This window comes from Ictidomys tridecemlineatus, chromosome Y (assembly GCF_052094955.1).
Source record: "Ictidomys tridecemlineatus isolate mIctTri1 chromosome Y, mIctTri1.hap1, whole genome shotgun sequence".
Lineage (NCBI taxonomy): Eukaryota > Metazoa > Chordata > Mammalia > Rodentia > Sciuridae > Ictidomys > Ictidomys tridecemlineatus.
In genome coordinates, this window is record NC_135494.1 from 2184550 (window position 1) to 2472907 (window position 288358).

General features: G+C 42.7%; 10 protein-coding genes, 2 long non-coding RNA genes and 1 pseudogene across 16 annotated transcripts in view; 11 read left to right on the forward strand and 2 right to left on the reverse strand.

The window, feature by feature from the left end:
- Positions 1-30935: 30935 nt before the first annotated feature.
- LOC144371982 (uncharacterized) lies at positions 30936-87001 on the reverse strand. Of its 2 annotated transcripts, XR_013432032.1 has the most exons (3): positions 86827-87001; positions 85687-85888; positions 30936-31062 (listed from the first exon to the last, which is right to left on the reverse strand). It is a non-coding gene; the product is annotated as an uncharacterized LOC144371982 (long non-coding RNA). The 2 variants fall into 2 exon arrangements; XR_013432031.1 differs by lacking the exon at positions 30936-31062 and having other exon boundaries at positions 85472-85888.
- LOC144371978 (uncharacterized) lies at positions 41560-46950 on the forward strand. The gene is made up of 3 exons (XM_078035336.1): positions 41560-42251; positions 42432-42492; positions 43060-46950. The coding sequence occupies exons 1-3, from the start codon at positions 42218-42220 to the stop codon at positions 45311-45313; spliced, it is 2349 nt and encodes a 782-aa protein (XP_077891462.1). The 5' UTR covers positions 41560-42217; the 3' UTR covers positions 45314-46950.
- LOC144371976 (uncharacterized) lies at positions 59710-62630 on the forward strand. Its single transcript, XM_078035334.1, has one exon. The coding sequence runs from the start codon at positions 59773-59775 to the stop codon at positions 62413-62415; it is 2643 nt and encodes an 880-aa protein (XP_077891460.1). The 5' UTR covers positions 59710-59772; the 3' UTR covers positions 62416-62630.
- A 188-nt stretch (positions 87002-87189) lies between the features above and the next one.
- Positions 87190-103614, forward strand: LOC144371980 (uncharacterized). The gene is made up of 4 exons (XM_078035338.1): positions 87190-87328; positions 98447-98573; positions 98754-98814; positions 99377-103614. Exons 1-4 carry the CDS (start codon positions 87326-87328, stop codon positions 101124-101126), a joined length of 1941 nt encoding a protein of 646 aa, XP_077891464.1. The 5' UTR covers positions 87190-87325; the 3' UTR covers positions 101127-103614.
- LOC144371977 (uncharacterized) lies at positions 87194-156612 on the forward strand. Its single transcript, XM_078035335.1, has 4 exons — positions 87194-87328; positions 152573-152699; positions 152880-152940; positions 153508-156612. The coding sequence occupies exons 1-4, from the start codon at positions 87326-87328 to the stop codon at positions 155759-155761; spliced, it is 2445 nt and encodes an 814-aa protein (XP_077891461.1). The 5' UTR covers positions 87194-87325; the 3' UTR covers positions 155762-156612.
- Positions 110583-122242, forward strand: LOC144371981 (uncharacterized). The gene is made up of 2 exons (XR_013432030.1): positions 110583-118784; positions 120402-122242. It is a non-coding gene; the product is annotated as an uncharacterized LOC144371981 (long non-coding RNA).
- Positions 130487-131173, reverse strand: LOC144372129 (ubiquitin-conjugating enzyme E2 N pseudogene; annotated as a pseudogene).
- LOC144371979 (uncharacterized) lies at positions 131827-135133 on the forward strand. Its single transcript, XM_078035337.1, is given in 4 exon segments — positions 131827-132023; positions 132204-132264; positions 132815-134444; positions 134446-135133. Coding segments are annotated over 4 exon segments (1998 nt in total). The 5' UTR covers positions 131827-131989; the 3' UTR covers positions 134719-135133.
- A 10862-nt stretch (positions 156613-167474) lies between the features above and the next one.
- Positions 167475-175055, forward strand: LOC144372143 (uncharacterized). The gene is made up of 4 exons (XM_078035548.1): positions 167475-167621; positions 170020-170130; positions 170989-171971; positions 172056-175055. Exons 1-4 carry the CDS (start codon positions 167475-167477, stop codon positions 174463-174465), a joined length of 3651 nt encoding a protein of 1216 aa, XP_077891674.1. The 3' UTR covers positions 174466-175055.
- A 16941-nt stretch (positions 175056-191996) lies between these two features.
- On the forward strand, positions 191997-193554 carry LOC144372144 (uncharacterized). Its single transcript, XM_078035549.1, has 3 exons — positions 191997-192090; positions 192403-193133; positions 193387-193554. Exons 1-3 carry the CDS (start codon positions 191997-191999, stop codon positions 193552-193554), a joined length of 993 nt encoding a protein of 330 aa, XP_077891675.1.
- Positions 193555-227493: 33939 nt separating this feature from the next.
- Positions 227494-241099, forward strand: LOC101961285 (uncharacterized). Of its 2 annotated transcripts, none has more exons than XM_040286873.2 (4): positions 227494-227633; positions 237996-238122; positions 238303-238363; positions 238923-241099. In XM_040286873.2, the coding sequence occupies exons 1-4, from the start codon at positions 227586-227588 to the stop codon at positions 240163-240165; spliced, it is 1479 nt and encodes a 492-aa protein (XP_040142807.2). In that variant the 5' UTR covers positions 227494-227585; the 3' UTR covers positions 240166-241099. The 2 variants fall into 2 exon arrangements, with proteins under 2 accessions (XP_040142807.2, XP_077891483.1); XM_078035357.1 differs by having other exon boundaries at positions 239286-241099.
- On the forward strand, positions 238064-258012 carry LOC110599148 (uncharacterized). Its single transcript, XM_078035356.1, is given in 6 exon segments — positions 238064-238122; positions 238303-238363; positions 254929-255055; positions 255234-255294; positions 255865-257249; positions 257252-258012. Coding segments are annotated over 4 exon segments (1503 nt in total). The 5' UTR covers positions 238064-238122; positions 238303-238363; positions 254929-255021; the 3' UTR covers positions 257275-258012.
- A 24138-nt stretch (positions 258013-282150) lies between these two features.
- The window catches only part of LOC144371986 (arylsulfatase L-like), a 25169-nt gene continuing 18961 nt past the window's right edge, over positions 282151-288358 (forward strand). For 2 of the 3 annotated variants that reach the window (XM_078035352.1, XM_078035353.1), the window contains exons 1-2: positions 282151-282465; positions 287570-287617. In XM_078035352.1, coding sequence (XP_077891478.1) covers positions 287592-287617 — 26 coding nt within the window. In that variant the 5' untranslated portion in view covers positions 282151-282465; positions 287570-287591. The remainder of the gene's footprint in view (positions 282466-287569; positions 287618-288358) is intronic. The other variant, XM_078035354.1, reaches the window with a different exon arrangement.

Here is a 288358-nt window from a genome sequence, read left to right on the forward strand (position 1 = left end):
TTCAGCCTCTTAGACTCTGCATCTACTACTTCTCAAGCTCTCCACCCTACAGATGGCCACTGTGGACTATCCAGCTTCAGGTCAAGTAGGCCAATCTGATAAGTCTCCTTTTATAATCATACTTCCTCTTGGTCCTGTTCCTCTAGAGAACAGTGACTAATAAACTATATAAGCCAAAAATTCCTCTGAAAAACCAAAGTTTATCTAATAAAGAAGTGAATAAACTACCAAGCCATGAGGTTTTATGAATATAATAAAAAAAACAATATTATATAATAAATACCTTTTTCATTATAATGCAAAAAATAAAGCAAAGAGGAAAAGGCATAGTTACAAATTTCAAAACTATTAACAAAAGCAAGGAAACTGATTTTTCAATACTATTTCCATCTGGAAAGGAATTGGATGATAAGTCTTCAAAAGTCATTTCAACTGCTGGTGTGGTGGTGTGCACCTGTAATTTCAGGCACTAGGGAGGTCAAGGCAAGGAAATGGCAAGTTGGAGGCCAGTCTCAGCAACTTAGCAAGACACTCAGAAATTTAGTGAGACTGGTCTTCATCAAAAATTAAAAGGGGGTCTGGGATTGAAGCTGAGTGGCATAGCACTTGCTAGCATGTTTGAGGTACTGGATATAATCCTCAGAGCCACAAAAAATAAACAAACAAAATAAATGTATTCTGTTCATCTATAATTTTTATTATAAAAAAAGAAAAAATATATAAATAATAAGAAGGGCTGAGAATGTGCTCAGTGGTCAAGTGCCTGTAGGTTTATTCCCCAGTAAAACACCTGCCCACCTCCAGAATGCTGCTCACAAATCAAAATTCATTTCTGGAGGATAACTAAGCAAGTCCATGGCATCAATCTCCAGCACTCAATAAGTAAGCAAATAGGGGGCTGGGGATGTGGCTCAAGCGGTAGCGTGCTCGCCTGGCATGCGTGCGGCCTGGGTTCGATCCTCAGCACCACATACCAACAAAGATGTTGTGTCCGCCGAGAACTAAAAAATATATATTAAAAAAATTAAAAAAAAAAAAAAAAAAGAGCTAAGAGCAATCATTGAAACTACCACTTCAAAAAACAAGAGAAAGACGAGTAATGTAAACCTAAATTAACCACAGGAAGGTAACAGAAGGTGTTGATGAAACCACAATCAGGAAATTCACAGTCTACAAAATCAACTTCTTCATAAACATGAGCAACACTGATAAACTGACATAAGGCTAAGAATACAGAGGATAGGGACTTTGGTTGTGGCTCAATGGAAGAGTGCTTGCCTAGTGCTTGGGAGAAAGTGGGTTCAATCCTCATTCTATATATAAGAAAAAAATAACAGTGTAAAACATACAATAACATTAAAGAAAAAAGCAAAGAGGACTGAAAACCTACTAAAACATTTAAAAGTGTCATCATCAACAATATATTGAGATTTCAAGATTATCATAAATGTGCCTGACACAAATTAGACAACTTGCAGAAACTGGGCCATTTCTTTGAGAAAGACAATCTCCTACAACTTACACACAAGGGGAAATACACAAAACAGGTGAGCCCATAGCTGCTGAAAAAAGCAGACTCAATAACTAATTACTACCCAAAAAACCAAGGCAAGGCTCTGACATTTCAAACAGGCTTTCATGAGACACTTAAGAACTGTCATACCAATGTGCCTGCATCATGTCAGTTTTTCAATTTTCTAATTTTTTTTCCAGAACATAGAAGCTGAGTTAACACCTCCTATTTCTTTCTGAGACATAAGTTATCATATTATCCAAATTAAGTAGATAAAGGAAAGTATTAAATAGAAAAGAAAACTATGAGTGATGCTCATGATCATAAATGCAAAATTGAAACATAAATGCTAAAAATTGTACAAATAAGTCATCACACTCCAGATGTCTATAAAAATGGTGGGAAAATTATGGGCACAGGAACCCTCACAGCAGCCATATCCAGACCTGCCCAAAGCTAGACGCAAGGAAGATGCACCTTTCAATAATGAATGGACAAGCTGCAGTTCAACCACATCAAAGAACATCATCCAGAAAATGAGCGCTGCAGCCTGGAAAGATACACAATTGTTAAAGGCAGACTGGTAAGTGAGAGAAGCCAGTTTGAAATGTCCATGTGCAGTAAGATTTCAAGTCAAGAACATTCTGGACAAGACAACACTATAGATGCACTAGCAGAACTGATGGTTGCCAGGGACTTAGGGGGCAAAGATTGAGGGAGGAAATATTAAAAGTGATGAACAGGTGGAACACAGCATTACCAGAGCAGTGAAACTCTTCTGTATGACATTATCTTGTAAACAATGTGGCACACACAATCACATCACACAGAGGACAAACCCTAAGGTAAAGGATGAACTTTGGCTTATCATAAAGTGTTGCTTCATTCATTCTCTTTATCAAATGTTCAACACTGGTTTAGTAATTAACAAACACCCTACACCAATGAAATATGTTGAAAACAGTGGAGACTATCGACTGGAGAGAAGGGGTATTTCACACTATGAGTAATGGCACATTTAATTGTCACCTTAATTGGATTAAAAGATGTCAATGATTAATAACCTTCTGGGTGTTTCTATAAATGATTGGCATGTGGTAAAGTGTGTCTACAAATGATTGGCATGTGGAACAGTGAACCAAACTGGAGAACCTCCTTAAGGTAGGCAGCACCATCCAATAGGACGGTGTCTTGGGTGGAACAAAAGTTGGAAGAAGAAGGAAGCAGTAGCAGAGTAAGCTCCTTTCTTCTCAAAGAGTTCTTGATGGCTGCTGCAATGGTCTGAGGATATCAGACTCTGCGTTCTTCACTCTCCCAAAGTGGACTCTGCCAATGATTCTCCAGGGAGTTTCCAGAACATTTGTTCTGGACAAGGGCAGCACCATTGATCTCTCTTGTTCTGAGGCTTCAGCCTCTTAGACTCTGCATCTACTACTTCTCAAGCTCTCCACCCTACAGATGGCCACTGTGGACTATCCAGCTTCAGGTCAAGTAGGCCAATCTGATAAGTCTCCTTTTATAATCATACTTCCTCTTGGTCCTGTTCCTCTAGAGAACAGTGACTAATAAACTATATAAGCCAAAAATTCCTCTGAAAAACCAAAGTTTATCTAATAAAGAAGTGAATAAACTACCAAGCCATGAGGTTTTATGAATATAATAAAAAAAACAATATTATATAATAAATACCTTTTTCATTATAATGCAAAAAATAAAGCAAAGAGGAAAAGGCATAGTTACAAATTTCAAAACTATTAACAAAAGCAAGGAAACTGATTTTTCAATACTATTTCCATCTGGAAAGGAATTGGATGATAAGTCTTCAAAAGTCATTTCAACTGCTGGTGTGGTGGTGTGCACCTGTAATTTCAGGCACTAGGGAGGTCAAGGCAAGGAAATGGCAAGTTGGAGGCCAGTCTCAGCAACTTAGCAAGACACTCAGAAATTTAGTGAGACTGGTCTTCATCAAAAATTAAAAGGGGGTCTGGGATTGAAGCTGAGTGGCATAGCACTTGCTAGCATGTTTGAGGTACTGGATATAATCCTCAGAGCCACAAAAAATAAACAAACAAAATAAATGTATTCTGTTCATCTATAATTTTTATTATAAAAAAAGAAAAAATATATAAATAATAAGAAGGGCTGAGAATGTGCTCAGTGGTCAAGTGCCTGTAGGTTTATTCCCCAGTAAAACACCTGCCCACCTCCAGAATGCTGCTCACAAATCAAAATTCATTTCTGGAGGATAACTAAGCAAGTCCATGGCATCAATCTCCAGCACTCAATAAGTAAGCAAATAGGGGGCTGGGGATGTGGCTCAAGCGGTAGCGTGCTCGCCTGGCATGCGTGCGGCCTGGGTTCGATCCTCAGCACCACATACAAACAAAGATGTTGTGTCCGCCAAAAACTAAATAAGTAAATAAATAAATTCTCTCTCTCTCTCTCTCTCTCTCTCTCTCTCTCTCTCTCTCTCTCTTTAAAAAAAAATAATAAGTAAGCAAATAAATAAACACCAGTCTACAATACTAATACTCTTGGGCTGGAGAGTAGCTCTGTAGTAGAAAATTTGCCAAGCATGTATGTGGCCCTCAGATCAATCTCCAGCAGGCCACACATACACACACACACACACACACACACACACACACACACACACACACACGCACACACACACACATGACTAAAATATATGTAATGAGAGATAAAAATGATTATAATACAAAAGATACACAATTAGAGGCATAAAATACAAAAAAATCAATGAAAAGGCAACACACTTTGTCACAAAGAGACTGAATGTTCCCATGATCCACACTCTCTGAAAAAACACTGAGCATTTCAGTAAATTCTGTGAAATTTAGGATATGGTTTATTGTATTTTGGGGGTAAGCTTAAGAAAAACTACATCAAAAAATGGAAATAGTAGGGTTGGGATTTTGGCTCAGCAGTAGAGTGCTTGCCTAGCACATAAGAGGCCCTAGGTTTGATCCTAAGCACCACATAAAAATAAATAAATAGGTATTGTGTCCAACTACAGCAATAACAAAAAATACTTTTCAAAAATTGGAAATAGTGGACTGTATCTAAGACCAGCCAAAATGTTTTATGGAACAGAGAGAGTAGAGAGAGCAATTATTTTTCTCCCAAATTTCATAAGTTAAAAGGCCAGCCCTCAAAGGAGTACCAAAGGAGGAGTCACTTTGGAGAAAACAGGAATCAGGTGACAGGTTAGGAGTGCTCTTGAGGGGATCGGCCCTCTTATTTAGGCACATGTATCTCTCCTTTCCAGAACAAATGTCATTTACTATTTCACTGATATTCAGTGATTAAATGATCATAGTTGGGTATTTCAGATATTGCCAAAATTGTCCTTAAAATTTACAATGAAGAAAGGCATGATGGTACACACCTGTAACCCCACCAGTTCAGGAGTCTGAGGTAATCTGCTATGTAGCAAGACTGTCTCAAAACAAACAATCTAAAGGGGCAGATGGTTAAGCAGCTCTCTGCTCCATTCCTGATACCAAAAATACCACACAGTTAACATGAACCTGTCAAGTCCAGACAACAACAGTGAAAAACTGTCATCCTATGACAAATTCATCACCTTGTGAAGAACACATACTAGTTTTAATGAAATCTCATTCATAAATTTATCCACCACTATTTTTATAGAATTGGACTCAAATTCTGCAGCAATAATGCCAGACAGAGTTTCTCTGCATCTTAAGTGGCATTTTGGAATCTAGGGTTGGGTTTCAATTTGAAATCACTGAAAAGACAAGATTGAAACTAACAAACATTCTATATATACTCAGCGGTAGCAAAAGATAAATTAGGTAATTAGGAGTTTTCTGTTTTTCTTTCTTTCTTTCTTTTTTTTGTTTGGTACTCCTGAGATTAAACCCAGAGATATTATACTACTGAGCCACATCCCCAGTCATTTTTATATTTTATTTTGAGATGCAGTCTCACCAGGTTGCATAAGGCTCAGCTAAGTTGCTAAGGCTGTCCTCAAATTCGCAACACTCCTGTCTCAGCCCCTGGAGCAGGAAGGATCACAGTTGTGCCCCAGTGTACCTGGCTGTAAGTTGGGAATTTTACCAATGAAAATATAACTAGACTTTAAAATCCAATTTTTCTTGCCTCTTTAATAATAGTCCATCCAATTTGGCTCTGAATAAATAAACCTGGGCCTCAGATATGTTAGCAAATTATTTCAAAGTGATACACAGAAAGCTTTGGTGCTGAGGAAACACCCATGTGCCAGGCTCAAGAAGCAGGAAAGGTCCCCAACAGCTAAGACATGCTCCCTCCAGGTCTTGCTAACTGAAAGCCTCCAGGATCACCCTCCCAGGGACATGGACCATGATTCCACTCTATGAGGCTTTTCAGGTTTGCACAGCTCTGCACTGGGATTGGTGGTCCTTATGCTCTGGGAAAGGTTTCGCTCCTTCACACTGTGAGAGACTGAAAGGGCAGGAGTCACTGTTGACCTGGCCCCTCAGCACCACCATCCACAGGCTGACTGTCCAACTTTCTCCAAGGAATGGGAACAGGGCTTGGGAAAATCAAGGTCCCAAGAAGTTAGTGGTCTAGATGAGGATTGTTCCAGGACATTCATTAGTCCCAAGAACTCAGCTGACCTCCCAACAGACTGTACCTGACAATTTTGCCTGTCCTCTAAAAGGAGCTAACCTAGGGCCTGAAATTCATTGAACCATGTAGGGGACAGGACAGCTGTGGGCACATGGTGGCAGCTCCAAGAATGGATAGTGGCTGGGAACATAGGACTCTCTGAGGTGTCCAAAAAAAACCTGGCTGGGAAAATCAGATTTGGTGTCTACACTTAAGAAAGATAAAAAAGAACCCAGAATTTTTGCAGGAGTTAACTGAAGTTCTCTATAAACTTGCTGTATATCAAAGAACCTTCAGACCACCTGACTTTGGGGAACTAGACCACCATGAGGTATAAGACAGGGTTCTGTATGGTTGGCAACAATTATCTTGGGCTCTCTAAGGGTCTTTCAAAGTCAATTACCTTCATTTCTGTGTTAGTCCAAAATTCTCCAAACAAATGAACTTCTCAGAATATATTACCAACCTTACCCGACAGATAACCACCATCTTCCAAAGCTAACAATGTAATAACGGACCTAGAGAAGAAATTTCTCCTTTTTTACAGTAGCCACCCATCTGATGATCCTACCAATGCACTTGATTAATGTATTCATGTGTAACTATTTTTAAAAAATGTTCTTGTCAGCCATGCACAGTGGGGCACAACTGTAATCCCAGCAGCTTAAGAGACTGGGTCAGGAGGACAGCTAAATTCAAACCCAGCCTCAGCAACTTAGTGAGGCCCTAAGGAATGTAGTGAGATCATGTCTCAAAATAAAACATAAAATGGGTTGCAGATCTGGCTCAATGATTAAGTATTTCTGGGTTCAATCCCTGTTATTAAAAAAATGTACTTTCTTCAGAATGGGACACATACATCATTCAGGATAAGTTGAATCCATGTTCCTGAGGATGGTCATTAATATATGGGTCAAAATAAACTATTTTCCTCAGGTATGGTGGCCAGTGTCTTTAATTCCAACAGCTTGAGAAGCTGAGGCAAGAGGATCAGAAGTTCCAGGCAAGCCTAGACAACATAGCCAGATCCTGTCTGAAAATAAAATTTGAAAGGACTGGAGATGAAGGACAAGAGAATAAATCAGACATTATTATCCTATTTGACTATATGACCCATGTGAATAGACATTAGGTGAATCAGAAAAAGGGGAAGTTACACTCTATTTATGTATGATGTGTCAAAATGCATTTTGCTCTCATGTAGAAGTAATAAAAGGCAAGTAAAATAAATAACTTCTGCCAAAAACAAACAAACAAACAAAAAAGGGCTGAGGATGTAGGTTAAGATTCAATATCCCTAGTACCAATAATCCACTGCATTATTTCAGTTAGAGTAGCTATCTTACCAGAACACAAGATGTGACAAGTAACTATTCTTTTCCCTCAAGTATGATATTCAGAAACAGAAAAAAAGTGTGATGCTTGCCAGAGATAGTGGCACATGCTGTAATCCTAGAGACTCAGGAGGCTGAGGCAGGGTGATCATAAGTTGGAGGACAGTGTCCAAAACAAGTGGTATGCATCTCTTTTTTTAAAAACGAGGGGTGGAGGGGTTTCCTGAGGATTTTACTGATAAAGCTTCTCTAGTTTTGATCCCCAATATAAAAAGAAAATATTCCTTGCAATACTTCACTAGAGGAAAAGTGAAATTTAATAGACTGTGTTCATGTGAAACTTAGGAGGAAGATGAGATATTTGAGAGTGATGGGAAGTGGAGAGGAAGATGGCACTTTAGAACGCAGCAGGCAACTGCAAATGAAGAACCTATAGCAGCCTTCAGAGACTCTGAACAGGGAAAAGGAAAATGGATTTGAGATGCTGCTTCCTACACATTTGGAAGAGTGGGGGTGGGCCAGCAGCAGGGAGGGGAGGGGAGGGGAAGTTGGAGACCTGAGCAGCCCATTCAACAAGGGAAACCACAGGACAGAGCCCAGGGCCACCTGCCAGCGAGAATTGGGCCTCATGCTCTGAGCTGACCTCAGGGACCAGCCCACCCCTCAGGCCCAGGGACCAGAAGCCCAGGGCCAAACACCATGGAGGACTAGGGTGCACTCTCTGAACCAATTTCAGGCACCAAACACCCAGCTCACCCACAGGATGAATGGACAGAGGTTTAGTGTCAGCCGCCAGGAGGTGACTTCAAGGTTCTACCATCCAGCCCAACCCCCAGGACCAGGGGACAAAGACCCAGGGCAACCTCCAGAGGCGACTCCCCCACGCTCTGCAGCTCACCCGTCTGTGGGGGCCCTAAGGCAGGTGCTGACGACCGTGAAACTTCAGTCCTTGTCACAAACTCACCATTTTTGTCTTCCTTGGGGACCTGGTGTTCTCGAGGAACCTTCAGGCACCAGAGGTCTCGGGGACACAGGAGGCTCAGAATAACCTTGGCCTTCTCAGTAGAGCACGTGGGTCCCAGAAGGGAGGGAGCGGAATTGGTGAGAAAGAAAAAGCCCGCCCTTCCCCTCTGTTCATGAATCTGATTGGACAGTTCCACCCCAGAAACACTAATGGGCCTCCTCCAGGAACTCCTGTGCCTTATGACTGACAGCTAATGTTATCCAATCACTTCCTAAAATTCCCTAGAGTGACAGATCCTTGGTCCCAGCCCATTTCAGGTGGGGTGCCTTTGCTGGGCTGGAAAAATCCCAGTTAGAAGCCTTTGCTTGGAACTTGGTGAGGATGGGATTGAGCTATGGCTCTGGGAGACTGCTTTCCCAGCATGGGTGATGCCCTGGGTGTGAAATCCACCACAGAAACAAAGAGCAATTAAAAAAAAGTTACTTGAGGAGGCTGAGGCAGGAGGAGCCCAAGGTTCAGGTCAGGATCTACAGTGTTGCCCGTGTTTACTGTGACGGGTCCTTGCTTCCCCAAATGCTGAAGTATAACACCAGAGAAGCACGTGGAGAGTGGAACGTGGAAGGCTCAATTAAGGGAGAGCAGAAAAGATTCACCCCCACCCCCAGGAAGAAGGGGACTGGAAAGGAGAAATCCTTGGAAAACAGAAGTCTTCTCTCTTTTACATCTAATGTCCTCTTTTTTCCTCCCACATTCCTGTCCTTTATTTCTCTTTTTTTTTTTGAATTTTTAATATTTATTTTTCAGTTCTCGGCGGACACAACATCTTTGTTGGTATGTGGTGCTGAGGATCGAACCCGGGTCGCACGCATACCAGGCGAGCACGCTACCACTTGAGCCACATCCCCAGCCCTCCTTTATTTCTCTTTATTGTTCATGTGATGGGGCTGCTGGTGGAAGGACAAAGGGTGGGAAACTGGTGGGCTGGTGGGGCATGGAGCAGAAACCAGGGCAGGAACAGCCTAGGGTGGTTGGATTAGCATCTCCCTGTTTTACTGGGAGCTACTTCATTAACCCTTATTTAGGACCTGCCCAGGGTCATGGTGAAGTGGCACCCCCTTTCTCTACAGAAAAGCCCTCTTCCCCATGGCTGATTTTAGGACTGTCACCAAAAGAGTCCATGGTAGATAAACTTCCTATTTTCATGTCACCCTGTTTACTTGGCCACTGGCAGAGAAGATACCAGCACTCCAGGAGCTGGACACCCCCTTACTAGTCATCACAAACCCATCCAGTATAGTACTTTGAAGAAATGGGCAAAGGAGGTCTCTGGCCTTGAGCTGGGCTTCACAGAGATGTCTACATTTTTAAGATAAGTTATAATTGGGCTCCATGGTAACAGCTGGCAGGGGGAGGAAAGAAAGGGGAGAAGAAGCTCTCTTCTTCTCAGGTGCTGTCCTTGAAGAGTTAACTTGCCCAGAACAGAGAAAGAAAAAGCTGCTTTTTTTTAAATTGTTGGTCGTTCAAAACATTACACAGTTCTTAATACATCATATTTCACAGTTTGATTCAAGCGGGTTATGAACTCCCAACTTTACCCCGTATACAGATTGCTGTATCACATCAGTTACCCTTCCATTGATTGACATATTGCCTTTCTAGTGTCTGATGTATTCTGCTGTCAGTCCTATTCTCTACTATCCCCCCTCCCCTCCCCTCCCCTCCCCTTTTCTCTCTCTACCCCTTCTACTGTAAATCATTTCTTCTATTTGTATTATTTTGTCTTACCCCTCCTTTCCTCTTATATATCATTTTGTATAACCCTGAGGATCACCTTCTATTTCCATGGGATTTCCCTTCTCACTCCCCTTCCCTCCCACCTCTCATCCCTGTTTAATGTAAATCTTCTTCTCTAGCTCTTTGTCCCTACCCTGTCTTTGTTTACTCCCCTTATATCAAAGGGGTCATTTGGTATTTGTTTTTTAAGGATTGACTAGCTTCACTTAGCATAATCTGCTCTAATGCCATCCATTTCCCTCCAAATTCTATGATTTTGTCATTTTTTAATGCAGAGTAATACTCCATTGTGTATAAATGCCACATTTTTTTTATCCATTCATCTATTGAAGGGCATCTAGGCTGATTCCACCATCTTGCTATCGTGAATTGTGCTGCTATGAACATCGATGTAGCAGTGTCCCTGTAGCATGCTCTTATTAGGTCTTTAGGGAATAGACTGAGAAGGGGAATAGCTGGGTCAAATGGTGGTTCCATTCCCAGCTTTCCAAGAAATCTCCATACTGCTTTCCAAATTGGCTGCACCAATTTGCAGTTCCACCAGCAATGAACAAGAGTGCCCTTATCCCCCTGCATCCTCTCCAGCACTTATTGTTGTTTTGACTTCCTAATGGCTGCCAATCTTACTGGTGTGACATGGTATCTTAGGGTAGTTTTGATTTGCATTTCTCTGACTGCTAGCATTGGTGAGCATTTTTTCATGTACTTATTGATTGATTGTATGTCCTCCTCTGAGAAGTGTCTGTTCAGGTCCTTGGCCCATTTATTGATGAGGTTATTTGTTATCTTATTGTCTAATTTTTTGAGTTCTTTGTATATTCTGGTTATTAGGGCTCTATCTGAAGTGTGTGGATTAAAGATTTGTTCCCAGGATGTAGGCTCCCTGTTAATCTCTCATAAAACCTGCTTTTATGTGAACTTCTGTAAACTCCTGAGTCCCTCCTGTTACAAGCTTGGTATAAAACTCTGAAACTCCCTGAACTCAGGTTCAGGGGATTGATTGATTACAGCAAAGGCTGTAACCTCGGAACCTGGCTGCAGCCAAATAAAACTGTTTCCTGCCATCTTCGGTGCCCTGCCTCATTTGTCCCTATAACAATGGGACATTAATATTTCAATTTCTCAGGTGTTTTTCTGGTTTTTCCAGGCTCAGATTAGACTCCATTTTCTTTATGGTTTCTATTGGACCACATTAACCTAGCTACATAGACTCTTCTCTTTAAACCTGGCTTCACAAACAGGGAAATCCTATCTGAAAATAAAATAAAAGGGTTGGAGATCTAGCTCAGGGATCGAGCCCCACAGGGAATATACAACAGAACCTCAAAGAAAAAGATACCTATGTACATATTTGGTATCAGCTGGTGTGACCTCAGACAACTTAGCAAGACAGTCATAAAATTTTTAAACCAATATTTAAAGATGGCTCATATATCACACTTGTGTGATATCTAAAAATAAGAACAGTTTGACAATTATTTCTGTAATTCTCATCGCCTTCTGCCCCCTGATCATTTGAGGAGATAGCCTGAGCTAAGGAAGAAAGCAACAGGTGTTGGTGATTTGGCCCAGTGCTCTGTCCCCAGCAGAACAGGGGAAAATGGGGAAGGGGAGGCAATCCTCTAAGGCAGCAATGTGCACTGGAAATAAAATGGCTGCTTTGTGCTTAATGTCCAAGTTCTACATTCCACTATTAGGGGAGTTCTAGGAAGTGACCTGACTCTGGTGATCCCACACATCAGGTCATCTGTTTACCCCAAAACCAAACAGAAAATGTCATGATGAAAAGCAGGAAAGGAACTTTGATCACTGAAGCTACACCAGGAAGACCAGGGAAGCATGTCCTTACCCTCTCTTCAGGGCCTGTCTAGGACTCTCAGGTTTTATAGAAAGGGTAATCAGTCATAGGCATGTGTGTAGAGGGCACACTGTATGTACGTTTGTTGTCATCTGTGACTTTAGGCATCTGTGGGTCTCATAAAATGTCTGTGACCTAATGGTCACGTGCCTCCATGACACACTTCACCCCATTGCATGTTATGATCAAATTCAGGACCCCCAAAAGACCACAAGAGGCCAAGATCCCTGTAAGCAACAAAGAGGTATTTATTGCAGGGTAGCTCAGTACTCCTTGTGCACTCAGCAACTGGTGACGCTGAGAGGCCCCAAACCCAGGTTTTGCAGCAGTTTTATGCACTCTTTGGGGAAGGCAGGGACTTCACATGCATCATAGCATCTTTTAGCAAATCATCACACACCGCAGGGAAATGATAAAACAACTCTAATACATGATTAGTGCATTCACTGCTGGGAACAATTGGGTAGGGGTGATTGGCTAGTACAAGAGGGGGACTCCTTTGAACTGATTGGTTTAAGCCAAGAAGGGTGTTCCTGCTGAGCTCTGGGGTTTCCCAAAAGGTTATCAACCTCCATAAACTACTGGGGGGGTCATCTGGCATCCCAGGTATTTTCCCTGTCTCATGCTGATAGGTGGCTGGCTGCTAGGAGGTTGTTATGGGTAGCCACTTAGCCTGACTAACTCAGGGACACCTAGCAAAGTAGATCTCTCCTGTTATTTATAGAAAACAACTCAATAGGCTGGGTAAGTGCCTAGGAGTGCTCTGTAGGTATTTCTAAGGACAAGGGTCACACCCCCTTCCTTGGACAAACTTTGTTCTGAGGTAGAGGCTGGTTTTTCATACACAGGCTGACCTGAATTGATTTCTCAGGAAGGGTCGCCTCCCTTGTGTTCTTTCCTTATCAGTGGTTCAGAGGCACCAACATTTTCAAAAAAAGCCACAAGCCCACCTGCTCCTGCCTGGTAAGCACCAAATCCCTAGCTGCTGACCCAGGGCTCTCAGCTTCCTGGGTTTCAACTGATAGTTAAACCAGAAAGAAACAATACCCCTGCTCAGCTCGGCCCATAAAGCCTGCATATGAAACCCCACTTGGGGCACATATGGCCTGTGGTGTTGAGGTTACTGGTTACTGGTGAGAAGTTCTGCCACCTCACATGTTAAAGTTTGAACATTAGAGAAGCAAGCCCAGGCAAGTTTATTTTTAAAGGAATAACATAGACTTTTCCCCAGGAGGGAGGGGGGACCATAGCTTTGTATCCTGGAATCACCAGAAGCAAGGTGTTCAGCCTTTTTATGAGTCCTAGGCTTCCTTTGTTCTCCATTCCTTTCCCCCTTATCTTTCTCCTTCCTTCTTTGGTGACTAGGCCCAGGAATGCTTGGTGAGATGGCACAAAGTTTGAAGGGAGAAGGGCAGGATGGAGCAGCCAAGGACACATTAACAATCTAATAGCTCTCTATAAGGAGGGGCAATTCCTGGGAGAGGCTACCTTAGCAACAGGAAGGAGCAAGGGCAGTGCTTGATTAGGGTGGAGTGAAAGCTCTGAAGGAATTAACATTTCTATCCCTCAGGGGACAGTCTCCAACAGGCCAGACTGACTCAAAATTGGCCTCCTTGATCAGACCTGACTCCATTTACCTGTCTGTACTGACTGCCTGTCTGTTTCTGGCTTCAGTATCTACCCCTTCCCAGAAAGTAAATACAATTGTATTTTTACTGTTAACTTGAATTGGTGAAGTCTTTCACATCTTGTGCACTGGCCCAAATACAGTCTCCTACCAACATTACCAATGACAATGGGGAGGGGGTCTTACATATAAACAGTCATATTCCCCCAAGTGTGGAATAGTGGCCACATACCCCTCTATAACTGAGAACTCAACTCTAGGTGCTCCTCCACTCCTGTACTGGGCATTGAATCCATGACAGAGGTATAGAACCCCTGAGCTCCATCTGAAAGGGTAAAGTCTCTAAGCTGCAAGCCTGAGTTAAAATGTAAAGGACTAGGTATTGTAAAGTTTCTGAACTGCACACAGAACCTGAAATTCCTGAAGCAGTAAAGACAATGCCGGGTACTGCCCACTTAGTTGTTTAATAACCTAGGACCCTGTGCAGTTTGGCACGTAGGCATTCAGGGCCCATAACCAATCAGTTTGAATGTATCCCCTCCTTAGGAGTGACCTATCACTCCCGCCCAACCTGTTCCCCCCAATGTATGTGATAATCATGTTTAAGAATTGTTTGAGGGCTGGGGATGTGGCTCAAGCCTTAGTGCACTCGACTGGCATGTGTGCGGCCTGGGTTCGATCCTCAGCACCACATACCAACAAAGATGTTGTGTCCGCTGAGAACTAAAAAATAAATATTAAAAATTCTCTCTCTCTCTCTCTCTCTCTCTCTCTCTCTCTCTCTCTCTCCTCTCTCACTCTTAAAAAAAATTGTTGTTTGAGGGCTGGGGTTGTGGCTCAAGCAGTAGCACGCTGGCCTGGCATGCATATGGCCCAGGTTCAATCCTCAGCACCACATACCAACAAAGATGTTGTGTCCACCGAGAACTAAAAAAAATTGTACTTAAGCACTGCTCAACCCCTGCTCTGGCTCTTGGCCGCTCTCCCTTGTAGAGTGAGCACGGAGCCCCAGCGCGCTGGATTGGATCCTCAATGAATCCCCTTTTGCTGGGGCTGTGGATGTGGCTCAAGCAGTAGCGAGCCCTTATGGCATGTGTGCAGCCCAGATTCGATCCTCAGCACCACATACAAACAAAGATGTTGTGTCTGCCGGAAATTAAGAAACAAAATATTAAAATTCTCTTTCTCTCTCTCTCTCCTCACTCTCTCTTTAAAAAAAAAAATTTAAGGGCTGGGGATGTGGCTCAAGCAGTGGCGCGCTTGCCTGGCATGCGTGCGGCCCGGGTTCGAAACTCAGCACCACATACAAACAAAGATGTTGTGTACGCTGAAAACTGAAAAATAAATATTGAAATTCTCTCTTTCCTCTCTCTCTCTCCCCCCCTCTTTATTTAAAAAAAAATTAAAATAAATAAATAAATCAATCAATCAATAAATCCCCTTTTGCTGTTGCATGAGCTGGTCTCTTGGTGGTCTCTTCCTCCGAGGATGTTCGTGGGACCCTTACACATCCTCAGCAGTTTTGCTATTGTGGTACAAAGAAGGTGGGTGAAAGCATAAATGTAATGGGTTTGAGAATACAACTCTGAAACCAAGCCTAATTCCATCTTAAGATTGAGAGCCGTTTTGTCCAAAACTCATGAAAACTAATTTTTGTTTTACTAAAAATTACTGCAATTTCTAAACTTGTTTGGAATGCCGGCCCATGCCTTGAAGTCACCCATACTTGGCTCCTGGTGACCAGATAACAACCCTCTCTGAAACCTCAGTGGTACCTCATACATTCTAATGTTGGGATCTGAATTTATTCCCTACCTTGAAATGTTAAGCCATGTAGTTCATTAACCTCCTACCTGCCTTTGTATTATGCTTGTCCAAATCCCGATATCTGTAAGTTCTCAAGACACCTCTCTCTGCAAACATTTGTACTGTACAAATTTGTTCCTAGAGAGCTGGGTTATCTCTAGTCCAGGGTATAGGGAGAGACAGACATGGCCAGCTCTTGGATATGTAAATATAACTTTGATTTAGTTTGATTCAAAATTGGAGTCTGTGTTCTTTTTCCGGTGTTGTGGTTTAAGAGTGCCAGGTCTCTAACAAGGCCATCTGTAGGTTTGGCCAACTGAGCATATTTTTCACACATGCCCACATCACTAGGCCAATACATTTAAAAAATCAAAAAAATCATTGAATAAATCATTTATTAGAAAACAACAACAACAAAAAAGAGCTGTATCCTGGGATGGTGCTGAAAATGCCTGGAGGGTCGAAAATGCTAGGCCAGTCTTTGCAGCTTACCTGCACCCTCTCTCAAAATACAATTTAAAACGGGCAGGGAATGTAGTTCAGTGTCACAGCACTCCTAAGCTCAATGACCAGTTTAAAAAAAACAACACCTTGAAGAAGAATAGAGGGGGAAAAAGACATAAGAAAATAGAAGAGTGTAAAAGGGCAGACATCAATGGAACTACATCAACAGTGACATTATATGGCAATTGACTGAACAATCCTACCCTAAGGTAGAGATCAGCAGACAGAATGAAAACAAGGTCCAATTCCGTGCTATGCGCAGGGGTCACTGCTGGGATACAAATGTATAAAAGAGTTTGAAGGGCTGGGGACATGGCTCAGGCAGTAGCGTGCTCGCCTGGCATGCGTGCGGTCCGGGTTCAATCCTCAGCACCACATACCAACAAAGATGTTGTGTCTGCCGAGAACTAAAAAATAAATATTAAAAATTCTCTCTCTCTCTGTCTCTCTCTCTCTCTCTCCTCTCTCACTCTCTCTTTAAAAAAAAGAGTTTGAAAATAAGAGAATGTGAGTCTTACACCATAAAAACAGTCCTACACTATGAAAACAATACTACTATACTACCTCCCCAACATCAGGCAAAATATTTTAAAACCAAAATTTATTGAGATAACAGCCAAGAGACATATATACATGAGCTTAAGGTGTTCCTGAAGCCTCCATCCTCTTTCCCAATGCCAATCCAATAATGAGGACAAGCTGTGAGATTACAAGAAAAAGAAACTTGTTTGCTAGCAAAGGAGCAGCAAAATGACTACTGTACCAGAGGCTAGGATTCTGCCAATCGGAAAAAAAGAGTAGGCTTTTCTTTTTGGAGGGACCCAGAGGTACCAGGAATGAACTCAGGGGCATCAATCTGTGAGCCACATCCCCAGCCTCATTTTGTATTTTATTTAGAGCCTGGGTCTCACTGAGTTGTTTAGCACCTGGCCTTTGCTGAGGCTGCCTGTGCACTCTTGATCCTCCTTCCTCAGCCTCCCTAATGGCTGGGATTAAGGCATCACCACCACACCTGGCACAAAGCAAAATATTTCATTAACGAGATGGTATGCCCTGAGTTTGATGTCAAATAGAGTTTAGACTTTGGTTCTGTGTTTGTTTGGGTTTGCTATTGCAGAAACCAAAAACACAGTCCAGGACACACAAAGGCCTGTAGAGTCCACATAATGTTAGATGATCTGCCCTCATGGCCTCCCCGGGATATAAAAGCAACATGTTCCTCCGTTCACGTTCTTACCAATATGAACCCTTCAGGGTCAGCTGAAAATGCAAGCTGACTTTGGCACCTGAAAGAGGACCTCATGTCTAACAGAAGAGTCAGGTGTCACAAGGACAATGAGTGGGAAAGCAATGACAGAATGACAGACATGCCACATCTTCCTCCCATGTGAAGGTTGAAATCTGGAGGGCGCTCCTGCCAAGGGAAGAGTGACACACAGGTCTTAGGCTGGGGATCAGGGACCAGGCCACCTGGGTTGCTGATATAATCTGGGGTTCTGCACAGACCTCTGCAACACCCATTTCCATGACAGTGACAATCCCAGGCCTGACTAAATGCCTCATCCCCATATTTCATCAGGTCATGTGGCCCAGAACAAGCAATATAGTGAGAATTAGACCCAACTCTGCCCCAGATCTTCTTCCTTGCTGTTTGGGTGCATACACCCTTGTGCTCTGGCCTGTTCAAACAATTGAGTAGGAAGGTGAAACCCAGATGGGTGTCAGGGAGTCCTGCTGGATGAGCAGCTTCCCATGGTCAGGAGAGCCACAAAGGGCTTGGGGTTGAGGTGGGGCTGTCCTCTGGCAGCAAGGGATGCAAAACAGCCTAGACACAGGAATTTCCCTGGAGAGGGATTTGGAGTGGGAGGAGAGGACTGAGACTGAGACTCTGCTGCCCACCCCAGTGCCAGCCCATCCATACTAGATGCCTGGCCAGAAAAACGCCCCTATGAATCCTCTCAGCCCACTTTTTCTAGTTTGAAAGTGAAAGGTAGAGGGACTGAGTGGATGGGGATTGCCTTGATCTGAAGGAAGCTCAGACTACACATGGGCTTAAGAAGTCAGACAGCTGGACAGGAATCCTGGCTCCATCCCTGGCCTCTGTTTTGGGTGTGTCTCAAGAGGCTTGGTTTCCTTCTGTGTGAAGGGGGGTCAGAGAATGAGGTGATGCTCTGCTGCTCTTGCTGAAGAGACCAGAATTGTGCTAATGACCATGCTCTGCTCAAGGTTGTCTCCTACCTTGGGCTTGGTCAGAGAGTCTTGGATGGCTTCAGTCTCAGGCCTCCTGGTTTCCTAAAGCTAAATGATTGTGGCCTCTTCTACTTGTTGGCAGGTGATGCTTGGGGCCCTTTTCCACAAGACAGGGTCACGTGGTCACTGTTGAATGATGACAACTGGAGCACAATGAGTTGTGGGGGTGAGGAGACCAGTCCATGGTTCTGAGGATGGCCCTGTGAACACCCAACCTGACTCACAGTCTCCTGGCCTGCAGGTCAAAGTCCTGTCAGTGGAAGAAGCTCCTCACACAAGGTCAGGTGCACCCTCTTCCACAGAGGCAGGTGAAGCTGGGGCTTAAGGAGCTCCAATAACTCCCTCCAGCTCTGATGATATGGGAAACTGGGAGCCTCTTCCTGGGATCCCAGGAAGGTTATGCAAAGGGCACATGTCCCCATCCCTCATCCCTGACAGCCCTTTTGCCAAAGTCTGGCTTGGCACAATTCAGGAGCCACTTGTCAAAAGAAACTAACTTTATTTTTAGAAATACAAACACCAAAGAAAACAGCTCCTCAGGGAAAAACCCTCAGAGCCCAACTGCCACCACCGGCTTCCACAAGCCTCTCACCCCCACACCAGCCTCTCAACCTCCCACAATCCTCCTGCTCTGGAGGCCGATTGGCTGGGTTGCATGGGCAGAGCCAAAGAAGTCCCCCAATGAGCAGCTCCGTGGAGGAGCCAATTAGCTAGATGTTGCTGGGGCCACTGTGAGCCAATCATCAGCTGGCAGTCTGAAGGGCAGGGAAACAGCCCAATGAATATCACCACAGAGGAGCCAATCAGCTAGATGTTACTGGGGCCACTGTGAGCCAATCATCAGCCGGCAGCTGGAAGTTTGCTGGCAGCTGGAAGTTTGCTGGGGCCCCTTTGGCTGTGGCTCTCAACATCTCCCCCTCTCTGTTTAAACAACAAGTATGTGGCTTAGGGACCTCTCTGTTTAAACCTTAGTTTGTCCTTAGTTTGTCCAATACTACATATGGTCCTTACCCGTCTTCGGATGAGCTGACCTCAGGGCATCAGCCTCCTGTCTTAGGTTGGTACCATTGTAATTGGATCTTACCCGTCATTGACTACCGGTCCAGTATACAGCCACACCTGTGGAGAGGTCTTTGTACCAGTGGGGGGGTGAGGTTCTTTGCCTCACCTCTGTTGGCCCCCAAATTTTAGCTGAATGATCATGACAAGCAGAAAGGAGGAAGATACACCAAGCCAATTGACGGTTCTTGTCATCAAGAATACGAGCAAAAATACCCCAACACTACCAAAAGTTGATGCACTAACAGATAGTTCACAATCCATACAAGTGAGTTCACAATGCATACAAGTGACACATAGTCTAGGCAAGTTCTGTAAGCAGTTCAGTGATGGCTATTGCAGAAGCTGTAGATTAGTTTTATCTTTGTCTTCACTGGCACTAGGATGAAGCTAGGAATTCTGGCAATAATGGCTAAAGAAAAAATTATGTAACATTCCAGAAGGCACTAAAAGAAAACAATTTTCTTAACAATTTACATTGTCTTCACCAGCACTGTGATGAAGATAGGAATTCTGGCAATAATGGCTAAAGAAAAAATTGTGTAACATTCCAGAAGGCAATAAAAGAAAACAATTTTCTTAACAATTTACATTATCTTGAAAAGAATTATTAAATATAATGAAAAGAAAAAGTGAAAGTAAACAAACAGATCTGTTAAACTCCTTTTTCGTTTACATATTAAAACAATTCTTAACAGTTTTAAGTTTACCCAATTTAAATTAAACCATTTAAATCACGAGAAATAAAAAAAAAATATTTGGATCCATTTTTTCATGAGCGCTCATCATATATGATATATGGACATACGTACATTCAAACATATAACACAAAACACAAGTGTGCACACATAATATACTACATACAACACATAACATAATAATAAAGGCCTTATAACTTTTTACAGGTAAAATCTCTATTGCAATGTTTAAAAACTCTATATAGTCCAAAAAAAAAATAGAACTGATCAGCAAAACATTAACCTAGGTCAGTATGAGCTCAAAAAAAAAAAAAAAAAAAAAAACAAAATAGAACTTCATGATATGGGAAAGGGCAATAATAAAATAGATATTGAAAAAAGCATCCTGGTTCTGTCGCAGATGTAAGGATAGCCAAATTGGAGTTTTGGATATCAGCTGTTATGGATTTGAGCTAAATCATCTTCTTTTTGGTCTGTAGAAATCGCTTTAGTTAATCTCTCTGGAATCCAAATCGGTTGCTGTTCTCCCTGTGGAAACACACAAACAGACCCCCGACTCCAGACAATCACTGGGTCAGAACCTTGGTGAATCTCTCTGGAATCCAAATCGGCTATTGTTCTTCCTGTGGACACACACAAACAGACCCCCGACTCCAGACAATTACTGGTCAGGACCTTTCAATTGTCCTGTTAGAATATCTTTCCAAAGTACCTTGGGCATATGTACATTTTTTGGACACATATGCCTTTCTGCAGCACTAAGTCCTGATGAAACCAAATTTAAAAAGTTTAGAGTAAAAAGGGTTATTTTAAGTTTATCTTTGGGGAATATATACCCCTTCCCAATTCCGTCTTTTTGCTTTAATAAGTACATTTTAATAGTTTGATGAGCTCTTTCAACTATGCCTTGTCCCTGTGGATTGTATGGGATTCCTGTTATATGAGTAATGCCAAATGATGAGCAAAATTGTTTAAAAGAAGTAGACGTATAACCAGGGGCATTATCTGTTTTTAACTGTTTTGGAATGCCCACAGTGGCAAAATTTTGTAAGCAATGAGCTATAACATCTTTAGTTTTTTCTCCGGCATGAAGGGAGCCCATCAAAAATCCAGAAGAAGTATCAACTGTAACATGCAAATATTTTAATTTTCCAAATTCTGGCAAGTGTGTGACGTCCATCTGCCAAATATGGTTAGGTATCAATCCTCTAGGATTGACTCCAAGATTAACTTGTGGTAAAAAGGTCACACAATTTTGACATTGTTTTATTATTTGTCTAGCTTGTTCCTTAGTTATTTTAAAACACTTTTGTAAAGTATTAGCATTGACATGGAATCTTTTATGAAAATTTATAGCTTCTTCTAGTGTACAGAAAATATGTATGTCATGTGTAGTTTTATCTGCTAAATCATTGCCCAAACTAAGGGCTCCAGGCAATCCTGTATGTGCCCTGATATGTCCTATAAAGAATGGATCTTTTCTGTCCCAGATTAAACTTTGTATAGTGGAAAATAAAGAGAAAACTGTAGAAGAAGGGGAAATCCTACCAGCATCTTCAAGGGATATTATAGCATTTAACTATATACTGACTATTAGAAAATAAATTAAATACCGAATCTTTAAACATCACAAAAGTTTGTAATACGATATTAAGCTCTACCTTTTGAGCTGATTGTTTGGGTACTAAAAATGTAAAAGTTTGATCAGGTGTAACTACTGCTGCTGTACTGTTATTTGACCCATCAGTGAATATATTTGGAGCATTCATGATAGGTGTTTTTCTTGTCATTTTTGGAAAAATTACAGGATGCAATGACCAAAATGACAATGAAGGATTAGATGGTAAGTGGTTATCAAATGAAACATTAGATTTGCACATGATTATTGCCCAAGTATTTAACTCATTAGCTAATTCATCAATTTGATTCATAGTATATGGAGTAATAATTTTATTGGGAGAAATTCCAAACACTCCCTTTGCTGCTTTTATTCCTTTGAGTATTAATTGTCCTACGGCCTCAGGATACCTAGTAAGAATAGTGTTAGGAGAATAAGATAAATGTATCCATAATAATGGACCTTCTTGCCAAAAATACTCCTGTAGGAATAAATTTTGTTGGTAGTACAATAAATAATAAAGGCAAACATATCAATTCTATCCAAATGCATATTTTCCATATATGTTTCAATGATTTTTAATGCCTTTCTTGCTTCAGGCGTTAACATTCGGGGTGAATTTGGATCTGATGAACCTTTTAGGATATCAAATAAAGGTCCCAATTCTCCTGTTGGAATACCTAGATAAGGCCTTATCCAATTTATGTCACCTAATAACTTTTGAAAGTCATTAAGTGATTTGAGTTGATCTACTCGTATTTGAATTTTTGGTGGACGGACCATGGTTGAGGATAATAGAATTCCTAAATAATTAATTGGAAAATTTAATTGTACTTTATCTATTGCTATCTCTAGATTATAATTTTTTAATAAGTTTGTAAGTGTGGCATAACATTCTAGCAACGTGTTTTTAGCTTTGTGTGCTAATAATACATCATCCATATAATGAAATATTTGTAGTTCAGGATTTTGATTTCTAAGTGGCTGGATTACTTTGTTAACATAAATTTGACACATAGTTGGGCTGTTAGCCATCCCTTAAGGGAGTACTTTCCTTTCATATCTCTGATCAGGACCTTCATGATTTAGTGCAGGGATAGTAAATGCAAAACGTGGACTATCTTCAGGATGAATTGGAATTGAAAAAAAACAATCTTTAATATCTATAACTAAAACATACCAAGTTTTTGGCAAAGCAGACAATTGAGGAATCCCCGATTGAGCAGGTCCCATAATGACCATTTCATTATTAATGGCTCTTAAATCTTGCAATAATCTCCATTTTCCAGATTTCTTTTTGATGACAAAAATGGGAGTATTATGGGGAGATACAGAAGGTTGTACATGTCCTTCCGCCAATTGTTGTTTGACCAGATCATGGGCTACTTGTATCTTTTCTTTAGTCAAGGGCCACTGAGGAACCCATACTGGTCTTTCTGATTTCCATGTAATTTTTATTGTCTCAGTGGCCCTTTGTGAAAATCCAACCCATGTCTGTCTGTTCCTTGATCTATTTGTCTTGGTGCTGCTATACCTTGTTCTTGTTTTTCTAATCTTTTTCCTTTCCTAAAACCTTGTCTAGCCATAATAGTGGGTGCATTTTGATTGATATTATTTGTTAATGTCAAACCTAATTGATCTAGGACATCTCGTCCCCATAAATTTACGGGAAGATGATCCAATACATATGGCTGTATAGTTCCTTCACATCCTTCAGGATCCTTCCAATCTAATACCATTGCACTTCTATCGCGATTAGTCGCCACTCCTAGGCCTCGAAGCGTTTGAGTGGCTTGGTGTAATGGCCAATGTTTTGGCCATTCTTGACGAGAGATAATGCTAAGGTCTGCACCTGTATCCAGTAGCCCATTAAATTCATGTCCTTGAATATTTAGTTTTAGCATGGGGCGAGAATCTAAATTTAAAGAAAGCATAGCCCAATCTACACCTGTGGAGCCTAATCCCTTGGAACCTCTTTCTACAGCATGACTGGAAAATTTATCATGTAGGCTTGGTATTATTAGTAACTGTGCTATTCTATCTCCTGGTGAAATTATTGATATACCCTTTGGAGAACTGGCTATAATTTTTATTTCACCTTCATAATTGGGATCAATTACCCCAGAGTCATGGAAGAATGCATACTGGAGAGAAGCCCTATGAGTGTACGCAGTGTGGAAAAGGCTTCACTCAGTCCTCTGGCCTTAAGTCACACTTAAAAAATCACACTAGAGAAAAACTCCATGAATGTCAGCAGTGTGGAAAAGCCTTTGCTAGATCCTGTGACCTTAACAGACATACTGGAGAGAAGCTCTATGAATGTAACCAGTGTGGAAAAGCTTTTGCAAGTTCCTATAGCCTTCACAGACATGGAAGAATGCATATTGGAGAGAAGCCCTATGAATGTGAATGTAAGCAGTGTGGCAAAGCCTTTGTTAGATTCAGTTACCTTCAGTCACATTAAAAAATTCATACTGGAGAGAAGCCCTATGAATGTAAGCAGTGTGGCAAAGCCTTTGCTACACCCAGTTATCTTCAGATTCATGGAAGAACACATACTGGAGAGAAGCCCTATAAGTGCACGCAGTATGGAAAAGCCTTCACTCAGTCGTCTGGCCTTCACTCACATGAAAAACTTCATACTGGATAGAAGCCCTATAAGAATAAGCTTTGTGGCAAAGCCTTTGCTACATCCACTGACCTTCAAAAACATGGAAGAATACATACTGGAGAGAAGCTCTATAATTGTAAGCAATGTGGAAAAGCCTTTGTTACATCTGCTCAGCTTTGCTTCCATAAAGGAACACTTCGTGCAGAGAGATTGGTTTCACTTATTAACGTGTAGTAAGTTTTCTGTGGAAAAATTCTTTGAATGTGATATGTGGGAATTCAGTATTACTTGTCATATTCAAAGAGAAGAAAGTTCTCACATGTCCAAATCAATGAATCAATCTCTCTATCTATCTCTAAATTGTACTGGGGTTTTAGTCTGAGGGTCCTCTATCACTGAGCCACATCCATTTTACTTTTTATTTTTTTTTTAATATTTATTTATTTATTTTTTGGTTTTTGGCGGACACAACATCTTTGTTGGTATGTGGTGCTGAGGATTGAACCTGGGCCGCACGCATGCCAGGCGAGCGCGTACCGCTTGAGCCACATCCCCAGCCCCTTACTTTTTATTTTGAGACAGGGACTTGTGGAGTTCCTTGGTGTCTTCAAGTTGTTGAGTCTGGGTGACATTTGTGATCCTTTTGCCTCAGCTCCCGGAGACCCTGGGATTAAGGGCCTACACCACCACATATAAATGAATAATGATTTAAATTTAAACAATTTGGAAAAGCATTCCATTTTCCCTGGTGCCTTCAAAGCCATTTCACTCACACTGGGACAAAACCCCTCGGAATGTGGAGGATTGGATACATCCTGTCAGCTTCCCACCTCAGCCCTGCTTTGCTTCTCCTATATGAAAATACTCATGGAGAGAAGCCCCGAGAATGTGGGAAATATGGGAAGTCTTCAAAATTTCCCACTTTTTTCTAAGGACTGGGAAGATTCTTCTTGAAAGATTCATGTCAAAATGAATAAATTTTATGCAATTAAGAAATACAAAGGGCTCAGGTGTTCTAGTTTTGTTTCATTGTATGAATGGACTCACATTGTAGAAAGTCCTGTGGATAAGCCGTGTGGGGCAATATTCAGCTTTCACAGGTTCCTCCAAAGACATAAAAGGATTCATATCAGGGAAAACCCAACTGCTCTTTAAACAATGTGGTAACAGTTTCATCTTTCCAGTTTTTTTTTTTTTTTTGAGTATCATGGGAGAACCTGCTCTGAAGAAAAGCCTTGTATATAAAAATGTGGTGAGACCTTCAGTTGTTACAGTTTGTTTTAAACTTACTCATCAAACTTGAGGGAATTTTTTACTTTATTTTATTTTACTTGTCTTGGTACCAGGAATTCAGCTCAGAGACACTTAACCATTGAGCCACATCCCAGATCTTTTTTATTTTATTCCAAATATTTAGATATGGTGTCACTGAATTGCTTATATCCTCACTATGTTGCAGAGGTTGACTTTGAATCTGTGATTCCCTGCCTCAGCCTGCTTTTCCAGTGGAATTACAGTCATGCAACTCCTTCAGCAAAAAACCTAATTTTTTTTTTCTTAGAAAACCACTCTAGGTTTGTAAAAAGGGTGTGGACTTTCATTTCTTTTTTGTCTATTCAGAGGTAATGAGAATGCACCCTGGAGTGGATGTAGGAATTGTGTCAGCATGAAGATGTGAAAGCAACATGTTTCTCCCTGTTAAATATGTCTTCTTTTTAGATTTAATTTTTCTCTATATATTTGTTGATCTGTAGTCAACTCTCCCCTATGATGACATAATCTTATATTTACTATGTGTGTGTGTGTGTGTGTGTGTGTGTGTGCGCGCGCGCGCGCAAAGTCTAGTGTGTAGTATGATTTTGTACATAGAAGTATGTTATAGAATAGTACACGAGATTTGTAGTTAACATGTATTAACCTGTATTGGCAGATTTTTAATTTTTTTTTTAGAGTTTTCATCTCTCTTCTTCCCTTGAGTCCAATTTCTCTCATATTACCCATTTTTTTCCACTAAAGATCTTAGCAAACAAATGATATTTTATGGGCTGGGGATGTGGCTCAAGCGGTAGCGCCCTCGCCTGGCATACTGCGGCCTGGGTTCGATCCTCTGCACCACATACCAACAAAGATGTTGTGTCCGCCATGAACTAAAAAATAAATATTAAAAATTCTCTCTCTCAATCTCTCTCTCTCTCTCTCTCTCTCTCTCTCTCTCTCTCTCTCTCTCCTCTCTCACTCTCTCTTTAAAAAGAAAAAACAAACAAATGATTTTATGACTCAGGTCTCATAATTAAAAATAACTTTTTCCAGGTTTATGAATAATATGATATTTTATGTCTCCTCATATATCTTATGACTCTTATATATGTTGTGAAAAGATTAAAAACTGTGAGAAGTTTTAAATATAATTACCAGGGTCATAGAATTCAGGGCCAAAGAAAATAAACATTACTATTTTAATTATAGTCGTCATCATCACCACCACCACCACCATATCTGAAGTGCATAAGCCCTGATCCCATCCCTACCCCTTTTTATTTATTTATTTTTAAATTTTGATTGAAGAATTTTTTAAATTCTTTCCAAGGGCCTCAGTATGTTGGTGAGGCTGGGTTTGAACTTGTGATTCTGAAACTATAGCCACTGGGATTACAGATGTGCTATCATGCCTGGCTCCTTGATGTTTCTTGAGACTTTGATGTAAATCAATATATGCCTGGTTTTTGTAGAGTTTCCAAGTCTTAATTGATTCATAGGCAAGAATTCCTTTTTACTGTGTTTATGTATACTAATACCATTAAAGCTCTAAGATTCTACAGTGATTCTGAGCATCACAAAGACATTAATTCACAGCTTATACCCCCAATTTTTATATTTCCAGTTGGACTTAACTGAAGTCCATTTTGAAAAATTTTATTTTCGATAATTTTTGTTGAAAAGAGGGTGGGAGAATTGTTTTAATATTTAAGGAAAAAAACTATTCATTTGTATTAAGATCTTATGATAAAATGAAATGTAAGTAATCAACATGAGTATTACAGAAACTTTTTTCACAAACATTGTTTTGTTCCCTCTGTGCACCAGACACCAGATAATCAACTTTGCAGAGTCACAGAGACTATGGAATGTGCCCTGGTGCTCATGTGAGTGTTATCTAAAGCACCAAGTGACACTACAAAAGCAAACAACTGAGAGGGCTGAGTTGTGCCACCCACACTTGCACACCCATACCCACGTGCACACGCATGTACAAGATCAAGTCACCCTTTCATTGCATATTCTCCCTAGTGCAGTTCTTTCATCCTCTCTGTGTAATGCAACTATTGATTTCTTTGACTTTTCTCACAACATTGTTGCCCACTATATTTTTCTCAAAAATGAAGTATTAAGTCATGTCTTCTCAGCTCATTGTTTTGTGTCTTTCTAAAGTTTGCTTACACGTTGTGTATGTGAGTTGAGGCCTGTGCACTCCAGCATTCTGGGTAGATTGGCTAAATGTCTCTTTTTTCCTCCTTTCCTTCAGATTTCACTCAGGATTGCTCCACACTGAGCTTCCCCCTAGCTCTTTTATTGTTATTTTTTGAGATGGGGTGACGCTGGCCTCAAACTTGTGGTCACCCTGCCTCAGCCTCCTAGATGCTGGGACCATAGAGATGTGACCCTTTGTGCCCTACAACTGGCCTCTTCCTTTTCCTTGGTGCCTTATTGGCCTGTTGATGACTCTGGGACCACTACTGTGTCACTCGTGTTTCTTCTAAGTCTCATGTGTTGTGTTGTAAGTAGGCACATTAAAGGGCATTATAAAAGTTGTAATTTGTATGTGTTGTTACGAGAGGCATCTCCTCAAAATATACTTTGCCCTGTACTTCATTGAGTTCCCTTCTATTTCTTCTCTTTCCCTGGTGCCAGGAACCCAAATCTGCCTTATGCCTGCTAGAAAGGTGCTCTAGCAGTGAGCCATCCCCTAGCTCAGGTGGTGAGTTTGCTGTGGCTGTGTGTGTGGACCCACTGATGACCACGTAAGTAGATAAAGCACTGCAGGTTTTCCTCCATGTTTTCATCTGGTTCCTTTCTTCTTAAACATCGTTAACAGCAGGGAATTTTAACCACTGACATCCAATTTAGCTTTTATCACCATGATTAATACTTAGGTGGAATATGCCGGAAAACCCAGGCTGGACTTCTCTCTGTGTTCAGGGAACCTCAGTAGCCCTGGAACCATCATGTGATGATTTTCTTCATACACAGCCTGTGATCAACACTAGGTAAGGAGGGCCCCAGTTGAATGTCCTAATGTATTGGTGCCCCCTTCTGCACCTAAGAATCTTAAGTAAGCTTCTCCAGAGACCCTCACCATAATGTTCTTTAAAACAAATATCAGAAAAAAGATTTGCAAAGAACTCAATATGCGTTAGAATGAATATGTGATTATATGACTGCTTCTTTTCTAGTAAAGCTTGGAAGACATGTGAATAATCTCAAAAATGATTAAAAATTCACTTTCTTGAACAACCAAAAAAATTTTTATGTAGACTTCTACTAAAAAAAATAAATAAAAATGAATAAACCTCCACCCTCTCCCCACCCCGGGTGTAAAGATAATAAAATTCCAACATCAAGGTACAGAAAATCTTAGGTGATACCCTTCTGAGCCCTGCTGTCAATGCCTCTGCTTCCTGAGTCTTTCCCAGGCATCCAGCCTTGTATGCCCCACATCACTAATAGAGCCTCAGCTGGCAAAAAATTTCACATGGTAGCCAGGAATTTTTCTTTTAACAGCAACAGCAGGGTCTCTGATGGGATTCTGGAGCACTAGTTTCAAGGCTCCCAGACACTTTAGAGCTTCCTTACCAGCAGTCATGACCCATTTGAAGTCCACAGTGGGTGTAGGACCCTGGAGGTGGTCAGCCTTCATGAAGGCAATACCCCTCTTGACCCTACAGCCAGTAAATTTCCAGGGTCCATCTTTCCAGTGCTTGCCCTGTACTGCAAGGGGTTTTGCATGTTGATATAAACTTCTGGGTGTTCTTGCTGTGCTCTGCTGGGGTCATTGTGCCCAAGAGGCCTGGACATTGCTAGTCCTTGGGTCTATTAATGACTGTGGAGCAGGAGGCACTTGCATGGATGCCCATTTACTCCTGGGTCTGATGAACTTCCTGGGCCAGCACCACCCAGTCCTGCCTGGATCTGCTCTTCACTGTCGCCTTCTTCCATGCACTGCCTGAGCTCAGAGTCCCCTCAGTTCTCCACACTCACATTCCTCTTTCTTGATGGCCTTGGTGGCCACCAGGAAACACATCCCCTCTTAGCCTCATGGACTCCTGCCAGACCCCACTCTGCACAGGTCAACATGGTGTATGGTGCACGTTTGGCATCTCCTCCTGCTGTAGAGTCTTGGTACACTGGGCCCCAGGGTCAACCTGGTGTGTGCCAGAGTGGACTACTCCCCCTGTCCTGTGGAACCCTGGTATACTCTGCCCACACCCTGGGTACCCTGCCAGTAGGAGACAGGGCCTCCAGCAGAGAACTTGGGTTCTGATCTGCTGTGATAGTGTGATTTAAGGACCTCCATTGACCTGTCCTGTGCCCACCCAGGGGAAGACTGCAGGGCTCCCTGGATGTATTATGCTCCCTGGAACATGCCCCCATTTAGAACTGTGTTTGTGTCATCTTTGCCTGGCTGTGATTTATAATTTGTTTTTACTTGTAGTCTGAGGGAAACACAAATTTCATTCAGCCAAAATTGAGTTGACCAAATGGGACAACCGGTTGGAACAGATTTTTTTTTCTTGGAGAGCATATTTCTTGATATTGTAAGTGCTGCTGAAATGGAGACTTCATGATTTGGAGGGAATGTAAGAAAAGCAAAGCAAGTGAAAACATTGTGACATGGGCTTCTGGAAAGGTACTTTCAGCTGATTCAATGGATAAAAATGAAATTGGACCACTGATCTCAATTTGATGTATTTTTACATAAGAAAAAATATCTTTCTGTAAGGGTCTAGGGAAATGTCAGAGGGAGAGACCACCCAAGAGACTGACTCCATGCAATTGGCAAAAGGGGATATTTATTGAGGATCCATTCCAGGGCTCTGTGTCTCTGTGCTTACTCAAGAAGGGAGAGCAGCCTAGAGCCCCAAGCAAAGGTCAAGCAGAGCTTAAGTACACTTTTTGGAGAGGGCGGGGGGCTTTGCATACATCAGAACAAATCATCATGAGGCGCGGGGAAATTGAACAACAACTCTGAGACGTGATTGGCTGGAACAGGTTGGGCGGAGGTGATTGGTCATTCCTAAGCAGGGTACACATTCAAAGTAATTGGTTCAGGCCCTGTGACAAACTGCACAGGGCCCTAGGCTAAATGGCTAGTAGGGTGTGGTCTTAACTATCTCAGGAATCTGGGTGTAACAGAGGAACTCAATAATACCTAATCTTTTACATTTTAATTCAAGCCCTCCAGCTTAGAAACTTTACCCTTTCATTTCTGTTATTGAAACAAATTCATGATGGTTAAGGCAGCTTCCATGTGAGGTTTTATTAATACAAACACACTCTGTTTATATTATGTTTATATGCAGACTCTGTTTATTAATATAACCTTATAGATAGGTGTTACAATGTTAGAAGACTGGAACACAGGTAATAAAGCAGATGCTGTGGTGGCTTTTTTGACACCCAAGGATACATATCTGATTTATGTGTCATTCATTATCTCTCTTCTCTCTTTTTGCAAAATTTTAAATCAGAATAATTATGTCCATCTCATGGTAGGTGAGTCATTGACAGTCCTATAGAAAAAGAAAATGATAGATATTATTGTAGTTTTATTTGATTGTAAATAGTGTGTTTTTACTTGCTAATAACTAAGTTACTGAAGCATCATAATAAATGAGGTTATCAATCTGATTTTTTTCATGTTTATTTGAAATTATATTTAGAAATAATTTACTTTTCTCAATTTTTTTTTACTAATTATCTAAATTCATACCAACATTAAATATCCATTGAGGCCCAGGTTTATTTATTCAGTGCCAAATGGGATGGACTATTATTAAGGAGGCAAGAAAGAAGTGGATTTTAAAGTCTAGTTATATTTCCATTGTTAAAGTCCACAACATACAGCCAGGTACAGTGGGGCACACCTGTGATCCTTCCTGCTGCAGGGGCTAAGACAGGAGTGTTGCAAATGTGAGGGCAGCCTTCGCAACTTAGCTGGGCCTTCTGCAACCTGGTGAGACTGCATCTCAAAATAAAGTATAAAAATGACTGGGGATGTGGCTCAGTAGTATAATATCTCTGGGTTTAATCTCAGGAGTACCAAACCAAAAAAAAAAAAAAAAAAGAAAAAGAAAGAAAGAGAAAAACAGAAAACTCCTAATTACCTTAAAGGTCACTGAGATCTAATTACCTTAAAGGTCACTGAGATCTAAAATATCCCACCAAATGTGTAGTGGAGGCCAGGAGAGATGGACAGCATGAGAAATCTATACTCAACATGCATGATGTTCACATGATTCCAGGAGGAACCCTAAGGTAAAGGATGATCTTTGGCTTATCATAACATGTTGCTTCATCCATTCTCTTTGTCAAATAATATTCAACACTGGTTTAGTAACTAACAAACACCCTATACCAATGCAATATTTTGAAAACAGTGGAGACTATCAGCTGGAGAGAAGGGGGTATTCCATACTATGAGTAATGATACATTTAATTGTCATCCTGATTGGATTAAGAGATACTGCTGATTAATGAGATTCTGTGTGTGTCCATGAGGGTGTGTCTACAAATGATTGGCACGTGGGATAGTCAATAAATTCAAATCCCTACATCAAAATTTATGAGGCACCACTGTGGTTTTCAAGAGGGTTGTTACTTGTCAGGGGGAGCCAGGATTTATGAGGCACCACAAAGGTTTTAGAGAGGATTGTTGTCTGGCCAGGGAAAGCCAGGCATAGGTGAGCACAAGCCCAGGGGAGGGATTCCCAGCAAGGCTAGAAATTTATAGTAAAACAAAAATTAACTTTTCATGATTTTATGATGAGATGGCTCCTAATTTTAAGATTGAATTAGGCTGGGTTCATCAGAGATTTATACTCAAATCCATTACATTTATGCTCCCACCCACCTTCTTTGTAGGACAATAAAAAGGAGTATGGGGACATAGCTCAGGCCTAATGTGGCCCTGCCATGGATTCAATGCCCAGCACAGAGTGGAGAACAAAGCCCCTGCAGTTGAGTTCTCATCCCCCAACTGGTATGTGGCCACAATTCCACACTTTTGGGAATATGACTGTGCATATGTTAGCCCCCCCCCATGTCCATGGGTAATATTGGTAGGTGGAATGACTTTGGGTTACTGTGCAGGATGTGAAAGACTTAACCAAGTCCAAGCTAAGAGTAAGAATACAATTGTATTTACTTTCCAGGAAGGGGTAGATACTGGAGCCAGAATGAGACAGGCAGTCAGTACAGACAGGAAAATGGAGTCAATTGAGTGAGTCTGGCAAGTTGCAGACTGTCCTCTGAGGAACAGAAATATTGGTTCCTTCAGAGCACTTGCTCCCCCCTCATCAAGAACCTGCCCTTGCTCCATTCTGTTGCTGAGATATCCTGTCTCAGGAATTGGCCCTCCCTACAGAGAGCTACAAGGTTGTTAATGTGTCCTTGGCTGCTCCATCCTGCCCTTCCCCCTTCAGCCCCCCTGTTTGTCACCTTTGTGCCATCTCACCAAGCATGTCTGGGCCTAGGCACCAAGGCAGGAAGGAGAAAGATAAGGGGGAAAGGAATGGAGAACAAAGGCAGACCAGGACTCACAAAATAAAGATTGAACACCTCCCTTCTGGGAATACCAGGATGGCTCCCTTCTTCCTCCTGAGGAGAAGTCCACATTCCTCATTTTTGAATAAAGCCTGCTTTGTGTGCTTGCCTGGGCTTGCTTCGCTAATGTTCAAGCTTCAATGTGTGAGGGGGCAGAACTCCTCCCCAGTAACCAGCGGTATCAACGCCACAGGCCATATGTGCCCCAAGTGGGCTTTCATATGCAGGCTTTATGGGCCAAGCTGAGCAGGGGTATTGTTTCTTTCTGGTTTAACTATCAGTTGAAACCCAGGAAGTGAGAGCCCTAGGTCAACAGCTAGGGATTTGGTGCTTACCAGGCAGGAGCTGGTGGGCTTGTGGCTTTTCTTGAACATGTTGGTGCCTCTGAACCACTGACATGGACAGAACACAAGGGAGAGGATCCTACCTGAGAGATGAATTCAGGTCAGCCTCTGCATGAAAAACCAGCCTCTACCTCAGAGCAAAGTCTGTCCAAGGAGGGGGGTGGTGTGACCCTTGTCCTTAGAAATACCTACAGAGCACTCCTAGGCATACACTAACCCTCCCACCCTGCTGAGTTGTTTATCTGAAAATAACAGGAGAGATCTGCTGTGCTAGGTGTCCCTGACTTAGTCAGGCTAGGTGGGGACCCATAGCAACCTCCCAGCAGCCACCCATTAGCATGATACAGGGAAAATACCTGGGATGCCAGATGACCCTCCCAGTAGTTTATGGAGGTTGATGACATGTTGGGAAACCCCAGAGCTCAGCAGGAACACCCTTCTTGGCTTAAACCAATCAGTTCAAAGGAATCCCCCTCTTGTTCCAGCCACTCACCCCTACCCAATTGTTCCCACCAGTGAATGTGCTAATCATGTTTTTGAGTTGTTTTATAATTTCCCTGCGGTGTGTGATGATTTGCTAAGAGATGCTATGATGCATGTGAAGTCCCTGCCTTCCCCAAAGAGTGCATAAAACTGCTGCATACCCTGGGTTTGGGGCCTCTCAGCATCAGCAGTTGCTGTGTGCACATGGAGGACTGAGCTAGCTCACAATAAATACCTTTTTGCTGCTTACATGGATCTTGGCCTCTTGTGGTCTTTTGGGGGCCCTGAATTGGAGCATAACATGCAATGGGGTGAAGTGTGTCAAGGGGGCACATGACCATGAGCTCACAGACATTTTATGAGACCCACAGATGCCTGAAGCCACAGATGACAGCTAACCTACATACAGTGTGCCCTCTACACACATGCCTATGACTGATTGCCCTTTCTATAAAACCTGAGTGTCCTAGACAGCCCTGAAGAGACAGCTAAGGACATGGTGCCCTGGTCTTCCTGGTGTAGCTTCACTGATCAAAGTTCCTTTCCTGCTTTTCATCATGACATTTTCTGTTTGGTTTGGGGGTAAACGGATGACCTGATGTGTGGGATCACCAGAGTCAGGTCACTTCCTAGAACTGCCCTAATAGTGGAATGTAGAACTTGGACATTAAGCACAAAGCAGCCATTTTATTTCCAGTGCACATTGCTGCCTTAGAGGATTCACTCCACTTCCTTATTTTCCCCTGTTCTGCTGGGGACAGAACACTGGGTCAAATCACCAACACCAATTGCTTACTTTCTTAGCTCAGGCTATCTCCTGAAATGATCAGGGGGCAGAAGGTGAGGAGAATTACAGAAATAATTGTCAAACTTTTTTTATTTTTAGATATCACACAATTGTGATATATGTGACATCTTTAAATATTGTTTCAAAAATTTTGTGACTGTCTTGCTAAGTTGTCTGAGGTCACACCAAGTGATTCTATATATGGATATAGGTATCTTTTTCTTTGAGGTTATGTGGTATATTCCCTGTGGGGATTGATCCCTGAGCTAGATCTCCAACCCTTTTATTTTATTTTCAGATAGGATTTCCCTGTTTGTGAAGCCAGGTTTAAAGAGAAGAGTCTATGTAGCTAGGTTAATGTGGTCCAATAGGAACCATAAAGAAAATGGAGTCTAATCTGAACCTGGGAAAACCAGAACAACACCTGAGAAATTGAAATATTAATTTTCCATTGTTGTAGGGACAAATGAGGCAAGGCACCAAACATAGCAGGAAACACTTTTACTTGCCTGCAGCCAGGTTCAGAGGGTGCAGCCTTTGCTGTAATCAATCAATCCCCTGAACCCCAAGTTCAGGGAGTTTCAGAGTTTTATACCCAGCATGTAAGGGGAGGGGCTCAGAAGTTCACACAAAAGCAGCTTTTTCTTTCTCTGTTCTGGGCAAGTTAACTCTTCAAGGTCAGCACCTGAGAAGGGGAGAGCTTCTTCTCCCCTTTTTTTCCTCCCCTTGCCAGCTGTTACCATGGAGCCCAATTGTAACTTATATTAAAAATGTACACATCTCTGTGAAGCCCAGCTCAAGGCCAGAGACCTCCTTTGCACATTTCTTCAAAGTACTATACTGGATGGGTTTGTGATGACTAGTAAGGGGGTGTCCAGCACCTGGAGTGCTGGTATCTTCTCGGTCAGTGGCCAAGTAAACAGGGAGACATGAAAATAGGAGGTTTATCTACAATGGACTCTTTTGGTGACAGTCCTAAAATGAGCCATGGGGAAGAGGGCTTTTCTGTGGAGAAAGAGGGAGCCACTTCACCATGACCCTGGGCAGGTCCTAAATAAGGGTTAATGAAGTAGCTCCCAGTAAAACAGGGAGATGCTAATCCAACCACCCTAGGCTGTTCCTGCCCTGGTTTCTGCTCCCTGCCCCACCAGTCCACCAGTTTCCCACCCTTTGTCCTTCCACCTGCAACCCCCATCACATGCACAATAAAGAGAAATAAAGACAGGAATGTGGGAGGACAAAAGATGACATTAGATGTAAAAGAGAGAAGACTTCTTTTTTCCAAGGATTTCTTTTTTCCAGTCCCCTTCTTCCTGGGGGTGGGGGTGAATCTTTTCTGCTCTTCCTTAATTAAGCCTTCCACTTTCCACTCTCCACGTGCTTCTCTGGTGTTATACTTCAGCATTTGGGGAAGCAAGGACCCGTCACCGTAAACACGGGTAATACTGTAGATCCTGACCTGAACCTTGGGCTTTTCCTGCCTCAGCCTCCTCAAGTAACTTTTTTTTAAATTGTCTTTGTTTCTGTGGTGGGTTCACACCCAGGGAATCACCCATGCTGGGAAAGCAGTCTCCCAGAGCCATAGCTTAATCCCATCCTTACCAAGTTCCAAGCAAAGGCTTCTAACTGGGTTATTTTTCCAACCCAGCAAAGACACTCCACCTGAAAAGGACTGGGACCAAGGATCTGTCACTCTAGGGAATTTTAGGAAGTGATTGGATAACATTAGCTGTCTGTCATAAGGCAGAGGTGTTCCTGGAGGAGGCCCATTAGTGTTTCTGGGGTGGAACTGTCCAATCAGATTCATGAACAGAGGGGAAGGGCGGGCTTTGGAAGTCTCGCGGGCTTTTCTTCCTCACCAACTCCGCTCTTCCTTCCTGGGCCCCATGTGCTCTTCCCTGAAGGCCTAGGTGATTCTGAGCAGCCCGTGTCCCGGAGATCTCTGGTGCTCAGGGGTTCCTCAAGAGAACTCCGGGTCCCCAAGGAAGATAAAAATGGTGAGTATGTGACCAGGGCTGAAGGTACGCAGTCAGCACCTGCCTTGGGGCCCCGCAAACCAGTGAGCTGCAGAGCCTGGCGGAGTCTCCTCTGGAGGTTGCCCTGGGTCTCTACCCTGGTCCTGGGGGTTGGGCTGGATGGTAGAAACTTGAAGTCACCTCCCTGGCGACTGACCCTAAGCCTCTATCTCCTGGTCCTCCCGGGTGAGCTGGGTGTTGGGTGCCTGAAATTGGTGCAGAGGGTGCGGCCTAGTCCTCCATGGTATTTGTCTCTGGGCTTCTGCTCCCTGGGCCTGAGGGGTGGGCTGGTCCCTGAGGTCAGCTCAGAGCATGAGGCCCAATTCTCGCTGGCACGTGGCCCTGGCTCCATCCTGTGGCTTCCATTGTTGAATGGGCTGCTCAGGTCCCTGGCTTCCCCTCCCCTCCCCTCCCCTCCCTGCTGGTGGCCCGCCCCCACTCTCCCAAATGTGTAGGAAGCAGGATGCAAATCCACTTTCCTTTTCCCTGTTCAGAGTCTGTGAAGGCTGCTGTAGGTCCTTCATTTGCAGTTGCCTGCTGCGTTCTAAAATGCCATCTTCCTCTCCACTTCCCATCACTCTCAAATATATTTTCTTCCTGTGTTTCAAATGAACACAGTCTATTCCTTTTCACTTTTCCTTTAGTGAAGTATTGCAAGGAATATTTTCTTTTTATATTGGGGATCAAAACTAGAGAAGGTTTATCAGTTAAATCCTCAGGAACCCCCCCCCCCCAGTTTTTTAAAAAGAGATCATATACCACTTGTTTTGGACACAGTCCTCCAGTTTATGATCATTCTGCCTCAACTTCCTGAGTCCCTGGGATTACAGGCATGTGCCACTATTTCTGGCAAGCAGAAGCTTTTTTTTTTTTTTTTTAAGAGAGAGAGAGAGAATTTTAATATTTATTTATTTAATTTAGCAGACACAATATCTTTGTTTGTATGTGGTGCTGAGGATTGAACCCTGGCCGCACGCATGCCAGGCGAGCATGCTACCTCTTGAGCCACATCCATGGCCCATAATTTTTTTTTCTGTTTCTGAATATCATCCTTTAGGGGAAAGAATAGTAACTTGACACATCTTGTGTTCTGGTAAAATAGCTGCTTTAAATGAAATAAGGCAGTGCATTATTCATACTAGGGATATTGAATCTTTAGCTACATCCTCAGCTCTTTTTTGTATGTTTGTTTGTTTGTTTTTGGTAGAAGGTATTTTTTTCTTGACTTTTATTACTTTTACATGACAGTTAAATGCATTTTGACACACCATATGTAAATAGAGTGTAACTTCTTTTTTTTCTGGTTGTACCTAATGTCCATTCACATGGGTCATGTAGTCAAATACGATAATAATGTCTGATTTATTCTCTTGTCATTTATCTCCAGCCCTTTTAAAATTTATTTTCAGACAGGATCTGGCTATGTTGTCTAGGCTTGCCTGGAACTTCTGATCCTCCTGTCTCAGCATCTCAAGCTGTTGGAATTAAAGGCACTGGCCACCATACCTGAGGAAAATAGTTTATTTTGACCCAAATATTAATGACCATCCTCAGGAACATGGATTCACCTTATCCTGATTGATGTATGTGTCCCATTCTGGAAGAAATTACATCTTTTCTAATAACAGGGATTGAACCCAGAGGAACTCAATCACTGAACCGTATCAGCAACCATTTTTATATTTTATTTTGAGTCATGATCTCACTACATTTTTTAGGGCTTCACTAAGTTGCTGAGGCTGGCTTTGAATTTAGCAGTCCTCCTGACCCAATCTCTCAAGCTGCTGGGATTATAGTTGTGCCCCACTGTGCATGCCTGACAAGAACATTTGAAAAGGAAGTTATGCATGAATACATTAACCAAGTGCATTGGTAGGATCATCAGATGGGTGGCTACAGTAAAAAAGGGGAAATTTCTTCTGTAGGTCCCTTATTACATTGTTAGCTTTGGAAGATGGTGGTTATATGTCTGGTAAGGTTAGTAATATATTCTGTGAAGTTCATTTGTTTAGAAAATTTTTTGACTAACACAGAAATTAAGGTAATTGGCTTTGAAAGAGCTTTAGAGAGGCCAAGATAATTGTTGCCAATGATGCAGAACCCTGTCTTATACCTCATGGAGGTCTAGTTCCCCAAAGTCAGGTGGTCTGAAGGTTCTTTGATATAGAGCAAGTTCATGGAGAACTTCAGTTCACACCTGCCTAAATTCTGTTTTTTTGTTGTTGTTTTTGATGTTGTTGTTGTTTTATATCTTCCTAGGGTGTAGACACCAAATCTGATTTTCTCAGCCAGGTTTTCTTTGGACACCTCAGAGAGTCCTATGTTCTCAGCCACTATCCATTCCTGGGGCTGCCACCATGTGCTCACAGGTGTCCTGTGCTCTGCATGGTAAAAGGAATTTCAGGCCCTGGGTCAGCTCCTCTTAGAGGACAGCCTAAGTTGTGAGGTACAGCATCTTGGTGGATCAGCTGAGGTCTTGGGGCTAAGGAATGTCCTGGAACAAGCCTCATCTAGACCACTAACTTCTTGGAACCTTGTTTTCCCCAAGCCCTGTTCCTGTTCTTTGGAGAAAGTTGGACAGTCAGCCTGTGGATGCTGGTGCTGAGGGGCCAGGTCAGCAGTGACTCCTGCCTTTTCAGTCTCTCACAGTGTGAAGGAGCAAAACCTCTCCCAGAGCATAAGGACCACCCACCCCAGTGCAGAGCTGTGCAAACCTGAAAAGCCTCATAGACTGGAATCATGGTCCAGGTCTCTTGGAGGGTGATCCTAGAGGCTTTCAGTGAGCAAGACCTGGAGGGAGCATGTTCCTGCTGTCAGGGACCTTCCCTGCCCCTTGAGCCTGACACATGTGTGCTCCCTCAGCACCAAAGCTTTCTGTGTATCACTTTGAAATGTTGAGCTCACTTATCTGAGGCCCAGGTTTATTTATTCAGAGCCATATGGGGTGGAGTATTATTAAGAGGCAAGAAAGAATTGGATTTTAAAGTCTAGTTATATTTTCATTTTCAAAATTTTCAACTTACAGCCAGGTACACTGGGGCACAACTGTGATTTTTCCTGCTCCAGGGACTAAGACAGGAGTTTTGCAAATTTGAGGACAGCCTTAGCAACTTAGCTGGGCCTTCTTCAACCTGGTGAGACTGCATCTCAAAATAAAATATAAAAATGACTGGGGATGTGAATCAATAGTAAAATGTCTCTGGGTTTTATTTCGGGGGTAGAAAAAAAATGAACACACCTAATTACCTAATTTACCATTTGCTACCCCTGAATTTATGTAGAATGTTTGTAAGATTCAATTTCGTCTTTTCAGTGATTTCAAATTGAACTGCAGTCCTAGATTCCAAATTCCCACATAAGATACAGAGAAACTCTGTCTTGCATTATTGCTGATGATTTTGAGTCCAATTCTACAAAAATAGTGGTGGATAAATTTATGAATGTGGTTTCATGAAAACTAGTATCTGTGCTTCACAAGGTGATGAATTGGACAAAGGATGACAGTTTTTCACTGTCCTTGTCTGGCCTTGGCAGGTTCGTGGGGTTTTTTTTTGGCATCAGGAATGGAGCCCAGAGGTGCTTAACCCCCACCCCTTTTAGATTCTTTGTTTTGGTACAGAGTCTTGCTACATCGCCTAGTGCCTCAGACTCCTGAACCTCTGAGATACAGGTGTGCACCATCACTCCCATCTTCAATGTAATTTTTTTAAAATTTATTTTTTAGTTTTCGGTTTATATAACATCTTTATTTTACTTTTATGTAGTACTGAGGCTCGAACCCAGGGCCCTGTGCATGCGAGGCGAGTGCGCTACTACTTGAGCTACATCCCCAGCCCCATTCACCACTGAGCACATACTCAGCCCTTCTTCTTATGTATGTATGTATATATATATATATGTATGTATCGTTATAGATGGACAGAATACCTTTATTTTGTTTATTTTTCTGTGGTGCTGAGGATTATACCCAGTGCCTAGTGCCTCACACATACTACACGTGCTCTGCCACTCAGATACAGTCCCAGTCCCTCCTTTTTATTCTTAATGAAGATCAGTCTCACTAAATTTCTGAGTATCTTGCTAAGTTGCTGAGACTGGCCTCCAACTTGCCATTTCTCTGCCTTAACCACCCTAGTGGCTGAACTTACAGGTGCAAACTACCACACCAGCAATTGGAATGTCATTTTTAAAAATATTTATTTTTTATTTGTAGTTGGACACAATACCTTTATTTTAGTTATTCATTTTTATGTGGTGCTGAGGATTGAACCCAGGGTCTTGCACGTGCGAGTCAAGTGCTCTACCACTGAGCCACAACCCCAGTCTCTGGAATGACCTTTGAAGATTTATCATCCAATTTATTTCCAGATGGAAATAGTATTGAAAATCAGTTTCTTTGCTTTTGTCCATAGTTTTGAAATTTGTACGTATGACTCATTGATTTATTCTTACATTATTATAAAAATGGTATTTGGCATATACTATTATTTCTTATGTATATATTTGTAAAACTTCATGGCTTGGTAGTTTATTTACTTCTTTATTAGTTAGACTTTGTTTTTCAGAGCAATTTTTGGCTTACATAGTTTTATTAGTCAGTGTTCTCTAGAGGAACAGCATCAAGAGGAAGTTTGATTATAAAAGGGGACTTATTAGATTGGCCTACTTGACCCAAAGCTGGATGTCCACAGTGGCAATCTGCAACTGGAAAGTTTTCAGAGTAGTTGCTGCAGAGTCCAAGAGGCTGAAGCATCAGAACAAGAGGGATCAATGGTGCTGCCCTAGTCCAGACCAAAGGTTCTGGAAACTCCCTGGAGAATCACTGGCAGAGTCTGCTTTGGGAGAGGGAACAAGGCAGAGTCTGATACCCTCAGACCATTGCAGTAGCAAACAAGAACCTATTGGAGAAGAAAGGAGCTTGCTCTGCTGCTGCTTCCTTCTTCTTTCAACTTTTGTTCCACCTAAGACACAGTCCTATTGGCTGGTGCTGCCTACCTTAAAAAGGTTTGCCTGTTTGGCTCACTATCCCACGTGCCAATCATTTGTAGACACACCCTCATGGACACAGGCAGAATCTCATTAATCATCTGTATCTTTTAATCCAATCAGGGTGACAATTAAATGTGTCATTACTCATAGTATGGAATACCCCTTCTCTCCAGCCAATAGTCTCCACTGTTTTGAAAATATTGCATTGGTGTAGGGTGTTTGTTAGTTACTAAACCAGTATTGCACATTTGACGAAGGGAATGGATGAAGCAACATGTTATGATAAGCCAAAGTTCATCCTTTACCTTAGGGTTCCTCCTGGAATCATGTGAACACCATGCATGTTGAGTATAGATTTCTCATGCTGTCAATCTCTCCTGGCCTCCACTATACATTTGGTGGGATATTTTAGATCTCAGTGACCTTGGAGGACGTGGCTGTGAACTTCACCCAGGAGGAGTGGGCTTTCCTGGATCCTTCCCAGAAGAATCTTTACAGAGATGTGATGTTGGAAGTCCTCAGTAACCTGGCTTCTCTAGGTAATAATGATGTTTTCAAACTGAATCAAATAGACAAATCATGTTTATTTTGGTCATTTATGTAGAAGGTGAAAAGGGAATCAGTTGGTGAATTATTGCAGCATAAATAGCATGTATCATTTGGCAAAGCATTGTTAGCTCCTAAATATTCATAAAGATTTTTCTTTTCTCTCATTTTAGGAAACAAGTGGGAAGACAAGAACACTGAAGTTCAGATTGAAAACTCTGGGAGCAATGTAAGGTAACTGTCCTCACAAGAAGAGTCCATGACAGGGTCTGAGAACGGTCATGTAATATTTAAAGGAAACCAACGAAAGAAGTATGCATAATTTGAGAAGTATTTATTCTTATAGTGCTTTTCACCTGAAGTATATACTTAGCTGTAACAGATATTCTGTCTTTTCAAAGTATTTGACATACAAAAAGTATATGAAATCGCATATGTGAATATCACTATTTGGATAATAGCCATAGAGAAGCTGTGTTGAAAAGGATTGTTTGCTTTCAATCTCCTTATTTTTAAGCAAGTTGAACAAGTCAGAAAACCTAGCCTTTACCTGATGTTGGTAGTAATGTAAAGATTTATCAATACATAGAAAATTGTGAATGAATCAAGCATTGATTATGTGCTGGTCACTTCTTCTTCCTTAAAGAAGTCATATGGTAAACTCAAAGGCACAAAATAGTGTGGGAAAACCTTCAAATCGATTCCAATTCTTAATTGAACAAAGAAAAACTTTAATAGAGTAAATCCATGTGACTTCATTATGTGTGCAAAAGACTTCATATGACCTTCATTCCTTCATAGGCAGATCACATCATACTCTGGACACAAATACTACAAGCATGGGGAATGTGAAGAGAAGCCATGTGAATTGAAACAATATAAGAAATCTCTGGTTTCTCCCAAAAATGTTCACACACAAATGTTAATACAAACTGGAGATGGACCTTTTAAATGTACAGTACGTGGGAAAGTCATCCGTCATTCCAGTGACATTCAAAGGCATAAAGATACTCATACTGGGTGGCAACCCTACGAATATCAACAATGTAGTGAAGCCTCGTCTTCTCCCACGGGTGTTCCACGACACATGAGAAAACACAGTGAACGTAAACGTTTTCAATGTGAGGTATGTGGGAAAGTCTTTTGTTTCTCCTCTTTATTAAGAAGACATGAAAGAACTCATGCTGGAGAGAAAGTGTATGAATGTAAAGGAGGTGGTCCGACCTGTATTTCACACACAAGTCTTCAAAGGCACAGGATCACACACATGGGGAATGAAGGTTTCAAATGTAAGGTATGTGGGAAAGACTTTGCTTATCCCAGTTTACTTAGAATACATCAGAGAATGCACACTGGAGAGAAGCCCTATGAATGTAAGCAGTGTGGCAAAGCCTTTTCTAGATCCAGTTACCTTCAGATTCATGGAAGAATGCACACTGGAGAGAAGCCCTATGCATGTAAGCAGTGTGGCAAAGCCTTCACTCAGTCCACTAACCTTCACACACATGAAAAAACTCACACTGGAGAGAAGCCCTATGCATGTAAGCAGTGTGGCAAAGCCTTTTCTAAATTCAGTTCTCTTCAGATTCATGGAAGAGTGCATACTGGAGAAAAGCCCTATGAATGTAAGCAGTGTGGCAAAGCCTTTGCTACATTCAGTTACCTTCAGTTACATGAAAAAACTCATACTGGGGAGAAGCCTTATAAATGTGAGCAGTGTGGAAAAGCCTTTTCTACATCTAGTAACCTTCAGATTCATGGAAGAAGACATACTAGAGAGAAATGCTCTGAATGTCAACAGTGTGGAAAAGTCTTCACTACTGCCTGTGGCCTTCAGATACATGAACGAACTCATACTGGAGAGAAGCCCTATGAATGTAAGCAGTGTGGGAAAGCCTTCACTCAGTCCTCTAGCCTTCACTTACATGAGAAAAGTCATACTGGAGCGAAGCCCTATTATTGTAAGCAGTGTGGCAAAGCCTTTGCTACGTCCATGTACCTTCAGATTCATGGAAGAATGCACACTGGAGAGAAGCCATATGAATGTAAGCAGTGTGGCAAAGCCTTTGCTACATCCAGTCACCTTCACGCACATGAAAAAACTCATACTGGACAGAAGCCTTATGAATGTAAGCAGTGTGGCAAAGCCTTTTCTAGATCCAGTTACCTTCAGATTCATGGAAGAATGCACACTGGAGAGAAGCCCTATGCATGTAAGCAGTGTGGCAAAGCCTTCACTCAGTCCACTAACCTTCACACACATGAAAAAACTCATACTGGAGAGAAGCCCTATTCATGTAAGCAGTGTGGCAAAGCCTTTTCTAAATTCAGTTCTCTTCAGATTCATGGAAGAATGCATACTGGAGAAAAGCCCTATGAATGTAAGCAGTGTGGAAAAGCCTTTGCTACATTCAGTTACCTTCAGTCACATGAAAAAACTCATACTGGGGAGAAGCCTTATAAATGTGAGCAGTGTGGAAAAGCCTTTTCTACATCTAGTAACCTTCAAATTCATGGAAGAAGACATACTAGAGAGAAATGCTCTGAATGTCAACAATGTGGAAAAGTCTTCACTACTGCCTCTGGCCTTCAGATACATGAACGAACTCATACTGGAGAGAAGCCCTATGAATGTAAGCAGTGTGGGAAAGCCTTCACTCAGTCCTCTAGCCTTCACTTACATGAGAAAACTCATACTGGTGCGAAGCCCTATGATTGTAAGCAGTGTGGCAAAGCCTTTGCTACATCCACTTACCTTCAGATTCATGGAAGAATGCACACTGGAGAGAAGCCATATGAATGTAAGCAGTGTGGCAAAGCCTTTGCTACATCCAGTCACCTTCACTCACATGAAAAAACTCATACTGGACAGAAGCCTTATGAATGTAAGCAGTGTGGCAAAGCCTTTTCTAGATCCAGTTACCTTCAGATTCATGGAAGAATGCACACTGGAGAGAAGCCCTATGAATGTAAGCAGTGTGGCAAAGCCTTTGCTGCATCCCCTACGCTTCACACACATGAAAGAATCCATGCCAGAGAAAAGCGCTATGAATAACAACAATGTGGAAAAGCTTTTGCCACACCCTGTCTGCTTCACATACGTGAAAGAACAGATACTGCAGAGAAATCATATTCATGAAAACAATTGGTAAACTTTTCTGTTATTACTGTTTCACTCATATGCATGTAGGAAGTTACTGGAGAAAAATCCTTTGAATGTAAAACCTGGTAAATCAATATTTCATGTCATTCTCAAAGACAAGAAAGTACTCACACTGCTGAAAATGTGTGTGTGTGTGAGAGAGAGAGAGAGAGAGAGAGGCAGAGAGAGAGAGAGAGATTGGGGATTTATTCTGGTTGTGCTCTACCACTTAGCTACATTCCAGTTACTTTTTATTTTGAGACAGGGACTTGCTGCATTTTTAGGGTCTTTCTAAGGTGCTGAGGCTAGCCTCCAACATTGATCCTTCAGAATTAGCCTCTCAAGTCTCAGGAATTAAAGGCATACACCACCACTTCCAACTGAGTAACTCTTTAAATGTATAAAATTATCACAAGCCATTCCATTTTCCCTATTGCCTTCAAAGGCATTTCATTCACATTGAAAAACAAACCCTCTGAATGTAAGCAGTGGGGCTACACCTTTGCTACATCCCATCAGCTTCATAAACATGGAAGAATACATACCAGAGAAAAGCCCTGGAATACATACCAGAATACATACCAGAGAAAAGCTACATCCTGTCAGCTTCCCCTCCAGCCCTGTTTTTCTTCTCATATATGAAAACACACAGAGAAGCCCTGTGAGCGTGAGAAGTGTGAGAAATCTAGTTTTCTCAATCTTTTACTAAGGCCTCAGAAGATTCTTTTGGAATAAAAGAATAAATCCTATGCAAAAAAGAAATATGAGTTGTTGAGCTGTTCTAGTTTTGTTCAGTTGTATGAAAGGACTCATACTGTAGAAAATGCTGAGGATAAGCCATGTGAGGCAGTATTCAGCTTTCAGAGTTTTCTTCAAAGACAAAGATTTCACATCTGAGAAGATCCTTTTTCTCTCTTTCAAAATTGTAGTAAGACTTTCAACTTTCCAGGTTCCTTAGAACAGCATTTAAGAAACCACACTGGAGAAAAGCCCTGTATGTAGACATGTGGTGGGACCTGTGCTTTTTTCAGATCCATTTGCACTTGTTCAGACTTGAGGATATTTTTATTTTATTTATTTATTTTGAGAAAAATTTGTAGGTGTGTGAAAAGGTTTTTCCTTCATTTCTTTGTTTATCTATTCAGAGGTACCAAAAATGCACCCTGTGTTGGAGAGGTGCATTGCATCAGCATCAAGATTTTAGAACAACATGTTTTTCTTCTCAGTTAAATCTCTCTTATTTTTAGATTCCATTTTCCTGTATTGTAAATCTTTTGTGTCCATTGTTTCATTACATATTCTGTATGTTAGTTTAGGCCTCTCCACTCCAAAATACAGACTGGTGAAATGTCTCTTCTGAACTTCTTTCCTCTCTGTCTTTGTTCACATTTCACCCAGGAGTGCTCCACCACTGAGTTTCCCCACAGTCCTTTTAATTGTTGTTTTTTGAGATGGAGTGAGACTGGCAGCTGGGAACATAGGGATGTTTCTGTGTGACCTAAAGCTGGCCTCTTTCTTTTCCTTGATTGCTTATTGAGCTGTTGATGACTCTGAGACCACACTCTTGTTACTTGTGCTTGTTCTAAGTCTCATGTATTGTGCTGTATGTAAGCATATTAAAGAGCATTATAGCATAATGTCATTTGTGTATAATACTTGGAGAGACACTTTCTCAAAATATGTTTTGCCCTATGCTTGAGTTGCTTTCTCTTTTCTTTCCCCAATTCAGGGGACCCAATCCTGCCTTGTGCATGCTAGGCAGGCATTCTTGCACCAAGCACTGCCGTAGCTCAGGTGATGAGTTTGCTGGTGCTGTGTGTGTGGACTCCACTGATGACCACATCAGCAGATGCAGCTCTGCAGGTATTTCCTCCACAATTGCATATGGTCTCTTCCTTCTTAAAGGTCTTTTATACCAGTGAATTTTTTTTTAAAAAAAACTACATCCAACTTAGCTTTTCTCCCTATGAATAATACTTAGGTGGAATATTCTAGAAAACTCAGGCTTGATTTCTCTGTGTTTAGAGTAGCTCAGTAGCCCTGGGGAAATTGTGTGATGGTTTAAGGTTAAGAAAACCTACTTAATACAGTCTACATGAACAAAGACTTGGTAAGGAGTGTCCCAGTCTGATGTGCTAATATAGTGGTCCTCCTTTCTCCACCAAGGAATATTAACTTAGCTTCTGGAGAGACCTTCACCATAATTTTCTTTCAAAAAATGTCAAGAGCAGATTTTGCAAAGATCTCAATGTGGGTTCTAATACAGACTTCTTCTTTTGTGGTAAAGCTTGGCAGACCTTTGACTAATCTTACAATTGGTACACAAAGCACTTTCTGTGAACTAAAAAAAAATTCTTCACGTATACACCTACAGAAAATATAGACCTCTATCCCTGTCTCACTGGGTATAAATGAAGATCAATGAAATTACAAGCAGTGAACCAAAAAACTTGAGGTGATACACCTCAGAACCCTGCAGCTAATAAATCTAATCCTGGGACATCCTTGGGTGCCTATCCTCATGTGCCCTACATCATTGATGCAGCTACAGCCTCCCATCAGGTGACATTCTGCAGTACATGCTGTGGAGAGGGCTGTTTCTGCTCAGGTTAAGGATTAAAGTGAGGTTACAGAACAACGCCAAAGCTGTAGAGACACATTTTCTATCATGTCCAACTACAGCATCAAATAGTTATGAAAATTAAATGTTTCCCTGGCTCATGAGAATAAGAAGATCTGGGAAAGGGCTGTCAGGCATGAGGGATGGAGACGTGCTTGGTTCATAACCTTCCTTTGATCCCAGAAAGAGGCTCCCAGTTTTTCTATCTTATTAGAGCTGGAGGGACTCATTGGAGCTACTTAGGCCCCAGATTCACTTCTGAGGAAGAGGGTGAACCTAACCTTGTGTGAGGAGCCTCTTCCACTTACAGGGCTTTGACCTGCAGGCCAGGAGACTGCAAGGGAGGCTGGGTGTTCAAGGGGCCATTCTCAGAACCATGGGCCAGTCTCCTCACCCCCATGCCTCATTGTGCTCCAGCTGTCATCATTCAACAGTGACCACGTGTCCCTGTCATGTGGAAAAAGGTCCCAAGCATCACCAACATGCCAGTGGAAGAGGCCATAAATTATTTAACTTGGGAAACCAGGAGGCCAGAGACTGAAGCCATCCAAGCCCAAGGTAGGAGACAACCCTGGGCAGAGCATAGATTTGGTGTCCTCAGCCAGAGCAGCATATCAACACATGTGTGGCCACCTCCTCCTCTGACCCCCTTCACTGGAAGAAAACCAAGCCTCTGGTGAGACACACCCATCACCTGGAACAGGGATGGAGCCTGGACCCCTGTCCATGGGTATGACTCTTGGAACCCACGTGTAGCCTGAGCTTTCCCCAGAAAAAGGCAGAACTTTCACACCCAGTATCTTTAATTTTCACTTTAAAACCAAAACAGGGGCCTGAGAGGATTCATCGGGGTGCTTTTGTGGCAAGGCATCTAGTATGGATGGGCTGGCAGTGAGGTGGGCAGCAGAGTCTCAGTCCTCTCCCCCCACTCCAAATCCCCCTCCAGGGAAACCATTGTGTCTCCACTATTGTGCTTTCCTTCATGCCAGAGGACAGCCCCACCTCAACCCCAAGCCCTCTGTGGCTGACCTGACCATGTCCCTCAGTGCTGTTCGACACATCTCTGGGTCTCATGTTTCTACTGGATTCTTTCAAATGCCCAGAGCTCAAGGGTGTATGCACCCAAGTAGCCAGAACTGAAATCGGGGGCAGAGTTGGGTCCACTTCTCACCATATTTCTTGTTCTGGGTCCCAAGGGCGGATGAAACATGGGGATGAGGGACTGAGGCAGGCCTGGGATTGTCACTGTCCTGGAAATGGCTGCTGCAGAGGTCTGTGCAGAACCTCAGATCACATCAGCAACCCACGTGGCCTGGGACCTTATCCCCACTTTAAGATCTGCCCTGGGCAGGAGCAGCCTCCAGAACTCAGCCTTCACATGGGAGCAAAATGGCATGTCTGTCATTCTGTCATTGCTTCACTGCCTATTGTCCTCGTGGCACATGACTCTTCTGTTAGACATGAGGTCCCCTTTCAATGCCAAAGTCAGCTTGCATTTCAGCTGACCCTGAAATGGTTCATATTGGTAAGAACATGAAAGGAGCTGACAGGTTGCCTTTGTGTCCCAGGGAGGCCACAAGGTTGGATCACATAACATTGTGTGGACTCTACAGGCTTTTGTGTCTCCTGGAATGTGCTTTGGGTTTCTGCAATAGCAAACCCAAACAAACCCAGAATAACCAAATTATAAACTTTAATTGACATCAAACTAAGGACTTTCCATCTCATTAATGAAATATTTTGCTTTGTGCCAGGTGTGGTGGTGATGCCTCAATCCCAGCCTCTAGGGAGGCTGAGGCAGGAGGATCAAGAGTGTACAGGCAGCCCCAGCAAAGTCAATATGCTAAGCTACTCAGAGAGACCCCGGCTCTAAATAATATACAAAATGAGGCTGGGGATGTGGCTCCTTGATTGAGTGCACCTGGTTCAATCCCTGGAACCCCTATCTCCCTCTCCCCCCCCCAAAGACAACTGTTTCTTCTGATTGGCAGAATCCTGGTCTCTGGACAGTAGTCACTGTGCTGCTCCTTTGCTAGAAAACCAGTTTTTTCCCCTGTAAACTCACAGCTGTGTCCTTATTATTGGATTGGCTTTGGGAAAGAGGATGGAGCATTCAGGAACACCTTAACATCATGTGTCGGGCTGGGGATGTGGCTCAAGCGGTAGCGTGCGGCCCGGGTTCGATCCTCGGCACCACATACAAACAAAGATGTTGTGTCCGCCGAAAACTGAAAAATAAATATTAAAATTCTCTCTCTCTCTTAAAAAAAATAAACATCATATGTCCATGTCTCACAGCTGTTCTGGCTCAATTAATTGTGGCTTCGAAACATTTTGCCTGATTTTGGAAAGGTATTACAGGAGAGCTGACTCATGGTGTCTGTTTTCATGGTGTAGGACTCACATCCTCTTATTTTCAAACTCTTTATCCATTGATATCCCAGCAGTGACCCCTGCACATAGCATAGAACTGGACCGTGTTTTCATTCTGTCTGCTGATCTCTACCTTAGGAGAGGATTGTTCAGTCAGTTGCCATATAATGTCACTGTTGGTGTAATTCGATTGATGTCTGCCCTTTTACACTCTTCTCTTTTCTTTTGTCTTTTTCCCCTCTATTCCTCTTTGGGATGTTATTGTTTTTAAACTGACCATTAAACCTAGGGTTGCTATAACACTGAGCTACATGCCCTGCCCCTTTTAAGTTGTATTTTGAGAGAGAGTGAGGCTACATTTCAGAGGTTGGGCTAGAATTTTTTTTTAAAGAGAGAGTGAGAGAGAAAGAGAGAGAGAGAGTTTTTCAATGTTTATTTTTCAGTTCTCGGTGGACCCAACATCTTTGTTTGTATGTGGTGCTGAGGATCGAATCCAGGCCGCACGCATGCCATGTGAGCGAGCTACCGGTTGAGCCACATCCCCACCCCTGGGCTAGAATTTTTGACCCTCATGGCATGGTTTGCACCACTATCCCAGGATACTGCTCAAGTTTTGTCGTTGTTATTGTTGTTTTCTAAGAAAGAATTTATTGAATGATTTTTTTTTCAGTTTTTTAATGTATTGGCTTAAAGATGTCTCATCATGTGTAAAAAATATGCTCCCTTGGCCAAAACCAAAGATGGCCTTGTTAGAGACCTGGTGTAAGGGTCTGGTGAAGCGTTGGAGAAAGAGACCACCAAGAGAACACTCATGCAATTGGCAGAAGGGGATTTATTGATTCAGCATGCTGGGGCTCCATGCCCACCTTGGAAGAGGGAAAGACCCGGAGCCTAGGGCAAGGGTTGAGCAGTGCTTAGGTACACTTTTTGGGGAGGGTGGGGACTTTATACACATCATAGTCTCCTTTAACCAATCACCATACACCCGCGGGAAAATCAAACAATAATTCTTAGACTTGATTAGTACATTCATTGGCAGGAACAGGCTGGGCGGGGGTGATTGGTCACTCCTAAGCGGGGTACACATTAAAACTGATTTGTTTTGGGCCTTGAATACCTACATGCTGGGCTACACAGGGTCCTAAGTTATTAAACAACCAGAGGATCTGAGGAATACTTACTGGGCAGTTCGGGTATTGTCCTAACAGCTACAGGAATTTAACCCAGGCTTTGTAGTTTAGAAGCAGGTTTACAATGCCTGGTCCTTTACATTTTAACTCAGGCTTTGCAGCTTAGAAACTTTAGCCTTTCACTGGCACTGTTAAACCACAACACAAGAAAAAGAACAGACTCCAATTTTGAATCAAACTTAATCAAAATTTTATTTATGTACCCAGGAGCTGGCCATGTCTGTCTGTCCTCAAACCCCAGGCTAAAGATATTCCAGCTCTCTCAGAACACATTTGTTTTAAATCAAACAACAACTCTTTTTTTAGAGAGAGGGAGAGAGAGAGAGAATTTTTAATATTTATTTTTCATTTTCGGAAGACACAACATTTTTGTTTCTATGTGGTGCTGAGCATCTTACCCGTGCCTCAGGCATGCCAGGCGAGCAAGCTACTGTGTGAGCCACATCCCCAGCCCTCCGAACACATTTTTATAACACAAAAGTTTGCAAAGAGGGGTGTCTTGAGAACTTACAGATACCAGGATTTGGACAAGCATAATACAAAGGCACGTAGTAGGTTAATGAACTACATGGCTTAACATTTCAAGGTAGGGAATAAATTCAGATCCCAACATTAGAATGTATGAGGTACCACTGAGGTTTCAGAGAGGGTTGTTATCTGGTCAGGGGGAGCCAAGTATGGGTGACTTCAAGGCATGGGCAAGCATTCCAAGCAAGTTGAAAGATTGCAGTAATTTATACTAAAACAAAAATTAGTTTTCATGAGTTTTGGATGCGATGGATCCCAATCTTAAGAAGGAATTAGGCTGGTTTTCAGAGTTATATTCTCAAATCCACTATATTTATGTGTAAAGGTAAAATTTCTAAGCTGATTCTAAGCTGCAAAAGTTTGAGTTAAAGTGTAAAAGACTGGGCTAAAAAAAGTAAAGACTAGGTATTGTTACAATTCCTCTGCTACCCCCGGAACCTGTAATCTCTGTAGCTGTTAGGACAATACCTGAACTGCCCAGTAATATCTCCATTGATTCCCTGGTTGTTAAATAGCTAAGGGCTCCAGGTAACATGTAATGTAAGCTCCAAAACCAATCGGTTTAAATGTGTACCCCGCTTAGGAATGACTAATCACCCCTGCCCAGATTGTTCCCGCCAATGTATGTACTAATCCTGACTCAGGGTTGTTGTTCAATTTTCCCGCGCCTCATGATGATTTGTTCTGATATATGCAAAGCCCCCCCCTCTCCAAAAACTGTACTTAAGCTCCACTTGAACTCTGCTCTGGGCTCTGGGCTGCTCTCCCATCTTGAGTGAGCACGGATCCCCAGCGTGCTGGAATGGATCCCCAATGAATATCCGCTTTTGCCAATTGCATGGAGCCAGTCTCTTGTGTGGTCTCTTTCTCAGATGCTCCACCAGACCCTTAAGTATGCTCCCACCCACTTCTTTGTACCACAATAAAAAAGGGCTGGGGATGGAGATCAGGGATTCTGTACCCCTGCCATGGATTTAATGCCCAGCATGGGAGGAGGAGAACCTAGAGTTGAGTTCTCAGCCCTAGACAGGTATGTGGCCACTATTCCATACTTGAGGGAATATGACTGTTAATGTATAAGCGCCGCTCCCCATGGTCATTGGGAATCTTGGTAGGTAGACTGAATTTGGGCCATTGCACAAGATGTGAAAGGCTTCACCAATTCAAACTAAGAGTAAAAATAAGGTTGTACTCACTTTCTGGGAAGGGGCAGATACTGAAGCCAGAAATAGACAGGCAGTCAGTACAGACAGGTAAATGGAGTCAGGTCTGATCTAGGAGGCCAATGTTGAGAGAGTCTGGCAAGTTGCAGACTGTCCCCTGAGGGATAGAAATGTTAATCCCTTCAGAGCCCTTGCTCCACCCTCATCAAGGACCTGCCCTAGCTCCTTCCTGTTGCTAAGGTAGCCTCTCCCAGGAATTGCCCCTCCCTACAGGCAGCTTTTAGGGTGTAAATGTGTCCTTGACTGCTGCACCCTGCCCTTCCCCCTTCAGCCTCCCATGTTTGTCACCTTTGTGCCATCTCACCAAGCATTCCTGGGCCTAGTCACCAAGGCAGGAAGGACAAGGATAAAGGGAAAGGCATAGAGATCACAGGAAGCCTAGGACTCATAGAAAGGTTGAACACCTTGCTTCTGGGAATACCAGGATACCAGCTATGGTCCCCCTCTCCCTCCTGGGGAGAAGTCTATGTTACTTCTTTTAAAATAAACCCTGCTTTGTGTGCTTGCCTGGGCTTGCTTCTCTAATGTTCAAATTTCAACATGTGAGAGGGCAGAACTCCTCCCCCATAACCAGTGGTATCAACGCCACAGGCCATATGTGCCCCAAGTGGAGTTTCATATGCAGGCTTTATGGGCCGAGCTGAGCAGGGGTATTGTTTCTTTCTGGTTTAACTATCAGTTGAAACCCAGGAAGCTGAGAGCCCTGGGTCAGCAGCTAGGGATATGGTGCTTACCAGGCAGGAGCAGGTGGGCTCGAGGCTTTTCTTGAAAATGTTGGTGGCTCTGAACCAGTGACATGGAAGGAACGCAAGGGAGGGGACCCTTCCTGAGATCAATTCAGGTCAGCCTGGGCAATGGGGTTATTTTGCTGCAGCTGGACCACGGCAGGGTGAAGTGTGTCAAGGGGTCAGGTGACCATGAGTTCACAAACATTTTATGACACACACAGATGCCTGAAGCCACAGAGGACACCAAACCTACATACACTGTGCCCTGTACACACATGCCTATGACTGATTGCCCTTTTTATAAAACCTGAGAGTCCTAGACAGCTCTGAAAAGAGGGCTAAGGACATGGTTCCCTTGTCTTCCTGCTGTAGCTTCACTGATCAAAGTTCCTTTCCTGCTTTTCATCATGACCTTTTCTATTTGCATTTGGGGTAAACAGATGACCTGATGTGTGGGGTCACCAGAGTCAGATGGCTTCCAACAACTCCCTAATAGTGGAATGTAGAACATGGACATTAAGCACAAGGTGCTGATTTTATTTCAACCCCGCATTGCTGCCTTAGGGAATTGCCTCCCACACCTCCTTCTTCTCTATCCTGCTAGGGAAGAGAACACTGAGCCAAATCACCAACACAGACTGTTTTTTTTCTTAGCTCTATCTAATTCCTCAAAAGATAAGTAGTCCGGAGGTGATGAAAATTACTAAAATAATTGTCAAACTCTATTTATTTTCACATATCAAATATGTATGGGCTGGGGATGTGGCTAAAGGGGTAGCGCGCTTGCCTTGCATACATGCGGCCCGGGTTCGATCCTCAGCACCACATACCAACAAAGATGTTGTGTCCACCGAGAACTAAAAAATATATATTAAAAATTCTCTCTCTCTCCCTCCTCTCTCACTCTCTCTTTAAAAAAATGTATGATACATATGATATTTTTAAATATTGTTTCAAAAATTTTGAGTGTGTCTCTTGCTAAGTTGCCTGAGGTCACACCAGCCGATACTATATATGTATATGGGTATCTTTTTCTTTGAGGTTCTGTTGAATACTCCCTGTGGGGCTCGACCTCTGAGCTAGATCATCAACACTTTTAATTTATTTTAAGGTAGGCTCTCCCTGTTTGTGAAGCCAGATTGAAATATTGTAGTGTGTGTAGCTGGGTAAGTGGGGTCTAATATCAGGTCCAATAAAAAATGCAATCTGATCTGATCCTGGGAAACCAAAAAAACACCTGAGAAGTGAAGTGTTCATGTTGTCATGGCCTTGGGCAAGTCCTAAATAAGGGTTAATGAAGTAGCTCCCAGTAAAACAGGGAGATGCTAATCAAACCACCCTAGGCTGTTCCTGCCCAGGTTTCTCCTCCCTGCCCCACCAGTCCACCAGTCTCCCACCCTTTGTCCTTCCCACCCATATCCCCTACCATGTGCACAATAAAGGGAAACAAAGGACAGGAATGTTGGAGGACAAAAGATGACCTTAGGTTTAAGAGAGAGAAGACCTCCCCCTTCCAGGGATTCTGCCTTTTGGGTCCCCTTCTTCCTGGGGTGGGGGAGTCTTTTGTGCTTTCTCTTATTAAAGCCTTCCACTTTCCACTCTCCACCTGCTTCTCTGGTGTTATACTGCAGGATTTGGGACAGCAAGGACTCCTCATGGTAAACAGCATTAACATTTGTGGATTTTCACCTGACCTTGGGCTCCTCCTGCCTTAGACTCCTTAAGTAACTAATTTTTGTATTTTTTTAAAATTGTTGTTTGTTTCTGTGGTGAGGTTAAAACCCAAGGCATCACCCGTGCTGGGAAAGCACTCTCCCTCAGCCAGAGCTCAATCCCAGATGTTACCATTTGTACCAAGTTCAAGCAAAGGCTTTCCACCTGGATTAGTTTCTAGCCCAGGTAAGAAGCTCCACCTGAAAAGGGCTGGGGCCAAGGATCTGCCACTCTAGGCAATTTTGGTTAGTGATTGGTTAACCTTAGCTGTCAATCACAATGCAGAGGCCTGATTGGAGGCGCCCCAATAGGGATGCTGGGGTAGAACTGTCCAATCAGATCCAGACCAGAGGGGAAGAGCAGGCTTTGGAAATCTCGCGGGCTTTTCTTCCTCACCAACTCTGCTCCTCCCTTTCCGGGCCCCACGAGCTCTGCCAACAGGCCTAGGGGATTCTGAGCAGCGTGTGCTTCCCTCTATCTCTGGTGCCTTGAGGTCCTCGAGAAAACACCCTGTCCTCTAGAAAGACAAAAATGGTGAGTATGTGACGAGGGCTGAAGGGACATGGTCAGCACCTGCCTTGGGGCCCCCGCAAATGGGTGAGCTTCAGAGCCTGGCGGAGTCACCTCTGGATGTTGCCCTGGGTTACTGTCCCCTGGTCCTGGGGGTTGGGCTGGATGGTAGAATCTTGAAGTCACCTCGCTGGCGGCTGACCCTAAGCCTCTTCCACTGGTCCCGCAGAGTGAGCTGGGTGTTGGGTGCCCAACGTTGGTGCAGAGGGTGCAGCCTAGTCCTCCATGGCGGATGGCCCTGGACTTCTGCTCTCTGGCCCCTAGGATTGGGCTGGGTATCCTGTCCCTGAGGTCAGCTGCAGAGCATGAGGCCCAGTTCCCACTGGCAGATGGCCCTGGGTCCTATCCCTTGGCTTCCATTGTTGAATGGGCAGCTGTTGTTCCCAGCTTCCCCTCCCCTCCCTGTTGGTGGCCCGCCCCCACTCTTCAAAATGTGTAGGAAGCAGGATCCCAAATCCACTTTCCTTCCCCCAGTTTAGTGCCTCCAAAAGCTGCTGTAGGTCTTTTTTTTTTTTTAAGAGAGAGAATTTTTTTTTAATATTTATTTTTTAGTTCTCGGCGGACACAACATCTTTGTTTGTATGTGGTGCTGAGGATCAAACCCAGGCCGCACGCATGCCAGGCAAGGAGCTACCACTTGAGCCACATCCCCAGCCTAGTCCTCCAACTTGGGATTCTCTTGCCTCAGCCTCCTGAGTCCCTGGAATTACAGGCCTGTGCCACTGTCTCTGGCAAGAATAACACTTTTGTTTTCTGTTTCTGAATATCATACTTGAGGGAAAAAAATAGTCAATTGACACATACTGTGTTCCGATAACATAGCTACTTTAAATGAAATAAGGCAGTGGGTTATTGGTACTAGGGATATTGAATCTTGGTTTACATCCACAGCCCTTTTTTGTTTGTTGTTTGTTTGTTTGTTTTTGGCAGAAGTTATTTATTTATTTTGTTATTTAATAAATAAATAACATAAAATTTATTGTGAGCTCATTAAAAGTATTTTAGTGTTTCACATTTGAACATATACTAAATGGATTTTGTCTACAGAATTGAGGATGTAGTGCATTTGGCCACCTGGATTCCAGTTTGCCTGGACTATCATGTGATCCATATCCAAGACATCTGCTGTCACTCATCTTTCCCTCCTGTGAAGGCTCACCAAAGCTTTTTCTTGATCTCTTGTTCACCTCTGCTGATACTGTGCTGCTCAGGATGTGACATGTTTTAAGTTCTTGAGTACGGTTAGGTGTCAGTGGCAGGGGCACCTTCTGGTAGGTGATATTTTTGGCTGCTCCATCACAGTGCAGACATCTAGTATTATTATGGTTGAACATGCAGTGACCTGTTTTCCTCTCAAATTGTTAGATAGGTGAGGATTCTGGGTTGCAACCTTGCTTCTTTACCACCCTGGAAATGCTTCTGTCTTAGGTTTGCACCACCATCATTACAGGCAGGAGGAAACTCTTTCACAACAGACATCCAGTGCACATGTAGCCCAATCTTGATAGAAGTGTCTTGAGCAGAACATGGCTATGGGCCACATGAACTTATAGTAGTGAAGTGACTGCTTTTCACTAGAGTTTTGTAGTTGATGTACATTCATTGCTGCTATGAGATTTAGAAATTAGTGTTCATTAATTGTTCATTAATAAAATTGTGTTGAGAATTATAAAACTTTGCAAGGTTCTTGTTTGGATAAGGTGACATTTTTGGGTCATTGACTTATATCTAAGTCATGTTCCAACTTTTCATCTTAATACATTCTGCGTTGACAGTAATCAGGAAAAATCATCAAATTTTTGTGTTTATTAATCATGGTGCTTCTTTACCATTTGACTATTTTTTTCCTGGAGAATAGCATGGGTAAACATATAGTTAGTTGTTCTGTTGGGGTAATCACAAAAGATGAACTCAATCCCCAGTTCACAAATTGTGACAACCTGAGTGAAAAGTTGTCTAAATGTAGTCGGTTGGGGAAGCTTCTTAGTGATCCATTTTTGGAAGTTGAGGGTGGGGTGTTGTAGACATTTCTTTAAAGATGGGACAATAGACTTTGAGAAGGAATCAAGAGATCAGTCAATGCCATGTTGTTTATATTAACTTTGTAGGCACAGTGAGCCACTGTGGTTGGCAGAATCTCTCTTAAAGGCTGAGTTTTGTTATTCCAGCAATTTTCTTCTCAGCTTTCTTTTTTAAGGGTAAGTACTATCAGAGTTGCTAATATTACCTCTGCACTGCACAGAAAGTTGTTAGGATTGTAATAGGAGTGCAATGAAGAAAAAAGTTTGGTGTGACCCAGGATCCTGTCTTACTTTCTGTGAACTCAACAAAGGAAGGGAGTAAAACATTAAGTTGCTTGTCTTTTGAGTGGCCCAATTCTAGTGTTGGAATGTCTGTGAGGATTTGAGTTCAGGAAGCATTTGATGGACCACATGATACAATTAATCAGGGACTCAGAGATTCATGTGGACATCAAGCATGTTGACTATACATTTCTTCTGCTGTCAATCTCTCCTGACCTCCAGTATACATTTGTGGGATATTTTAGATCTCAGTGACCTTTGAGGATGTGGCTGTGAACTTCACCCAGGAGGAGTGGGCTTTGCTGGATTCTTCCCAGAAGAACCTTTACAGAGATGTGATGCTGCAAGTCCTCAGAAACCTGGCTTTTATAGGTAATAATGATGTATTCTTTTTCAAAATCTACTGGAGAACTCATGTTTATTTTGGTCATTTATATAGAACATGAAAAGGGAATCAGTTGTTAAATTATTGGAGCATAAAAGGCACCTACGATTTGGCAAAGCATCCTGTCTCCTCAAAATTCATAAAGATTGTTCTGGTTTCTCATTTTAGGAAACAAATGCGATGAAAAAAAATTGAATATGAGATCAAAAATTCTGAGAGCATTCTAAGGTAATTGTACTCACAAAAGAAGTTCTTGAGAGAATCTGAGAAGGTCATATAATTTTTAAAACAGACCAACCCAAGAAGTATACACAATTTGAAATGTATTTATTCTTAAAGGATTTTTCCACCAGAAATATATACTTAGGTGTGACAGATATTCAGTTTTTTCAAAGTACTGGGCATGCATAAAGTATATGTAATTGAATGTGAATATCACTACTTGGATAATCTCAATAGAGAGGCTGCATTGCAAAGGAATGTTTCCTTTCAATCTCTTGGTTTTCAAGAAATTTGAACAAATCAGAAAACCTAGCCTTTACCTGATGTTGGTAGTATTGTAAGCCTGGGACCTATAAATCAGTATAGAATCATGAATGAATCCAGCATTGATAATGTGCTGACATTCTTCAAAGAAGCCATATAGTAAACTTAAAAGGCCAAGGAGATAGTGTGGAGAAACTTTGAATGAGATTCCAGTTCTTAACTGGACAAAGAAAAATTTTAATAGAGTAAGTCCATGAGGTTGTCATATGTGTGCCAAAGACTCATATGCCCTTCATTCCTTCATAGGCACATCACATCTCACTCTGGACACAAATGCCACAAGCATGAGGAATGTGAAGACAAGCCATGCGAATTTAAACAGTACAGGCAATCCCTGGTTTTGCTCAAAAGTGTTCACACACAAATGTTAATACAAACTGGAGAGGGACCCTATGAACGTACAGTATGTGGGAAAGTCTCCAGTTGTTCCAGTGACATTCAAAGGCATGAAGATACTCATACTGGGTGGCAACCCTATGAATATCAAAAATGTGCTGGAGCCTCTTCTTCTTTCCCAGATGTTCAAAGACACATGAGAACACACAGAGGAGGTAAACATTTTCAATGTGAGGTATGTGGGGAAGCCTTTCATTTCTCCTCTTTATTTAGAAAACATGAAAAAATTCATTCTGGAAAGAAACTCTATCAATGTAAAGAAGGTGGTCAAACCTTTATTTCACACACAAGTCTTCAAAGGCACAGGATCACACACACGGGGAATGTACCTTTCAAATGTAAGGTATGTGGGAAAGATTTTGCTTATCCCAGTTCACTTAGAATACTTCACAGAACACATATTGGAGAGAACCTCTATGAATGTAAGCAGTGTGGGAAAGCCTTTGCTACATCCCGTAACCTTCAGATTCATGGGAGAACACATATCGGAGAGAAGCTTTATGAGTGTAAGCAGTGTGGCAAAGCCTTAGCTACATCTCATCAGCTTCATAAACATGGAAGAATACATACAATAAAAAAGCCCTATGAATGTCAACAATGTGGAAAAGCCCTTACTACTGCCTTTGGCCTTCAGATACATGAACGAACTCATACTGGAGAGAAGCCATATGAATGTAAGCAGTGTGGGAAAGCCTTCACTCAGTCCTCTGGCCTTCACTCACATGAACAAACTCATACTGGAGAGAAGCCCTATGCATGTAAGCAGTGTGGCAAAGCCTTTGCCACATCCAGTTACCTTCACAGACATGGAAGAACACATACTGGAGAGAAGCCCCATAAATGTAAGCAGTGTGGCAAAGCCTTTGCTATATTCAGTTACCTTCAGTCACATGAAAAAACTCATACTGGGGAGAAGCCATATAAATGTGAGCAGTGTGGAAAAGCCTTTTCTACATCTAGTCACCTTCATATTCATGGAAGAAGACATACTAGAGAGAAATGCTCTGAATGTCAACAATGTGGAAAAGTCTTCACTACTTCCTCTGGCCTTCAGATACATGAACGAACTCATACTGGAGAGAAGCCCTATGAATGTAAGCAGTGTGGGAAAGCCTTCACTCAGTCCTCTCACTTTTACTCACATGAAAAAACTCATACTGGAGCAAAGCCCTATGATTGTAAGCAGTGTGGCAAAGCCATTGCTACGTCCAGTTACCTTCACAAACATGGAAGAACACATATTGGAGAGAAGCCCCATAAATGTATGCAGTGTGGCAAAGCCTTTGCTATATTCAGTTACCTTCAGTCACATGAAAAAACTCATACTGGGGAGAAGCCATATAAATGTGAGCAGTGTGGCAAAGCCTTTGCTACATCTCATCAGCTTCATAAACATGGAAGAATACATACCAGAGAAAAGCCCTATGAATGTCAACAATGTGGAATAGCCCTTACTTCTTCCACTGGCCTTCAGATACATGAACGAACTCATACTGGAGAGAAGCCATATGAATGTAAGCAGTGTGGGAAAGCCTTCACTCAGTCCTCTAGCCTTCACTCACATGTAAAAACTCATACTGGAGAGAAGCCCTATGCATGTAAGCAGTGTGGCAAAGCCTTTTCTAGATCCAGTTCTCTTTACATTCATGGAAGACTGCATACTTCAGAAAAGCCCTATGCATGTAAGCAGTGTGGCAAAGCCTTTGCTACATTCCGTTACCTTCAGTCACATGAAAAAACTCATACTGGGGAGAAGCCCTATAAGTGTGAGCAGTGTGCAAAAGCCTTTTCTACATCTAGTTACCTTCATATTCATGGAAGAAGACATACTAGAGAGAAATGCTCTAAATGTCAACAATGTGGAAAAGTCTTCACTACTGCCTGTGGCCTTCAGATACATGAACGAACTCATACTGGAGAGAAGCCCTATGAATGTAAGCAGTGTGGCAAAGCCTTTTCTACATCCAGTTCTCTTCAGATTCATGGAAGACTACATACTGGAGAAAAGCCCTATGAATGTAAGCAGTGTGGGAAAGCCTTTGCTAGATCCGATTATCTTCAGATTCATGGAAGAATGCATACTGGAGAGAAGCCCTATGAATGTAAGCAGTGTGGAAAAGCCTTTTCTACATCTAGTAACCTTCAGATTCATGGAAGAAGACATACTAGAGAGAAATGCTCTGAATGTCAACAATGTGGAAAAGTCTTCACTACTGCCTCTGGCCTTCAGATACATGAACGAACTCATACTGGAGAGAAGCCCTATGAATGTAAACAGTGTGAGAAAGCCTTCACTCAGTCCTCTCACCTTCACTCACATGAAAAAACTCATAGTGGAGCAAAGCCCTATGATTGTAAACAGTGTGGTAAAGCCTTTGCTACATTTCCTACACTTCACAGACATGGAAGAACACATACCAGAGAAAAGCACTATGAATAACAACAATGTGGAAAACCTTTTGCCACATCCTGTCTGCTTCACACACGTGAAAGAACAGATACTGCAGAGAAATTGTATACATGAAAACAATTGGTAAACTTTTCTGTTATTACTGTTTTACTCATATACATGTAGGAAGTTACTGGAGAAAAATTTTTTGAATGTAAAACCTGGTAAATCAATATTTCATGTCATCCTCAAAGACAAGGAAGTACTCACACTGTTGAAAATATGTGTGTGTGTGTGTGTGTGAGAGAGAGTGTGTGTGAGAGAGAGAGAGAGAGACAGACACTGGGTATTTAATCTGGTTGTGCTCTACCACTTAGCTATATTCCAGTTACTTTTCATTTTGAGATAGAGACTTGCTGCATTTCTTAGCGTTTTCCTAACGTACCGAGGCTAGCCTCCAACATTGATCCTTCAGAATCAGCCTCTCAAGTCTCAGCAATTAAAGGCATACACCACCACTTCCAACTGAGTAACTCTTTAAATGTATAAAATTATCACAAATCATCCCATTTTCCCTATTGCCTTCAAAGCCATTTCATTCACATTGAAAAATAAACCCTCTAAATGTAAGCAGTGGTGCAACACCTTTGCTACATCCCATCAGCTTCATAAACATGGAAGAATACATTCCAGAGAAAAGCCCTGGAATACATACCAGAATACATACCAGAGAAAAGCTACATCCTATCAACTTCCCCTCCAGCCCTGTTTTTCTTCTCATATATGAAAACACACAGAGAAGCCCTGTGAGCATGAGAAGTGTGAGAAATCTAGTTTTCTCAATCTTTTACTAAGGCTTCAGGAGATTCTTTTGGAATAAAAAGAATAAATCCTATGCAAAAAAAAAATATGAGTTGTTGAGCTGTTCTAGTTTTATTCGTTTGTATGAAAGGACTCATACTGTAGAAAATGCTGAGGATAAGCCATGTGAGGCAGTATTCAGCTTTCAGAGTTTTCTTCAAAGACATAAAGAATTCACATCTGGGAAGATCCTTTTTCTTTCTTTCAAAATTGTAGTAAGACTTTCAACTTTCCAGGTCCCTTTGAACAGCATTTAAGAAATCACACTGGAGAAAAGCCCTGTATATAGAAATGTGGTAGGACCTTTGCTTGTTTCAGATTTATTTGAACTTGTTCAGACTTGAGGAAATTTTTATTTTATTTTATTTTATTTATTTATTTTGAGAAAACCACTGTAGGTGTGTGAAAATGTGAGTGCCTTCATTTCTTTTTTTATCTCTTCAGCGGTAACAAAAGTGCACCCTGCATTGGACAGGAACATTGCATCAACATGACGATTTGAAAGCAACATGTTTTATGGGTTAAATCTCTCATTGTTAGATTCCATTTTCCTGTATTTTAAATCTTTTGTGTCTCATATTTTATTACATATTGTGTATTTTAGTTTAGGCCTCTCCACTCCAGCCTTTGGTGCAGATTGGTGAAATGTTTCTTCTGATGGCCACATTATGATGGGTTTGGGTTTTTAGGAGAGCAAGTAGTGAGAATATATAATGATTAAATGACAATTAAAATATTCTGTGTCATACTGAAGACATGATTTGGGGGCCAAACGCAATAACAGTAACGTCTTGGATCTTGAATCACATATTTTCCTTTCATGTATGCATTTTGTCACAAACTTTTGTAGTGTGATGCTTATGTGAAACAAACTGAGATGAATATGGAGAGGTTTATTTAATGATACAGTGTACTAGAAGTTTTAAAGACTTGCAGCAGACTTAAATTCCACTCTTGTTAAAATTTTATGAAAGACTGAAGTCCTCAAAATTCTTGTGAATCCCCCGGTTCTGTGGTATACACCTGAAATCCCAGTTTCTCAAGATTCTTAGGCAGAAGGATTTTGCTTTCTATTCATTTTTTTAAAGAGAGAATTTTTATTACTTATTTTTTAGTTTTCAGTGGACACAACATCTTGAATTTATTTTTGTGTTGTGCTGAGGATCGAATCCAGTGCCCCACGCATGCCAGGTGAGCACACTACAATTTGAGGCCATGTCCCTAGCCCATTTATTCATTTTTTATAAATTATCTCTTACTTGTCGGTTGACATTTATTTATTTAATTATATGTTGTCCTAAGAATCAAACCCAGTGCCTCACATATGCTAGGCATTTTGTCAACTACTGAACCACAACCTTAGCCCAAGTGTTGTGATTTGTAAGGTGACTTACCAGGATTACAAAGAGTAAAGAACTCAGTGCGATGCTGTCTCTAAAAAACTCAAATAATAAACTAAAAAGAAGGCTGGGAGGTGTCTCAGTGGTTGTGTCCCTGAGTTCAATTTCCAGTACCTCCAAGAAAAATATATTAGGAACCAATATTTGATAAACTGTATTATGGATGGAGGGGCTTGTCCATTATACTGTTTTCTTCTTTGGATTCTCAGGCATGGTTTACTAATTTAGGAACTCTGTAAAATTCAATAAAAAGCAAGTCTATGATTTAAATAAAATAATAAGGCAAGGTCCATAAGGGGCAGCATCCTGCTCTAGGAACCCTCAGTAATTGGTAGTCATCACAAGTGGCCTTAATGTGTTTATCATAAAGAGTTTGTGGAAGCTTTTGTTGTGCAGGAGTTTCTGAATGTGCTAAAAGTGCCTGTGTTTTCAGAGAGTTGGTGGAGGAATTCCATATGGAGGTCTCTGATTTATAGATGATGTCATTGGGGAGCTCAAGTGAAACTGATAAATGAGGAATACATTGCAACATGGTCCCATGCAGTCTAAGAGGGTCAGATATTCTTGTCTTTAAGAAGTGTATCAGGGACCCTTGGAGGTGGAAGTCAGCAATTTAGGATGTACTCTTGCAAAAACGTGATGCTGTGAGTCTCTGCTCAGGTCACTTGTGAAAAGCTGATGAGTAGTCTGAAAATTTATTTGGTGCTGTTAGTGATAAGGGCAATTTGCATTAGAATGCTATTGAAATAGAGAAAACAGAAAATATTAGCCAAATCTGAGGCCAAAATATATACCAGTTGTTAATTAGATAGGATTAGTAATTTTCATTATATTTGGTATTGAGCATGAATACTTAGACATGGAGCCACATCCAATCAGCAGTAATGTACCCCAGGCAAAAGTTGAGATAGAGAATATCTGTGTTTCTGTAGTTGGCATTTCATTGATTCTCTATGATTATCAGTGACTGTGTTTAAAGATTTCAGGATGCCTAGATATAATTCTGGTTTTTCAATATTTAGCAAATTGAAAAATATTAGACTATTAAATATCCTGAGAAGCCCATCCCATTTTATTGGAAATGTTAGTTTCCATACATTTTGTTTTAATGTATCAAAAAACATATGAAGTAATTTAATTGTAAATTGATCGTGTTTACTTTATTCATTTATTCTTGTTACTTGGCATTGCTGCGACCAGTGTGGCCAAAGTTGCAGGTTCTGGCAAGGCTGATGGGAGATTGGAAGAAATAAAGAGTAACACACGCAGAACTTGAAGATAGAACAGCCGGGATCAGGTGGAGCACTCCTCTCTAATGGAGCAGCAGGTCTAAAGTATTACACCAGCAATCTTTATTATATATATCTCATTAATCAGATTAAAGACTATGCAAGCATTATTCTTTGTATTCATGAAAGTTACACAGTTAGCAACAGTATGCAGCTATTTCCTCAGTTACATTCCACAGTTGCAATGCACAATGTTATGAGCACTGTGCAGCTCTCAAGAAAGTCCATCGTTTAAGGTTACTAATTTCTGGGCAGATCCAGGAGCAGCACAACTGGTGAAACATTGTGGTTGTCTTAGCCAGGAAGTTCCTTTATTCCCAGGAGGTGTGTGCCTGAGAATATGTTCAAAGCTGAGAAGACTCTCACAACAGAGTTACCCCCATGGAGAGCATTACCACAGCAACCAGGCATCCTATACTTTTGCATGGAAACCTTCCCAGTCACTGAGCGTGGAACTGCCATGAAGTCATCAGAGACCCCAATCTCAGACACTTGTCTCCCAATCACTGTCACTGGTTTCCACAGGGGATAGAACCCACGTCTGCTTTACCACTGAGCTACACCCTCACCAAAATTACCTTCATTTTTTTCCTAGAGACAGTGTTGGACTCTGTTGCCCAAGCTGACCTCACACTAATCTACAACCCGAGCAATGTGGTCTCTGAACCTTTACCCCAATGGCAGTCACATTTGCAGGAAACTCAGTTGAAGTGATTAAGTTAAAGTAATGACAGTTTAACTTAGTTATATATGTTGTGACTACTGTTTCCAAACCCATTCTACCAAGCCTGGTAGAAATTTTCAAGTCCCTTTTTTTCTGTCTCTAGATATTATGAAAAAACATTTTTTTTTCAAATTTTCACAGAGTACCAATATCACACAGACCCTAAGTACTTGGTAGTGAGAGTGGGGCCCATGAGGAACTTGTTGGAATTGTGTGAATACAATCTACTTTCTGATTTTTTAAATATTTTTTTAAGAGAGAGGAGAGAGAGAGAGAGAATTCTTCAATATTTATTTTTTAGCTTTCGGTGGACACAACATCTTCATTTGTATGTGGTGCTGAGGATCGAACCCGGGCCGCACGCATGCCAGGCGAGTAAGCTACCACTTGAGCCACATCCTCAGCCCCTACTTTCTGATTTGTCTTTCTATTTTCTCTCTATCACTCTCTTTTTAGTACAACGGGATCTTTCTTAAAGAAGAAATTTATATATATACAGAGAATTTTTAGTATTTATTTTTTGGTTTTCAGTGGACACAACATCTTTATTTTTAAATTTTTTTATGTGGTGCTGTGTCGGACCTCCCTCTGACAGAGGTTGGGGAGAATCACTAGACCAGCTAGTGAGAGTCTCCAGGCTGAGCGAGAGGGCGAGTGTCCCGACCCTGCCTGGCAAAAATCACACCAAGTCAGGAGTTGAGTCAGCTAAGATGGCGCAGCAACTCAGTTTATTGTGGAGGGAGAGGACTTATATAGAGAGAAGAGAAGGGAGGTGGGGGCAAAGGCAGGGGCCAATCAGAGATCAGAGAGTCCCCCAGGTTGGGGTAGCCTAGGTACCCCAGTTACAGAAACAGAGCCCCTTTACCCTAAGTTGCAGAAACAATACCCAATTAGATATGTGTGCCCTGTTGCTGGGGAGTTATTCTTTGTGTTTGTGGAAGCCATATCTTGGGGCCCTTCAGGCACATATATGGAAGCCATTTCTCAAGCTCTGCCATGTACATGGAGAATCATAAAACCAGAAACACAAGACTGTGGATTTCTTTTTTCCCAGCAATTGCACTTCCATGGTCAGCAGAGGTCCCAACAGTGCTGAGAATGGAACCCAGCACCCTGCTCATGCCAGGTGAGCGTTCTGCTGCTTGAGACACATCTGCAGCCCAGACAAGGGGTTCTTAATCACTAGGCCACATCCCCAGATGCACCGTTATATTTCATTTAGAGACAGTGTCTTGGTGTGTTGCTTAGGCCATCGCTAAATTTCTGAGACTGTATTTAAACCCATAATCCTCCTGTCTAACCCTCTTGGGCCAGTGGAATTACAGACACATTCCACTGCACCTGGTGCTTTTTCTTTTTTGATACAGGGTTTCACTAAATTTCTGGGGCTGACCTGAAACGAAAGATCTTCCTGACTCAGGCTCCTGAGTCTCTAGCATTATAGATGTGAGCCACAACAAGTGCCTTTTCTATGCATCTGTTTGTTGCAGTACTGGACATTGGGTTCATTACCACTGAGCTACATTCTCTCTCAGCCTTGCTACCTGTTTCAAGGTAAGCATTATTATTTTTACTTTTGTTGACAAAGGACTGAATCCACATCAGATTGTAGACAGACATGAACTGAAGACACCCCTTTTTTTTCACTTCTTGGAGGCCTCACTTCATGTGGACTCACATTCAAGCCTCAGCTTGATGAATGTTTATTTCTTACTGAATTATCAGTGCTCAAGTCTAGGGAGAATTAGGATGAAGCAATATGTTTTTAGCTAAATGGAATGAGCATCAGTACTCAGGCTTTTTTCTTAAATCTTATTGTATATAATGGATTTATTTTTTGAATTTTTTAACATTTTTTATATTTTATTTATATTTTATTTAATTTATTTTATTATATATTTTATTTTATTTATTTTATTATATTATTTATATATTATATTATATATTATATATTATTTATATATTATATTATTTATTTTATCATATATTTATTTTATTATATTTTATTTATTTATATTTTATTTTTAAAATTCATGAGAAAATTCTGTGGTTTAATGATGAACCAAATGAAATTCCATTCTTTTTAGGATTGGGAGTCATCTCTTGAAAGAGTTAAGAAAAATTCATTTCTGTTTTGCTAAAAAATACTAAGATTTCTATTTGGCCTCACAGCCTGTTTAAACTTGTTTGAAATTCCTGCCTGGGCTTTGAACTCACCCATACTTGTCTGTTTTTGACAAGGTAACAACCCTCCCTAAAACCCCAGGAGCACCTCATAAATTCTGATGTTGGAATCTCAATTTACTCCCTACCATGAAATATTAAGCCATGTAGATTATTAACCTGCTATCTGCCTTTGTATTATGCTTTCCAGAATTCTATTATTATGCTTGCCAAAATTCTATTAGCTGTAAATTCCCAAGGCACTCCTCCACCATTGTAACATTTGGAGCTATAAAACCTTTCACCTGAAGAGCTGGGGTGCTGATCTGTATCCTAGTTTTGGGAGAGACAGCCACTTGTGTACTGCTTTTGTGTACACAATACAAGCTTGCTTTAGTTTGATTTAAAATTGGAGTTGGTGATATTTTCATTTCATCCTGGTTCAACATTAACACAGTGACATCAATGTTCACTAAAAAACTACAGTGATCAAGCCATGGAGCTGTAGCATGAGAACAGATTCCTATAAACGAATGGAAATATTTGAAGATTGGATGATGAACACATTTGTGAGTAATTCATTTTAGCAGTCGGATTGCAACCATCAATGGGGAAAGAAGTGTTTTCTAAAAGGTTTCTAGGAAAGTTAAATGTTCATCTGCAATAGGATGGACCTGGAGCCCCAGCATCAGTCACACATTAAGCACACAGTCATCTATGATCAACAAATATGTGAATAAAACTTTGCCATCTCTAGGAATTAGAGAAATACAAGTGAAAACTACACTGAGATTCTATCTCACTCCAGTAAGGATGACAATTATCAGGAACACAAGTAAATATAAATAAGAATGGGGAGGAAAAGCCAAACTCATAAATTGTTGGTCAGACTGAAAATTGGTGCATGGACTCTGCAAAGCAGTAGGGAGATTCGTAAGAAAACTTGGAATGGAGCTACCATTTGACCCAGTTATCCCACTCCTCAGCTTATACCCCCCAAAATTAAAATTAGCATAGTTCAGTGATGCAGGCACTTCAATGTTTATAGCAACTGAATTGACAATACCTAAAGTATGCAATCAGCCTAGATGCCCTTGAACAGAATAATGGAGAAAACACACATACACACATATTAGAATATTACTCAACTCTAAATAAGAATGAAATATGGCCTTGACTGGTAAATGGATGAAAGTGGAGTCTATCATGCAAAGTGAAAGAAGCCAACCCCCCAAAACCAAAGGCTGAATGTTTCTACATATATGTGGGTGGTTACACACAACCATGGAAGGTGAGGACACAAAAAATAGAAGTCTATTGCTTTAGACTAAAGAGAAAGAAGGGAAGGCAGAAGGGGAAGAGTGAAGAAAGCAGATTTTATGGGTCATCAGTTTCCTATGTTTCTTTTTGAATACACAACCAAGGTAACTCCACATCATGTTCATCCACAAAACAGGGATCCTACTTAGAATAAGTTATAGCCTATTTATGCATAAAAGGTCAGAATACACTCTAGTATCATGTGTATCAAAAGAGAAGAAATTAAAAAGTGAAAAAATACACTCATGGAGCATTCAGAAATCAAAATGCTGAATATACTAGAATTCTCAGGGCAAAAATGAGAAGAAATTTTGATGCTCTTGAAAGAGAATAACATACCTTTGAAATTGCATTAAACCAAACAAAGAAAACAAATTATGAATACTTTTTCTTTCATTTTCTTTCTTTCTTTCTTTCTGTCTTTCTTTTTTTCTTTTCTTCTTTTTTTTCTCTTTTTTAATGAAGATTAAACCCATGGGCATTTAAGCACTAAGCCATATCTCCTGCTATTCTTTATATTTTATTCAGAGACAGGGTCTCACTCACGGTGTTGCTCAGGGCCTCGCTAACTTGCAGAGACTGACTTTGAACTCACAGTCTTCCTGGTCCAGCCTCCTGAGCCACTAGAATTATGGGCATGTACCACCTCACCAGTAAGAACAGGAAATTTGACATAAAGAATATCTCCTCCAATTTTTAAAAGAACATGAGAACAGTTTCTATATTTAACCATCCCCAAATGTAAGTGTACATCAAAATATAATTAATACATCATTTTAGTTATTATACATACAAATTTTTGTGAAAAAAGTTATAATTTTTTATTTGTTTAATTAGTTGTACATGACATCAGAGTGCATATATAAACTTTGATATATCATACGTGGATGGGATATCATTTCTCTTTATTCTGCATGTACATGTTGCAGAATCATATTAGTCACATAATCAAATATATAATACAGTAATGATGTCTGTTTCATTCTACTACTATCTTTCCTGTCCCCATATCCCTCTCCCCTTCCTCCCATCACTTCCCTCAACCTAATCTAAGGTAAAACTATTCTGCCCTAGTGCCCCATCACTCCTGAATTAGCATCTGCACATTAGAGAAAACATTCCTCTTTTTTTGTGGGATTGTCTTATTTCACTTAGCATGATATTCTCCAACTCCAACCGTTTACTAGCAAATGCCATAATTTTAGTCTACTTTCAACCTGACTGATATTCCATTAATTATATATACCACATTTTCTTTATCCATTCATCTTTGGAGTGACACCTAGGTTGGTCCATAGTCTAGCTTATTGCAAATTGACCTTGCTATAAACATTGTTGTGGCTGTTCAAAAGATCATACATGTGAAAATATTTTTTAAAAAAAGAAAAAACAAGTTGCTGAGCAGGAGAAAACATTCACATTACATATTTAATTATTTCCTAGTATCCAGACTATAAAAGGAACTCTAGTGTATCCATAATAAAATGATTGACAAATTCAAATTGAATTCTGAATTGTGAACTCCTGAGATATTTCTGCTACTCTTTATGGTGTTTCCTAAGAATGGTTTTAAAAATGCTAATTGTTAATTTTGCAGGTTGAGTGACATCTAGGAAGGCCACACAAAAGGGCAGAGCAAGAGAAGGGGACACGCAAAAGTCATATCACAAAGGGACAGGTGAGCATAGCTCGACCCACAGGGATGGACTCACAGGGATGTAGGAAGGCTCGCCTATGCAAGAGGACACAGTCACAGGACCCCAGTGATTGGTGCTATCATCTTGGTTACTTAGGCAACCAGATCACAGAGTGAATAATGATGATGCCACACCAATCAGAAAGGGAGACAGAGTCACATGGTAGTTTGGCCTCCCACCAAATGGGTCTCACTGAGTCCCGCTGTGTTATTTTATCTCCTCTATTTTCCCGAGGTTATCCACATGCTCTGTGCAAACACCCAGCACCTCTGAAGTCTGGGGAATCTGAGGTCCCATCTCTACTCCCTGCTCAGGTGACACAGTCTAAGGTTAACATGAATGCTGAGAGCAGGGCAGCTGTGTGATCCCGCAGGAGCCTGGCAGGGTGCGCCCTTCCCACACACTTCCACTCCTACTGCAGGATTTCTTTCTTTTTTTTTTTTTTTAAGAGAGAGAGAGAGAGTAGAGAATTTCAATATTTATATTTCGGCTGACACAACATCTTTGTATGTGGTGCTAAGAATCAAACCCAGGCCGCACACATGCCAGGTGAGCATGCTACCGCCTGAGCCATATCCCCAGCCCTGCAGAATTTCTTAATGCAGGAGGAATGATTGAGACTGACTCTCATTTATGCTTCCACTGCAAGTGAGGTTACAGAACAACTCAAAAGGTGTAGAGGACACATTTTAGTATAATGTCCAACTACAGCAACAACAGGTTATGAAAATTAAGGTTTCCCTGGCTCATGGGAATGAGAGGATCTGGGAAAGGGTGCTGGCAGCTGGATCATCAGCCGGCAGCTGGAAGTTTGCTGGGGCCCCTTTGGCTGTGGCTCTCAACATGTTTTAGTTATAGATATTAAGGAATTGCCCCATAGGAGGAGGGTTTAACAAAACTAGGTATCAAAGGAGTAGAATACCGGGTATTTGCCCACGATGCCATAGAGGGAGACATTGGGCTAATGAATGCCATTCTCAAACCACCATAGAGGGTACTCCATTATATTGGGCTAATGAATACCGTTCCCAAACAACCATAGAGGGTACTCCATTATCAAAAAATGAACAAGGACAAGGTGTTTATCCACAATATCATGTACAAAGGCATCGGGCTCCTTTGCCAAAAAATGGACAGGGGGCCCCAATGCTCCGGGGCCCCAAACCACAAATATATAGAGCACTAGAGGAACCCAGCAACCCCAGCAACCCCATCAGGGCAGTGCCCAGGACATCAGATCCCTCATCAGACAAACCAGAGGGAGCGCAGGGTTGGACATCTGCGCCTCCGCCAAATCAGTACTAACTTCAGAGATGGGAGTTCAAATCATTCCCACAGGGGTAAAAGGACCTCTTCCCAAAGGAACAGTAGGCTTGTTATTGGGACGCAGATCTTCTACTCTAAAAGGACTTATGATAAGTCCTGGGGTAATTGATCCCAATTATGAAGGTGAAATAAAAATTATAGCCAGTTCTCCAAAGGGTATATCAATAATTTCACCAGGAGATAGAATAGCACAGTTACTAATAATACCAAGCCTACATGATAAATTTTCCAGTCATGCTGTAGAAAGAGGTTCCAAGGGATTAGGCTCCACAGGTGTAGATTGGGCTATGCTTTCTTTTAATTTAGATTCTCGCCCCATGCTAAAACTAAATATTCAAGGACATAAATTTAATGGGCTACTGGATACAGGTGCAGACCTTAGCATTATCTCTCGTCAAGAATGGCCAAAACATTGGCCATTACACCAAGCCACTCAAACGCTTCGAGGCCTAGGAGTGGCGACTAATCGCGATAGAAGTGCAATGGTATTAGATTGGAAGGATCCTGAAGGATGTGAAGGAACTATACAGCCATATGTATTGGATCATCTTCCCGTAAATTTATGGGGACGAGATGTCCTAGATCAATTAGGTTTGACATTAACAAATAATATCAATCAAAATGCACCCACTATTATGGCTAGACAAGGTTTTAGGAAAGGAAAAAGATTAGAAAAACAAGAACAAGGTATAGCAGCACCAAGACAAATAGATCAAGGAACAGACAGACATGGGTTGAATTTTCACAAAGGGCCACTGAGACAATAAAAATTACATGGAAATCAGAAAGACCAGTATGGGTTCCTCAGTGGCCCTTGACTAAAGAAAAGATACAAGTAGCCCATGATCTGGTCAAACAACAATTAGCGGAAGGACATGTACAACCTTCTGTATCTCCCCATAATACTCCCATTTTTGTCATCAAAAAGAAATCTGGTAAATGGAGATTATTGCAAGATTTAAGAGCCATTAATAATGAAATGGTCATTATGGGACCTGCTCAATCGGGGATTCCTCAATTGTCTGCTTTGCCAAAAACTTGGTATGTTTTAGTTATAGATATTAAAGATTGTTTTTTTTCAATTCCAATTCATCCTGAAGATAGTCCACGTTTTGCATTTACTATCCCTGCACTAAATCATGAAGGTCCTGATCAGAGATATGAAAGGAAAGTACTCCCTCAAGGGATGGCTAACAGCCCAACTATGTGTCAAATTTATGTTAACAAAGTAATCCAGCCACTTAGAAATCAAAATCCTGAACTACAAATATTTCATTATATGGATGATGTATTATTAGCACACAAAGCTAAAAACACGTTGCTAGAATGTTATGCCACACTTACAAACTTATTAAAAAATTATAATCTAGATATAGCAATAGATAAAGTACAATTAAATTTTCCAATTAATTATTTAGGAGTTCTATTATCCTCAACCATGGTCCGTCCACCAAAAATTCAAATACGAGTAGATCAACTCAAATCACTTAATGACTTTCAAAAGTTATTAGGAGACATAAATTGGATAAGGCCTTATCTAGGTATTCCAACAGGAGAATTGGGACCTTTATTTGATATTTTAAAAGGTCCATCAGATCCAAATTCACCCCGAATGTTAACGCCTGAAGCAAGAAAGGCATTAAAAATCATTGAAACATATATGGAAAATATGCATTTGGATAGAATTGATATGTTTGCCTTTATTATTTATTGTACTACCAACAAAATATATTCCTACAGGAGTATTTTTGGCAAGAAGGTCCATTATTATGGATACATTTATCTTATTCTCCTAACACTATTCTTACTAGGTATCCTGAGGCCGTAGGACAATTAATACTCAAAGGAATAAAAGCAGCAAAGGGAGTGTTTGGATTTTCTCCCAATAAAATTATTACTCCATATACTATGAATCAAATTGATGAATTAGCTAATGAGTTAAATACTTGGGCAATAATCATGTGCAAATCTAATGTTTCATTTGATAACCACTTACCATCTAATCCTTTATTGTCTTTTTGGTCATTGCATCCTGTAATTTTTCCAAAAATGACAAGAAAAACACCTATCATGAATGCTCCAAATATATTCACTGATGGGTCAAATAACAGTACAGCAGCAGTAGTTACACTTGATCAAACTTTTACATTTTTAGTACCCAAACAATCAGCTCAAATGTTAGAGCTTAATGCCGTATTACAAGCTTTTGTGATGTTTAAAGATTCGGTATTTAATTTATTTTCTGATAGTCAGTATATAGTTATGCTATAGTATCCCTTGAAGATGCTGGTAGGATTTCCCCTTCCTCTACTGTTTTCTCTTTGTTTTCCACTATACAAAGTCTAATCTGGGACAGAAAAGATCCATTCTTTATAGGTCGTATCAGGGCACATACAGGATTGCCTGGAGCCCTTAGTTTGGGCAATAATTTAGCAGATAAAACTACACATGATATACATATTTTCTCTACACTAGAAGAAGCTGCAAATTTTCATAAAAAGTTTCATTTCAATGCTAATACTTTACAAAAGCGTTTTAAAATAACTAAGGAACAATCTAGACAAATAATAAAACAATGTCAAAATTGTGTGACCTTTTTACCACAAGTTAATCTTGGAGTCAATCCTAGAGGATTGATAACCTAACCATATTTGGCAGATGGACATTACACACTTGCCAGAATTTGGAAAATTAAAATATTTGCATGTTACAGTTACTTCTTCTGGATTTTTGATGGGCTCCCTTCATGCCAGAGAAAAAACTTATAATAGTATAGCTCATTGCTTACAAAATTTTGCCACTGTGGGCGTTCCAAAACAGTTAAAAACAGATAATGCCCCCTGGTTATTCTTCTACCTTTTTTAATCAATTTTGCTCATCATTTGGCATTACTCATATAACAGGAATTCTATACAATCCACAGGGACAAGGCATAGTTGAAAGAGCTCATCAAACTATTAAAATGTACTTATTAAAGTAAAAATAGGGAATTTGGATGGGGTATATATTCCCCGAAGATAAACTTAAAATAATCCTTTTTACTCTAAACTTTCTAAATTTGGATTCATCAGGGCTTAGTGCTGTGGAAAGGCATATGTATCCAAAAAATGTACATAAGCCCAAGGTACTTTGGATGGGCATTCTAAGAGGACAATTGAAAGGTCCTGACCCAGTAATTGTCTGGAGTTGGGGGTCTGTTTGTGTGTTTCCACAGGGAGAACAGCAGCCGATTTGGATTCCAGAGAGATTAACGAAAGCGATTTCTACAGACCAAAAGAAGATGATTTGGCTCAAATCCATAACAGCTGATATCGAGAACTCCAGTTTAGCTACCCTTACATCTGTGACAGAACCAGGATGGTTTTTTCAATATCTATTTTATTATTGCCCTTTCCCACATCATGAAGTTCTATTTTGTTTTTTGAGCTCATAAAGACCTAGGTTAATGTTTTGCTGATCAGTTCTATTTTTTGACTACAGAGTTTTTAAACATTGCAATGGAGATTTCACCTGTAAAAAGTTATAAGGCCTTTACTATTATGTTATGTGTTGTATGTGTTATATTATGTGTGCACATTTGTGTTTTGTGTTGTATGTTTGTATGTACATATATCCATATAGCATATATGATGAGCGCTTATGAAAAAATGGATCCAAATATTTTTTTTTCTTATTCACATGATTTAAATGGTTTAATTTAAATTGGGTAAACAGCTGTTGAGGATTGTTTTAATATGTGAACAAAAAAGGAGGTTAACAGATCTGTTTGTTTACTTTCACCTTTCCTTTTCATTATATTTAATAATTCTGTTCAGGATAATGTAAATTGTTCAGAAAATTGTTTTCTTTTAGTGCCTTCTGAATGTTACATAATTTTTTCTTTAGCCATTATTGCCAGAATTCCTATCTTCATCCCAGTGCCGGTGAAGACAAAGATAAAACCAATCTACAGCTTCTGCAATAGCTATCACTGAACTGCTTGCAGAATTTGCCTGGACTATATATCACTTATATGCATTGTGAACTATCTGTTGGTGCAGCAACTTGTGGTAGTGTTGGGGTATTTTTGCTGATGGTGTCATCCGTGGTACAATTTTTCCAAAAGGAGCTGTCAATTGGCTTGGTGTATCCTTCTCCCTTCTGCTTGTGATGGTTGTTCAGCTACAATTTAGGGGCCAACAGAGTTGAGGCAAAGAACCCATCCCCCTGCTGGTACAAAGGCCTATCCACAGGTGTGGCTGTATGCTGGACCAGTAGTCAATGACAGGTAAGATCCTATTGCAATGGTACCAACCTAAGACAGGAGGCTGATGCCTTCAGGTCAGCCCATCCAATTATGGGTAAGGACCATATGTAGTATTAGACAACCTAAGGCAGGCATGGTCCCTGATTGAATCAGGGACACCTGGTGCAGCAGATCTCTCCTGTTATTTGCAGAAAAACAACTCAGCAGGATGGATTTGTGCCTAGGAGTTCTGTGTGGGTATTTCCAAAGACAAGGGTCATGCCCCCTTCCTTGGACAGGCTTTGCTCTGAGGTAGAGGCTGGTTCCTCAGGTGCTCTTCAGCAGATGAATGGATAAAGAAAATGTGACACACACACATACACACACAAGCACACACATGGAGTGTGGGGAGAAAAAATAAAAGTCTATTGAATTAGACAAAGAGAAATTATGGGAAGGGGGAGGGAGGGTATAGGAAAGTGAGTAGACTGGATGGGACACATTCCTATGTTCATATATGACTACAAACCAGGGTAACTCCTCCACATAATGTACAACCAAAAGACTGGGATCTTAATCAGAATAAGTTACTCTCCATGTATGTATAATGTGTCAAAATATACTCTAGTGTCATGGAACACACAGAAATGCAAATACTGAAATTACTAAAATTATCAGGGCAAGAACAAGAGGGAATTTGGTTGATCTTGTGAGAGGAAATATGTCTTAGAATTATACTGAAGGTACAATCAGGAACAACTTTTAATTTATTTTTTATTTTTTATTTTATTTTCTTGGTATGGAGGATTGAACCTATGTGCACTTAACCACTGATCCACATGCCCAGCTCTTCTTTATATTTTATTTAGAGACAAAGATGCTTCAGGTCTCACTAAGTTGCCAAGGCTGGTTTTAAACTCGCAATCCTCCTGCGCCAGCCTCCTGAGCCGCTGGAATTACAGGCATGAACCACTACACCAGCAAGAACAGAAAATTTGATAAAGAGTACCTCATCAAATTTATAAGAATTTTCTCTTCAAACACCATAAAGAATGTGAAAACAGTCTCTAGATTTAAGCATTCCAAAATCTATGCATACATCAATATATCATTATTTTACTAACTAATGTTTTAAGTTACAATTATACAAATAATTCTAATGTGAAAATATTTTTAAAAAGAAGCTGCTGAACAGCTTATATATTTGATTAGTTTCTTTCTAGTGTCTAGATTATAGCAAACTCTAGTGAGTTCATAATTAAATCATGGTTGGCCAATTAAAAAATGAGTTCAGAATTGTGAAACCCTGGATATGGCTGCTGGTTTCATGATGTTCCCTGAGGATGAAGTTCAAAATGGCAATCGTCAACCTTCGGTCCCGAACATTGGGATGATTCTACAGTAAGGCTGCCCCTATCCTGGATCAGAACAGGGTTCCTGCAGTGGTATTTTAACTCACCTGTTTTTCCAAAGGTTATTGATATGCTCTGTGCAAATACCCCCACCTCTGAAATCTGGGGGATCTTAGAGTATGTCTCCACTTGCTGCTCAGGTGACACAATCTGAGGCTAACAGGGACCCTAACAACTCTGCAGCCGTGTGTTCCTGCGAGAGCCCGGCAGGGGGCGCCCTTCCCACACACTTCACCCTTCTCCTGCAGGATTTTTTAATTGGAGGAGGAATGATGGGGCCTGACTCTCATTTATGCTTTCACTGCAAGTGAAGATACAGAACCACTCCAAAGTTGTAAAGGATAGAGTTAGCATCATGTTCAACTCTAGCATTAACTAATCATAAAAAAATAAAAGCCCCCCCCACCCCCCAAAAAACCAGCATAATAGGAGCTGGGAAAGCATTGTTAGGAGGAGAGAAGACATCTCTTTCCATAATCTTCCTGGAATCCCAGAAGACACTGGCCAGTATTCCTGGCTCCTCAGAGCTGGAGATGCTGATTGGATCTCGGTGGGCCCCAGCTTCACCTGCTGCTGAGGAAGTGGGTGCACCTGACCTTGTGTGAGGAGCCTCTTCTACTGACAGGGCTTTGACCCGCAGGCCAGGAGACTGCAAGGGAGGCTGGGTCTCCATGAGGCCTCCCTCAGAACCGTGTGCCAGTCCCCTCACTCCCGCTGCCCCGTGTGATCCAGCTATTATCACACAAAAGTGCACACGTGAGCCTGTCATGTACAAAAGTGTCCCAAGCATCACACGAAACAAGTGAAAGAGGCCACAAAATCCGTGAGCTTGGAGAATCAGGAAGCCGGAGACTGAAGCCATCCAGGTCATTCTAACATAGCCCAAGACAGAGGACAGCCCCTGAAGGGCCTAGTCTTTAGCACAGTTCTCCTTTATAGTTCGGGACACAAGTGACCGCCCAGCAGCAAACCCTGTGCTGTCCTCAGCCAGGGCCACACAGCCACAGGTACTGTTTGCTCCTCTTCTGTCCTCCTCTAGTGTTTTCTTTAATGATCTAGAGACTCGGATGACGAGGATGCTGATCCCAGAGCACAGACTCTAGGTGGCAGAATTGCCTTCTGCTGGGGATCATCTTTGTTTTGACCCAGATCAACTCTGTTCCCATCTGCCCTTTATACTTTTCCCAACACCCATGCCAACTGCACCTCAACTTCTCAGGTAGACATACGAAGAGGATCACAGCATTGTCCCCTTCACACAGGAGGAAACTAAGCCTCTTGTGAGACCCACTCATCACAGGGGCCATTTGTGGGAATCACTCTGAATAACCCACATCTTCCAGTCCTGAAGCAAGAAGCTCCAATCAATCACTCGGGCATTGCCACAGCTCAAGAAGTAAAAGGCATGTCTTCAGATGTAGATGAGTCACCAATGGGGTTGAGCGACACTCACCTGTTCTACTGCAATCCTACCCCTTTGGCCTGTTTGGGATAAAATGTTCCTTGGAAACTCCCTTTGTGTGTTCCCTTCTCTTGCTGCGCCTTTGGGTGTGGCCTCCCTAGATGTCAATCAACCTGCTGGCAGCAGACAACAGAAAGCTAGACTCAGCCCCCTGAATCCTGACCCCTTGCCTCACTTGAATGGCTTCTCCCCAATAAAAGAGTTCAGCATGTGTGTGTGTGTGTGTGTGTGTGTGTGTGTGTGTGTGTGTGTGTGTTCTCTCTCTCTCTTTCCATGGATCCCTGAGATCCGAGCAGCCATCAAAACACCCAAAGGAAAAGGTATCTCTGTCTTTGTCTTTTGTGTGATTATTTCATGCAGCTCAGTTCACCTGGAGTGACCCTGAGTGTTTTAGTCATGAGGAATGCGACAATTGGTTGCCCATATGGTGACTCCAGGGTGAGTTTTAAAAATTCAGTTCGTTTGGAATTTCTCTCCAGAAGCTAAGAGCGCTTAGGATTGTAGAGTATCGTGGACCGAATTGTAGAAAGTAAGTAAATTAGACAGAAGAAAAATCTGTGAGGTTAAACTTTTTACTATCTGGGAATATTTTGTCTTTAGAAAACTTTTTTTATAATTCTAGAGACTCTAAATAAATGTAATGAGTTACTAAGATGATTAGTGGGATGTGTTGCTGAGTCCTCTCCATGGGGAAAGTGCTTTTGTGGACTTTTTTAGATTGTTTGTATGAATCTTTATGTTTTAAAATATCAGATAAAGACTTCTTGGGTGAGTGTACTAGAAGTCAGCGCTTGGAGAGTGAGAAAACAGGGAAGGAAAATGTTGTGATGAGACTCAACACAGGGATTCTTTTCCCATAGAGAAGTAAGTTTTATTTTTCTGTTTTTTTTTTTTTTTGTGTGTGAACACTCAGTTTGTACTGAACCCCTACTGGGTCTGATGGCTGAATCCAGAGACTGCCTTAACATCTGATAGTAACGCTGGTGTCTGCTATTAAAGCTCACTTTTAAAGTCCCACGTGCTGCCAGGGAAAGTGCAAAGGCAGGAGGACACAAGCTGAAAGTGCAGGTCAGCCATGGGATCCCTCCCAGGCCTGGGGAATGCAGACAAACCAAATGGAATGCCACCAGATAGGGAAGCTCTAGGGCAGCGGGCTCCAAGCTGTTTCCATCATCATGGTAACCTCCCAAGCCTGGCTGCTCAGCTGGCTTCCTGGGCCCGCCTCCTGCATTTCAACAGGCTTCCCATTGGTCCTTCCAACTGTCACTCACACAGGACTTCTGGTCCCACCTTCTAGCTGCTAACCTGTACTTCCTGTTTCAGACCTGCTACCTGGAGCTGCCCAGAGCCTGCATTTTTCAGAACACCTATCTGTAAGTGCCAACAAAAGATCTTTTGCAGGCAAAATCTAATTCCACATTTTTGTTCGTTGCAGCCCTAAGCCGGACTTGCTCTCAAGGCCAAAAACTTGATTTCTTACCCCTCAGCAGCTTCCCTTGGGACCCTTCCTTTTCCTCTCTATGGTCATGTTGCTAAATGTTGCTGTCTCACACTTGGCTTTTGATTTTGAAAGTTATGGGGATGCATTTGCTTGTCGCAGAAACAAAGCTAGCCATGTTCCTGGGATGATCCCCAAATCCTTATTCTTGTTCCTGACTGTGTAATTACAAGAAATAAGTAAATGTATACACAAGGATCATCAGCCACATCAAGTGACATCACATGCAAGCGTGCAGTCCTAGTTGAGAACAAATTGAAATGGATCCAACATATCTTAACATCCACGTGGTTACATAAAGTTAATCAATTATATTGTATTAATTATAGGTTATGTATATTGTATTAACTATCTACAGAAATATCCAAGGACTTTAACTATATTTTCATTGATATTTCTTTCCTTTTTTTAAAATATATTTTTTAAAGTTGTTGATGGACCTTTACTTTTTAAATTTATTTGTATGTAGTGTCGAGAATCGAAGCCAGTGCCTCATGCATGCCAGGCAAGCATGCTACCACTTAGCCCCAACCCCAGTCCTCATTGATATTTCTTTTTATCAAGGTACAAAGATTCTAAGGTTTTCAGAAGTTATTTCAAAGTATAACCAGGAAAAATTCTAAAAGGAATTTCAACAGAGGAGAAGCACACATTGGAGGTCCTAAGAAGAAAGAAATCATCTTTGGGTAAACCAAGATCTGTATATTCTAGATTTTAATGATAAAAATATTTTCCTAAATAGAAATATTTTTATATTATTAATTAGACAGATAATAGATAAATGTAAAAAAATATTTATATGCACTGGACTGACTAAAAATTTTGACCGATTAATTCAAGGATATTTCAGGCCATTTCCCTGATTTCGCTATCTATGCTGATAGTGAAGTGAACTAATATTTTGGTTCATATTTTGACATGATAAAGACCTATTAAAATGTCAAGTTTAACTCCTTTAAGCAAGGTCTTTATTGCCTAGTGATTCTTATTGTTTAAAGCAAGGATTAATTTTGGTGAATAAATTCACATCCTTGTTTAAACACTAAATATATTAAACTGCTGACTTAGATTCCAATTTTCACAATTCTCCTTGGACACTAAGTTTGATTGATTCACAGACTGTTCATTCTTGCATATTTTGTTTGTTGAATAATTTTGAGATCTGGGAATTTTTTTAGGATGGAGGTTCTCTAAATTAAAGTTGTATGTTAGTTTTGAGCAATAAAAGTTGCAAACCTTGTTGAAAATTCATTGACATTATAGAAGTTCTCTCACTGGACCTATTATTCATAGAAATATGGTAGGATTTATATAGTGCTTAATCATATTTTTAAAAAGACAATTGAGAGACATCTATTTAAAGGATAATATTCTGAGACATAAAGATATTGTGAGACCTTCTCTCAGAAAGAAATTGAGGATTCCTTTTAAATTGTTAGGATATATCAACTAGTATATATTGAGAAATTACAATAATTAACACAAGGTAAATCTAATCATTTAAATACTTTACTACTATCTATAACTTAAACTGATGATACTATGGCTTATGCCAAGCCTTTACTCAGTTTTATTAAATAAAGAAAAGGGGGAATACAGGACCCCAGAGGTACACACTAGATCTTACAAAATATTTATTTTTTTCCTTAATTGTAATATTGAGAATCTCAGGGGATATATCTCAGTTGGTAGAGTGCTTTTCTCACATGCACAAGGCCCAGCGTTCAATCCCCAGCACCACCACCAAAAAAAGAAAAAAAAAATTGAGACTGCTGCTGAATTGACTGAATCATGTTCACTGCTGCTGAACATGATTCAGTAAATTAAATCAGATTTGAAAAGATAGAATTTAAACTGGTCATCATGACTGAAAAACCTGACACAGGAAGGTAAACCTTCCAACTGCAGAGTTTACAACCATGCAGCTTCATGAGCTTGCCAGATAAGTAAAAAGTATGAAGAGACTTCTATGGACCCATTTCTCAGATCTATTTTTTAAAATTTATTTTTTAGTTGTTGATGGAAACAATTCCTTTATTTTGTTTATTTTTTTATGTGGTATTGAGGACGAAACCCAGGGCCTCGCACATGCTAGGTGAGCGATCCACCACGGAGCCACAACCGCAGCCCTCAGATCCATTTTTAATGTCCATTGTGGTGTGGACTGGAAAGTCCACCAATGAAACTAGATTAATCATGCTGACTGTAGTGGTCAGTTATATGTTGATCCTGTGGTAAACAGGTTGTCTGGGATTATATTTGAGGAAAACACAGCATATGAGAAACCTAAACCAGACAATCATGCTGACCCTTTGAAATTAAGACTATGTATCTGGACAACTGTCCAAATAGAAAGCTTGTGGAAATAGAATTTTTCTATAAAGGCCAGGTGTTTACATAAGGTATGCACTAATGCATGGTTGCCCTGATCATTCAACAATAGAAACTGGCACCTTTCCTAAGTATTCTTCCTGGGTATTCCTAAGTATTATGCAAATGTCTGGTCAGTACAACACAAGAGGTCTAGAAATAGTGGATGCATTTTAGGCTGGTCTCCTAGAATGGACAAGAGCAATTACAGGAGGATGCCTGGCACCTGGAGATTGATTGGTAATACCCTAACCCTCAGTGAGATGGCACCCAAAAGGATGTTTGTCTTCTGCCTTCAGAATATTTACATCACTGATTGACCTAACTGCAGCAGTCTGGCTGGGCACAAGATCACAAGCCACTCACAGCTTTGTAGATTCAAACAGCAACTCTTTATTCCCGAACTCACACTGGCCCTCTACAAACACGTTCTGGGGGAATCCCAGTTCTAGGCTCCCATTCACGTACTCCACCAGGCTTTTAATCCCAAAAACTTTCTGAATTCCAGGAGAACTCAAGGGGAACTCAGGCAGCAGGATACCCCGCCCTATTCCCAGCAGGAATAACCTTAAACCTGGAACTGCCCTAAACCCAGATTGTCCTAAACCAGGAACGCCCTAATCCCAAGGAGCAGGATACTTCCTAAAACCTGCAGGATACACCCTAAACCTGGATCCACCCTGGTCCTTGAGCAGGGTCACCTTTCTCAAACATACATGCAATGTCACAGCGAATGTCCAAGGCAAATCCATTTCCATGAGTCCTTCCTCTAAGCAACATGGGGTACACTGGCAAGGAAATATTGATGTGTCATTTCTACTTGGCAATGGCTCTCAGCACCTAACAGACTCCTTAAATATGGGAATTAAGAGAAAGGATGATGATATCCTGTAGCCTGTATGAATACAACTCACCTTATGGCATGGCTAGTTATTGCCGGCTGGTATTTCAGAGCTGCACTCTGCTGAAGTTCATGTTGGGGTCTGAAACAGGTGCATGCCAATGAACCAGACCTAGCCGAGCTCCGGTCTCATGATCTTTGAAGTGACTACTTTAAATATTATTCCTTGCTTCTGTGGTACAGTCTTTATGGCTCTGTTTCAAACTTACAACATGTGGATTTTCTTAATGCTTGACTTAAATTACTTCCAAGATCTTTCATAGTCAGATAAATGCTGATGCAAAACTTAGAACTGAGTTAAGATGCTCTAAAAATCCACTGTAATAAATATTGTGACTGAGCCATCTGCTCCATGGTTTGTGGAAAGGCTGAAGCACCACGCCAAATGAACATGTCCATGCTACCATTGCCAAGTGCAAGGCTTCCCAATAAATCAAGAAAAGATGAAGAGTCTTCTGATGAGTGTTTGGCAGAATAATAATATTAATAACCTGGATCTTCCAAGTTGGTTATGTCCCTGAGATAGTATGTTTTCTACTAATGCCTTTTGTGTTTCAATAGCAGATCATGATGACCTCAGACCAAGAATCCAGTGATGCAAAGATATAATTTCCCAATTGCCTTCAAATATTAAGGAAGGGCTGGGGAGGTGGCTCAATGGGTAGCTCACTCACCTGGCATGTGTGCGTCCCGGGGTCCATCCTCGGCACCACATACAAACAAAGATGTGTGTCCACCGAAAACTAAAAAAATAAATATTAAAAAATTCTCTCTCGGGCTGGGGATGTGGCTCAATCGCGCTCGTCTGGCATGCGTGCGGCCCGGGTTGGATCCTCAGTACCACATACCAACAAAAGATGTTGTGTCCGCTGAGAACTAAAAAGTAAAATATTAAAAAAAAAATAAATTTATAAAAAAAAAATTTAAAACTTAAAAAATTCTCTCTTTCTCTCTCTCTCTCTCTCTCTCTCTCTCTCTCTCTCTCTCTCTCTCTCCAGTCTGTGCAATAGAGTGACATGTGTCAAGGGGGCAAGTGAGCGTGAGCTCACAGACATGTTATAAGAACAGATGCCTGAAGCTTAAATCCTACAGATAATACTAAATCCTAGATACAATTTCCCCTGTGCATACAGCCTATGATTATCCTTCTATAAAACCTCAAAGTCCTTGTCAGCACCTGAAGACAGCATAAGGACAGGGTTTCCTTGTCTTCCTGGTGTAGCTGCACTGGTCAAAGTTCCTTTCCTGCTTTGCATCATGACCTTTTCTGTTTGATATTGGGGCATACACCTGACCAGACCTGTGGGATCCCCAGAGTCAGGTCTCTGCACAAGACTTCCTAACAGTCGAAGTAGAACATCTACACTAAGCACAAGGCACTCATTTAATTTCCACCGCACATTGCTGCCCTGGAGGATTGCCTTCCTTCCTCGCCCAGGCTCTCTGCTGTGGATGGAACCCTGAGCATCAGAGCCAACCCCAATGGCTTCCTTTCATAGCTCAGGCTGCCTCCTCAAAGCCACAGAGGCCGGGAGGTGATGAGAATTACTAAAATAGTTTTCAAATTGTTCTCATTTTTAGATATTATGTATGGGTCATATATATGATATCTTTAAATAGTGTTTCAGAAATTTGGAGACTTGGTCTTTCTAAGTCGCTTGAGGTCGCATCAGCTGAGTGAAAAAATATATGTATAGATGCAATATCGTTCTTTCGTTTTAAAGGTACTGGGGAATAAACCCAATGGGCTTAACCTGGACCTCTGAGCTACATCCCACCCTTTTCCTTTTATTTTAAGAGAGGGTCTCTCTGACCTTGGGCTCCTCCAGCCTGGGCCTCCCCGAGAAGCTGCGCTTTGTTTTTGTGTTGAGGTTAAACCCAGGGCCTTGCCAAGCTCCAAAAGCAGCGCCAGGTGTCACCTCTGTACCAGAGGCAAAGCCAAGGCTTTTCACCTGGATTAGTTCCCAGCACAGCCAGGAAGCTCCTCCTGAAAAGGGCTGGGGCCAAGAATCTGTCACTCTACCCAATTTCAGGCAGTGATTGGATGATGTTACCTGTCAGTCACGATGCAGAGGCGGGCCTGGAGCCCATCCATCCGGGATGCTGGGGGAACTGTCCAATCAGTGCGCAGAGGAAGTGGAAGGGCGGGCTTCCGCAACATTGCGGGCTTTCTTCCGCACCCACCGGGCTACTCCTTCTCTGGCCGAGTTTCTGTTCCAGTGACCCAGTTGACTCTGCCGCTGCCGGTGTCCCCGGGGATCTCGGGGCCCGGAAGTTCCTCCAGACGACGCCGGGTCACCACGGAAGCCAAAAATGGTGAGTTTGCGACCGGGGCTGAAGGTGCGGAGTTGGGGCCCGGCGCGGGGGTGAGCTGCGGAGGGCGGCGGATTCCACGCTGTCAAGTGGCCCTGGGCCCTGTCCCCTGGTTCCCTGGGTTTGGAAGGGCGGCTCAGGGCCCTGGTGTCCCCTTTGCTCCCTACTGGTGGCCCGACCCACTCTTCCCAACGTGGAGGAAGCAGGGCCACAAATGCACCTTCCTCCTCCCAGGGGAGCTCCTCCGGAGGCTGCTGTAGGTCCCCCAAATTGCAGGCGCCTCCTGCCTCTAAACCCACCTTCCCTCCACCTCACACCTCGGCCAGACGTCCGTTCTTCCCACTCGGTCCAAATGCACACCGTCCGCTAATTGTCACTTTTCATCTAGTGAAATATTGGAAAAAATCTTCCTCCCTCCTTCCCTCCTTCCTTTCCTCCCTCCCTCCCTTTTTTCCTCCCTCTCTCCCTCCCTCCTTTTCTCCCTCCCTCCCTCAGCCATAACTTGTGATCCTCCTGCTTCAGCCTCCCACATATCTGGAATGACAGGCCTGTGCCACTGTCCCTGGCAAGAAGGACACTTTTGAAAGCATTTGTTTTCTATTTGTGAATGTTATACTTGAGGGGAAAGAATAATCACTTAACACTTCCTTGTGTTTGATCAAAATAACTGCTTTAAAGGGAATTAAGAGGTTGTTTATAGATCCCAGGGATATGGAATCCTGGGCTGCATCAATGGAGGATAACTGCTCCCCTTTCTGATAGTCCATGATGTAGAGTCACCCCAGTCGTGCAGTCATGTAGGCACACAGGGAAATGATGATGTAGGGACAAAGGAGGCAAGGCACTGAAGATAGCCAGAAAGAGTTTTATCTGGCTGCAGCCAGTCTCAGAGGGCACTGCTTTTGCTGTAATCAATCAATTTATCCCCTGAACCCCGAGTTCAGGTGGTTTCAGAATCTTATACCCAGCATGTAAGGGGAGGGACTCAGAAGTTCACATTATAATACTGAGACCCACAAATAACTCTCAGTCCACACAGTCTCATTCCAGTTAAGCCTTTATTGCTGGCCAGTGGCAGACACTCTGCTCTTGAAAGAATGAGGTTGTCAGAGTGGGGCCCCTGCCTTAACTTGGCTCCATATTTAAGCACAAAAGGGACATTTGGAGGTTCAGGCAATGCCAGCAAGCCGGAAAGTTGTGGTCAGTTAGTCTCTGGTTGGCACATAGATCATTCTGTGTTCTTGGGGGATTTTCATGAACAAAAGAATGCAAACTGCCCCAGTCATGACCTTTTTGAGTGTCATGGCTGAGTTCACAAAATGGAGTCACCATAGTCAAGTTGTCACATCACACACATAAAAGCAGCTTTTTCTTTCACTGTTCTAGCCACATTAACCCTTCAAGGACAGCACCTGAGAAGGGGAGAGCTTCTTCTCCCCTTTCTTTCCTCCCCCACCAGCTGTTTCCAAGGTGCCCAGTTGGTGATTTCTCTGTGAATCCCAGCTCAAGGCCAGAGGCCTTGTTTGCACATTTCTACAAACTACTATACTGCATACAAGTGTGTAAAAAACTAGTAAGGGGAGTTCGAGTCCAGCACTTGGAGTGCTAATTTCTCCCATACTAGCCACCCGAAAATAGGGCAACACGAAAATAGGAAGTTTATCTACACTGAACTTTTTTGTGGACATTCTCTTGTTGACAGTCCTAAAATTAGCCCATGGTGAAAATTTCTGGAGAAACCCAGTTAAAATTTTCTGTGAAGGAAGGGGATGCCACTACAATAATGTCTGATTCATGTACTGTCGTTCATCCCTAGCTCTTTTCAATATGATTTTCAGAAAGGATCTGGCTACATTGCCCAGCCTGGCCTGAAAGTTGTGATCCTCCTGCCTCAGCTTCTCAAGCTGTTGGGATTAAAGGCATTGACAACCCCAGCTACAAAACATACTTCATTTTAACCCAAATATTAATGACCATACTAAGGAACATGGATTCAAGTTACCCTGAATGATGTATGTGTTCCTCTTTTCTTTTTTCTTTTCTTTTCTTCTCTCTCTTTCTTTCTTTCTTTCTTTCTTTCTTTCTTTCTTTCTTTCTTTCTTTCTTTCTTTCCTTCCTTCCTTTCTTTTTTTCTTCATTCCTTCCTTTCTTCCTTTTTTAATATACCAGAGATTGAACACAGGAACACTTAAACATTGACCCACATCCCCAGGCCCTTTTTTTTTTTCTTTTAGTTCTCGGTGGACGCAACATCTTTGTTTGTATGTGGTGCTGAGGATCGAACCTGGGCTGCATGCATGCCAGGCGGGTGGGCTACCGCTTGAGCCACATCCCCAGCCCATATCCCCAGCCCTTTTTACATTGTATTTTCAGATGTGATCTCACCAAGTTCCTTATAGTCTCACTAAGTTGCTGAGGCTGCCTTTGAATTTAGCAATCTTCCTACCTTAGCCTCTCAAGCTGCTGGGATTACAGTTGTGTGCCACTGTGTCTGGCCTACATGAACTTTTATAAAAGAAACTTGTGTATCACTACATTAACCAATTGCATTGGTAGGAACATCAGATTAATGGGGTACAGAAAAAAAATAAAGAAAATTTTTTCTGTATGTCTGTTATTGCATTCTGAGCTTTGGTAGATTTTGGAGACTAGGCATCTGGTAAGGTTAGTGGTATATTCTGAGAAGTTTTGAGAATTGTGGTCTGATACAGAAATTAAGATAATTGGCTACGAAAGGACTTAAGATAGCCCAAGATAATTTTTGTTCTCCATACAGAACCCTGCCTTTGCACCATCATGGTGGTCTGGTTGGCCAAAGTCAAGTACTCTGAAGGTTCTTTGATGTAGATGCAACTGTATAGAGAACTTGAGTTCACAGCTTCTCCTTTTATCTTCCTTAGGCGTAGACACCATGTCAGATTTCTTGGGCAGAGGTTCCTTTTGGATGCCTCACAGGGTCCCATGTCCTCAGCCACTGTCCTCTCCTGGAGCTGCCACAAGGTGCCCACAACTGCCCTGGTCCCTGCAGGGTGAACAGAACTTCAGGCCCTGGGTCAGTTCCTCCTAGAGGACAGCCTGAGGTGTGGGGTACAGCCTCTCAGGGAAGCTGCTGGGGCCTCTGGTCTGAGGAATCTCCTGGAACAGGCCTCATCTAGACAGCTACTTCCTTGGAAACTTGTTTTTTCCATGCTCTGTTTCCATTCCTTGAAGACAGGTGGACAGTCAGCCTGTGGATGCTGGTGCTGAGGGGCCAGGTCAGCAGTGACTCCTGCCCTTTTAGTCTCACAGTGTGAAGGAGCGAAACCTCTCCCAGAGCATAAGCAACACCCACCCCAGTGCAGAGCTGTGCAAACCTGAAAAGCCTCCTAGACTGGAGTCATGGTCCAGATCTCTTGGAGGGTGATCCTGGGAGCTTTCAGGGAGCAAGACCAGGAGGGAGCATGTCTCAGCCATCAGGGACCTTCCCTGCCCCTTGAGCCTGACATGTGTGCTCCCTCAGCACCAAAGCTCTCTGTGTATCACTTTGAAATGATGTGCTCACTTTTTTTTTTTTTAAAAGAGAGAGTGAGAGAGAGAGGGTGACAGAGAGAGAGAGAATTTTAACATTTATTTATTTTTTCTTAGTTCTCGGCGGACACAACATCTTTGTTGGTATGTGGTGCTGCTGAGGATCGAACCCGGGCCGCACGCCTGCTAGGCGAGCGCGCTACCGCTTGAGCCACATCCCCAGCCCATGTGCTCACTTATCTGAGGCCCAGGTTTATTTATTCAGAGTCACATGGGATGGACTAATATTAAAGAGGCAAGAAAGAAGTGGATTTTTTAAAAGTCTGGTTGCATTTCCATTGTTAAAAATCCCAACTTACAGCCAGGTACAGTGGTGCACACCTTTGATCATTTCTTCTCCAGAGGTTCAGACAGGAGTGTTGCAAATTTGAGGACAGCTTTAGGAACTTATCCAGGCCTTATGCAACCTGGTGAGACTCGGTCTCAAAATAAAGTATAAAAATGACTGGGGATGTGGATCTGTAGTAAAATGTCCCTGGTTTTCATCTCGGGGCTATCAAAAAAGAAAGAAAAGAAAAAGAAAACACCTAATTACCTAATTTACCTTTTGCGACCCCTGAGTATGTATAGAAAGTTTGTAAGATTCAGTCTTGTCTTTTCAGTGATTTCAAATTGAAATCCAACCCTAGATTCCAAAATGCCACGTAAGATACAGAGAAACTCTGTTTTGCATTATTGCTGCAGAATCTGAGTCCAATACTACAAAAATAGTGGTGGATAAATTTATGAATGTGATTTCATGAAAACTAGTAACTGTCCTTCACAAGGTGATGAATTTGACAAAGGATGACATTTTTTCACTGTTGTTATCTGGACTTGGCAGGTTCATGTTAACTGTGTGGTTTTTTGGTATCAAGAATGGAACCCAGAGTTGCTTATCCACCAGCCCCTTTTACATTCTTTGTTTTGGTACAGAGTCTTGCTACATCGCCTAGTGCCTCAGACTCGTGAACCGCTGGGTTACAGGTGTGCACCATCACTCCCTCGTCATTGTAAAATTTAAGGACAATTTTGACAATACCTGAAATACCCAATTATGATCATTTAATCGCTGAATATTAGTGAAATAGTAAATGACACTCGTTTTCTGGAAAGGAGCAATACTTCTGTCTAAATAAGGGTGCTGATCCCCTCAAGAGCACTCCCAGTATGTCACCTGATTCCTGTTCCCTCCTAAGTGCCTCCTCCTAGGGCCAACCCTTTGGGAGCTGGCCTTTTATCTTATGAAATTTGGGATCAGCATAAATGCCCTCTCTACTCTCTCTGTCCTGTACAACATTTTGGCTGGTCTTAGATACAGTCTATTATTTTCAATTTTTTGAAAACTATTTTTTTGTTGTTGCTGTAGTCTGACAAAATGCCTATTTATTTATTTTTATGTGGTGCTGAGGATCTGAAAGGTTAAGAATGTAAAGGTTAAGTTTGTTTTCTTGGTTGAAGTTCTGTTTTCCTGAAACCTGAAATTTATGTGGGTGTCAAAACAATTCCCGGAAAAACCGTTAAATGTATGTTGAGAAAAGTCTCCTGACCATCTGGTTGCTCTGTACAAACAACCCCTCCCGCATTCCCTGACCTGTATACACATGGACTCCCCAGTTCAAACAATGTATATAAGCTCTTCTTAAGTTGTTCTTGGGGCTCTCAGCTCCTCTCAAGTGAGCTCTGAGCCCCAGCATGCTGGACCCCCAATAAACCCTCTGCTGTTGCATGAGACAGTCTTTTGGTGGTCTCTTTCTCTGACGCTCACCCGACCTTAACAGATCAAACCTAGGGCCTCTCATGTGCTAGGTAAGCACTCTACTGCTGATCCAAAATCCCAACCCTACTATTGTTTTTTTTTTTTTTAAAGAGAGAGAGAGAGAGAGTATTTTTAATATTTCAGTTTTCGGTGGACACAACAACTTTGTTTGTACGTGGTGCTGAGGATCGAACCCAGGCCGCACACATGCCAGGCAAGCGGACTACCGCTTGAGCCACATCCCCAGCCCCCAACAATACTATTTTTATTTTTAGATGTAGTTTTTCTTATGTTTACCTCCAAAATACAGTAAACCATGCCCTAAATTTCACAGAATTTATTGAAATGCTCAGTGTTTTTTTAGAGAGTGTAGATTATGGAAACATTCAATCTCCCTTGTGAGAAAGTGTGTTGTCTTTCCATTGATTTTGTTGTATTTTATGCCTCTAATTGTGTACCTTTTGTATTATAATCATTTTTATCTCTCATTACATGTATTTTGTGTGTGTGTGTGTGTGTGTGTGTGTGTGGCCTGCTGGAGATTGATCCGAGGGCCACATACATGCTTGGCAAGTTTTCTACTACCGAGCTACTCTCCAGCCCAAGAGAATTAGTGTTGTAGACTGTTTTTTATTTATTTGCTTACTTATTGAGTGCTGGGGATTGATGCCATGGACTTGCTCATGCTTAGTTCTCCTCCAGAAATGAATTTCAATTTGTGAGCAGCATTCTGGTGGTGGGCAGGTGTTTTACTGGGTAATAAACCTACAGTCACTTCCACTGAGCACATCCTCAGCCTTGCATTTATTTTTTTTTATATTTTGTATAGATATAGATGGACAGAATACCTTTTTTTTTTTTTAATTTTTCTGTGGTGCTGAGGATCATACCCCTTTCCTCACAACATGCTAGCAAGTGCTCTGCCACTCAGCTCCAATCCCAGTACCCTCTTTTAATTTTTAATGAAGACCAGTCTCACTAAATTTCTGAGTGTCTTGCTAAGTTGGTGAGACTGGCCTCCAACTTTCCATTTCCCTGCCTTGACCTCCCTATTGGCTGAAGTTACAGGTGCACACCACCACACCAGCAGTTGGAATGACTTGTCAGACCCTGCTGACAATCTGTAGTTCCTGATCAGGCGGTAACAGCAGAGATGCTGAAAGACACACACACACACACACACACACACACACACACACACACACACACACACAGAGTAGGAATGAGCACCTCTTTATTTTTTTCCCTTCTTCTTTTATATAGCAAAAAAGAAACACATTCTCTTGGCACCTTAATCTTTTCCAGCATGGATAAACATTCTCAGCATAACTTTGTTATTGGTCACAGTGCTCTATACTTCTTATTATACTACTTGTAGTTAGTTATTTCCTGGCAAGCACAAAAATATATATATTTTAAACTTGGCAGAACATTCTTTTATCTTCTTAAGATGGCAACAAGCACACAATTCAAAGAGTTCATAGTTTCTCACAGTACCCCTTTGTTTTTGCTAAGCATAGCAAAACTTAACACTTTGTGTATGTGACCACACAATGACTTTTGAAGACTTATCATCCAATTTCTTTCAAGATGGTAATAGTATTGAAAATCAGTTTCCTTGCTTTTGTCCATAGTTTTGAAATTTGTTACTCTGACTCTTCCTCTTTGCTTTATTTTTGCATTATTATGAAAATGGTATTTAGCATATAAAATTGTTTCTCATGTATATGTTTGTAAAACTTCATGGCTTGGTAGTTTATTCACTTCTTTATGATATAAACTTTATTTTTTTTCAGAGCAATTTTTGACTTACATAGTATATTAGTCAGTGTTCTCTAGAGAAACAGCATCAAGAGGAAGTATGATTATGAAAGGGGACTTTTAGATTGGCCTACTTGACCCAAAGCTGGATGTCCACAGTGGCCATCTGCAGCTGGAGAGTTTTAGGAGTGCTGGCTGCAGAGTCCAAGAGGCTGAAGCCGCAGAACAAGAGGGATCAATGGTGCTGCTCTGGTCCAGACCACAGGTTCTGGAAACTCCCTGGAGAATCACTGGCAGAGTCCACTTTGGGAGACTGAAGGAGGCAGAGTCTGATATCCTCAGGCCACTGCAGCAGCCATCAAGAACAAATTGGAGAAGAAAGGAGCTTGGTCTGCTGCTTCTTCCTTCTTCTTCCAACTTTTGTTCACCCAAGCCACCGTCCTATTAGATGGTGCTGCCTAGCTTAAGGAGGATCTCCAGTTTGGTTCACTGTTCCACATGCCAATCATTTATAGACACACCCATAAGGTCATTAATCATTGGCATCTTTTAATCCAATCAAAGTGACAATTAAATGTGGCATTACTCATAGAATCGAATACCCCTTCTCTCCAGCTGATAGTCTCCACTGTTTTCAACATATTGCATTGGTGTAGGGTGTTTGTTGGTTACTAAACCATTGTTGAACATTTGATAAGGAGAATGGATGAAGCAACATGTTATGATAAGCCAAAGTTCATTCTTTACCTTAGTGTTCCTCCTCTGTGTGATGTGATTGTGTGTGTTACGTAGTTTACAAGATAATGTCGTACAGAAGAGTTTCACTGCTCCAGGAATTTTGTGTTCCCCCTGTCAATCACTCCTCCTCATTGCTCCCTCCCTCTATGCTCCATGAGTCCCTGGTACCCATCAGTTCTGCTAGTGCATCTATAATGTTGTCTTTTCCAAATGTTTTTGACTTGGAATCTTACTGCACTTTGCCATTTCAAACTGGCTTCTCTCTCTTACCAGTCTGCCTTTAAGGGTGCTGTATCATTCCAGGCTGCAGAGCTCATTTTCTGGGTGATTTTCTTTGGTGTGGGTAAACTGCAGCTTGTCCATTCAGTATTGCAAGGTGTATCTTCCTTGAATCTAGCTTTGGGCACTTCTGGATATGGCTGCTGTAGTCACTGTATTCAGTGTTCCTGTGTCCATAATTTCCCCATCATTTGCATAGACACCTGGAGTGTACAGTTTTTTACATTTATGATTGTACATTTTCTCTCTCTCTCTCTCTCTCTCTCTCTCTCTCTCTCTCAAAAAATACTTTTCTTTATCTATTTAATTTGGATAATATGGTAACTTATGCCTCAGAAAGAATTAGGAGGTGTTAACTCCGCTTCTATGTTCTGGAAAAAAAGTAGAAAATTGGTAGCAGTTCTTAAGTGTCTCATGGAAGCCTGTTTGAGATGTAAGGCCCTTGCCTTGCCTTTTTGGGTAGTAATTAGTTATTGAGTCTGTTTTTTTCAGTAGTCATGGGCTCATCTGTTTTGTGTATTTCCCCTTGTGTGTAAGTTATAGGAAATTGTCTCTCTCAAATAAATGGTCCAGTTTTTGCAAGTTGTCTAATTTGTACGAAGCACGTTTATGATAATCTTGAAGTCCCAATGCATTGTTGATGATGATACTTTTAAATGTGTTACTAGGTTTTCAGTCCTCTTTGATTTTTTCTTTAATGTTATTGTATATTTTACACTTTTTTCTTTTTATGTGTCAGTGAGGATTGAACCCAGTTTCTCCTAAGCAGTAGGCAAGCACTCTTCCACTGAGCCATAACCCCAGTCCCTGTCTTCTGTATTCTTAGCCTTATGTCAGTGTATCAGTGATGCTGATGTTCACGAAGAACTTGATATTGTAGACTGCGGATTTCCAGGTTGTGGTTTTATCCACACCTTCTGTTACCTTCCTGTGGGTAATTTAGGTTTACCTTGCCCTTCTTTGTCTGTTTTTCTGAAGTGACAGTTTCAATGATTGCTTTTAGCTCTTCTTTTCTGAAATGTGCGTTGGATGACTTAGAAAGCAATACAGCACCACCTCTGGTGTTCTCTAAGAATTTCCTGTGATGGACTTTTACATTTTTTCCTTCAAAATGGTCACCTTTTCTCTTGAGTCCCCTCTTTGTCCTGTGTCTGTTTAGAGTCTTGTGTTTCACGTCCCCTTCCCTGGAGGCTTTTCAGCTGCTTCTGATCTGATTTCTGCTTTAGCTCTCATGTTCTTTGAGCATACATGGGATTTCACTGGTGGTGCACTTGTAGGGGTGTGGTTTATGTCCTGTGCAGTGTTGCTGTGACCCTGAGACCTCAGTGTGCTTCCCATTTGCTTGAAGACCCATGAAGCCCTCCTGCCTGCATCATTGTCCTGACAGAGTTGGGCTGATGTCTCTAAGTGTAATTGTGGATTCTTCCTTGTTTTGGGCGGTTCTGTATGTTTTCAGTTCTTGAGTAAGGTTCTGTGTCAGTGGCAGGGACATTTTCTTTTTGCCAGTTCCATCACTGTGCAGACATCATAACATGCTTACAGGGCTGGGGATGTGGCTCAAGCGGTAGCGTGCTTGGCTGGCATGCGTGCGGCCTGGGTTCGAGCCTCAGCACTACATACCAACAAAGATATTGTATCTGCCGAGAACTAAAAAATAAATATTAAAAAAATCTCTCTCTCTCTCTCTCTCTCTCTCTCTCTCTCTCTCTCTCTCTCTCTCCTCTCTAAAAAAAAAAAAGTTTAAAAAAAAATAACATGCTTACAGATGTGAATGGTGGCCTTTTTTACACCCAGATTGTGTAGGATAGTTTAGAATTCTGGGCTACAAACTTGTTACTTTACCACACTCTGGAAGAGCTTTTGCTTTATGTTTGTTTGCACCACCTTTGCTTCAGGCACCATGAATCTTTTTCACAACAGACAACCATTGCACATGTGACCCAACCGTGATCAAAATGTCCTTGAGCGGAGCATTGGCATGTGTCTCATGACTGTACATTATAGTAGTGAACTGGCTGCTGTTAAGAACAGTTTGACAATCATTGGACATTTATTTTTACTATGAGACTTAGAAATGTAGTGCCTGCTGTTTATTAAGAAGATTTTTTGAGAGATATAAAACTTTGTAAGATTCTTATTTGGACAAGGTGACATTTTTGGGTCATTGAGTTATTTCTAAGACACGTGCCATCTTTGCACTTACCCCATTTTGCTTTGACAGTAACCACAGGAAATTATCAAATTGTTGTGTTCATTAATAAATAAGTTAATCAAATAGAGAACTTATGTTTGTTTTTGTCACTTAATAGTAAGCTAGTTGACTAAATTTGTTCTGGAGTAAAGCACCTGCAAAGTTCTAATTGTTCTCTGTATAATCACACAGGATGAACTCAAAGAGAGTTACCACATTGTGACAACCTGTGTGAAAGGTTGTCTAAATGTTGTCTATGAAGGCATCTCCTTATTGACCCTTTTACCAGAGGGTGTGGGTGTGGGCTGGTTCTAGGCATTTCTTTAAGTATGGACTGATAGACTTTCAGAGGAAACAAGACATCAGTAAGTACCATGTTGTTTATATTAACCTTGTAGGTACAGGGAGCCACAGTAGTTTGCAGAATCTCTCTCAAATGCTTAGTTTCATGATTCCCACAATTTTCTACTCATCACCTTTCTTTTCTAAAGATAAGTACTATCTGAATTGCTTATATTAGCTCTGTACCACACAGGATGTTTCTAGGACATGTAATAGAGGTGCAACCAATAAAGAAGTTAGGAGTGATCTGGGAGCCCGTCTCACTTCCTGTGAACTCACCAAAGGAAGGGTATAAAACACTGAAAAAGGATGTTTGCCTTCTGAGTAGCCAATTTCTAGTGTTGGAATGGGTGTAAAAAATTGAGTACAGTAAAGATTTGTTGGATTAAATCATGGAATGAATCAAGAGGCCAGGGAATCATGTGAACATCACACATGTTGAGTATAGATTTCTCATGCTGTCAATCTCTCCTGACCTCCACTATACATTTGTGGGATATTTCAGATCTCAGTTACCTTTGAGGATGTGGCAGTGAACTTCACCCAGGAGGAGTGGACTTTGCTGGATCCTTCCCAGAAGAACCTTTACAGAGATGTGATGCTGGAAGTCCTCAGAAACCTGGCTTCTATAGGTAATAATGATGTTTTTAAAATTAATCAAATAGAGAATTCATGTTTATTTTGGTCATTTATGTAGAAGGTGAAAAGGGAATCAGTTGGTGAACTATTGCAGCATAAATGGCACCTAGGATTTGGCAAAACATTTCTAGCTCCTAAATATTCATAAAGATTGTTCTGTTCTCTCATTTTAGGAAACAGGTGGGAAGATAAGACCACTGAATATCAGATTGAAAACTCTGGAAGCATTGTAAGGTAACTGTACTCACAAGAGGAATTCGTGAGGGAATCTGAGAACTGTCATATAATTTTTAAAGCAAACCAACTGAAAAAGTATGCATAATATGAAATGTATTAATTCTTATAATATTTTTTACCAGAAATATATACTTAGCTGTAACAGATATTCAGTCTTTTCAAAGTATTTGACATGCAAAAAGTACTATGAAATTGCATATGTGAATATCACTATTTGGATAATAGCCACAGAGAAGCTGTGTTGCAAAGGATTGTTTTCTTTCAATCTCTTTATTTTCAGGCAAGTTGAACAACTCAGAAAACCTAGCCTTTACCTGATGTTGGTAGTAATGTAAGGATCTATAAATACATACAAAATTGTGAATGAATTAAGCATTGATTATGTGTTGGTCACTTCTTCAAAGAAGTCATGGTAAACTTCAAAAGCACAGAATAGTGTAAGGGAAACCTTCAAATCAATTCCAATTCTTTATTGAACAAAGAAAAGTTATAATAGAGTAAATCTATGTGACTTCATTATGTGTGCAAAAGACTTCATATGACCTCCATTCCTTCATAGGCAGATCACATCTCACTCTGGACACAAATACTACAAGCATGAGGAATGTGAAGAGAAGCCATGTGAATTGAAACAATATAGGAAATCTCTGGTTTCTCTCAAAAGCGTTCACACACAAATGTTAATACAAAGGGTAGATGGATCTTATGAAAGTACAGTATGTGGGGAAGTCATCAGTTGTTCCAATGACATTGAAAGACATGAAGAAACTAATACTGGGGAGCAATCCAATGAATGGCAACAATGTGGTGAAGCCTCTTCTAATCCCACTGGTGTTCAAAGACACATGATAACACACAGTGGAGGTAAACTTTTTCAATGGGACACATGTGGGAAAGCCTTTCATTTCTCCTCTTTATTTAGAAGACATGAAAGAACTCATTCTGGAGAGAAACTCTATGAATGTCAACAAGGTGTTCAGACCTGTATTTCACAGACAAGTCTTCAAAGGCACAGGATCACACACACAGGGGATGCACATTTCAAATGTAAGATATGTGGGAAAAACTTTGATTATCCCAGTTTACTTCAAATACATCAGAGAATGCATACTGAGGAGAAGCCCTATGCATGTAAGCAGTGTGGAAAAACCTTTTCTAGATCCAGTCACCTTCACAGACATGGAAGAACACATACTAGAGAGAAGCCCTATGAATGTAAGCAGTGTGGGAAAGCCTTCACTAAGTCCACTAAGCTTCACACACATGAAAAAACTCATACTGGAGCAAAACCCTATGATTGTAAGCAGTGTGGCAAAGCCTTTTCTAGATCCAGTCACCTTCACGCACATGAAACGACTCATACTGGAGAGAAGCCCTATGAATGTAAGCAGTGTGGGAAAGCCTTCACTCGGTCCTCTAGCCGTCACACACATGAGAAAATTCATACTGGAGCAAAACCCTATGATTGTAAGCAGTGTGGGAAAGCCTTTTCTAGATACAGTCACCTTCAATCACATGAAAAAACTCATACTGGAGAGAAGCCCTATGATTGTAAGCAGTGTGGCAAAGCCTTTGCTACATCTGGTTCCCTTCAGATTCATGGAAGAATGCACACTGGAGAGAAGCCCTATGCATGTAAGCAGTGTGGCAAAGCCTTTTCTACATCCCGTTCCCTTCAGATTCATGGAAGAATGCACACTGGAGAGAAGCCCTATGAATGTAAGCAGTGTGGCAAAGCCTTCACTACTGCCTCTTTCCTTCAGATACATGAACGAACTCATACTGGAGAGAAGCCCTATGATTGTAAGCAGTGTGGCAAAGCCTTTGCTACATCTGGTTCCCTTCAGATTCATGGAAGAATGCACACTGGAGAGAAGCCCTATGCATGTAAGCAGTGTGGCAAAGCCTTTTCTACATCCCGTTCCCTTCAGATTCATGGAAGAATGCACACTGGAGAGAAGCCCTATCAGTGTAAGCAGTGTGGGAAAGCCTTCACTCAGTCCTCTCACCTTCACAAACATGAAATAATACATACTAGAGAGAAGCTCTATGAATGTAAGCAGTGTGGCAAAGCCTTTGCTACATCCAGTTCCCTTCAGATTCATGGAAGAACACATAATGGAGAGAAGGTCTATGAATGTAAGCAGTGTGGCAGAGCCTTTGCTAGATCTTCTCATCTTCACAGACATGGAAGAATACATACCAGAGAAAAGCCCTATGAATGTCAACAATGTGGAAAAGCTTTTGCCACATCCTGTCTGCTTCATACACGTGAAAGAACAGATACTGCAGAGGAATTGTATGCATGAAAACAATTGGTAAACTTTTCTGTTATTACTGCTTCACTCATATACATGTAGGACGTTATTGGAGAAAAATCCTTTGAATGTAAAACCTGGTAAATCAATATTTCATGTCATCCTCAAAGACAAGAAAGGGCTCACACTGCTGAAAGTGTGTGTGTGTGTGTGTGTGTGTGTGTGTGTGTGTGTGTGTGTGTGTGAGAGAGAGAGAGAGAGAGAGAGAGAGAGGGAGAGGGAGAGGGAGAGAGAGAGAGACAGACTGGGGATTATGTCTGGTTGTGGTCTACACTGAGCTACATTCTAGTTACTTTTTATTTTGAGACAGGGACTTGCTGAGTTTCTTAGGGTCTTCCTTAGGTCCTCCAACATTGATCCTTCCAAATCTGGCTCTCAAGTCTCAGTAATTAAAGGCAAACACCACCACATCCAACTGAATAACTCTTTAAATGTAAAAAATATCACAAATCTTTCCATTTTCCCTGTTGTCTTCAAAGCCATTTTAATCACATTGAAAAAAAAACAAAAACAGTTTGTGGGGGATTTTGTACATCCTGTCAGCTTTTCATCCAGCCCTGTTTTCATTTTCATATATGAAAACCCTCACTGAGAGAAGCCCTGTGAGTGTGAGAAACGTGGGAAATCTTCTAGTTTTCTCAGTATTTTACTAAGGACTGGGAAGATTCTTTTGGAATAAAAAGTATAAATCCTATGCAAGTAAGAAATATAAAGGGTTTAGCTGTTCTAGTTTTGTTCAGTTGTATGAAAGGACGCATACTGTAGAAAATACTGAGGATAAGCCATGTGGGGCAGTATTCAGCTTTCAGAGTTGTCCTCAAATATGTAGCGAATTCATATCTGGGAAGATCCTTTTACTCTCTTTAAAAATTGTAGTAAGACTTTCAACTTTCCAGGTCCCTTTGAACAGCATTTAAGAAATCACACTAGATCTCCGGTCGCACAGTTCACTTGTGGTTGTGACCCAGTAACCGGTCCTCGGTGATGGAAATCCTTCCTCTAGGTTTCGGTGCACCCCAATTTTGATGGAAATTTCCTAACAAGATAGCTTTTGGCCGTTGTACCTCGTTATTCACCTGTGCAGTGATGAAGTACAAGGGGGTGATGCACTCTATTCACTGCCATCTTCTCCCCAGAAATTGAAATCAAAACCACCCTAAGATACCATCTCACTCCAGTAAGATTAGCAGCCATACATGTGAAAATATTTATTTTTTTTTAAAAAACAACTTGCTTAGCAGGAGAAAACATTTCACATTACATATTTAATCATTTCCTAGTATACAGACTATAAAAGGAATTCTAAAGACTCCATAATAAAATGATTGAGGAATTAAAAAATGAATTCTGAATTTTGAACCCCTCAGATATTTCTGCTACTCTTTAAGGTGTTTCCTGAGAATAATTTTCAAAAATGCTAATTGTTAATTTTTGCTGGCTGACATCTCGTAAGGCCACACTCAAGGGCAGAGCAAGAGAAGGGGACACACAAAAGTCATATCCAAAACAGGACAAGGGGTAATATCACAAAGGGACAGGTGAGCATAGCTCGACCCACAGGGATGTAGGAAGGCTCTCCTATGCAGGAGGACACAGCCACAGGACTCCAAAGATTGGCACTATCATCTGGGTTAGTTAGGCAACCAGATCATAGAGTGAACAATGATGAGGCCACACCAATCAGAAGGGGAGACAGAGTCACATGCTAATTTGGCCTCCCACACACTGGGTCTCACTGAGTCTGGCTACAGGAGAACTGAGCTAACTGGGCTGGGCAAAATAACCACATAGAGACAGAAATACCTTTTTCTATGGGGGTGCTGTGAGAGCTCCTCTGACCTTATGATGAGAGAGAGAGAGAGAGAATGTGTTGAACCATTTTATTAAGGAGAAGTCATTCAAATGAGGCAAAGGGTCAGGTTTTAGGGGGCTGAGTCTAGCTTCCTGACGTCTGTTGAGAGCCACAGCCAAAGGGGCCCCAGCAAACTTCCAGCTGCCAGCAAACTTAGCTGCCGGCTGATGATTGGCTCACAGAGGCCCCAGCAACATCTAGCTGATTGGCTCCTCTGCGGTGATGTTCATTGGGCTGTTTCTCTGCCCTTCAGACTGCCAGCTGAGGATTGGCTCACAGTGGCCCCAGCAACATCTAGCTGATTGGCTCCTCTGCGGTGATGTTCACTGGGCTGTTTCCCTGCCCTTCAGACTGCCAGCTGATGATTGGCTCACAGCGGCCCCAGCAACATCTAGCTGATTGGCTCCTCCACGGAGCTGCTCATTGGGGGACTTCTTTGGCTCTGCCCACGCAACCCAGCCAATCGGCCTCAAGAGCAGGAGGATTGTGGGAGGTTGAGAGGCTGGTGTGGGGGTGAGAGGCTTGTGGGAGCCGGTGGTGGCTGTTGGGCTCTGAGGGTTTTTTCCCTGAGGAGCTGTTTTGTTTGGCGTTTGTAGTTCTAAAAATAAAGTTAGTTTCTTTTGACAAGTGGCTCCTGAATTGTGCCTAGCCAGACTTCGGCAACGTCTGTGTCAGCAGGTTGACTGACATCCAGGAATAACACTCCCAAGGGGAGAGCAAGAGAAGGGGACACACAAAAGGCATCTCCATGGAACATTCTATTTCAAAGAGGGCAAAGGTAATACTACAAAGGAACACAGGAGCATAGCTTCACCCATGTTGATATAGGAAGGCACACCCATGCACGAGGACACCGTCACACCACCCTGAAGATTGGTCATTCTTTGGGTTACATAGGCGACCAGATCACAGGGTGACCAATGATGATGTCACACACATCAGAGGGGAAACAGAAACAGCTACATGGTAGTTTGGCCTCCCACAGACTAGGTCTCACTGAGTCCGGCTGTGTTATTTTATCTCCCCTGTTTTCCCGAGGTTATCCACATGCTCTGGGCAAACACCCAGCACTTCTTAATCCTGGGGAATCTGGGGTCCCATCTCTGCTCCCTGCTCAGGTGACACAGTCTGAGGCTAACATGAATGCTGAGAGCAGAGCAGTCGTTTGATCCCACAGGAGCCAGGCAGGGGGCGCCCTTCCCACTACTCCTGCAGGATTTCTTAATGCAGGAGGAAGGATGGAGTCTGACTCTCATTTCTGCTTCCACTGCAAGTGAGGTTACAGAACAACTCCAAAGCTCTAGAGGACACATTTTAGTATCATGTCCAACTACAGCATCAACTAGTTATGAAAATTAAAGGTTTCCCTGGCTCATGAGAATGAGAGGATCTGGGAAAGGGCTGTCAGGGTTGAGGGATGGGGCCATGTGCCCTTTTCATAACCTTCCTGGGATCCCAGGAAGAGGCTCCCAGTTTTCCCACCTCATCAGAGCTGGAAGGACTCATTGGAGCTCCTTAAGCCCCAGCTTCACCTGCTGCTGTGGAAGAGGGTGCACCTGACCTTGTGTGAGGAGCTTCTTCCACTGACAGGGCTTTGACTTGCAGGCCAGGAGACTGTGAGGGAGGTTGGGTGTTCACAGGGCCTTCCTCAGAACCATGGGCCAGTTTCCTCATCCTCGCGACTCATTGCTCTACAGCTGTCATCATTCAACAATGACCACATGTGACCCTCTATGTGGAAAAGGGTCCCAAGCATCACCTGCCAACAAGTGGAAGAGGCCACAAGTCATTTAGCTTGGAAACCAGGAGGCCTGAGACTGAAGCCATCCAAGTCTCTCTGACCAAGCCCAAGGTAGGAGACAACCCTGGGCAGAGCATGGTTATTTGCACAGTTCTGGTGTCCTCAGCCAGAGCAGCACAGCAACGTGTGTGTGACCACCTCCTCCTCTGACCCCTGCCCCTTCAAACAGAAGGAAACAAAGCCTCTGGAGAGACACACCCATCACAAGGGCCACTGATGGAGCCAGGAGCCTGTCCAGCTGTCTGACTCCTCGAGTCCCTATGTAGTCTGAGCTTCCTCCAGGCCAAGACAGGTCCCATGTACCCGTCCCTGCTGGCCCCAGCAACGTCTAGCTGATTGGCTCCTCTGCGGTGATGTTCACTGGGCTGTTTCCCTGCCCTTCAGACTGCCAGCTGATGATCGGCTCACAGCGGCCCCAGCAACATCTAGCTGATTGGCTCCTGCACGGAGCTGCTCATTGGGGGACTTCTTTGGCTCTGCCCACGCAACCCAGCCAATCGGCCTCAAGAGCAGGAGGATTGTGGGAGGTTGAGAGGCTGGTGTGGGGGTGAGAGGCTTGTGGAAGCCGGTAGTGGCAGTTGGGCTCTGAGGGTTTTTTTCCCTGAGGAGCTGTTTTGTTTGGCGTTTGTAGTTCTAAAAATAAAGTTAGTTTCTTTTGACAAGTGGCTCCTGAAATGTGCCTAGCCAGACTTCGGCATGGAAGACTTTACAAGGACATGGAGGTTTACAAGGTCAATTATCTAAGATAATACAAGGAGCTAATGAACCTTACGCTGAATTTGTAGATAGGCTTATTCAAACAGCTACCAGAGTTTTTGGGAATACAGAACAAGCAATGCCATTAATAAAACAACTGGCTTATGACCAAGCGAATCGTTGGTGCAGAGATATCATTAGACCATGGAAACAGGAAGATTTAAACACATATATTAAATTATGTAGAGACATTAATGAACAAGAGCAAGTCATGGCAGCTGCAGTAAAACAGGCTTTAGATGCCAGAGACATTAATGAACAAGAGCAAGTCATGGCAGCTGCAGTAAAACAGGCTTTAGATGCCAGAGACATTAATGAACAAGGGCAAATTGTGGCAGCTGCAGTAAAACAGGCTTTAGATGCCAGAGACATTAATGAACAAGGGCAAATTGTGGCAGCTGCAGTCAAACAGGCTTTAGATGCCAGGCCAAGAACATGCTACAATTGTCAACAAACAGGACATTTTAAAAGGAATTGCCCCATAGGAGGAGGGTTTAACAAAACTAGGTATCAAACAAGTAGAATACCGGGTATTTGCCCACGATGCAGTAGAGGGAGACATTGGGCTAATGAATGCCATTCTCAAACCACCATAGAGGGTACTCCATTACATTGGGCTAATGAATACCGTTCTCAAACCACCATAGAGGGTACTCCATTATCAAAAAACGAACAAGGACAAGGTGTTTATCCACAATATCGTGGACAAAGGCATCGGGCTCCATTGCCAAAAAATGGACAGGGGGGCCCCAATGCTCCGAGGCCCCAAACCACAAATATACGGAGCACTGGAGGAACCCAGCAACCCCATCAGGGCAGTGCCCAGGACATCAGATCCCTCATCAGACAAACCGGAGGGAGCGCAGGGTTGGACATCTGTGCCTCCGCCAAATCAGTACTAACTCCAGAGATGGAAGTTCAAATCATTCCCACAGGGGTAAAAGGACTTCTTCCCAAAGGAACAGTAGGCCTATTATTGGGACGCAGCTCTTCTACTCTAAAAGGACTTTGATAAGTCCTGGGATAATTGATCCTGATTATGAAGGTGAAATAAAAACTATAGCCAGTTCTCCAAAGGGTATATCAATAATTTCACCAGGAGATAGAATAGCACAGTTACTAATAATACCAAGCCTACATGATAAATTTTTCAGTCATGCTGTAGAAAGAGGTTCCAAGGGATTAGGCTCCACAGGTGTAGATTGGGCTATGCTTTCTTTAAATTTAGATTCTCGCCTCATGCTAAAACTAAATATTCAAGGACATGAATTTAATGGGCTACTGGATACAGGTGCAGACCTTAGCATTATCTCTCGTCAAGAATGGCCAAAACATTGGCCATTACACCAAGCCACTCAAACGCTTCGAGGCCTAGGAGTGGCGACTAATACCAATAGAAGTGCAATGGTATTAGATTGGAAGGATCCTGAAGGATGTGAAGGAACTATACAGCCATATGTATTGGATCATCTTCCCGTAAATTTATGGGGACGAGATGTCCTAGATCAATTAGGTTTGACATTAACAAATAATATCAATCAAAATGCACCCACTATTATGGCTAAACAAGGTTTTAGGAAAGGAAAAAGATTAGAAAAACAAGAAGGTATAGCAGCACCAAGACAAATAGATCAAGGAACAGACAGACATGGGTTGGATTTTCACAAAGGGCCACTGAGACAATAAAAATTACATGGAAATCAGAAAGACCAGTATGGGTTCCTCAGTGGCCCTTGACTAAAGAAAAGATACAAGTAGCCCATGATCTGGTCAAACAACAATTAGCGGAAGGACATATACAACCTTCTGTATCTCCCCATAATACTCCCATTTTTTGTCATCAAAAAGAAATCTGGTAAATGGAGATTATTGCAAGATTTAAGAGCCATTAATAATGAAATGGTCATTATGGGACCTGCTCAATTGGGGATTCCTCAATTGTCTGCTTTGCCAAAAACTTGGTATGTTTTAGTTATAGATATTAAAGATTGTTTTTTTTCAATTCCAATTCATCCTGAAGATAGTCCACGTTTTGCATTTACTATCCCTGCACTAAATCATGAAGGTCCTGATCAGAGATATGAATGGAAAGTACTCCCTCAAGGGATGGCTAACAGCCCAACTATGTGTCAAATTTATGTTAACAAAGTAATCCAGCCACTTAGAAATCAAAATCCTGAACTACAAATATTTCATTATATGGATGATGTATTATTAGCACACAAAGCTAAAAACACGTTGCTAGAATGTTATGCCACACTTACAAACTTATTAAAAAATTATAATCTAGATATAGCAATAGATAAAGTACAATTAAATTTTCCAATTAATTATTTAGGAGTTCTATTATCCTCAACCATGGTCCGTCCACCAAAAATTCAAATATGAGTAGATCAACTCAAATCACTTAATGACTTTCAAAAGTTATTAGGAGACATAAATTGGATAAGGCCTTATCGAGGCATACCAACAGGAGAGTTGGGACCTTTATTTGATATCCTAAAAGGTCCATCAGATCCAAATTCACCCCGAATGTTAATGCCTGAAGCAAGAAAGGCATTAAAAATCATTGAAACATATATGGAAAATATGCATTTGGATAGAATTGATATGTTTGCCTTTATTATTTATTGTACTACCAACAAAATTTATTCCTACAGGAGTATTTTTGGCAAAAAGGTCCATTATTATGGATACATTTATCTTATTCTCCTAACACTATTCTTACTAGGTATCCTGAGGCCGTAGGACAATTAATACTCAAAGGAATAAAAGCAGCAAAGGGAGTGTTTGGAATTTCTCCCAATAAAATTATTACTCCATATACTATGAATCAAATTGATTAATTAGCTAATGAGTTAAATACTTGGGCAATAATCATGTGCAAATCTAATGTTTCATTTGATAACCACTTACCATCTAATCCTTTATTGTCTTTTTGGTCATTGCATCCTGTAATTTTTCCAAAAATGACAAGAAAAACACCTATCATGAATTCTCCAAATATATTCACTGATGGGTCAAATAATGGTACAGCAGCAATAGTTACACCTGATCAAACTTTTACATTTTTAGTACCCAAACAATCAGCTCAAAAGGTAGAGCTTAATATCGTATTACAAACTTTTGTGATGTTTAAAGATTCGGTATTTAATTTATTTTCTGATAGTCAGTATATAGTTAAATGCTATAATATCCCTTGAAGATGCTGGTAGGATTTCCCCTTCTTCTACTGTTTTCTCTTTGTTTTCCACTATACAAAGTCTAATCTGGGACAGAAAAGATCCATTCTTTATAGGACATATCAGGGCACATACAGGATTGCCTGGAGCCCTTAGTATGGGCAATGATTTAGCAGATAAAACTACACATGACATACATATTTTCTCTACACTAGAAGAAGCTATAAATTTTCATAAAAGATTCCATGTCAATGCTAATACTTTACAAAAGCATTTTAAAATAACTAAGGAACAAGATAGACAAATAATAAAACAATGTCAAAATTGTGTGACCTTTTTACCACAAGTTAATCTTGGAGTCAATCCTAGAGGATTGATACCTAATCATATTTGGCAGATGGACCTATCACACTTGCCAGAATTTGGAAAATTAAAATATTTGCATGTTACAGTTGATACTTCTTCTGGATTTTTGATGGGCTCCCTTCATGCCAGAGAAAAAACTTATAATAGTATAGCTCATTGCTTACAAAATTTTGCCACTGTGGGCATTCCAAAACAGTTAAAAACAGATAATGCCCCTGGTTATACGTCTACTTCTTTTAAACAATTTTGCTCATCATTTGGCATTACTCATATAACAGGAATCCCATACAATCCACAGGGACAAGGCATAGTTGAAAGAGCTCATCAAACTATTAAAATGTACTTATTAAAGCAAAAAGACGGAATTGGGAAGGGGTATATATTCCCCAAAGATAAACTTAAAATAACCCTTTTTACTCTAAACTTTTTAAATTTGGATTCATCAGGACTTAGTGCTGCAGAAAGGCATATGTGTCCAAAAAATGTACATAAGCCCAAGGTACTTTTGAAAGATATTCTAACAGGACAATGGAAAGGTCCTGACCCAGTAATTGTCTGGAGTCGGGGGTCTGTTTGTGTGTTTTCTCAGGAAGAACAGCAGCCGATTTGGATTCCAGAGAGATTAACCAAGGTTCTGACCTAGTAATTGTCTGGAGTCGGGGGCCTGTTTATGTGTTTCCACAGGAAGAACAGTAGCCGATTTGGATTCCGGAGAGATTAACTATAATCCTGACCCAGTGATTGTCTTGAGTCGGGGGTCTGTTTGTGTGTTTCCACAGGGAGAACAGCAGCCAATCTGGATTCCAGAGAGATTAACTAAAGCGATTTCTATAGACCAAAAAGAAGATGATTTAGCTCAAATCCATAATAGCTGATATCCAAAACTCCAATTTGGCTATCCTTACATCTGCGACAGAACCAGGATGCCTTTTTCAATATCTATTTTATTATTGCCCTTTCCCATATCATGAAGTTCTATTTTGTTTATTTTTGAGCTCATACTGACCTAGGTTAATGTTTTGCTGATCAGTTCTATTTTGTTTTTTGACTATAGAGTTTTTAAACATTGCAATAGAGATTTTACCTTTAAAAAGTTATAAGGCCTTTACTATTATGTTATGTGTTGTATGTATTATATTATGTGTGCACACTTGTGTTTTGTGTTATACGTTTGAACATAAATATGTCCATATATCATATATGATGAGCACTCATGAAAAAAATGGATGCAAATATTTTTTTTATTCACGTGATTTATTTATTTATTTATTTATTTATTTTTAAAATTTTTTTTTAAAGAAAGAGTGAGAAAGGAGAGAGAGAGAATTTTTTTTAATATTTATTTTTTAGTTCTCGGCGGACACAACATCTTTGTTGGTATGTGGTGCTGAGGATCGAACCCGGGCCGCACGCATGCCAGGCGAGTGTGCTACCGTTTGAGCCACATCCCCAGGCCTATTCACGTGATTTAAATGGTTTAATTTAAATTGGGTAAATAACTGTTAAGAATTGTTTTAATATGTAAACAAAAAAGGAGGTTAACAGATCTGTTTGTTTACTTTCACCTTTCCTTTTCATTATATTTAATAATTCTCTTCAAGATAATGTAAATTGTTAAGAAAATTGTTTTCTTTTAGTGCCTTCTGGAATGTTACATAATTTTTTCTTTAGCCATTATTGCCAGAATTCCTATCTTCATCCCAGTGCCAGTGAAGACAAAGATAAAACTAATCTACAGCTTCTGCAATAGCCATCACTGAACTGCTTGCAGAACTTGCCTAGACTATGTGTCACTTGTATGCATTGTGAACTCACTTGTATGCATTGTGAACTATCTGTTAGTGCATCAACTTGTGGTAGTGTTGGGGTATTTTTGCTGATGGTGTCATTGGTGGTACAATTTTTCCAACAAGAGGCGTCAATTGGCTTGGTGTATCTTCCTCCTTTCTGCTTGTCATGATCATTCAGCTAAAATTTGGGGGCCAACAGAGGTGAGGCAAAAAACCTCACCCCCCCGCTGGTACAAAGACCTCTCCACAGGTGTGGCTGTATACTGGACCGGTAGTCAATGATGGGTAAGATCCAATTACAATGGTACCAACCTAAGACAGGAGGCTGACGCCCTGAGGTCAGCTCATCCGAAGACGGGTAAGGACTATATGTAGTATTGGACAACCTAAGGCAGGCAGGGTCCCTAAGCCACATACTTGTTGTTTAAACAGAGAGGGGGAGATGTTGAGAGCCACAGCCAAAGGGGCCCCAGCAAACTTCCAGCTGCCAGCAAACTTCCAGCTGCCAGCTGATGATTGGCTCACAGCGGCCCCAGCAACATCTAGCTGATTGGCTCCTCTGTGGTGATGTTCATTGGGCTGTTTCCCTGCCCTTCAGACTGCCAGCTGATGATTGGCTCACAGCGGCCCCAGCAACATCTAGCTGATTGGCTCCTCCACGGAGCTGCTCATTGGGGGACTTCTTTGGCTCCGCCCACGCAACCCAGCCAATCGGCCTCAAGAGCAGGAGGATTGTGGGAGGTTGAGAGGCTGGTGTGGGGGTGAGAGGCTTGTGGAAGCCGGTGATGGCAGTTGGGCTCTGAGGGTTTTTTCCCTGAGGAGCTGTTTTGTTTGGCGTTTGTAGTTCTAAAAATAAAGTTAGTTTCTTTTGACAAGTGGCTCCTGAATTGTGCCTAGCCAGACTTCGGCACGTCCCTCTAATTTTCACTTTAAAACTAGAAAAAGGGGGATGACAGGATTCGTCGGGGTGCTTTTCTGCCCAGGTATCTAGTATGAATGAGCTGGCACTGGGGTGGGCAGCAGAGTCTCAGTCCTCTCCTCCCACTCCAAATCCCCCTCCAGGGAAACCCCTGTGTCTCAGCTGTTGTGCTGCCCTTGCTGCCAGAGGACAGCCCCACCTCAACCCCAAGCCCTCTGTGGCTGTCCTGGCATGGGAAAGCTGGTCATAGCAGGGCTACCTGACATCTGTCTGGGTCTCACCTTCCTACTCGATTCTTTGAAGAAGCCAGAGTCCAAAGCTGTATGCACCCAAGCAGCCAGGAAGAAGATCTGGGGCAGAGTTGGGTCCACTTCTCACCATATTTCTTGTTCTGGGTCCCAAGGGCGGATGAATCATGAGGATGAGGGACTTAGGCCTGGGATTGTCACTGTCCTGGAAATGAGTTTTTGAGAGGTCTGTGCAGGACCCCAGATCACATCTGCAACCCACGTGGCCTGGGACTTGATCCCCAGTTAAAGACCTGTGTGTGTCCCTCCCCTTGGCAGGAGCAGCCTGTTAGAGTCTGTAAACAAGTCAGGATAGTGCCTGGCATTTTGCCAGGGGGAGTGGTTTGTGAGGTGGCACCAGGGAGCCATTAAGTGTGGAGATTTCTTATTGGTTGACTGCTGTATCTAGTTTATGTTAATTAAGATAAGCTGTGTGGAATGTATAAATACCTCTGTTAAATACCTCTGTTGTCCTACAATAAAAGGCTCCCACTCCTGCTGTATCAATCTACACAAGTTGCTCATCACCCCCCACCCCCCCCACCTCCCCCACCCCCATTATTTTGTTGCAGCTCGACTATGGCAGCATCCTCCAGAACTCAGCCTTCACATGGGAGGAAAATGACATGTCTGTCATTCTGTCATTGCTTCCCCACTCATTGTCCTCATGACACCCGACTCTTCTGTTAAACATGAGGTCCTCTTTCAGGTGCCAAATCAGCTTGCATTTTCAGCTGACCCTGGAATGGTTCATATAGGTAAGAATGTGAAAGGAGCAGACAGGTTGCCTTTATGTCCCAGGGAGGCTACAAGGTTGGATCACCTAACATTGTGTGGACTCTACAGGCTTTTGTGTCTCCTGGATTGTGTTTTGGGTTTCTTCAACAGCCAACCCAAACAAACCCAGAATAACCAAATTCTAAACTCTAATTGACTTCAAACTAAGAACTTTCCATCTCATTAATGAAATATTTTGCTTTGTGCCAGGTGTGGTGGTGATGCCTTAATCCTAGCCTCTAGGGAGGCTGAGGCAGGAGGATCAAGAGTGTACAGGCAGCCCCAGCAAACTCAATATGCTAAGCTACTCAGAGAGACCCTGGCTCTAAATAAAATACAAAATGAGGCTGAGGATGTGACTCACTGAGTGCACCTGAGTTCAATCCCTGGCACCCCCATCTCCCCCTGCAAAAAAAGCCAACTGTTTCTTCTGATTGGCAGAATCCCAGTCTCTGGGACAGTAGTCATTGTGCTGCTCTTTTGCTAGCAAATCCATTTTTTCCCTGTAATCTCACAGCTGTGCTCTCATTATTGAATTGGCATTGGGAAAGAAGACGGAGCATTCAGGAACTCCTTAACCTCATGTGTCCATGTCTCACAGCTGTTATTTCTCAATAAATTGTGGTTTTGAAACATTTTGCCTGATGTTGGGGAGGTAGTATAGTAGAGCTCACTCATGGTGTCTGTTTTCATGGTGTAGGACTCACATCCTCTTATTTTCTTTATTTAAATTTTTAAAAATGTGTTATTTTTAAAGAGAGAGAGAAAGAGAATTTCAACATTTATTTTTTTTTAGTTTTCAGCAGACACAACACCTTTGTTTGTATGTGGTGCTGAGGATCGAAACCCAGTCCACACACATGCCAGGAGAGTGCGCTACCACTTGAGCCACATCCCCAGCCCTTATCTTATTTTCAGACTCTTTATCCATTTGTACCCCAGCAGTAACCCCTGCACATAGCACAGAATTGGAACTTGTTTTCATTCTGACTGCTGAACTCTACCTTAGGATAGGATTGTCCAGTCAATTGCCATATAATGTCACTGTTGATGTAGTTTGATTTATGTCTGCCCTTTTACACTCTTTCATTTTCTTATGTCTTTTTTTCCCTGTGTTCCTCTTCAGGGTGTTATTTATTTTAACTGGCCATTGAGCCCAGTGGTGCTGTAACACTGAACTACATTCCCTGCCTCTTTGAAGTTGTATTTTGAGAGGGTGCAGCTACGTTTCAGAGGCTGGCCTAGAATTTTTGACCTCCCCTGGCATGGTTTGCACCACCATCCCAGGATACTGCTCTAGTTTTGTTTTGTTGTTGTAGTTGTTGTTTTCTAAGAAAGAATGCATTCAATCATTTTTTTCAGTTTTTTAATGTATTGGCCTGGAGATATGGTTAAGTGTGAGAAATTTGCTCCCTTGGCCAAACCCAAAGATGGCCTTGTTAGAGACCTGGCACTGTAAAACCACAACACAAGGAAAAGACCACAGCTTCCGATTTGTATGAAATTAAAGCAAACTTATATTTATGTTCCCAGGAGCTGGCCATGTCTGTATCTCCCCAACCCCAGGCTAAAGATACCCCAGCTCTCTAGGAACACAATTTTATAGCACAAAAGTTGTAAAATGGGATGTCTTGAGAACTTACAGATCACAGGATTGGACAAGCCTAATACAAAGGCAGATACAAATTTAATAATCAACATGGCTTAACATTTCAAGGTAGAGAATAAATTCAGATCTCAACCTCAGAATATATGATGTGCCACTGAGGTTTCACAGAGATTTGGTATTTGGTCAGTGGGAGGCAGTCTTTATTAAGAACCACAAAGGTTCTAGAGAGGATTGTTATCTGGTCACGGAAAGCCAGGCATAGGTGAGTAGAAGCCCTGGGTAGGGATTCCAAACAAGTTTAGAAATTGCAGCATAGTAAAACAGAAATTAACTTTTCCTGAGTTGATGATGAGATGGCTCCTAATCTTAAAATGGAATTAGGCTGGGGTCATCAGAGTTTTATTCTCAAATTTATCACATTTATGCTCCCACCCACGTTATTTGTACCACAATAAAAAGGGGGCTGGGAGTGTTCCTCAGGATTACTATGCTCCTGCCATGGATTCAATGCCCAGCCCAGAGGGTGAAAAAAAAGCACCTGGGGTTGTGTCCTCAGTCTTCAAAAGGTATGTGGCCACTATTCCACATTTGTGAAAATATGACTGTGCATTTGTTATCCGCCCCCACCCCGACATTGTCCATGTGTGATATTCCTAGGTAGTGTAAGGGTCTGGCGGAACGTCGGAGAAAGAGACCACACAAGAGCCTGGCTCCATGCAATTGGCAAAAGGGGATTTATTGGGGATCCATTCCAGCGCGCTGAGACTCTGTGCCCACTCAAGAAGGGAGAGCAGCCCAGAGCCCAGAGCAAAGGTCAAGCAGAGCTTAAGTACACTTTTTGGGGAGGGCAGGGGGCTTTGCATACATCAGAACAAATCATCATGAGGCACGGGAAAATTGAACAACAACTCTGAGACGTGATTGGCACATTCATTGGCAGAAACAGGTCGGGCGGAGGTGATTGGTCATTCCTAAGTGGGGTACACATTCAAACTGATTGGTTCGGGCCCTGTGACAAACTGCACAGGGCCCTAGGCTAAATGGCCAGTAGGGCGTTGTCTTAACTATCTCAGGAATCTGGGTGTAACAGAGGAACTCAATAATACCTAATTTTAATTCAAGCCTTCCAGCTTAGAAACTTTACCCTTTCAGTAGAATGACTTTGGGCCAGTGTGCAGGATGTGAAAGACTTCACCAAGTCCAACTTAAGAGAAAAGAATAGAATTGTATTTAGTTTCCAGGAAGGGGTAGATACTGAAGCCAGAAATAGACAGGCAGTCCTTACAGATAGGTAAATGGAATCAGGCCAGATCAAGGAGGCCAATTTTGAGTGAGTCTGGCAAGTTGGAGACTGTCCCTGAGGGATTAAAATGTAAATTTCTTCAGTCTTTCCTCCACTCTGATGAAGAACCTGCCCTTGTTCCAACCTGTGGCCAAGGTAGCCTCTCCAGGAATTTCCCCCTCCCTACAGGGAGCTATAAGGTTGTTCCTGTGTCCTTGTCTACTCCACCCTGCCCTTGCCCCTTCAGCCCACCTGTTTCTCACCTTTGAGCCAACCCACAGAGCACTCCTGGGCCCAATCAAGTATGCAGGAAGGAGAAAGATAAGCAGAAAAGTAATGGAGAACCAAGAAAGCCCAGGACTCATTAAAAGACAAAACACCTGGCTTCTGGGGATACCAGGGTACCAGCTGTGGCCTCCTTCTCCCTTGTGGGAAAAGTCTATGTTACTTCTTTTTAATAAACCTACCCAGTACCCAGTGGTATCAATGCCACAGGCCATATGTGCCCCAAGTGGGGTTTCATATGCAGGCTTTATGGGCCCAGCTGAGCAGGGTTATTGTTTCTTTCTGGTTTAACTATCAGTTGAAACCCAGGAAGTGAGAGCCCTGGGTCAGCAGCTAGGGATTTGGTGCTTACCAGGCAGGAGCAGGTGGGCTTGTGGCTTTTCTTCAAAATGTTGGTGCCTCTGAACCACTGACATGGAACGAACGCAAGGAAGGGGGGCCCTTCCTGAGAGGTCAGTTCAGGTCAGCCTGTGCAGTGGGGTGAAGTGTGTTGAGGGGGCATGTGACCATGAGCTCACAGACATTTAAAGAGACCCATAGATTCCTGAAACCACAGATGACACCAAACTTACATACAGTGTGCCCTCTACACACATGCCTTTGACTGACTGCCCTTTCTATAAAACCTGAGAGTCCTAGACAGCCCTGAAGAGACAGCTAAGGACATGGTGCCCTGGTCTTCCTGGTGTAGCTTCACTGATCAAAGTTCCTTTTCTGCTTTTCATCATGACCTTTTCTGTTTGGATTTGGGGTAAAAAGATGACCTGATGGGTGGGGTCACCAGAGTCAGGTCGCTTCCTACAACTCCCTAATAGTGGAAATTAGACAATGGACATTAAGCACAAAGCAGCCATTTTATTTCCAGTGCACATTGCTGCCTTGGAGGATCCACTCCCCTTTCCGTTTTCTCCTGTTCTCCTAGGGACAGAACACTGGGCCAAATCACCAACACCAATTGCTTACTTTTTTAGCTCAGGCTATCTCCTGAAATGATCAGGGGGCAGAAGGTGTTGAGAATTACAGAAATAATTGTCAAACTGTTTTTATTTTTAGATATTGAAGCCAGATTTAAAGTTAGGAAGTCAGTGTAGTTAGGTAAATCGGGTCTAACATCCAGTGAAATCTAAAATGGAGGCCATGCTGGGAATGACTCAGGGAAAACACAGGACAACTCATGGAATGTGAATGAAGTCCCGAAAAGGCCCTAGGCCAAAGTCCACCTGGAAGAAGTATTAACCAACAGCCCCAACAGATTTGGAGATAGCCCATCCCAGAGAAGTGATAATCCCATCCCAAAAGGTGATAATTAAGTCCACCTGTGTCCCACCCCTCGGGCCCTCCAACCTACATTCCATCATCAAAACTATAAAAAGAGGAACACATTTGCCTGATAACTGGATTCCACCTCCTGGGTTCCCTTCTTCCTCCGGGAGAAGTCTTTTCTGCTGTCCTTTAATAAACTCCTATCTCTACTCTGACCTTGCCTCGACGTGCTTCTTTGGTGTTATTCTTCAACATCGGGGAAGCAAGGGCTCGTCACCTGTCAACAGCGGTAACAATATCACACATGTGTGATATATGTGCCATTTTTAAATATTGTTTCAAAAATTTTGAGACTGTCTTGCTAAGTTGTCTGAGGTCACACCAGGTGATACTATATATGTATATAGGTATCTTTTTCTTTGAGGTTCTATGGAATAATCCCTGTGGGGCTCCACCTCTGAGCTACATCCCCAACCCTCTTTCTTTCTTTCTTTCTTTCTTTATTTTTAGCTAGGATCTCCCTGGCAGGTCCTAAATAAGGGTTAATGAAGTAGCTCCCAGTACAACAGGGAGTAGCTAGTCAAACTACCCTAGGCTGTTCCTGCCCAAATCTCAGCTCCCAGCCCCACCAGTACCCCAGTTTCCCACCCTTTGGCCTTCCCAACTACAGCCCCCATCGTGTGCACAATAAAGAGAAATAAAGGACAGGAATGTGGAGGACAAAAGACAACTTTAGGTATAAAAGGGAGAAGATCTCCCTTTTCCAGGGATTCCTACCTTCAGATCCCCTTCTTCCTGGGGGTGGGGGTGAATCTTTTCTGCTCTCCCTTAATTGAGCCTTCCACTTTCCACTCTCCACCTGCTTCTCTGTGTTATACTTCAGCATTTGGGGAAGCAAGGACCCGTCACAGTAAACACGGTTAACAGTGTAGATCCTGACCTGAACCTTGGGCTCCTCCTGCCTCAACCTCCTTAAGTAACTTTTTTTAAATTGCTCTTTTTTTCTGTGATGGAGTTCACACCCAGGGCATCACCCATGCTGGGAAAGCAGTCTCCCAGAGCCATAGCTCAATCCCATCCTCACCAAGTTCCAAGCAAAGGCTTCTAACTGGGATTTTTTTCCAGCCCAGCAAAGGCACCCCACCTGAAAAGGACTGGGACCAAGGATCTGTCACTCTAGGGAGTTTTAGGAAGTGATTGGATAACATTAGCTGTCAGTCATAAGGCAGAGGAGTTCCTGGAGGAGGCCCATTACGGATGCTGGGGTCGAGCTGTCCAATCAGGTTCCTGAACAGAGCGGAAGGGCGGGCTTTTGCAATCTCGCGGGCTTTTTCTTTCTCACCAACTCAGCTCCTCCCTTTCCGCCCCCATGTGCTCTACTCAAAAGGCCAAGGTGACTCTGAGCATCCTGTGTCCCCGAGATCTCTGGTGCCTGGAAGTTCCTGGAGAGAACACCAGGTCCCCAAGGAAGACAAAAATGGTGGGTATGTGACCAGGGCTGAAGGTACGCGGTGGTCAGCACCTGCCTTGGGGCCCCGCAAACGGGTGAGCTGCAGAGCGTGGGGAATCGCTTCTGGAGGTTGCCCTGGGTGTCTGTGTCCTAGTCCTGGCGGTTGGGCTGGATGGTAGAACCTTGAAGTCACCTCCTGGCGGCTGACCCTAAGCCTCCGTCCACTTGTCCCGCGGGGTGAGCTGGGTGCTGGGTGCCAGAGGTTGGTGCAGAGGGTCCAGCCTCATCCTCCATGGCGGATGGCCCTGCGCTTCTGCTCTCTGGGCCTGAGGGCTGGGCTGGTCCCTAAGGTCAGCTGTGGAGCATGAGGTCCAGTTCCACTGGCAGGTGCCCTTGGGCCCTGTCCCTTGGCTTCCATTGTGGAACAGTGGCTCAGGTCCCTGGCTTCCCCTCCCCTCCCTGCTGGTGGCCCGCCCCCACTCATCCAAACGTGTAGGAAGCAGGATCCCAAATCTTTTCCCTGTTCAGAGTCTCTGAAGGCTGCTGTAGGTCCTTCATTTGCAGTTGCCTGCTGCGTTCTAAAATGCCATCTTCCTCTCCACTTCCCATCACTCTCAAATGTCTGGTCTTCCTCCTAAGTTTCAAATGAACACAGTCTATTAATTTTCACTTTTCCTCTAATAATATATTGAAAGAATGTTTTGTTTTTGTAATGGGGATCAAAACTAGAGAAGCTTTATCAGTGAAATCCTCAGGCGTACCAACCCCCAATTAAAAAAAAAATAAATGAGATCCTATCTCAGTTGTTTTGGACACTGCCCTCCAACTTGTGACCCTCTTGCCTCAGCCTCCTGAGTCCATGGAATTACAGGCCTGTGTCACTGTCCCTGGCAAGAATAACACTTTTGTTTTGTTTCTGAATATCATACTTGAGGGGAAAGAATAGTCACTTGACACATCCTGTGTTCTGGTAAAATAGCTCCTCTAAATGAAATAAGGCAGTGGGTTATTGGTACTAGGGATATAGAATCTTGGTGTACATCCCCAGCCCTTTTTTGTTTCATTGTTTGTTTGTTTTTGGCAGAAGTTATTTATTCATTTTACTTGGTTTTTACTACTTATCTATGACAGTAAAATGCATTTTGACACATCATACATGAATAGTGTAACTTCTCTTTTTTTTCTGGTTGTACCTAATTCACACTGGTCATGTGGTCATATATACAAATAGGATAATAATGTCTGATTTATTTTCTTGCCCTTCACCTGCAGCTCTCTTAAATTTTATTTTCAGACAGGATCTGGCTTTGTTGTCCAGCCTCACCTGGAATATCTGATCCTCCTGCCTCAGCTTCTCAAGCTGTTGGAATTAAAGGCATTGGTCATCATACTTGAGGAAAATAGTTTATCTTGACCCAAATATTAATGACCATCCTCAGGAACATGGATTTAACTTATCCTGAATGATGTATGTGTCCTACTCTGGAAGAGATTACATTTTTTTTTTTAGATAACAGGGATTGAACCCAGGGGTACTGAAACACTGAGCCATATCCACAGCCTTTTTTATATTTTATTTTGAGACATGATCTCACTACAGTCCTTAGGGCCTCACAAAGTTGCTAAGACTGACTTTGAATTTTGCAGTTCTCTTGGCCCAGTCTCTCAAGCTGCTGGGATTACAGTTGTGCCCCACTGTGCTTGGCTGACAAGGTTTGTAAAAATGTTATGTATGAGTATATTAACTAATTGCATTGGTAGGATCATCAGATGGGTGTCTACAGTAAAAAAAAGGGGGGGGGGAATTTCTTCAGTTATTACATTGTTAGCTTTGGAAGATGGTGATTATATGTCAGGTAAGTTTGAGAAGTTTGTTTTGAGAATTTTGGACTAATACAGAAATTAAGGTAATTGGCTTTAAAGGGCTTAAGATTACCCAAGAGAATTTTTGCCATGCATCCAGAACCCCGTCTTACTACCCTCATGGTGTTCTAGTTCGCCAAAGTCAGGTGGTCTGAAGGTTCATTGATATAGAGCAAGTTCCTAGAGAACTTCATTTCACACCTGCAAATTTCCTGTGCTTCCCTTTTTATCTTTCTTAGGTATAGACAGCATATCAGATTTCTCAGGCACTTTTTCTTTGGATACCTTGCAGAGTCCTATGTCCCCAGCCACTATCCTTTCCTGGGTTGCCACCATGTGCCCACAGCTGTCCTGTGCCCTGCATGGTATAAGGAAATTTAGGCCCTGGGTCAGCTCCTCTTACACAACAGCCTAAGTTGTGAGGTACAGCCTCTTGGGGGCTCACCTGAGGTCTTGGGGCTAAGGAATCTCCTGGAACAAGCCTCATCTAGACAGCTAACTTCATGGGACCTTGTTTTCCCCAAGCCCTGTCCTCACTCCTTGGAGACAGGTGTTCAGTCAGCCTGTGGATGCTGGTGCTAAGGGGCCAGGTCACCAGTGATTCCTGACCCTTGCATTCTCTCACAGTATGAAAGAGCAAAAGCTCACAGAGGATAAGATCTACACACCCCAGTGCAGTGCTGTGCAAACCTGAAAAGCCTCATAAGCTGGTGTCATGGTTCAGGTCTCCTGGGAGAGTGATCAAGGAGTGTTTCAGTGGGTATGACAAGGTGTGAGGATATCACAACTGGCAGGGGGAACTTCCCTGCCTCTTGAGCCGGATATGTTTGCTCCCTCAGCACCAGCCATCTGTGGTTATCACTGTGAAATGATCGGCTCACTTATCTGAGGCCCAAGTTTATTTATTCAGAACCAAATATGATGAAATATTAGGAAAGAGGGAAGAAACAAGTGGATTTAAGAAGCCTAATTACATTTCTTTTTTTTTTAAGAGAGAGAGAGAGAGAGAGAATTTTTTAATATTTATTTTTTAGTTTTCGGCGGACACAACATCTTTGTATGTGTATGCTGAGGATCGAACCCGGGCCGAATGCATGCCAGGAGAGCGCGCTACCGCTTGAGCCACATCCCCAGCCCACAAATTACATTTCGATTTGGTAAACATCCTAGTTTATGGCAAAGTGCAGAGCTGAACTTCTTGCTTCTCCAGAGGCTGAGGCAGGAGGATTTAAAGTTTGAGGACAGCTTTAACAACTTAGCCAGACCCTTTGCAACTTGGTGAGACTTCAAATACTGGGGATGTGGTTCAGTGGTCAACTGCCTCTGGGTTCAATCCAAGGTATCAAAAACAAAAAAAAAATGTCCCTTATCCTTGGGCCACCCCTTTGGGAGCTGGACTGTTAGCTTATGAAATTTGGGAGTTACATGAATACTCTGTGTACTCTCACCGTGATCACAACAAGATTTTGACTGATCTGAAATATGGTGTCCTATTTCCATTATTAGAAATAGTTTTTTTTTTTTTTAAAGTTCACCAAGAAGCACAGCACAACTGTCCCTGGATTTCACAGATTTATTAAAATGCTCAGGGGGTTTTCAAAGAGTGTAGATCATGGGAAAGTTCAGTCTCCTTAATCTCCTTGGTAAGAAATTATATTGTCTTTGTATTAATTTCATTGTATTTTATGCCTCTCATTTTGTAACTTTCCTATTATAATAATTTTTTGTCATTCATATGATGTAGTTTAGTAGAGTTATATTGTGTGTGTGTGTGTGTGTGTGTGTGTGATTGAGAGTGTGTGTGTTTGTGTCCTGCTTCAGATTGAACCCAGGGTCTCATGCATGCTTGGCAAATGCTCTACTGTTGAGCTATTTCCCAGCCCAAGAACGTGGACAATTATTGATTTATTTACTTATGTATTAAGTGGTGGGATTTAAGCCAGGGACTTGCTCCTGCTTGTTGTCATTCAAAAAATACTTTCAAGTTGCTGAAAGCATTTTTTGATGGTGGGTGTGTGTTTCCCTAGGGATTAAACCCAGAGGCACTTGACCACTGAGCACATCTCCAGCATTTTTTATTTTTATTTTTTAATTTATTTTAAATTTTGTTATAGTTTGAGATGGACAGAATACTTTAATTGTGTTGATTTTTTTGTGGCTCTAAGTTTCAAACCAAGTGCCTCAAACATGCTAGAAATGTGCTCTGTCACTGAGTGACAGCCTCTTTTCCTGATTGTAATTTTTGATGAAGACCAAGTCTGACTGTGTTCCTGATTGTTTTGCTCCATTGCTGAGGCTGGCTTCAGTCTTGTCATCTTCCTTCCCTGACTTTTCTAGTTGCAAAATTTAAAGTAGACTCCACCAAACCAGGAGTTATAATGACTTTTAAAGATAACTCACCCATTTCTCTCAAAATGGAAACAGTATTGAAAATCAGTTTCCTTGCTTTTCTTTATAGTTTTGAAATTTGCATATATAACTCTTCCTCTTTCCTTTACTCTTGCATTATTATGGAAAAGGTATTCAGTATGTAATATTGTTTCTTCTATATATATTTGTGAATCTTCCATGGTGTGGTAGTTGATTCATTTTTTATTGAATTTATTTTTCAGAGCAATTGTAGTCTTATATAGTACATTTTTTTAGGGTTCTCCATTGGAATAGAATCAACAGGAAGAATGAATACAAAAAGAGGATTTGTTAGATGTCCTAGGTGACTAGAAGCTGGGGAGTCCTCTGTGGCAGTCTGCTGGCTGGGGAGCTGGAGAAGTAGTAGCTGTGCCGCCCAAGATGCTGAAGCCTCTGAACAAGAGGGATCAATGGTGCTACCCTAGTCTGAGATCTAATGCTTCTGGAAACTCCCTGGAGAATCACTGGCAGAATCAGCTTTGGAAGAGTAAAGAAGGAATTGTTGATATCCCCAGGCAATCACAGCAGCAGTGGAAAACTCTGTATAGAATCCAGCTTGCATCTGCAGCTGCTACCATGTTCTTGCAACTTTTATTCCATGCAAGCCACCATCCTATTTAGATGACATTACCCACACATAGGGAGGTTTTCTAGTTTGCTAACCCACATGCCAATCACTCCTAGACACAGCCTCATGGACACACCCAGAAGCCTATTAATCATTAGTGTCTCTTAATTCCATCAAAGTGAACATTCGAGTGAACCATCACCCATAGTATCATACACGTCTTCTCTTTAGCTTATAGTGTCCAGTGTTTTCAACATCTTGTACTTGGTATGCAATTCTTTTTATTTATTTTTAGATTCAGTTAAGTAATGTTTGTGGAGGTATTTTGCATTTATGGTCATGAGAGTAATTCATAGCTTCCTCATTTTATCAAGTTAATTTTGATAATAATGTAACATATGCCTCCAAAGGAATTAGAAGGTGTTTTCTCTGCTTCTGCATTTTCAAAAGAAATGTAGAAAATTGGTGGCAGTTCTGGAGTGTCTGGTGGCAGCCTGTAGGATGTCTAAAAGTCCTACATTTCACTTTTTTGATGGTAATGAGTTATTGAGTCAGTTTCTTCAGTAGGCACAGGCTCATCTGTTTTGTGTATTTGTCCTTCTGTGTACATTGTAGGAGATGGTCTCTCTAAATTATTGGGCCACTCCCTCTAAGTTATCAGATTTGTGTCAAGTGCATGTTCATGATATTGTTGAAGAGCCCATGGATGGTAATGGTGGCTATTTTAACTCTAATGGGTAGTTTCTGTGTCTTTGGGTTTCTTATTTGTTGAATGTTATTGTATTTCTCATACCTTTCTTCTATTTATTTACTTTGATGTGCTGGTATGGATTCAACCCAGTGTCTCACTGGTGCTAGGCAAGCTCTCTACACTGAGCCATAAATTCACTCCTGTCCTCTGTTTCCTTAGCCACATATTAGTTTGTCAGAGATGGTGATGTTCATGCAGAACTTGGTTTTGCTGACTGCTGATTTCTCTTTTTTAATTGTTTTATCTTAATTTTTCAAAATTGTTCATAGATCTTTATTTATTTATATGTGGTGCTGAGAATGAAACCCACTGCCTCACACATGCAAGGAGAGTGAGCTACAGCTTAGCCCCAGCACCAGCCCCTGCTGATTTCTTGATTGTGGTTTCACCAACACCCCCTCTTACCGGCCTGTGCTTAATGAATACTTACCTTGCTCTTTTTTCTCTCCTTTCCTGAAGTATAAGGGCCAATGATTGCTTTCATCTCTTCTTTTCTGGAATGTGCTTTGGATACTGTAGAGACCCCCAGTGTACCATCTGTGCTGGTTTTTCATGTTGGACTTTTATATTTCATTTTTCTCAACATGGTCACATTTGCCCTTAAGTCACCTCTTCCTCCTGGGTCTGTTCAGAGCCTTGTGTTGCATCTCCCATTGCTTAAAGGTTTTCCAGCTGCTTCTGATCTGATTTCTGCTTTAACTCCTATGTTCTTTGAGCCTCCTTGGGATTTCACTGGCATTGCACACTTGTTGAGGTGAGGCTCATGGCTCAGGATGTGGCCTGTTCTGGGTGGTGGTACTGTGATCCTGAGAAGGCTGTGTTTTACTTTGACTAATGGCCAGGGAAGCCCTCCTGTCTGTTGCTCTGCTACATGATCACAGACCCAGCAGTGTTGTGGTGAGGTCTCCCAGTGTAGCAGTTTATTCTTCCTTGTCCTGGGGACTTTTGTATGTCTCTGCCTGATGTATTTTGACTTTTTCTCAGGTGCATGCTACTAACAATTCAAGACAGTTACTTGAAAATTCAGCCTAGCGGCCCCACATTTTTTTAATCCTAGCAGTTCAGGACTCATAGGCAGGAGGATCACATCTTCAAAGGAAGGTTCATCAAGTTAGGCACTGAACGACTTAGAGAAATTCTCTCAAAAATAGAAATAATTAAAAATAAAATAGGGCAGTGAATGTGGCTTATTTGTTATGCACCCTTTGGTTCAATCCTTGGTACAAAATATAAATAAATGAATAAATGAATAGAAAAATAATTTATCCCAGGGATTCTGGAGTCTTATCTTACTCAGGCATGGTCAATCTCACATCTGTTATTTTCCATTCATGAGTTATGTTTTGCTGTACCTCAGTATTCTTTGTATATTTTTTTAAGTGAATGAAATATGTTTCTTGGGGCTGGGGTTGTGGCTCAGTGGTAGAGTGCTTGCCTAGCCCGCATGAGGCACTGGGTTTGATTCTCAACACACATACAACCGAAAAAGGTTCCATCAAGAATTAGAAAATTAAAAAAAGAAAATGTGTTTCTTCCTTTTTTCCTATTCTGTGGTTTCTGTTTGTTGAAGGCTTCATGCCTTTGCCTAGAGACTAGGTGTCTGAGCTATGTTTAGCAAATTATTTGTATTCAGCTCCTTTGAAAAATTTCCCTGAATGCTAGATCATCCAACAAAGTAAAAACTGTAGCCATTTCAGAGCTGATAGGCGGTGGATTTGCAGACTGACACCCAGCAGCTGTGCTGTCTGACATTTCACCATGAGGGCTGGCAACAGCTGCAGGTACCTATAATGCAGTAGCAGATGCAGCCAACAAAGTAGCAGAGAAAGAACAATCCCTCTTCAGGCTGAGCATAGTAAAAGTCCCAAATGTGTATGAGTCTTTAGGCCATTGGCAAGCTTGTTCCCATATAAGAAATAAAAAAATTCACTCTCCAATATATTGCCCCAATTTTTTTTCCTGAATGTCCTCAAAAGCTCTGATGTTCTCTGGGCTCACACTTTGGGAATTATTTTTCTGGGCTGTAGTGCCACTAATAGACTGTTGATGCCAGATCTCAGTGTCCCTTGGCCTCATTTTTCTGTATACCAGAAATTAGAGAATAACAGTAGAAACAGCAAAACCTCACTTGTCTGGTTTTTGTGAGTAGTTGTGCTGGGGCCTGTGCTTTAACACACAGTGGTGCTATTTAAAACTCTCCTATGTCTTTGCACTGCAGATCCCCACCTGGAGAGCATCCAGTGCTGAGCATGTGGGTCATGGTCCTCTTTTTAATGTTTCCTCCTAGTCTGTGTGAATTTCCTTCTTTCATCAGTATATCTCGGTGGTTTTATTTGGGGGGCATACTGTGGAGTAAATCCTCGGGTGCTTAACCACTGAACCAAATCCGCAGCACCTTCCCCCTTAACTTTTATTTTTGTTAACTTTCATTCAGGATTTTGCCAACCTGCTTAGGGCCTAACTCAGTTGCTAAGGCTGGCATTGAACTTGAGAATGTCCTGCCTCAGCTTCCTAAACCTGGGTGTTTTTAAAACCTGATTTTTAAAAGAAACTCTCTGACGCTTTCTTGGTCAAATTTTAGGTGATGGTTGAGTGGGTAGACAATAGTTTGCTTTCTTGGTAGATGCAGGCTGTTTGTTTACTTAAATCCTTTTAAGGAATTTCTGCCTATTTTTTATAGTGATTACTCTGATGTAGAAGAGTGAGAGTTGGTTTTAGGTGTTAATATATTTCCATGGTTGAGCTGGGGTTGTGGCTCAGTGGTAGAACACTCACCTAGTACATGTGAGGCCATGCATCAATCCTCAGTACCACATTGAAAAATCAATAAATGAATAAATAAAGGCATTGAGTTCAATTACAATTAAAAAATGAAACATTTAAAAAATATACATTTTCATTGTAATTTTAGTATGAATTGCCCAAAACGGAAGAAGATGTGCTGTGTGTAGTCTGGAGTCATAGAGGGTCAGGCTGAAGGGATCATGAAGGTCAAACCATGGTTGCTGCACTGCACTCTTCCATATGACTGCTTCACGGAGCTGTTGGGAACCTTTCAGGGCTTTGGGGCATGATGACATTGTTGTTCTGATGGTTTGGCTTGGTTTCCACTTCTGTTCTATTTCATGGCTGTACTGAGATGATTCCAGGCTCCCTGTTGTGTCATTTTGCTATGAGTGTTGAATTGTTTTTCTTCTTATCATTAGGGGATTGTATAACATGTTCTTCTACAAATCTAAATTTCCACAGGTGCAATGGTGCATGATTGTATTCCTAGCAGCCTTGGAGGATGAGGCAGAAGAATTATAAATTTAAATGCTACCCTCAGCCTCTCACAAGGCCCTGAGGAAGTTTTTGAGTACTGTGTCAAAATGGCATATGTGCTGGGGATGTGGCTCGGGCATTAAGTGCCCTATAAATAAATAAAATAACATTTCTTGTAAGCTCATTAAATATGTTTTAGTGTTTTACATTTGAATATATAGTAAATGGATTTTTGTCTACAGAATTGAGGATATAGTGCCTTTGGCCGCCCAGATTCCAGTTTGTCTGGATCATCATTGTGATCTGTATCCAAGACACCTGCTCTCACTCATCTTTCCATGCTGTGAAGGCCAGCCCCCTGAAGCCTTCCTCATGGTCTCTTGCTCACCTCTGCTGATACTGTGATGCTTAGGATATCACATGTTTTAAGTCCTTGAGAATGGTTGTATGTCAGTGGCAGGGGCACCTTCTGGTAGGTGATATTTTGGCTGTTCCATCATGGAGCAGACATCATAGTATTGTTATGATTGTACATGAAGTGGCGTGTTTCACACCCAAACTGTGTTAGATAGGTGAGGATTCTGGGTTGCAACCCTGTTGCTTTACACACCCTGGAAATGCTTCTGTCTTAGGTTTCTTTGAACCACCATCATTACAGGCAGGAGGAAATTCTTTCACAACAGACACCAGTGCACATGTGGCCCACTCTTGACCAAAGCGTCCTTGAGTGGAACATGGCTTTGTGGAACATGATCTTATGGTAGTGAAGTGACTGCTCTTCAGTAGGTTATTGACAATCCTTGCACATTCATGGTTGCTGTGAGATTTAGAAATTCGTGTCTGCTGTTCATTAAGAAAAATGTTTTGAGACTTATAAAACTTTGCAATGTTGTTGTTTGGACAAGGTGACATCTTTGGGTCATTGAGTTATATGTAAGACATGTTCCATCTTTCAACTTACCTCATTCTGCTTTGTCAGTAATCTTGAGAAATCATTACATTTTTGTGTTTATTAATCATTGTGCATGTTTCCTTTTTTTTCTGATTGTTGAAAACGTAATTTTAATAAATAATTCTTCATCTTACATAGGAGCACAATAAAATACACCACATTCTGAAGAAACTCCAGAAATTATGAGAATAAGTGAGGAAAATTCAGATGGGGCTACAATATCCATTACCTTAAACTGCAAGAGACAAAAGATTCCAAAGTGAAGATTAACATTTACATATTTATGACTGGCCACATTTATGACTTGAAAATAAGAATCAGGCATTGGATGTGGAGAGAGGTGGAAAAGAACAGTTTTGTGAGGGAAGAAACTGTCAGTGAAGGAAAATTTACTAATAACAAATTAAAGAATAAAAGGAGCTCCAAAGCAAATACTAGGGAGGGGAAAGCACATTAACTAAGATTTGATGCTCTCAAAGGAAGAAACCTTTCTGATGACACTTATGCAAGCTGGTTGCTTGCGATACGCTCTTAGGTCTATAAGGAAGACTCAAATGCCTCAGCAAACCCCGAATGAATACCAGATTGGTGTTTCCTAATAACACACACCAGTGGCCACATAGGCAGTTTAAAGACAGGAACCAAGAGAAAGGTCATACTCCACATCTGAGGTAAAAATGTGGCACGACATGTGAAAGTCCTACATGTCAGTCACTAATGCTTTCTTTGCTGTGACAATCCCTGTACAGTAATTTGTCAAACATTGTGGCAATACCAATGATAGCCTAACTAAGTCAGACAATGAACATTTATTTTTAATTTCTATGTGGTTAAAAAAAAAAGACACTGATGCTTTATGCATGCTCAGGGCCAATTTATAAATAATCCATTCAGTAATTCTTTTTTTTAACTTTTTTTTAAAGAGACAGAGAGGGAGAGAGAGAGAGAATTTTGATATTTATTTTTTAGTTATCGGCGCACACAACACCTTTGTTTTGTATGTGGTGCTAGGGATCGAACCTGGGCCGCACGCATGCCAGGCAAGTGCGCTACCGCTTGAGCCACATCCCCAGCCCCATTCAGTAATTCTTAATATAAGTTTGAATCAGTGAAAAGAAACTGGCAAAATCTCTTGCCATTCAATTTGTCAGATGGTGAAGACCAAAACAGAATGTTTCATCAGAGTTTTTTAATTTTTAAATATGATTGTCACATTGGGGAAATGAAATAAACACAGTAAAATAAACTGTACAAAGGCAAAGTCCAATAACAAAAAATATTTTACTAAAACATAAGATTTGGTTGGGGATGTGGCTCAAACGGTAGCGCGCTGACCTGGCATGCGTGCGTCCCGGGTTCAATCCCCAGCACCACATACAAAACAAAGATGTTGTGTCCACCAATAACTAAAAAATAAATATTTTTAAAAAAACATAAGATTTACAGAATTCCATACAAGCCATACAAAATGGTCACAAGTTTTTTTTCTTTCTTTTTTTTTTTCTTTTTTTGAAGGGGGGAAATCTACACCTGACAGCAAAGTCACAATGTTATTAGTGAGGGCTGTGATGTTTGTTTAATGTTCCCATTTTGATTCACACAATCAAGCTTGTCCATCTACAGAGTCTAAATAAAGTTAGACTTAGCTAGAGAGCATATTCTAAAGAACTGGTTAGCTGCTTTTAACCAATGCAATTAGCTCACCATTAAGGGGAGTGAAAGGAGTCCATAAAATTAAAATAAAACTACCTTTCCCCTCAAAAAAATAAAATAAAAAATAAACACCCATACCCCTGGCAGCTAACCCTGTCAACTACCTTCATTCATAGTGCTTTATACTTAAACCATGATGGGGGAAATGAATAAAAGCAGAGAGCCACTGCTTTTAAACGTTTTGCAACAATCCAGATATTTCTAGCCTGGGCTCATGCTTTACAACAGTAAATCAGGACAAGACATAGATTTGCTAATGTGCATTTAATCACCAAAGGACTAAAGATGTCTGGGCTTTTATTCTGTAATGTTTCTATTAAGACTGTGTCCATTAAATGCAAACAAAGAAGGAAGAAATCTTGGCAGAACAGGAGAAGTGATGCACACTTGATGATCGGATCGATTTGAATATTATTCATGGCATATAGCCTAGTCCATGCTCTAGCTGTTTCTATGGCTTGGGCTTCCTTGGTCTTCCACTGCTCCACTTCATCATTTGCCAATGGATCATCTGGATTAGGAGCACTTAACAAAGCCTGGATCAATAGCAGAACTGTGCGGATCTGCAGGGCTGGGGACCACTTATCTTTCAATATATCTAAACATATTATTCCCAACTTGTCTACATTAGGATGATAAATTTTGGTCATGAAACGTACTGTAGGTGCTGCCATTGGGTATTCTTCTGGAAGGAATAGTTCAAGTTTAAAAGTCCCTCCCTCAAAGGGGGAATCCTGGGGGCCAGCAATGACCACATCAAAATAACGGGCGTTGCTCTCATCTGGTTCTGCTTTAATGTCAGGATCTGGTTCTGCCAGGAAACTCTGGGTTTCCTTGATGATCCTGCGGGGCAGCCCGGCCATCTTGTCAGATCCCGAGTTCGGCCTCTGGTTTCGTCTTCAGCTTTGCTTGCCTCACATGTTTTCTATTTTATTAATTTTGTTGAGGAGAAATGCACTTGCAAATATCTAGTTGTTCTCTTCGTGTAATCCCACAAGATAACGCAATCCCCAGTTCATAAAGTGTGGCAACCCGAGTGTTAGTTTGTCTATATGCTATCTCTAGGGGAATCTTCTTTGTGATCCATGCTCAGAAGTCATGTTCTAGGCATTTCCTTAAAGAAGGAACAATAGACTTTCAGAAAGAATCAAGAGATCAGTGAATACAGTGTTGTCTATATTAAGAGAGCAGGCACAGTGACCCACTGTGGTTGGCAGAATATCTCTCAATTGCTGAGTTCTATGATTGCAACAATTTCATACTCAGCTTTCTTTCCTAAGGGTAAGTACTATTGGGGATCCTAATATTAGCTCTCCACTGCAGAGAAGGTTGTTAGGACATGTAATAGAGGTGTAACCAACAACGTGACTCATGATACTGCCTTACTTCGTGTGAACTCACCAATGGAAGGGAGGAAAACACTTAGTTGCTTGCCTTCTGAGTGGCTCAATTCTAGTGTTGAAATGTTTGTGAGGAATTGAGTGCAGGAAGGATTTGATGGACCAAACCATGGAATTAATAAAAAATTCATAGAATCCTGTGGACATCAAGCCTGTTGAGTAAATATTTCTTCTGCTGTCAATCTGTCCTGACCTCCAGTTAACATTTGTGGGATATTTTAGATCTCAGTGACCTTTGAGGATGTGGCTGTGAACTTCACCCAGGAGGAGTGGGCATTGCTGGATCCTTCCCAGAAGAACCTTTACAGAGATGTGATGCTGGAAGTCCTCAGAAACCTGGCTTCTATAGGTAATAATGATGTTTTTAAAATTAATCAAATAGAGAACTCATGTTTATTTTTGTCATTTATATACAACATGAACAGGGAATACATTGTTGATTTACTGCAGCATAAAAGGCACCTACAATTTGGCAAAGCAGTTCTGTGTTCTAAGAATTCATACAGATTGTTCTGGTTTCTCATTTTAGAAAACAAATTGGATGAAAATAATATTGAAGATGAGATCAAAAATTCTGAGAGCATTCTAAGGTAATTGTACCCACAAGAGGTGTATTTGAGGGAATCTGAGAAGGTCATATAATTTTTAAAATAGACCCACTCAAGAAGTATGCACAATTTGAAATATATTTATTCTTATAAGATTTTTTTTACCAGAAATATTTACTTAACTGTAACAGATATTCAGTTTTTTTCCAAGTACTTGGAAATTGCATGTGAATATCACTATTTGGATAATCACCATAGGGAAGCTGCATTGCAAAGGATTGTTTCCTTTCAATTTCTTGATTTTGAGGCAATTTAAACACATCAGGAAACCTCGCCTTACCTGATGTTGATAGTAATGTAAGCCTAGGTCCTATAAATAAGTATAAAATCATGAATGAATCAAGCATTGATAATGTGCTGGTCATTCTTCAAAGAAGCCATGTGGTAAACTTCAATGGCCAAGAAGATAGTGTGGGGAAAGTTTCAATGAAATTCCAGTTCTTAACTGGACAAAGAAAAATTTTAATAGAGTAAATCCATGTGGTTATTATATGTGTGCCAAAGACTTCATATGCCCTTCATTACTTCATAGGCACATCACATCTCACTCTGGACACGAAGAATGTGAAGAGAAGCCTCGTGAATTTAAACACTATAGGCAATCCCTGGTTTCTCTAAAAAATGTTCACACACAAATGTTAATACAAACTGGAGAGGGACCTTATGAAAGTACAGTACGCGGGAACGTCTTCAGTTATTCTAGTGACATTCAAAGACATGAAGATACTCATACTGGGTTGCAACCCTATGAATATCAACAATGTGGTGAAGCCTCATCTTCTTCCACACGTGTTCAAAGACACGTGAGAACACACAGTGGAGGTAAACCTTTTCAATGTGAGGTATGTGGGAAAGCCTTTCATTTCCCTTCTTTATTTAGAAGACATAAAAGAACTCATTATGGAGAGAAATTCTATGAATGTAAACAAGATCGTGAAACCTTTATTTCACACACAAGTCTTCAAAGGCAGAGGATCACACACATGGGGAATGCATGCTTCAAATGTAAGGTATGTGGGAAAGACTTTGCTTACCCCAGTTTATTTAGAAGACATCAGAGAACACATACTGGAGAGAAGCCCTATGAATGTAAGTGGTGTAGAAAAGCCTTTTCTACATCCAGTTACCTTCAGATTCATGGAAGAATACATACTGGAGAGAAGCCCTACGAATGTAAGCAGTGTGGAAAAGCCTTTTCTACATCCAGTTACCTTCAAATACATGGAAGAACACATACTGGAGAGAAGCCCTATGAATGTAAGCAGTGTGGAAAAGTCTTCGCTAATGTTTCTGGCCTTTACCAACATGAAAAAATTCATACTAGAGACAAGTACTATGAGTGTAGGCTTTATGGCAAAGCCTTTGCTAGTTCTAGTGACCTTCAAAGGCATAGAAGAACACATACTGGAGAGAAGTCCTATAAATGTAAGCAGTGTGGAAAAGTTTTTGCAAGTTCCAGTGAACTTCAGAGACATGAAAAAACTCATCCTGGAGAAAAGCCCTATGAATGTAAGCAGTGTGGCAAAGCCTTTGCTACATCCGGTATCCTTCACTCACATGAAAAAACTCATACTGGAGCAAAGCCCTATGAATGTAAGCAGTGTGGCAAAGCCTTTACTAAATCCACTTGTCTTCAGATTCATGGAAGAATTCATACTGGAGAGAAGCCCTATGAATGTAAGCAGTGTGGAAAAGCCTTCACTTGTTTCTCTGGCCTTCACTCACATAAAAAAATTCATACTGGAGAGAAGCCTTATGCATGCAAGCAGTGTGGCAAAGCCTTTCCTAGGTCTTATAGCCTTCGCAGACATGAAAGAACACATACTGGGGAGAAGCCCTATGAATGTAAGCAGTGTGGCAAAGCCTTTACTAGATCCAGTGAGCTTCACTCACATGAAAAAACTCATACTGGAGAAAAGCCCTATGAATGTAAGCAGTGTGGGAAAGCCTTTGTTAGATCCCGTTTCCTTCAGATTCATGGAAGAACGCATACTGGAGAGAAGCCCTATGGGTGTAAGCAGTGTGGAAAAGCCTTCAGTCGTTCCTCTGGCCTTTACTTACATAAAAGAATCCATACTGGAGAGAGGCCTTATGCATGTGAGCAGTGTGGCAAAGCCTTTGCTACATCCAGTGGGCTTCACAGACATAGAAGAACACATACGTGGGGAGAAGCCCTATGAATGTAAGCAGTGTGGCAATTTCTTTGCTAGTTCCAGTTACCTTCCCAAACTTGAAAAATCTCATACTGGAGAAAAGCCCTATGAATGTGAGCAATGTGGCAAAGCCTTTGCTAGTTCCAGTGACCTTCAAAGACATGGGAGAACACATATTGGAGAGAAGCTCTATGGTTGTAAACTATGTGTAAAAGCCTTTGTTACATCTGCTCAGCTTCACTTACATGAAGGATCCCATAGTGAAAAGAAATCGTACTCATGAAACCAATTGGCAAAGTCTTCTGTTAATAATGTTTCACTCTTTAACATGTAGTAAGTTTTCTGTAGAAAAATTCTTTGAATGTGAAATGTGGTAAATCAATATTTCTTGTCAAATTCAAAGAGAAGAGAGTGCTCACATGTCCAAATGTATCTATCTACCTACCTACCTACCTACCTACTTACCTACCGACCTACCTATAAATAGTACTGGGGATTTAGTTTGGGGGTCATCTATCACTGAGCCACAACGTTTTTCCTTTTTATTTTGAGACAGGGACTTGCTGAGTTCCTTAGGGCCTTGCTTAGGTGCTGAGTTTGGCTTCACATTTGTGATCCTTCTGCCTCAGACCCCGAGTCTCCGTGATTAAAGGCAAACTCTACTAGATTCAACTGAATAAAGCATTAAATGTGGAGAATTTGGAAAATCATTCCATTTTTCCTGTTGCCTTCAAAGTCATTTCACTCACACTGGAAAAAAAAAACCTCACAATGTGGAAGATTGTGTACATTCTGTCAGCTTCCCATCCCAGTCCTGCTTTCCTTCTCATATATGACAATACAGAGAGAAGCCCTGAGAATGTGATTAATGTGGGAAGTTTTCTAATTTTCCGAGTTTTTATAAGTTCTGGGAAGACTTTTCTTGAAAGATTCATGCCAAAATAAATAAATCATATGCAAGTAAGTGTTCAAGTGTTTCCGTTTTGTTCACTTGTAGAAAGGACTCATACTGTGGAAAATCCTGTGGAAAAGCCGTGTGGGGCAGTATTCAGCTTTCATGGTTTCCTTCAAAGACATTAAGGGATTCACATCAGGGAAAACCCTTCTGTTCTTTAAACAATGTGATGACACTTTCACTTTTGCATGTTCTTTTTGAACATCATGGAAGCACTCACTCTGGAGAAAAGCCTTGTATATAAAAATGTGGTGAGACCTTCAGTTGTTTCAGATCTATTTATTTATTTTTATGTTTTTTAAAGAGAGAGTGAGAGAGAGAGAGAGAGAGAATTTTAACATTTATTCATTTTTTCTTAGTTCTCAGCGGACACAACATCTTCGCTTGTATGTGGTGCTGAGGATCGAACCCAGGCCGCACGCACGCTAGGCGAGAGTGCTACCGCCTGAGCCACATCCCCAGCCCTTCAGATCCATTTAGACTTACATAGACTTGAGAATTTTTATTTTAATTTCTTTTACTTTTTTTTTGGTACCAGGGATTCAACCCAGAGACACTTAACCTCTGAGCCACATTCTAGTTCTTTTTTTTTTTTTTCAAATATTTAGACATGGTCTCACTGAATTGCTTTGGTCCTCACTATGTTGCTGAGGTTGACTTTGAACTTGAGATCCCCTGCCTCAGCCTGCTTTTCCAGTGGAATTATAGTCATGCAACCCCTTCAGCAAGAATCCTCTTTTTCTGAGAAAACCAGTGTAGGCATTTAAAAAGGGTGTGTGTCTTCATTTCTTTCTATTCAGAGGTAAGGAGAATGCACCCTGGATTGGATGTCGGAATTGTGTCAGCATGAAGATGTAAAAGCAACATGTTTCTCCCTGTTAAATATCTCTTCTTGTTAGATTTAATTTTTCTCTCTATATTTGTTGATCGGTAGTCAATTCTCCCATATGATGACATAATTTCATATTTACTCTGTGTGTGTGTGTGTGCACAAAATCTAGTGTGTAGTATGATTTTGTACATAGAAGTATGTTATAGAATAGTACACGAGATTTGTAGTTAAAATGCATGAACCTGTATTGGCAGCTTTTTAATTTTTTTTTTAGAGTTTTCATCTCTCTTCTTCTTTTGAGTCCAATTTCTCTCATATTGCCCATATATTTTCCACTAAAGACCTTAGCAAACAAATAATATTTTATGGGCTGGGGATGTGGCTCAAGCAGTAGACCACTCACCTGGCATGCGTGCGGCCCAGGTTCGATCCTCAGCACCACATACCAACAAAGATGTTGTGTCCACCAAGCACTAAAAAATAAATATTAAAAATCTCTCTCTCTCTCTCTCTCTCTCTCTCTCTCTCTCTCTCTCTCTCTCTCTCTCTCTCTCTCCTCTCTCACTCTCTCTTTAAAAAGAAAAGAACAAACAAATGATATTTTATGACTCTGGTCTCATAATTAAAAATAACTTTTTCCAGGTTTATGAATAATATGATATTTTCTGTCTCCTCATATATCTTATGACTCTTATATATGTTGTGAAAAAATTAAAAACTGTGAGATGTTTTAAATATAATTACCAGGGTCATAGAATTGAGGGCCAAAGAAAATAAGCATTACTATTATAATTATCGTCGTCATCATCACCACCACCACCACCATCATATCTGAAGTGCATAAGCCCTGATCCCATCCCTACCCATTTTTATTTTTTTTTAATTTTGATTGAAGTATTTTATAAATTCTTTCCAAGGGCCTCAGTATGTTGGTGAGGCTGGGTTTGAACTTGTGATTTTCAAACTATAGCCACTGGGATTACAGATGTGCTATCATGCCTGGCTCCTTGATGTTTCTTGAGACTTTGATGTAAATCAATATATGCCTGGATTTTGTAGAGTTTCCAAGTCTTAATTGATTCATAGGCAAGAATTCCTTTTTACTGTGTTTATGTATACTAATGCCCTTAAAGCTCTAAGATTCTACAATGATTCTGAGCATCACAAAGACATTAATTCACAGCTTATACCCCAAATTTTTATATTTCCAGTTGGACTAAACTGAAGTCCATTTTGAAAAATTTTATTTTCGATAATTTTGTTGAAAAGAGGGTGGGAGAATTGTTTTAATATTTAAGGGAAAAAACTATTCATTTGTATTAAGATCTAATGATAAAATGAAATGTAAGTAATCAACATGAGTATTACAGAAATTTTTTTCACAAACATTGTTTTGTTCCCTCTGTGCACCAGACACCAGATAATCAACTTTGCAGAGTCACAGAGACTATGGAACGTGCCCTGGTGCTCATGTGAGTGTTATCTAAAGCACCAAGTGACACTACAAAAGCAAACAACTGAGAGGGCTGAGTTGTGCCACCCATACTTGCACACTCATACCCACGTGCACACGCATGTACAGGATCAAGTCACCCTTTCTCTACATATTCTCCCTAGTGCAGTTCTTTAATCTTCTCTGTGTAATGCAACTATTGATTTCTTTGACTTTTCTCACAACATTGCTGCCCATTATTTTTTTTTCTCAAAAATCAATTATTACATCATGTCTTCTCAGCTCATTGTTTTGTGTGTTTCTAAAGTTTGCTTACACATTGTGTATGTGAGTTGAGGCCTGTGCACTCCAGCATTCTGGGCACATTGGCTAAATGTCTCTTTGTTCCTCCTTTGCTCCCTTCTTTCCTTCAGATTTCACCCAGGAGTTCTCCACTACTGAGCTTCCCCCTAGCTCTTTTATTGTTATTTTTTGAGATGGGGTGACGCTGGCCTCAAACTTGTGGTCACCCTGCCTCAGCCTCCTAGATGCTGGGACCATAGAGATGTGACCCTTTGTGCCCTACAACTGGCCTCTTCCTTTTCCTTGGTGCCTTATTGGCCTGTTGATGACTCTGGGACCACCACTGTGTCACTCGTGTTTCTTCTAAGTCTCATGTGTTGTGTTGTAAGTAGGCACATTAAAGAGCATTATAAAAGTTGTAATTTGTATGTATTGTTAGGAGAGACATCTTCTAAAAATATACTTTGCCCTGTACTTATTTGAGTTGCTTTCTATTTCTTCTCTTTCCCTGGTACCAGGGACCCAATCCTGCCTTGTGCCTGCTAGACAGGTGCTCTAGCAGTGAGCCCTACCCTAGCTCAGGTGGTGAGTTTGCTGTGGCTGTGTGTGTGGACCCACTGATGACCACGCCAGTAGATACAGCTCTGCAGGTTTTCCTCCATGTTTTCATCTGGTCCCTTTCTTCTTAAACATCGTTAACAGCAGGGAATTTTAACCACTGACATCCAATTTAGCTTTTATCACTATGATTAATACTTAGGTGGAATATGCCGGAAAACCCAGGCTGGACTTCTCTCTGTGTTCAGGGAACCTCAGTAGCCCTGGAACCATCATGTGATGATTTTCTTCATACACAGCATGTGATCAAAACTAGGTAAGGAGGGCCCCAGTTGAATGTCCTAATGTATTGGTGCTCCCTTCTTCACCTAAGAATCTTAAGTAAGCTTCTCCAGAGACCCTCACCATAATGTTCTTTAAAACAAATATCATTAAAAAGATTTGCAAAGAACTCAATATACATTAGAATGAAGATGTAATTATATATGGGGCTGGGGATGTGGCTCAAGAGGTAGCGCGCTTGCCTAGCATGCGAGTAGCCCGGGTTCGATCCTCAGCACCACATACCAACAAAGATGTTGTGTCCTCTGAGAACCAAAAAATAAATAGTAAAATTCTCTCTCTCTCCCACTCTCTCACTCTCTCTCACTCTTTCTTTAAAAAAAAAAAGATGTAATTATATGACTGCTTCTTTTCTAGTAAAGCTTGGAAGACATGTGAATAATCTCAAAAATGATTAAAAATTCACTTTCTTGAACAACCAAAAAAAATTTTATGTAGACTCCTACAAAAAATAAATAAATAAAAATGAATAAACCTCCACCCCCTCCCCACCCCGGGTATAAAGATAATAAAATTCCAACATCTAGGTACAGAAAATCTTAGGTGATACCCTCCTGAGCCCTGCTGTCAATGACTCTGCTTCCTGAGTCTTCCCCAGGCATCCAGCCTCATATGCCCCACATCAGTAATAGAGCCTCAACTGGCAAAAAATTTCACATGGTAGCCAGGAATTTTTCTTTTAACATTAACAGCAAGGTCTCTGATGGGATTCTGGAGCACTAGTTTCAAGGCTCCCAGACACTTTAGAGCTTCCTTACCAGCAGTCATGACCCATTTGAAGTCCACAGTGGGTGTAGGACCCTGGAGGTGGTCAGCCTTCATGAAGGCAATACTCCTCTTGACCCTACAGCCAGTAAATTTCCAGGATCCTGCTTTCCAGTGCTTGCCCTGTACTGCAAGGGGTTTTGCATGTTGATATAAACTTCTGGGTGTTCTTGCTGTGCTCTGCTGGGGTCATTGTGCCCAAGAGGCCTGGACATTGCTAGTCCTTGGGTCTATTAATGACTGTGGAGCAGGAGGCACTTGCATGGATGCCCATTTACTCCTGGGTCTGATGAACTTCCTGGGCCATGACCACCCAGTCCTGCCTGGATCTGCTCTTCACTGTCGCCTTCTTCCCTGCACTGCCTGAGCTCAGAGTCCCCTCAGTTCTCCACACTCACATTCCTCTTTCTTGATGGCCTTGGTGGCCACCAGGAAACACATCCCCTCTTAGCCTCATGGACTCCTGCCAGACCCCACTCTGCACAGGTCAACATGGTGTATGGTGCACGTTTGGCATCTCCTCCTGCTATAGAGTCTTGGTACACTGGGCCCCAGGGTCAACCTGGTGTGTGCCACAGGGTGGACTACTCCCCCTGTCATGTGGAACCCTGGTATACTCTTCCCACACCCTGGGTACCCTGCCAGTAGGAGACAGGGCCTCCAGCAGAGAACTTGGGTTCTGATCTGCTGTGATAGTGTGATTTAAGAACCTCCATTGACCTGTCCTGTGCCCACCCAGGGGAAGACTGCAGGGCTCCCTGGATGTATTATGCTCCCTGGAACATGCCCCCATTTAGAACTGTGTTTGTGTCATCTTTGACTGGCTGTGATTTATAATTTGTTTTTACTTGTAGTCTGAGGGAAACACAAATTTCATTCAGCCAAAATTGAGTTGACCAAATGGGACAATGGGTTGGAACAGAATTTTTTTTTGTTGTTGGAGAGCATATTTCTTGATATTGTAAGTGCTGCTGAAATGAAGACTTCATGATTTGGAGGGAATGTAAGAAAAGCAAAGCAAGTGAAAACATTGTGACATGGGCTTCTGGAAAGGTACTTTCAGCTGATTCAATGGATAAAAATGAAATTGGACCACTGATCTCAATTTGATGTATTTTTACATGAGAAAAAAATATCTTTCTGTAAGGGTCTAGGGAAATGTCAGAGGGAGAGACCACCCAAGAGACTGACTCCATGCAATTGGCAAAAGGGGATATTTATTGGGGATCCATTCCAGCACTCTGTGGCTCTGTGCTTACTCAAGAAGGGAGAGCAGCCTAGAGCCCCCAGCAAAGGTGAAGCAGAGCTTAAGTACACTTTTTGGAGAGGGCGGTGGGCTTTGCATACATCAGAACAAATCATCATGAGGCGCGAGGAAATTGAACAACAACTCTGAGACGTGATTGGCACATTCATTGGCTGGAACAGGTTGGACGGAGGTGATTGGTCATTCCTAAGCAGGGTACACATTCAAACTGATTGGTTTGGGCCCTGTGACAAACTGCACAGGGCCCTAGGCTAAATGGCTAGTAGGGTGTGGTCTTAACTATCTCAGGAATCTGGGTGTAACAGAGGAACTCAATAATACCTAATCTTTTACATTTTAATTCAAGCCTTCCAGCTTAGAAACTTTACCCTTTCATTTCCATTATTGAAACAAATTCATGATGGTTAAGGCTGCTTCCATGTGAGGTTTTATTAATATAAACAGACTCTGTTTATATTATGTTTATATGCAGACTCTGTTTATTAATATAACCTTATAGATAGGTGTTAGAATGTTAGAAGACTGGAACACAGGTAATAAAGCAGATGCTGTGGTGGCTTTTTTGACACCCAAGAAAACATATCTGATTTATGTGTCATTCATTATCTCTCTTCTCTCTTTTTCCAAAATTTTAAATCAGAATAATTATGTCCATCTCATGGTAGGTGAGTCATTGACAGTCCTATAGAAAAAGAAAATGATAGATATTATTGTAGTATTATTTGGTTGTAAATAGTGTGTTTTTACTTGCTAATAACTAAGTTACTGAAGCATCATAATACATGAGGTTATCAATCTGATCTTTTTTCATGTTTATTTGAAATTATATTTAGAAATAATTTACTTTTCTCAATTTTTTTCTTTTACTAATTATCTAAATTCATACCAACATTAAATATCCATTGAGGCCCAGGTTTATTTATTCAGTGCCAAACGGGATGGACTATTATTAAGGAGGCAAGAAAGAAGTGGATTTTAAAGTCTAGTTATATTTCCATTGTTAAAGTCCACAACATACAGCCAGGTACAGTGGGGCACACCTGTGATCCTTCCTGCTGCAGGGGCTGAGACAGGAGTGTTGCAAATTTGAGGACAGCCTTCGCAACTTAGCTGGGCCTTCTGCAACCTGGTGAGACTGCATCTCAAAATAAAGTATAAAAATGACTGGGGATGTGGCTCAGTAGTATAATATCTCTTAATCTCAGGAGAAACAAACCAAAAAAAAAAAAAAAAAGAAAAAACCAAAAACTCCTAATTACCTTAAAGGTCACTGAGATCTAAAATATCCCACCAAATGTGTAGTGGAGGCCAGGAGAGATGGACAGCATGAGAAATCTATACTCAACATGCATGATGTTCACATGATTCCAGGAGGAACCCTAAGGTAAAGGATGATCTTTGGCTTATCATAACATGTTGCTTCATCCATTCTCTGGGTCAAATAATATTCAACACTGGTTTAGTAACTAACAAACACCCTATACCAATGCAATATTTTGAAAACTGTGGAGACTATCAGCTGGAGAGAAGGGGGTATTCCATACTATGAGTAATGATACATTTAATTGTCATCCTGATTGGATTAAGAGATACTGATGATTAATGAGATTCTGTGTGTGTGCATGAGGGTGTGTCTACAAATGATTGGCACGTGGGATAGTAAATAAATTCAAATCCCTACATCAAAATTTATGAGGCACCACTGTGGTTTTCAAGAGGGTTGTTATTTGGTCAGGGGGAGCCAGGATTTATGAGGCACCACAAAGGTGTTAGAGAGGATTGTTGTCTGGCCAGGGAAAGCCAGGCATAGGTGAGCACAAGCCCCAGGCAGGGATTCCCAGCAAGGCTAGAAATTTATAGTAAAACAAAAATTAACTTTTCATGATTTTATGATGAGATGGCTCCTAATATTAAGATTGAATTAGGCTGGGTTCATCAGAGATTTATACTCAAATCCATTACATTTATGCTCCCACCCACCTTCTTTGTAGGACAATAAAAAGGAGTATGGGGACATAGCTCAGGCCTAATGTGGCCCTGCCATGGATTCAATGCCCAGCACAGAGTGGAGAACAAAGCCCCTGCAGTTGAGTTCTCATCCCCCAACTGGTATGTGGCCACAATTCCACACTTTTGGGAATATGACTGTGCATATGTTAGCCCCCCGCCCAATGTCCATGGGTAATATTGGTAGGTGGAATGACTTTGGGTTACTGTGCAGGATGTGAAAGACTTAACCAAGTCCAAGCTAAGAGTAAAGAATACAATTGTATTTACTTTCCAGGAAGGGGTAGATACTGGAGCCAGAATGAGACAGGCAGTCAGTACAGACAGGAAAATGGAGTCAATTTTGAGTGAGTCTGGCAAGTTGCAGACTGTCCTCTGAGGAACAGAAATATTGGTTCCTTCAGAGCACTTGCTCCCCCCTCATCAAGAACCTGCCCTTGCTCCATTCTGTTGCTGAGATATCCTGTCTCAGGAGTTGGCCCTCCCTACAGAGAGCTACAAGGTTGTTAATGTGTCCTTGGCTGCTCCATCCTGCCCTTCCCCCTTCAGCCCCCCTGTTTGTCACCTTTGTGCCATCTCACCAAGCATGTCTGGGCCTAGGCACCAAGGCAGGAAGGAGAAAGATAAGGGGGAAAGTAATGGAGAAGAAAGGCAGACGAGGACTCACAAAATAAAGATTGAACACCTCCCTTCTGGGAATACCAGGATGGCTCCCTTCTTCCTCCTGGGGAGAAGTCCAGGTTCCTCATTTTTGAATAAAGCCTGCTTTGTGTGCTTGCCTGGGCTTGCTTCGCTAATGTTCAAGCTTCAATGTGTGAGGGGGCAGAACTCCTCGCCAGTAACCAGCGGTATCAACGCCACAGGCCATATGTGCCCCAAGTGGGCTTTCATATGCAGGCTTTATGGGCCGAGCTGAGCAGGGGTATTGTTTCTTTCTGGTTTAACTATCAGTTGAAACCCAGGAAGTGAGAGCCCTGGGTCAGCAGCTAGGGATTTGGTGCTTACCAGGCAGGAGCTGGTGGGCTTGTGGCTTTTCTTGAACATGTTGGTGCCTCTGAACCACTAACATGGACAGAACACAAGGGAGAGGATCCTACCTGAGAGATGAATTCAGGTCAGCCTGTGCATGAAAAACCAGCCTCTACCTCAGAGCAAAGTCTGTCCAAGGAGGGGGGTGGTGTGACCCTTGTCCTTAGAAATACCTACAGAGCACTCCTAGGCATATACTAACCCTCCCACCCTGCTGAGTTGTTTATCTGAAAATAACAGGAGAGATCTGCTGTGCTAGGTGTCCCTGACTTAGTCAGGCTAGGTGGGGACCCATAGCAACCTCCCAGCAGCCACCTATTAGCATGATACAGGGAAAATACCTGGGATGCCAGATGACCCTCCCAGTAGTTTATGGAGGTTGATGACATGTTGGGAAACCCCAGAGCTCAGCAGGAACACCCTTCTTGGCTTAAACCAATCAGTTCAAAGGAATCCCCCTCTTGTTCCAGCCACTCACCCCTACCCAATTGTTCCCACCAGTGAATGTGCTAATCATATTTTTGAGTTGTTTTATAATTTCCCTGCGGTGTGTGATGATTTGCTAAGAGATGCTATGATGCATGTGAAGGCCCTGCCTTCCCCAAAGAGTGCATAAAACTGCTGCATACCCTGGGTTTGGGGCCTCTCAGCGTCAGCAGTTGCTGTGTGCACAAGGAGGACTGAGGTAGCTCACAATAAATACCTCTTTGCTGCTTACATGGATCTTGGCCTCTTGTGGTCTTTTGGGGGCCCTGAATTGGAGCATAACATGCAATGGGGTGAAGTGTGTCAAGGGGGCACGTGACCATGAGCTCACAGACATTTTATGAGACCCACAGATGCCTGAAGCCACAGATGACAGCTAACCTACATACAGTGTGCCCTCTACACACATGCCTATGACTGACTACCCTTTCTATAAAACCTGAGAGTCCTAGACAGCCCTGAAGAGACAGCTAAGGACATGGTGCCCTGGTCTTCCTGGTGTAGCTTCACTGATCAAAGTTCCTTTCCTGCTTTTCATCATGACATTTTCTGTTTGGTTTGGGGGTAAACAGATGACCTGATGTGTGGGGTCACCAGAGTCAGGTCACTTCCTAGAACTGCCCTAATAGTGGAATGTAGAACTTGGACATTAAGCACAAAGCAGCCATTTTATTTCCAGTGCACATTGCTGCCTTAGAGGATTCACTCCACTTCCTTATTTTCCCCTGTTCTGCTGGGGACAGAGCACTGGGCCAAATCACCAACACCAATTGCTTACTTCCTTAGCTCAGGCTATCTCCTGAAATGATCAGGGGGCAGAAGGTGAGGAGAATTACAGAAATAATTGTCAACCTTTTTTTATTTTTAGATATCACACAAGTGTGATATATGTGACATCTTTAAATATTGTTTCAAAAATTTTGTGACTGTCTTGCTAAGTTGTCTGAGGTCACACCAAGTGATTCTATATATGGATATAGGTATCTTTTTCTTTGAGGTTCTGTGGTATATTCCCTGTGGGGATTGATCCCTGAGCTAGATCTCCAACCCTTTTATTTTATTTTCAGATAGGATTTCCCTGTTTGTGAAGCCAGGTTTAAAGAGAAGAGTCTATGTAGCTAGGTTAATGTGGTCCAATAGGAACCATAAAGAAAATGGAGTCTAATCTGAACCTGGGAAAACCAGAACAACACCTGAGAAATTGAAATATTAATTTTCCATTGTTGTAGGGACAAATGAGGCAAGGCACCAAACATAGCAGGAAACACTTTTACTTGCCTGCAGCCAGGTTCAGAGGGTGCAGCCTTTGCTGTAATCAATCAATCCCCTGAACCCCAAGTTCAGGTAGTTTCAGAGTTTTATACCCAGCATGTAAGGGGAGGGGCTCAGAAGTTCACACAAAAGCAGCTTTTTCTTTCACTGTTCTGGGCAAGTTAACTCTTCAAGGTCAGCACCTGAGAAGGGGAGAGCTTCTTCTCCCCTTTCTTTCCTCCCCCTGCCAGCTGTTACCATGGAGCCCAATTGCAACTTATATTAAAAATGTACACATCTCTGTGAAGCCCAGCTCAAGGCCAGAGACCTCCTTTGCACATTTCTTCAAAGTACTATACTGGATGGGTTTGTGATGACTAGTAAGGGGGTGTCCAGCACCTGGAGTGCTGGTATCTTCTCGGTCAGTGGCCAAGTAAACAGGGAGACATGAAAATAGGAAGTTTATCTACAATGGACTCTTTTGGTGACAGTCCTAAAATCAGCCATGGGGAAGAGGGCTTTTCTGTGGAGAAAGAGGGAGCCACTTCACCATGACCTTGGGCAGGTCCTAAATAAGTGTTAATGAAGTAGCTCCCAGTAAAACAGGGAGATGCTAATCCAACCACCCTAGGCTGTTCTTGCCCTGGTTTCTGTCCATGCCCCACCAGTCCACCAGTTTCCCACCCTTTGTCCTTCCACCTGCAACCCCCATCACATGCACAATAAAGAGAAATAAAGGACAGGAATGTGGGAGGACAAAAGATGACATTAGATGTAAAAGAGAGAAGACTTCTGTTTTCCAAGGATTTCTCCTTTCCAGTCCCCTTCTTCCTGGGGGTGGGGGTGAATCTTTTCTGCTCTTCCTTAATTAAGCCTTCCACTTTCCACTCTCCACGTGCTTCTCTGTGTTATACTTCAGCATTTGGGGAAGCAAGGACCCGTCACAGTAAACACGGGTAACACTGTAGATCCTGACCTGAACCTTGGGCTTTTCCTGCCTCAGCCTCCTCAAGTAACTTTTTTTAAAATTGTCTTTGTTTCTGTGGTGGGTTCACACCCAGGGAATCACCCATGCTGGGAAAGCAGTCTCCCAGAGCCATAGCTTAATCCCATCCTCACCAAGTTCCAAGCAAAGGCTTCTAACTGGGTTATTTTTCCAACCCAGCAAAGACACTCCACCTGAAAAGGACTGGGACCAAGGATCTGTCACTCTAGGGAGTTTTAGGAAGTGATTGGATAACATTAGCTGTCTGTCATAAGGCAGAGGTGTTCCTGGAGGAGGCCCATTAGTGTTTCTGGGGTGGAACTGTCCAATCAGATTCATGAACAGAGGGGAAGGGCGGGCTTTGGAAATCTCGCGGGCTTTTCCTCCTCACCAACTCCGCTCTTCCTTCCTGGGCCCCATGTGCTCTGCCCTGAAGGCCTAGGTGATTCTGAGCAGCCCGTGTCCCGGAGAGCTCTGGTGCTCAGGGGTTCCTCAAGAGAACTCCGGGTCCCCAAGGAAGATAAAAATGGTGGGTATGTGACGAGGGCTGAAGGTACGGGGTCAGCACCTGCCTTGGGGCCCCGCAAACCAGTGAGCTGCGGAGCCTGGCGGAGTCTCCTCTGGAGGTTGCCCTGGGTCTCTACCCTGGTCCTGGGGGTTGGGCTGGATGGTAGAAACTTGAAGTCACCTCCCTGGCGACTGACCCTAAGCCTCTATCTCCTGGTCCTCCCGGGTGAGCTGGGTGTTGGGTGCCTGAAATTGGTGCAGAGGGTGCGGCCTAGTCCTCCATGGTATTTGTCTCTGGGCTTCTGCTCCCTGGGCCTGAGGAGTGGGCTGGTCCCTGAGGTCAGCTCAGAGCATGAGGCCCAATTCTGGCTGGAAGGTGGCCCTGGGCTCCATTCTGTGGCTTCCATTGTTGAATGGGCTGCTCAGGTCCCTGGCTTCCCCTCCTCTCCCTGCTGGTGGCCCGCCCCCACTCTTCCAAATGTGTAGGAAGCAGGATGCAAATCCACTTTCCTTTTCCCTGTTCAGAGTCTGTGAAGGCTGCTGTAGGTCCTTCATTTGCAGTTGCCTGCTGCGTTCTAAAATGCCATCTTCCTCTCCACTTCTCATCACTCTCAAATATATTTTCTTCCTGTGTTTCAAATGACCACAGTCTATTCCTTTTCACTTTTCCTTTAGTGAAGTATTGCAAAGAATATTTTCTTTTTATATTGGGGATCAAAACTAGAGAAGGTTTATCAGTTAAATCCTCAGGAAACCCCCCCCCCAGTTTTTTAAAAAGAGATCATGTACCACTTGTTTTGGACACAGTCCTCCAGTTTATGATCATTCTGCCTCAACTTCCTGAGTCCCTGGGATTACAGGCAAGTGCCACTATCTCTGGCAAGCATAAGCTTTTTTTTTTTTTTTTAAGAAAGAGAGAGAGAATTTTAATATTTATTTATTTAATTTGGCAGACACAATATCTTTGTTTGTATGTGGTGCTGAGGATTGAACCCTGGCCGCACGCATGCCAGGCGAGCATGCTACCTCTTGAGCCACATCCATGGCCCATAATTTTTTTTTCTGTTTCTGAATATCATCCTTTAGGGGAAAGAATAGTAACTTGACACATCTTGTGTTCTGGTAAAATAGCTGCTTTAAATGAAATAAGGCAGTGCATTATTCATACTAGGGATATTGAATCTTTAGCTACATCCTCATCTCTTTTTTGTATGTTTGTTTGTTTTTGGTAGAAGATATTTTTTTCTTGACTTTTATTACTTTTACATGACAGTAAAATGCATTTTGACACACCATATGTAAATAGAGTGTAACTTCTTTTTTTTTCTGATTGTACCTAATGTCCATTCACATGGGTCATGTAGTCAAATACGATAATAATGTCTGATTTATTCTCTTGTCATTCATCTCCTGCCCTTTTAAAATTTATTTTCAGACAGGATCTGGCTATGTTGTCTAGGCTTGCCTGGAACTTCTGATCCTCCTGTCTCAGCATCTCAAGCTGTTGGAATTAAAGGCACTGGCAACCATACCTGAGGAAAATAGTTTATTTTGACCCAAATATTAATGACCATCCTCAGGAACATGGATTCACCTTATCCTGATTGATGTATGTGTCCCATTCTGGAAGAAATTACATCTTTTCTAATAACAGGGATTGAACCCAGAGGAACTCAATCACTGAACTGTATCAGCAACCCTTTTTATATTTTATTTTGAGTCATGATCTCACTACATTTTTTAGGGCTTCACTAAGTTGCTGAGACTGGCTTTGAATTTAGCAGTCCTCCTGACCCAATCTCTCAAGCTGCTGGGATTATAGTTGTGCCCCACTGTTCATGCCTGACAAGAAAATTTGAAAAGGAAGTTATGCATGAATACATTAACCAAGTGCATTGGTAGGATCATCAGATGGGTGGCTACAGTGAAAAAGGGGAAATTTCTTCTGTAGGTCCCTTATTACATTGTTAGCTTTGGAAGATGGTGGTTATATGTCTGGTAAGGTTAGTAATATATTCTGTGAAGTTCATTTGTTTAGAAAATTTTTTGACTAATACAGAAATTTAGGTAATTGGCTTTGAACGAGCTTTAGAGAGGCCAAGATAATTGTTGCCAATGATGCAGAACCCTGTCTTATAACTCATGGTGGTCTAGTTCCCCAAAGTCAGGTGGTCTGAAGGTTCTTTGATATAGAGCAAGTTCATGGAGAACTTCAGTTCACACCTGCCTAAATTCTGTTTTTTGTTGTTGTTTTTGATGTTGTTGTTGTTTTATATCTTCCTAGGGTGTAGACACCAAATCTGATTTTCTCAGCCAGGTTTTCTTTGGACACCTCAGAGAGTCCTATGTTCTCAGCCACTATCCATTCCTGGGGCTGCCACCATGTGCTCACAGGTGTCCTGTGCTCTGCATGGTAAAAGGAATTTCAGGCCCTGGGTCAGCTCCTCTTAGAGGACAGCCTAAGTTGTGAGGTACAGCATCTTGGTGGATCAGCTGAGGTCTTGGGGCTAAGGAATGTCCTGGAACAAGCCTCATCTAGACAACTAACTTCTTGGAACCTTGTTTTCCCCAAGCCCTGTTCCTGTTCTTTGGAGAAAGTTGGACAGTCAGCCTGTGGATGCTGGTGCTGAGGGGCCAGGTCAGCAGTGACTCCTGCCTTTTCAGTCTCTCACAGTGTGAAGGAGCGAAACCTCTCCCAGAGCATAAGGACCACCCACCCCAGTGCAGAGCTGTGCAAACCTGAAAAGCCTCATAGACTGGAATCATGGTCCAGGTCTCTTGGAGGGTGATCCTAGAGGCTTTCAGTGAGCAAGACCTGGAGGGAGCATGTTCCTGCTGTCAGGGACCTTCCCTGCCCCTTGAGCCTGACACATGTGTGCTCCCTCAGCACCAAAGCTTTCTGTGTATCACTTTGAAATGATGAGCTCACTTATCTGAGGCCCAGGTTTATTTATTCAGAGCCTTATGGGGTGGAGTATTATTAAGAGGCAAGAAAGAATTGGATTTTAAAGTCTAGTTATATTTTCATTGTCAAAATTTTCAACTTACAGCCAGGTACACTGGGGCACAACTGTGATTTTTCCTGCTCCAGGGACTAAGACATGAGTTTTGCAAATTTGAGGACAGCCTTAGCAACTTAGCTGGGCCTTCTGCAACCTGGTGAGACTGCGTCTCAAAATAAAATATAAAAATGACTGGGGATGTGGATCAGTAGTAAAATGTCTCTGGGTTTTATTTCGGGGGTAGAAAAAAAATGAACACACCTAATTACCTAATTTACCATTTGCTACCCCTGAATTTATGTAGAATGTTTGTAAGATTCAATTTTGTATTTTTAGTGATTTCAAATTGAACTGCAGTCCTAGATTCCAAATTCCCACATAAGATACAGAGAAACTCTGTCTTGCATTATTGCTGATGATTTTGAGTCCAATTCTACAAAAATAGTGGTGGATAAATTTATGAATGTGGTTTCATGAAAACTAGTATCTGTGCTTCACAAGGTGATGAATTGGACAAAGGATGACAGTTTTTCACTGTCCTTGTCTGGCCTTGGCAGGTTCGTGGGGTTTTTTTGGCATCAGGAATGGAGCCCAGAGGTGCTTAACCCCCACCCCTTTTAGATTCTTTGTTTTGGTACAGAGTCTTGCTACATTGCCTAGTGCCTCAGACTCCTGAACCTCTAAGATACAGGTGTGCACCATCACTCCCATCTTCAATGTAATTTTTTTAAAATTTATTTTTTAGTTTTCGGTTTATATAACATCTTTATTTTACTTTTATGTGGTACTGAGGCTCGAACCCAAGGCCCTGTGCATGCGAGGCGAGTGCGCTACTACTTGAGCTACATCCCCAGCCCCATTCACCACTGAGCACATACTCAGCCCTTCTTCTTATGTATGTATGTATATATATATGTATCGTTATAGATGGACAGAATACCTTTATTTTGTTTATTTTTCTGTGGTGCTGAGGATTATACCCAGTGCCTAGTGCCTCACACATACTACCACGTGCTCTGCCACTCAGTTACAGTCCCAGTCCCTCCTTTTTATTCTTAATGAAGATCAGTCTCACTAAATTTCTGAGTATCTTGCTAAGTTGCTGAGACTGGCCTCCAACTTGCCATTTCTCTGCCTTAACCTCCCTAGTGGCTGAACTTACAGGTGCAAACTACCACACCAGCAGTTGGAATGTCATTTTAAAAAAATATTTATTTTTTATTTGTAGTTGGACACAATACCTTTATTTTAGTTATTCATTTTTATGTGGTGCTGAGGATTGAACCCAGGGTCTTGCACGTGCGAGTCAAGTGCTCTACCACTGAGCCACAACCCCAGTCTCTGGAATGACTTTTGAAGATTTATCATCCAATTTATTTCAAGATGGAAATAGTATTGAAAATCAGTTTCTTTGCTTTTGTCCATAGTTTTGAAATTTCTACGTATGACTCATTGATTTATTCTTACATTATTATAAAAATGGTATTTGGCATATACTATTATTTCTTATGTATATATTTGTAAAACTTCATGGCTTGGTAGTTTATTTACTTCTTTATTAGTTAGACTTTGTTTTTCAGAGCAATTTTTGGCTTACATAGTTTTATTAGTCAGTGTTCTCTAGAGGAACAGCATCAAGAGGAAGTTTGATTATAAAAGGGGACTTATTAGATTGGCCTACTTGACCCAAAGCTGGATGTCCACAATGGCAATCTGCAACTGGAAAGTTTTCAGAGTAGTTGCTGCAGAGTCCAAGAGGCTGAAGCATCAGAACAAGAGGGATCAATGGTGCTGCCCTAGTCCAGACCAAAGGTTCTGGAAACTCCCTGGAGAATCACTGGCAGAGTCCGCTTTGGGAGAGGGAACAAGGCAGAGTCTGATACCCTCAGACCATTCCAGTAGCAAACAAGAACCTATTGGAGAAGAAAGGAGCTTGCTCTGCTGCTGCTTCCTTCTTCTTTCAACTTTTGTTCCACCTAAGACACAGTCCTATTGGCTGGTGCTGCCTACCTTAAAAAGGTTTGCCTGTTTGGCTCACTATCCCATGTGCCAATCATTTGTAGACACACCCTCATGGACACAGGCAGAATCTCATTAATCATCTGTATCTTTTAATCCAATCAGGGTGACAATTAAATGTGTCATTACTCATAGTATGGAATACCCCTTCTCTCCAGCCAATAGTCTCCACTGTTTTGAAAATATTGCATTGGTGTAGGGTGTTTGTGAGTTACTAAACCAGTATTGCACATTTGATGAAGGGAATGGATGAAGCAACATTTTATGATAAGCCAAAGTTCATCCTTTACCTTAGGGTTCCTCCTGGAATCATGTGAACACCATGCATGTTGAGTATAGATTTCTCATGCTGTCAATCTCTCCTGGCCTCCACTATACATTTGGTGGGATATTTTAGATCTCAGTGACCTTGGAGGACGTGGCTGTGAACTTCACCCAGGAGGAGTGGGCTTTCCTGGATCCTTCCCAGAAGAACCTTTACAGAGATGTGATGTTGGAAGTCCTCAGTAACCTGGCTTCTCTAGGTAATAATGATGTTTTCAAACTGAATCAAATAGACAAATCATGTTTATTTTGGTCATTTATGTAGAAGGTGAAAAGGGAATCAGTTGGTGAATTATTGCAGCATAAATAGCATGTATCATTTGGCAAAGCATTGTTAGCTCCTAAGTATTCATAAAGATTGTTCTTTTCTCTCATTTTAGGAAACAAGTGGGAAGACAAGAACACTGAAGTTCAGATTGAAAACTCTGGGAGCAATGTAAGGTAACTGTCCTCACAAGAAGAGTCCATGACAGGGTCTGAGAACGGTCATGTAATATTTAAAGGAAACCAACGAAAGAAGTATGCATAATTTGAGAAGTATTTATTCTTATAGTGCTTTTCACCTGAAGTATATACTTAGCTGTAACAGATGTTCTGTCTTTTCAAAGTATTTGACATACAAAAAGTATATGAAATCGCATATGTGAATATCACTATTTGGATAATAGCCATAGAGAAGCTGTGTTGAAAAGGATTGTTTGCTTTCAATCTCCTTATTTTTAAGCAAGTTGAACAAGTCAGAAAACCTAGCCTTTACCTGATGTTGGTAGTAATGTAAAGATTTATCAATACATAGAAAATTGTGAATGAATCAAGCATTGATTATGTGCTGGTCACTTCTTCTTCCTTAAAGAAGTCATATGGTAAACTCAAAGGCACAAAATAGTGTGGGAAAACCTTCAAATCGATTCCAATTCTTAATTGAACAAAGAAAAACTTTAATAGAGTAAATCCATGTGACTTCATTATGTGTGCAAAAGACTTCATATGACCTTCATTCCTTCATAGGCAGATCACATCATACTCTGGACACAAATACTACAAGCATGGGGAATGTGAAGAGAAGCCATGTGAATTGAAACAATATAGGAAATCTCTGGTTTCTCCCAAAAATGTTCACACACAAATGTTAATACAAACTGGAGATGGACCTTTAAAATGTACAGTACGTGGGAAAGTCATCCGTCATTCCAGTGACATTCAAAGGCATAAAGATACTCATACTGGGTGGCAACCCTACGAATATCAACAATGTAGTGAAGCCTCATCTTCTCCCACGGGTGTTCCACGACACATGAGAAAACACAGTGAACGTAAACGTTTTCAATGTGAGGTATGTGGGAAAGCCTTTTGTTTCTCCTCTTTATTAAGAAGACATGAAAGAACTCATGCTGGAGAGAAAGTGTATGAATGTAAAGGAGGTGGTCCGACCTGTATTTCACACACAAGTCTTCAAAGGCACAGGATCACACACATGGGGAATGAAGGTTTCAAATGTAAGGTATGTGGGAAAGACTTTGCTTATCCCAGTTTACTTAGAATACATCAGAGAATGCACACTGGAGAGAAGCCCTATGAATGTAAGCAGTGTGGAAAAGCCTTTTCTACATCCAGTTACCTTCAGATTCATGAAAGAATGCACACTGGAGAGAAGCCCTATGCATGTAAGCAGTGTGGCAAAGCCTTCACTCACTCCTCTAACCTTCACACACATGAAAAAACTCATACTGGAGAGAAGCCCTATGCATGTAAGCAGTGTGGCAAAGCCTTTTCTAAATTCAGTTCTCTTCAGATTCATGGAAGAGTGCATACTGGAGAAAAGCCCTATGAATGTAAGCAGTGTGGAAAAGCCTTTGCTACATTCAGTTACCTTCAGTCACATGAAAAAACTCATACTGGGGAGAAGCCTTATAAATGTGAGCAGTGTGGAAAAGCCTTTTCTACATCTAGTAACCTTCAAATTCATGGAAGAAGACATACTAGAGAGAAATGCTCTGAATGTCAACAATGTGGAAAAGTCTTCACTACTGCCTCTGGCCTTCAGATACATGAACGAACTCATACTGGAGAGAAGCCCTATGAATGTAAGCAGTGTGGGAAAGCCTTCACTCAGTCCTCTAGCCTTCACTTACATGAGACAACTCATACTGGAGCGAAGCCCTATGATTGTAAGCGGTGTGGCAAAGCCTTTGCTACGTCCACTTACCTTCAGATTCATGAAAGAATGCACACAGGAGAGAAGCCATATGAATGTAAGCAGTGTGGCAAAGCCTTTGCTACATCCAGTCACCTTCACTCACATGAAAAAACTCATACTGGACAGAAGCCTTATGAATGTAAGCAGTGTGGCAAAGCCTTTTCTAGATCCAGTTACCTTCAGATTCATGGAAGAATGCACACTGGAGAGAAGCCCTATGCATGTAAGCAGTGTGGCAAAGCCTTCACTCAGTCCACTAACCTTCACACACATGAAAAAACTCATACTGGAGAGAAGCCCTATGCATGTAAGCAGTGTGGCAAAGCCTTTTCTAAATTCAGTTCTCTTCAGATTCATGGAAGAATGCATACTGGAGAAAAGCCCTATGAATGTAAGCAGTGTGGAAAATCCTTTGCTACATTCAGTTACCTTCAGTCACATGAAAAAACTCATACTGGGGAGAAGCCTTATAAATGTGAGCAGTGTGGAAAAGCCTTTTCTACATCTAGTAACCTTCAAATTCATGGAAGAAGACATACTAGAGAGAAATGCTCTGAATGTCAACAATGTGGAAAAGTCTTCACTACTGCCTCTGGCCTTCAGATACATGAACGAACTCATACTGGAGAGAAGCCCTATGCATGTAAGCAGTGTGGGAAAGCCTTCACTCAGTCCTCTAGCCTTCACTTACATGAGACAACTCATACTGGAGCGAAGCCCTATGATTGTAAGCAGTGTGGCAAAGCCTTTGCTACGTCCACTTACCTTCAGATTCATGGAAGAATGCACACTGGAGAGAAGCCATATGAATGTAAGCAGTGTGGCAAAGCCTTTGCTACATCCAGTCACCTTCACTCACATGAAAAAACTCATACTGGACAGAAGCCTTATGAATGTAAGCAGTGTGGCAAAGCCTTTTCTAGATCCAGTTACCTTCAGATTCATGGAAGAATGCACACTGGAGAGAAGCCCTATGAATGTAAGGAGTGTGGCAAAGCCTTTGCTACATCCCCTACGCTTCACACACATGAAAGAATCCATACCAGAGAAAAGCGCTATGAATAACAACAATGTTTAAAAGCTTTTGCTACATCCTGTCTGCTTCACACACGTGAAAGAACAGATACTGCAGAGAAATCATATTCATGAAAACAATTGGTAAACTTTTCTGTTATTACTGTTTTACTCATATACATGTAGGAAGTTACTGGAGAAAAATCCTTTGAATGTAAAACCTGGTAAATCAATATTTCATGTCATTCTCAAAGACAAGGAAGTACTCACACTGCTGAAAATGTGTGTGTGTGTGTGTGTGTGTGTGTGAGAGAGAGAGAGAGAGAGAGAGAGAGATTGGGGATTTATTCTGGTTGTGCTCTACCACTTAGCTACATTCCAGTTACTTTTTATTTTGAGACAGGGACTTGCTGCATTTTTTAGGGTCTTCCTAAGGTGCTGAGGCTAGCCTCCAACACTGATCCTTCAGAATTAGCCTCTCAAGTCTCAGGAATTAAAGGCATACACCACCACTTCCAACTGAGTAACTCTTTAAATGTATAAAATTATCACAAACCATTCCATTTTCCCTATTGCCTTCAAAGCCATTTCATTCACATTGAAAAACAAACCCTCTGAATGTAAGCAGTGTGGCAACACCTTTGCTACATCCCATCAGCTTCATAAACATGGAAGAATACATACCAGAGAAAAGCCCTGGAATACATACCAGAATACATACTAGAGAAAAGCTACATCCTATCAGCTTCCCCTCCAGTCCTGTTTTTCTTCTCATATATGAAAACACACAGAGAAGCCCTGTGAGCTTGAGAAATGTGAGAAATCTTGTTTTCTCAATCTTTTACTAAGGTCTCAGAAGATTCTTTTGGAATAAAAAGAATAAATCCTATGCAAAAAGGAAATATGAGTTGTTGAGCTGTTCTAGTTTTGTTCAGTTGTATGAAAGGACTCATACTGTAGAAAATGCTGAGGATAAGCCATGTGAGGCAGTATTCAGCTTTCAGAGTTTTCTTCAAAGACAAAGATTTCACATCTGAGAAGATCCTTTTTCTCTCTTTCAAAATTGTAGTAAGACTTTCAACTTTCCAGGTTCCTTAGAACAGCATTTAAGAAACCACACTGGAGAAAAGCCCTGTATGTAGACATGTGGTGGGACCTTTGCTTTTTTCAGATCCATTTGAACTTGTTCAGACTTGAGGATATTTTTATTTTATTTATTTTTTTTGAGAAAAATCTGTAGGTGTGTGAAAATGTTTGTGCCTTCATTTCTTTGTTTATCTATTCAGAGGTACCAAAAATGCACCCTGTGTTGGAGAGGTGCATTGCATCAGCATCAAGATTTTAGAACAACATGTTTTTCTTCTCAGTTAAATCTCTCTTATTTTTAGATTCCATTTTCCTGTATTGTAAATCTTTTGTGTCCATTGTTTCATTACATATTCTGCATGTTAGTTTAGGCCTCTCCACTCCAAAATACAGACTGGTGAAATGTCTCTTCTGAACTTCTTTCCTCTCTGTCTTTGTTCACATTTCACCCAGGAGTGCTCCACCACTGAGTTTCCCCACAGTCCTTTTAATTGTTGTTTTTTGAGATGGAGTGAGACTGGCAGCTGGGAACATAGGGATGTTTCTGTGTGACCTGAAGCTGGCCTCTTTCTTTTCCTTGATTACTTATTGAGCTGTTGATGACTCTGGGACCCCACTCTTGTCACCTGTGCTTGTTCTAAGTCTCATGTATTGTGCTGTATGTAAGCACATTAAAGAGCATTATAGCATAATGTCATTTGTGTATAATACTTGGAGAGGCACTTTATCAAAATATGTTTTGCCCTATGCTTGAGTTGCTTTCTCTTTTCTTTCCCCAATTCAGGGGACCCAATCCTGCCTTGTGCATGCTAGGCAGGCATTCTTGCACCAAGCACTCCCATAGCTCAGGTGATGAGTTTTCTGGTGCTGTGTGTGTGGACTCCACTGATGACCACATCAGCAGATGCAGCTCTGCAGGTGTTTTCTTCCACAATTGCAGATGGTCTCTTCTTTCTTAAAGGTCTTTTATACCCGTGAATTTTTTTAAAAAAACTACATCCAACTTAGCTTTTCTCCCTATGAATAATACTTAGGTGGAATATACTAGAAAACTCATGCTTGATTTCTCTCTGTGTTTAGAGTAGCTCAGTAGCCCTGGGGAAATTGTGTGATGGTTTAAGGTTAAGAAAACCTACTTAATACACTCTGCATGAACAAAGGCTTGGTAAGGAGTGTCCCAGTCTGATGTGCTAATATAGTGGTACTCCTTTCTCCACCAAGGAATATTAACTTAGCTTCTGGAGAGACCTTCACCATAATTTTCTTTCAACAAAATGTCAGGAGCAGATTTTGCAAAGATCTCAATGTGGGTTCTAATACAGACTTCTGCTTTTGTGGTAGTGCTTGGAAGACCTCTGACTAATCTTACAATTGGTATACAAAGCACTTTCTGTGAACTAAAAAAAAATTCTTCACGTATACACCTACAGAAAATATAAACCTCTATCCCTGTCTCACTGGGTGTAAATGAAGATCAATGAAATTACAAGCAGTGAACCAAAAAACTTGAGGTTATACACCTCAGAACCCTGCAGCTAATAAATCTAATCCTGGAACATCTTTGGGTGTCTATCCTCATGTGCCCTACATCATTGATGCAGCTACAGCCTCCCATCAGGTGACATTCTGCAGTACATGCTGTGGAGAGGGCTGTTTCTGCTCAGGTAAAGGATTAAAGTGAGGTTACAGAACAACGCCAAAGCTGTAGAGACACATTTTCTATCATGTCCAACTACAGCATAAAATAGTTATGAAAATTAAATGTTTCCCTGGCTCATGAGAATGAGAGGATCTGGGAAAGGGCTGTCAGGCATGAGGGATGGGGACATGTGCTCAGTTCATAACCTTCCTTTGATCCCAGAAAGAGGCTCCCAGTTTTTCTATCTTATCAGAGCTGGAGGGACTCATTGGAGCTACTTAGGCCCCAGATTCACTTCTGAGGAAGAGGGTGAACCTGACCTTGTGTGAGGAGCTTCTTCCACTTACAGGGCTTTGACCTGCAGGCCAGGAGACTGCAAGGGAGGCTGGGTGTTCAAGGGGCATTCTCAGAACCATGGGCCAGTCTCCTCACCCCCATGCCTCATTGTGCTCCAGCTGTCATCATTCAACAGTGACCACGTGTCCCTGTCATGTGGAAAAAGGTCCCAAGCATCACCAACATGCCAGTGGAAGAGGCCACAAATTATTTAACTTGGGAAACCAGGAGGCCGGAGACTGAAGTCATCCAAGCCCAAGGTAGGAGACAACCCTGGGCAGAGCATAGATTTGGTGTCCTCAGCCAGAGCAGCATATCAACACATGTGTGGCCACCTCCTCCTCTGACCCCCTTCACTGGAAGAAAACCAAGCCTCTGGTGAGACACACCCATCACCTGGAGCAGGGATGGAGCCTGGCCCCCTGTCCATGGGTATGACTCCTGGAACCCACGTGTAGCCTGAGCTTGCCCCAGAAAAAGGCAGAACTTTCACACCCAGTATCTTTAATTTTCACTTTAAAACCAAAACAGGGGGCTGAGAGGATTCATCGGGGTGCTTTTGTGGCCAGGCATCTAGTATGGATGGGCTGGCAGTGAGGTGGGCAGCAGAGTCTCAGTCCTCTCCCCCCACTCCAAATCCCCCTCCAGGGAAACCCTTGTGACTCCGCTGTTGTGTGGCCCTTGCTGCCGGAGGACAGCCCCACCTCAACCCCAAGCCCTCTGTGGCTGTCCTGACCATGTCCCTCAGTGCTGTTTGACACATCTTTGGGTCTCATGTTTCTACTCGATTCTTTCAAATGCCCAAAGCTCAAGGCTGTATGCACCCAAGTAGCCAGAACTGAAATCGGGGGCAGCATTTGGTCCACTTCTCACCATATTTCTTGTTCTGGGTCCCAAGGGCTGATGAAACATGGGGATGAGGGACTGAGGCAGGCCTGGGATTGTCACTGTCCTGGAAATGACTGCTGTAGAGGTCTGTGCAGAACCTCAGATCACATCAGCAACCCACCTGGCCTGGGACCTAATCCCCACTTTAAGATCTGCCCTGGGCAGGAGCAGCCTCCAGAACTCAGCCTTCACATGGGAGCAAAATGGCATGTCTGTCATTGTGTCATTGCTTCACTGCCTATTGTCCTCGTGGCACATGACTCTTCTGTTAGACATGAGGTCCCCTTTCAATGCTAAAGTCAGCTTGAATTTTCAGCTGACCCTGAAATGGTTCATATTGGTAAGAACATGAAAGGAGCTGACAGGTTGCCTTTGTGTCCCAGGGAGGCCACAAGGTTGGATCACATAACATTGTGTGGACTCTACAGGCTTTTGTGTCTCCTGGAATGTGCTTTGGGTTTCTGCAATAGCAAACCCAAACAAACCCAGAATAACCAAATTATAAACTTTAATTGACATCAAACTAAGGACTTTCCATCTCTTTAATGAAATATTTTGCTTTGTGCCAGGGGTGGTGGTGATGCCTCAATCCCAGCCTCTAGGGAGGCTGAGGCAGGAGGATCAAGAGTGTACAGCCAGCCCCAGCAAAGTCAATATGCTAAGCTACTCAGAGAGACCCCGGCTCTAAATAATATACAAAATGAGGCTGGGGATGTGGCTCATTGATTGAGTGCACCTGGTTCAATCCCTGGCACCCCTATCTCCCTCCCCCCCCCAAAGACAACTGTTTCTTCTGATTGCCAGAATCCTGGTCTCTGGACAGTAGTCACTGTGCTGCTCCTTTGCTAGAAAACCATTTTTTTCCCCTGTAAACTCACAGCTGTGTCCTTATTATTGGATTGGCATTGAGAAAGAGGATGGAGCATTCAGGAACACCTTAACATCATGTGTCGGGCTGTGGATGTGGCTCAAGCGGTAGCGTGCGGCCCGGGTTCGATCCTCGGCACCACATACAAACAAAGATGTTGTGTCCGCCGAAAACTGAAAAATAAATATTAAAATTCTCTCTCTCTCTTAAAAAAAATAAACATCATATGTCCATGTCTCACAGCTGTTCTGGCTCAATTAATTGTGGCTTTGAAACATTTTGCCTGATTTTGGAAAGATATTACAGGAGAGCTGACTCATGGTGTCTGTTTTCATGGTGTAGGACTCACATCCTCTTATTTTCAAACTCTTTATCCATTGATATCCCAGCAGTGACCCCTGCACATAGCATAGAACTGGACCGTGTTTTCATTCTGTCTGCTGATCTCTACCTTAGGAGAGGATTGTTCAGTCAATTGCCACATAATGTCACTGTTGGTGTAATTCGATTGATGTCTGCCCTTTTACACTCTTCTCTTTTCTTTTGTCTTTTTCCCCTCTATTCCTCTTTGGGATGTTATTGTTTTTAAACTGACCATTAAACCTAGGGTTGCTGTAACACTGAGCTACATGCCCTGCCCCTTTTAAGTTGTATTTTGAGAGAGAGTGAGGCTACATTTCAGAGGTTGGGCTAGAATTTTTCACCCTCATGGCATGGTTTGCACCACTATCCCAGGATACTGCTCAAGTTTTGTCGTTGTTATTGTTGTTTTCTAAGAAAGAATTTATTGAATGATTTTTTTTCAGTTTTTTAATGTATTGGCTTAAAGATGTCTCATCATGTGTAAAAAATATGCTCCCTTGGCCAAAACCAAAGACGGCCTTGTTAGAGACCTGGTGTAAGGGTCTGGTGAAGCGTTGGAGAAAGAGACCACCAAGAGAACACTCATGCAATTGGCAGAAGGGGATTTATTGATTCAGCATGCTGGGGCTCCATGCCCACTCTGGAAGAGGGAAAGACCCAGAGCTTAGGGCAAGGGTTGAGCAGTGTTTAGGTACACTTTTTGGGGAGGGCGGGGACTTTATACACATCATAGTCTCCTTTAACCAATCACCATACACCCGCGGGAAAATCAAACAATAATTCTTAGACTTGATTAGTACATTTATTGGCGGGAACAGGCTGGGCGGGGGTGATTGGTCACTCCTAAGTGGGGTATACATTCAAACTGATTGGTTTTGGGCCTTGAATGCCTACGTGCTGGGCTACACAGGGTCCTAAGTTATTAAACAACCAGAGGATCTGAGGAATACTTACTGGGCAGTTCGGGTATTGCCCTAACAGCTACAGGAATTTAACCCAGGCTTTGTAGTTTAGAAGCAGGTTTACAATGCCTGGTCCTTTACATTTTAACTCAGGCTTTGCAGCTTAGAAACTTTAGCCTTTCACTGGCACTGTTAAACCACAACACAAGAAAAAGAACAGACTCCAATTTTGAATCAAACTTAATCAAAATTTTATTTATGTACCCAGGAGCTGGCCATGTCTGTCTGTCCTCAAACCCCAGGCTAAAGATACTCCAGCTCTCTCAGAACAATTTGTTTTAAATCAAACAACAACTCTTTTTTTAGAGAGAGGGAGAGAGAGACAGAGAGAATTTTTAATATTTATTTTTCATTTTCGGAAGACACAACATTTTTGTTTCTATGTGGTGCTGAGCATCTTACCCGTGCCTCAGGCATGCCAGGCGAGCAAGCTACTGTGTGAGCCACATCCCCAGCCCTCCGAACACATTTTTATAACACAAAAGTTTGCAAAGAGGGGTGTCTTGAGAACTTACAGATACCAGGATTTGGACAAGCATAATACAAAGGCACGTAGAAGGTTAATGAACTACATGGCTTAACATTTCAAGGTAGGGAATAAATTCAGATCCCAACATTAGAATGTATGAGGTACCACTGAGGTTTCAGAGAGGGTTGTTATCTGGTCAGGGGGAGCCAAGTATGGGTGACTTCAAGGCATGGGCAAGCATTCCAAGCAAGTTGAAAGATTGCAGTAATTTATACTAAAACAAAAATTAGTTTTCATGAGTTTTGGATGCGATGGATCCCAATCTTAAGAAGGAATTAGGCTGGTTTTCAGAGTTATATTCTCAAATCCACTATATTTATGTGTAAAGGTAAAATTTCTAAGCTGATTCTAAGCTGCAAAAGTTTGAGTTAAAGTGTAAAAGACTGGGCTAAAAAAAGTAAAGACTAGGTATTGTTACAATTCCTCTGCTACCCCCGGAACCTGTAATCTCTGTAGCTGTTAGGACAATACCTGAACTGCCCAGTAAATATCTCCATTGATTCCCTGGTTGTTAAATAGCTAAGGGCTCCAGGTAACATGTAATGTAAGCTCCAAAACCAATCAGTTTAAATGTGTACCCTGCTTAGGAATGACTAATCACCCCTGCCCAGATTGTTCCCGCCAATGTATGTACTAATCCTGACTCAGGGTTGTTGTTCAATTTTCCCGCGCCTCATGATGATTTGTTCTGATATATGCAAAGCCCCCCCCCCTCTCCAAAAAGTGTACTTAAGCTCCACTTGAACTCTGCTCTGGGCTCTGGGCTGCTCTCCCATCTTGAGTGAGCACGGATCCCCAGCGCGCTGGAATGGATCCCCAATAAATATCCCCTTTTGCCAATTGCATGGAGCCAGTCTCTTGTGTGGTCTCTTTCTCAGATGCTCCACCAGACCCTTACATATGCTCCCACCCACTTCTTTGTACCACAATAAAAAAAGGGCTGGGGATGGAGATCAGGGATTCTGTACCCCTGCCATGGATTTAATGCCCAGCATGGGAGGAGGAGAACCTAGAGTTGAGTTCTCAGCCCTAGACAGGTATGTGGCCACTATTCCACACTTGAGGGAATATGACTGTTAATGTATAAGCCCCGCTCCCCATGGTCATTGGGAATGTTGGTAGGTAGACTGAATTTGGGCCATTGCACAAGATGTGAAAGGCTTCACCAATTCAAACTAAGAGTAAAAATAAGGTTGTACTCACTTTCTGGGAAGGGGCAGATACTGAAGCCAGAAATAGGCAGTCAGTACAGACAGGTAAATGGAGTCAGGTCTGATCTAGGAGGCCAATGTTGAGAGAGTCTGGCAAGTTGCAGACTGTCCCCTGAGGGATAGAAATGTTAATCCCTTCAGAGCCCTTGCTCCACCCTCATCAAGGACCTGCCCTAGCTCCTTCCTGTTGCTAAGGTAGCCTCTCCCAGGAATTGCCCCTCCCTACAGGCAGCTTTTAGGGTGTAAATGTGTCCTTGACTGCTGCACCCTGCCCTTCCCCCTTCAGCCTCCCATGTTTGTCACCTTTGTGCCATCTCACCAAGCATTCCTGGGCCTAGTCACCAAGGCAGGAAGGACAAGGATAAAGGGAAAGGCATGGAGATCACAGGAAGCCTAGGACTCATAGAAAGGCTGAACACCTTGCTTCTGGGAATACCAGGATACCAGCTATGGTCCCCCTCTCCCTCCTGGGGAGAAGTCTATGTTACTTCTTTTAAAATAAACCCTGCTTTGTGTGCTTGCCTGGGCTTGCTTCTCTAATGTTCAAACTTCAACATGTGAGAGGGCAGAACTCCTCCCCCATAACCAGCGGTATCAACCCCACAGGCCATATGTGCCCCAAGTGGGGTTTCATATGCAGGCTTTATGGGCTGAACTGAGCAGGGTTATTATTTCTTTCTGGTTTAACTATCAGTTGAAACCCAGGAAGCTGAGAGCCCTGGGTCAGCAGCTAGGGATATGGTGCTTACCAGGCAGGAGCAGGTGGGCTCGAGGCTTTTCTTGAAAATGTTGGTGGCTCTGAACCAGTGACATGGAAGGAACGCAAGGGAGGGTGTTGGGGTGCAGCGGAGCGACGGAGGGGAGAAACCACACAAGAGACTCACTTCATGCAATCGCAGGGGGGAAGTTTATTGAGGATCCTGTTCCAGCGCGCTGGGACTCTGTGCTCACTCAAGAAGGGAGAGCAGCCCAGAGCCCAGAGCGGAGGTCAGGTGGAGCTTAAGTACACTTTTTGGAGAGGGTGGGGGGCTTTGCATACATCAGAACAAATCATCATGAGGCGCGGGAAAATTGAACAACAACCCTGAGTCAGGATTAGTGCATACATTGGCGGGAACAATTTAGGCAGAGATGATTGGTCATTTCTAAGTGGGGTACACATTTAAACTGATTGGTTCTGGGGCCTAGATGCGTACGTGTCATGCTACCCAGAGCCCTTAGCTATTAATCAACCAGGGAATCAATGGAGACATTTACTAGGCAGTTCCCTCATTGTTCTAACAACTTTACAGGGATTACAAGTTCCGGGGATAGCAGAGGAATTGTAACAATAGACTTGTATGATTGTAACAATTGTCTTTTACTTTTTAACCTAATCCCTGCACTTTGGAAACTTTAGGATGCCTGGTCTTTTACATTTTAACTCAGGCTCTGCGGCTTAGAATCAGCTTGGAAATTTTACCTTTACAAGGGGACCCTTCCTGAGATCAATTCAGGTCAGCCTGGGCAATGGGGTTATTTTGCTGGAGCTGGACCACGGCAGGGTGAAGTGTGTCAAGGGGTCAGGTGACCATGAGCTCACAAACATTTTATGACACACACAGATGCCTGAAGCCACAGAAGACACCAAACCTACATACACTGTGCCCTGTACACACATGCCTATGACTGATTGCCCTTTTTATAAAACCTGAGAGTCCTAGACAGCTCTGAAAAGAGGGCTAAGGACATGGTGCCCTTGTCTTCCTGGTGTAGCTTCACTGATCAAAGTTCCTTTCCTGCTATTCATCACGACCTTTTCTATTTGCATTTGGGGTAAACAGACGACCTGATGTGTGGGGTCACCAGAGTCAGATGGCTTCCAACAACTCCCTAATAGTGGAATGTAGAACATGGACATTCAGCACAAGGTGCTGATTTTATTTCAACCCCGCATTTCTGCCTTAGGGAATTGCCTCCCACACCTCCTTCTTCTCTATCCTGCTAGGGAAGAGAACACTGAGCCAAATCAACAACACGGACTGTTTTTTTTTCCTAGCTCTATCTAATTCCTCAAAAGATAAGTTGTCCGGAGGTGATGAGAATTACTAAAATAATTGTCAAACTCTATTTATTTTCATATATCAAATATGTACAGGCTGGGGATGTGGCTCAAGCAGTAGCGCGCTTGCCTTGCATACATGCGGCCCGGGTTTGATCCTCAGCACCACATACCAACAAAGATGTTGTGTCCACCGAGAACTAAAAAAATAAATATTAAAAATTCTCTCTCTCTCCCTCCTCTCTCACTCTCTCTTTAAAAAAAATGTATGATACATATGATATTTTTAAATATTGTTTCAAAAATTTTGAGTGTGTGAGGCTGAAGATGTGGCTCAAGTGGTAGCTCCTTGCCTGGCATGTGTGCGGCCCAGGTTCGATCCTCAGCACCACATACCAACAAAGATGTTGTGTCCGCGGAGAACTAAAAAATAAATATTAAAAAAAAATTCTCTCTCACTCTCTTTCCTCTCTCACTCTTTCTTAAAAAAAAAAAATTTTGAGTGTGTCTCTTGCTAAGTTGCCTGAGGTCACACCAGCTGATACTATATATGTATATAGGTATCTTTTTCTTTGAGGTTCTGTTGAATACTCCCTGTGGGGCTCGACCTCTGAGCTAGATCATGAACCCTTTTAATTTATTTTAAGGTAGGCTCTCCCTGTTTGTGAAGCCAGATTGAAATATTGTAGTGTGTGTAGCTAGGTAAGTGGGGTCTAATATCAGGCCCAATAAAAAAATGCAATCTGATCTGATCCTGGGAAACCAAAAAAACACCTGAGAAGTGAAGTGTTCATGTTGTCATGGCCTTGGGCAAGTCCTAAATAAGGGTTAATGAAGTAGCTCCCAGTAAAACAGGGAGATGCTAATCAAACCACCCAGGGCTGTTCCTGCCCAGGTTTCTCCTCCCTGCCCCACCAGTCCACTGGTCTCCCACCCTTTGTCCTTCCCACCCATATCCCTACCATGTGCCCTATAAAGGGAAACAAAGGGCAGGAATGTTGGAGGACAAAAGAAGACCTTAGGTTTAAGAGGGAGAAGACCTCCCCCTTCCAGCGATTCTGCCTTTTGTGTCCCCTTCTTCCTGGGGTGGGGGAGTCTTTTGTGCTTTCTCTTATTAAAGCCTTGCACTTTCCACTCTCCACCTGCTTCTCTGGTGTTATACTGCAGGATTAGGGAAAGCAAGGACTCTTATGGTAAACAGCATTAACATTTGTGGATTTTCACCTGACCTTGGGCTCCTCCTGCCTTAGACTCCTTAAGTAACTAATTTTTGTATTTTTTTAAAATTGTTGTTTGCTTCTGTGGTGAGGTTAAAACCCAAGGCATCACCCGTGCTGGGAAAGCACTCTCCCTCAGCCAGAGCTCAATCCCAGATGTTACCATTTGTACCAAGTTCAAGCAAAGGCTTTCCACCTGGATTAGTTTCTAGCCCAGGTAAGAAGCTCCACCTGAAAAGGGCTGGGGTCAAGGATCTGCCACTCTAGGCAATTTTGGTTAGTGATTGGTTAACCTTAGCTGTCAATCACAATGCAGAGGCCTGAGTGGAGGCGCCCCATTAGAGATGCTGGGGTAGAACTGTCCAATCAGATCCAGACCAGAGGGGAAGGGCGGGCTTTGGAAATCTCGCGGGCTTTTCTTCCTCATCAACTCTGCCCCTCCCTTTCTGGGCCCCACGAGCTCTGCCAACAGGCCTAGGGGATTCTGAGCAGCCTGTGCTTCCCTCTATCTCTGGTGCCTTGAGGTCCTCGAGAAAACACCATGTTCTCTAGAAAGACAAAAATGGTGAGTATGTGAGGAGGGTTGAAGGGACATGGTCAGCACCTGCCTTGGCGCCCCCGCAAATGGGTGAGCTCCAGAGCCTGGCGGAGTCACCTCTGGAGGTTGCCCTGGGTTACTGTCCCCTGGTCCTGGGGGTTCGGCTGGATGGTAGAATCTTGAAGTCACCTCGCTGGCGGCTGACCCTAAGCCTCTTCCACTGGTCCCGCAGAGTGAGCTGGGTGTTGGGTGTCCAACATTGGTGCAGAGGGTGCAGCCTAGTCCTCCATGGCGGATGGCCCTGGACTTCTGCTCTCTGGCCCCTAGGATTGGGCTGGGTATCCTGTCCCTGAGGTCAGCTGCAGAGCATGAGGCCCAGTTCCCACTGGCAGATGGCCCTGGGTCCTGTCCCTTGGCTTCCATTGTTGAATGGGCAGCTGTTGTTCCCAGCTTCCCCTCCCCTCCCTGTTGGTGGCCCGCCCCCACTCTTCAAAATGTGTAGGAAGCAGGATCCCAAATCCACTTTTCTTCCCCCAGTTTAGTGCCTCCAAAAGCTGCTGTAGGTCTTTTTTTTTTTTAAGAGAGAGAATTTTTTTTTTAATATTTATTTTTTAGTTCTCGGCGGACACAACATCTTTGTTTGTATGTGGTGCTGAGGATCAAACCCAGGCCGCACGCATGCCAGGCAAGGAGCTACCACTTGAGCCACATCCCCAGCCTAGTCCTCCAACTTGGGATTCTCTTGCCTCAGCCTCCTGAGTCCCTGGAATTACAGGCCTGTGCCACTGTCTCTGGCAAGAATAACACTTTTGTTTTCTGTTTCTGAATATCATACTTGAGGGAAAAAAATAGTCAATTGACACATACTGTGTTCTGATAACATAGCTACTTTAAATGAAATAAGGCAGTGGGTTATTGGTACTAGGGATATTGAATCTTGGTTTACATCCACAGCCCTTTTTTGTTTGTTGTTTGTTTGTTTGTTTGTTTGTTTGTTTTTGGCAGAAGTTATTTATTTATTTTGTTATTTAATAAATAAATAACATAAAATTTATTGTGAGCTCATTAAAAGTATTTTAGTGTTTCACATTTGAACATATACTAAATGGATTTTGTCTACAGAATTGAGGATGTAGTGCATTTGGCCACCTGGATTCCAGTTTGCCTGGACCATCATGTGATCCATATCCAAGACATCTGCTGTCACTCATCTTTCCCTCCTGTGAAGGCTGGCCCACTGAAGGCTTTTTCTTGGTCTCTTGCTCACCTCTGCTGATACTGTGCTGCTCAGGATGTGACATGTTTTAAGTTCTTGAGTATGGTTAGGTGTCAGTGGCAGGGGCACCTTCTGGTAGGTGATATTTTTGGCTGCTCCATCACAGTGCAGACATCTAGTATTATTATGGTTGAACATGCAGTGACCTGTTTTCCTCTCAAATTATGTTAGATAGGTGAGGATTCTGGGTTGCAACCTTGCTTCTTTACCACCCTGGAAATGCTTCTGTCTTAGGTTTGCACCACCATCATTACAGGCAGGAGGAAACTCTTTCACAACAGACATCCATTGCACATGTGGCCCAATCTCGATAGAAGTGTCTTGAGCAGAACATGGCTATGGGCCACGTGAACTTATAGTAGTGAAGTGACTGCTTTTCACTAGAGTTTTATAGTTGATGTACATTTATTGCTGCTATGAGATTTAGAAATTAGTGTTCAGTAATTGTTCATTAATAAAATTGTGTTGAGAATTATAAAACTTTGCAAGGTTCTTGTTTGGATAAGGTGACATTTTTGGGTCATTGACTTATATCTAAGTCATGTTCCAACTTTTCATCTTAATACATTCTGCGTTGACAGTAATCAGGAAAAATCATCAAATTTTTGTGTTTATTAATCATGGTGCTTCTTTACTATTTGACTATTTTTTTTTCTGGAGAATAGCATGCGTAAACATATAGTTAGTTGTTCTGTTGGGGTAATCACAAAAGATGAACTCAATCCCCAGTTCACAAATTGTGACAACCTGAGTGAAAAGTTGTCTAAATGTAGTCTGTCGGGGAAGCTTCTTAGTGATCCATTTTTGGAAGTTGAGGGTGGGATGTTCTAGACATTTCTTTAAAGATGGGACAATAGACTTTGAGAAGGAATCAAGAGATCAGTCAATGCCATGTTGTTTATATTAACTTTGTAGGCACAGTGAGCCACTGTGGTTGGCAGAATCTCTCTTAAAGGCTGAGTTTTGTTATTCCAGCAATTTTCTTCTCAGCTTTCTTTTTTAAGGGTAAGTACTATCAGAGTTGCTAATATTACCTCTGCACTGCACAGAAAGTTGTTAGGATTGTAATAGTAGTGCAATGAAGAAAAAAGTTTGCTGTGACCCAGGATCCTGTCTTACTTTCTGTGAACTCAACAAAGGAAGGGAGTAAAACATTAAGTTGCTTGTCTTTTGAGTGGCCCAATTCTAGTGTTGGAATGTCTGTGAGGATTTGAGTGCAGGAAGCATTTGATGGACCACATGATACAATTAATCAGGCACTCAGAGATTCATGTGGACATCAAGCATGTTGACTATACATTTTTTCTGCTGTCAATCTCTCCTGACTTCTAGTATACATTTGTGGGATATTTTAGATCTCAGTGACCTTTGAGGATGTGGCTGTGAACTTCACCCAGGAGGAGTGGGCTTTGCTGGATTCTTCCCAGAAGAACCTTTACAGAGATGTGATGCTGGAAGTCCTCAGAAACCTGGCTTTTATAGGTAATAATGATGTATTCTTTTTCAAAATCTACTAGAGAACTCATGTTTATTTTGGTCATTTATAGAACATGAAAAGGGAATCAGTTGTTGAATTATTGGGGCATAAAAGGCACCTACGATTTGGCAAAGCATCCTGTCTCCTCAAAATTCATAAAGATTGTTCTGGCTTCTCATTTTAGGAAACAAATGCGATGAAAAGAAAATTGAATATGAGATCAAAAATTCTGAGAGCATTCTAAGGTAATTGTACTCACAAAAGAAGTTCTTGAGAGAATCTGAGAAGGTCATATAATTTTTAAAACAGACCAACCCAAGAAGTATACACAATTTGAAATGTATTTATTCTTAAAGGATTTTTCCACCAGAAATATATACTTAGGTGTGACAGATATTCAGTTTTTTCAAAGTACTGGGCATGCATAAAGTATATGTAATTGAATGTGAATATCACTACTTGGATAATCTCAATAGAGAGGTTGCATTGCAAAGGAATGTTTCCTTTCAATCTCTTGGTTTTCAAGAAATTTGAACAAATCAGAAAACCTAGCCTTTACCTGATGTTGGTAGTATTGTAAGCCTAGGACCTATAAATCAGTATAGAATCATGAATGAATCCAGCATTGATAATGTGCTGTCATTCTTCAAAGAAGCCATATAGTAAACTTAAAAGGCCAAGGAGATAGTGTGGAGAAACTTTCAATGAGATTCCAGTTCTTAACTGGACAAAGAAAAATTTTAATAGAGTAAGTACATGAGGTTGTCATATGTGTGCCAAAGACTTCATATGCCCTTCATTCCTTCATAGGCACATCACATCTCACTCTGGATACAAATGCCACAAGCATGAGGAATGTGAAGACAAGCCATGCGAATTTAAACAGTACAGGCAATCGCTGGTTTTGCTCAAAAGTGTCCATACACAAATGTTAATACAAACTGGAGAGGGACCCTATGAACGTACAGTATGTGGGAAAGTCTCCAGTTGTTCCAGTGAAATTCAAAGGCATGAAGATACTCACACTGGGTGGCAACCCTATAAATATCAAAAATGTGCTGAAGCCTCTTCTTCTCTCCCAGATGTTCAAAGACACATGAGAACACACAGAGGAGGTAAACATTTTCAATGTGAGGTATGTGGGGAAGCCTTTCATTTCTCCTCTTTATTTAGAAAACATGAAAAAATTCATTCTGGAAAGAAACTCTATCAATGTAAACAAGGTGGTCAAACCTTTATTTCACACACAAGTCTTCAAAGGCACAGGATCACACACACGGGGAATGCATCTTTCAAATGTAAGATATGTGGGAAATATTTTGCTTATCCCAGTTCACTTAGAATACATCACAGAACACATATTGGAGAGAACCTCTATGAATGTAAGCAGTGTGGGAAAGCCTTTGCTACATCCAGTAACCTTCAGATTCATGGGAGAACACATATTGGAGAGAAGATTTATGAGTGTAAGCAGTGTGGCAAAGCCTTAGCTACATCTCATCAGCTTCATAAACATGGAAGAATACATACAATAAAAAAGCCCTATGAATGTCAACAATGTGGAAAAGCCCTTACTACTGCCTTTGGCCTTCAGATACATGAACGAACTCATACTGGAGAGAAGCCCTATGAATGTAAGCAGTGTGGGAAAGCCTTTGCCACATCCAGTTACCTTCACAGACATGGAAGAACACATACTGGAGAGAAGCCCCATAAATGTAAGCAGTGTGGCAAAGCCTTTGCTATATTCAGTTACCTTCAGTCACATGAAAAAACTCATACTGGGGAGAAGCCATATAAATGTGAGCAGTGTGGAAAAGCCTTTTCTACATCTAGTCACCTTCATATTCATGGAAGAAGACATACTAGAGAGAAATGCTCTGAATGTCAACAATGTGGAAAAGTCTTCACTACTTCCTCTGGCCTTCAGATACATGAACGAACTCATACTGGAGAGAAGCCCTATGAATGTAAACAGTGTGGGAAAGCCTTCACTCAGTCCTCTCACCTTTACTCACATGAAAAAACTCATAGTGGAGCAAAGCCCTATGATTGTAAGCAGTGTGGCAAAGCCTTTGCTACGTCCAGTTACCTTCACAAACATGGAAGAACACATATTGGAGAGAAGCCCCATAAATGTATGCAGTGTGGCAAAGCCTTTGCTATATTCAGTTACCTTCAGTCACATGAAAAAACTCATACTGGGGAGAAGCCATATAAATGTGAGCAGTGTGGCAAAGCCTTTGCTACATCTCATCAGCTTCATAAACATGGAAGAATACATACCAGAGAAAAGCCCTATGAATGTCAACAATGTGGAATAGCCCTTACTTCTTCCACTGGCCTTCAGATACATGAACGAACTCATACTGGAGAGAAGCCATATGAATGTAAGCAGTGTGGGAAAGCCTTCACTCAGTCCTCTAGCCTTCACTCACATGTAAAAACTCATACTGGAGAGAAGCCCTATGAATGTAAGCAGTGTGGCAAAGCCTTTTCTAAATTCAGTTCTCTTCAGATTCATGGAAGAGTGCATACTGGAGAAAAGCCCTATGAATGTAAGCAGTGTGGAAAAGCCTTTGCTACATTCAGTTACCTTCAGTTACATGAAAAAACTCATACTGGGGAGAAGCCTTATAAATGTGAGCAGTGTGGAAAAGCCTTTTCTACATCTAGTAACCTTCAGATTCATGGAATAAGACATACTAGAGAGAAATGCTCTGAATGTCAACAATGTGGAAAAGTCTTCACTACTGCCTCTGGCCTTCAGATACATGAACGAACTCATACTGGAGAGAAGCCCTATGAATGTAAGCAGTGTGGGAAAGCCTTCACTCAGTCATCTAGCCTTCACTTACATGAGAAAAGTCATACTGGAGCAAAGCCCTATGATTGTAAGTGGTGTGGCAAAGCCTTTGCTACATCCACTTACCTTCAGATTCATGGAAGAATGCACACTGGAGAGAAGCCATATGAATGTAAGCAGTGTGGCAAAGCCTTTGCTACATCCAGTCACCTTCACTCACATGAAAAAACTCATACTGGACAGAAGCCTTATGAATGTAAGCAGTGTGGCAAAGCCTTTTCTAGATCCAGTTACCTTCAGATTCATGGAAGAATGCACACTGGAGAGAAGCCCTATGCATGTAAGCAGTGTGGGAAAGCCTTCACTCAGTCCTCTAGCCTTCACTTACATGAGAAAACTCATACTGGAGCGAAGCCCTATGATTGTAAGCAGTGTGGCAAAGCCTTCACTCAGTCCTCTCACCTTCACACACATGAAAAAACTCATACTGGAGAAAAGCCCTATGCATGTAAGCAGTGTGGCAAAGCCTTTGCTAGATTCAGTTACCTTCAGTCACATGAAAAAACTCATACTGGGGAGAAGCCCTATAAGTGTGAGCAGTGTGGCAAAGCCTTTGCTACGTCCAGTTACCTTCAGATTCATGGAAGAATGCACACTGGAGAGAAGCCCTATGAATGTAAGCAGTGTGGCAAAGCCTTTGCTAGATCCATTCACCTTCAGTCACATGAAAAAACTCATACTGGGGAGAAGCCCTATAAATGTGAGCAGTGTGGAAAAGCCTTTTCTACATCTAGTTACCTTCATATTCATGGAAGAAGACATACTAGAGAGAAATGCTCTAAATGTCAACAATGTGGAAAAGTCTTCACTACTGCCCCTGGCCTTCAGATACATGAACGAACTCATACTGGAGAGAAGCCCTATGAATGTAAGCAGTGTGGCAAAGCCTTTGCTACGTCCAGGTATCTTCACAAACATGGAAGAACACATATTGGAGAGAAGCCCCATAAATGTAAGCAGTGTGGCAAAGCCTTTGCTATATTCAGTTACCTTCAGTCACATGAAAAAACTCATACTGGGGAGAAGCCATATAAATGTGAGCAGTGTGGAAAAGCCTTTTCTACATCTAGTCACCTTCAGATTCATGGAAGAAGACATACTAGAGAGAAATGCTCTGAATGTCAACAATGTGGAAAAGTCTTCACTACTGCCTCTGGCCTTCAGATACATGAACGAACTCATACGGGAGAGAAGCCATATGAATGTAAGCAGTGTGGGAAAGCCTTCACTCGGTCCTCTAACCTTCACTTACATGAGAAAACTCATAGTGGAGCAAAGCCCTATGAATGTAAGCAGTGTGGCAAAGCCTTTGCTACGTCCAGTTACCTTCAGATTCATGGAAGAATGCACACTGGAGAGAAGCCCTATGAATGTAAGCAGTGTGGCAAAGCCTTTGCTAGATTTCCTACACTTCACAGACATGGAAGAACACATACCAGAGAAAAGCACTATGAATAACAACAATGTGGAAAACCTTTTGCCACATCCTGTCTGCTTCACACACGTGAAAGAACAGATACTGCAGAGAAATTGTATACATGAAAACAATTGGTAAACTTTTCTGTTATTACTGTTTTACTCATATACATGTAGGAAGTTACTGGAGAAAAATTTTTTGAATGTAAAACCTGGTAAATCAATATTTCATGTCATCCTCAAAGACAAGGAAGTACTCACACTGCTGAAAATATGTGTGTGTGAGTGTGTGTGTGTGAGAGAGAGAGAGACAGACAGACACTGGGGATTTAATCTGGTTGTGCTCTATCACTTAGCTATATTCCAGTTACTTTTCATTTTGAGATAGGGACTTGGTGCATTTCTTAGCGTTTTCCTAAAGTACTGAGGCTAGCCTCCAACATTGATCCTTCAGAATCAGCCTCTCAAGTCTCAGCAATTAAAGGCATACACCACCACTTCCAACTGAGTAACTCTTTAAATGTATAAAATTATCACAAATCATCCCATTTTCCCTATTGCGTTGAAAGCCATTTCATTCACATTGAAAAATAAACCCTCTAAATGTAAGCAGTGGGGCAACACCTTTGCTACATCCCATCATCTTCATAAACATGGAAGAATACATACCAGAGAAAAGCTACATCCTGTCAGCTTCTTCTCCAGCACTGTTTTTCTTCTCATATATGAAAACACAGAGAGAAGCCCTGTGAGCGTGAGAAGTGTGAGAAATCTAGTTTTCTCAATCTTTTACTAAGGCCTCAGAAGATTCTTTTGGAATAAAAAGAATAAATCCTATGCAAAAAAGAAATATGAGTTGTTGAGCTGTTCTAGTTTTGTTCAGTTGTATGAAAGGACTCATACTGTAGAAAATGCTGAGGATAAGCCATGTGAGGCAGTATTCAGCTTTCAGAGTTTTCTTCAAAGACAAAGAATTCACATCAGAGAGAAAAAGATCCTTTTTCTCTCTTTCAAAATTGTAGTAAGACTTTCAACTTTCCAGGTCCCTTAGAACAGCATTTAAGAAACCACACTGGAGAAAAGCCCTGAATATAGAAATGTAGTAGGACCTTTGCTTGTCTCAGATCCATTTGAACTTGTTCAGACTTGAGGATATTTTTATTTTATTTCATTTTATTTATTTATTTTGAGGAAAAACTGTAGGTGTGTGAAAAAGTTTGTGCCTTTATTTCTTTGTTTATCTATTCAGAGGTACCAAAAATGCACCCTGGGTTGAGGAGGAGCATTGCATCAGCATGAAAATTTTAAAACAACATGTTTTTCTTGGTTAAATCTCTCTTATTTTTAGATTCCATTTTCCTGTATTTTAAATCTTTTGTGTCTAATGTTTGATTACATATTCTGTATGTTAGTTTAGGCCTCTCCACTCCAAAGTACAGATTGGTGAAATGTATCTTCTGAACTTCTTTCTCTCTGTCTTTGTTCACATTTCACCCAGGAGTGCTCCACCACTGAGTTTCTCCACAGTCTTTTTAAAACTGGAGTGAGGCTGGCAGCTGGCACTATAGGGATGTGTCTGTGAAATCTGAAGCTGGCCTCTTTCTTTTCCTTGATTGCTTATTGAGCTGTTGATGACTCTGGGACCCCACTCTTGTCACTTGTGCTTGTTCTAAGTCTCATGTATTGTGCTGTATGTAAGCACATTAAAGAGCATTATAACATAATGTCATTTGTGTATATTACTTGGAGAGGCACTTTCTCAAAATATGTTTTGTCCTATGCTTGAATAGCTTTCTCTCTTCTTTCCCCAGTTCTGGCGATCCAATCCTGCCTTGTGCATTCTATGCAGGCATTCTTGCACCCAGCACTCTCATAGCTCAGGTGATGAGTTTTCTGGTGCTGTGTGTGTGGACTCCACTGATGACCACATCAGCAGATGCAGCTCTGCAGGTGTTTCCTCCACAATTGCAGATGGTCTCTTCCTTCTTAAAGGTCTTTTATACCAGTGAATTTTTTTAAAAAAACTACATCCAACTTAGCTTTTCTTTTTTTTTTCTTTAAAGGGAGAGTGAGAGAGAGAGAGAGAATTTTTAATATTTATTTTTAGGTCTCGGCGGACACAATATCTTTGTTGGTATGTGGTGCTGAGGATCGAACTCGGGGTGCACGCATACCAGGAGAGCACGCTACCACTTGAGCCGCATCCCCAGCCCCCCAACTTAGCTTTTCTCCCCATGAATAATACTTAGGTGGAATATTCTAGAAAACTCAGGCTTGATTTCTCTCTGTGTTTAGAGTAGTTCAGTAGCCCTGAGAAAATTGTGTGATGGTTTAAGGTTAAGAAAACCTACTTAATGCACTCTACATGATGAAAGGCTTGGTAAGGAGTGTCCCAGTCTGATGTGCTAATATAGTGGCACTCCTTTCTCCACCAAAGAATCTTAAATTAGCTTCTCAAGAGACCTTCACCATAATTTTCTTTCAACAAAGTGTCAGGAGCAGATTTTGCAAAGATCTCAATGTGGGTTATAATACAGACTTCTGCTTTTGTGGTAAAGCTTGGCAGACCTCTGACTAATCTTATAATTGGTACACAAAGTACTTTCTGTGAATTAAAAAAAAATTCTTCACGTATACACCTACAGAAAATATAAACCTCTATCCCTGTCCCACTGGGTGTAAATGAAGATCAATGAAATTACAAGCAGTGAACCAAAAAATTTGAGGTGATAACCCTCAGAACCTGAAGGTAATAAATCTAATCCTGGAACATCCTTGGGTGTCTAGCTTCATGTGCCCTACATCACTGATGTAGCTACAGCCTCCCTTCAGGTGACATTGTGCAGTACATGCTGGGGAAAGGGCTGTTTCTGCTCAGGCTAAAAAATTAAAGTGAACAACTCAAAGCTGTGGAGACACATTTTCTATCATGTCCAACTACAGCATCAACTAGTTATGAAAATTAAAGGTTTCCCTGGCTCATGGGCATGAGGATCTGGGAAAGGGCTTTCGGGGATGAGGGATGGGGACATGTGCTCTTTTCATAACCTTCCTGGGATCCCAGGAAGAGGATCCCAGTTTTCCCATCTCATCAGAGCTGGAGGGACTCATTGGAGCTCCTTAGGCCCCAGCTTCACCTGCCTCTGTGGAAGAGGGTGCACCTGACCTTGTGTGAGGAGCTTCTTCTACTGACAGGGCTTTGACCTGTAGGCCAGGATGAAAGGTTAAGAATGTAAAAGTTATGTTTTGTTTTTTTGGTTGAGTTTAAGTTCTGTTTTCCTGAAATCTGAAATTTATGTAGGTCTCAGAACAATTCCCGCAAAAACCCTTAAATGTATGTTGAGAAAAGTCTCCTGACCATCTGGTTGCTCTGAACAAACAACCCATCCCGGATTCCCTGACCTACACATGGACTCCCCAGTTCAAACCATGTATATAAGCTCTGCTTAAGTTGTTCTTGGCCTCTCAGCTCCTCTCAAGTGAGCGCTGAGCCCCAGCATGCTGGACCCCCAATAAACCCTCTGCTGTTGCATGAGACAGTCTCTTGGTGGTCTCTTCCTCTGATGTTCGCCCGACCTTAACAAGGAGGCTGGGTGTTCAAAGGGCCATCCTCAGAATCATTGGCCAGTCTCCTCACCCCCATGCCTCATTGTGCTTCAGCTGTCATCATTCAACAGTGACCACGTGTCCCTGTCATGTGGAAGAAGGTCCCAAGCATCACCAACATGCAAGTGGAAGAGGCCACAAATCATTTAACTTGGGAAACCAGGAGGCCTGAGACTGAAGCCATCCAAGCCTCTCTGACCAAACCCAATTAGGAGACAACCCTGGGCAGAGCATAGTTTTGGTGTCCTCAGCCAGAGCAGCATATCAACACATGTGTGGCCACCTCCTCCTCTGACCCACTTCGCCAGAAGGAAACCAAGCCTCTGGTGAGACACACCTATCACAGGGACCAGGGATAGAGCCAGGACCCCTGTCCAGCTGTATGAATTCTGGAACCCACGTGTAGCGTGAGCTTTCCCCAGAACAAGGCATAACTCCCACTCCCAGTATCTTTAATTTTCCCTTTAAAACCAGAAAAAGGGGGCTGAGAGGATTCATCAGGTGTTTTTCTAGACAGGCATCTAGTATGAATGGGCCGGCAGTGGAGTGGGCAGCAGAGTCTCAGTCCTCTCCTCCCACTCCAAATCCCCCTCCAGGGAAACACTTGTGTCTCGGCTGTTGTGCTGCCTTTGCTGCCAGAGGACAGTCCCACCTCAACCCCAAGCCCTTTGTGGCTGTCCTGACCATGGGAAAAGTGGTCATCCCTCAGGGCTGTTTGACACATCTCTGGGTCTCATGTTCCTACTGGATTCTTTGAATTGCCCAGAGCTCAAGGGTGTATGCACCCAAGTAGCCAGAACTGAAATCGGGGGCAGAGTTGTGTCCAGTTCTCACCATATTTTTTGTTCTGGGTCCCAAGGGCTGATGAAACATGGGGATGACACAGGCCTGGGATTGTCACTGTCCTGGAAATGGATTTTGAGAGGTCTGTGCATTGGCAACCCATGTGGTCTGGGACCTGATCTCCACTTAAGATCTGTCCTGGGCAGGAGCAGCCTCCAAAAGTCAGCCTTCACTTGGGAGGAAAATGGAATTTTTGTCATTCTGTCATTGCTTCACTGCCTATTGTCCTCCTGGCACATGACTCTTCTGTTAGACATGAGGTCCTCTTTCAGGTGCCAAAGTCAGCTTGCATTTTCAGCTGACCCTGGAATGGTTCATATTGGTAAGAACATGAAAGGAGCTGACAGGTTGCCTTTATGTCCCAGGGAGGCTACAAGGTTGGATCACCTAACATTGTGTGGACTCTACACGCTTTGGTGTCTACTGGAGTGTGTTTTGGGTTTCTGCAATAGTAAACCCAAACAAACACAGAATAACCAAATTCTACACTCTAATTGACATCAAACTAAGGACTTTCCATCTCATTAATGGAATATTTTCCTTTGTGCCAGGTGTGGTGGTGATACCTCAATCCCAGCCTCTATGGAGGCTGAGGCAGGAGGATCAAGAGTGTACAGCCAGCCCCAGCAAAGTTGAGCTGCTAAGCAACTCAGAGAGACCCTGGCTCTAAATAAAATACAAAATGAGGCTGGGGATGTGGCTCACTGATTGAGTGCACCTGGTTCAATCCCTGGCACCCCCATCTCTCTCCTCCAAAACAAGCCAACTCTTTCTTCTGATTGGCAGAATCCCGGTCTCTGGACAGTAGTCACTGTGCTGCTCCTTTGCTAGCAAACCGTTTTTTTCCCTGTAAACTCACAGCTGTGTCCTTATTATTGGATTGGCATTGGGAAAGAGGATGGAGCATTCAGGAACACCTTAACATCTTTTGTCCATGTCTCACAGCTGTTCTGTCTCAGTTAATTGTGGCTTTGAAACATTTTGCCTGATTTTGGAAAGGTACTACAGGAGAGATGACTCATGGTGTCTGCGTGCGGCCCGGGTTCGATCCTGAGCACCACATACAAACAAAGACGTTGTGCCTGCTGAAAAACTAAAAAATATATATTAAAAAAAAACATTACAAAGCTCTTGACATATCATATTTCATACATTAGATTCAAGTTGGTTATGAACTCCCAATTTTACCCCAAATACAGATTGCAGCATCACATTGGTTACACATCCACGTTTTTACATATTGCCATACTAGTGTCTGTTGTATTGTGCTATCTTTCCTATCCTCCACTATCCCCCCTCCCCTCCCCTCCCATCTTCTCTCTCAACCCCATCTACTGTAATTCATTTCTCTCTGTTTATTTTCCCATTCCCCTCACAACCTCTTATGTGTAATTTTGTATAAAAATGAGAGTCTCCCTCCATTACCATGCAATTTCCCTTTTCTCTCCCTTTCCCTCCCACCTAATGTATCTGTTTAATGTTGATCTTTTCTTCCTGCTCTTCCTCCCTGCTCTGTTCTTAGTTGTTCTCATTATATCAAAGAAGACATTTGGTATTTGTTTTTTAGGGATTGGCTAGCTTCACTAAGCATAATCTGCTGTAGTGCCATCCATTTCCCTGCAAATTCCATGATTTTGTCATTTTTTAGTGCTGAGTAATACTCCATTGTGTATAAATGCCACATTTTTTAAATCCATTCATCTATTGAAGGGCATCTGGGTTGGTTCCACAGTCTAGCTATTGTGAATTGTGCTGCTATGAACATCGATGTGGCAGTATCCCTGTAGTATGCTCTTTTAAGGTCTTCTTTTTTTCATTATTTTATTTTATTATTACTTTTTTAATTTTAATTTTCATTTTTTTATTATTATTTTTGTAAAAAAAAATTTTCTTTTCTTTCTTTATTTTCTAATTTTGTTTGTTTGTTTTTGTTTCTTTTGTCTTTTCATTTCTTTTCAATTTTCTTATTCCCCCTTCCTTGAATTCTACCCGCCTTCTCTCATTCTCTTTAGTGACTTCTTCCCTGCCCTTCTAATATTTTTTATATATTTTTAATTGTTGTTTGCTTCTGTGGTGAGGTTAAAACCCAGGGCATCACCCGTGCTGGGAAAGCAGTCTCCCTTAGCCAGAGCTCAATCCCAGGTGTTACCCTTTGTACCAAGTTCCAAGCAAAGGCTTCCCACCTGGATTAGTTCCCTGCTCAGGAAACAAGCTCCATCTGAAAAGGCCTGGGGCCAAGGATCTGCCACTCTAGGCAATTTTGGTTAGTGATTGGTTAACCTTAGCTGTCAATCACAATGCAGAGGCCTGACTAGAGGCGCCCCATTAGGGATGCTGGGGTGGAACTGTCCAATCAGATCTGGACCACAGGGGAAGGGCGGGCTTTGGAAATCTCGCGGGCTTTTCTTCCTCACCAACTCTGCTCCTCCCTTTCCGGGCCCCACGAGCTCTGCCAACAGGCCTAGGGGATTCTGAGCAGCGTGTGCTTCCCTCTATCTCTGGTGCCTTGAGGTCCTCGAGAAAACACCCTGTCCTCTAGAAAGACAAAAATGGTGAGTATGTGACGAGGGCTGAAGGGACATGGTCAGCACCTGCCTTGGGGCCCCCGCAAAGGGGTGAGCTTCAGAGCCTGGCGGAGTCACCTCTGGATGTTGCCCTGGGTCTCTGTCCCCTGGTCCTGGGGGTTGGGCTGGATGGTAGAACCTTGAAGTCACCTCGCTGGCGGCTGACCCTAAGCCTCTGCCACTGATCCCGTGGGGTGAACTGGGTTTTGGGTGCCCAAGGTTGGTGCAGAGGGTGCAGCCTAGTTTTCCAATGCGGATGGCCCTGGGCTTCTGCTCTCTGGCCCCTAGGATTGGGCTGGGTATCCAGTCCCTGAGGTCAGCTGCAGAGCATGAGGCCCAGTTCCTGCTGGCAGGTGGCCCTGGGTCCTGTCCCTTGGCTTCCATTGTTGAATGGGCGGCTGTTGTCCCCAGCTTCCCCTCCCCTCCCTGCTGGTGGCCTGCCCCCAGTCTTCCAAACCTGTAGGAAGCAGGATGGCAAATCCACTTTCCTTCCCCCAGTTTAGTTCCCCTGAAAGCTGCTGTAGGTCTTTCAAATTGCAGTTCCCTCCTGTGTTCTAAAATGCCCCATCTTTTCCACTTCCCGTCATAAATATCTGGTCTTCCTCCTGCGTTTCAAATGGACACAGTCTATTACTTTTCACTTTTTCTCTACTGATATATTTCAAACAATGTTTTGTTTTTGTATTGAAGTTCAAAACTAGAGGAGCTTTATCAGTGAAATCCTCAGGCATACCCCCCCAATTTAAAAAAAAAAATGAGATTGTATCCCAGTTGCTTGGGACACTGCCCTCCAACTTTTTTTTTTTTTTGAGAGAGAAATTTTAATATTTACTAATTTTTTTTTTAGTTTTGGGCAGACACATCTTTATTTGTATGTGGTGCTGAGGAGCCAACCAGGCCTCATGCATGCCAGGAGAGTGCACTACCACTTGAGCCACATCCCCAGCCCAGCCCTCCAACTTGTGATCCTCTTGCCTCAGCCTCCTGAGTCCCTGGAATTACAGGCCTGTGCCACTGTCTCTGGCAAGAATAACACTTTTGTTTTCTGTTTCTGAATATCATACTTGAGGGAAAAGAATAGTCACTTGACACATGCTGTGTTCCCATAACATAGCTACTTTAAATGAAACAAGGCAGTGGGTTATTGGTACTAGGGATATTGAATCTTGGTTTACATCCACAGCCCTTTTTTGTTTGTTGGTTGTTTGTTTTTGGCAGAGTTATTTATTTATTTTACTTGGTTTCCATTACTTATACATGACAGTAAAATGCATTTTGACACATTATACGGAAATAGAGTGTAACTTCTCCTTTTCCTGGTTGTACCTAATGTCCATTCACACTGGTCATGTAGTCACATATGCAAATAGGATAAAATGTCTGATTTATTCTCAGGCTCTTCATCTCCAGCCCTTTTAAATTTTGTTTTCAAAGTGGATCTGGCCATGTTGTCCTGCCTCGCCTGGAACTTGTGATCCTCCTGCCTCAGCTTCTCTAGGTGGTGGAATTAAAGTCACTGGCCACCATACCTGAGGAAAATAGTTTATTTTGACCCAAATACTAATGACCTTACTCAGGAATGTGGATTCAACTTATCCTGAATGATGTATGTGTTTTAACCAGGAAGAGATTACATTTTTTTTAAAATACCAGGGATTGACCCCAGGGTTACTTAAGCACCGAGCCAGATCTGCAGCTCTTTTTATATTTTATTTTCAGCCATGATGTCACTAAGTTTCTTAGGGCCTCACTAATTTGCTGAGGCTGGCTTTGAATTTAGCTGTTCTCCTGACCTAGTCAAGCTGCTGGGGTTACAGTTGTGCCCCACTGTGCTTGGCTGACAAGGTCATTTGTAAAAGAAAGTTATACATGAATACATTAACCGATTGCATTGGTAGGATCATCAGATGAGTGGCTACAGAAAAAAGAGGGGAGTTTCTTCTGTAGGTCTGTTAAGTACATTGGTAGCTTTGGAAGATGGTGGTGATATGTCAGGTAAGGTTGGTAATATATTCTGAGAAGTGCATTTGTTTTGAGAATTTGGGACTAATATAGAGATTAAGGTAATTGGCAATGAAAGGGCTTAAGATATCAGATGAGAATTTTTGCCATCCATCCAGGACCCCATTTTACAATCCTCATGGCGGTGTAGTTTCCCAAAGTCACGTGGTCTGAAGGTTCATTGATATAGAGCAAGTTCATAGAGAACTTCAGTTCACACCTGGGAAAATCTTGTGCTTCTCTCTTTATCTTTCTTAGGTATAGACGGCATATCAGATTTCTCAGGCTGGTTTTCTTTTGATACCTCAGAGAGTTCTATGTTCTCAGCCACTATCCTTTCGTGGGTTGCCACCATGTGCCCACAGCTGTCCTGTGCCCTGCATGGTTCAAGGAAGTTTAGGCCCTGGGTCAGCTCCTCTTAGAGGTCAGCCTAAGTTGTGAGTTACAGCCTCTTGGGGGATAAACTGAGGTTTTGTGGCAAAGGAATGTCCTGGAACATGTCTCATCTGGACAACTAACTTCTTGGGATGTTGTTTTCCCCAAGCCTTGTTCCCATTCCTTGGATACAGTTGGACAGTCAGCCTGTGGATGCTGGTGGTGAGAAGCCATGTCACCAGTGATTCCTGACCCTTGCATTCTCTCACAGTGTGGAAGAGCAAAAACTCTCCCAGCACATAAGGACCAGCCACCCCAGTGCAGTGCTGTGAAAATCTGAAAAGCCTCATATCCTGGAGTCATGGTCTAGGTCTCACGGGAGAGTGATCATGGAGTATTTCAGTGAGCATGCCCAGGTGTGAAGATGTTCCAGCTGGCAGGGGGACCTTCCCTGCCTCTTGAGCCTGATATGTTTGCTCCCTCAGCACCAGCCATCTGTGGTTATCACTGTGAAATGATCTGCTCACTTATCTGAGGCCCAAGTTTATTTATTCAGAACCAAATATGATGAAATATTATAAAAGAGGGAAAAAAGAAGTGGATTTAAAAAGCCTACTTACATTTCCATTCTACTTACATTTACATCCTAATTTATGGCAAGGTGCACTGGTACACAGCAGTACTCCTTGCTTCTCCAGAGGCTGAGGCAGGAGGATTTATAGTTTGAGGACAGCTTTAACAACTTAGCGAGACCCTTTGCAACTTGGTGAGACTTCAAATACTGGGGATGTGGTTCAGTGGTCAACTGCCTCTGGGTTCAATCCAAGGTATCAAAAAGAAAAAAAAATGTGCCTTATCCTTGGGCCACCCCTTTGGGAATTGGACTATTAGCTTATGAAATTTGGGAGTTACATGAATTCTCTCTGACTACACTCACTATGATCACTGCAAGATTTTGACTGATGTTAAATATGGTCTCATTTCTATTATTAGAAGTAGGTTTTTTTTTTAAGTTCTCCAAGAAGCACAGCACACCTGGCCCTGGATTTCACAGAATTTTCTAAAATGCTCAGGGGTTTTCAGAGAGTGTAGATCATGGACAAGTTCAGTCTCCTTTATCTCCTTGGTAAGAAATTATATCATCTTTCTATTAATTTCATTGTATTTTATGCCTCTCATTTTGTACCTTTCCTATTATAATTATTTTTCATCATTCATGAGAAGAAGTTTAGTAGAGTTATGTGTGTGTGTGTGTGTGTGTGTGTGTGTGTGTGTGTGTGTGTGTTTGTGTCCTGCTTCAGATTGAACCGAGGGCCTCATGCATGCTAGGCAAATGCTCTACTGTTGAGCTATATCCCAGCCCAAGAACATGGACAATTATTGATTTGTTTACTTATGTATTAAGTGGTGGGATTTAAGCCAGGAACTTGCTCCTGCTTGTTGTCATTCAAAAAATACTTTCAAGTTTCAAGTTTCAAGTTTCTGAAAGCATTTTTTGATGGTGGGTGTGTGTTTCCCTAGGGATTAAACCCAGAGGCACTTGACCACTGAACACATCTCCAGTATTTCTTATTTTTATTTTTTAATTTATTTTAATTTAATTTATAGTTGGAGATGGACAAAATACTTTAATTGTGTTGATTTTTTTTTTTTTTTTTTTGGTAAATCTAAGTTTCAAACCAAGTGCCTCAAACATGCTGGGAATGTGCTCTGTCACTGAGTAGTTATTGAGTCAGTTTCTTTATTAGGCAGAGGCTCATGTGTTTTGTGTATTTGTCCTTCTGTGTATGTTGTAGGAGATGGTCTCTCTGAAATTATTGGGCCACTTCCTCTAAGTTATTAGATTTGTGTCAAGTGCATGTTTTTGATATTGTTGAAGAGCCCATGGATGGTAATGGTGGCTATTTTAACTCTAATGGGTAGTTTCTGTGTCTTTGGATTTCTTATTTGTTTAATGTTATTGTATTTCTCATACCTTTCTTCTATTTATTTACTTTGATGTGCTGGATTGAATTCAACTAGTGTCTCACTGGTGCTATATGTGGCACTGAGAATGAAACCCAGTACCTCACACATACAAGGAGAGTGAGATACAGCTTAGCCCCAGCACCAGCCCCTGCTGATTTCTTGATTGTGGTTTCACCAACACCTTCTCTTACCTGCTGGTGCTTAATTTATACTTACCTTGCTCTTTTTTCTCTCTTTTCCTTAAGTATAAGGGTCAATGATTGCTTTCATCTCTTCTTTTCTGGAATGTGCTTTGGATGCTGTAGAGACCCTCAGTGTACCATCTGTGCTGTTTTTCCATGTTGGACTTTTATATTTCATTTTTCTCAACATGGTCACATTTGCCCTTAAGTCACCTCTTACTCCTGTGTCTGTTTATAGCCCTGTGTTGCATCTCCCATTGCTTAAAGGTTTTCCAGCTGCTTCTGATCTGATTTCTGCTTTAAATCCCATGTTCTTTGAGCCTCCTTGGGATTTCACTGGCATTGCACACTTGTTGAGGTGAGGCTCATGGCTCAGGATGTGGCCTGTTCTGGGTGGTGGTACTGTGATCCTGAGAAGGCTGTGTTTTACTTTGATTAATGGCCAGGGAAGCCCTTGTGTCTGTTTCTCTGCTAAATAATCACAGACCCAGCAGTGTTGTGGTGATGTCTCCCAATGTAGCAGTTTATTCTTCCTTGTCCTGGTGAGTTTTGTATGTCTCTGCCAGATGTATTTTGACTTTTTTTTAGGTGTATGCATACTAACAATTCAAGATAGTTACTTGAAAGTTTAGCCTAGGGCCCCCACATCCCTTTAATCTCAGCAGTTCAGGACTTTTAGGCAGGAGGATCACAAATTCAAAGTAAGGCTCATCAAGTTAGGCACTGAATGATTTAGAGAAATTCTCTCTCAACATAGAAATAATTAAAAATAAAATAGGGCAGTGAATATGGCTTGTTATGTACCCTTTGGTTCAATCCTTGGTACAAAATATAAACAAACAAATGAGTAAATGAATAAAAACATAATTTATCCCAGGGATTCTGGAGTCTTATCTTACTCAGGCATGGTCAATCTCACGTCTTTTATTTTCCATGCATGAGTTATGTTTTGCTGTACCTCAGTATTCTTTGTACATTTTTTTTAAGTTAATGAAATATGTTTCTTGGGGCTGGGGTTGTGGCACAGTGGTAGAGTGCTTGCCTAGTCTGCATGAGGCACTGGGTTTGATTTTCAACACCATATACAACTGAAAAAAGTTCCATCAACAACTAAAAAAAGAAAAAATGTGTTTCTTCCTTTTGTCCTATTTGGTGGTTTCTGTTTGTTGAAGGCTTACTTGCCTTTGCCTAGACAAAAGGTGTCTGAGCTATGTTTAGCAAATTATTTTGTATTCAGCTCCTTTGAAAAATCTCCCTGAATGCTAGATCATCCAACAGAATGGAAACTTTAGGAGTTTCAGAGCTGACAGGCTGAGGATTGGCAGAATGACACCCACCAGCTGTGCTCTCTGACATTTCACCATGAGGGCTGGCAACAGCTGCAGGTACCTATAATGCAGTAGCAGAAGCAGCCAACAATGTAGCAGAGAAAGAACAACCCCTCTTCAGGTTGAGCATAGTAAAAGTCCCAAATGTGTATGAGTCTTTTGGCCATTGGCAAGCTTGTTCCCATATAAGAAATAAAAAATTCACTCTCCAATATATTGCCCCAATTTTCTTTCTTGATGTCCTCAAAGCTTGTTTATGTATAAAAGTAAAAGCTCTGTTGTTCTCTGGGCTCATGCCTTGGGAATTATTTTTCTGGGCTGTAGTGCCACTAATAAACCATTGCTGCCACATCTCAGTGTCTCCTGGCCTCATTTCTTCGTAAACCAGAAACTAGAGAATAACAGTAGAAACAGCAAAACCTCACTTGTCTGGTTTTTGTGAGTAGTTGTGCTGGGGCCTGTGCTTTAACACACACTGGTGCTGTTTAAAACTCTGCTGTGCCTTTTCTCTGCAGATCCCCACCTGGAGAGCATCCAGTGCTGAGCATGTGGGTCATGGTCCTCTTTTTAATGTTTCCTCCTAGTCTGTGTGAACTTCCTTCTTTCATCAGTATATCTCGGTGGTTTTATTTGGGGGGCATACTGTGGAGTAAATCCTCGGGTGCTTAACCACTGAACCAAATCCGCAGCACCTTCCCCCTTAACTTTTATTTTTGTTAACTTTCATTCAGGATTTTGCCAACCTGCTTAGGGCCTAACTAAGTTGCTAAGGCTGGCATTGAACTTGAGAACGTCCTGCCTCAGCTTCCTAAACCTGGGTATTTTTAAAACCTGATTTTTAAAAGAAACTCTCTGAAGCTTTCTTGGTCAAATTTTAGGTGATGGTTGTGTGGGTAGACAATAGTTTGCTTTCTCGGTAGATGCAGGCTGTTTGTTTACTTAAATCCGTTTAAGGAATTTGCCTATTTTTTATAGTGATTACTTCTGATGTAGAAGAGTGAGAGTTGGTTTTAGGCGTTACTATATTTCCATGGTTGAGCTGGGGTTGTGGCTCAGTGGTAGAACACTCACCTAGTACATGTGAGGCCATGCATCAATCCTCAGTACCACATTGAAAAATAAATAAATGAATATATAAAGGCATTGAGTTCAATTACAATTAAAAAATGAAATATTTATAAAATATGTATTTCCATGGTGATTTGAGTATGAAGTGTCCAAAACGGAAGAAGATGTGCTGTGTGTAGTCTGGAGTCATAGAGGGTCAGGCCGAAGGGATCATGAATGTCAAACCATGGTTGCTGCGCTGCACTCTTCCATATGACTGCTTCACGGAGCTGTTGGGAACCTTTCAGGGCTTTGGGGTATGATGACATTGTTGTTCTGATGTTTGGCTTGGTTTCCACTTCTGTTCTATTTCATGGCTGTACTGAGATGATTCCAGGCTCCCTGTTGTGTCATTTTGCTCTGAGTGTTGAATTGTTTTTCTTCTTATCATTAGGGGATTGTATAACATGTTCTTCTACAAATCTAAATTTCCACAGGTGCAATGGTGCATGATTGTATTCCTAGCAGCCTTGGAGGATGAGGCAGAAGAATTATAAATTTAAATGCTACCCTTAGCCTCTCACAAGGGCCTGAGGAAGTTTTTGAGTACTGTGTCAAAATGGCATATGTGCTGGGGATGTGGCTCAGTCATTAAGTGCCCTATGTTGAATCTCTACTTATTTTTTTTTCTAAATGTTTCTCACCACAAATAAATAAATAAAATAAAATTTCTTTTTTTAAAAAAAATTTATTTTTATTTTTTAGTTTTTGGCGGACACAACATCTTTGTTTGTATGTGGTGCTGAGGATCGAACCCGGGCCGCACGCATGCCAGGCGAGGGTGCTACCGCTTAAGCCACCTCCCCAGCCCCAAAATAACATTTTTTGTAAGCTCATTAAAAGTGTTTTAGTGTTTCACATTTGAATGTATAATAAATGGATTTTTGACTATGGAATTGAGGATATAGTGCCTTTGGCCACCCAGATTCCAGTTTGCCTGGATCATCATTGGGATCTGTGTCCAAGACACCTGCTCTCACTCATCTTTCCATCCTGTGAAGACCAGCCCCCTGAAGCCTTCCTCATGGTCTCTTGCTCACCTCTGCTGATACTGTGCTGCTTAGGATATCACGTGTTTTAAGTCCTTGAGAATGGTTGTGTGTCAGTGGCAGGGGCACCTTCTGGTAGGTGATTTTTTGGCTGTTCCATCATGGAGCAGACATCATAGTATTGTTATGATTGTACATGGAGTGGCCTGTTTCACACCCAAACTGTGTTAGATAGATGAGGATTCTGGGTTGCAACATTGCTTCTTTACCACACCCTGGAAATGCTTCTGTCTTAGGTTTGTTTGCACCACCATTATTACAGGCAGGAGAAAATTCTTTTTTAAAAATTATTTATTTTTTAGTTTTCAGCGAACACAACATCTTTGTTTGTATGTGGTGCTGAGGATAAAACCCTGGGCTGCATGCATGCAAGGTGAGCGCGCTACCGCTTGAGCCACATCCCCAGCCCAGGAGAAAATTCTTTCACAACAGACACAAGTGCACATGTGGCCCACTCTTGACCAAAGTGTCCTTGAGTGGAACATGACCTTATGGTAGTGAACTGATTGCTTTGCAGTAGGTTATTGACAATCTTTGCACATTCATGTTGCTATGAGATTTAGATATTCGTGTCTACTGTTCATTAAGAAAAATGTTTTGAGACTTATAAAACTTTGTGATGTTGTTGTTTGGACAAGGTGACATCTTTGGGTCATTGAGTTATATCTAAGACATGTTTCATCTTTCCCCTTACCTCATTCTGCTTTGACAGTAACCTTGAGAAAGTATTAAATGTTTGTGTTTATTAATCATTGTGCGTGTTTTCTATTTTATTAATTTTGTTATGGTGAAATGCACCTGCAAATATATAGTTGTTCTCTTTGTGTAATCCCACAAGATGAATGCAATCCCCAGTTCACAAATTGTGGCAACTCGAGTGTCAATTTGTCTGTATGCTGTCTGTAGGGGAATCTTCTTTGTGATTCATGCTCAGAAGTCATGGGTGGGGACTGTTCTAGGCATTTTCTTAAAGAAGGACCAAGAGACTTTCAGAAAGAATCAAGAGATCAGTGAATGCCGTGTTGTCTATATTAACTGTGTAGGCACAGTGACCCACTGTGGTTGGCAGAATCTCTCTAAATTGCTGAGTTCTATGATTGCAACAATTTCATACTCAGCTTTCTTTCCTAAGGGTAAGTACTATTGGGGATTCTAATATTAGGTCTCCACTGCAGAGAAGGCTGTTAGGACATGTAATAGAGGTGTAACCAACAAAGTGACCCAGGATTCTGTCTTACTTCCTGTCAACTCACCAAGGGAAGGAAGTAAACACTTAGTTGCTTTCCTTCTGAGTGGTCCAATTCTAGTGTTAAAATGTGTGTGAGGAATTGAGTGCAGGAAGGATTTGATGGACAAAATCATGGAATTTCCAAACCAGAAATTCATAGAATCCTCTGGACATCAAGCATGTTGAGTACATATTTCTTCTGCTGTCAATCTCTCCTGACCTCCAGTTAACATTTGTGGGATATTTTAGATCTCAGTGACCTTTGAGGATGTGGCTGTGAACTTCACCCAGGAGGAGTGGGCATTGCTGGATCCTTCCCAGAAGAAACTTTACAGATATGTGATGCTAGAAGTCCTCAGAAACCTGACTTTTATAGGTAATAATGATGTTTTTTAAATTAATCAAATAGGGAACTCATGTTTATTTTGGTCATTTATATAGAACATGAAAAGGGAATACATTTTTGAATTATTGCAGCATAAAAGACACCTACAATTTGTCAAAGCATTTCTATCTCCTATAACTTCATAAAGATTGTTCTGGTTTCTCATTTTAGAAAACAAATTGAATGAAAAGAACTTTGAAGATCAAAAATTCTGAGATCATTCTAAGGTAATTGTACCCACAAGAGGAGTACTTGAGAATCTGAGAATGTCATATAATTTTTTAAAACAGACCAACTCAAGAAGTATGCACAATTTGAAATGTATTTATTCTTTTTTTTTAAGAGAGAGTGAGAGAAGAGAGAGAGAGAGAATTTTTTAGTATTTATTATTTTTTAGTTCTCGGCGGACACAACATCTTTGTTTGTATGTGGTGCTGAGGATCGAACCCAGGCCGCACGCATGCCAGGCGAGTGCGCTACCGCTTGAGCCACATCCCCAGCCCTGAAATGTATTTATTCTTATAACATTTTTTACCAGAAATATATACTTAACTGTAAAAGATATTCAGTCTTTTCCAAGTACTTGCCATGCCAAAAGTATATGAAATTTCATGTGAATATCACTATTTGAATAATCATCATAGAGCGGCTGCATAACAAAGGATTTTTTCCTTTCAATCACTTGATTTTCAGGCAATTTGAACACATCAGAAAACCTAGCCTTTACCTGATGTTGGTAGTAATGTAAGCCTGGAACCTATAAATAAGTATAAAATCATGAATGAATCAAGCATTGATGATATGGTGGTCATTCTTCAAAGAAGACATGTGGTAAACTTCAACAGCCAAGAAGATAGTTTGGGGAAGTTTCAATGAAATTCCAGTTCTTAACTGGACAAAGAAAAATTTTAATAGAGTAAATTCATGTGGTTGTTATATGTGTGCCAAAGACTTCATATGCTTTTCATTCCTTCATAGGCAGATCACATCTCACACTGGACACAAATGCTACAAGCACGAGGAATGTGAAGAGAAGCCATGTGAATTTAAACACTACAGTCAATCCCTGGTTTCTCTCAAAAGTGTTAACACAAAAATATTAATACAAACTGGAGAGAAAATCTATGAAAGTACAGTACGTGGGAAAGTCATCAGTTCTTCCAGTGACATTCAAAGACATGAAGATACTCATACTGGGTGGCAACTTTATGAATATCAACAATGTGGTGTTCAAAGACACATGAGAACACAAAGTGGAGGTAAACCTTTTCAATGTGAGGTATGTGGGAAAGCCTTTCATTTCTCCTCTTTATTTAGAAGACATGAAAGAATTCATTCTGGAAAGAAACTCTATCAATGTAAACAAGGTGGTCAAGCCTTTATTTCACAAACAAGTCCTCAAAGGGACAGGATCACACACACGGGGAATGCTCCTTTAAAATGTAAGGTATTTGGGAAAGACTTTGCTTATCCCAATTTACTTAGAATCCATCACAGAACACATACTGGAGAGAAGCCTCATGATTGTAAGCAGTGTGGCAAAGCCTTTGCTAGATCCAGTAACCTTCAGATTCATGGAAGAACACATACTGGAGAGAAGCCCTATGAATGTAAGCAGTGTGGCAAAGCCTTTACTAGATCCACTTCCCTTCAGATTCATGGAAGAACACATACTGGAGAGAAGCCCTATAAATGTAAGCAGTGTGGCAATTTCTTTGCTAGTTCCAGTTACCTTCCCATACATGAAAAAACTCATACTGGAGAGAAGCCCTATGAATGTAAGCAGTGTGGAAAGGCCTTCACTCGTTTCTCTGGCCTTCACTCACATAAAACAATTCATACTTCAGAGAAGCCTTATGCATGTAAGCAGTGTGGCAAAGCGTTTGCTAGGTCCAGTAACCTTCGCAGACATGAAAGAACACATACTGGGGAGAAGCCCTATGAATGTAAGCCATGTGGCAAGGCCTTTACTAGATCCAGTGAGCTTCACTCACATGAAAAAACTCATACTGGAGAAAAGCCCTATGAATGTAAGCAATGTGGGAAAGCCTTTGCTAGATTCCGTTTCCTTCAGATTCATGGAAGAACGCATACTGGAGAGAAGCCCTATGAGTGTAAGCAGTGTGGAAAAGCCTTCACTCATTTCTCTGGCCTTCACTCACATAAAACAATTCATACTTCAGAGAAGCCTTATGCATGTAAGCAGTGTGGCAAAGCCTTCGCTCGTTCCTCTAGCCTTCATTTACATAAAAAAAAATCATACTGGAGAAAAGCATTATGCATGTAAGCAGTGTGGCAAAGCCTTTGCTACATCCCGTAGCCTTAACAGACATGGAAGAACACATACTGGGGAGAAGCCCTATCAATGTAAGCAGTGTGGCAAAGCCTTTGCTAGATCCAGTAACCTTCACTCACATGAACAAACTCATACTGGAGAAAAGCCCTATGAGTGTGAGCAGTGTGGCAAAGCCTTTTCTACATCCAATTACCTTTAGGTTCATGGAAGAATGCATACTGGAGAAAAGCCCTATGAGTGTAAGCAGTGTGGCCAAGCCTTTGCTAGCTCCAGTATCCTTCAAATACATGGAAGAACACATATTGGAGAGAAGCTCTATGGTTGTAAAAAATGTGGAAAAGCATTTGTTACATCTACTCAGCTTCACTTACATGAAGCAACCCATAGTGCAGAGAAATCATAGTCATGAAAACAATTGGCAAAGTCTTCTGTTAATAAGCTTTCACTCATTAACATGTAATAAGTTTTTTTGTAGAAAAATTCTTAGGAAAAAAAAGAAAAATTCATTGAATGTGAAATATGGTAAATCAATATTTCTTGTCCAATTCAAAGAGAAGAAAGTGCTCACATGTTTGAATCTATCTGTAAATAGCACAGGGGATTTAGTCTGGTGGTCATTTACTACTGAGCCATGGTGAAAGCGATTTCCCACTCACTGTCTTGACAGGGTCACAGTGAGAATTAATGCTGGAAAAGCCACGCTGGTTGGTGGGAATCCGAAACCATGAGACCCTTTTTTTATATAATTGGGACTTTTCAGTTTCATGCTTATGTTTCTGACAGGAGACATGAGTATGTTAAATTCCAAACAAATTAAATATCAAATGGCTAGAACATAACAGGTAGTTCATGCATTGAAAGCTGTTCTTCTTCCCCTCAGCATATCAAAGACAAAGTAGAAGGCTGTTCTTCTATCTCAGTACACTGTGGACAAATCTGATATCCACATCGATTATATCAACTAGAATCCAAGCTCATATTTCCAGCCTCTTAGAAAACCTAATCATTACGCTTATTTTACAAAGCCCACCATATGTAGTCTCATTTTTAATTGAGGAAAGTTATATTATACACTTAGAAAGTTCAAACATTTAAAGATATAATCTTCTCTTTTTATAAACCCTTTTTTACTTTATATAGGGTTTTATGATAAATATAGTTAATATTGGTGGAAAATGGACTGATGTTTACAACTTATTTTCTATTGAGAAAGATTATAAAGATACGAGAACTAGTGCACCTTGACTGAGAAACAAAGAAAGTCTTTGAGAAAGCAGCTCAACCAGTTTTATGAGAATAAATTTAGGAATTAATTAAAGTAGCTTTATAAGATATATTTTTACAACAATGTTAGAAATATCATCCTATGTACATTTTGGGGTTTAGAAATTCTTAAGATTTTAGAAGTATGGGTTTCTGCTATGTTTTAAGAATGATTTATAAACTTTAGGATATTTTAAGTATAAGATTTAAGGGGGCGTTTTTAGATGGGAATTTTAGATTAGAAATAAAGTAAAGGTGTACTTTAAATTTAAAGGTAAATGATAGGTTAGGAGACTTAGACTCTGGTTACGTAGTTTGGCATTAGTTAATAAGAAAATAGTAAACCTTGGGAAAATCTGAAAAATGTAAATTAGTGATACATTTTATTAATGATTCTGTACTTTTAATAATTAAATGTCATATCCTAGAAAAATGGAAATTAAATTGTATAATCAATGGTGTATCTGAATCTATAGTGATGAGAAAAATTGCAATAAGAGATGACCCAGAGAAAGCTGCATTAGAGCTCTCTCTCTGGAGATTGCTCCAACGGAATGACTCCTGTCTCATCTTTTAGCTGACACCACTCATCCTTCAGGACCCCCTGGACTCCACTAGGGCAAGACCCCAGCAGAGCCACAACCTTTTTCCTTTTTATTTTGAAACAAGGACTTTCCAAGTTCCTTAGGGCCTTGCTTAGGTGCTGAGTTTGGCGTCACAATTGTGATCCTCTGCCTCAGACCCTGAGTCTCTGGGATTAAAGGCAAACACTACTAGGTCTAACTGAATAAAGCATTAAATGTGAAAAATTTGGAAAATCATTCCATTTTCCCTGTTGCCTTCAATGTCATTTCACTCACACTGGAAAACAACCCTCAGTATGGGGAAGATTGGGTACATTCTGTCAGCTTCCCATCCCAGTCCTGCTTTCCTTCTCTTATACAAAAATACTCACAGAGAGAAGCCCTGAGAATGTGATTAATATGGGAAGTCTTCTAATTTTCCCAGTTTTTTATAAGGTCTGGGTAGACTCTTCTTGAAAGATTCATGCCAAAATGAATAAATCATATGCAAGTAAGTGTTCAAGTGTTTCAGTTTTGTTCAGTTGTATGAAAGGACTCATACTGTGGAAAAGCCGTGTGGGGCAGTATTCAGCTTTCATGGTTTCCTTCAAAGACATTAAGGGATTCACATCAGGGAAAACCCTTCTTTTCTTTAAACAGTGTGATGACACTTTCACTTTTGCATGTTCTTTTTGAACATCATGGAAAAACTCACTCTGGAGAAAAGCCTTATATATAAAAATGTGGTGAGACCTTCAGTTGTTTCAGATCCATTTAGACTTATATAAACTTGAGAATTTTTTATTTTAATTTCTTTTACTTTTTTCTTTTTTTCTTTTTTTTTTCAAAGAGAGAGTGAGAGAGAGAGAGGAGGACAGAGAGAGAGAGAATTTTAAACATTTATTCATTTTTTCTTAGTTCTCGGCGGACACAACATCTTTGTTTGTATGTGGTGCTGAGGATCGAACCCGGGCCACACGCACACCAAGGGAGCGCGCTACCGCTTGAGCCACATCCCCAGCCCCTTACTTTTTTCTTTTTTTGGTACCAGGGATTCAACCCAGAGACACTTAACCACTGAGCCATATCCTAATTTTTTAAATTTTTTTTTTCAAATATTTAGACATGGTCTCACTGAATTGCTTAGGTCCTCACTATGTTGCTGAGGTTGACTTTGAATTTGAGATCCCTTGCCTCAGCCTGCTTTTCCAGTGGAATTACAGTCATGCAACCCCTTCAGCAAGAATGCTCTTTTTTTGAGAAAACCAGTGTAGGCGTGTAAAAAGGGTGTGTGCCTTCATTTCTTTCTATTCACAGGTAATGCGAATGCACCCTGGATTGGATGTAGGAATTGTGTCAGCATGAAGATGTGAAAGCAACATGTTTCTCCCAGTTAAATATCTCTTCTTGTTAGATTTAATTTTTCTCTCTATATTTTTTGCATCTGCAGTAAACTCTCCGATATGATAACATAATCTTACTTTTACTATGTATGTGTGTGCAAAATGTAATGTGTAATATAATTTTGTACTTAGAAGTATGCTATGCAATAGTACACAAGATTTGTAGTTACAATGTATTAAACTGTATTGGCAGCATTTTAATTGTTTTTTAGAGTTTTCATCTCTCTTCTTTCCTTGAGTCCATTTTCTCTCATCTTGTCCACTTTTATGACTTTTATATATGTTGTGACAAAATAAAAATTATAAGAGGTTTTAAATATAATTACCAGGGTCATAGAAGAGAAAATAAACATTATTAAGTTTTTGTTGAAGTGCTTTTTAAATTCTTCCCAAGGGCCTCAGTATGTTTGTGAGGCTGGGTTTGAACTTGGGATTCTCATTCTATAGCCACTGCGATTACAGATGTGCTATCATGCTTGGCTCCTGGATGTTTCTTGAAACTTTGTTGTAAATCAATATGTGCCTTCTTTCTGAGAGTTTACAAGTCCTAATTGATTCAGAGGCAAGAATTACTTTTTAATGTGTTTATGCATACTAATGCCCTTCAAGCTCTAAGATTGTAGAATGATTCTGAGCATAATAAGGACATTAATTCACACCTTATACTACAAATTTTTATATTTCCCGTTGGAGTAAACTGAAGTCCACTTGAAAAAAGTTTATTTTAGGTAATTTCTGTTGAAAACAGGGTGGGAGAACTGCTTTAGTATTTAAGGAGTCAAACTATTAATTTCTGTTAAGACCTAATGATAAAATGAAATGTAAGTAATCACTGAGTATTACAGAATTTTTTCTAACAAACAATTTTATTGTTCCCTGTGCAACAGACACAAGCTATGCAACTTCGCAGAGTCACAGAGACTATGGAATGTGGCCTGGTGCTCATGTGAGTGTTTTCTAGAGCACCAAGTAAACTACAAAAGCAAACACTTGGGAAGGGTGAGTTTTGTCACCCACACATGCACACTCACACCCACGTGCACACGCATGTACAGGATCAAGTCACCCTTTTCTCTACATACCCTCCCTAGTGCAGTTCTTTTATCCTCACTATGTAATTCAACTATCAGTTTCTTTGATTTTTTTTCACAACGTTGCTGCCCACTACTTTTTCTCAAAAATTAATTATTCATGAGTTCTCAATTTATTCTTTTGTGTCTTTCTAAAGTTTGGTTACACATTGTGTATGTGAATTGAGGCCTTTATACTCCAGCATTTTGTACAGATTTGCTAAATGTCTCTTTTTTTCCTCCTTTGCTCCCTTCTTTCCTTCACATTTCACCCAGGAGTGCTCCACCACTGAGCTTCTCCCTAGCCCTTTTATTGTTATCTTTTGAAATGAGGTGATGCTTGCCTCAAACTTGTGGTCACCCTGCCTCAGCCTCCTAGCAGCTGGGACCATAGAGATGTGCCCTTTTATGCCCTGCAACTGGCCTCTTCCTTTTCCTTGGTGCCTTATTGGCCTGTTGATGACTCTGGGACCACCACTCTGTCACTCATGTTTCTTCTAAGTCTCATGTGTTGTGTTGTATGTAGGCACATTAAAGTTGTAATTTGTATGTATTGTTAGGAGAGGCACCTTCTCAAAATATACTTTGCCCTGTACTTAATTGAGTGGCTTTCTATTCCTTCTCTTTCCCTGGGACCCAATATTGCCTTGTGCCTGCTAGACAGGCACCCTAGCACTGAGCACTCCCCTAGCTCAGGTGTTGAGTTTGCTGCTGCTATATGCGTGGACCCCACTGATGACCACGTCGGTAGATGCAGCTCTGCAGGTTTTCCCCCATGTTTTCACCTGGTCCCTTTCTTATTAAACATGTTTAACAGCAGGGAATTTTAACCACTGACATCCAACTTAGCTTTTCTCACCCTGATTAATACTTAGGTCAAATATGCCAGAAAACCCAGGCTGGACTTCTCTCTGTGGTCAGGGTACCTCAGTAGCCCTGGAAACACCATGTGATGATTTTCTTCAACACAGCATGTGATCAAAACTAGATAAGGAGGGTCCCAGTCTGATGTCCTAATGTATTGGTGCCCCCATCTGCACCTAAGAATCTTAAGTAAGCTCTACCAGCGACCCTCACCATGATTTTCTTTAAAACAAATATCAGGAAAAGGTTTTGCAAAGAAATCAATATGTGTTAGAATGAAGATGTGATGATGTTACTTCTTTTCTGGTAAAGCTTGGAAGGCCTCTGAATAATCTCAAAAATGACTAAAAATTCACTTTCTGTAAACAACCAAAAAAATTTTTTTATGTAGGCTCCTACAAAAAAAAAATGTAAACCTCCACCCCCTCCCACTGGGTGTAAAGGTAATGAAATTCCAACATCAAGGTCCAGAAAATTTTAGGTGATACCTTTCTGAGTTCTGCAGTCAATGAGTCTGCTCCTGGAATCTCCCCCGGGTGTCCATCCTCATGTGCCCCACATTACTAATGCAGCCTCTACTGGCAAAAAATTTCGGATGGTAGCCAAGAATTTTTCTTTTAATTGTAACAGCAGGGTCTGTGATTAAAATTCAGGAGCACTAGTTTCAAGGTTCCTAGACACTTTAGAGCTTCCTTACCCAGCAGTTATGACCAAACTGAAGTCCCCAGTTGGTGGAGCACCCTGGAGGTACTTCATGAAGGCAATATCCCTCTTGACCTTCAGCCAATAAATTTCCAGGAGTCCTTTCCAGTGCTTGCCCTGTGCTGCTGGGGGGTCCTGCATATTACTATAAACTTCTGGGTGTTCTTCGTATGCTCTGCTTGGGTCATTGTGCCCAGGACACCTGGACATTGCTATTCGTGGGGTCTATTAATTACTGGAGCAGGATGCACGTGCATGGATGCCCATTTACTCCTGGGTCTGATGAACTTATTGGCCACCACCACCCAGTCGTGCCTGGATCTGCTCTTCACTGTTGCCTTCTTCCCTGGACTGCCTGAGCTCAGAGTCCCCTCAGTTCTCCACACTCATGTTCCTCTTTCCTGATGGCCTTGGTGGCCACCAGGGAACATACTCCCTCTCAGCCTCATGGGCTCCCACCAGATCCCTCTCAGCACAGGGTCACCATGGTGTATGCCACAGGTTTGGTATCTCCCCCTGCTGTGGAGTATTGGTACACTGGGCCCCAGGGTAAACCTGGTGTGTGCCGCAGGGTGGGCATTTCCCCTGTCCTGTGGAACCCTGGTATACTCACCCCTACCCTAGGTACCCTGCAAGGAGGACAGGGGGGCCTCCAGCAGAGATCCTGGGTTCTGATCTGCTGTGATAGTGTGATTTAAGGACAGGACAATGACCTCCATTGACCTGTCCTGTGCCCACCCAGGGGAAGACTCTGCAGGGCACCTTGGATGTATTATGCTCCATGGAACATGCCCCCAGGGAGAACTGTGTGTCATCTGTGACTGGCTGTGATTTATAATTTGTTTTTACTTGTAGTCTGAGGTAAACACAAATTTCATTCAGCCCAAAGTGAGTCGACCAAATGGGAAAAGGGTCTTGGAGAGCATATTTTTTAGTGCTGCTGGAATGGAGACTGCATGATTTGGAGGGAATTTAAGAAAAGCAAAGCAAGTGAAAACACTGTGACATGGGCTTCTGGAAGTGTACTTTCAGCTGCTTCAATGGATAAAAATGAAAGTGGACCATTGATCTCAATTTGATGTATTTTTACATAAGAAAAAAGATCCTCCCATTATTGAACCAAGTTCATGATGGCTAGGCTGCTTCCATGTGAGGTGCAGACTCTATTTTATTAATATAACATTATAGATAGGTGTTATAATGTTAGCAGACTAGAACACGGGTAATAAAGCAGACACTGTGTTGGCTTTTTTGACACACAAGAAAAGATATCTGATTTATGTGTCATTCATTATCTGTCTTCCTTCTTTTTTTTTTCCTGATGAGAACCACAGCCAAAGGGGCCCCAGCAAACTTCCAGCTGCCAGCAAACTTCCAGCTGCTGGCTGATGATTGGCTCACAGCGGCCCCAGCAACATCTAGCTGATTGACTCCTCTGTGGTGATGTTCATTGGGCTGTTTCCCCACCTTCAGACTGCAAAGCTGATGATTGGCTCACAGCGGCCCCAGCAACATCTAGCTGATTGGCTCCTCTGCAGTGATGTTCATTGGGCTGTTTCCCTGCCCTTTCAGACCACGGAGCTGCTCATTGGGGGACTTCTTTGGCTCTGTCCACGCGACCCAGCCAATCGGCCTCAAGAGCAGGAGGATTGTGGGAGGTGGTGAGGCTTGTGTGGGTGAGAGGCTTGTGGAAGCCAGTGGTGGCAGTTGGGCTCTGAGGGTTTTTTCCTGAGGAGCTGTTTTGTTTGGCTTTGTAGTTCTAAAGTTAGTTTCTTTTGACAAGTGGCTACTGAATTGTGCCCAGCCAGACTGCGGCATTTGGTGGCTCGTAGGGGGATCGAACCTACGACCTTGGCGTTATCAGCACCAAGCTGTTTTATTGCAGCTGCCACAATTTGCCCTTGTTCATTAATGTCTCTGGCATTTTAAATCAGAATAATTATGTCCATCTCATGGTAGGTGAGTCATTGACAGTCCTATAGAAAATAAAAATGATAGATATTGTTGTAGTGTATTATTGTAGTGTGTTTTTTACTAGCTAATAACTAACTTACTGAAACATGATACATGAGTTTATCAGTCTGATCTGCTTATTTTGTGTTGATTTGAAGTGATATTTAAAGAATAATTTACTTTTCTCATTTTTTTCTTTTCCTAATTATCAAAATTCATGCCATCATTAAATATAAATTGCTTCATAAATACTCAGAATTCTACCTAAATTATTTTACAATACACTTGTCCATCCTAATTTGAAATAACTGAAGTTCATTTAAAAGTTTTGGCTTTTACATTAATGTAAAGATATATATAGTGAAAATTTTCAACCATTTTTAAGTGCATAATGTTGTGCTATTAAGAGCATTCACACTGATGTATGACCATCAACACCATGCATCTTCAGAGGTTTTTAATCTGTCCAAAGTAAAACTCATGAAAACCTCTCTCCCCTTCTCTTAGTCCCAGGCAACCTCCACTCCAATTCCTGTTTCTGTTTATTTGACTCCTGTGGCTAGTTCATGACTGGCTTCTTTCATGAAGTATAGTCTCTTTAATATTCATTGTTATTGTGGCCTATGTCTCTATGAACTTTTTTTGTCATCACAGTTTATCATTGTTATGTGTATTAAATTTTGTCATTCGCCTGAGGATGGCTATGGCACACAGATAGCTGTTTTACATTTATTTATTTATTTATTTATTGTTACTATTTTGTGTGTGTGTGTGTTGTGTGTTTGTGTGCACCCCACTGGTGAAAATGCTGCATCATTTTTTAACTCAAGGATAATTATTTTGAGGAATCACTGTACCGCTTTCCACATTGGCATCAGTACTTCAAATTTCCAAAAAATCCAGCAAAGCTTCAAGTTCTACACATATTTTGTCATTTATTTTTGAATAAATGTTTTTCTAGTGAATGTGAAATGGCTTCTCATTGTAATTTTGATCCTTTTTTCCCTGAGGAGTACCAGCGCAGAGCATGTTTTAATGTGTGTATTATCCTTTTGGATATGTTCTTTGGAGAAATTCAGTCTTTAAGTTCTTTGTTCATTTTCTGGTTGCTCTTTCCCATTCAGTGTGCCCACACAATATCACTTGTGTGGATCTTAATATATCATGATGTGAGCTTTCCTCAAGTCTAGTGAACTTTGGCTCTAATATAATATATAAGCCTAAAAAGCACAAAATTATTGGCGGTACTTCTCAAAATTGTCCAGTGATGAACTTCATCAATACATGAATCTTCTATACTCATCTGATCTGCATATTCTCAGGATGAAAGGTCCTCCTTCCACTTTGTCAAATGTCAGATCTTGTGTTCAAATTCATTTTTTGAAGGGTTCATAAAGCTATGAGTTTGGTGCATAAGCATCCCAGAAGCACAGAGACATACCACAAATGCTGTTTGTGAAGAGCTTGGGAACAGCTGGGAAGCTGCAGTGAACATAGACATAGATGTCAGATATGGAAATGACATTCTACTGAACTCTGGAGATTGGATGAAGACCCAAAAGAGACTGGGTGGAGGTGAACAGTGGAAATTCAGAGTATGAACTTCTATGATTTTGTATGTGAGGTCTTCGCAATAAGAATTCAGTATGAATTTTAGAACAGAAAAAAATATGTTCTCTGACTCAGAATAGGCTGCACCTGGGAATGTTGTACAAAGAACTCAAGAAGAGGAAAAAAAATATTTTCTTACGAAAAACAATTAAACAAAGAAATTTTGGAGGTAAGACTTAAAAAATAAATATGGAAGAAATAAATGATGCTGCAATGATCTTAAAACAATTTGTAATATGGACCTCTATTGGATGAATTTAAATGAATTTTCTATGCCTATATCCTGGAAAAATAATTCCTTATACTAATTTGTAAATGCATTCGTGGATATGACATTTATATCTTACTGAAGTTGTAACAAATGTTATTGTTCACTAAATTTCCAAGTTTCTTAGAAAACATTTTGGTCAAAAGTTGTCTCAAAAAATATTAATTTTTAAAGAAGAACATGATATTTCTTTTTGACAAATACAAAAAAATGGTACTTAATTCAAGATGCACACATTTAATGAATAACACACATGCTGATTGCAGAAAGAAATTTTTGCAAATTGACTTAATAATCCTTACTCAACCTACTGATTCTTGTTTGTCATACAAAGGTGAACTGTAATAAAGTTCTGTGGCAAATTGTGATCAATTGTCCACTGATTTCATCTGATTGGAATTGTTTTCATCATAGAGAGTTAGCTCGTTGGGCACAGTGTCACACACTTATAACTCCAGGGGACCAGGAGGCTGAGGGAGGAGGATGACAAAGTTTTCTTCATCACCTTAGCAAAGCCCTAAACAACATACCAAGGCCCAGTGTCAAAATAAAAATTAAAAGGTCTGAGGATGTTGCTCAGTGGTTGTGCACCCCTGGGCTTAATCCCCAGTACTAAATAATAAAAATATAAAAATAGATTTAGTCTTTTCTCTTCATTTGCATTGCTCTCATTTTCCGAATGGCTCTAATTGACAACCTCTCCATGATCCTTCTCACCCTCCTGGAAATCCTCCTCCACACGTTCCTCTATTCCCTGCTTATTTGACTGTCCCTCATTGATGTAAGTTACATCTCCAAGATGGCTATCTTGGAGATGTAACTTACATATCCTAAAATGGCTTCCACTTTCCTGATTCAGTGAATGTAAAATTCAGAGTTTCTCCTTTCTTTCTTTAATAAGTAGAGATACACAATTCCTTGTATCTTTGTTTTTCGTTTGTTTGTTTTGTTACTGCGGATAGAACGCAGGGGCACTTGTCCACTGAGCCACATCCCCAGCCCAATTTTATATTTTATGAGAGACAGAGTCTCACCGAGTTTCTAAGTGCCTCACTTTTGCCAAGGCTGGCTGTGAACTTGTGATATTCCTGTCTCAGCCTCTTTAGGGATTACAGAGATTACAGGCTTACTCCACTGTGCCCTTTGATAATAGGTGTTTAAAAAGGGCTTTATCAATTCCTGTGCTCTCATCACATATACACTCCATATCTATCTCTTACTGCTGATTTAAAGCCATCAATCATTTTTTTCTGCTATGTCCCCATCATTTTGGTCCTGGTTTGCATGAAAATCTGGGTCCAGAACACAGTGTTTGTGAGCACCACCTTTTACTTACATTTTCATTAACTGGAATCACTTTTTTGTGGTCAAGTCTTTCTTGCTCTCTACTGTATGAACTCGGGGCAGAGGAGAAGACCTACTCCACTTGAAGCATCCACTTTACTGTGGTGACTTTCTGCTACGCACCCTTTACTTACACTTACCTACAGCCAAGATCCCTCTGATCTTCAGCAGAGGACAAGGTTCTGGCTGTCTTCTATACCACCTCACCCCAATGCTCAACTCCATCTTCTACAACCTGAGGAACAAAGAGAGTTTTGGGCCCTGAGGAGATGGAGCCAGAGGGTCTGTTCAGTGTAAAGTAGATAAACATTCTGGCTCTTTTCCCAGAACTTAGCTACAAGTCCATTCAACAAGTATAGTAACTGAAAATATTACTTCACACCAAGAGTGTAGAAACTAAAAACAATCTAGGTCTCACTTCAGGTCACACTTCAGGTCTGTACAAAATTGTCTTATAAATATGTGTAATTTGAAAGAAGACTTTAATTGTATTGTCCACTAAATATATATATGTGTGTGTGTTCTGCTAATGTACTATCAATGAGGAGATTTTTTTTCTTGCTCTTGCTAAAACAAGATTGGAAATTGTCTACCTGGATTGGCATTCAGCATAACAATTTCAGTATATTCAATTTATCTTCTAATATTGTTTTTTTAAGAGAGAGTGAGAGAGGGGAGAGAGAGAGAGAGAGAGAGAGAGAGAGAGAGAGAGAGAGAGAGAAAGAGAATTTTTTAATATTTATTTTTTAGTTCTTGGCGAACACAACATCTTTGTTGGTATGTGGTGCTGAGGATCGAACCCAGGCCGCACGCATGCCAGGCAAGCGTACTACCGCTTGAGCCACATCCCCAGCCCTAATATTGTTAATTTTATTATTTATGTACATCCAAAATAGGAAAAGCAAATTTGTTTTGTAATGGATCTAATCAAAAGTAGTAAATTTTGTATTTTCATCCCCTAATTGAATGCATTTAACCGTTATGAATTATCTTTATTTCAATTTAGAGAAATCATTACAGAATTCACCAGAGAACTCATAAGAAATATTAAACTCTTTATTTTTGATGTCACATGTCAAACTAATGCTTTTTTGTGAAGATTGAATGCTTAAGGAATGAAAATCAATGAGGACTCAGAGGTGCCAGCAGAGATCAAGGGTGAGGGCAGGGGAGATATAATATGGAAAGGCCAGGGTTCAGTCTGATGAGCAGGATTAGGTACATTGAGGGCCTTCTACCATCCTCTCCATGCTCAGCACACAATCCAGTTACATTCCACATAGCCACTGCTCCTTGCATATCCACACTGTATGTCAAATGAAGCTTTACATTCTACCTGCCACATTGCATACTTTTACTGAAATAAGTGAGGGAAAGTGAGCACTTATACACAAAGATTTTAAGTCATACTTACACATATTACAATATGTGCTAAAATATTTGATTTGAGAAAAATAGATTATTTTACTAAGGTTTTCTAGAATATTTCTAACTGGAAGAGGTTTGGTATAAATTTCTGATGAATCATTGAAAAATAAGAATTTTATTATGCAAAATTGACAATTCTTTAAAAGTAATTTATGTTCTAATAATATGTAATTCTTGCTATAAATGAAATTTATATCATCCAGGTTTTTAAACTTAAAAAAAAAGAAACACACACACACACACACACATTGATATTTGGTAGTAGTGAGTATCCAAACCAGAGACGTGCACCTATGAGTCAAATTTTCCACCTCTAAAGAATACTCTTGGATGTAAATTTAAATACAAAACTCATCAACAGCATTCAAAGATTCTCACAGAGAAGTGTTCAGGAACAAGAGAGAAAACCAGCTTCTCACAAGTCTGTTCTCACCTCTTACACAGTTTTACACCCAAGAGAGGACATTCTCAAATAAAAACAGACGATGGCTTGCGTTTACCAGCAAGGCCTTTAAGGATTTCTGTGCAGAGTGGAATATTAAACATACCACTGGTATTCCTTACAGCCCTCAGTGGCAAGGAATAGGAAAAAGAGCCCACAAAGAGCTGAAGGCTGCCATTTGAAAACAAAAGGGGGAAGACAGTGCCTCCCCATGGTCTCCCCATTGTATTCTTAAGACTATCCTCTTTACTCTGAATTTATTAACAGTGCCTAAAGGTGATGACTGCACACCTAGCTTCCAATATTGGTCCCTTGATTGGGCCTTCTCATTAACCCTTAGTACAATATAAAGACTCCTTCACCAATCAATGGTAGGAGCCTTCCCCACTCCTGGTGAAGTTAGCTAGGGGGTTTGCTTGTGTCTTCCCAGAAAAAATCCATAGCCAATCTGGGCCCCAGCCTGGCATGTCTGACCCTAGATGCCTACCCAACATGATGGCTTGCTGCACAATATAAGAAGAGAGGAAGCAAAAATGCAAGAGGGCATGAGGACCCCAGAAAGAGAACTGTCACAGGATCACATGGGGGGGATATAAAAGGACTAATTCACCAGGCCAAAAATATTGGAGAAAGCCAGGGTCGTGGTTCTAATTCTCCTGGGCAAGTCTTTTTTTCTACTTTTATGCACAGCTCAAACCATCAACAGTGCCATGGCCCAGGTAAATTGGGCCCTGGTCACTAGACCACTCCTTTTTTTTACTGTTGCTAATTGGGAAGGGGCTTTACCTAAGCTGTTTCTCTAATAACTCCAACCTCATTGACCCTGAGTTATCCATACAGGAGGTGACTTTAACCTGGAATGCCAGCATTTCCAAACCTACTGTGCCCATTTATATCTCTGTAGTAGACGAAGAAACCTATAATCCAAATAGAAGGGCTAAATCATCACAGTGAGGAAATGATCAAACACACAATCTATAATCATAAAAAGTGAAAATAAAAGAAAAATTGATATAAGAGATTGAACACTGAACAATAATAGTAGTAGAAAACAGAGGAAAGAAATTATTCATGGAATCAGTTGAAAGTGTTTACCATCTGAAAGTCAGGTATAACAACATTAAAGAAGTTCTGAGACCATGGTAATGTTGTCAAAATATTTTACTATTCATAATATGCAAGAAAAGAAAATCTGGCTCCATTCCCAGTTTTCCAAGGAATCTCCATAGAGTTATCCATATTGGTTGCACCAACCTGCTCTCCCTCCAGCAATATATGAGTGTCCCTTTTTCCCCAGATCTTTGCCAACACGTAATGTGTTTTGTGTTCTTAAAAGCTGCCATTTTGACTGGAGTGAAAGAAAATTTTAAGCTAATTTTGATCTCTAAGAATCTTTTTAAAATAAGCTGTGTTTCTCTAAAAAGATAATAGTGAAGGAAGAAGATATGAGCTAAAGGGACTCAGGGTTGACCAGCAGCCAGGCAGGGCTAGTATCTGATGCGCTGTGCCTTTGAAGTGGAGGGGTGCCAAGGCAGAGCAGGCTGAGCATACAGACATCAGTGCTGACTTGTCTACATCTAGAGGGTTGGCTTTTCCTTTCTGAGGTGTCGATAGTCAGGCAGTAGCTGCTCTCTGGATATCACACTCTCAGGTCTCATTGTAGTGAAATGGGTCTGTGTGGGATCTAATTGGAGGCCATATTCTCTCTGCTCTGGAGAGGACAGAACAGGTTATTTCCCACCCACACCTGGGCCACCACCCCTGGTAGTGTTCACCTCCTTATGACACGTGGCTGACTCCTGCTGTTGTCCTAAGTCATCTCTCTGTTATCCTTGTCCCTCCACAGACACAACCCTATGGAACATGCACTTCCTGACCCTGATCTTCCAGCCAGAGGGCGCCTGAGCCTGCCAAGGGGGAGGGGTCTGCTGTGGTTTTGGATCCAGTGGTCCAGCTTGACCCGCCTTTGCTCTTTGTCCTCTGAAGAGACCCCTAGGAGACCCTTGTCCTTACAACCAACTCAGAGCCCTGGTTACAAGAGATTATGGGCAGGGCTGGGGATGTGGCTCAGGCGGTAGCTCGCTCGTCTGGCATGCGTGCGGCCCGGGTTCGATCCCCAGCACCACATACCAACAAAGATGTTGTGTCCGCCGAGAACTAAAAAATAAAATATTAAAATTTCTCTCTCTCTCTCTCTCCCCTCTCTCACTCTCTCTTTAAAAAAAAAAGAGATTATGGGCAGAGGCCAGTAGGCCATGGAGGAGCATCAGTGGTTACTGAACCCCTTCCCCAGCAGCTGGGCATTCTGCACAACCCATGGAAGACATGGCTGCAGCCTTTCCATAGCCCTTTCCCCCTGTGCTGGTGCGACACAGAAGAACAAGGGAAGTGACCAACTGTGTAGAAAGAGTTGGAGCCTGGTCCAAACAGCTCCTCACTCTGTCTTCAGGCATTCTTTGCATGATGACCAGTGATTCCCCACATCAGCACTTAAAGTCACAATGCACAAACCACACTGAATGAAATGCACCCTCAGGGGCCACTCTGAACACCCAGCAAAGTCTCACCTGCAATTAGAGGCTGAGACAGAAGACCCTGATTAAGCCTGGAGGAGGCCACTCTGCAAACAGAAGGTGCTTCCAAATTACACAGACTTGAAGGTGTAGAGGAGAAAAGCCCCACAGGACAAACCTGACTCTGATCACACATGGCACGTGACAAGAGATCAAGTCTCTGCTTATGGCTTTCAGAAGCAACAAAGGCTCCACCCTCAGGACCCTGTCCCCTCCCCAAAGCCCTTAATTCTTTTTTTTTAAAGAGAGAGAGAGAGAGAGAGAGAGAGAGAGAGAGAGAGAGAGAGAGAGATTTAATATTTATTTTTTAGTTTTCAGTGGACACAATATCTTTGTTTGTATGTGGTGCTGAGGATCGAACCTGGGCCTCACACATGCTAGGCATGCGCTCTACCGATTGAGCCACATCCCCAGCCCCCCCTTAATTCTTAACACCATTACATTTGGGGTAAAGATTTCCATATAAGAATTTGGGGGGGACTTTCATGCTCTGGTCATTGCAGTGGTCAAAGGGCTGCTGTGTCACTGTATTAGTCTTCCTGGGCTGTTGTAACAAAACAGCAAGCCCAGGGGCATGTAGATCACAGACCCTGACTGCTCATCGATGACCTCATGTCAGTCACTACCTGTAGCAAACTCCACGTTTGCCTGATGGCCAAATCTAACTCCAATCCAGCGGATCTTGGGATAAGGAAAGAAATGGCAGCTGGTCAACCCTAGGAGCCCTACTTCCTTACCAACTCCCATGCTTTGTGGAACAGAAAGCCAGCATATTGGGCCAGCTTTGTCTCCTGTCACCAGCTCACCTCATATCCTCTGAGATCGTCAGCATCCTCTGGGCTGGGTCATCCCTTCCAGGCCCAACCACAACCTTGACACTGTTTACTTTGTAGTCCAAGTCCCCACAGAGGTTCTAAGTTCTTACCCCATAAGTGTCAAGGTATCAATACTGAAAATGTATCAACAAAATTATAGTAGTAGTAGTAGTAGTAGTAGTAGTAGTAGTAGTAGTACCAGGGATTGAATCCAGGATGCTTTAGCACTGAGCTGCATACCCATTTTTAGATTTTAGTTTGAGACAGACTCTAAGTTGTTTAGGGCCTTGCTAAGTTGCTGAGCCTGACTCCCAAGTTGCAATCCTATTTCCTCAGCCTCCGGAGTCACTAGAATTATTAGTGTGCACCACTACATGTGACTTCAACATGATTATTGACATTGTGCATTAAAATAGACTGGAAACCATAATGTAGAACTTATGCTTTATTACATTATGATTTAACTGTTATTAGATAACAATATTCTCTGTGATGTGCTGTTTTGAACTTGCTCACCTTCTTCTATCCAAGCAACCTCCCTCAAATACCTCTCCACAGAGAAGCAGCTCCCTGTGACCCTAGAGCATTTGTAACACAGGATCATGCTCCATACCATTGATAGTCTACCTAGCAGCTCCCAAAATACTTACTTTCTGAGACATTTCTGCTCCGAGGACCCAAGGTCTCCTCAATAAACATAGTTTTGTCTGCCGCAGTGGTGCACACCTGTAATCAAAGCTGCTTGGGAGGCTGTGGCAGGCATATTGCAATTTGGAGGCCAGGCTCAGCAACTTAGTGAGGCTCTGAGCAACTCAGCAAAACCTCTTCTCTATGTAAGATATTAAAAAGGCTGGGCATGTGACTCAGTGGTTTAGCACACTGAGTTGAATCTCTAGTACCAAAATACACAAATAAATAAAATAAATAAAAATGAAGAGGAAACAACCCATACAATGCGCTGAGCTAGTATTCTACGATGTTCGCAGGTGACATTTGGCAAATGCATTCCCCATGTACAGTATTTGGGGTTTCTGGAAGTAACCCCATCTGTAAGTACGCCTAGGGAAATGCGAATATTTAACTTTCCAAATTAAAACAAAGACCTTTTCTCCATCTCCAGCACCCTCTGGGGATTCCAGTTCTGAGTTGAGGGGGGTGAGCCTCCTGCCTGTATTTTCAATCAACACCCACTCCCCCAAGGATTTAGTGGAGCCTGGTAATACAGGAAGATCTAGTTTTCTTTGGTAAAAATACAGAACTGATTTGGAATAGTAAAAACAGATTATCTGTCGCAGCAGAAGAACCAGGGTCCTGCCGAGAGCACCATCACACAGGTCCCCAGCAAGAAGACACTGGCCTCAGGTCCCCTTGGCTTACCATGAGATACCCCAGGCCCTGAGTGCAACCATGCAGCAGGGAGACCAGCACCCTGCAGATTGCAAATGAGGAGCCTGGTGGAGCTGAACACTCACTGAGTCTCTGAGGCCGGTTATGCTGTCCCAAGACCCTTGGTGGTGACAAACTGATGTGACTCCATTTGTAAAAAAAGCAGCTTCTACCTCAGAGCAGGACCTGCCCAAGGAAGGGGTAACCCTTGTTCTTGGAAAACCCACGGAGCATTCCTAGGCATGAGGTACTTGCTGAGTTGTTTGTCTGTAAATAACAGGAGAGATTTGAGGTGCCAGGTGTCCCTGACTCAGCAATGCTAGTTCCTGGAAAGACCAATTCATGTTTGTGGCCTAAGGCCTGACCCTTGAAGACCCATAGCAACCCCCTAGCAACCACCAATCAGCCTGAGACAGGGAAAATACCAGGAGTGCCAGGTGACCCCCCCCCCAGTAGTCTCAGTGATCCATAACGTGTTAGGAAACCGTGTTGTTTAGCACTGCATGCCCTGCAGCCCATCTTGGCCCCACCTCTTGAACTCACCAATCACCCTGACCCAACTTGTTCCCACCTGGGAATGTCTAATCAATGTTAAGAGTTGTTTGATTTTCCCGCAGTGTGAAATGATTTGTGTGTGATGTTGTGACGTGTAGCGTATCCCCCCAAACCTATAAAATCTCACTGAACTAAGGACCAGGACTCAGTCCCTGGGACCGCTGCCTTGGAAAGGGTTGTGAGACCAGACTGGAGCTTGCAGTAAAGACTCCTTTGTGATTGCATCGGATTTGGCTCCTGGAGGTCTATTGGGGTCCCAGGAATCTGATATAACAGTAGGAATAAAAAATGGACCCCTCCCCACTGTACTCAGGCCCCTCCCGGATTAAAAAGCTTTGGAAGCCCCAAACTCGCTGGGCAGCCAGATAGGAGAACCTGTCCCCAAAGGCACTGCCCAGGCCAGATATCCCAAGTTTATCGGATTTGGGGGGGCAGGCAGGCAGAGACGCCAGCGGAGGTTTGGGTGCCTTTTAAAATTAAGTTTTGAGATCTCCTTTCACTTATTTTAGAAGCTGGCCTCCAATTTGTGATCCTCCTCCTTCAGCTTTCCAAGTCCGTGGGATTACTGCGCTGTGCCATTATCTCTGGCAAGAAGAACACTTTTGAAAGAATTTGTTTTCTATTTGTGAATATTATAGTAGCGGGGAAAGAGTAAAGTCATAGGGGCCTGCCTGATTTGTAGAAGGCAAAATCATCGAGATCACATGTGACTTATTAGCGAGAAACACATTGATACTAGGTGCAGTGCAGCCTAAAAACTCTGGGATCTGCTTGCCTCTAAGGAGTGTGTCAGGGATCCTTGAAGGAGGACGTTCACCATGTAAGGTCGACCCTGTGCTCCTTGAGAGAGAGACATGCTCTAAGTCTCATTTCAAGGTCATGTGTAAAAAGCTCTTGAGTAGTCTGAAAAAAGCGTTTGATCCTTTTAGAGTTAAGAAAGATTTGCAATAGAATGGCTATTGAAATAGAGACAATATGGGCCTGGGGTTTTGGCTCCGTGGTAGAGCACTTACCTAACATGCATGAGGCACTGGGTTCAATCCCCAGCACCACAGGAAAAACAAACAAACAAAATAAAAGTATTGTGTCGATGTATAACTTAAAAAAATAATGGAAAGAGAGACAACAGAAACTCTATTTTTTTAATGTAGAAACTCAAACCTATAAGGTTTTTTTTCCTTCAGAATTGCCTTCATACTATTTCAAAGATGAGATATATTGTATCTCTCCTCTCATTTGTTTCAAATAATATTTTTTTAAATAATTTTTCCCCTTGATTGTTTTTATGATTCAGTCTTCTCTCAAAATTGAGTTATGAAATCTTTGGTGTTATCATGGTTTCTGGTATTTATCTTGTTGTTTTCTAATTTTATTCCATTATGGTCTGATCAAATGTAAGTAATTATCTCTATTTTTTTGTATTTTATAAACTTGCTTTGAGCCCTAAAATCTGGTGTATTTTAGGGAAAATTCCATGTGCTCCTGAGCAAGAAGTGAATTTGGTTGTCAATATATAAAATACTTAATAGATATCTGTTGGATCCTTTCAATTAATAATGCTTTTTAGTTATGAAGAGTCTTTGCTTAGTTTATGTCTACATGACCTATCAAATGGTAAGAGAGGTGGGTTGAAATCACCCAATTTTGTCATCTTTTTGATGCTTCATATTCAGAAGGGCTTGTTTTATATATGTAGTTGCACTGATGTTTAGAGTGTAAATATTTATATTCATTATATTTGTTGAATGATTCCCTGAACCAGTATGAAATAGCTTTGGCTGATGTTAAAAGTGCTACCATATGCAAGGGATTGCAGGCATCTCTTTGATACAAATCATTTCCTTTTGATATACTCCCATTAGTAGTGTTGCTGAATCTGTGAAAGTTCTGCTTTAGTTTCTAGTGAACTCCCAAACTGTTTCAAAATGGCTATACTATTTTACATTCCATCCAAAAGTATATAAGAGTTCCTCTTTCTCAACAACCTCATCAGAGTCTGTAATTTTTTTTCTGTTGTAATAGCCTTTCTAAATTGGGTGACATGATTGTTGTTTAGATTTGCTTTTCCTTGAGAACTTATGCAACCGACAAGATGCAGAAATGAGAAAGTTTTAAATACTAGGATATTTCAATTAGTGGTTAATGAAACTTTATGTATTCCTACTAAATAATTTGGAAGCTATAGTTTTTTTATACATATGAGAGAGAGAGAGAGAGAGAGAGAGAGAGAGAATGTGTGTATGTGTGTATATATATATATATATATATATATTTTAATATATTTATATTTATATTCATTTTTATTTTGGTTGATTAATATAAATCACCCTTGTTTCTGATTCATTACCTAAAAACATTTTAGGTATAAATTAGTTAGACCATGTAATTGTTTAAAGCTTCTATGTATATATTTATTTTCAGAATGCAAAACATGTTCATGAGTATGCACATGTGTTACATGTATACATACATGTAAAGTTGCAAATGTTTTCATGTATATGTGTGTAGAGTGTAGTAGCTGGGGTCTAGGGAAGTTCTCTTAAAACTCCTGATTCTCAGTTGTGTCATTTTGAAGATGTGAGTGATGAATATCCACTTAGTGGGATTCAATCCGACAGCATACAGGAAGGCCCCTGTTGCATTCCAACTGCCATCACATGAGAATGGTCAAGAGAAATCACATGCTTCTGCCCTTCCTTTCCTATAGGACCCAGTGCAGTTTCAAGGTTCCATTCTTCTACTTGGGGAGAAGCCCTCAATGGAGTTTCAACCACTTGCTCTCCTTCTGTGTGCAGGTCATTGCTGCTGGGATGCAGGCTGCATGATTTGAAGGGGACATAAGAAAAGCAAAACAAGTGAAAACATTGTGACATGGGCTTCTGGAAAAATACTTATAGGGGCTGGGGATGTGGCTCAAGTGGTAGCGCGCTCGCCTGGCATGCTTGTGTCCTGGGTTCAATTCTCAGCACCACATACCAACAAAGATGTTGTATCTACCGAAAACTAAAAAAATAAATATTTTTTAAAAATTCTCTCTCTCTCTCTTTCTCTTTAAAAAAAAGAAAAATACTTATACCTGTTTCAATGGGTAAAATTTAAACTCAACAAATCATCTCAATTTGATTTTTTACATGAGAAAAAAATCCTACCAATGTTGAAACAAATGCATGATGGTTAAGGCTGCTTCCATGTGAGGTGCAGGCTCTATTTTATTAATATAACATTATATGACAGGCGTTATGATGTTAGCAGACTGGAACCTTGATGAAGAAAGGGATACTGTTGGCTTTTTTGACACACAAGAAAAGGTATCCGACTTATGTGTCATTCATTATCTCTCTTCCGTTCTCTTTTTCTAAAATTTTAAATTAGGATAATTTTGGTCATCTCATGGTAGGTGAGTCATTGACAGTCCTATAGAAAGTAAAAATGACATAAATCACTGTAGTGTTATTTGATTTCAAGTAGGGTGTTTTTACTTGCTAATAACTAAGTTATTTAAGCGTCATTGGCTCAGCCTGAAGAATCACCAGATTCCTCAACTGCTCCCACGGGGGTGGCTTCACCACTGGGTCTCTCTGGGCCATCTCTTTCCCCCTCTTCCTTTGAAGCTCCCTCCTCTTTCTGGGACATCAGGGCTGACATCTCTGGATCAGTCTTCAGTCATTTGAAACTTGGCTTTAGGTCCTCCATGTCTGATGGTGCATTCCAGTATCCAAAAAGGACAAAATGCACCTTCTGAGAAAAAAAAAATACAAGCATGACCTTTACCCCACATTATCACTGGATCTGCTTCTTTCCATTGGCCTGTGTGTAAATCTTTCCACCAATATCGGCTTTAAGGACCTGTTGTTGTGGAAGACAGGTGTTACTCAGCTGCAGGGCGACCTTCTGAGTCACAGTTTAGAAAATTTAAAACAAACAGGGCATGATTAAGAATATTTTTGGAGTCATTTCTTTCTTCCTGTTTTTTGTAATTGTAGCTTAATTTAAAAAATGAGCTTGTTCTATGATAGCTTGACCCTGAGGGTTGTAAGGAATACCTGTTTTATGGTCAGTATGACTGGTCGATATCACTTTCAATCTGCCAAAGGCCACCCTAGTACTGCAAACAGAGCTAGGCAATGAGAAACAATATGTTGAGTATTTCCTTTAAATGGGTGTGGCAAAGACAAATCTAGAATAGGTGTCTACAATTATATGTACATAAAATGTTGGACAAATTGAGGAATGTGAGTTACATCCATTTGCCAAAACTGATTTGGTCATAACCCGTGGGGAGTTACCTCAGATGGTAAAAGTGGGAAGTGTATAGCACATTGGGAGTACACACATACAACTTGATAGTTTGCTCTCTAGTAATTTTTTTTTTTTGCAAACTAAAAACATTTTGATGATGCAAAGAATAAGAAGCTTGTGCACAGCCATATAAAAACATTTGCTGAAAGACAGCAATGAGTTTATGAATCTTATCATTGTCTCATATTAAAGGCCCTGGGAGATTCGTGTGGGCCCAAATATGGCCTATGAAACATTAATGTTGAGGGGCTGGGGTTGTGGCTCAGTGGTAGAGTACTCACCTAGCATGTGTGAGGCCCTGGGTTTGCTCCTCGGTACCACATAAAGATAAATAAATAAATGGATTCTGTCCATCTACAACTAAAAAAATGTGATGAAAAAATGAATGTTAATACATGTGAACTATCTTCTGCAAGGTATGAAACAAATTGAATAACTCTTGTAATGGTGTATACCCAATAGTTGAAGTTTCAATATTTTTGTGACTTCCACTGTATAAAAACTATCAGAATAAATTTTAATTGGCTCATTTGCAAAATCACTTAGAGGACAAGTAAGAGCTTGAAATTCTGCTTGTTGTGCAAAAGTATATAATGTTTATATTACCTCTGTATGAGAAGCACTATACAAAATAGTTTACCTGAGCTTGATCCAACTATTGCCCCAACTATTGGTTGAGCATGCACAATTTTTGGAAAAAATAAATATAGTTACTATAGCAAATTATTCAATTTCATCATGAACATAATGACATTCTATCTGACAAGGAAAATTAGCAAAAGCTACTTGCCAAGTATTAGAAGTTTGGAAAAGCCAATCACTCTGATGAGTAGAATATGGGATGATAATAGTATAAGGTTCTGATCCAACCAGATGTAAACCTCGCATTCTGCATTTAATAACCCACCAAGCAAGAAAATCAGGAAAAGAAATTGATGCCTTTTGCAGAGAATGAGCTAACTGAAGCCATTCAAAGACCCCAATGATTGCCATTTCTCTCCTGTAGGAACATAAACAGTGGGAAATATAAATAAATATATAGGCTCCTGTGGGTAAATTCTGGGAAGATGAGCATTGTTTTTAATTTTTTTTCTTTTTAGTTCTAGTTCTAGTGGACACAATATATTTTATTTATTTATTGTTTTTATGTGGTGCTGAAGATCGAACCTAGTGCCTCACACGTTCCAAGCAAGCACTCAACCACTGAGCTACAACCCCAGCCCAAAGCTGAGCATTTTTAATAGCAAATTCAACCTTCTTTAAGTCCATTCTCACTTTTTTGCAGTTTTTCAGGTGCTCTGCATAACCCTATTGAAGTAAGTGAATTTTCTAATTGAGCAACGACTTTTAAAAGTACATCTAGACTAGCATGATCCAAAAATATGTCATCCATAAAATAACTAATATTTGCATCAGGGAATTTCTCCCTCCCAGGGGTGATAGTCTGTGCCTCAAAATTCTGACAAAGAGTTGAACTATAACACATATCCAGAGGTAACACCTTCCAGCAATATCTCTTAACTGGTTCTTTAAAATTTACTGTTCAGACACTGAAGGCAAATATTTTATAGTCATCTGGATGCAAATTTATAGTGAAAAAATAATCTTTTAGATCAGTCACCATTGCATGGTAATCTAAAGGAATAACTGTAGAAGGAAGCCCTGGGTGTAAAGCTGCCGTGGGCTCAATAACATAATTAATTGCCCTGAGATCTTGCACCAATCTCCATTTACCAGACTTTTTCTTAATTACAAAAATTGGTGTATTCCAGAACTAAGAGTAGGTTCTATATGACCAGCTTGACATTTTTCCTTAAAAAACATATTGGCTATATTAACTTCCTCAACAGTTCAGGTCCACTGAAAACCCAGATTGGCTCTCCTGTGAGCCAGTTCATCTTTGCTGCTGTTTGGGGCGGGGGGGGGGGGTCAGGAAGAAAGTCAATGCCCCTGCCAAAAGTTTTGACTGGTGGATTAACTAGTCTTCGCTGGGAAGACTGGGTTATAGGTAAATACCTTTCCCGTGGATTCCCTTCTAATTTCCTATGAGAAATAAATTTTTGGTTAAGTCCCTGAGGTGATACAAGGGAGTTTGGAGTCATTAATAACAAACCCAGGCTGCTTAGAATATCTCGACCCCATAAATTTATTGGCACATTGGGTAGGACCTGAGGCTTAAAGATACCAGAGTTATCATTTTTATCCTTTCATTGAAGATACTGAGCACTCTGTGCAGGTTGGGAAAGTTGGCCAATCCCTCCTAAGCTAGCAGGTGCAGTGTGGAAAGGCCACTTCTTTGTCCAGTCCCTGCTAAAAATATCTGCCTTATCTGCTCCCGAGCCAGGCACAGCTCTGAAATCTTCATGTTGATTTTCAGGCCCAGTAGAGGGCGCTCCTGGCTAAGCAACTGAGCCCCATGCGCCCCTTCTGGGACCCTGCGAGTTGGAATTGCACCCTGGCCGTCCGTGGAGGGACAAGGCAAGAATACCGACTGTGCTACACATCTCCTGGGGACAGCTGAACAGCGCAATGTGTTTGATCTGTAATCTTCGTCTCTCCTTCAAATTTGGATCAACAGCCCCTGGCAGCACTTGAATTGCTCTCTGAGTTCAATGGCTTGTCCCAACACTAGATCTATGATATTTGGCAGCACCTGGCTGCGCCATGAACCCCAGGAGGGACAAGCTGTGGCCCATTTCAGGAGTTCAAATTAGTCCCATGGCTGCTCGGAGTCCCAAGCTCCAGGACGCTGGGTCACCTCTCCAATGGCGGCGCGTGAACCAGGCGTGTCCTGGCTGGCTGCGCAGCCGCCCGCGGTCCCTAGCCACGTGCCCAGTCTCACCACAGTCAAACCTTGCCTCTGTCCCTCCCTCCGGTCGGCCACCTGCTTCCTTTCCAGCCCATGCAAGTTGCTCAGAATTTTCCAAGTGTGCTTAATCAAAGTCCACCCTCCAAATGCACAGGGAGTGCCCCCCCCCCAAAGAATATTATTTGGGTGCCAATCTGCTGCCTCCGCCCAGCGTGGGCAACTGAACTAAAGTCACTTGTGTGGATTTGGGGTGATGCAAAATACCTGCAGACACGGAATATCTTTTCATAAGCTTCAGGGGGGGGGGGCTTTGCCAGACTGGGGGCCTCAGGCTCCCAGTAAAGGGGGGAAGAGAAAGTCACAAAGGCTGATAAGAGAGAGAGAGGGAGGGATCACAGGCTTTGAAGTGGCCTTTTATTGGGGGGTGCTGTTTCTTAGAACATTCTATCCAAAAAAGGGCAAAGGAGGTAGGATTACAAAGGAACCAGTGAGTGTAACTCAACCCCACGGGTGTCACCTACTCCTGGAGCCTCGCCTTATCATCTGAGCAGAGGTAAAGCCCGAGTTACTGGGGAGCCCAATAATCATTCAGAACCTCCTGCTTCAGCACTTAAGCGTGTTCATTCAGGGTGGCTCCCCACACTGTGGCACGTTCATTATTTATAGCTCACATGTACACATTAGTCCCATTCATATTTAATTATTAAGTAATGTAATGTAAATCAAAAATCATGTTAATTGTTCAGAGTAAATAAATCAGAGCAACATGAAAATGAGGGTGTTTTTTTTTTCCTAGATAATATATTTCTGGGCTGGGGATGTGGCTCAAGCGGTAGCGCGCTCGCCTGGCATGCGTGCGGCCCGGGTTCGATCCTCAGCACCACATACCAACAAAGATGTTGTGTCCGCCGAGAACTAAAAAATAAATATTAAAAATTCTCTCTCTTTCTCTCTCTCTCTCTCTTTAAAAAAAAAAAGTCCCAGAGAGAACAGTGTTGCCAAGTTTTGACCCAAACCTGGGTCCTCTTTTCGTGTCTGAATTGTAGAAGCAGCAGCAGCGCAACAGAGGACCACTGCGCCTTTAGAAAGAGCTCTGAGGCTTGTTTTGAAAGGGCACATGGTTTGCTTTTCCTCTTCTCCCTCTCCCTCTCCCTATCTTTGCAGCAAGAAACAGGATGACCTTGAGTTATCCGTGTCTCACAAGAGGAAGAATTCCGCCAGCAGATCTAGGAAGTGAATAGCTCCCAAATTAAGAAGTGAATCCCCACACAGCCACAGGGCGCCCAGGGACCCAGTCAGGGCTCTCCTGGAATCAGCCTTTGAATAGCTCCTTGAAAACCTCCCTATTGCTCCTCCTGATGAATCCCAGCCTCTGGGACGGGAGCTCCTTGTGTTTCTCCTTTGCTAGCAAAGCAAGAGAACTTTCGCCCCCTTTTCTGCTCTCTGGATGTCACACTCTCAGGTCTCATTGTAGTGAATGTGTCTGTGCGGGATCTAATTGGAGGCCGCCTTCTCTCTGCTCTAGAGAGGACAGAACAGCTTATGCCCACCCACGCACGGGCCACCGCCCCTGGTGCTATTCACCTCCTGAGGACACCTGGCTGAGTCCTGCTGTTGTCCTCAGTCATCTCTCTGTGATCCTGGTCCCTCCACAGGAGCAACTCTGTGGAACAGGCACTTCCTGACCCTGCTCTTCCAGCCAGAGGGCGCCTGAGCCTGCCAAGGGGGAGGGGTCTTCCGTGCTTTGCGGACCAGGGGTCCAGCTTGACCCGCCTTTGCTCCTTGACCTCTGCAGAGACCCTGGGAGACCCGTGTCCTTACAACCAACTCAGAGCCCTGGTTCCACGAGGTGGTGGGCAGAGTGCAGCAGGCCATGGAGGAGCATCAGCGGTCCCTGAGCCCTTCCCCAGCAGCTGGGCACCCTGCACAACCTGTGGAGGCTGTGGCTGCAGCCCTGCTGTGGTCCCTTCCCCCTGTGCTGGTGAGACACAGATGAACAAGGGCAGGGACCTTCTGTGTGGGTGTGATGCCAGATTCCTGGGACCCCAATAGGCCTCCAGGAGCCGAATCCCATGCAATCACACAGGAGTCTTTACTGCAAGCTCCAGTCTGGTCTCACAACCCTTTCCAAGGCAGCGGTCCCAGGGAGTGAGTCCCAGTCCTTTGTTCAGTGAGATTTTATAGGTTTTGGGGAGATACTCTATGTGTCACAGCATCACACAGCAAATCATTCCATACCGTGGGAAAAGCAAATAACAACTCTTAACAATGATTAGCACATTCACTGGCGGGAACAAGTTGGGTAGGGGGGATTGGTTAGTGCATGAGGGGGATTCGTTTGAACGGATTGGTTTAGGCTACGAGGGGTGTATGTGCTAAACTTCATGGTTTCCCAACTTGTTATCAACCACCATAAACTACTTGGGGTCATCTGGAATCCCAGGTATTTTCCCTGTCTCATTGGATGTTGCTAGGGGGGTTGCTATGGGTCCTCACCTACCCTAACTGAGTCAGGGACCCCTGGCACCTCAGACCTCTCATTTACAGACAAGCACTCAGCAGAGTGGTGCCACAGTCTTGGCTGGGCACAAGATCACGAGCCACTCACAGCTTTGTAGATTCAAACAGCAATTCTTTATTCCCGAACTCACACCGGCCTCTACACAAAAACGTTCTGGGGAAATCCCAGTTCTGCCACGCATTCACGTCCCAAATACTTTCTCAATTCCTCGAGAACTCAACGGGAACTCAGGCAGCAGGAACGCCCTATACCCAGCAGCAATAATCTTAAACCCCGAACTTCCCTAAACCCAGATTGTCTTAAACCGGGATACTTCCTCAAACCTGCAGGATACACCTTAAACCTGGATCCACCATGGTCCTTGAGCAGGGTCACCTTTCTCAAAGACACATGCAATGTCACAGCAAATTTCCATTTAACATGGGGTACGCTGGCAAGGAAATTTTGATGCATCATTCCTACTTGGCAATGGCCCTCAGCAGAGTGGTATGTGCTTGGAGTGCTCTGTGGGTTTTTCCAAGGACAAGGGTCACGCCCCCTTCCTTGGACAGGATTTGCTCTGAGGTAGAGGCTGGTTTCTGAAAAATGGAGTCACATCAGTTTCTCATGGGAAAAGCCAGAGCCCGGTCCAAACAGCTCCAGCTCCTCACTCTGACCTCAGGCATCCATTCCGAGGTCACAATTCCCCACATCAACACATGAAGTCACAATGCACAATCCAACTGAATGAAATGCACCCTCAGGGGCCACTCTGGGCACCTAGCAAAGAGCCCAGGACCTCCTGCAATTAGAAGCTGACACAGAGGACCCAATCTAGCCCAGAGGTGCTTCCAAATTCCCCAGATTGGCAGGTGCAGAGGGGGGAAGCCATGGGACAAATAAGACATGGCATGTGACAAGGGGTCAAGTCTCAGCTTATGGCTTTCAGTAGCAATGAAGACTCCACCCTCAGGGACCCCTCTCCTCCCCAAAGCCCTTACTTCCTAACACCATCACCTTGGGGGGTAAAGATTTCTATATAAGACTTTTGGAGACAGCCACACTCAGGTCATTGCACTGGTCAGAGGGCTGGTGGTCACTGTATTAGTCTCCCGGGGCTTTTGTTACAAAACATCCCAGCCCGGGGGGCTTACAGACCACAGACCCTGAGTATTCATGGATGACCTCAGGCCACCACCTGAAGCCAACTCCACCTCTGCCTGATGGCCAAAGCCGTCTCCAGCCCAGTGGATCTTGGGATGAAGAAAGAGATGGCAGCTGGTCAACCCTAGGAGCCCTGCTTCCTCCCCATCTCCCATGCTGTGTGGAACAGAAACCCAGCACAATGGAACAGCTGTGTCCCTTGTCCTCTGAGATCTTCGGCATCCTCAAGGCTGGGTCATCCCCTCCAGGTCCAACCACATCCTGGACTCTGTTGTCTTTGTAGCCCAGGTCCCCACAGAGACTCCAAGTTCTTAACCCATAAGTGTCAAGCTTTCAATTCTGCAAATGTATCAACAAAATTATATTCATTATTATTATTATTATTATTACTACTACTACTACTACTACCAGGGATTGAACCCGGGGTGCTTTAGCACTGAGCTGCATACCCAACCTTTTTTTTGACATTTTATATCCAGGCAGACGCTAAGTTGTTTAGGGCCTTGCTAAGTTGCTGAGGCTGACCCCCAAGTTGCAATCCTCTTTCCTCAGCTTCCAGAGTCACCAGAATTATCGATGTGCACCACTTCACCTGACTTCAACATGATTTTTGACATTGTGCGTTAAAATAGGCTGGCAATCATAATGTAGAGCTTATGTTTTATTACTTTATGATTTTATTATATATAAACTGTTATTATATAATAATAATCTCTGTTATGTGCTGTATTGAACTTTCTCACCTTCTCCTATCTGAGCCACCTCCCTCAAATACCTCTCCAGCTCCCTCTGGCCCTAGAGCATTTGTAACCCAAGATTATGCTCAGTAAGTTTGATATCTGCCTAACAGCACCCAACATACTTACTTTCTGTGGTTCTTAGAGATCTCTGCTCTCAGAACCCAAGGTCTCCTCAATGAACATAGTGTTTTCTGCCCTGGTGGTGCACACCTGTAATCCCAGCTGCTTGGGAGGCTGAGGAAGGAGGGTTGCAATTTGGAGGCCAGTCTCAGCAACTTAGTGAGGCCCTGAGCAACTCAGCAAGATCTTTGTCTCTCTGTGAAATATAAAAAAGGGCTGGGGATGTGGCTCAGTGGTTAAGTACACTAGGTTCAATCTCCAGTACCAAAAAAAACAAAAATAAAAAGTAAGAGGAAACAATCCATAAAAACTTTTGGGCTGCTAATCTATGCTGAGGGCCATTGCCAAGTAGGAATGACGCATCAAAATTTCCTTGCCACCGTATTGTACCCCATGTTAAATGGACTTGCCTTGGAATTTCGCTGTTGACATTGCATGTAAGGTGACCTTGCTCAAGGACCAGGGCGGATCCGGGTTTAGAGCTGATCAGGTTTGAGGAAATTTCCCGCTCCTTGAGTTTAAGGCGTTCCCGGTTTAAGACAAGTTTAGGGCATTCCCGGTTTAAAACAATATGGGTTTTAGGGAAGTTGGAGGTTGAAGATTATTGCTGCTGGGATTAGGGTGTTCCTGCTGCTTGTTCCCATTGAGTTCTCGTGAGATTCAAATGGGATTTTGGAAAAAAAATCCTCGTGGGGTAGGTGAATTGGGCGGTGGAGAACTGGGATTTCCCCAGAAGGTGTTTGTAGAGGGCCGGTGTGAGTTCGGGAATAAAGAATTGCTGTTTGAATCTACAAAGCTGTGAGTGGCTTGTGATTCTGTGCCAAGCCGAGACATGGGCAAATCTAGGATGTTCACAGGTGAGATTTGGCAAATGCATTCCTCATGTACTGTATTTGGGGATTTCTGGATATAACCCCATCTGTAAGTCTGGGCGCACATGAAAATGCAAATATTTTAAATTTGCAAATTAAAAACAAAGACCTTGGGCTGGGGTTGTGGATCAGTGGTAGAGCACTCTCCTCAGCACCACATAAACATAAAGATACTGTGTCCAAATACAACTAAAACATAAATAAATATGTTTAAAAAAAGACCTTTTCTCCACCTCCAGCACCCTCTGCGGATTTCATTTCTGAATTGAGGGGGGTGAGCCTCCTGCCTCTATTTTCAACAAACACCCCACGCACCCCAAGGATTTGGGGCAGCCCAGATGTTTCAGAGGCTCTGATTTGGTTGGTAAAAATACAGAACCGATTCGGAAAAGTGAAAAAAGATTATCTGTCGGAGCGGAAGAAGCGGGGTCCGGCCAAGAGCACCATCAAGGAGGTACCCAGTAAGAAGACCCCTTGGTCAAGGTCCTGAGTGCAACCATGGAGCAGGGAGTCAGCACCCTACAGAGCCCAAACGCCAAGCCTGGTGGAGCTGAACTCGCACGGATCCTGTGAGGGGGGTGCGGCTGTCCCAAGACCCTGGCTGAGAATAAGAAATGGGGTCCCTGCGCCGCCCTGGCTGCCTGGGGGCTCAGGATGCTCGGCCCCAACCGGATTAAACAGCTCCAGAAACCCCAGCTTCCCCAGGCGGCGGGGACCCAGGAGAACCAATTTCCAGTCCCCACCTCCCAGGCCCAGAGTTCCGAAATTAATCGGATTAAGCCCGGGGCCCAGGCGCGCGCCCTGGAGCCCGGGGGTGGGGTGGGGGCGGAGACGCCAGCGCGGCCAGGTCTGCGTCACGGTCCTGCCCCGGCGCAGGCGCGCAAGCTCGGGATCCACCAGGCAGACAGGCGCTCCTGGCCCCTAGGGACGTGCCTCCGCCACCGCCAGGTGCGGGACTCCGTGGTGCGGAGCCACTCAGGTCCGGGGAGGGGACGAGACCCTGGGCAGGAGGAGGCGGTGCCGGAGACGGCGAGTCGCCAAAACCCAGCCCTGGGCGCAGAGAGCAGCGCTGGGGTGGGGCGTTGGGGGGCCGAGAAGGAGGAGGGGGTGCAGGCCGAGCAGGAGGGGGGCCAGGGTCGAGCCGCGGGAACTGCGCCCACGACGCCTGCGGGGGCCGCTCCCAGATCGGGGACCGCTCCCGGATCGAGTGGGGTGACACGCCCCACCCCAGGGCCTCGGAGACTCGCCTCCCCACGCTGAGACCCTCGGGCCTCCGAACCCCTCCAAGACCCGCACCCTGCCCACTCACGGCCTGAGTCCCCCACACCAGGTCAACACAAATGCGCTGGAGTGGCCCCCCACTAAGACCCGCTCTGCCCTGCCTGAACCCTTCCCCATGGCCAAGTCCCACAATCTCTGTAAGGAACGCCACCCTAACACAGCGGTGACCCCACACACACGCACATTTTTTAACACAGGCAGCCCAATGCTCCTGTCTGCCCTATGAAATTGAACCCCTCAGTGTCTCCCCAACCATGGGCTTGAGTCCTCTCCCTAAACTATGGCCTGTCACACTCAGTAATGTCACACACAACCCTGCCCCTCCCCCAACATGGCCCTAACACCCCCCCACCCCACCCCCGCTGAGACTCCTATCTTGTCCCCTCTGCAGACAGCCCTCATGCCCACTCACTCCCTGAAAACCACCCTGTCCCCACCAGGGCCCTGCTTAAGCGCCCCAGGCATGCCCTGTGCCCCCTCTCTGACGTTGCTGGTGAGTCCCCAGGAACAGCCTAAGCCACTGCTGTCTGGCTGCAGGGCCCTCTCCCCCCCACACTCTCTGTTCCTCCAACATTAGGGCCTCCGGGCGCCCCTTAGCGACCTAAGTCAAGCCACAGTCCATTGATGGGCCCATCTATCTACCTGGTGCCAGCTCCGTGGTGCCCAATACTGTTACCTTCCTGTGGGTAATTTAGGTTTACCTTGCTCTTCTTTCTCTGTTTTTTTGAAGCAGCAGTTTCAATGATTGCTTTTAGCTCCTTTTCAGAAATGTGCATTGGATGACTTAGATACCAATACTGCACCACTTCTAGTGTTCTCTATGAATTTCCCATGATGCTTCCTAGGCAGGATGCAGATGGGCATGTGGCTTTGCTTGAAAATGTTGGTGCATCTGAAACCTTGACATGGAAAGAATACACTGCAGGGAGACTTCCTCCTGAGAGACAAAATGAGGTCAGTCTGTGCAGTAGAGGGGGCAAGTGAGTGTGAGCTCTCAGACATGAGACCCACAGATGCCTGAAGCCTAAGTCCTACAGATAATACTGAATCCTACATACACTTTTCCCTTTCTTTACATGCCTATGATTGTCCTATAAAACCTCACAGTCCTTGCCAGCACCTGAAGACAGCATAAGGGCAGGGTTTCCTTGTCTTCCTGGTGTAGCTGCACTGGTCAAAGTTCCTTTCCTGCTTTGCATCATGACCTTTTCTGTTTGATATTGGGGCATACACCTGACCAGACCTGTGGGATCCCCAGAGTCAGGTCTCTGCACAAGACTTCCTAACAGTCGGAGTAGAACATCTACACTAAGCACAAGGCACCCATTTTATTTCCACCGCACATTGCTGCCCTGGAGGATTGCCTTCCTTCCTCCCCCACCCTCTCTGCTGGGGATGGGACCCTGAGCATCAGAGCCAACCCCAATGGCTTCCTTTCATAGCTCAGGCTGCCTCCTCAAAGCCACAGAGGCCGGGAGGTGATGAGAATTACTAAAATAGTTTTCAAATTGTTCTCATTTTTAGATATTATGTATGGGTCATACATATGATGTGTCTAAATAGTGTTTCAAAAATGTGGAGACTGGGTCTTTCTAAGTTGCTTGAGGTCGCATCAGCTGAAAAACACAATATATATGTTATATAGTTCTTTGTTTTCCTTTGAGGTACTGGGGAATAAACCCAGTGGGGCTTGACCTGGACCTCTGAGCTACATCCCACCCTTTTCCTTTTATTTTAAGAGAAGGTCTCACTGACCTTGGGCTCCTCCAGCCCCAGCCTCCCTGAGAAGCTGTGCTTTGTTTTTGTGTTGAGGTTAAACCCAGGGCCTCGCCATGCTCAGAAAGCACTCTGTGGCTGTTGCACACATATAGCAGAGCCACATGTCACCTCCGTACCAGAGGCTAAGCCAAGGCTTTCCATCTGGATTAGTTCCCTGCACAGCGGGGAAGCTCCGCCTGAAAAGGGCTGGGGCCAAGCATCTGTCACTAACCCAATTTCAGCCAGTGATTGGATGCTGTCAGCTGTCAGTCACGATGCAGAGGCGGGCCTGGAGGCCATCCATCAGGGACCTTAGAGGAACTGTCCAATCAGTGCGCAGAGGGCTTTTCTTCCTCAGCGACTGGGCTACTCCTTCTCTGGCGCCTGACTTCTCTTGCCAGGGAAACCCGTGACTCTCGCTCCCTGTGAACCCCGTGATCTTGGGTGATGGGCGGTTCCTCAGAGGACCCCGGGTCACCACGGAAGCCAAAAATGGTGAGTTTGCGGCCAGGGCTGAAGGCGCGGGGTCAGCACCTGCCTCGGGGCCTGGCACGCGGGTGAGCTGCAGAGGGTGGAGGAGTCCGCGCTGGCGGGTGGCCCTGGGCCCTGTCCCCTGGTTCCCTGGGTTTGGAAGGGCGGCTCAGGGCCCTGGTGTCCCCTTTGCTCCCTACTGGTGGCCCGACCCACTCTTCCCAACGTGGAGGAAGCTGGGCCACAAATGCACCTTCCTCCTCCCAGGGGAGCTCCTCCGGAGGCTGCTGTAGGTCCCCCAAATTTCAGGCGCCTCCTGCCTTCTAAACCCACCTTCCCTCCACCTCACAGCTCGGCCAGACGTTCGTTCTTCCCACGGTCCAAATGCACACCGTCCGCTGATTGTCACTTTTCATCTAGTGAAATATTGGAAAGAATCTTCCTCCCTCCTTCCCTCCTTTCCTCCCTCCTTCCCTCCCTCCTTCCCTTTCTCCCTCCCTCCGCAGCCTTAACTTGTGATCCTCCTGCTTCAGCCTCCTACATATCTGGAATGACAGGCCTGTGCCACTGTCCCTGGCAAGAAGGACACTTTTGAAAGCATTTGTTTTCTATTTGTGAATGTTATACTTGAGGGGAAAGAATAATCACTTAACACTTCCTTGTGTTTGCTCAAAATAACTGCCTTAAAGGGAATAAGGAGGTTGTTTATAGATCCCAGGGATATGGAATCCTGGGCTGCATCAATAGAGGATAACTGCTCCCCTTTCTGATAGTCCATGATGTGCAGTCATGTAGGCGCACAGGGAAATGATGATGTAGGGACAAAGGAGGCAAGGCACTGAAGATAGCCAGAAACAGTTTTATCTGGCTGCAGCCAGTCTAAGAGGGCACTGCTTTTGCTGTAATCAATCAATCAATCCCCTGAACCCTGAGTTCAGGTGGTTTTAGGATTTTATACTCATCATGGAAGAGGAGGGCCTCGGAAGTTCACATTGTAATACTGAGACCCTCAAATAAATCTCAGACAAACCACACAGTCTCATTCCAGTTAAGCCTTTATTCCTGGCTCTTGGCAGACACTCTGCTCTCAAAAGAATGAGGTTGTCAGAGTGGTGCCCCTGCCTTCAGTTGGCTCCATATTTAAGCACAAAAACCACAAAAGGGACATTTGGGGTTCAGGCAATGCAAGCAAGGCTGAAAGCTGCAGTCAGTCAGTCTCCAGTTGGCACCATAGATCATTCTGTGTTCTTCGGGGATTTTCATGAATAAAAGAATGCAAACTGCCCCAGTCATGACATTTTTGTGTGTCATGGCTAAGTTCACAAAATGGAGTCACCATAGTCAAGTTGTCACATCACACACATAAAAGCAGCTTTTTTCTTTCTCTGTTCTGACAAAGATAACCCTTCAAGGACAGCACCTGAGAAGGGGAGAGCTTCTTCTCCCCTTTCTTTCCTCCCCCACCAGCTGTTTCCATGAAGCCTAGTTGGTAAGTTCTCTGTGAATCCCAGCTCAAAGCCAGAGGCCTTGTTTGCACATTTCTACAAACTACTATACTGGATACAAGTGTGTAAAAAACTAGTAAGGGGAGTTCGAGTCCAGCACTTGGAGTGCTAATTTCTTTCAGACTAGTGGCCCAGTAAAATAGGGCAATACAAAGATAGGAAGTTTGTAATTTTCTGTGAAAAAAGGGGATGCCACTACAATAATGTCTGATTCATTTACTGTCCTTCATCCCCAGCTCTTTTCAATATGATTTTCAGAAAGGATCTGGGTATTTTTCCCAGCCTGGCCTGAAAGTTGTGATCCTCCTGCCTCAGCTTCCAAAGCTGTTTGGATTAAAGGCATTGACAACCCCAGCTACAGAAAATAGTTCATTTTAACCCAAATATTAATGACTATACTAAGGAACATGGATTCAAGATACCCTGAATAATGTGTGTGTCCCTCCCTGGAAGAGATTACATAATTACATCGATTCTTTCTTTCTTTCTTTCTTTCTTTTGTTTTTTTCTTTTTTTCTTTTCTTTTTTTTAATATACCAGGGATTGAACACAGGGACACTTAAACACTGAGCTACATCCCCAGCCCTTTTTATATTGTATTTTCACATATGATCTCACTAAGTTTGTTATGGTCTCACTAAGTTGCTGAGGCTGCCTTTGAATTTAGCAATCCTCCTACCTTAGCCTCTCAAGCTGCTGGGATTACAGTTGTGTGCCACTGTGTCTGGCCTACATGAACTTTTATAAAAGAAACTGTGTATCACTGCATTAACCAATTGCATTGGTAGGAACATCAGATTGTTGTGGTACAGAAAAAAAATAAAGAAAATTTCTTCTGTATGTCTGTTATTGCATTCTGAGCTTTGGTAGATTTTGGAGACGTCTGATAAGGTTAGTGTTATATTCTGAGAAATTTTGAGATTGTGGTCTGATACAGAAATTAAGATGATTGGCTATTGAAGAGCTTAAGATAGCCCAAGATAATTTTTGCTCTCCATACAGAACCCGGCCTTTCCACCCTCATGGTGGTCTGGTTAGCCAAGTCAAGTACTCTGAAGGTTCTTTGATGTAGATGCAACTGTATAGAGAACTTGAGTTCACAGCTGTAAAAATCTTGTGCTTCTCCTTTTACCTTCCTTAGGTGTGGACACCATGTCAGATTTCTTGGGCAGAGTTTCCCTTTGGACACTTAACAGGGTCCCATGTCCTCAGCCACTGTCCTCTCCTGGAGCTGCCCCAAAGTGCCCACAGCTGCCCTGGTCCCTGCAGGGTGAACAGAACTTCAGGCCCTGAGTCAGCTCCTCCTAGAGGACAGCCTGAGGTGTGGGGTGCAGCCTCTCAGGGAAGCTGCTGGGGGCTCTGGGCTGAGGAGTCTCCTGGAACAGGCCTCATCTAGACAGCTACTTCAGTCCCTGGGACAGTGATCCTGGAGGCTTTCAGGGAGCAAGACCAGGAGGGAGCATGTCCCAGCTGTCAGGGATCTTCCCTGCCCCTTGAGCCTGACACATGTTTGCTCCCTCAGCACCAAAGCTTTCTGTGTATCACTTTGAAATGATGCGCTAACTTATCTGAGGCCCAGGTTTATTTATTCAAATTTAAATGAGATGGACTATTATTAAATAGGCAAGAGAGAAGTGGATTTTAAAAAGTCTAGTTACATTTCCATTGTTACAAATCCCAACTTACAGCCAGGTGCAGTGGTGCTCACCTGTAATCGTTCTCGCTCCAGAGGCTGAGACAGGAGTGTTGCAAATTTGAGGGCAGCCTTAGGAACTTATCCAGGCCTTATGCAACCTAGTGAGACTGCGTCTCAAAATAAAATATAAAAATGACTGGGGATGTGGATCAGTAGTAAAATATCTCTGTGTTTAATCTCGGGGGTACCAATTGCCCCCCCCCAAAAAAAATACCTACTTAACCTAATTTACCTTTTGCTACTCCTGAGTATGTATAAAATGTCTGTAAGGTTCAATCTTGTCTTTTCAGTGATTTCAAATTGAAATCCAATCCTAGATTCCAAAATGCCACATAAGATACAGACAAACTCTGTCTTGCGATATTGCTACAGAATTTGAGTCCAATTCTATAAAAATAGTGGTGGATAAATTTATGAATGTGATTTCAGGAAAACTAATGTCTGTCCTTCAGAAGGTGATGAATTTGACCAAGGATGACAGTTTTATCACTGTTGTTGTCTGGACTTGGCAGGTTCATGTTAACTGTGTGGTATTTTTGGTATCAGGAATGGAACCCAGAGTTGCTTAACCACCAGCCCCTTTTACATTCTTTGTTTGAGAGTCTTGCTACATCGCCTAGGGCCTCAAAATCCTGAACTGCTGGGGTTACAGATGTGCACCATCATACCTGTCTTCATTGTAAATTTTAAGGACAATTTTGGCAATACCTGAAATATCCAACTATGATCACTTAATCACTGAATATCAGTGAAATAGTAAATGACACTTGTTTTCTGGAAAGGAGAAATACATGTGTATAAATAAGGGTGCTGATCCCCTCAAGAGCACTCCCACTATGTCACCTGATTCCTGTTCCCTCCTAATTGCATCCTCTTGGGCCACCTCTTTGGGAGCTGGCCTTTTACCTTATGAAATTTGGGAGGAACATAAATGCTCTCTCTACTGTCTCTGTCCTGTACAACATTTTGGCTTGTCTTAGATACAGTCTGCTATTTTCGATTTTTTGAAAAATACATTTTTTTGTTGCTGTATGCTGAGGCCCATTGCCAAGTAGGAATGACGCATTGAAATTTCCTTGTCAGCGTACCCCATGTTAAATGGAAATTTGCTGTGACATTGCATGTCTTTGAGAAAGGTGACCCTCCTCAAGGACCAGGGTGGATCCAGGTTTAAGGTGTATCCTGCAGGTTTGAGGAAGTATCCTGGTTTAAGACAATCTGGGTTTAGGGAAGTTCAGGGTTTAAGATTATTGCTGCTGGGTATAGGGCGTTCCTGCTGCCTGAGTTCCCGTTGAGTTCTCGTGGAATTGAGAAAGTTTTTGGGACGTGAATTGTACTGCAGGCAGAACTTGAATTTCCCCAGAACGTGTTTGTGTAGAGGCCGGTGTGAGTTCGGGAATAAAGAATTGCTGTTTGAATCTACAAAGCTGTGAGTGGCTCGTGATCTTGTGGCCAGCCAAGACTGCGGCAGCTGTACTTGGAAAAAATACCTATTTATTTATTTTTCTGTGGTGCTGAGGATCAAACCTAGGGTCTCTCATGTGCTAGGCAAGCACTCTACTGCTGAGCCACAATCCCAACCCTCCTATTTACATTTTTAGATGTAGTTTTTCTTAAGTTCATCCTCAAAATACAGTTAACCATGCCCTAAATTGCACAGAATTTACTGAAAAGCTCAGTGTTTTTTTAGAGAGTGTAGATTATGGAAACATTCAATCTCCCTTGTGAGAAAGTGTGTTGTCTTTCCATTGATTTTGTTGTATTTTATGCCTCTAATTGTGTACCTTTTGTATTATAATCATTTTTATCTATCATTACATGTATTTTAGGTTTGTTTTTGTGTGTGTGTGTGTATGTGTGTGGCCTGCTGCAGATTGATACGAGGGCCACATACATGATTGGCAAGTTTTCTACTACCAAGGTACTCTCCAGCCCAAGAGAATTAATGTTGTAGACTGTTTTTTATTTATTTGCTTACTTATTGAGTGCTAGGGATTGATGCCATGGACTTGCTCATGCTTAGTTCTCCTCCAGAAATGAATTTCAATTTGTGAGCAGCGTTCTGGAGGAATAAACCTACAGTCACTTGACCACTGAGCACATCTTCAGCATTGTATTTATTATTATTTTTTCTTTTTTAATATTTTGTATAGTTATAGATGGACAGAATACCTTTCTTAAAAATTTTTCTGTGGTGCTGAGGATCATACCCCTTTCCTCACACATGCTAGCAAGTGCTCTGCCACTCAGCTCCAATCCCAGTACCCTCTTTTAATTTTTAATGAAGACCAGTCTCACTAAATTTCTGAGTGTCTTGCTAAGTTGGTGAGACTGGCCTCCAACTTGTCATTTCCCTACCTTAACCTACCTATTGGCTGAAGTTACAGGTGCACACCACCACACCAGCAGTTGGAATGACTTGTCAGACCCTGCTGACAATCTGTAGTTCCTGATCAGGCGGTAACAGCAGAGATGCTGAAAGACACACACACACACACACACACACACACACACACACACACACACAGTAGGAATTTTTTTTATTTTTTTTCCCTTTTATATAGCAAAAAAGAAACACATCCTCTTGGCAGCTTAATCTTTTCCAGCATGGATAAACATTCTCAGAATAACTTTGTTACTGGTCACAGTGCTCCATACTTCTTATTATACTACTTGTAGTTAGTTGTAGTTAGTTATTTCCTGGCAAGCACACAAATATATATATATATTTAAACTTGCAGAACATTCTTTTATCTTCTTAAGATGGCAACAAGAACACAGTTCAAAGAGTTCATAGTTTCTCACAGAACCCCTTTGTTTTTGCTAAGCACAGTGAAACTTAACACTTTGTGTGAGTGAGCACACAATGACTTTTGAAGACTTATCATCCAATTTCTTTTGAGATGGAAACAGTATTGAAAATTATTTTTATTGCTTTTGTCCATAGTTTTGAAATTTGTTACTCTGACTCTTCCTCTTTGCTTTATTTTTGCATTATTATGAAAATGGTATTTAGCATATAAAATTGTTTCTCATCTATATATTTGTAAAACTTCAGGGCTTGGTAGTTATCACTTCTTTATGACATAAACTTTATTTTTTTCAGAGCAATTTTTGACTTACATAGTTTATTAGTCAGTGTTCTCTAGAGGAACAGCATCAAGAGGAAGTATGATTATAAAAGAGGACTTTTAGATTGGCCTACTTGACGGGAAGCTGGATGTCCACAGTGGCCATCTGCAGCTGGAGAGTTTTAGGAGTGCTGGCTGCAGAGTCCAAGAGGCTGAAGCTGCAGAACAAGAGGGATCAATGGTACTTCCCTAGTCCAGACCAAAGGTTTTAGAAACTCCCTGGAGAATCACTGGCAGAGTCCACTTTGGGAGACTGAAGGAGGCAGAGTCTGATATCCTCAGGCCACTGCATCAGCCATCAAGAATAAATTGGAGAAGAAAGGAGCTTGCTCTGCTGCAGCTTCCTTCTTCTTCCAACTTTTGTTCACCCAAGTCACCGTCCTATTAGATGGTGCTGCCTAGCTTGAGGAGGTTCTCCAGTTTGGTTCACTGTTCCACATGCCAATCATTTATAGACACACCCATAAGGTCATTAATCATTGGCATCTTTTAATCCAATCAAGGTGACAATTAAATGTGACATTACTCATAGAATCGAATACCCCTTCTCTCCAGCTGATAGTCTCCACTGTTTTCAACATATTGCATTGGTGTAGGGTGTTTGTTGGTTACTAAACCATTGTTGAATATTTGATAAGGAGAATGGATGAAGCAACATGTTATGATAAGCCAAAGTTCATTCTTTTCCTTACGGTTCCTCCTCTGTGTGATGTGATTGTGTGTGTTACGTAGTTTACAAGATAATGTCGTACAGAAGAGTTTCACTGCTCTGGGAATCCTGTGTTCCCCCTGTTCATCACTCCTCCTCATTGCTCCCTCCCTCTCTGCTCCCTGAGTCCCTGGTACCCATCAGTTCTGCTAGTGCATCTATAATGTTGTCTTTTCCAGAATGTTCTTGACTTGGAATCTTACTGCACTTGGCCATTTCAAACTGGCTTCTCTCACTTACCAGTCTGCCTTTAAGGGTGCTGTATCTTTCCAGGCTGGAGAGCTCATTTTCTGGGTGATGTACTTTGATGTGGATAAACTGCAGCTTGTCCATCCAGTATTGCAAGGTGCATCTTCCTTGCATCTAGCTTTGAGAAGTTCTGGATATGTCTGCTGTAGTCACTGCAGTGAGGGTTCCTGTGCCCATAATTTCCCAGTCATTTGCATAGACCCCTGGAGTGTGATGACTTCATTGTACAGTTTTTTACATTCATGATTATGAGCATCATTCATAGTTTTGTTTTCTATTTAACACTTTTCTTTATCTATTTAATTTGGATAATATGGTAACTTATACCTCAGAAAGAATTAGGAGGTGTTAACTCAGCTTCTATGTTCTGGAAAAAAATGTAGAAAATTGGTGGCAGTTCTTCAGTGTCTCATGGAAGCCTGTTTGAGATGTAAGGCCCTTGCCTTGCCTTTTTGGGTAGTAATTAGTTATTGAGTCTGTTTTTTTCAGTAGTCATGGGCTCATCTGTTTTATGTATTTCCCCTTGTGTGTAAGTTATATGAGATTGTCTCTCTCAAATAAATGGTCCAGTTTTTGCAACTTGTCTAATTTGTACGAAGCACGTTTATGATAATCTTGAAGTCCCAATGCATTGTTGACGATGATACTTTTAAATGTGTTACTAGGTTTTCAGTCTTCTTTGCTTTTTTCTTTAATGTTATTGTATATTTTACACTTTTTTCTTTTTATGTGTCAGTGAGGTTTGAACCCACTTTCTCCCAAGCAGTAGACAAGCACTCTTCCACTGAGCCATAACCCCAGTCCCTGTCTTCTGTATTCTTAGCCTTATGTCAGTGTATCAGTGATGCTGATGTTCATGAAGAACTTGATATTGTAGACTGCAGATTTCCAGGTTGTGGTTTTATCCACACCTTCTGTTACCTTCCTGTGGTTAATTTAGGTTTACCTTGCTCTTCTTTCTCTGTTTTTCTGAAGTGGCAGTTTCAATGATTGTTTTTAGCTCTTCTTTTGTGAAATGTGTGTTGCATGACTTAGAAAGCAATACAGCACCACCTCTGGTGTTCTCTAAGAATTTCCTGTGATGGACTTTTACATTTTTTCCTTCAAAATGGTCACCTTTTCTCTTGAGTCCCCTCTTTGTCCTGTGTCTGCTTAGAGTCTTGTGTTTCACGTCCCCTTCCCTGGAGGCTTTTCAGCTGCTTCTGATCTGATTTCTGCTTTAGCTCTCATGTTCTTTGAGCATACATGGGATTTCACTGGTGGTGCACTTGTAGGGGTGTGGTTTATGTCCTGTGCAGTGTTGTTGTGACCCTGAGACCTCAGTGTGCTTCCCATTTGCTTCAAGGCCCATGAAGCCCTCCTGCCTGCATCATTGTCCTGACAGAGTTGGGCTGATGTCCCTGAGTGTAATTGTGGATTCATCCTTGTTTTTGGTGGTTCTGTATGTTTTCAGTTCTTGAGTAAGGTTCTGTGTCAGTGGCAGGGACATTTTCTTTTTGCCTGTTCCGTCACTGTGCAGACATCATAACATGCTTACAGATGTGAATGGTGGCCTTTTTCACACCCAGATTGTGTGGGGTAGTGTCTCGACCCCTTGCCCGCAAGGAAGACGCAACTCGGGAATCTTCTTTCAGCGGTTTATTCAGGCCCTTGATATTTCTTCTACTCATCCCTCGGATGCCCCCCCCAGGCTTAATATAGCATCTCAAGCCCCAATGCGAAGCTGCCACGTGGAACTTTCTCATAGGGTGCTGAAAAGCCATGCGCCAACTCTCCCAAATAAGGAGTTGTTTGTCACAAACCACAGCGGAGCCAGCGCCATCTTGTAATGGCGACCATAATTTGCATAAGCGGCAGAGGCGGCTCACCACAGGGTAGTTCAGGATTCTGGGCTACAAACTTGTTACTTTACCACACTCTGGAAGAGCTTTTGCTTTATGTTTGTTTGCACCACCTTTGCTACAGGCACCATGAATCTCTTTCACAACAGACAACCATTGCACATGTGGCCCAACCGTGATCAAAATGTCCTTGAGCGGAGCATTGGCATGTGTCTCATGACTACATTATGGTAGTGAACTGGCTGCTGTTAAGAACAGTTTGACAATCATTGGACATTTATTTTTACTATGAGACTTAGAAATGTAGTGCCTGCTGTTTATTAAGAAGATTTTTTGAGAGAGATAAAACTTTGTAAGACTGTTGTTTGGACAAGGTGACATTTTTGGGTCATTGAGTTGTTTCTAAGACACGTGCCATCTTTGCAATTACCTCATTCTGCTTTGATAGTAACCACAGGAAATTATCAATTTATTGTGTTCATTAATAAATAAATTAATCAAATAGAGAACTTATGTTTTTTTTGTCACTTAATAGTAAGCTGGTTGATTAAATTTGTTCTGTAGTAAACTTCTAATTGTTCTCTGTATAATCACAGAGGATGAACTTAATCTCTAGTTACCACATTGTGACAACCTGTGTGAAAGGTTGTCTAAATGTTGTCTATGAAGGAATCTCCTTAGTGACCCCATGCCCAGAGGGTGTGGGTGTGGGGCTGGTTCTAGGCATTTCTTTAAGTATGGACTGATAGACTTTCAGAGGAAACAAGACATCAGTAAGTACCATGTTGTTTATATTAATCTTGTAGGTACAGGGAGCCACAGTAGTTTGCAGAATCTCTCTCAAATGCTTAGTTTCATGATTCCTGCAATTTCCTACTCATCACCTTTCTTTTCTAAAGATAAGTCCAATCCGAATTGCTTATATTAGCTCTGTACCACAAAGGACATTTCTGGGACATGTAATAGAAGTGCAACCAATAAAGAAGTTAGGAGTGATCTGGGAGCCCGTCTCACTTCCTGTGAACTCACCAAAGGAAGGGTATAAAACACTAAAAAAAGATGTTAGCCTTCTGAGTAGCCAATTTCTAGTGTTGGCATGGCTGTAAGAAATTGAGTGCAGTAAAGATTTGATAGATCAAATCATGGAATTCATCAAGAGGCCAGGGAATCATGTGAACACCATGCATGTTGAGTATAGATTTCTCATGCTGTCAATCTCTCCTGGCCTCCACTATACATTTGTGGGATATTTTAGATCTCAGTGGCCTTGGAGGATGTGGCTGTGAACTTCACCCAGGAGGAGTGGGCTTTGCTGGATCCTTCCCAGAAGAGCCTTTACAGAGATGTGATGCTGGAGGTCCTCAGAAACCTGGATTCTATAGGTAATAATGATGTTTCTAAAATTAATCAAATAGAGAACTCATGTTTATTTTTGTAATTTATGTAGACGGTGAAAAGGGAATAAGTTGGTGAATTATTGCAGCAAAAATCGCACCTGTGATTTGGCAAAGCATTTCTAGCTCCTAAATATTCATAAAGATTGTTCTATTCTCTCATTTTAGAAAACAGGTGGGAAGACAAGACCACTGAATATCAGATTGAAAACTCTGGAAGCAATGTAAGGTAACTATACTCACAAGAGGATTCGTGAGGGAATTTGAGAACTGTCATATAATTTTTAAAGCAAACCAACTGAAAAAGTATGCATAATAAGAAAAGTATTTATTCTTATAATATTTTTTACCAGAAATATATACTTAGCTGTTACAGATATTCAGTCTTTTCAAAATGTTTGACATCCAAAATGTACTATGAAATTGCATATGTGAATATCACTATTTGGATAATAGCCACAGAGAAGCTGTGTTGCAAAGGATTGTTTTCTTTCAATCTCTTTATTTTCAGGCAAGTTGAACAAGTCAGAAAACCTAGCCTTTAGCTGATGTTGGCAGTAATGTAAGGATGTATAAATAGATAGAAAATTGTGAATGAATTAAGCATTGATTATGTGCTGGTCACTTCTTCAAAGAAGTCATGGTAAACTTCAAAGGCACAGAATAGTGTGGGGGAAACCTTCAAATCAATTCCAATTCTTTATTGAACAAAGAACTATTTTAATAGAGTAAATCCATGTGACTTCATTATGTGTGCAAAAGACTTCATATGACCTTCATTCCTTCAGGCAGATCACATCTCACTCTGGACACAAACACTACAAGCATGAGGAATGTGAAGAGAAGCCATGTGAATTGAAACAATATAGGAAATCTCTGGTTTCTCTCAAAAGCGTTCACACACAAATGTTAATACAAAGGGTAGATGGATCTTATGAAAGTACAGTATGTGGGAAAGTCATCAGTTGTTCCAATGACATTGAGAGACATGAAGAAACTCATACTTGGGGGCAACCCGATAAATGGCAACAATGTGGTGAAGCCTCTTCTTATCCCACCAGTGTTCAAAGACACATGATAACACACAGTGGAGGTAAATTTTTCCAATGTGACACATGTGAAAAAGCCTTTCTTTTCTCCTCTTTATTTAGAAGACATGAAAGAACTCATTCTGGAGAGAAACTCTATGAATGTCAACAAGGTGTTCAGACCTGTATTTCACAGACAAGTCTTCAAAGGCACAGGATCACACACACAGGGGATGCACATTTCAAAAGTAAGATATGTGGGAAAGACTCCGCTTACCCAAGTTTACTTAGAATACATCAGAGAATGCATATTGGTGAGAAGCCCTATGAATGTAAGCAGCGTGGCAAAGCCTTTGCTATGTCCAGTAACCTTCAGATTCATGCAAATGTACATACTGGAAAGAAGACCTATGAATGTGAGCAGTGTGGCAAAGCCTTTGCTAGATCTCGTGACCTTCAAACACATGAAAGAACACATACTGGAGAGAAGCCCTATGAATGTAAGCAGTGTGGCAAAGCCTTTTCTTCATCCAGTTACCTTCCAATTCATGGGAGAACACATACTGGAGAGAAGCCCTATGAATGTAAGCAGTGTGGCAAAGCCTTTTCTACATCCAGTTCCTTTCAGATTCATGGAAGAACACATACTGGAGAGAAGCCGTATGAATGTAAGCAGTGTGGCAAAGCCTTTACTACATCCAGTCATCTTCACTCACATGAACAAACTCATACTGGGGAGAAGCCCTATGTGTGTAAGCAGTGTGGAAAAGCCTTCACTCATTTCTCTGGCCTTCACACACATAAAAAAATTCATACTGGGGTGAAGCCTTATGCATGTAAGCAGTGTGGCAAAGCCTTCGCTCGTTCCCCTGACCTTCACTTACATAAAAGAATTCATACTGGAGAGAGGCCTTACGCATGTGAGCAGTGTGGGAAAGCCTTTGCTACATCCAGTAAGCTTCAAAGACATAGAAGAACACATACGTGGGGAGAAGCCCTATGAATGTAAGCAGTGTGGCAATTTCTTTGCTAGTTCCAGTTACCTTCCCAAACTTTAAAAACTCATACTGGAGAAAAGCCCTATGAGTGTGAGCAATGTGGCAAAGCCTTTGCTAGTTCCAGTGACCTTCAAAGACATGGGAGAACACATATTGGAGAGAAGCTCTATGGTTGTAAACAATGTGGAAAAGCCTTTGTTACATCTGCTCAGCTTCACTTACATGAAGGAACCCATAGTGAAAAGAAATCGTACTCATGAAACTAATTGGCAAAGTCTTCTGTTAATAATGTTTCACTCTTTAACATGTAGTAAGTTTTCTGTAGAAAAATTCTTTGAATGTGAAATGTGGTAAATCAATATTTCTTGTCAAATTCAAAGAGAAGAGAGTGCTCACATGTCCAAATGTATCTATCTACCTACCTACCTACCTACTTACCTACCTACCTACCTATCTATAAATAGTACTGGGGATTTAGTTTGGGGGTCATCTATCACTGAGCCACAACGTTTTTCCTTTTTATTTTGAGAGAGGGACTTGCTGAGTTCCTTAGGGCCTTGCTTAGGTGCTGAGTTTGGCTTCACATTTGTGATCCTTCTGCCTCAGACCCCGAGTCTCCGAGATTAAAGGCAAACTCTACTAGATCCAACTGAATAAAGCATTAAATGTGAAGAATTTGGAAAATCATTCCATTTTTCCTGTTGCCTTCAAAGTCATTTTACTCACACTGAAAAATAAACCTCAGAATGAGGAAGATTGGGTACATTCTGTCAGCTTCCCATCCCAGTCTGCTTTCCTTCTCATATATGACAATACAGAGAGAAGCCCTGAGAATGTGATTAATATGGGAAGTCTTCTAATTTTCCCAGTTTTTTACAAGTTCTGGGAAGACTCTTCTGGAAAGATTCATGCCAAAATGAATAAATCATATGCAAGTAAGTGTTCAAGTGTTTCAGTTTTGTTCACTTGTATGAAAGGACTCACACTGTAGAAAATCCTGTGGAAAAGCCGTGTGGGGCAGTATTCAGCTTTCATGGTTTCCTTCAAAGACATAAAGGGATTCACATCAGGGATAACCCTTCTGTTCTTTAAACAATGTGATGACACTTTCACTTTTCCATGTTCTTTTTGAACATCATGGAAGCACTCACTCTGGAGAAAAGCCTTGTATATAAAAATGTGGTGAGACCTTCAGTCATTTCAGATCCATTTAGACTTACATAGACTTGAGAATTTTTAATTTTAATTTATTTTACTTTTTTCTGGTACCAGGGATTCAACCCAGAGACACTTGATCACTAAGCCACATCCTAATTCTTTTTAATTTTTTTTTCAAATATTTAGACATTGTCTCACTGAATGGCTTAGGTCCTCACTATGTTGCTGAGGTTGACCTTGAACTTGTAATCTCCTGCCTCAGCCTGCTTTTCCAGTGGAATTACCATCATGACAAAATAAAAATTGTGAGAGCTTTCAAATATAATTACCAGGGTCATAGAATTCAGGGCAAGAGAAAATAAACATTATTATTGTAATTATCATCACCACCACCACCATCATCATCATATCTGAAGTGTATAAGCCCTGATCCCATCCCTATTCATTTTTATTTATTCGTATTTTTAAAATTTTGATTGAAGTGCTTTTGAAAATCTTCCCAAGGGCCTCATTATGTTGGTGAGGCCGGGTTTGAACCTGTGATTCTCATTCTATAGCCACTGCCATTACAGACTCCGTGACATCATGCCTGGCTCTTGGCTGTTTCTTGAAACTTTGATGTAAATCAATATATGCCTTCCTTCTGTAGAGTTTCCAACTCTTAATTGATTCAGAGGCAAGAATTAGTTTTTACTGTGTTTATGTATACTAATGCCCTTCAAGCTCTAAGATTATAGCATGATTCTGAGCATCACAGGGACATTAATTCACACCTTATACTACAAATTTTTATATTTCCAGTTGGTCTAAAGTTTTCACCAGAGCACCCAGTGAAACTACAAAAGCAAACACCTGGGAGGGGTGAGTTTTGTCACCCACACATGCACACTCACACCCACGTGCACACACATGTACAGGATCAAGTCACCCTTTTCTCTACATACCCTCCCTAGTGCACTTCTTTCATCCTCACTGTGTCATGCAACTATTGATTCCTTTGATTTTTCTCAAACGTTGCTGCCCACTACTTTTTCTCAAAAAATAATTATTACTTTATGACTTCTCAATTTATGCTTTTGTGTTTTTCTAAAGTTTGATTACCAGGGACCCAATCCTGCCTTGTGCCTGCTAGACAGGTGCTCTAGCAGTGAGCCCTCCCCTGGCTCAGGTGGTGCGTTTGCTGCTGCTGTGTGTGTGGACCCACTGATAACCACGTCAGTAGGTGCAGCTCTGCAGGTTTTTCTCCATGTTTTCATCTGGTCCATTTCTTCTTAAACATCTGTAGCAGGGAATTTTAACCACTGACATCCAATTTAGCTTTTAACACCATGATTAATATTTAGGTGGAATATGCCGGAAAACCCAGGCTGGACTTCTCTCTGTGTTCAGGGAACCTCAGTAGCCCTGGGAACATTGTGTGGTGATTTTCTTCATACACAGCATGTGATCAAAACTAGGTATGGAGGGCCCAGTTTAATGTCCAGCCGTAGTCTTGGGATCCATGGAGTAGAGGGGTGCACGCCGACCCCAGTACATGGCCCTACTCAGGCCCGGGAGGGGACCAGCAATGGCCTGGGGGTGGGGGAGTGGTGAAGCACAGGTGTTGGATGACCCAGAGTCACCAAAACCCAGCCCTGGGTGCCTTCTCTGTGTGGCCCTAAGAGCAACGCTGGGGTGGGTTGCAGATGGAGGTGGGGGGCCTAGCAGGAGAAGGAGAAACTGAGCCTGCAGAGCTGGAGGTGCCGCTCCCTGGTCTAAAAGGGTGACAGGCGTCACCCCAGGGCCTCAGAGACTTGTCTCCTCATGCTGAGATGCTAGGTCAGCCTCTGGGGGTATGTTCTTTCTAGGGCTTGTGGCTTTGCTTGAAAATGTTGGTGCATCTGAAACCTTGACATGGAAAGAATACACTGGAGGGGGACTTGCTCCTGAGAGACAAAATGAGGTCAGTCTGTGCAGTAGAGGGACATGTGTCAATGGGGCAAGTGAGTGTGAGCTCACAGACATGAGACCCACAGATGCCTGAAGCCTAAGTCCTACAGATAATACTGAATCCTACATACACTTTCCCCTTTCTTTACATGCCTATGATTGTCCTTCTATAAAACCTCAAAATCCTTGTCGGCACCTGAAGACAGCATAAGGGCAGGGTTTCCTTGTCTTCCTGGTGTAGCTGCACTGGTCAAAGTTCCTTTCCTGCTTTGCATCATGACCTTTTCTGTTTGATATTGGGGCAAACACCTGACCAGACCTGTGGGATGCCCAGAGTCAGGTCTCTGCACAAGACTTCCTAACAGTCGAAGTAGAACATCTGCACTAAGCACAAGGCACCCATTTTATTTCCACCGCACATTGCTGCCCTGGAGGATTGCCTTCCTTCCTCGCCCAGGCTCTCTGCTGTGGATGGGACCCTGAGCATCAGAGCCAACCCCAATGGCTTCCTTTCATAGCTCAGGCTGCCTCCTCAAAGCCACAGAGGCCGGGAGGTGATGAGAATTACTAAAATAGTTTTCAAATTGTTCTCACTTTTAGATATTATGTATGGGTCATACATATGATGTCTCTAAATAGTGTTTCAAAAATTTGGAGACTGTATCTAAGTTGCTTAAGGTCGCATCAGCTGAAAAAAAAAAAATATATATATATATATATATATATAGTTTTTTTTTTCTTTTTCTTTGAGGTACTGGGGAATAAACCCAGTGGGGCTTGACCTGGACCTCCACCCTTTTCCTTTTATTTTAAGACAAGGACTCACTGACCTTGGGCTCCTCCAGCCTCAGCCTCCCAGAGAAGCTATGGTTTGTTTTTGTGTTGAGGTTAAACCCAGGGCCTCGCCATGCTCGCAAAGCACTCTGTGGCTGTTGCACACATATAGCAGAGCCACATGTCACCTCCGTACCAGAGGCTAAGCCAAGGCTTTCAACCGGATTAGTTCCCAGCACAGCGGGGAAGCTCCGCCTGAAAAGGGCTGGGGCCAAGAATCTGTCACTAACTCAATTTCAGGCAGTGATTGGATGCTGTCAGCTGTCAGTCAGGATGCAGAGGCGGGCCTGGAGGCCATCCATCCGGGAAGCTGGGGGGAACTGTCCAATCAGTGCGCATAAAATGGGGAAGGGCGGGCTTCCGCAATCTCGCGGGCTTTTCTTCCTCTCCAACTGGGCTACTCCTTCCCCACGACTCGAGTTCTCTGCTCCAGGGGCTCAGGTGACTCTGCTGCCTGTGACCCCCCACACCCCCATCTCGGGTGCCCGGAGGTTCCTCGAGAGGACCCCGGGTCACCACAGAAAACAAAAATGGTGAGTTTGCGACCAGGGCTGAAGGTGCACGGTCAGCAGCTGCCTTGGGGCCCTGCGCGCGGGTGAGCTGCGGAGCGCAGTGGAGTCCCCGCTGGCGGGTGGCCCTGGGCCCTGTCCACTAGGCTCGCGGGGTGAGCTGGGTTTTGGGTTTTTGAGGGGAGCTACCGAGCGCCTCGGAGTCTCCGCTGTCAGGTGGCCCTGTCCCCTGGTTCCCTGGGTTTGGAAAGGGGGCTCAGGGCCCTGGTGTCCCCTTTGCTCCCTACTGGTGGCCCGACCCACTCTTCCCAACGTGGAGGAAGCAGGGCCACAAATGCACCTTCCTCCTCCCAGGGGAGCTCCTCGGGAGGCTGCTGTAGGTCCCCCAAATTGCAGGCGCCTCCTGCCTTCTAAACCCACCTTCCCTCCACCTCACAGCTCGGCCAGACGTCCGTTCTTCCCACTCGGTCCAAATGGACACCGTCCGCTGATTGTCACTTTTCATCTAGTGAAATATTGGAGAGAATAGTTCTTTTCTTTTTAATTCGGGATCCAAACTCGGGGAGCTTTTTCAGCCACATCCCCAGGCTCTCCTTTTATTTAATTCTGAGCTGTCCTCCCAGTTGTTGTGGAAGCTGGCGTCCACCTTGTGATCCTCCTTCTTGAACTTCCCAAGACCCCTTCCCACTGTCCCTGGCAAGAATACCACTTTTGAAAGAAGTGGATTAAAAAAGTCTAGTTACATTTCCGTTGTTAAAAATCCTAATTTTCAGCCAGGTGTAGTGGTGCACACCTGTGATCCTTGTAGCTCCAGAGGATGAGACAGGAAGATTGCAAATTTCAGGACAGCGTTAGCAACTTAGCTGGGCCTTATGCAACTTGAGGAGACTGTGTCTCAAAATGCAATATGAAAATGGCTGGAAAGTGGCTCGGTGATAAAATGACTCTGCGTTTATTCCCTGGTACCATAACAACAACAAGAAACAAACAAAACTAATTTACCTTTTGCTATCCCTGTAGTTTTTCTTAAGTTTACCCTGAGTATGTATAGAAAGTTTGTGAGATTCAATTTTGTCTGAAATCCAGGTCCTAGATTCCAAATGCCACTTAAGATAGAGAGAAACTTTCTTTTGCATTGTTGCTGCAGAATATGAACCGATTTCTTCAAAAATAGTGATGTATAAATTTATGAATGTTATTTCTTGAAAACATCAGTTTCTGTCCTTTACAAGGTGGAGAATTTGACAGGGGATGACTGTTTGTTGCTGTTGTTGTCTGGACTTGACAAGTTCCTGTTAACTGTGTGGTTTTTTTGGTATCAGGAATGCAATCCAGAGGTGCTTAACCACTGAGCCACATTCCCAGCCCCTTTCAGATTATTTGTTTGAAGCCAGGGTCTTACCACATTGCCTAGGGCCTCTGACCCCTGCACATCTGGGGTTATAGGTGTACACCATTGCACCCATCTTCATTGTAAATTTTAAGGACGATTTTGGCAATACCTAAAATACCCAACTGTGATCATTTACCCATTGAATAATTTATCAGTGAAATAGTAAATGACACCCATTTTCTGGGTAGGAGAGATACATGTGTCTAAATAAGGGTGCTGGTCCCCTTCATGAGCACTCTCACCATGTCACCTAATTCCTGTTCACTGCCAACTGCCTCTTCCTAGGGCCACTCCTTTGGAAGTTGGCCTTTTAGCTTATGAAACTGGAAGTAAGATAAATGCTCTCTCTACTCACTCTGTTCTGTACCACATTTTTGGCTGGTCTTGGATACAGTCTACTACTCCCATTTTTAGATGTAGTTTTTCTTAAGTTCACCCAAAAAACACAGGAAACCATGCCCTACAGTTCACAGAATTTACTGAAATGTTCAGTGTTTTTTTCAGAGAGTGTAGATCATGGGAACATTCAGTCTCCTTTGTGAGAAAGTGTGTTGTCTTTCTATTGATTTTGTTGTATTTTATGCCTCTTATTGTATATTTTTTTATTATAATCATTTTTTTATCACTCATTGCATGTATTTTAGATGGTTTGTTTTGTTTTGTTTTGTATGTGAACTGCGGGGGATTGAACTGAGGGCCACATGCATGCCTGTCAAATTCTCTACTACTAAGCTACTCTCCAGACCAAGAAAATTAATATTATGGACTGTTGTTTATTTATTTGCTTACTTACTGATTACTGTGGATTGAAGCCATGAACTTGCTCATGCTTAGTTATCCTCCAAAAAAGAATTTCAACTTTGTGAACAGTATTTTGGAGGTGGGCAGGTGTTTTACTGGGGACTAAATCACTGAGAATATCCTCAGCCCTTATTCTTATTTATTTATTTTTATTTTTTTTATCTTATTTTATTTTTTATAGTTGTAGATGGACAAAATATCTTTATTTTGTTTATTTTTCTGTGGTGCTGAGGATCATACCCAGTACCTCACACATGCTAGAAAATGGTCTGTCACTCAGCTATAGTCCCAGTCCCTTCTTTTTATTTTTGATGAAGACCAGTCTCGCTAAATTTCTGAGTGTCTTTCTAAGTTGTTGAGACTGGCCTCAAACTTGCCATTTTTATGCCTTAACCTCCCTAGTTGCTGAAATTGCAGGTGCACATTGTTGCGGGGCAGGTCCCTCAGAAAACATATCAAGTCCCAGTTCTGTCCGAATTGAAGAGTCTTTATGTAGCTGGCCAGCCAGCGATGGCTCCCCGCAGGACCCGTAACTTTCTCTGCAAGGAACAGCTCCAAGCCTGAGCATTTTAAGATATTTAAAGGTAAAAACTCCATCTGGGTTGACGCAACTATAAGTAAGCAGGTGCAGAAGCTGAATTGGGCATTTAGCGAGACAATGCAATGGGTACATTGGTATTCCCCCCCGCAGGACTTTCCAGGTTGGCGGAGCAGCAAGCCAGCAGAAGGGAAGTGGGTCAAAATGACCCTAGTTCAGTACAAGTTAGACAATGGTTATTAACATCTAGACAATCAACCTCTGACAAGGAATGTTGGAATAACTTTCCGTTTGCAGCGAGCAGCTCTGAGCAGCTCTGAGTGCTTGAAGAATCTCCACTCGTTCAGGCCTGATAGGAAGGGCTGCAGGATGGGATGCTCTGTTCTAGTGAGCCGTTCGTGAAACCACATCCTTAGCTTTGTGGTTAGCATTGCCAAGCTGCCAGGCCAGGAAACTGATAGCCAGGAGCTTCGACATGGAACTTCTTAGAAACCCCCTTCCCTAGGGACAAAGACCCTTCCTGATGATGGCCATATTTAGAGCACCCTCCTAGGGTGGTTACATTAGGCATAAGATGATTGGCTTATGGATATTATCTTGCTTGTGTACGATTGATGGGCACGCACGCCCCACTCTATCTCCCCCACCCCACGACTAAGGTAGCTGAGAAACTAATTGACCACATCGGTAACCAGAATGGCAGCAAAGGTACATTGCCCAAGAAAAATGGAAACCAAAGAGAACAATTTCACATTATATAAGAATTGTTATTTTGTGTTGCCAAGTATGTTATGCTAGGTAACTATTAGGGGGTACAGAGGAGGGGCTTTCCCACGGGAGAAGCATTTCTTACATGATATGGAGTCTCAGGGTAAAATGGAGTCTGTTTGGTCATTGTCCATACAGCCTCGCCCATAACAACACCACCACACCAGCACTTGGAATGCCTTTTAAAGACTTATCATCCCATTTCTCTCCAGATGGACACAGTATTGAAAATCCGTTTCCTTGCTTTTTGTCTCGAGTTTTGAAATTTGAAACTATGACTCTTCCTCTTTCCTTTATTTTTGCATTATTATGAAAAAGGTTTTCAGTATGTCATATTGATACTTGGGTATATATTTGTGAGACTCGATGGCAAGATATTAATCCCCTTTTTTGATTAAATAAACTTTGTTTTCCAGAGCAATTTCAGGCTTACATAATTTATTAGTCGATGTTCGCTATAGGAACAGTATCAACAGGGAGTGTGATTATAAAAGGGGACTTATTAGATTGGCCTATTTGACTGAAGCTGTGTGTCCACAGTGGCCATCTGCAGCTGGAGAGCTTGTTAGTAGTAGCTGCAGAGTCCAAGAGGCTGAAGCCTCAGAACAAGAGGGATCAGTGGTGCTGCCCTAGTCCAGACCAAAGGTTCTGGAAACTCCCTGGAGAATCACAGGCAGAGTCCACTTTGGGAGAGTGAAGAAGGCAGAGTCTGATATCCTCAGGCCACTGCAGCTGCCATTGGAGAAGAAAGGGGCTTGCTCTGCTGCTGCTTCCTCCTCCTTCAAACTTTTGTTCCACCCAAGACACTGTCCTATTGGATGGGGCTGCCTAGCTGAAGGAGGTTTCCCCACCTCAGTTGGCTATCTCACATGCCAATCATTCCTAGACACACCCTCACAGACACACCCAGAAGCCCCTTCCTATCAGTATCTCTTAATCCAATCAAGTCGACAATTCAAATGAGCCATTCGTTACACATAGTATCAAACATCCCTATCTCCAATTTATACTCTCCACTGTTTTCAACATCTTGCGTTGGTGTAGGATATCAGTTACTGAACCAGTGTTGGACATTTGATGAAGAGAGTGGATGGAGGAACACATTATGATAAGCCAAAGTTCATCCCTTACGGTTCCTCCTCTGTGTGATGTGATTGTGTGTGTCACGTAATTTACAAGATAATGTCATACAGAAGAGTTTCACTGCTCTGTGAATCCTGTGTTCCCCCTGTTCATCACTCCTCCTCATTCCTCCCTCCTTCTCTGCTCCCTGAGTCCCTGGCACCCATCAATTCTGCTACTGCATCTAAAATGTTGTTTTTTCTAGAATGTTCTTGACTTGGAATCTTACTGCACTTGGCCATTTCAAACTGGCTTCTTTCACTTACCAGTCTGCCTTTAAGGGTGCTGTGTCTTTCCAGGCTGCAGAGCTCATTTACTGGGTGATGTTCTTTGGTGTCCTTAAACTGCAGCTCGTCCATTCAGTATTGAAAGGTGCATCTTCCTTGCATCTAGCTTTGGGCAGTTTTGGATATGGCTGCTGTAGTCGCAGCTGTGAGGTTTTCTGTGCACATGATTTTTATCTCATTTGGGTAGACACCTGAGAGTGTGGTGACTTAATTCTGGAGTGCACCATGTTTATTTGGTAAGAGCGTGACTGTCTTCCAGAGAGGCTGTTACCCTTCTGTTCACCTGAGCAAGGGAAGAGTTCTTGCCGATTCATGTTTTCTCTGTCTTTCAGTGTTTGGCATTTGGCCACTCCAGTGGGTATCTGGTAGCACCTTATTGTTTAATTTAAAGTTTCCTAATTAAATGCTGGTGAATATCTTCTCACACCTGTGTTAACAGTCTCTATTTCTTGGATAAGTGTCTTTCCAGGTTTTTTTGCCCACTTCCAACTTAGTTGCTTGCTTTCTTACTGAGTGTTCTTCCTGCATGTTGAATACCAACCCAGTGTCACCATGTGTCGTGACAACATTTTGTCCAGTTCTCCAGCATGTCTTCTCATTCTGTCAAGTGCATCTTTTGAAAAACACAAACTTCATTTTGATCAAGTTCGATTTACAAGTTTTTCACTCACAGATCATGTGTCTGATGTTGCATATGAAGCTGTCATGCCAGCCCAGGTTTCTCTGTAAGTACTTCTGTGTCATTTTAGTGAAGTTCTGAAGTTTGCATTTTGTACTATGATGTATAGGCAATTTTTTTTGGTGCTGACAAGTGAACCCAGAGCCTGCTAAGTGCCAGGCAGGTGCTATGCTAGAGCTGCAGCCCCAGCTCTGTGTCTGAGCTTCCACTGGGAGCTGATTCTGTGACATTTGTGAAGTGAATATTTTTTCTTTTTTTGCATATTAATGTCCAGGTGCCTTGGCAATTTTTTCCAGGAGAGTATATTTTCCATTGATTTTTCTTTGCTCCTTTTTTAAAAAATCAGTGGAATATATTTATACTGTGCCAAATACCACACTCTTGATGATTGTAGATTTTTAGTAGTTCCTAACCTCAGGTGGTGTCCATCCTGAGAATTTAGTGTTCATGACTGTGTTGGTTGTTCTTGATCTTTTACTGAAAACATAAAGTAATTTTTATTGGGATCATATTGAATCCATAACTGAAATTGGTAAGAATTAATAATGACCCTGAGGCTTCTCATCTGTGAACATGAAATATCTGCATGTATTTGCCTTGTCTTTCGCACTCTCATTAGAAGTTTGCAGGTTTTTTTTTTATAGATTCTTATCAGATTTATATATGAGTATTTCTCTTTTATTGGTGCTGTATAAGAGGTGTTTGTTTTTGGTGCTGGGTGTTGAACTCAGGGCTGATCTACCATTGAGCGACATTCCCAATTCTATTATTATTATTATTATTATTATTATTATTATTTTAAACACAGACTTGCTAAATTGCACAGTCTGGACTCAAAGTGGTGACCATCCTGGTCAGCCCCCTGAGTGTTAGTGGTCAGCCCCCTGAGTGTTAGAGACCATGTGCATTGCCTGCATGCCCAGCTTGCTGATGTCAGTCATATAATAATTGTCCTCTTATTTAGCATGACAACACTAATATCATCTCGTTGCTTTTCATGATTCTTCATGATTCCACATAGAGAAGAGGATCACGCTGTCTATCAAGACATTGATGTGTTTCTGAGCTTGAGTGTGTGTTTTCCATTATTCTTAACTTTTTTCTTTAACTATTGATGTAGTCATGATATTTATTATTTAGCTTTGTGTTGTGATGGATAATGTTAACTGATTTTCCAGTTTTGAATCAGCCTCCCAGAGTTGTAATAATTCCCTCTTGGCTGCGGTATATAATTTTATTTTTGGTCTCAATTCAGTAATGTTTGGTGAGGAATTTTGCATTGATGATCATGAGAGTCATTCATAATATCTTTTTTTATTTAATACTTTTCTTTATCTATTTAATTTGGATAATTTGTTAACTTAAGTCTCAAAAGAATTAGGAGGTTTAACTTGCCTTGTGTGTTGTAGGAAAAAAAGTAGAAAATTGGTGGCAGTTCTTATGTGTCTCATGGAAGCCTGTTTGAGATGTCAGAGCCTTGCCTTGTCTTTTTGGGTAGTAATTAGTTATTGAGTCTGTTTTCTCGGTAACCATGGGCTCATCTCTTTTGTGTATTTACCCTGTGTGTAGGTTGTAGGAGATTGTCTCTCTCAGAGAAATGGTCCAATATCTCTAAGTTGTCTAATTTGTGTCAAGCACATATTCATGAAAATCTTTAATCTCAATGCATTTGTCATGATGATACTTTTAATTCTCTTAGTTTATCAGTTCTGTTGCTCTTTGCTTTAAAGTTATTGTATATTTTATTCCTTTATTTTATTTATTTTGTTTGCATGGTGGTGATGATTGAGCCCAGTTCCTCCCATATGCTAGGGATGCACTCTTGCACTGAGCCACAATCCCAATCCCTGTCCTCTGTATTCTTAGCCTTATGTCAGTTTATCAGTGATGCTGATGTTCATGAAGGGCTTGATTTTGCAGACTGCGGATTTCCTGTTTTATCAACACCCACTCTGTTACCTTCCTGTGCTTGATTTAGGTTTACCTGCTCTTCTTTCTCTGGTCTCCTGAAGTGGAAGTTTCAATGATTGCTTTAGCTCTTCTTTTCTGAAATGTGCTTTCAATGACTTAGGTACCAATGAAGCATCCCCTGTGCTGTTTTCTACAGATTTCCTATGGTGGACTTTTACATTGTATTTTCTTTAGAATGGTCACCTTTTCTCTCGAGTCACCTCTTTCTCTTGATCTGTTTAGAGCCCTGTGCATCACCTCCATTTGTCTAAAGGCTTTCTGGATGCTTCTTATCTGATTTCTGCTTTACCCTCCATGTTCTTTGAGTATACATGGGATTTCTTTGGGGTTGCATGCTTGTAGAGGTGTGGTTCATGGCTCAGGATGTCCTGGGGGTGTTGCTGTGACCCTGAGAACTCTGTGTGCTTCCCCTTTGGCTGAAGTCCAGTGAAACCCTCCTGTCTGCCTTTCTGATCTAACAGAGTCAGGCTGATGTCTCCAGTGTAAGTGTGCATTCTTCATTGTCCTAGACAGTTCTCTATGGCTCTACCTGGTGTATTTTTCACTTTGTTTCAGTTGCATGCATATTAAAATTTAAGAGCGTTATTTTACAGTTTAGACCAGAAACAGAACAGGCATGTAATCCCATGTTATGGGCAGAAGGATTCCAAGTACAAAGACAGCCTCAGTATATGTTAGAGACCCCCTGAACAAATTAGATCCTATCTCAAAACAAAAGTAAATAAATAAAATTTATAAGGCTGGGGATGTGGCTTAGTTGTTAAGCACCTCTGTGTTCCATTCCTAGTATATATTAAAAAAAAAAGAAAAAGAAATGAAAAGAAAAAGAAGGAAAGAAAGAAAAACCGGAAAGAAGAAAGAAACGAAGGAAGAAAATTTAACCTAGGGATTCTGAAGTCTGATCTTGCTCAGGGTTGGTCAATCTCAAGTCATGTGTTTTTCCTTTGCTGAGCCATGGCTTCCTGTTTTTCAGTATTCTTTGTACATTTTGTTGTTGAAAAGTGGATGGAAATGTGTTCTCCCCTTTCTCCTAGGGTGCTCTTCCTGTTTCTTGAAGGCTTCATGCATTTGCTTAGAAACTGCTTGGTCTGCGGTGTGTGTGGTGAATTGGCTTGTGTTCAGTCCATTTCTAGACTCCCCTGAGTGCCAGTGTGGTGGGACAGAAGGGAAGCCAACAGACAAGACTCTGTCTTAAAACTTCAAATGTGAGGGCTGGGGATATAGCTCAGTTGTTAGGGTGCTTGCCCTGCATGCACAAGGCCCTGGGTTTGATCCCCAGCACCAAAAAAAAAAAAAAAAAATGTGAGAGGGATGTGGCTGCATGATTTTTATCCCCTGGACTGGATTTGATTTCTGCTATGTTTTTAATCTGCCCCACCATAAATAAATAAATAAAACCATGTTTCCTTTAACTTTCTGAAAAGTGTTTTAGTCTTTCACATTTCAATGTGTAATCCATGGACTTTTGTCTGCAGAATAGAGGGATGGAGGGAGTGCCTTTTGCCATGTAGATTCCAGTTTGCCTGCACCATCACTGTGCTCAGACAACCATTGCACATGTGGCCCGTTCTTGATCAAAGTGTCCTTGAGCAGAACATTGGTGTGTGCCTCATAGTTGTCCATCATCTGAGTGAGACATCTGCTGTTCAGAGGAATTTGACAATCCTTGGATATTCATTGTTGACATGAGGTTTGGAAGAGCACTTTCTGCTGTCAGTTTTTCAGACTTATACAGGCTGTTTTCAGACTTATACAGCTTTGTAAGAAGGCTGTTTTTCAGACTTATACAGCTTTGTAAGGCTGTTGTTTTTGACAAGGTGACATCTTGGGCACATTGAGTTATTTCTGAGACACATGCCATCTTTCCACACACTCCGTTCTGCTTTGACATTAACCACCGGGTATTGTCAAATTGTCATGTTTGTTAATCATGGTGCTTGGGGCTGGGGTTGTGGCTCACTGGTAGATTGCTTGCCTAGCATTTGTGAGGCACTGAGTTTGGTTCACAGCATTATATTAAAATAAAATGAATAAAGGTGTTAATCGTTGTGTTTGATTACTAGTTTGCTTAGTTTTCCTCTGGAGTAAATCACCTGCAAACTTCTATTTGTTCTTGTTATAATCAACCAAATTGAGCTCAATCCCCAGTGAACACATTGTGACTAACTGTGTGAAATGTTGTCTAAATATTGTCTATGAGGGAAGATCCTTAGTGACCCATGCCCAGAGGTTGTGGGTGGGGCCTAATTCTAGGCATTTATTTAAGGAGGGAACAATAAACTTTCAGAAGGAAATGGGAGATCAGTAATTTCCATGTTGTTGACAATAACTGTAGAGGCCCAGTGAGCCACTGTGGTTGGCAGAATCTGTCAGAAATGCTGTTTTGTGATTCCAGCAATTTTCTACTCAGTCAGCTTTCTTTTCTAAGTTTAAGTAATATTGGGAGTGTTAATGTAAGCTCTCTACTGCACAGGATAATGTTAGGACCTGTAATAGCTAAAGCCAACAGAGAATTTAGGAGTGACCTGGAAGGCTTTCTTACTTCCTATGAACACACCAAAGGAAGGGTGTCCAACGTTCTACTGTTTGCCTTTTGAGTGGCCCAATTCTACTGCTGGAATGGCCATGAACAATCAAATGCAGTAAGGATTTCATGGACCAAATTGTGGAATGAATTAGGAGGCCAGGGAATCATGTCAACATCATGCATGTTGAGTGTAGATTTCTCATGCTGTCAATCTTTCTTCACCTCCACTATACATTTGATGGAATATTTTAGATCTCAGTTACCTTTGAGGATGTGGCTGTGAACTTCAACCAGGAGGAGTGGGCTTTGCTGGATGCTTCCCAGAAGAGCCTTTACAGAGATGTGATGCTGGAAGTCCTCAGAAACCTGGCATCTATAGGTAATAATGATGTTTTTAAAATTAATCAAATAGAACTCATGTTTATTTTGGTCATTTATGTAGAAGGTGAAAAGAGAATCAGTTGTTGAATTATTGCAGCATAAATGACACCTAGGATTTGGAAAAGCATTTCTAGCTCCTAAAAATTTATAAAGATCATTCTGGTTTTGCATTTTAGGAAACAAATGGGAAGACAAGACCATTGAAGATCAGATCGAACATTCTGGGAGCATTCTAAGGTAATTGTACTCACAAGAGGAATCCTGGAGGGAATCTGAGAATGTCATATAATATTTAAAACAAACCAACCAGAGAAATATGCACAATTTGAAATGTATTTATTCTTACAAGATTTTTTTTTTGCAGGAAATATATACTTAACTGTAACAGATATTCAGTGTTTTCAAAGTGCTTGACATGCAAAAAGTACTATGAAATTGCATATGTGAATATCACTATTTGCATGATAGCCATAGGGAAGCTGTGTTGTAAACGATTGTTTCCTTTCAATCTCTTGATTTTCAGGCCATTTGAACAAGTCAGAAAACCTAGCCTTTACCTGTTGTTCATAGTAACATAAGCTTATGATCTTTAAATAAATAGAACAATGTGAATGAATCAAGCATTGATAATGTGCTGGTCATTCTTCAAAGAAGCCATGTGGTAAACTTCAGAGGCCAAGAAGATAGTGTGGGGAAACTTTCAATGAGATTCCAGTTCTTAACTGGACAAAGACAAATTTTAATACAGTAAATACATGTAAGTGTGTTATGTATACAAAAGACTACATGTCCTTTATTTTGTCATAGGCACGTCACATGTCACTCTGGACATGAACCCTACAAGCATGAGGAACGTGCAGAGAAGCCATGTGAATTGAAACATTGCAGGAAATCTGTGGTTACTCCCAAAAGCGTTCACACACAAATGTTAACACAGACTGGAGATGGACCTTATGAAAGTACAGTACGTGGGAAAGTCATCAGTCGTTCCAGTGACATTCAAAGGCATGAAGATTCTCATACTGGGTGGCAACACTATGAATATCAACAATGTGGTGAAGCCTCATCTTCTCCCACAGGTGTTCCAAGACACATGAGAACACACAGTGGAGGTAAACCTGTTCAATGTGAGATATGTGGGAAAGCCGTTCATTCCTCCTCTTTAGTTAGAAGACATGAAAGAACTCATTCTGGAGAGAAACTCTGTGAATGTAAAGAAGGTGGTCGGACCTGTACTTCACTCATAAGTCTTCAAAGGCACAGGATCACACACACTGAAAATGCACCTTTTAAATGTGAGGTATGTGGGAAAGACTGTGTTTACCCCAGTTTATTTAGAATACATCAGAAAACACATGCTGGGGAGAAGCCCTATGAATGTAAGCAGTGTGGCAAAGCTTTCGCTAAGCCCTCTGCCCTTGTGTCACATGAACGAACTCATACTGGAGAGAAACCTTATGAATGTCAACAATGTGAAAAGGCCTTTTCTACATCCTCTTATGTTCAGATACATAAACGAATTCATACTGGAGAAAAGCCCTATGAATGTAAACAGTGTGGGAAAGCCTTTGTTACATCCTCTCAGCTCCATGTACACAAAAGAACACATACTGGAGAGAAGCCGTATGAATGTCAACAATGTGGAAAGGCCTTTGCTAGGTCGTGTCACCTTCAGATCCACGAAAGAACACATACTGGAGAGAAATTCTATGAATGTCAACAATGTGGAAAAGCCTTTGCTACATCCACTGAGCTTCACATCCATGGGAGAACACATACTGGAGAGAAGCCCTATGAATGTAAGCAGTGTGGCAAAGCCTTTGCTAGATCCAGTAACCTTCAGATTCATGGAAGAACACATACTGGAGAGAAGCCCTATGAATGTCAACAATGTGGAAAAGCCTTTGCTACATTCTCTTCTGTTCAGGCACATGAACGGTTTCATACTGGAGAGAAGCCATATGAATGCAAGCAGTGTAGAAAAGCTTTTGCTACATCTAGTGAGCTTCACATACATAGAAGAACACATACTGGAGAGAAGCCCTATGAGTGTAAGCAGTGTGGCAAAGCCTTTGCTAGATCCAGTCACCTTCACAGACATGGAAGAACACATACTGGAGAGAAGCCCTATGAATGTCAACAATGTGGCAAAGCCTTTGCTAGATCCAGTCACCTTCAAAGACATGGAAGAACACATACTGGAGAGAAGCCCTATGAATGTCAACAATGTGATGAAGCCTTTGCTAGATCCACTTACCTTCGGAGACATGAACAAACTCACACTGCAGAGAAATCACACTCATGAATACAACTGGCTTAGTCTTCTGTTGTTACTCTCTCACTCATAAACATGTAGGAAGCTTACTGAAGAAATATCCTTTGAGTGTGAAATGTGGTAAATCACTATTCCTTCTCACCTTCAAATAGAAGAAAAGGCTCATATATATACATATATTCTACTGGGGATATAGTCTGGTGGTGCTCACCACTGAGCCACATTCCCAATTCTTTTTATTTTGTATTTAGAGAAAGTGACTTGCTGGGACCCCAGAATCATCTTAACATACACTTGTTTGTTCGTATGTATGCAGTAACCGTGGGGTGACACATGGCAATAGAGTAGTCATAGGCTATGGAGGCCAGGAGTAAGCCGTCAGAACGTGCCATGGTCATAAAGAAGAAGACTTGCTCACCAAAGTTCAGTCCGGAGATACTTTTTTTGGCCAGAGAGAAAATTGAGGGCCACCTTGAGAACAGTGACATCGGGTCCCTAAGGGAGAGCTCTGAGGAGAATGTACATGGGGTGAGGAGGTGGGGATCCAAGAAGATGAGGCCAGTCGTTCCCGAGTTCCCCAAATGGGCAGGGACAGACACAAAGATGAGCAGGAGCAGCAGAAGTAGGCTGTTTTGTGGAAACAACCCCAAGCAAATAAAGTCATTTGAAGTTTGGTTTCATTTCTCTGTGAAAACCTACTACTACAAATTCCTAGAAAGAAAAAATTGAGCATTCAACCTGGAATGAAACGCTAAAGGAAAACAAGAAGAAATTGCCTTTATTAGTACTTGTTCAGAATTGTTTTTGCCTCAGCCTGTACCTTTTCTTGAGTTGACATCGAGAAATCAGTTGAATGTTCCTGCCCGAGTTCTTTCTGGTAACTATCCCAGCACATCACACACACACACACACACACACACACACACACACACACACACACACACACACGATCTTGGAATACAGAGTCAAGCACAACACCCAACAAACACGATGCTGCCGCTGGAGGCTGCCTTCCTGGAGACTCCTGGCAGGAGCATGTCTAATGCCAATGTCTCGGCTTGGCACTGAATCACGAGCCACTCACAGCTTTGTAGATTCAAACAGCAATTCTTTATTCCCGAACTCACACCGGCCTCCACACACGTTCAGGGGAAATCCAAAATCTGCCCGCCCAATTCACCTACTCCACGAGGCTTTTTTTCCAAAATCCCATTTGAATCTCACGAGAACTCAACGGGACCAAGCAGCAGGAACAACCTATTCCCAGCAGCAATAATCTTCAACCTCCAACTTCCCTAAAACCCATATTGTCTTAAACCGGGATCGCCCTAAACTTGTCTTAAACCGGGAACGCCTTAAACTCAAGGAGCGGGATACTTCCTCAAACCTGATCAGCTCTAAACCCGGATCCGCCCTGGTCCTTGAGCAAGGTCACCTTACATGCAATGTCAACAGCGAAATTCCAAGGCAAGTCCATTTAACATGGGGTACGCTGGCAAGGAAATTTCGATGCGTCATTCCTACTTGGCAATGGCCCTCAGCAGTCTGAGAACTCTGCACCAGTCTCAGCACCTCAGGAAGCCAGGGTTCTGTTCTCCCAGACCCATTGAGCACTCATGCTCACCACAGTCATAGCCTGGGTGGCTCCGAAGTTCCTTGGGTGCCTGAATCTGCATTAGTGACCTTGCCTTCTCCCCATCACTAGTTCCTGCTCTTCTCTCCCCACCAGCAGAACTGTAGCTGATGAGGCCAGGGTCTTCTCCCAGGGGCTGTGCTGCTCACCTTCTAAACACAAGCTTCTCTGCAGTTCCTATAACTGGGTCACCCTGCAAACATGGTTCTTGTCCTGTGAAGGTATAGTGTGTCCTATGAAACCCACCCTAATTACAATATATATATATATATATATATATATATATATATATATATATATATTTGGATATTGTCTCCTCCCTAAAAAAGTTTAAGTTCTATAATCTCAAATACATAATTTTCATTCCAATTTATCTTTCTTTGTGTAAGCAAATAACACATGAGAAAAATGACATTAAAATAATATGTGCAAGTCTTTTTCTATTTTCCACAGTAGCAAGCATAACTCCTGTGATGATGGGATTACAATATGGGTTTTGATGTTGGAAACACACACTCAGGTGCTTTTTCTGATTATATTGGAATCTCTGAGAGGCCATCAGAGTAGGTATTGAGCCTGTGTGCCTTTTTCACATTTCCAATAATTTATTAACCGTTTGGTAAATTTTTTGCTGTTTGTCCAATAAAACATTCAATACAGTTTTCTGAACTATGACTGCCCTCCAAAAGACGACACTGAGTTTTGTGTCTGAACACAGATCGAGGCATGTAGACCGTAGAGGGCATGTCCACTTCCTCTCCCTGAGCTGCAGTCTCTTCTTCATACACAACAGGCACCAGGGTGAATCTGGGGCTCAGCTCTTCAAGTTGGAAGGAATGGGAGCTGTGCTGGTGCCCGCGTTCAGTGCAGGCAACTGAACTAAAGCCACTCGTGTGAACTTGGGGTGACACAAAATAACACACAGACATTTTTATAAGCTTCACCATGGCTTCCCCAGCTCTCAGCCTCAGGCTCTCACCAAAGGGGCAAGAAAAAAATCATAAGAGACTGACAGAGGGAGTGCACGTTCTGAAGTGGCCTTTTATTGGGGAACACTATTTCTTGGAACATTCTATCTGAAAAAGGGCAAAAGGAATAGGATTACAAAGGAACAGGTGAGTGTAACTTATCCCCAGGGGGCAACGCTTACTCCTGGAGCCACACCTTATTATTCCAGTGGAGGTAAAGCCCAAGTTACTGGGGAACACAATAATTGTTCAGAACCTCTTGCTTCAGGACTCAAAGGCATGATCATTCAGTGTGATTCCCCACACATCCCCACTTTGAAAAAGTAACTGATGAGTTCCTCTCTCCAGTTCCTGAATTCTTGCGTGGAAGGCACAAAATCCTATGATTACAATACAAGAGAGAATTAACAGCAAAGAGAACAGTCCAATAATATACTATGCATAATATTTTAGAATGTTTCCAGGGTAAAAACCCGTTTAATTGTTGAAATATTTGATTGGCTAAAGAGGTAGGATCTGACAAATCAACCTTACTTTTTTTTATCTTTCATATGATAATGTAACTCCAAAAGATCCAAGCTGTTGCTATTCTTTGCCCAAATACCCAATAAATGGTTTTTAACCTTTTTCCAATTCGATTTGGAAGCAATGTATTTGGCAGCAGTAACATACACATATTTATAATCAGTGTGACATTGGAACCTTTTCTAGAACTTTAAAGCTGAATGCTCATTACCAATATTTATGGCAGTACCTTCTAAGGTATTTAACTCAGTTTCAATCTTTTCATCAACAATTATCTGATTGTGAAGACCTTTGGAAGTGTTCTGAGCCAAATTATTCAGAAAATTTGCAGGCTGGGCATTTTGAGTTATGACCACCAAAGCTGTGACCAAGGAAGCAATAAATGAAACTAAGGCAGCCACTTCAAGTATGAAGAGTCCAAGAGGTTGCTTAGGTCCAGTCAGCTGGCCATGTATTTGTTGTAAGAGTTGAAAACCAGCATCAGCATACCATGGCTCTGAAATATTAACTGGAAATAAGACAAAAGAGGGCTGGTGAACTATCACTCTTCCCTTCCCTCGACTATACCATGTTATACAATTAGTTAAATTGCATCTATTACAGGCTACAAGATATTAATCATCTTTCTTTTACATTTCAGATCTCCAGTAATTAATATGTAAGAATATTGAACACAGACTCTCAGGCCACACAAGAATTTATTTAAAATTCTGCCTAAAAAGTCAGGTAAAAGCTTGTCAGTAAAATGTAAAAATTCTGAGGCAGCAATCAAACACCAAACATCTTTCTGAGTGCCACTTTGGTTAAAGGTCAAGGTGTTCCTAAAAAATCGTCCAGGGGTCATGGCAGTACCCTTGCATAATTGAATCTTGTCAATCCTAGGAAACCAGTCTAAAGTATACTCACTAGCTCTAGACACCCTAAACTGTACTGGCAAGGTATTTATACAATCCATCCACTTAGCAAAAGTGCCAATTTCTATTGTAGAATGATTAGGACATTGAGTGGAAGTTCTGTTGAAATTACTTGCTTGTTACAAGGAAGTCCCACTTTCATAACTGTTCTAATGTATGGCTTTGAGTCCCCAAGACCAATATGATTAGCTGGTCTAGGCCCCCAAACTGCTGCCTTTTCCTCCAAGAACACTCTCAGTCAGCCAGCATGTTTATTGAGGGAGACCAGCACATACATACCTGAGCACTAAAGCCTGAATAATTAAGTCCAGTCAAATGGATGGAGTAACATTGGTGTCTGTCAATCCTCCCATCATATGAGTCATTGGCAAATACTGGGATGGATTCTGCAGTCCACACTGCTGAGGGTCCTAAAGATGGACCTGGAAAATGAGTCCAATAAGCTTTTCCCTGTGTCCCACTCACCTGGCAGCTCCACAGAACTAGGAGAACTAGCATTGCTACTAGCATCGCAGCTGGAGGCTGAGTTGGTCTTGCTGCTGAATCATCAGATTCCTCAACTGCTTCCATGAGGGTAGCTTCACCATTGGGTCTCTCTGGGCCATCTTTTTTTTCCCCCTCTTCCTTTGAAGGTTCCTCTTCTTGCTGGGAGTCAGGGCTGACATCTCTGGATCACTCCTCAGTTGTTTGAACCTTGGCTCTAGTTCTTCCATGTCTGATGGTGCATTCAGGTATCCAAAGAGGACAAAATGCACCTTCTGGGAAAAATACAAGCATGACCTCTACTCCACATTATCACTAGATCTGGGCCTTTCCATTGACCTGTTTTTTAATCTTTCCGCCAAACTTGACATAAAGGACTTGTTGCTGTGGAAGACGTATCACTCAGCTGCAGGGCGACCTTCTGAGTCACATGTATGGAAAATTAAAAAGAAACATGGTACGACTAAAGATATTTTGGGGAGTTCTACTTCCCCCTTCCTGTTTTTGTAATTGTAGCTTACTAGAAAAATGAGCTCATTCTACAAAAGCTTGACCCTGAGGTTGTAAGAAATACCTGTTTTATGGTCGATATGAAACTATTGGCAAAACTGCAGAAAAGGACCTAGTATAAGCTGGTGCATTATCAGTTTTAATCTGCAAAGGGCATTGGAATATGGCAGTGGGAGCTAGGCAGTGAGAAATAATGTGGTGAGTATTTTCTTTCATACAGGCTGTGTCAGAGACAAATCTAGAATAAGTGTCTACAAATACATGTACATAAAAGTGTTTGCCAAATTGAGAAATGTGAGTTACATCCATTTGCCATAACTGACGTAGGCAGAACCCATGGGGATTTACCCCAGATGGTAAAAATGGGAAGTGTATAACACATTGGGGGCATTGACATACAACTTGATAGCTTGCTCTCTAGTAATATTAAAATTTTTATGCAAACTAGAAGCATTTTGATGATGCAAAGAATGTAAAAATTATGCACAGTCATACAAAGATTTGCTGACAGAGAGCAACAGGTTTATCAGTCTTATCATTACCTGATGTTAAAGGCCCTGGGAGATTACTGTGGGCCATATATGGCCTACAAAACACGAATGTTGATGCCTTTGGATTATCTTCTGCAGGGTATGAAACAAGTTGATAACTCTTGCAACGATGTATACCCAATAATTGAAGATTCAATTATTTTAGTAACTCCAATTGTATGTAAATTATTAGAATAAATATTCATTGACATTTGCAAAATAACTTAAAGCACAAATGAGAGCTTGAAGTTCTTCTTGTTGTGCAGAAGTACATGAGGTTTGTATTATGTATGAGAATCACTATAAATGCCTGCTTTACTTGAGCTTGATCTATCAGTGAACACTGATAGTGCCCAAACTATTTGTTGAGCATGCACAATTTTTGGAAAATTAAATGTAGTTACTAAAACAAATGGAAAAATTTTATCATGAGGATAATGACTTTCTATGTGACCAGGAAAATTAGCAAAAGCTACTTGCCAAGTATTAGAAGTTTGGAAAAGCCAATCACTGTATTGCGTAGAATATGGGATAATAATAGCATAAGGTTCTGATCCAACCAGCCGTAAAACTCACATTCTGCCTTTAGTATCCACTGAGCAAGAAAAGTCAGGAAAAGGAGTTGAATTTTGAGGAGAATGAGCTAAGTGGGCCATTCAAGGACTCCCAGTGGATCCATATCGCTTCTGTAGGTGTGTGAGAAGTGGGACATATTAATAAACATATGGGCTCCTATGGGTTCTTTCTGGTAAGCTGAGCATTTATTTTTTTAATATTTATTTTTCAGTTCTTGGCGGACACCACAGCTTTTTGTTTGTATGTGGTGGTGAGGATTGAACCCGGGCAGCCCGCACACACCAAGCGAGCGCGCTACCGCTTGAGCCACATCCCAGCCCATGCTGAGCATTTTAAATAGCAAGTTCGACCTTCTTTAAGGCCATTCTCTTTTCTGGTGTGAGATGAGGTGGAGAAGTCAGAGAGGGGTCCTCTGTAAGATCTGAAACAAAGTACTCGAGTTTGCAAAAGTTAGTTTTAAAGATGGTCTTAGCCAATTAATATCACCTAATAATTTTTGAAAATCATTAAGCATTTTTTGAAGCTTATATATTAGTTTTGAGGACAAATTGTGCATCCTACTATTAATTATACTACCTGATTCCAAAAAGTAGATGTCTTTTTGCACCTTTTCAGGCACCGAGCCCAAACCCAAGGCAGTAAGTAAATTATGTAATTGAACAAAAAATTTTAAAAGTACATCTGGACTAGCTCGAGCTAAAAGTATATTTATGGATGCATAAAATGAATAATATATGCATCAGGAAATTTCCCCCTCACAGTCATGGTAATCTGTGCCACAGAATTCTGACAAAGAGTTGAACTATTACACTTATCCTGAGGTAACACCTTCCAGCAAAATATCTTGACTGGTTCTTTAAAATGTATTGTTGGAACATTAAAAGCAATTTTTTTTTTTACAGTCTGGGTGCAAATGAATAGTAAAAAAAAAAAAAAAACAGTCTGTCAGATCTATCACCATTGGATAATGGTCTGAAGGAAGCCCTGGGTGTAAAGCTCCCGTGGGCTCAATAACATTATTAATTACCCTGAGATCTTGCACCAATCTCCATTTACCAGACTTTTTCTTAATTACAAAAATTGATGTATTCCAGGGACTAAGAGTAAGTTCCATATGGCCAACCTAGTGTTCCTAAACCAATATATTGTCTATTTAAACTTTTTCCCATTAATGGCCACTTACACGCCTAAATTGGCACTTCTGCTAGCTTTGGGGCTAGAAAGAAAGTCCGTGCCGCTGCCAGAAATTTTCACTGTGTGAATTAACCAATCACTGGGAAGACTGGGTTATAGGTGAGTACCCTTCATTTAAATTCCCTTAAAAACTAAATTTTTGACTAAGTCCTTGAGTTGACAGAATGGAGTTTGGAGTCATTAATAACAAACCGAGGCTGCTTAGAATATCTGGACAACATAAATTTATTGGTAAAGTGTCTAGGACTTATTGGCAAAGTGTCTAGGCTTAAAGTTTCCAGAGTTACCATCTTTACCCTCCCACAGAAGGGACACTGAGCACTCTGCAGGTTGGGAATGTTGGCCAATCCCTCCTAAGCTAGCAGGTGCAGTGTGGAAAGGCCACTTCTTTGTCCAGTCCCTGCTAGAAATATCTGCCTTATCTGCTCCCAAGCCAGGCACAGCTCTGAAATCTTCATGTTGACTTTAAGATCCAATAGAGGGCGCTCCTGGGTAACCAACTGAGCCCGTTATGCCCATTCTGGGGACCCAGAAGTTGGGGTTTTACTCTGGTCATCTGTGGAGGGACAAGGCAAGAATATTGATTGTGCTAACACATCTCCTGGGGACAGCTGAACAGCACAATTTGTTTGAATTGTAATCTTCAACTCTCCTTCAAATTTGTATCAAAAATGCCTGGCGATACTTGAATTGCTCTCTGAGTTCAATGGCTTCGTCCCATTGGTATTTGGCAGTAGTGATCCATGAACCCCAGTAGGGACAAGCTGTGGGCCTATTTCAGGAGTTCAAATTAGTCCCAAGGCTGGTCAGTGTCCCAAGCTCCAGGACGCTGGGGCAAAAACATCCCAGAAGGATAATAATGTGGGGCAGGGTTGGGGTGGTGAAGACAGAAGTGAAGTTGCAAATGGTGGTGGCATGAACCAGCTGTATCCCTCCAGGCTATTCTGCAGTCCCTAGCCACGTGTCCAGTTGTTCCACAGTCAAAACACTGCCTCTGTGAATGGCATCTCCTGGGTGGAGGCTGCAAAACTTGCGTTAAAACATCAGCAATGGGCTGGGGATGTGGCTCAAGTTGCAAGGGCACTGGGTTCAATCCTCAGCACCACATAAAATGAAGATGTTGTGTCCACCGAAAACTGAAAAATACATAAATAAAAGAAACATCAGTGACGGTCAAACATTCTAACTGCACCATATCCACATCAGAGCAAAGGCGAATAAATTCAGAAACACTTTTTTTTTTTCCTATGGGGTTGAATGATTTCATGGCAAACTTCATTGAGATTTTCAAAAGGTAATCATTTGACCAAAGACTCAGAAGCATTTGAGTCACCAATGGTCCAATTAGCTGCCTGGTAAAGACTTGCCGCAAATTCTGAGAATTTTTCTTCTGGTCACTGCTGAATCTGAGTAAAATCTAAAAATTATTCACCTTTATTTGATAGTTCTCTCCAGGCTCTCGTGGCACACATACTAATTGGATCATCAATCCATAGATCATATTTTAACTGTTGTTCTAAATCTGCAGATGCCTGTGATTCTTCTCCCCTTGTCCAGGACAAAAATCTGTCCTGTTCGATCTCCATAATAAAACATCACCTCCAGATACACAAGGATTTGGCTAGCTAATCCAGTCATGGGGTGGTAATGGCCCACTACAGATTTATTTGTAATGCCAGATTCGTGGGACCCCAATAGACCTCCAGGAGCTAAATCTGGTGCAATCACACAAGAGTCTTTATTGCAAGCTTGAGCCTGGACTCATAACCATTCCCTATACAGTGGTCCCAGGGAGTGATCACCGGTCACAACTTCCACAGCGAATCATTCCACACCGCGGGAAAAGCAAACAACAGCTCTTCACATTGATTAGCACATTCACTGGCGGGAACAAGTTGGGTAGGGGTGATTGGTTAGTGCAAGAGGGGGATTCCTTTGAACTGATTGGTTTAGGCTACGAGGGGTGTACGTGCTAAACTACATGGTTTCCCAACATGTTATCAACCACCATAAACTACTTGGGGGTCATCTGGCATCCCAGGTATTTTTCCTGTCTCATGCTGATTGGTGCTTGCTAGGGGGTTGCTATGGGTCCCCACCCAGCCTGACTGAGTCAGGGTCACCTGGCACTGCAGATCTCTCCTGTTATTTACAAACAACTCAGCAGGGTGGGTATGTGCTTAGGAGTGCTCTGTGGGATTTTGACAAGGGTCACGCCCCCTTCCTTAAGACAGGCCTTGAGGTAGAAGCTGCTGTTATTTATTTTTTAAAATGGGGTCACTAAACTATCTCAGAGGCAGAAGTGAAAGACCCCCATTTCCCTGTCCAAGGAGAATCACACGAAACACTGGCTGCAAAAGCAAGAGGTTTATTGGGACACAGGCGCCTGCGGGTGCCCAGCAGAACCTCAGCTGGAACTTTAGTGAACTGGCACACCCGGCTTGGGGATAAAGAGATATTTATAGGGTAAAGGGGCAGTTTTCGCGCAAGGTAAGCAATAGGTTTCTTATTAGTTAATTTTAAACCCAGCATATAGGTTACCTAAAAAATAAAGTTGTTTTTCACTTTATGTTACTGGAAAAACCACATAAAAGCTACATGTTTGCACTGTGGTCCTCTTGTTCCTGCTTATTCAGGCATGCCTCGGGACCTGGTTTACACCTAACTGATTATCTGAAAAACACCTCTGGGGCCTGCGTAGGTTTGTGACATGCCTCGGTGGTTTTGCAACTAGGCCTGACGTTGTTGGGCTGGGGTCCTTCAGAAGCTGTTTTCAAAAAAGGAGTCACATCAGTGTCTCAGACTCAATCAAGCTTTGAACAAGAGTTGAATTGGGACCGTAAGCGCAACGAGCATTTTTCAGCCCCTTTCATACTTTTAAAAGGAACCACAGCGTGAATGCCAACACGTGGGTTTTGCTCCCTGCCTGCTCAAAAACTGGAAAAAGCTGGAAACCTGTAAGGTCTTCCCCTTCCCCCCAACCAGAGGCCACAGTGAGCCTCGCTGGGGAGGCAGAGCCTGGTCCTCCCGCAGGGGAGCAGCCATATCCAAATGGGGGAAGCAAGGCTCCCCAAGTGCAGATGACCCACACCCGCTTCCAGCTCGCTTTCCGCATGGGACTGGGAACCCCCCACCTCCCTCTGCTGGCCCGGATCTGCTGTAATTGGAGGAGTTTCAGGTCCCGCCCGAGGCTTTCTGTCTGAGCCACAAACTGGGTGGGACTTGACCGCACCCTAGTCCAGTTCCAGGCAGGAAATTCATCTTGGAGCCGGGCAAGTCTGTCTGTCTTGCCTTGCTCGGGGGTCCTATCCGCGCATTCTGCAGCCCTTCCAACAATTTCTCCGAGGACCGCTGGTCGCCCCCTTGGTCAGCAGAAGGACCCATTGCTAAGGCAGTCCAGACGTTCTGGATGTCCTCTATTGTACTTCTGGGGAGTTTAGCAGAGAGACGGCCTTTAAACAGCTCTCTACCTGGCCTCTCCCAAGTACGCCAATTGATGGACTCTTCCTCCCAAAGCCAGGGACAAGCATCCTTGACGATTTTTTTTAGAAATGGAGCGAGCTGAGCTCTTTTGATCTGTTCTGCACTGTGGTTAATGAAAGTCTCCAGGCACATTAAGTCCACTTCTCTGCGAGGATGAGTGGCCCCGGTTATTCTTGGCGTCCCTCCCTCTCCTTCTGCAATCTGTTTTCCTTCCCAGCCCAATCCAAGTCACTCAGAGTTTGCTAAGTGCAAAGTCAGCCCACCAAATGCACAAGGAGTGCCCCTCCTCGGGTGCCAATCTGCTGCCCCCCCGTTCAGCAGGGAAAGTGAAATACAGTCACTCGGGTGAATTTGGGGTGATGCAAAATGCCACATAGACATGGAATAGCTTTTTTATAAGCTTCTGAATGGCTTTCCCTGACACACGGGGGAGAAAAAGTCACCAGAGGCCGAAGGGGGGAGGGGAGAAGGAGAGAATATTGGGGGATGCTGTTTCTTAGAACATTCTATCCCAAAAAAGGGGCAAAAAAAAAAAAAACAAAGTAGGATTACAAAGGAACAGGTGAGTGGAACTCAACCCCAGGGGGCAATGTCTTATTATCAGAGTGAAGGTAAAATCTCAATTACTGGGAAATGCAAAAATTGTTCAGAACCTCTTCCTTCAGAAGCTCTTGATTGGGTAAAGCTGTGGGACGAACGGGAGGCAGTCAGTGTCCGGGTCCAGCGGTGCTCACGGGTCCCACTGTCCCATGGTCTACAGAAGCAAGAATTGCTGCTTCCCCCCGTCCAAGCTCTGGGGTGGGCACGTCACAGGTTTAATGGGTGTTATTTGAAGTTGTCCCCCTCTGTACCAGAGTCTGAGCCATGACCTAATGGAGCACAGCTCCACGACCATGGTTTACATCATGAGTTGGAAATTGTGACGTTTTGGCAAAAGTAATGGTGAATGTGTTGTCACAGAAATTGTCTCATTTCTCTGTTCTCTTTAGCTTGATTTCATGGGAGGTTTTGCATATTTCATCTGACAAGGGAGCAATCTGGGTGCTGGGTGGAGAGGGTGGGGGGCTCCCTAGGGCTGAGGACCCAGGATGCTCCTCTGAGCACATCCCTGCATCCTCCAGGGGAAGGTTGATGGCAGGGTGCCTTTTGTCTGGGGTGTCCTGGGTCCCTTCCTCTCCACTGTCAGGAGAGGGTCCCGGGGTCAGGACTGTTGGGGCTCCCAGGAGCCTGGGTTTCCTATTGGGAGTCAGAAGCCTGAGCAGTGACCTCCACGCAGGATTCGAAGCCCTGGTAGTAGGTTAATAGTCCAGCACTTAGGGAGTAAATTTAGATCCCAATGTTAGAATTTATAAGGCACCTAAGATTGGCAGCCACTATGAAGTCAAACAACAACAAGTGCTGGCGAGGATGTGGAGAAAAGGGTACACTTGTGCATTGCTGGTGGGACTGCAAATTGGTGCGGCCAATTTGGAAAGCAGTGTGGAGATTCCTGAGAATGCTGGGAATGGAACCACCATTTGACCCAGCTATTGCCCTTCTCGGACTATTCCCTGAAGACCTTAAAAGAGCATGCTACAGGGATACTGCACATCAATGTTCATAGCAGCACAATTCACAATAGCTAGACTGTGGAACCAACCCAGATGCCCTTCAATAGATGAATGGATAAAAAAAAAAAAAGTGGCATTTATACATCATGGAATATTATGCGGCACTTAAAAATGACAAGATCATGGAATTTGCAGGGAAATGGATGGCACTAGAGCAGATTATGCTTAGTGAAGCTAGCCAATCCCTAAAAAACAAATACCAAATGTCTTCTTTGATATAATGAGAACAACTATGAACAGAGCAGGGAGGAAGAGCAGGGAGGAAGAGCAAGAAGAAAAGATTAACATTAAACAGAGACATGAGATGGGAGGGAAAGGGAGAGAAAAGGGAAATTGCATGGAAATGAAGGGAGACCCTCATTGCTATACAAAATTACATACAAGAGGTTGTGAGGGGAATGGGAAAATAAACAAGGAGAGAAATGAATTACAGTAGATGGGGTAGAGAGAGAAGATGGGAGGGGAGGGGAAGGGGGATAGTTGAGGATAGGAAAGGCAGCAGAATACAACAATTACTAATAGGGCATTATGTAAAATTGTGGATGTGTAACCAACGTGATTCTGCAATCTGCATTTTGGGTAAAATTGGGAGTTCATAACCCACTTCAATGTAATGTATGAAATATGATATGTCAAGAGCTTTGTAATGTTGTGAACAACCAGTAAAAAAAAAAAAAAAAAAAAAAAAAAGAATTTATAAGGCACCAATAAAGTTTCAGAGAGGGCTGCTGTCTGGCCAGGGAAAGCCAGGCCTGGATGAGGAGGTCAAGGCACGGGCAGGCATTCCCAGCGAGTTTAGAAATCGCAGTCATTTATAGTAAAGCCAGAATTAACCTCCCATGCCTTTGTGATGAGAGGGCTTCCAATCTTAAAAGGGAATTAGGCTGGGTTTGTCGTAACGTTGAAGCATGCTGACGTTGCAGTTGTGTTTTCATTTTGTTTGTGAGAAACACCTGGTGTTTGGCAGGTTTCCACCTGGCACCTCCAGTTTATCTCACCTCTGTGCTTGGGAGAGGCCAGTGTGCCGGGCACCCTTCCCACTGTGTCTGCTTGGTGCCTGAGAACTTATGGTTACATCCTTCGCTCAGGAGAAGAGAACCAGGATTTCGCCAGGGCGCGTCTGGCTCGAATGCCTGAGGTTCCCAGTGCACAGCGGACTTTCCATAGGAAAAAGGCCTCCAGCCTTGGACAGGCAGACACTCCCCAGGGCTCCTCCACCTACTGTGCACACGGATGCCCTGAGAGCTGGGACGCACACTCTGGGGTCCTGGGAGGGCCCAGGGTCTGCATTCCCTCCTCCCCCAGGTATGGCCACCCCTGGGACTCAGGTCACATTTGGAGGACCTGGGTGCTGTCCCCTTTGTCCTGAGGGCAGACACCTTTAGGGAAAAGCCAAGAAAGCATCACAGACCAGGGAAAGGAGGTGTGGGAAGGTGGCCCAGGCTGCTCTGCCACCACAGCCCTTCCCAGCCCTGTGCTGGCCCAGACCTCCTTTGCCCAACCAAAGGAAGAAGTCTGCCACAGCATCTAGGAAGTAAATAGCCCCCAAATTAACAAGTGAATTCTAACACAGCAAGGGGGCACCCTGGGACCCCCAGTCAGGGCTCTCCTTTGAATAGCTCCTTTGAAACCTCCCTGTTGCTCCTCCTGATGGGCAGAATCACAGCCTCTGGAACAGGAATTCCCTGTGTTTCTCCTTTGATAGCAAAGCAAGAAAACATTCCCCCCCCCCTTTCTTATAACTGTGTCCTCATTATGGAGTTGGCTCTGGGGACAAGAGCTGAGCGTTCAGTTGCAACAGAACCAAATGCCCATTGAAGAGCCAAGGAGAATTTTATTCTTGGCCAGGATCAGGAGGAGTCAAAGCTAGACTCCTGAGTGAACTTCCCACCCTTCAAATGGGGCAGCCATTAATGAAGGGGAAAAGGAATGAGGGGGAAGACTGGCTGCTGAGGGCAGGAGTATTCAAGTGTGTCATTGGAGTGGAGTCAGAGGTGGTCTGGCGGGCACTCTGCCAGCACGTGAACTCCAGGTTCACCAGCCCCTGGACTTTAGGCAGCCTAGGGGTGGGGTGCAAGTTCAGTGGGACCTCCCAGGTTGGCCAGGACCAGGCAGGTAAGAAATGTGATTTGCTTTACTCTCAGTATTCCAGCGCTGGGACCATCAGGGAAATTGGGACTCTGGGAAGCCCCCTTCAGACTCTGATTTTTGTCATCAAGTGTGAAGGACTTCAGACAGGGCGCTCAGAGTATGAGGCATGACTTTTTAAATTTTTTTTTATAAAGTAATGTGGCCTTTTTTATTATTTTATTTATTTATATGTGGTACTGAGAATGGAACTCAGTGCTTCACACGTGCTAGGCAAGTGCTCTGCCACTGAGCCACGATTTTTATTAGAAGAGATGGGAAGGGGCTGGGGATGTGGCTCAAGCGGTAGCGCGCTCGCCTGGCATGCATGCGGCCGGGGTTCGATCCTCAGCACCACATACCAACAAAGATGTTGTGTCCGACGAGAACTAAAAAATAAAGATCAAAAATTCTCTCTCTCTCTCTCTCTCTCTCTCCTCTCTCACTCTCTCTTAAAAAAAAAAAAAAGAAGAGATGGGAAAGGAAAAAGGGACAGTCTTAAGGGAGAGAGAGGGTCCTCCCAGAAAGGACAGGCAAGCCCCTCCTGGTCTCCAGTTCTATTGGGGTCCCAGGGAAGTTTTCAGAGAGTACCCCCCAGGTCCCCCTCCGACTTAGGTCTGACAGCGTAGGAAGTGCAGGGACCGCCTCCAAGAAATGGGAGGTGCTTTCTCAGGACATAGAGTCCCTGAATTTGCCCCCCAATTCATACCTCCTTAATTGATCTTTTGCAATTTGAATAGCCCTCAGGGAGCTCCCTTTTTGTCCTGGGGACATTGAGGAGAACATAATTACAGACAACTCTTGGACACTAGCAATTAGCATCAGGTCTGCCATTTTAATTGGACATGCATTTTTATCTAGGGATTCAACAGATTTCCAATTAAGAGTCATTTAATCTGCAGACCCTTCTGCTATGCTGCTAAGCCTCCGTTAAGAACTTGTGCCACTCCAGCCCATGACATCACCCCTAAGCATGCTGGTGACATTCCCCTTGCAGGCTGTAAAGCTGCCCTGTGAGTGCCCACAGGCTGCTGCTCTCCTTGGAAGGAATGCCTTGTCAGTTTGCTCCACGGTCTGGCAACCAATCTCTCCAGTGGGATTCGGGTGCACTGTGTGGTCCTTGGACATTGTGTGAGTGTCCTTTCACTAGTCGGGACAGAGGGATGCCAAGATGTAAGGCCAAGGCAGGTAGCAGCGAAGCCAGAATTAGACAGGCGTCAGGGAAGATGGGTAAATTGAGTCAGGTGGCATCAAAGAGGCCAATTTGAGTGTGTCCTGCTGCATGGCACAGGAGAGACACTCACACTCACCAGCCTCAGGCTGAGCCTGTTCTGGAGACAAGAGTGAGAGACAAATGGCCAGCAGAAATTCCAGAGCAGAGTTCTTTGCTGGAGGTAGGCCACCCATCTTCCTGCTTCTACAACCAGCACACGACAGCTTCCTCGGCAACAAGACCTGCCACCAAGGACGGTGAGCAAGGCGTGTACTTGGCCTTTCTTTGGATACTTCACTTATTATTCTGAGGATTAGCATGGCAACAGACAGCCTTCCTTGGATGATCCACAGTGCGTGGTGATGCAAAAGAAAGATACGCTTTGTTTGTTTGTTTTTATTTGCTCTTATATTTTTCAATTTTAAAAAAAATAAAATGAAGAGATCGTGACAAGTCCATCCAAGTTGCTTGGCACAGAAGAGCTGGAAACAGTCACCCAGGAGTGTGTCCCCTATGTGATCTTCTAATGCCAGATTCTTGGGACCCCAATAGGCCTCCAGGAGCTGAATCTGATGCAGTCACACAAGAGTCTTTATTGCAAGCTCCAGCCTGGACTTACAAACCATTTCCAAGGCAGCAGTCCTAGGGAAAGAGTCCTGGTCCTTTGTCGAGTGAGATTTTATAGGTTTTGGGGGGGGGGAACTGTATGCCTCACAACATCACACAGCAAATCATTCCACACCACGGGAAAGTCAAACAACAACTCTCAACACTGATTAGCACATTCACTGGCGGGGGTGAATTGGGTAGGGGTGATGGGTTAGTGCAAGAGGGGGATTCCTTTGAACTGATTGGATTAAGCCACGAGGGGTGTGCATGCTAAATTACATGGTTTCCCAACATGTTATCAACCACCATAAACGACTTGGGGGTCATCTGGCATCCCGGGTATTTTCCCTGTCTCATGCTGATTGGTGCTTGCTAGGGGGTTGCTATGGGTCCCCACCTAGCCTGACTGAGTCAGGGACACCTGGTGCAGCAGACCTCTCCTGTTATTTGCAGACAAACGACTCAGCAGGGTGGGGTATGAGCCTAGGAGTGCTCTGTGGGTCTTTCCAAGGACAAGGGTCACGCCCCCTTCCTTAGGACAGGCCTTGCTCTGAGGTAGAGGCTGGTTTTTCAAAAGTGGAGTCACATCAGTTTCTCAGTGTCTTTCTGTCACCTACCAGTAACAGGGTTTTCTGCAGTCTTGGAGAGTAGAACAGAATGAAGGCAGTGTTCAGGAGGAAGATAGGCCTGTAGGCAGCCCTGATTATGATCAGCTTCCAGACAGCATTCAGCGCCTGCACCCCATTGATGCCATTGACTCTGACCACCGGGAGAGCACTGTATATCTTCTGAGATCCCTAGCAAATTTCGGGTGGTTTTCCAAGAGCACCCCAGAGTGGCCTTTGCTGTCTCCACCATTTCAGAAACCAAATAAGCATCGAACTGCCAGGGGTACAATCATAAACACGCTGAAAGTGTTGAGTGACTTCTGTTTTACAGAGTACAGCTGCCTTCCCCAGGATGTCTATCTCAGGAAGAGGTCCTCAGGGAATGCATGTTTGAAAGTGGGGACTGATTTCCTTATCCATTCAGACGAATGCACAGTGATGATGTAGTCGCATGTGGAAAGCCAGCAGTCTTATTCCACAATCAGAAAAGATGAATGGCTGGGGCTGGGGCTGGGGCTGGGGCTCAGGGGCAGAGTGCTTGTCTAGCATGTGTGAGGCACTGGGTTCGATCCTCAGCATCACACAAAAATTAATAAATAAAATCAACGTATTGTGTCCACCTACAACTAAAAAAATACTAAAAAAAAAAAAAAAAAAAGATGAATGTCCCTTGTAATTTGGTGAAGCGGTTGGGGGAGATATTTACTCCACATGCGGAAGGTGGACAAGACAAGGCTCAGGTGCCGCCTGCCCCTGCATGGGATCCCAGCAGGAGTCCCACTTCCCAGCAGGAGTGACGGAGAATAGTCCCTGGAATTCAGCATTGGAAAGTAAAATAGTCACAGACATTTATGAGTTACATAGAACAAAATTTACCACATGAAGGATGAGCCAGTTTTTCTGGAGGCGAAGGGTGCTCCTACAGTTCCCTGCAGGCAGCAAGAGAGGACAGCCCCATCAATGAACTTGGCACCTGCAAACTTGTGGAGAAGGGGGAGGTGGATCCCAAGCTACTTGAGGCCGGTGGCAAGCTGGGGATGGAAACACGGGAGCCTCGGGCTGAGGGTTCCCAGGACTGAGGACACCCTCGGTTGGTGGCAGCCGTGCAGGCGTGTGGGAAGAGAACAGAAAGTAGGCAGACCCCTGCGTTTGAAGAGTGCACATCGAGGTGGAATTGAGGCCTGCACAGAGGTTGGGGTGGTCCCTGTAACGTCTTTGCTTAGCACCTGGAGGAGCATCTTAAGTGACAGCCTCCATTTTAAGGAAAGAGTTTCTCTTTCCCATCCGAGGGCCTTTCTGAGAAAGGCTCAGCAGTCCCTCATACCAACCCCACCGCTGCCCACCCTCAGTGGGACTGCCCAGCTCTGATTTCTCAGCCGCCCCCCCATAAAAGTCTCAGGACTCCAGCCTGTTTGGCCTCCCTCTGCTACAGAGAGATGGCCCTTTATGGATCAGCTCTGACAAACACACTCTCATGTGAGTCTCGGCCTGGGCTCCGTCTTCCATTTCTCGCTTACTCCTTTCCTGGTTCTTGGCTTCCCCTTCATTTTCATGCCAAAACCTGGGATCGGGTTCCCCGGCTGTACCCACTCCAGCCTTCGAGGGTCACGGAGCATCCCCGGGCCCCGACCTGGATTCCATCATGGGACCACGTCCTCCATTCTGCCAAGCGCCCTCCTCACACCCACCATTGGACATTGCAGGTAAGACCGCTGTCCCCAGTGGAACTCAGTGACTTGGGGTCCTGGGAAGGGAACATCCGGCACTCCCAGGGTTCCCGTGTGGCCGTGGTACCCCACACTCAGCTTTCACAGCGCCGGCTGGTCCCTACTGTCCACCTAGAGGTGGTTCTTTATTTGGGTCCTGGGTTTTGAGAAAAGTCACCAAGCGTGATTGGGAGTTGTTCTTGGCGAGACCTCTTGACCTTGGGTTCATCTTTACAGGCTTCTGTCCCTTCTAACCCAGGCTGGGTGCCCAAGGGCCTCTATGGGCTGCGGCCCTGCCCCTCATCCATTCCCTCCCATAGCCCCCCAGGCTGTCCCCTGGCTAACCTAGGGCCTCTGTCTCTCACCCTGGACCTCAACCCCCCAAACCTTCTCCACTTGTGCAATCAGATCTGGCTCTAAATGGCTGCTTAACGGCACTCAAGATCCCTATATTATCATGGATCTCGTCAACTATTTCACGCATTTGAAAAATGAAAAGATAGGGCTGGGGATGTGGCTCAAGCGGTAGCGCGCTGGCCTGGCATGCGTGCGGCCCGGGTTGGATCCTCAGCACCACATACCAACAGGGATGTTGTGTCCGCCGAGAACTGAAAAATAAATACTAAAAATTTTCTCTCTCTCTCTCTCTCACTCTCTCTTTAAAAAAAAAATAAATAAATAAAGTTAAAAAAAAAAAAACACCTGGTATTTTAGGTGGCCTGTCTCCTTCCCCCTAGACACAGGGGCCTCATATTCAGTCCTCAAGGAGTTCTGGGGCGCGCTGCTCACTCTATGACCTCTATTGTGGGGTAGGGGTAAACCTGCCAACCCTTACAGACACCCCGCCTTGTTTGCGCTTTTGGCTCTCTAATTCTTACCCACTCCTTTTGGCCACAGTGCCCTGATCCCCTTATGGGAAAGGGACATCCTCCCGAAGTTGGGGGCCTGGCTTTCCCTCTCCCCTCTTGCACGCATCCCTCTGACTGGCCTGCCTTTGCCCTGATCCTCACCCTGACCCTAGGGCCATCCCCCTTCCGCCTGCCAGTGCCTTGCCATTAGCCCTGCCCGGGGGCCCCTGCTGTCCGGGATGTTTCAAGTCCTGCCATGGCCTCACTCCACCAGTGCCCTTTCACATCCCTCTGCCATTTTCCGGCCCAATCACCGTACTCGCTCTCCCTACACGCCATCTCCATCCGCACCAGCCTCATTGGGGTAGGTGACTCCTCCCTTCCCCTCCCCTCCTTCTCACAAGTCCCTGGAGATGGCAGGGACAAATCTCTAGTTCGCTAGAGTTCACTTAGATCTTGGCCCAGCACCAAGACTCCGACCTTCCCATCCCTACCCCTTGGCCACTTCCTCTCGGGTCTCGGTTCTCAGCTCCTGAGCAGAGCACACAGAAGCCCTGGCCAGCCACCACGACTCTGCATGGCAAAGCCCGGGACTACGGAAGTAGCGGGTGACGACCCCCTTCTTCAGTCCCCAAAAGGCTCCAGCCCCAGGGCCAGTGAATCCGGTGCTGTGGACCCCCTTTGGCTCCTGTGTCCTCTCCTCTGGCTTGGCCTAGTCCTGGGGACACGTGCCTCTAGCTACTCACCATGGGGAAGCTAAAGCCCACCTCCCGTCTCCGCGCACCTGTCCTCCTTTTATGCACCACCCAGCTGGCCGGCCTCTCTTTGAACCCATTCTTCCCGATTCGGCCTCCCTCCTGGCTCCAGGGTGCTCCTGGTCCTGAGTCTCCTTCCCAGGCTCGGCCTGCAGCCGAGGCCCCCCGCAGCGCGGGCCTTCTCACATCCCTGGTGCTGCTCAGCCCTCTGCCACCGTGGAACCCACCAACCGGGCCCTGAGGGACACTGTCACTGAGCTATCCCTTGAATTACATTCAGAGTGGACAAACTCCTTCCCTTGGCCCTCCATAGTGACGGCCCTCCCGAAGGGGCCTTCGCCATCTCCCCTGCTGAGCTCCTATGGAGGCCCACCTCCCTGCGCAGCTCACCTCCCCTGAGTCTCCACTGCCCCTTGCTCCTCCTCTTCTCTGGAACCTTCTCTGGTAATACAGCCATGCTGTTCTGGCCAAGCCTAGTTCTGCCTCTTCCCCTTCTCCTCCTGCGTCTCCTGGGGACACCTTAATTCCCTCCAACAGCTCCCCCGCCACCCAATCCTATGCAAAATGGACTGGACCCTATCCCCTGTCCGGTCATTCTTCCACTCCTTCCGCGGCCCGCCTTGGTGGCAGGCCATATTGGTTCATAAGTCCCATTGAAAACATTTTTCTCCACCCCTTTATACAGTGACCCCCACAGGCCCCTCTAGCTGCGTTTCTCCCAGGCTGGGACCCCCCCATCTTCCTTCCATCTCTGAGCAGCACAGGCACCCTGCGGGACCCTGGGTGCCGTCCTTCCGTTTATCACTTTTCCTCCTCCCTCCTCCTGCGGGGCAAACCATGCTAACCAGGCCCTCCCCGTCCGAGGGGCTTCTTAAGGCCCAAAAGGTGAGCTTTGTCAGTATCTACGGGAGGAACGCTCGGGTTTGTTGAGTATTTATTGTTTTCGTTGCATTTGGAAGCAATGCCTTTATCTTGTCTATTTTTCTGTGGTGCTGAGGGTTGAAACCAGGTCCTGCAACGTGCTAGGCGAGCGCTCTCCGGCTCAGCCCCAGCCCCAGCCCACACCCACCCACCAGGAATGCAGTTTTGTGTCAATCAGTCCTCCATCCCGCATAGTAAAGGACAAGACGAAACAACTCCCACAGGACCTTGAACATCCCTCTGCTGAGGGGTGCCAGCTAAGTCACCCCTTCTCCATGGGACACTGCTGTAATTGCTTGCTCCCTGAGTCATTAGATTAGCTCAAGACCAGACCCCAAAAAAAAAAAAAAAAAAAAATCTCCAACCAAACTCTAAAACAGCTTTTGTTACAGAAGTACCCATCCCTCGCCAGAAATTGGTGCACTGGGGACAGCGTCCCACCATCACTCAACTACTGTCATGGCTCCAATGACATCCTGGGCCCCCAAAGAAGGATTCAAAGGCTGCTCCCTCGCAGCAGGGTGCGGTTACAGCAGATGGACCTATGACCCTCGTCCCTAAGGGGCCCAATAAAAAAAAGGGGGGGGAGGGAGGATGTGAGGTCCTTGCTTAGCATCCGGATGGCCCTGTTAAGTGACAGTTTCTGAAAGTTTTGCGTTCCCACCCCAGGGTGTTTCTGAGAAAGGCTGGCCACTCCCTTGTACCTACCCAACCCTTCACCACCTGCACGAGGACCTGCCAGCTCTAATCCCTAAGCCTCCTCAGAAAAAATCCCCAAGTGTGTACCTCTGCCTAGTCTCTGTCTTTCACTTCTCCCATTTCCTGCTTTCTCACTTTCCTTTCACTCAGCCCTTTCTATTTATTTATTTGGAGACAGGGCCTCACTAAATGGCAGAGGCTGGCCTCTAACTTGTGATCCTCCTGCCTCAACCTCCTGAGTTGCTGGGAGGACAGGTGTGAGCCATCACCCCTGGGTTCTGTTTCCCTTTTCAACTTTTTGGACACAATACCTTTGTTCAATTTATTTAATTTTATGTGGTGCCGAGGATCGAGCCCAGAGCCTCCCACAGGCTGGGCAAGCGCTCTGCCACGGAGCCCCAGCCCCAGTCCCCGACAGGTGGGTGTGTCAGAAGCTCCTTTCCACTGGCTTCCAGGACTTTCTGAAGCTGCCATTAACAGAGCTGAGGTGCTTTCCTCCTCTTAATGTCTAGGACACTCAAAACAGGGCGAGAAATGCTCAGTGCTGGACCTAGAAGCACTGGGATTTGTGTAGCGCCACCGAGATCCCACAGGAGCCGATCGGGGACAAGATAGAGCAGTCAGGGTGGGGTTTGCTGAGACAAGCCCGGCCCTGCAGAAAGGAGGGAAGGGAAGGGGTCCCCACCCCTGATACGTTATCTTGTTGATAGGTCGCCTAGTAGGAGAGATTTTTCTCACGAGAACAGGGCACCCGCCCCTGCCAGCCGGGGTTGACACTGAGCTGACAGGTGTGAGTGGTAAAACTTACTGGTTTTATCTTAATATCTCATCAGAGCTGCAGCAACCACCTGAGCAATGTGCATGTTGAGATTGCTGAGCTCTGGGTAACTGGTGGCTCCACCGTAGCCCTGGGGAGGAGGAGGAGGAGGGGAGGAGGGGGAGGGGGGAAGGGGAGGGGGGAAGGGGAGGAGGAGGGGAGGAGGGGGAGGGGAGGGAGAAAAAGAAAAGGATTTTTTTTTTCATATATTTGTTATTCGATTGTATTTTTTCTTCTGAGAAGTGTCTTGAGGTCCTTGGCCCATTTATTGATGGGGTTATTTGTTTTCTTGGCGTTAAGTTTTTTGAGTTCTTCGTCTATGCTGGAGCTGAGTGCGCTGTCTGTCTGATGATGATGGGGGGCGGGGGTAAAGATCCGGATCCCATTCTGAGGGCTCTCTTTTCCGCTCACGGATTCGTTCTTTGCTGAGAAGAAGTTTTTCAGCTGGAACCCCTCCCACTGATTTGAGTCTTCATTTTATTTCTTGCGCTTTAGGAGTCTTGCTAAGGGCGTTGGAGCCTGATCCGGTATCATGAAAATTGGGGCCCACTTTCTTCTTTCTTAGGGTGTAGCATCTCTGAATCCATCAACAGATATATGAAAAAAATGTTCGACCTTTCTAGAAATTAGAGAAAGGCAAATGAAAATCTACACTGAGGTTTCATCTCCCTCGGACAGAATGGAACTCATCAAGAATAGAAAGAATAATAAATCTTGGCATGGATGTGGGGAAAGGGTTCACTCACACGTTGCTGGTGGGACTGAAAATCGGTGCAACCACTCTGGAAAGCAGGATGGAGATTCCTGAGAACACTTGGAATAGAAAGACCGTTTGACCCCGTTATCCCACTCCTCAGTTTATACAGGACTCCTACTGTAGTGTGCTGATTTTACGTTTTGGGGGTATAAACTATAAATTGAGCTACCGTAAACATTGCCTCATCAATGTTTACAGTAGTTTAATTCACAATAGCCAAGTTATGGGCTTAACCTAGGTAGCCTCCAACAGACGAATGGATAAAGAAAACGTGGTACACATACACAATGGAATGTTACTCTGCCACGAAGAAGAATGAAACGATGGCATTTGCAGGTAAATGGATGGAGTTGGAGAACATCATGCTAAGTGAAGTTAGCCGATTCCCCCCAATCCAAAGGCCAAACGTTTTCTCTGATGAGTGGATGCTGATCCAAAATGCAGGGGGTTGGGGTGACGGGCAGGATGGAGAAACCTGGGATGGGGCAAATGGTGGGGTCTGGAGCATGGAGGTAGGAGAGATGGTGGAATGAGACGGACATCATGACCCTAGGTATATGTGTGAGGACACCGATGGTGCGACTCTTTGTGTACAACCAGAAAAATGAAAAAACGGTGCTCCATCCGTGTGCTGTGAATGGAAAGACATTCTGCTGTCGTGTATAACTAATTAGAACAAATAAATAAATTAGTTTTTTTTTTTTTTTTTTTTTTTAAAGACGGAGGGGACCCAGGTTCTGTCTCAGGGCATTGAAACTGCAGAAGTAGCTGGAGCTCTGGACCCTGCCCGGCCCAGCAAGGGATCCAGCAGATTTGGTTGGGGCTCCAGGTGCCCCCGAGTCCATCCAGCCACAGTCTTTCCTCCTTGATTTGGTCAGTTCCCAAAAAATGTTCTGCAGATCGTGTATTGATCACATACATAATGTAGTATTTATTATCTCTATATACTTATGAAGTATATCATGATTAGATGAATATTAAATATTAAATGCACCAACACGAATATTAAATATACAAATACGAATGGATAAATATGTCTAATAGACCTTATGCATTACATCAGATATATAAAACCCATTTTACTATAACTACCTATATGTTTGTATAAAAATATGTGCCTATTTTAATTGCACTGCTGCGATGCGATGTGGGTGCCTGGCAAGCGTTGGACGGCTGAGCCTCATCCCCGACTGCTCCTGACTTTTTCTTCTGTCCGAAGCAACATCTAGGGAGGAAATCATTAAATAATGATCCAAAGGAAGAAGTGAGGTGTGCAGCCAGCCATGCATGCAAGGAGGATCTTGGAGACCAGCCACCCACTGGCCTCTTCGGGAACAGCCAGCCAACGCCCCCCCCCCCCCCCGGGGGGTTGAACCGGAGGCCGGGGCTGGAGACCTGTGTATTCTGGAGGCTCCTCTTGCAAGAAAGAACCGGAAACCTGCTGCACACGCCGGAGGGCGGGCAGCGCGCGGGGCCTGGCCGGGTCCGCGGGCTGCGCTGGGTGCGCGGCGCAGGGACAGCCTCCCCGGGGGGGGGGGGCGCAGCAGAGAGGACCTCGCAGCCCAGGCGACCCCCCCGCAGCCGAGGTGCCGCAGGAACTGACGTCCCCGGAGCTGAGCTGGGCTCCCCCCAGAGATCCCTCTGCAGGTAAAGCCGTGTCCGCCGGGTCCCCGCCGCCGCAGGCCGCCCTGCCCGGCAGCCTGTCCCTCTCCTGGCGACTTTGGCCACTCTTAGAAGTTTTTCTGTGCGACTGAAAAGAATCCGCGGGGGCCTTGGGGGCTATTTATTTGGTGGTTTTGAAACTTGGTGTCCGTGGGGGCGGCGCAGGGGCGGCCAGGGGCAGCAGGGGACAGCCTTCTCCGAGGTCCCGTCTCCGGGATGTCCGCAGGCTGCCAGGACGTGGCCACCCAGCCCAGGCCTGGCGGGGGCCCAGCACTGGGGGAAGAGCAGGGGCGCAGTTACATTGTGGCGCAGGACACTCAGTGAGCTGAGTGACAGGGCGGGCGCGGGCTGCTTCCCTGCGTCCCCGTTGCGCAGCGGTGAACGTGGTGGCCACCGGCCAGCGTGGAGGGGAGCTGCCTCCCAGGGGCTGAGATGCAAACGTGTCCCGGGCAGGAGCAGGCCTTTAGCTGACAGAGTCAAGTCGCTTTTTATCTTGACTCACTCCGCAGCCAAGGCTTGAGCTTTGTCTCTGGTCTCCAATGCAAGGAGTGAAACCAGCACAGCCAGAATGTCCTCCAGAGGCGTGGGCAGAGGCCCTTGGTACATCTTCCTGCAAGAAAAAGAAAACACACACACACACACACACACACACACACACACACGTCTATTTGATAAAGAATAAAAACCGACTTTGCAATGCCTGTCATAGCCACTGGATATAAGGAGAAGCTGCCTGCGAAACGTGTAGGAATGTAGACTCGCAGCGGTGCACTCTGCAGAGTGACAGGATCCAATAGGTGTCCCTCCAGGTCATAACAACATTCAAAAGTTCCATTTTCTTAAAACCAAGCATTCTTACAAAAGAATCCAAAGTTAAAAAAAAAAAAAAGCAAGTTTATGAAGGGAGAAAGTTTCAGTGAACTCGGTTTAATGTTTCATTGAAGAAAAAAATCATAAGTGTAGTCTAGTCTAAGGACATAGTGTTTTGTGTTTTTTTTTTTTTTTTCCCCTTTGGTAGCAGTGATTGAACCCAGGGGGTGCTTAACCACTGAGCCACATCCCCCAGCCCTTTTTATTTATTTATTTTTTAAATTTTTTTTTTTTTTTTAAGGGCTGGGGATGTGGCTCAAGCGGTAGCGTGCTCGCCTGGCATGCGTGTGGCCGGGGTTCGATCCTCAGCACCACATACAAAGATGTTGTGTCCATCGAAAACGAAAACTAAAAATAAATATCAAAAACTCTCTCTCTCTCTCTCTCTCTCTCTCTCTCTCTCTCAAATTTAATATATATATATATATATATATATTAAATTTGTTCTGATTAGTTCTCTATGCCACTAAAATGCACTTGGACACATCCTACATAAATAGAGTACAACTTCTTATTTTTCTGGTTGTACACGGTGTAGAATCACCCTGGTCCTGTGGTCATATATGCACACAGGGTCATAATGTCCCATGCATTCTTCCCACCCCATACCCCTCCCCTCCCTTCGCTCCCCTCTGCCTGATCCAAAGTACCTCTCTTCTTCCCCAGTCTCCCCTTTGTTATGCATGAGCATCGACATATCAGAGAGAACATTGAGCCTTGGGTGTTTGGGAAATTGGCCTGTTTTACTTAGCATGATAGTCTCCAGCTCCATCCACTTACCAACAGATACCGTCATTGCATTCTTCTTTAAGACTGAGTAATATTCCTCTGTGTATATAGACTTACATTTTCTTTACCATCCCATCAGCTATTTTTTTTTTTAATGTAGAGACAGGGTCTCACTAAGTAACTGAGGGCCTTGATAAGTTGCTGAGGGTGGCCTCCAATTTGTCATCCCCCTGCCTCAGCCTCTCAAGCCTCTGGATTAGAGGCCGGTGCCACTGTATCCAGCATGCCCACAGGATTTATAAATACTAGAGCTGCCGGCATTTGTTGAACTTTTACATTCATTCAGCGCTCACAGACTCAATAGGGGGACTTATCCTGCAAGCTCTGTGCATGGCAACAGCCCCAAACAGCAGCACCTTTCATAAACCTTTTATTTTATTTATTTTTTTTAATATTTATTTTTTAGTTTTCGGTGGACACAACATCTTTGTTGGTATGTGGTGCTGAGGATCGAACCCGGGCCGCACGCATGCCAGGCGAGCGCGCTACGGCTTGAGCCACGTCCCCAGCCCCTCATAAATCTTTTAGATGGTGTTTCACGGAATCTTTTCTTTGCCTGGGCCATGTTTCGATATTACCAGGACATGTCACAGTGTTGCAGTTGCCTACAATACAGTAGCATGCTCGACACATTTGCATCCCAGACACTACAGGCTCTGCCACCCAGCCAGGTATCTAGCCCAGGCTCCCATAGTTTGGCACAGCAGTGAACAGGCCTTAAGTCACTTCCTCTGAAGGCATCCCCTGCTTTGGTGATGTATGAGTGCCTTGAAATTCATATAAAAATATTTCTATGCCCCCCCCCCACTGCCCCACATCACGGTAATGATTTCAGTTTGTAACCAAAAATCGCAAAGTGTAGCAAACACTGGGTAGGCACCACACCTGTGCTAAAAAAAAAAAAAAAAAAACCAAAAAAACACATTTTGCTGCCAACATCCATTACGCCAGCAAAATCATCGGCTTGTATAAACAAGTCAGGCCCCAGGCATCCTCCCTGTCCAAGTCCAGAAGGGAGGTATTTTCCATGTCATGGAGGAGGGGTGTCGGGGACTCAATGATTGCGATCGCCCCTGGGTCTTTCCTGGACTCAGTGCCCGGGCTGCTGATGCACTTTGGGAAGAGGTATCAAGTGGAAAACTTGGAATCCTCCAACCTTGTAGGTCAAAAACGATCCAGTAGGGTGCCTACAGCACATGGGTGAAAAAAAATAATAATAATAAAATTTATTGTATGTTTCAGGATAGCGAGGAGGGCCAGGTGAGGTGGCTCATTCCTTCTGGAAGTCTTGTTGGCTCAGAATGGTTTGTGGGGGGCGGGGCAGGGGCTGTTCCTGGCTTCTTTCCCCTGCCCCTGGAGTGTGCTCCTCCTGTGGATTCGGGGAGGAGGAGCTGCAGGCTTTGCAGGAGCTTCATTTTGGAGACAGTGGTGCCTCGGAGAGTGTGTTTTGTCCGTGGAGATTTGAAGAGCTGCTAACCTCTTAGGAGACTGAATTGTCTACCGAGTGATATTTGAGAGCTAGGCTGCCATCGATATCCCACCATGGGGACCTCAAAATCTCCAAGCCATCATTGGGTACTAGAGGTACTCAGGGGCACGGGACCCCTGAGCCCCGTCCCCAGCCCTATTTTGCATTTTATTTAGAGACAGGGTCTCACGGAGTTGCTTAGGGCCTCGCTTTGGCGGAGGCTGGCCTCCAATCCCAATCCTGCCTCAGCCTCCTGAGCTGCCGGGATGACAGGCGTGGGCACCGCCCCCAGCCAGGCTTAAGTTTCTAAACTGCTGCCTTTGCTATCACAACAGGCCTTTCTGCACCAGCATATGCAGACAATGTGGGTTTTTAAAAAAAATGTTTTTAGGTGCAGATGGACACAACATAATGCCTTTATTTTTATGCGGTGTTGAGCATCGGACCTGGGTCCCGCCTTAGCTGGGCGAGCGCTCCATGGCTGAGCCAGAATCCCAGCCCGACAATGCGGATTTTAAAGATGTTCAGAAAGACCGAGGAGTCGCTGGATACTTTACAGTGACCTTGGTACATTCTCTCCTGGTTCATTTCTGAGCTCCGGGTCCCACCTTGCTCTGACTGGTCCCCACATTGCTGCAAACTTGATCATTTTTTTTTTTTTTAAAAAGGGCATTTGTCCAGATCACGCCATTGCCCATGCAGAGGTAAACATCCAGATGTCACCCTGCTCAGCATGTCACCTCGCTCAGCACATCAGCCTGCTTCCTCCCCATGTCCCAAAGCCCAGAGCCCACAAGTCAACACCAAGCTCTTTCCCTGTGGCAGACACGGCCAGCTCTGCTGTCCCCGATGCCTGGGAGACACCCAGTTGCTCTGAGCTAATGGGTCCCTCGTGCATCTGTGCACAATTTAAGAGAAATGGAGAGGAAGCTTCAGACAGGGAGACAGGACTTGGAAGCAGAGCTCCTGGGTCAGGTGCTCTGGTCTGTCAGCTCAAGACCCCTTGGGGACAGTCAAAAACCCTCATCCCTGTGTGCTGGGAAATGTGTTGACAAAATGCACCGAGCCCGGTGACCAGAGAACATCTGGTCTCTGGCCAATGATTGCACCATGATCGGGAAGGAAAGCTCAGGATTTCAAAAGCGTTGCACACCCAAGGGGCACACTGCCTTGTCGTCAGGACCCACCTGGTTTGTGGGATACGTGTCCCTCTACATTGCACAGATACTAGGTCTCATAAAAGCATAGTGTGGCTCACAGGTGTAAGCACTCCTGTCCTGCAGCAGGCGGGCAGATAAGCAAATGGTGGTGCGTGCAGAGAACAGAAGAGAGAAGAGAACGGCAAACTCACTCTTCCAGCATTGCCAGGGCTCAGTGAGCAAGCCCAGCTCTCTCTCTCTCTCTCTTGCTCAGCAAGGTTTTGCTGACAGGAGTGTCCATTCATTCTTGAATTTTCTACTCCCACATTCTCCCTACCGCAGGCAAGTGGGCTGGTTGCAACAGAAACTATCTGCATTGCAAAGCCCCAAATGCTCCTTCTCTGGACCCACAAAGGTCGAACCCAGGAGTGCTTCACCACTGAGCCGCATCCTCAGCCCTTTGTATTTTACTTTTTAAAATTTTCAGACAGGGTCTCGCTAACTTTTTGCTTAGGATCTTACTAAGTGGCCGAGGCTGGCCTCTGACTTCGTATCCTCCAGCCTCAGCCTCCTACCTTTGCAGAGATGACAGCCCTTCACCACCACGTTGGGCTTGTCCACCTTTTGGATAGAGCGCTGCCGGTGTGTCCAGACCCCGTGCCGGAGCATCGCCTTATGAGAGTTTGCCATGGTTTTAAGGTTCTTCTGGAGCTGATGCCGTCAGAGCAGAGCTTCCCCACGTGGCTCCATCCCCATCTTTCACCTCTAGGAAGGATGTGCTTCCTGCTGCCCAGTTCTCCTCAACCCCTTCTTTTCTCTACAGGAAACACGACAGGAGCGAGGCCATGCGGTGGCGGATGGGATATTCATGGTAAGACAGGACGGTGTGGTCCCCGGGCCCCTGCCTGCGTTTCCTCCCGTCTCTCCCCAAATCCACAGATAAGCAAGGGGCCTCTGCTCGGTGAGGAACCCAGAGACCTTGGAGCCCCGGGCACGGGGATCAGGATCAGTCTGAGGGCTCCAAGCCCCCGTACCTTGGGAGAGCTCCAGTCAGCCTCAGGAGAGATCAGCCCCAAACCTGGTGGGAAGCGCCAAGGGCATCCCATGGCCAGGCGCCTGGCTCTCCGCAGCCCCTATGGCAAAGCTCCTTGGAGACTCCAGGGTCATCTCTGCTCTGCCACACTACGGAGGGGACCTGTGCTTTACTATCTCTCTGGACCGGGACCTCCATCACTTCCAAAGCCCACCTGCGCATCACAGTATCGTGGGATGAAAGATTCAGGGTTTTCCGCTTCTTCCTGGCTTCCCGTTGCCAGCTTCCCGATGTGATGCCAGGTTCCTGGGACCCCGATAGACCTCCAGGAGCCGAATCCAATGCAATCACACAAGAGTCTTTACTGCAAGCTCCAGCCTGGACTCACAGCCGTTCCCGATGCAGTGGTCCCAGGGAGTGAGTCCCGGTCCTTTGTCCAGTGAGATTTGATAGGTTTTGGGGGGTACTCTATGCGTCACAGCATCACACAGCAAATCATTCCACGCCGCGGGAAAAGCAAACAACAGCTCTTCACATTGATTAGCACATTCACTGGCGGGAACAAGTTGGGGAGGGGGG

Bases quoted from the DNA above. Each gene is read 5' to 3' on its own strand.
- LOC144371978 (XM_078035336.1), top strand. From the start codon at position 42,218: ATGTTGGAAGTCCTCAGTAACCTGGCTTCTCTAG. The intron at 42,252-42,431 runs GTAATAATGATG...CTCTCATTTTAG, and splicing joins CAGTAACCTGGCTTCTCTAG to GAAACAAGTGGGAAGACAAG. The intron at 42,493-43,059 runs GTAACTGTCCTC...ATTCCTTCATAG, and splicing joins AACTCTGGGAGCAATGTAAG to GCAGATCACATCATACTCTG.
- LOC144371976 (XM_078035334.1), top strand. From the start codon at position 59,773: ATGAGGTTGTCATATGTGTGCCAAAGACTCATATGCCCTTCATTCCTT.
- LOC144371977 (XM_078035335.1), top strand. The intron at 152,700-152,879 runs GTAATAATGATG...CTCTCATTTTAG, and splicing joins CAGTAACCTGGCTTCTCTAG to GAAACAAGTGGGAAGACAAG. The intron at 152,941-153,507 runs GTAACTGTCCTC...ATTCCTTCATAG, and splicing joins AACTCTGGGAGCAATGTAAG to GCAGATCACATCATACTCTG.
- LOC144371980 (XM_078035338.1), top strand. The intron at 98,574-98,753 runs GTAATAATGATG...CTCTCATTTTAG, and splicing joins CAGAAACCTGGCTTCTATAG to GAAACAGGTGGGAAGATAAG. The intron at 98,815-99,376 runs GTAACTGTACTC...ATTCCTTCATAG, and splicing joins AACTCTGGAAGCATTGTAAG to GCAGATCACATCTCACTCTG.
- LOC144372143 (XM_078035548.1), top strand. From the start codon at position 167,475: ATGGGTGAGCTCCAGAGCCTGGCGGAGTCACCTCTGGAGGTTGCCCTG. The intron at 170,131-170,988 runs AACCTGGCTTTT...AAATGCCACAAG, and splicing joins TGATGCTGGAAGTCCTCAGA to CATGAGGAATGTGAAGACAA. The intron at 171,972-172,055 runs ATCTAGTCACCT...AGTCTTCACTAC, and splicing joins TGTGGAAAAGCCTTTTCTAC to TTCCTCTGGCCTTCAGATAC.
- LOC144372144 (XM_078035549.1), top strand. From the start codon at position 191,997: ATGTGTGCCAAAGACTTCATATGCTTTTCATTCCTTCATAGGCAGATC. The intron at 192,091-192,402 runs AGAAGCCATGTG...TTCATTCTGGAA, and splicing joins CAAGCACGAGGAATGTGAAG to AGAAACTCTATCAATGTAAA. The intron at 193,134-193,386 runs ATTCATGGAAGA...CGTAGCCTTAAC, and splicing joins CTAGATTCCGTTTCCTTCAG to AGACATGGAAGAACACATAC.
- LOC101961285 (XM_040286873.2), top strand. From the start codon at position 227,586: ATGGGCGGTTCCTCAGAGGACCCCGGGTCACCACGGAAGCCAAAAATG. The intron at 227,634-237,995 runs GTGAGTTTGCGG...GGGATATTTTAG, and splicing joins CACCACGGAAGCCAAAAATG to ATCTCAGTGGCCTTGGAGGA. The intron at 238,364-238,922 runs GTAACTATACTC...TCATTCCTTCAG, and splicing joins AACTCTGGAAGCAATGTAAG to GCAGATCACATCTCACTCTG.